The sequence below is a fragment of the Oreochromis niloticus genome, linkage group LG23, assembly GCF_001858045.2.
Source record: "Oreochromis niloticus isolate F11D_XX linkage group LG23, O_niloticus_UMD_NMBU, whole genome shotgun sequence".
In the NCBI taxonomy this organism is placed as follows: domain Eukaryota; kingdom Metazoa; phylum Chordata; class Actinopteri; order Cichliformes; family Cichlidae; genus Oreochromis; species Oreochromis niloticus.
In genome coordinates this window covers 40,253,138-40,541,495 of record NC_031986.2, presented here as the reverse complement: position 1 = coordinate 40,541,495, position 288,358 = coordinate 40,253,138, and the positions used below count along the sequence as shown (strand labels likewise).

The window sequence follows — 288,358 nt, the reverse complement described above, 5'->3', positions numbered from 1 at the left end:
TATTTACATGTAAATGTATGTAATATGTATTCACATATAAATGTGTTAATAATGTCTGTTTAAACACTTTCCTGCGATTACTTTAATTTTGGCTTGAAAAGAAACATCTTCCTCTACTGGAAATGCATCTTACTGGAATTTACTGAAACTTTTGCATGCATGTCCATTTCATGGCAGCCACCCGTGAAATGGACACCAGCATATCTATTAAACATTTTGCTGTGAAAGAGATTGCAAGAAGGGGTCATTATGCAAATTATTTGCTGCTGAAAATTGATGGTTCCTCAGAGCACCAGGTCATTTATTTTGTAGTTTTCTGGTGAGTACCTGCTTTTGTAGAATGCACTCAAATGTTGATTATGGTAAAATGACCACATTTGACAGCTGATATATTTTTATCTTCACCACTCTGTTCCAGCCCCTCCAAGGGCAGCCATAGGTCTACCAATTAAAAGGTTGTGGATCAGACTCCTCCTGTTCATGTGTCAGAGTATCCTTAGGAAAGATACTGAACCCCAAGTTGTATCCATTACACTGTGTGATAAAACTTAGATAAAGGATAAAAATGCAGAACAAAAGCACTGTTGCCGCACAGTGAGAAGGTCCTGGGTTTTAATCCACTATTTAGCCAGAGCCTTGCTATGTGGAGTTTGCATGTTCTCCTTGTGTCTGTGTGGGTTCTCTCTGGGTACTCTGGCTTCGTCCCATATGCAGTTACTGAGGTATAGTGCATTCCTGAATAGGTCTGAAGTCATAAATTCCAGTTCTAAGTTGGAAACTTTTTGTGGAATGCCCCCCCAAGTCGCATTTCCTATTCAGAAAGTTGGAGCACACCAGCGTACATAACAAGTAAATCAAGATGGTGGAACTGAATGTAAAACAATAGTAAAACTGTAAACTGTTGATCTGTACTGCCAGTGTATTGTGTATTTTTAACTCGCAGCCCGGACACCCAAGGGCACCCCACCGTCAGCAGGGGCCCGACAGAGCCAGGGGCCCCGGGCCCTGCCAAGCAGCCACCTAGAACAAGCCAGCACACACCCAAGCATCAAGCTGAGGGGCGGGTGGAATAGGACCCAAACTTGGGGGAGTCTAAGATGTTCTAAGAGAGAGGGAGGCATGGTGCAAATGACCCTCCACCAGACAACAGCTGGTGTCAGCTCAGCAGAACCCAGTAAACAGTGCACGTCTTAATGAAAGCATCTATTCAACATTACTGTGATGAAGACAGAGAACTTATGGTACACAGTTCAACCAAATTGTGACATGTGATAACTGATTAACAGGAAGCCTTGTACATTCAAAATGTTGAGTTTCGTGGTAGACAGGTCACACCAGTGCTGCTAGCAGTCATTGTCAGGAAGAACACATGCAATGTATAAGTGTAACCTAGCAATGTAAATAAGAAAACAGAGAAGAGCAAGAGAAAGATAAACCACCACTGTTTGAAGATGACTTTGTTCTGTTTTCAACCAGATAATAATCATGGAATGGAGTATTATGATAGCTGATAGTACTTATGTGCAACTCTGGTTAACATTAGGCAAAGCTAGATAGCACAGACTTTGGTTCACCCGCTGTCTTCTTGATTTTTCAAGCTGTGTCACACTTTCCTCAGATGCAGTTCAGTTTGAAAAATAACAAGGTATAACAAAATAAACCTGGATAGGAAAAACTTTAAGAGGAGTCAGTTCAACAACCTGATATATTCTTGCAAAGAACAAATACTAGCAAGCTTATCAGTTGTAAAAAAAAAAAAAAGAAAAGAAAAAAAACTTATGAAAAGACCAGGAAGATTATGAAAGGCAAAGTGAATGACCACAAAAATTCTGAGCCAGACTGGGACCTGTCCAGAGTGCAACCCTGTTACATCTAACAAACACTAATATTACTAAGGTAATATGATCTTCACAATAGTTGATAGCCATGATAGTCAATGCTGTACTGTACAATGTGCACCGATAGATACCTTCTTATGGTGGAGAGAGACCTCTTGTGGACACTTTAGAGTGTTTATGATAGCTCTGGCTGTTCTAGGAGATGTTCTGATTTCTTATTTAGCACTTTTCTACTTTTCATACTCATGCACATTCATACTCCAATGAATACATCTAAGAGCAAATTGTTATTAATATCTTGTCCTAAGGATATTTGGCATACAGACTGGAGCAGGCAGGGTTCAAACCACCAACCTTCCAATTAGTAGATGAGCTGCTATACCTTCCAGGCTCCAGCCACATATAGTGCAACATTATATGTAACAGATAATAATGACTAGTAAAAGGAATAGTTGTGAGTTGTCCACTGAAGTTAACTTTATTTATTATTTTTTTTAACCCCAACATTCATTTAGTGTAGCATAGATAGATGAAACGCAATATGATTTAAAGTTCACTTAATATGCTAAGCTGTGCTTTGCTACTATGCTGTGTATGTTGGCCACAGCAAGGTAGACTGACCATAGAGGGAGTCATAGAAAAGGGAGCTGGTGGCCTGAACACATCCAATCCCACCCAATACCCAACTTGGATGGGAAGCATTTTGTAGTACCTATGCTGAACGCACTGGAAACCCAAGCTCTGCCTGACAGGTTTGTGTGATTCGCGGTGTAGCCAACATGTTAATACATGCAGTGTATATGTCTGTGTACAGCACAATTGTGACAAAGACAGGCAGATTCAGTGGCTGATGCATTTGCTTCTTTGTGTGCTGACTGTTCTTTCTGCAGAAGCTTAATAAACATAGACTAATGTCTTGTTAGGAGACTCAGTCAGTGTAAGTGAAATTAGCCATTTAATTGACTAATGATTAGATAAATCAGGCATATTATAAAGTACTTGAGCTTCACTAAAAAAAACATGTCTAAAGCTTTTTATACAGATGTCCACTTTTAAGAAGACCACTGTTGTAGAGACAGACAGTCCATTCACACCTGCAGCCAATGTAAAGTCAATGAGAATCGATATAGGAACCAAAACAATAAGTAATATAGATAATCAAATCGGAATTGCTAAATTCTAATCAATTCATAATTCTAATGTATTTACTGTAGTTTTATGCCATTAATATGACATAATGATATAAGACTGGCTGATGGATGATGAAAAGAAGTCAGTTGGAATAACACAAAAATAGTGAAAATGCAAAATTTTATTGTTTAATAACATCTGTCAAACAAATCATCCTGAATCTAAAAGAAATAAGAATCTTTAAAGTACAGGCCTTTTTAAAAACAAAAACTCAGGTAATGCAGTATCTAACATCAGCATCTCATTTAATAAACAGCACAGAGTATGTAGTAAAAGTTCAGATTCTACTTAACTGTAACTAATGTGGAACTTAATGTTTGTTTGTTTTGTGTTGTTTTTTGGGTTTTTTTGTTTTTTTTAAAAAGTTTTTTAGATGCATGTCTACCAAAACAACTCAGTTATCTAATTTTAACGCAGTATCGCATCACTTCTTTTTCAAGCTAAACCCAAGCACAAATTTTAATACTGGGGTTTGATCAGCAAAGTTTTACATGGTTTATTTTATCTTAATTATGTTTCATAATGCAGTCAATCCAGTCTCGGTTGTCAGGTATCTTAGTGTAACTATAAATTGTTGATCTATCTGGGTTTCGCTTGCTGGCGGACACCACCCCATACGCCTTTCCATCTTCACAGACTAATGGGCCACCAGAGTCTCCCTGGAAATACAAGCATACAGTACATTATGTAGTTACTGGACCATAACTAATGTAATCATAACAGTAAGCTGATTATCATTATTTATCAAACTTGTTAATTAATAAATTAATTTATTTACAGTAAAGGTTTAATAAAAAACACTTACTTGACCTGGGCCACCCTTGTCCTTTGAGCAATACTTATTTTTCTTAACACACATCTCATTTTCAACCAGGGTTACATTGACTTCCAAAAGTTTGGGAGATTGGTGATTGCTGTTTTCTGTTCTTCCCCAACCAGAGACTATGCATGATTTTGGCAGCGATCTATCATCACGGTCTGCGAGAGGAATAGGTTTCACATTCTTGTTTAACACTGCCTTGGTACTCAACTTCAGGAACAAGGAGAGATAAAAATGTTATTTAGTGCTGTTTGGTTCAATTGAGCAAAAATGATAAGAAACCACATTTAGGATGATAACACTGTAAACTCTGTCTTTAAATATTATTTTAGTTTATTTTACCTTCAGAAGCATTATGTCATTTTTGAATTCAGCTTCATCATAGCCTTTCTGTGGAAATGCATTTTCCCCAGGCACATTCACATGCTGTACTTCATTCTGGTTGTTGTAATTATGAAGTCCCAGAAAGACTCTGTAGGACCTGAAATAAAATAAGTGCAAACAATTTTCAGACATTTAAGTTAGCGGTCCCCAACCCCCGGGCCACGGACCGGTTTCCCTGGGTGTTTTCCCGTGTGTTATCAATAAATCTTTTTTTTTTTTTTTGGTACCAGTTCTGGTTTAATTTTGTTGTATTCATCCGCAACACCTTAAAGGCCGGTCCGTGAAAATATTGTCGGACATAAACCAGTCCGTGGAGCAAAAAAAGGTTTGGGACCGCTGATTTAAGTGATACAATATCCAACAAAAGAAAAGTTTTTCAATACTAATTTATGACCAAACTTATGAAGCCACCATGAAACAGAGATCTCAGTCTCAGAGAGTAACTTAAGCTTGGTGTTCGGATAAGAAAATTTATCGGTTCACATAATTCCCATTAGGTAAACATAAACTGTTAAACTCACGTAGCGTTGCAGTGGGCAGCAGTCACCACAAAATGCTCACTCACAAGGAAGCCATCACAGTGTGCTTTCTGACCACCTGGTCTGTGCATCTCCAAAAGCACCATGTATGGCCTGCTGTGTGCCACGGCCTCATGGCCACCGATGATTTCTCCAGTGTGAACTGTGGGAGTGGGAGCAGGATGGGGGGTTGTGTCATATTCTATTAAATCAAAATCTTAACCATACACGGTCTCAGTTTTGACATCATGTATGCACTAAAAGAGACTTACCTTTATCATGAAGAGTCAGTACAACTATCAGTACTGCCAGATTACAGTGAGTAAACATGATGAGATCGAAGTCAGGCTGAGCTACTGAAGAGCAGTGGGTAACTTCACTGGCAGGTTCAGCCTTTAAATACTTCCTCGTAACAGCGAGAGAAGTTGCGTTATTTGCATATTCAAATGATGTGGCTGTGAACCACATTCATAACTTTATCAGACTCTCCAGAGCTTTATTTTACAGTTGATTTGTATGCATTGCTTTAAAGCACTTCATTCCTGAAGGACTAAAATATGTTTCACTGAAAAATAAAATGAAACTTAAACAAAATACTATATTGATCATTCATTTCTTGGACTGTTATTATTGTGACACAGACAGTTTTTTATTTGCTTTGAAATGTTCTGTCAGAAAACAGCACAATAACCTTCACTACCAACATCAATACTGAGGGGAGTTTATAGGAGGAATTCTGGAGCCATAGAACAAAAATAGTTTCACAATAATGATGGCCTTACCAGGAAAGAGAAATACTGAGCCACTATGTGAAAAGTTTGTATGTTGGTAAATTGTAAATGGCCTGTATTTGTATAGCGCTTTACTTAGTCTCTATGGACCCCAAAGCCTTTTACACTACATTCAGTCATCCACCCATTCACACACACATTCACACACTGGTGATGGCAAGCTACATTGGCTGCCGGTCACTGGCACCACCGGGCCCTCTGACCACCACCAGCAGGTAACGGGTGAAGTGTCTTGCCCAAGGACACAACAACCGAGATTGTCGGAGCCGAGGCTCGAACCGGCAACCTTCCGATTAAAGACGAACTGCCAACTCTTGAGCCATGATCGCCCCATATGTTGAATCATGTGTTTGTATGTTGGATTGTATTTCAAGGTCCTGTACACAGACAGAAAGCCAGCCTTCCCATGGCATGTAAGTCTGCAATTTAAATACCCCAAAGCTGATGCAAGACAAAACTAAATTAATGTTTATGACAATGTGGTAAAAAGCATATAAATGATTAGGAGTGATCACCTTACAGAAGTCTTGGATACAGTATAAAATATAAATGACTGGTGATTATACAGACTACTGGCATTAGAAACAACCTAACCTGCAAATTTAAAACAAGTCCTTGCTTTCTGTCATGATAAACTATTACACATTACAGGTGGAAAAAACACCTGGCAGCTTTTAAAGGCACTGTTGAGTTTAGATATAAGCATAATGATTGTGAAAGGGTGTCAAAAATTAAATCTGGGTGAGTAGAAAAACATCAGCCTTGTGCTCCAGTGTAGTTATTTTGAAAAGAAATAATAGTTTCTTAATCATTTAAATAAGTAAATTAGTTTAAAAAGTTGTAAAAACAAAATTAAAAGAGATCGTTTTCTGGTGATAAAGCAACATGACAGGGGAAAAAAACAAGTATTGATATAAAATAGCAGGAGTGCTCTTGATTTCAGGCAAGGTCAGGCAATGCAACATATTTTTCATTTAATTATGCTGTCTGATGTTTTAACCAGGATAGAAGATAAAAATCTGCACATGTGCACCAATGCATATGACTTCAAGAAAGCATTTCTGCAAACACTCCGATGATAGGAGATATGCTATGAACTTGTGGTACACAGATCCACCAACATATATGATAAGGGATTAACGGGAAATCATACGGTACATTCAGAATTATGATGGTGGCAGCTGATGCTTATTTTACAGCACTTTATTAGCAGCCAGTATAAAGTAGAATAAAAAATGTGATAGAACATTAAAACTACACTGTATTAAGATGGAGCTTTTGTTAGGGCTGTTTTATGCTAGCATGTGCTGTTCTCATTAGCATGATGCAAACAGCACACCCTTTGTTAAAATTCAGTCTGAGCACATATATGTTTTATGTTGTTTTAACACACAAAAGTTGATGCACTCAGTTCTTATACACCCTGTTTTTCTTGACCCACTTCTTTAAAAGATAGCCAAGGTATGTGTTCAATACTATTTATTTACTTAAATTTAAGTATTGATAAGGTGTGATTTAGTATTTAATGGGGACAATGTCATGCCTGAATCTTATGATCTCATTACAGGAAAAGAAAAAAACTTCCACACATGTTTACTTCTTGCTTTAGGTTGCTTTAAGACAACAGGCCAAGTTCCAAAAGTACTTTCTTTCTCTAATAGGAGACACATATATGTGCATTAGGTTGTAAAGATATCTATTTGTTCAGTGTTTTGGACATAATACTAAAGGTGGACACACAAAGTTGTACTTCTTTGTTTACTTATTTGTATGAAAAAGTTTCATTCACCCCATATATAAGTTTTCATTCAACTCATATATTTTCTCAGTCCACGAGTCAATTGACTGTCACCTCGTTTTTCACTATTTTCTTAGTTGCACACGTGGAAATGTTCTTGCATCTGTCATCCTGTTTGCAGTTACCAGGAAGTATAGATCACTATCACCATTTGCTCTGTTTGACTTGCGAAGCTGTAGTATATCACCCAAAGGTTTTTCTCCATTTTTGTGGTGTAAAAGGTCACACACACACACTTGTTTTACACTCATTAAGAAGCCACTATGCAAATGAAGCTCCTCAGTGCAACTGCTTTACTGTTTTTTGGCTAGAAACTATTTTTATAATGCATACATCTGCAGTAAACCACCTTGATAAATAATATGTATTAATTTTTTCTTAGTTATCTCCTTTAGTTTGATATAGGGACTGACCAGTGGCATACGGCTCTAAGTTTAACCTGACTTGCTAACTTGAATCCAGATCATATTAGCGTTTTCACTGGGTATACATTGCAAGAATGCACGTCTTCAAGCATCTCTGCAAACATTACTCTGCAGATCAATATGTGATAACAGATTGACAGGAAGCTATGCACAGAATGATTAGTGTGATGGTTGATATTTGCTATGAGGAAGAATCTAAAACAGTGAGAATAAGAAAATACAGAAGAGAACATTAAAAGTTTTTCTTGTGCTGATTACCATTAAATAATATTGATAGAAAAGCTTATTATGCTGTCGGTTGTTCTGATTATTATAAGGTAATGCTAATTCTCACACTCTATTGAAAATTCTATCATTAGTAGCTGAGTTTTTGATATTTTCATCTGGTTTATTATAGCGAAAATCCTGTTAGAGGCTATGCGTCTAACCTGATACTTGTATTCTCAACAGTATTGTTGAACATTACTAGTAAAGTGGAAGACTGGAAAGCACTGAAACATTATCTGATGGTCTGAAGGTCATTATGACCTACTATAAATGGTCATGTTATCAGTAATAATATGAAAATCAATAATAAGCTGATAGCATTTTCAGAATTCATACATCAGGTAAAATTGTCTCAGTCTTGTCATTCCGTCAGCGACACATATAGCATTGCACCTCGAGGCGACTGTTGCTGTGATTTTGTGATATATAAATGTAAATGAATTGAATTTAGATGAACTCTGCTGTTCCTGTAATATCTGGACAAGAGAGATGTATAATCAGCAAAAAATAAGGGGTAGAGAAGAGAGGTGGAGAATGAATGACAAAAAGACACCCGCCATAGAGGTAAAATGCTAAAATGAACCGCATGTTCTGTAAATATGTGTGCATGTAAAGATTGTATGATGTTTTGTTCAATCATTTCAACATCAGAGATACATTTGAATCCCATTCTTTTCAGAAAATGTGTGTAAATTATATTTCCAGCAGGAATATTACTAGTGAGTTTAGTGTGCATTTATGGAAACAAAGTTATAGATTTCATAATCTGAAAAACTCATATGATATGATATGATATGATACTTATATGATAAAGATATTGAAAAAAATGTTCTATGCTGTTACTCATTTCAAAAAGTGTCTCGAAAGCCTATAGATATATCAGATCATCTGATATTATAACCCAACACTGAGGGTGCAGTGTAACCCTACAGCACGTGCTAACATTATTAGATGATTAACATAAACTATTTCTCTAATTACTGTCATCCATTAATGCATAACCTTTAGCCTTTAGCATGGAAAAGCCTCAAAAATTTTATTGCCGACAATTTTAAATCTAAGCATTTTTTTAAATCTTTTTTTGCAATTTTTATTTTTGATCCTTTGGTTAATAATTCAGTTAAAATTCATTTTAAGTTTTGTCTTGTGCATCAGGAAGTACAGGTTACAATTAAAAACCTCTGTCTGACTCATGAAATTGCAGTATAACACCCTTCTCTCCATCTTTGAGGTTTTTTTTCTGTTTTTGTAAAACGAGGTACTGCAAGCATTTGGGTTGTTGCCATTTTTCTTTTAGGCTTAGTTCAATTTGAATTAATTGGTGGATATTTTAGAAAGGTTTAGTCCCTAATGTGGAGGGATGGGGGCATCTCTTACTTGGTATGCGGCCTTTTTAACATATTGTGTCTAAAGTTCCACCTTAAAAAGTATAAATAAAGGACACATATGCACTAATACATTCTTCTTTTTAGAAACTGACAAAGAAAACATTCTTCAGTTGCTGTGCAGTCATAAAGAGTCACTATGCAAATAATTTTTCTGCTCAAAATGAGTGTTCACGGGTCCTTTTTCCATTCTGTAGTTTTAAGGTGAGAACTTTTATTTTTAGAATGCACCTAAATCTTGATTATGTTAAAACAACCACCTTTGATAACTGATAGCTCAAATTAGAACTTTGCTCAAACCAGTGACTTACAACTGCACCTGAACTTCAAAGTCAACTCAATGCAGCATGTGAGATATTCTGTGGGTGTACTAATGCTGACACAAAAAGCTGGTCTGGTTACCATATGCTTAACCATGGTTAAGCATTAACCATGGTTAAGCATATGCCTCCTTATCTGGATACTAATGTAAATGAGCAAATTGGATATACATACACATCTATACATACACACACATACACACACACACACACACACACACAAACAGACTTTAGAGATCAACATGATCAACTCAACCACTCTGCACCACTCATATATATATATATATATATATTATATATATATATTACATTCACAAAGGTCTTCAAAGTCAGGTTGATTATTTATTGCTTGACAACTGACAAAATGCTTATAACTTAGAAACTATGATTCTTACAAGTGAGCCGAGTATGGTGACCATGGGAAGTAACATATAAAGATTTGAAATGTCATGTCACATTTGACCTTTGACCTCTCCTCTCCCTAAGTGGTAGTAATTCCTAATGGAGCTATTTAAAACTATATTTCTTACTGCCACTGTTTGCATTGACAGCATACAGACATATACAGAATTACATATGGGGATTCGAAATATCACATTATAGTTTGCATCTAAATGTCATGCCACATTTGACCTCTATCACTCAAGAAGATAACAGTGGATGAATTATATCCTCAAACCTAGTTACAGCACTTTCAGCAAGGCATTTACTGTCATGAAGTCTATTCCCCACCACTGTATAATTCAGTACTGTAAATTTTAATGTTATCAAAAAATGATCAGAAAAAAGAGGGTTTTCAAGAAATACTGTTAAATGTTTCTATGCCTTATGTTAAAACAAGATTCAGAGTGTGATTAAAGAGGTGTGTGGGTTCTTTTACATTTTGAAAGCAGCTAATTGAGTCTAATAACAGATGAAATGCCGTGTTGAGGCTGTCATTTTTAGTATCTACATGGATGGTGAAAATCCCCCACAGTAATTATTTTATCTGAGCTGAGCACTAAATCAGATTAAAAGTCTGACAAGTCAGATCATCATCTTGCTGTAACCAGGTTTCAGTAAGGGACAGTAAATCAATTTGTTGATCAATTACTAATTAATGTACTAACAGAACTTAGAAGAGGGAGACCTAATGTTTAATAATGTACAATTCACTGTTTTACTGTTTGGAGCAGTTGTGCATACTATAGCATTTTCTCTTTGTGATTTTTTTGTGTTAAATTCTTGTTTGCTGATTTGTAGTTTGTTTTTTGTTGTTTGGGAGCTGACACAGTCTCTAAGGGGATGGGGTTTCCGGGGGACAACAGTAAGAGACAAGCTACAGAGAGACGTGTGAAACTGCAGCTCTGCTTCCTGGTCCCAACTCTGGATAGTCATGTTTTGCAGGGTTTAATAAATTTGTAGAGATTTTTAGAAATGAGAGCTGAGAGCTCCATCCAACGTGGAGAAAAACTCTATTATATTACAAAGCATCTCCTTAAAATTACAAAAAAAACGTTTATATATTCTTTTGAATACATTTTCCAGACAAATATGAAAAGAACATGAAAAACATTTCTCAGTTGAAGATTAGAATCTGTTGTCAGTGTAAGAAAACCTATTTGGGGCCGCAATCTTTCAGCAGAACCAGATTCGGAGAGGAGCAGCTATCTGCCACCATCTGAGCGGATGAAGACAGGACAAGCTATGGAAGAGAGCCAGAGATTAATTCTAACTAATAACTAGAAAGCGAAAATTTCAGAAGAAATTTTATGTGTGCCTATGCCGCTGCTAATCACTGTAGTTTGCCATTCATACGGCTACAGAGAGCAAAATTCAGAAGAGCAGCCATTCTCCACCATGAACTATGGTAAAAACAAACACCGCTCACGCTTCACAGATGACAGCTTACAGTTTTGTGTAAAGATGAAGTTACTTCGTACAGCGCCGATTTGCAGACGCTGTGCACACAGGTTCATTAGCAGAAGTCCCATTGCACCACGGCAGACCCGACAATGTTTTTCATGAACACACTTTGAAGCATTACATTATAGACCACTTTTCACACATGCATTCACTTTTTGTTTTTTGTTATTTTTACACAGTGTTCTGAATTATGAACAATGGTCTACAGCCAATCCTGTGTATTATTATACAAACTTTGGTTGTGAGATTCAGATAACTATTTAATAAAAGCTAAATATTTTATATGAGAGTAAGAAAGAAAAGTATATCTTTGTGTCCACCTTTCTCTGTTAATGCCCTAGCTCCCCCCTAAAAGCTTTGCTAGATCCGCCCCTGCACAGTTACCAGCTGTCAGCTACACAAAGAAGGAGCTTGGTCTTTGTCTCTCAGAAACAACTCATAACTTCCCTTCAACTCATTCATGTCACCTAAAGTGTAAACCTGTTTCTCCATCACCAGTTCAGCTCTGATGATTCAGTAAGGACATCTCCTGATTTCATCTTCATGCTCCAGCAAACATCAGCTGATACTAGAAATTAAAATCAAAAGAATTCTAACAACAGCTGATCAAGCTTAAACGTGCTGCTGTTGTTTAGCGCGATAAATAAGAGCGAACAGCCGATCGTTGATCAGTTTCATGATTGACGTTTCAACACTCGAGAGAATGACAGGGGAGGCTTCGTAACGACAGAATAAATCATAATGTTTTCTCTGAATGTGGGACGATTCCGTTTGTACTGCATGGCAACTCTATGAACTAACCCTAATGAATAAAATAAAGTCCAACGTCAGTAACTTAGTGCGCACACAGCTGTATATAAACTCCTGTGGCATTACGATTGTAAAAGGTCAACGAAAATAAATTACACCTAAACTCGGTTTATATCTGACCCAAATAGAGTGCAGTTCATAACTTGTTACCTGAAATTCAGTTCACCTCACGCTCCTGCCTTCGGTTTCCACCATCAACGGCCCATATAAACATGAAAAATAAGTCCAGCTAAAACACATACTGTCGGCGAGCGACCGGGTGCTGACACGACTTTCACCCGGCTCAATATAAGCCAAGCCTGGGTGCTTTTTCACGAAGGGTCGCTATCGGCGCGAGCTAACTATGCTACCGGCGCTAGCTAGCTAGCCAGCTATCAGCAACACATAAGAGAACTGCTGCTAAATAAACTACACCTAAACTCGGTTTATATCTGACCCAAATAGAGTGCGCGACCGGGTGCTGACACGACTTTCACCCGGCTCAATATAAGCCAAGCCTGGGTGCTTTTTCACGAAGGGTCGCTAGCAGCGCGAGCTAACTATGCTACCGGCGCTAGCTAGCTAGCCAGCTATCAGCAACACATAAGAGAACTGCTGCTAAATAAACTACACCTAAACTCGGTTTATATCTGAACCAAATAGACTGCAGTTCATAACGTCTTACCTGAAATTCAGTTCACCTCACGCTCCTGCCTTCGCTTTCCCTGATCCACGATTGACCTCCGCGTTAGCAAACACCGGTCGATCTGCGGTCATGGCATGTCCTTTCTGTCATACACCGGTGGATAGCTGCCCACTGTTGTAGCTCCGCATTATAGCACCACCAAACAACTCAGTTATTTTTTCCACATCCAGCTGTAACTCCGATTCTGTGCGAGCATTTGCGAGAGACCGGGGAGGTGAAAGGAGAGAGAGAGTCCCCTCGCTGTCCATTTGCAGCAGGGTGCGGCAGCTAGGTAGCCGGCTAGCTGTCAGGCAGGACCGAGGTCGTCAGAGCATTGTCGCTAATATGGGATGTCTTGATAAAACAAGCAGATATTTGAAGTTTACACACCTACATTCTCGCCTGAAAATATCTTAAAAGTTTATTTTGTGACCTAGAAACAGTAATAAAAGACATATAAAACGAAGTGGTGGCCGCCATTGTTTAACTCGGCAGAGGTGTGCTATGAATTGTGGGATATTGAGTTTTCCACCAAGCATTACCGTAACTTTTGAATGATTTGCGCAACCTTAAAAATTCCAATGGCTCCTGAAAGCAGCGACGCTGTGCGCACCGTTGAAATTGTCATCATTACGGTAATCCAAATAAGGGTAGACAGGCTGTACCACTCCCGGCATACCACTAGAGAGCGCCAACACACCACAAATGAAGTCTGTTTATTTGGCGCCAAAAGATGAATTGGCCTAAATTTGCACTAAAATATTAATATTTAAAAAACTATAAAAGTCATGAACACCAAAAGTCAGGACATAATAGTCCAGCTCCAGCCGCGCAAAATGATGTAACATATGTACCCCTATTGTCTAAACTGTTTGGCAGAGGAGCGCGGGAAAATTTTCAGAAAAATATTAATATTTAAAAAACTATAATACTCATAAACACCAAAAGTCATAGCACACCATTCCAGATCCAGCCGCACAAAATGAGGTAACATATATGAAGCGCCGATTTGCAGACGCTGTGCACACAGGTTCATTAGCAGAAGTCCCATTGCACCACGGCAGACCCGACAATGTTTTTCATGAACACACTTTGAAGCATTACATTATAGACCACTTTTCACACATGCATTCACTTTTTGTTTTTTGTTATTTTTACACAGTGTTCTGAATTATGAACAATGGTCTACAGCCAATCCTGTGTATTATTATACAAACTTTGGTTGTGAGATTCAGATAACTATTTAATAAAAGCTAAATATTTTATATGAGAGTAAGAAAGAAAAGTATATCTTTGTGTCCACCTTTCTCTGTTAATGCCCTAGCTCCCCCCTAAAAGCTTTGCTAGATCCGCCCCTGCACAGTTACCAGCTGTCAGCTACACAAAGAAGGAGCTTGGTCTTTGTCTCTCAGAAACAACTCATAACTTCCCTTCAACTCATTCATGTCACCTAAAGTGTAAACCTGTTTCTCCATCACCAGTTCAGCTCTGATGATTCAGTAAGGACATCTCCTGATTTCATCTTCATGCTCCAGCAAACATCAGCTGATACTAGAAATTAAAATCAAAAGAATTCTAACAACAGCTGATCAAGCTTAAACGTGCTGCTGTTGTTTAGCGCGATAAATAAGAGCGAACAGCCGATCGTTGATCAGTTTCATGATTGACGTTTCAACACTCGAGAGAATGACAGGGGAGGCTTCGTAACGACAGAATAAATCATAATGTTTTCTCTGAATGTGGGACGATTCCGTTTGTACTGCATGGCAACTCTATGAACTAACCCTAATGAATAAAATAAAGTCCAACGTCAGTAACTTAGTGCGCACACAGCTGTATATAAACTCCTGTGGCATTACGATTGTAAAAGGTCAACGAAAATAAATTACACCTAAACTCGGTTTATATCTGACCCAAATAGAGTGCAGTTCATAACTTGTTACCTGAAATTCAGTTCACCTCACGCTCCTGCCTTCGGTTTCCACCATCAACGGCCCATATAAACATGAAAAATAAGTCCAGCTAAAACACATACTGTCGGCGAGCGACCGGGTGCTGACACGACTTTCACCCGGCTCAATATAAGCCAAGCCTGGGTGCTTTTTCACGAAGGGTCGCTATCGGCGCGAGCTAACTATGCTACCGGCGCTAGCTAGCTAGCCAGCTATCAGCAACACATAAGAGAACTGCTGCTAAATAAACTACACCTAAACTCGGTTTATATCTGACCCAAATAGAGTGCGCGACCGGGTGCTGACACGACTTTCACCCGGCTCAATATAAGCCAAGCCTGGGTGCTTTTTCACGAAGGGTCGCTAGCAGCGCGAGCTAACTATGCTACCGGCGCTAGCTAGCTAGCCAGCTATCAGCAACACATAAGAGAACTGCTGCTAAATAAACTACACCTAAACTCGGTTTATATCTGAACCAAATAGACTGCAGTTCATAACTTCTTACCTGAAATTCAGTTCACCTCACGCTCCTGCCTTCGCTTTCCCTGATCCACGATTGACCTCCGCGTTAGCAAACACCGGTCGATCTGCGGTCATGGCATGTCCTTTCTGTCATACACCGGTGGATAGCTGCCCACTGTTGTAGCTCCGCATTATAGCACCACCAAACAACTCAGTTATTTTTTCCACATCCAGCTGTAACTCCGATTCTGTGCGAGCATTTGCGAGAGACCGGGGAGGTGAAAGGAGAGAGAGAGTCCCCTCGCTGTCCATTTGCAGCAGGGTGCGGCAGCTAGGTAGCCGGCTAGCTGTCAGGCAGGACCGAGGTCGTCAGAGCATTGTCGCTAATATGGGATGTCTTGATAAAACAAGCAGATATTTGAAGTTTACACACCTACATTCTCGCCTGAAAATATCTTAAAAGTTTATTTTGTGACCTAGAAACAGTAATAAAAGACATATAAAACGAAGTGGTGGCCGCCATTGTTTAACTCGGCAGAGGTGTGCTATGAATTGTGGGATATTGAGTTTTCCACCAAGCATTACCGTAACTTTTGAATGATTTGCGCAACCTTAAAAATTCCAATGGCTCCTGAAAGCAGCGACGCTGTGCGCACCGTTGAAATTGTCATCATTACGGTAATCCAAATAAGGGTAGACAGGCTGTACCACTCCCGGCATACCACTAGAGAGCGCCAACACACCACAAATGAAGTCTGTTTATTTGGCGCCAAAAGATGAATTGGCCTAAATTTGCACTAAAATATTAATATTTAAAAAACTATAAAAGTCATGAACACCAAAAGTCAGGACATAATAGTCCAGCTCCAGCCGCGCAAAATGATGTAACATATGTACCCCTATTGTCTAAACTGTTTGGCAGAGGAGCGCGGGAAAATTTTCAGAAAAATATTAATATTTAAAAAACTATAATACTCATAAACACCAAAAGTCATAGCACACCATTCCAGATCCAGCCGCACAAAATGAGGTAACATATATGAAGCTTGTCTCAAAACTGCGGGTCGAGATACGCTGCAAAATTTCAGGCGGAAAAAGGAAAATAATAATAATAAGAATAATAAATCCGAGGAATAGTAATATGTGTGCCTCTTGTCATAGGCACACATAATTAAATGCAGAGAGTGAAAAGGGTGACTGAATAAGAAACAGTCTGTGTATCATGGAAATCCCCCAGCAGCCTACACCTATTGCAGCATAACTAAGGGAGGATTCAGGGTCACCTGATCCAGCCCTAACTAAATGCTTTATCAAAAATGAAAGTTTTAAGCCTAATCTTAAAAGTATATAGGGTGTCTGTCTCCAGAATTCAAACTGGAAGCAGTTTCCACAGAAGAGAGGCCTTTCTGTCCTGGTCGTTGTGTCCTTGGGCAAGACACTTTACCCTACCGCCTACTGGTGTTGGCCAGAGGGGCCGATGGCGCGATATGGCAGCCTCGCTTCTGTCAGTCTGCCCCAGGGCAGCTGTGGCTACAAGAGTAGCTTGCCTCCACCAGTGTATGAATGTGAGCGTGAATGAATAATGGCATTGTAAAGCGCTTTGGATGTCTTGAAAAGCGCTATATAAATCCAATCCATTATTATGAACCTCCTTCTATGTGAAGAGCAGGATTTTATTCTGAATTTAACAAAGAAGCAAGTATAGAAGAAATCTGCTCTCTCTTTCTAGTCCCCATCAGTACCCTTCTGCAGCATTTTGGATTAATTGAAGGCTTTTCAGGGAGTTTTTAGGACATCATTATAATAACAAATTGCAGTAGTCCAGCCTAGAAGTACTAAATGCATGAACTAGTTTTTCAGCGTCACTCTGAGACAGGATATTTCTAATTTTAGAGATATTGCGCAAATGGAAGAAAGGGGTCCTATATAAGTGTTTATTATGCACATTCAAGGACATATCCTGGTCATAAATGACTCCAAGGTTCCCCACAGTGTTTCTGGAGGCCAAGGTAATGCCAACTAGAGTGAACATCTAGCTAGATACTGCACTTCTAAGATTTTTTAGGGCCGAGTACAGTGACCTCAGTTCTATCTGAATTCAGGTCATCCAGGTCTTTATGTCTTTAAGACAATAAAGACATTCCTGCAGTTGTGTCTTATGTAACAGAGATGAGTCCACTGTCAGAGGCCATAAGAAGATCATTTGTAAACTTCACTAAAGCTGTTTCTGTGCTGTGATGGGCTCTGAAAATTGACTGAAATGCTTCAAATAAGCCATTCCTCTGCATATGATCAGTTTGTTGTTTTACAGCTACTATTTCTGACTGCTTGGTTAAGTGATAAGTTTTTAGGTAACAGTCTAACTAACCAGCTTGAGGGTTAAAGTGCGTGTTTTACAATTATAACACAGAGTCAGATACTTCTGATTTGAGGCTCTCTTTTTTGGAGGAGCTATAGTATCAAGAGTTGTACGAATTGAAGTAAAACTATTAATACATATCTGCACTGTTACGTGTAACTGTGTATAATGGCCTGTGGTAGTACAATGTCTGTATGAAAAAAAAATCTAGAGTAAATCTAGGCTCATAAAAAAAAAGTATGAAATCAGATAAAAATAAATCAACTAAAAAAGCATAGAGTTAATGCTGAAGCTACATATAAACACAAAATTCAAAGTTTCTCCCCAGTTACGTGTAGGTCCAACAACATACTTTTATAAACCAACTTAATATACTATACTGTGCCAAAAGAGCCGGTGAGACTGTCAAGCGGATATTGATATAAACAATCAGATACTCGGTTCCACTTCTTTTTATATGTTATAATGTTTCTCTTCTCTGCAGCTGGCCAATGGACCAATAACAGCACATGCAAGAGTGGCCATCGGTCTCCAGTGATAATCAAAAATAAGGCTCTGACAATGAAAGACAAACTAAAACTTTCAATAAAAACTAGAAAACTCAAAACAACCTAACAGAAAGCCACAGACCATGAAATATAATGCACTACAATATTCTACAGAGTAATCAGTTTAGTCCACACTTGTTTACACTGTCTTGTATTCTCACACACTATGCGAATTTCATGACATTATTATAATACAATTTGTTATATAAAATGCTTTTTTAATATAAATTAACCAAATAATCTCAGCAACATACGTTGTTCAGGTCATTTAAAAAATCTAGCAAGATTTGGGAGATTTAATGTAAGGTTGAAAGTTTCAGTGTATAAAATGCCACTTGCTGAGCAGTCCTTAACTTTGTAAAATGATCTTTCATCATCTTCTCGTACCCTCTCTCTCTTATCATTCTCTGTTTCTGAGAATAGGTTTACCTCACATTCACAATATTTATTTTTCTTTTTGTTATCTCTGTGGGAAATATAGCTTATGAAAACTTATCTCCCACAAAGAAACTGCACAAAAACAGTCTGTGTGCACGGTGATATTTATTGCGTTTTTTGAAACATTGCACTTGAGTTTACCTGCCATTGCCATTTCAAAACCAGAACTTCTCTCTCGACATTTGCATATCTGAATGTTCAACAGTTATTATAAGGGGAAAAAATAGATTTAAATAATGGTGTAAAAGATCTTTATTTTTGTTTGGATTTATCTTTTTTTTATTTCAGTTTGTTCCAGGTTTTCTGTAGCTTTGTATTGCTTGGTCACAAGCATATAAAAATGCTCTTGCTAGATATTTTGTATGTAAATGTTACTTTCACGCATACAACACACCTAAACATTGTTGCAGATCCAAAACATCTGCTGCCAGTGCCAAAGGGCCACATACCACAGGACAACAGAGGAGACTATCCAACACATTTTATACGTGCAAATTTGTTTAGTTGTGGCCTCCACTGATCTCATTGTCGCTTGAATTGACATTTTTTTAAATTGTCAGGCTAAATGTGTATTTATACCTATGCCCTAAAAAAATCCAATGTCCAAACGTGTGCTGTAATCTTTTCGACTCTAAGCTATTGAAGGGTCTTTAAACAATCATCATAATGTTCCTCTTATAAGAATTTGCCCTACAACAAGACTACAAGGTGTAATAAATAGGAAGATGGAGATATGCAGTAGCTAGAGATTAAGGCATTGTCACGGAGTAGCCGTTGTGTTTGTGGAGCGGACCCAAATGCAGACACGGGAGAGATGAACTGAGGTTTAAACAAAAAGCAAGCCTTTATTATGACTGATACAAAAAACCCCAGAAAAACAAGGCAAGGCGAAACTAAACTAAAAGCTATATAGGGAATGAACTAAAGTAACTATGAAAACAATGACACGAGAACATAACATGAAAACTGAACAGGAGCATGTAAAACCTTGAATGTGAAGTAATCTAAACATGACATGAGCATGAACATGAACCTGAGCATTTGAAAGCAAGACTCTGTGGCCTGACGTGACTTGACATGAAGACAACAGAGGACTCGACAAAGGACAGACCTAGACAGGGAACTTTAAATACACCTAAGGGTAATGAGGAAAGTGGAAACACCTGGGGAACACAGCTGACACAAAAGAACCTGAACGCCATAGGGGAAATAAAACTAAACACACTGAACATGGAAACACTAGACCTTTCAAAATAAAATATAAAATAATAAAACATGGCGAAACATGGACATGACAACCAAACTTGACAATAAGACGTAGAACACACAGGCATGAATTACATGACAGACTGGGGGAACAGAAAGGAACACGGGGAGAAGAACATGGGAACAGATAAGGGGGACGAGCCCCGTAAAAAACACACACACACACATATAAAGAGAGTAGCAAGACATAGAGGGGCGAGACACACGAGCAACCTACAGAGACAAAGACACAAAGAAGAAACATAAACCACACTAAAACTCAACTAAGACAAACTAATAATAATACCAGAACTTAACATTATCTCATTAGTAATCAGAAATACAAAATAACTCAACTACACCCTTAACTAAGAATAACACATGAATCTAAAGTAAGAAAGAAAACCACACAAAATAAACTCGAGACGCTGGGTCACAGACCCAGCCCCTGACAGACATAGATTAATAAATCAAATTTTCAGTCATTCAGTATAAATTATGGTATGATAATAATGAAAGTCATTCTATCACAATATTGAAAGGCTTATGACTGTATTTGACATTATCACTATTGTTATTTATTATGACAGAGAGAAAGATATAATACATGTTATAGATTGACTGTTTAAAAAATGAAAGAATATTATAGGAGAAAAAATGTGTTTTTTCACTGATGGTTAGTATCCATTTGAAGCTTTGTCAGTGTTTAAATGTAAGTTCAGATCATACATATTTGGTTAGAAAGCTCATAAATGAAAAGACAACTGAAACAGTACATCCAAAGTGCATCAATGCAATTTCTTCACAAGGAGGCAGTGCTGTCTTTGTGTGTCTGAACTCATGTTTAAAACAAATCTAACTTGCAGTACAGGATTTCTCTTGTTCCCACAAGATTAATACCCATACCCATGCCCCTTGCTACACAAGGGGCATGGGTATTAAAAAAAAACCCTGTGTGCTCAGAGTAGAACGTGTTTGTTTGGTTTGGAATTACGGAAAAAATTTGGGTGGGGGTGAGGGGGCTAAGAATAAATCATTACTAATAATTACACAACAAAATTATGAGTAAGAATTTCTGGGACCATCCTTCTGTGTGTTTGTGGGCTTTTGTTAAATGATGTGCATCAGCAACAAAGATGACTGTAATGTGGTGGTGTGATCTCAACTGAAATACTAAAGAGCAGCAGTGCACATACTGTCTGTTTCAGTCTTTGATTGTTTACTGGTAAGATGTGATTGTGCACTCCATGAGCCATGATGTGGCTTTGAACCACAGTCAATAGGATGTCAGCAGTCATAAATAACATTGTAAGTTTTAAATATTTAGTTTCATTAAATTACATTTTGTTTTATTTAGAGTGACTTTATAATCTTAACCACAGAAAGATGCTTTGTTTAAAAGATAACGCAATTAGTTTCACCAGTGATATAAGTTTGACCTTCAGGAATATGATGATTAAACTTTTAAAGCTACAGGGAAATTACTCAATGTACTTTCCTTGAAGTGATGCACTAATTTAGTAATACTCTGGTAATTATGAAACAGCGAGATACTGTACTGCAACCTGACTACTTACTCTTTGTAAATAATCAGCAATTACTAATAACTGCTTTATGCTGTTCAGTGTTTGAAGCAAATGTATCATCACCTAAGTTTTCACTAGTCTAGTGTTTTAAGATGTTTTTTAATATATAATGATCATGTATCATGCTGGATAAGGAGTTACAAGGAAATACTTGAATAGTTCTTGAGTAGAGGATTAATGCCACTCTTTTTTTTTTTAGTCTTGGAATAACTGTGCAGATTATTACATGACCTACAAGTTCATGTAAAATGAGTTTCCACTGCTGATTTGAATCAGTTCCCCTTTTCGTCAGGCAGGCGGAAACTTCCTGTGCTGTATATCAGCGGCTTTATTTTTTATTCTCATGGTCCTGTCTTTGGTCTCTCTGTAACCTTCTACAGGTGTCTCTAATTCTAGATGTTGGCCCCGCTGCTACTGTGTCGTATATTGTTTACCTGTTTTTCTATCAGGCTCTCTCTTTCAGTTCCCCCTTCCCCTCACTTGACAGTAAGGGTTTTCCTGCCCCTCCAAAATCTTGGATTGGTGGGTTTCTATCTATGATGTTGGTGGCTCTTTAGGTCAAAACATGTCTGCAGATGATGAATGTTGTGACCGAGGTCACATAAATAAAAATGAATTTAATTATTTGAAAAATAAATAAATTTAATACATAATGATTTATTAATTTAGTAATAATAAGACAATTTAACTCAGGGGAAAGGTATCGTTGATTCATCTATTTATACATTTATTTTGGGCCACCTTTGCTTTAGTACCTTCTTCTTCGTGCTATGTGCTTAAGGTGTTTCACACTTATTTTGGTGCATCAGTGTAGGATTTTAGCTGCAGGTTGTTTGTTTACATCTTCTGTATCTCAGTATAGCTTGGCTACGTGCAAAAATGTGTTAAATAGGATCTTTAGATTAATATCAGAGACCATTTCCTCTGCTTCAGTTGTGAAAAAACAGGATGTAGTTTCTGATAACCTATCACTTAAAAAAAAATGTTTACAGTCTGTTTAAGCAAACCAAGAGAACCAACAATCAGCCTAAACCACTCATTTTAAAACCGCTACTGGGTGAACTGAATTACACTGATTATCTTATTGTTAATTAATGTTCTGCTCTGTTTCTGTCTTTGGAAACTTGGAGGTGTACCACCCTCTTAAACATTGTTACAGACCCCTAAAATAAAAATACCCCCAAGCTGTGAAGTCGAGTGATTTGCTTTAAGAGTAACTATGTCTTTTAATAAAGCCTGCAGACAACAATGAGCAATAGCTAACATCCCATGCATGAGGAGGGACGTCAGTCAGGGGGGCACTGAGATCATCTCTGCCGCTGAACATTTCAGGTCCTCTTTTAAAACCGTTGCAGTGCAAAAGCTTTTCACAGTTCACATTCACACCTTGGATCTAACACAGGATTCCAGTAACTGTGGGATTCTCCCCACACTTTGGGTTCTTCCTGTGTGAACGGTCCCTCCCAACTTCCCGAATAAGGTGTGAAGCAGACATGCTAAAAACCCAGTGGTACCAAAGCATTTTACAATAAAACAATGTGACCTATACATAAATGAAAGAAACTCCAATACAGAGTCAATTGTAAAGAGACTTCAACATTTGTTTAGTGATGAGGATAGAATTAATGAAATTCTACTGGTTTCAGGTCTTCCAAAACTCACTAAGTTTAAAGCTCGCAAATAGAAATACAGTTGCAATTCTAAATTCAAGATAAGAGCACTATTTTTCACAAGGAGGAAATACTGTCTTTTTATTTGAAAGAACTGCACACACATAGTGAGAGACAGTCAGAATTTATTATTTAAAAAAATATGGCACATATAACAAATTTAAATGTAATCAAATACACTATCAAATGTCAATTCAAATTACACCTTATGCACTGCTACAGTTCTAATTTTAGATTTTGAGTTACATTTAATCTGTGTGGAATGAATGAGTTGTTGCAAATATAAATTTAGAAATTCCTTTTAGAACCTTATAAAAACTTTGACACTCTCATTTTTTCTGACAAAGCTTTTGCTGTGCAGACATCAAAGTAAACTATATTCTATTTAGATTTGTCCAAAGCCAGCAAGCCCAAACTTAGCATTAGCATTGCAATGATCAATTGTCAAACACAAAGAGCAAAAGTAAAAGATGAAATTTAAACACACTGCCTTCATAAGCATTATCTTTATCATGTCATTTCTAACGTTCGGAAAAAATCCAGTTTCTAGAGTCAGGAATCTTCGAGTATCTATAGATATCTGGGCCACCTGAGTGTGGTGTTACTGCGCTGGACACCACCCCAAATGCCTTTCCATCTTCACACACCAATGGACCACCAGAGTCTCCCTGAAAGTATATACACACATAGTGCTTAAAGTGAATAATGAAGTTATTACCATAAAGTTTGATTGTCCACATGATATTTAAAGAAATGTATGTACCTCAGCTGGACCCGTGTCTCCCTGAGAGCAGTAGAAGTTTTCTATAGCACATTTTTTATCGTCAATCAGTGTAACACTGATTTCCATGAGTGTGGGAGACATATAGTTATTATTTTTGTCTGTTCGCCCCCAGCCAGAGAGTATACAAGATTTTGGCAAAGTACCATTATCACGGCTCGCCAGAGGAATAGGTTTCACATTCTCATTGAACTTTGCCTTGGTGGTCAACTTAAGGAAAAAAACAGATATCAAAATATGATTTTTTACAGCATTTCACAATAGAAACTAATGAAGTAAATTTAAAAAGATATTATAATAAAAGAAAAATACATATGGAAAACAAATATATTTTCTGTGTGATGACATTCTTACCTTTAGAAGCATTACATCATTCACAAAGGAAATTGGGTTGAACTGTTCATGTGGAAATGCTTCTTCCACAGATATGCGTTGTGTTTCTTTACTTGAATGAACACTGTGAAGTCCGAGTACGACTATGTAAGACCTGAAATGATAAAAAAAAAATGAAAAGCCATAATTGCTGACATCGTGGTACATATAGATACTATGTATTTACAAATTTTTATGCGTGAGCCTTAATTTTATTATGGATAAGAATTTCTGTCAGGGTCTCCATGAACTATGAGTTTTTGGCCTCATAATTAAATACATATATGAAACTCACTTGGCGTGACAGTGGGCAGCAGTCATCACAAAATCCTCATTCAGAAGGAAGCCACCGCAGTACTTTATTTTACCATCTGGCATGTACCTCTCCAAAAGCACCATGTATGGCCTGCTATGTGGCACAGCCTCATGGCCTCCAGTGATCTTCCCCGAGTAAACTGGGAGAAGAAAAGAAAAATACCGTGTTAAATAGATCCATCCGCATGCATTGTCTGTAAAATGCTGTAAAATGCAAGCCATAAAAACAAAACAAAAAAAAACCCACAACACCTACCTTGATCTTCAAGAGTCAGCACAAGTATGAGTAAGGCCAATAAGTGGACAGACATGGTGAGGTCACAATTCTACTGAGTTTCTAAAGAGCAGTGGCACAAGTCACAGTCAGTTTCCGTCTTTAAATGCTTCCTTATATCAGTGAGAGCAGGAAGTTTTTTTTTGTAGTTTGCACAAGCAAATGATGTGGCTTTAATGTTTCAAGCCTCCAGATCCCGAGGAAAGCTGTATTTTCACAAGACAACAGATGAATAACTAATTAGTGTATTTATCATGTTGTATGTAAACATGTGTTTTGCATAGTTAGTTTGTAAAGTGATCGTATCTTTACAGAAGGAAACTATGACTGTGGTACGAATGTGTGTCCACAGATATAAAACACAGACAGACGAGATTCTTAAGTAGTAATTTCTTACTATATTTTACAGATTTTTCAAGTCATGACTTTTAATCAGTAAGTTATTCTTTTCCCTGTTCACTTTTTATACAAAAAAAGAAATTCTCATATCAGTAAAGAGAGGTCATTTGGAAAAACTGAACTGAATATTATTTATTGAGAGTGTGTAGTACTGATGCCCTCTTTGGATTACCTTCTTACATTTTCATCTTTTGCACTAGGAGTTGGAGGTGGAGAGGACAACACGGGTGCTGCACCATGAGCTGGGGATTAACGTTTGAGGTTTCCACATCATCACCAGGGGGAGCCACTGTGTGAAGATTGTGTACTAAACTGTTGAAACTTCCATTCACTGTAAATAAATTCACTATCTCATCTTAAAAGGAGACCTGCATTCGAGTCCGCTCCTTCCACACCCTGACAGCTAGGCAGCTAATACCACCTTTATTTAGAAAGCACTTTAAAATAAACCAGGGTTCACAAAGTGCTGTACATATAAAAATAAAATAAACATAAAATAAAATCAAACATGGTAAAAAAAAATTGAAAATAGAAAAATAGAGTCAACCTCTCAAAATGTGCCAAAGGCTTTAGCAAATAAATACGTTTAAAGAAGAGTCTTAAACTCAGAAAGAGGAGAGGTCCGCCTAATGTGTAAGGGCAGATCATTCCACAACTTTGGAGCAGCTACAGGGAAAGCACAGTCACCTCTAAATTTACGCTTGGTTTTTGGCACCTTAAGGAGCTGCTGGGAGGCAGATCTAATGGAACAGGTCTATATGGCTGTTTTAGCTCAGAAAATACAAACACTTTGGTGACACTGCCACGGAAAAACTCTCTTTTAACAGGATGAAACATGTGGCAGAACCAGGCTCAGGGAGGGCAGTCATCTGGCCCGACCGTTTAGGGGTGATGAGAGGATGACAGGACAAAGACACACTATCGAAGAGAGCCAGAGATTAATAATAACTAATGACTAGATGCAAAGTGGTGTGTGCACACAGTAAGTGAAAAAAAAGTGAGTGAAGAAGAAACACTCAGTGCATCACGGGATGCCCCAAGCAGCCTAATATGTGCAAATACATTTTTTTTTTTTTAAAAACGATGTCTATGCAACTTTTCAATTTAGGAAATGAGCTAGTTAAATGTTATCATCATTTATTAATCTAATTATAACATTTATGCTATACCAAAACTAAAACACAAATTACAGTGTGATACAGATAATACAATATGGTTTTAATATTTTTAATACAAATGCCTTTTGTTATGTGTTCCATACCATATTAAGCCTTATATTTAAGCTTTATATCAGGCCTAAAATGTGTGTAGTTTGGATCATCTCTGTTACAGATGGCGTATCACTGCTGACCAACAAAAGGGTTATTCTGTCCTAACATTAGTAATTTAATAATTTAGACAGGTTTTGGCTTATTGTCTTATAATATTTTAATAGAATTCCTATACAATTGTCTGTGTGAATTTAAAAATAACATCATGTTCAGTGTTGCATTTCCTTACTTACAAAGTATTCAAGGACACTTCAGTTCTACTACACAAAAAATAAATCTAATGGAATTAATTTAATTTACTTTAACCAACTCTGGAGTACTAATAAATTACTTTATTTGATAATTAAATGTATTAAATGCCAAAATATTGTGAGTTTGAATTGGAAATAACAGCATATGCTATTAGTGTCACTTGTCCACTTTGTCAGTTACTTATAAAATAAAGCTATTGGTCTTGCATAGTCAATTAGTTTTAAAACCCATAAATGAAAAGGCATTTATAACTCTGAATTCAAGAAATGAGTGGTGAGCCTTTTCTGTAATGTAATAGTACCTGTTTTACACAAGGAGGCAGTGTTGTCTTTTTATTTGAATTAATTAAATAAATAAAAAAAAGATTACACCACACACACATGCTGAGAGAATGCCAGAATTTAATGTTTAATATATGGTATTTGAAAAAAATTTAGATTTCAAGTCATAATTAATCTGTGTGCAAATGTAACTTTTTTTTTCCTTTTTTTCCCTGCAGTAAACTATATTCTATCTAAATCCCCCCAAAGCCAACAAAACCAAACTCACATTAGCATTGCAATGATCAGTTTTTGATCACAAACAGTGAAACCAAATTTTGTGGTTTAAACAACCTGCTTTCACAAGCATTACATCTTTATCATGGCATTTCCAATGGTTGAAAAAATCCAGTTTCTAGAGTCAGGAATCTTCGAGTATCTATAGATATCTGGGCCACCTGAGTGTGTGACTGCGCTGGACACCACCCCAAATGCCTTTCCATCTTCACACACCAATGGACCACCAGAGTCTCCCTGAAAGTATATACACACACAGTGCTTAAAGTGAATAATGGAGTTATTACCATAAAGTTTGATTGTCCGTTGGATAATTAAAGAAATGTATGTACCTCAGCTGGACCCGTGTCTCCCTGAGAGCAGTAGAAGTTTTCCATAGTACATTCTTTATTGTCAATCAGTGTAACAGTGGTTTCCATGAGTTTGGGAGACATATAGTTATTATTTTTGTCTGTTCGCCCCCAGCCAGAGAGTATACAAGATTTTGGCAAAGTACCACTGTCATGGCTCGCCAGAGGAATAGCTGTCACATTCTCGTTGAACTTTGCCTTGGTGGTCAGCTTAAGAAAAGAGAAAGATATATACATGAAAATTAAAATATGTTTTTTTTTGTTGTTTTCTTTCAGTGCAGATTTACTAAAACAAAATTCTCAATATAATTACATAATGTGGTAAATATATGTATTTTCATAAACAAACAATGCTAATAGTAAATAAATATGTATTTTCTGTGTGATAATATTCTTACCTTCAAAAGCATTACATCATTCACAAAAGAAGTTGCGTTGAACTGTTTATGTGGAAATGCTTGTTCTACAAATATGCGTTGTATTTCACTGTTTGAATTCACATTGTGAGCTCCTAGTAAGACTACGTATGACCTGAAATAAAAAAATAATATATGTGAAAATATCATTTATGAATGAAATTATTACTGTTTCTGTCAGGGTATTATATTCATAAAACAAACGTTACTAATCACTGTTGTTGACATTATCATGGCACGCATAGATATTACTTATTAATGTGTTTTGAAATTTTTAATGCGTCTTCTTAGTTTTATTATGGATAAAAATTCTTTCAGGGACCCAGACTTTGGTGTCATCTCAGCTGATAGGTAAATACATTGGTTAAACTCACTTGGCCTGACAGTGGGCAGCAGTCATCACAAAATCCTCATTCAGAAGGAAGCCACCGCAGTACTTTTTTTTACCATCTGACATGTTCCTCTCCAAAAGCACCATGTATGGCCTGCTATGTGGCACAGCCTCATGGCCTCCAGTGATCTTCCCCGAGTAAACTGGGAGAAGAAGAGAAAAATACCCAGTTAAATAGATCCATCATCATGCATTGTCTGTGAAGTGCAAGCCCTCGTGTTGGTAATGATCCACAAAAAAAAAAAATTGTAAACACCACATACCTTGATCATCAAGAGTCAGCACAAGAATGAGTAAGGCCAGTATACAGTGGACAGACATGGTGAGGTGACAGTTCAGCTTAGTTACTGAAGAGCAGTGGCACAGATCATTCACAGTTTCTGTCTTTAAATACTTCCTTGTATCAGTGAGAGGAGGACGTATCTGAGTAATTGCCATATGCAAATAATGTGGCTTTGAACCACGCTGTTTAACATCTCAAGAACCTGAGAAAAGTTGTATTTTCATAAGAGAACAGATGAGCTTTTATACAATGTGTAATTCAATAATTAATGTAAATATATTGTGTCATATTGATGTAGGGCATGCATTTTGCATTGTAAGTATTTAAGGTGACTCATTTTAGCTGAAGCAAACTATGACTGTGGTGGGAATGTATTGCAAAAAACAGGTAAAGTTTCTTAATTAGTTATAACTTGTTACTTTATTTTGTAGCTTTTTCAAGTCAAGACTTTTATTAACTTTCTATCACAAATAATTTCACCTGAGTTCTCATTTCCATAAACTCGAATTCAAGAAAATCACCTCATAAGTACGTATGTGACCACAGGTTAACTTGTAATTGAGTTAAATGGAGCTTGTGTATGAATAACATCAGTGTAGTGATCTATAATTGATATAGATCAATTATAGATTCTATAATCTGTTATCATGTCATAAGAAAGTGCATAAAAATAGGATTTGTTTGAAAGTGTGGTCCGTGGAACTTGAACTGAAATGTGACCCGTGAGCTTCCAGAGGAATGAACGAGTAGCATAGCGTGCAAGAGGAAAGGAGATCAGCTAGCAGAAGTATTTTTGTAAGCCAGCATAGTGAAGAATGCCACACTTTATAAGATAAATGTATGTTTTATATATGTAAAATGCACTTTGTGTGTCTATTTATAGCATGTGGGTTTAACAGATACAGAAAATGCACTTGGTCCTTCAAGTAAATGATTCAGTATCAAACATCAGAATAAACTTCAGCAACAAGCAGATTTGAAAAGATTAAAACAGCAATAATTATAAATACTTTCTTTTTCACAGGGTAGTCAAGCCTAAAAGTATGCAGCTTACTGACCACATTGTGCTGACAAGTCTGTAACATCACTTCCTCAGTCTAGACTCAAGTATGTCCGTCTTATATCTTGGCCATAAATGTTATTGTCATTGTTTTGAATGATGCACAAAAAGGTTTTAATGTGTTGGGAAAAAAGAGAAGATGTGGGAAGATGAGAAGGAAATGAGTGAACAGGTTTTGGGATGTGAGCTCCTGGAGTCCAGGGCAGTAATGGGAATCACAGGAGGAGATGCGAAGAGGAACTTGCTTGGTAGAACAGGGCCTTTACCATTAGCCCGTCTCTTTTATGAGGACCACGGGGCTGAGAGGACTGGCTGGTTTAGCCATTGGACATAGCAGCAAGGAAAGAGGGAATGCAATAGCAACCATCAATCAAAGTGCAAATTACATGTTTATTAAGAAGAAAGGAAAGGGACAACAATAAAATGAACAGACAGGGAAACAGACATTCCTAGAACAGTCAAAATAGATCAAACTGTGGATTTAACTGAAATCACATATGAGAATAGAAATTTATGGCCTGAGACCCATACCAGTGTGACACTGACTCCACTCACCATTCATTCCAGCATTAATTTTCTCATGTTTGTGCTTACATATTAATCTTTCTTTAGTTAAATTTAGACTCATGTTACACTTTATTAAAAAAAAAAAGTCTCTTTTCTTCAAGGTGGCTCCATCACCGTCACCTCACAGCAAGAAGTGTTGGCCTCACATTTATGTTTAGAGTTTGCACTTGCCTGTTTGACATCCACAGTCCAAAGAAATTATAACAACTGGGAACAAGAAGAGGGATGGACGGACGTATGGACGACCTGAGATTTGTTCAGTGACATGTGGTCCAGCACATGCAAATGAAGCTGGTAGCTTGCTATCCAAATAAAGACAGTAGTTTTATAGTTTAATGAGAATATATCTTAACCAGTGAGGTGCAAAGGTGTTAAAAATAAGCACATTCCTGGTAAAACATGCACACTTGACTAAACTACTTGGAATTATGTGTCATTGACCTTTAAACAAAAAAGTCACAGGTTTTACAACATACTTTTGTGTGCAATAAGTTGTGGATTTATTTATTTACTATTTTTACGTCTTGTAAATTATACCACATGAGTTCTGAATAACTTTCCTTTGTTTCCTGTGATTAAAGAACAAAAAACACAAAGAAAAGATTTGAGTTTTGTGCTCTTAGGTTCTAGTTCTGGCTACTTTGAAACCATAGACTACAAATGGTAGTGAGGGTTTAGAACGTGTGTTTTCTCACGTCCACAACTTCACAGACAATAGATGAGCACAGTGCAACACAACACTAAAAGCTGAAGACAGCTAGACCTCTGTGTAGGTTCTTGCAGACGTTTTACCTCGCATCTAAGAGCTGGATGGCCTAGATGACAAAGAACCTACACAGCCCAATCTAACAATGGAAAGGACACCCATAAACTAATTTTGAACTACTTGATTGTTTTTGATATTTAATGGCACAGAGTGAGGCATCAGTAAAACGACTGAAGTTTCATTACCATAACAGAAGAGTTTTAATCTCTAAATTCGCACAGAAATTAATTGTGCCAGTTTTCTAACAGCCCATTCGATCTAGTCTACATTGCTAGTCATTTTGAAGTCTTTATGTTGACACTCATTTTTAATCTCAAACAACAGAACAAATGAGTCACATGTAGAAGTGGTTACTCTGCTTGAGATGCAATCTGTAGTTCAAGTTTCCTCTCTCATGATGAAGAGATAAGATATAGAGCTGCATTTTCCTATTTGTTAATGCTAAACTGAAGAGGCCTTACTGCAAACTGCTAAATTACACAGGTCTTTGTATTTAATAAGATTTTAGGATAATTATGTGAATTATGAAAATAAATATTAAATGTGTTTTAAATGTAATGCCTAGAGGTGGGCTACGTCAGGTTGTTGCATTGCAAAGAATCAGCTTGCTACGAGGTGAGAAAGTCTTGTAAAAGTTTCTGACGAGAGCATCAGCTGTTAGTTTTGAGCCTGCATAAATGATTTTGAATGAAAGTCACATACTCATTTTAATGTGTTCTGAGCTTTTGCAGAGTTTTTGCAGATGGAAAACTAATGCTACACAAATAGACAGCTGGCGGGTAAGGCCCAGGGAGGATGTGAAAGAAGAGTGAGAATAAAAAGCATTCTCAGGTGCACATATAGTTTATATAAAGCATTTTTTTTGTCCAAGTCAGACTGTACTCACTTTGACTTTGACATGTTCTCTTTAAGTTAACTTTAACAAAAAGTAGAAAAATCATAAAGAATTAAAGTGATTTTTTCCAAAGGTGAATACACTTTTAGCTGATTGGCACACAAGTCACTGCAAACCATTTCCCCCTTTTCTTAATGTAACTGCTTTAGTGCTGTGATTAGTCATAGAGAGATCTATACAAACCATAGTTTATAACCTTCCCCACAAGACTCATATGTGCTTTCCATATAACACAGCACATTAAAAAGGAAAGCCCTGAAAATGACTTTTGAGATAAGAGAAAGGCTTAAGCATGTCCATGCAGAATAAATATTTATATATCATGTGCACATATGATGGTACTGCAGTGAAACGCAAGAAAATATGTTTTTCCTATCACACTACAAACTCAGTGGCAAGCTAAGGACTTTTATGTGCACAGCCTTTGAAATGAAATCATGTGTTTGTGTGTGTGCTGGACACATTAGATATAAAAAAAATATATATAAGAAAGTTCACTTTCCCACCACAGACTAACATTCTCTGATGCAAACTTTGGCTTGCATGTGTCATCTGACAGTTAGTCTTACCGCACTGACCGAAGCTTCGGGAGATATTAGATCCTATGATTCAGACCTGTGATCCTCTGCCGATTTACCTCGCTTCTGCTTGTTTAACAGCTCATAAAGAACGAGCTGTAATTCTCAGGCATCAGCTCCTGAGCACATTTGGTGCTTCTTTGCTCTATTGCTATAAGGCTATGCTTTGTTGGGCTGTTTTTTGGGGTCTCAGTTACACACAAGTAAGACCACACTTAGTTACTGTGGATGTAGAAGGACTAAAAGTAGGCTGTGAAAGCATGACGAGGCAGAATATATGTAATTATTGATTGATTACCTCACAAACACACACGCGCACACACACACACACACACACACACACACACACACTGGTGTCTCCTGCTGAAAGTGAGCCTCTATTCAAATAACACAGCCCACAAAAAAGAGTGAGCAAAGAGACGAAGCATTTAACTGAGCCTTGAACGCATAAATTATGTCAGCTCTATCGTGTTTTTCTGTTCTTCTTGGACCATTTCAATCTGAAAAACATATGCTGTCTATCCGCTCTCGACATGGAATTCATATTTAGATGTATCAGATTTAAACCAGTATAACGAGAAGATGGGAATTCCAACAAAACAGTTGAGCCACCTTTTTTTTTTTTTTTTTTTTGCAAGAAAAGTGATACTGCGAGCTAAAAGCTTCCAAGTCGTAAGTTGTGCTATTTATCAGGCATTTCAAGAGAACTTGTCAAAAGGGAGGAGGTGTAAACCACGTTGTAATTACCAAACATGATCTCATGAGTATGATGGCCTCTTTATCTTCATGTTCTTAGATAAAGCATGTCAAGTAGAGAAGGTATTCCTCTTATTCCTGGATACATCAGTCTTTCCTTTCTCACACACAAAAGCAGTCATATATCAAGCTAGTTAATGTTACCTATATATTGCATTAAAACAGAGCTGCTTTTTAACTTAAACACACTCCAGAAAAAGTGTATTTTGGTGAATGTTACTTCACTTTGATGTTTGGCCTTCACAGTGCAGAATGAAATAAAGTTAAAGTTCTTGAAAGTTCTTTGAATGTAATTCCAACCAAGTTTGACTAACTGAACTCATTGAAAAGTAGATGAATAGTTCCATAAACACTTTTGTGTTTGGATTTGGGGTTTTTAGACAGATTCAAAAAAAGAACACTACTTATTCCTCTTCTTAGGCTTCCTCGGAGATTTGTGCGTGCTATTAACATCGCTTAAAAAAAAGAAAAAAGAAAAGTTTAAGTTTTTCATCAGGAAAGACACACGAAGCAAAAACACTTTTTTATTTAACTATTTACATAATTTAACATCTGCCTGAGATGTAAAAAATCTGGGTACCAACACATACAACAGAGTGAGAACTTCTTTGCTGTCCCTCAGACACATATGCATGCATGCATGCATGCATGCATGCACAGAATACATTTGCAGAGCACAGTATCTCCCCATCAGTCTGTCTGTCTGAGCAGACAGATCTGGTGATCTGAATAGAGTGAACACCTCTGAAAGAGGTGCATGTCAGTCAAAAAGCGTGGAAACATAAACACACCAGTGAAAGAGTGTTGTCTAGGCTTTCACGGTGGTGCAAAAGAGGTCTAAAAGTAGCCACCATAAGACTAATACATCAGCCCTCTTCAAAGAGGGCAAAGTAAGGGTCAGATATAATTAATAGGAATGGAAAGCTGATATTTAGACTTTCCTGTTACCCCCGTTATGGCTGGGTGAAATGATCGAAGTGCCAGATGTTGGAAGTTAGGACTGGTTTGGTCTGACAATGTCACACTGGGTCATGATCTGCTGTGTTTAGACTGCTGAGTTCAGGATTCACCTTTATTTTTGTGAAGGCTCATTTGCAGAGTTTCTCTCTCTTTTCCTTTTATCAATTCTTTTAATAGAAATTTTAAAGTTAGAATGGGAAGAGTCATTCTTACCACATAGGCAGATTCATTAACCAGTAGGCTGACAGAAAACCTCTTAGATTTTTGTCCTCTGACCACTATTATCCCTTCTCTATAGTCTTTTTAAGATTTGTTTTCCATTCTGCTTCTGATTTCGTCTGTTTTGTGTGTGCGTGTCCTCACAATGACAAGTTTTTATCCTGTGAAAAGTGCTATATAAATCAATAAAGTAAAGTAAATTAAAGTAAGTTTACATTTAGATTTAAGATAGTTACACTAAAATAAGCCACAGTGGTTACACTGTTAAATGATAACATGGTTTTAGATCAGGGAAACAGATTGAAGTTAGTGTTACGTTATTTGAAAGCTGCAATTGACATGTGTTTGATTTCTTCTGTGAAAATATGAGGCCAAAATCCTTGAATTCTTCCTCTACTCCCAACATCTATTAATTTTGTTTTGCAATGTGAGGATTTCATAAAGCTATTTTTAAAGAAAGACTACTATCACCTGTTTGTGCAAAGCAGGAATACCTGCACTGTGGATGTCTTTTATTAGGGCCAGGTTTCTCTTTGCCCGATTCCCCAGATTTCGTTTTTACACAGGAGGCCTTGAGTAGATTGCTCCCACAGAGGATAAACGAAACTGGTATTCTGAGTATTTGGCATTCAGTATTCAGCTGCAAGAATAAAATGTCAGTATCTGCAGGCACTTGAATTAATGGTGGACACAGAGGATATGGATAAAGAGGATGAGAGTGAGAACAATAGAGTATGTATCTTTAGAGTGGTCTGCCCTGAGGTGGAAGAAGAGGCAGACAGTCTGTGTTTGTCATTAAATGAAAATTTGCAATGGAGAAAACAGATGAGCTCTTCTTATCTGACTATTCCTGACAGCTGTGATCAGACACGAGAGGTGCATGAGTGTGTTATTATGTGCATTTGTGCCTGAACAAGTCTTTGCGTCTCCTTTTTTGTGTTTTTCAGAAAGAAATGGTGACACAATTTGTTTTCACTCCTGGACCACCCACACTATTACCAATGTACTCTGCTCTGATTTCTCTATGATTTACATTTGACTGAACTGAGCTGGTGATGCCATAAAAAGCCTCTCAACACTGTAATCTCAAGATGAAAACTGTAAAACAAAGGTCATTTAACTGATTTTTATTAATTTCCATGAATTCAAAACTTTCTTTTGCTGTTTTGTTGTGCTGTATTACAGCAGACCTGGCATTACACCGTTTCTTTATGATTTAGTGTGACATCACGGGCTCGGTTACTCACTTAATAGCTTTAATATATCAATGTCACACCTGCCTTTGACTCCATTTGGCTAAGTAGATCAAACCCATTTAGAATAATAGTTCAACAAGAAATGAGAAAAGACAGAGAGACAAACATCAGAAAGTATAAGGAAGAATGATGAAGTATTAAAAAAAAAACAGTGGAAAATTTCACCTTTGTGGGATTGTTTACATGACTGTTGATGGTCTAGAGGCTGTCAGGAAAATGGGTCAGAGGGAAAGACAAGTATCCATACTTTACAAGTAATATGACTACACTTAGACCTATCATGACATGAAAGAAGTCACATGACATACTGTTTAGAGCACAAGTTCAGACATATTATTATAGCGTGTTTCACCTTGTACTTCTTAGGTTTCATTTCTTTTAACAGTTCCTTGTTTGTCACAATGACTCATATCCCATATGTCTGCCTCCTAACAGTGTAGTATTCTTTTCAAGGTCTGAGACTTTTCATATTACAGGCCACTCATAATCTCGTACAACAGACTGCAAAATAAAGCATGAGGATGAATGCAAAAGCAATTATAGAAGAATTTAAAATGCTCTGACCTCCTTTCAAAACATTTGTTTTTGAAGTTTGAAATGATTATAGTATATAGCTATAAGATATCGCTAAATACATTCACCATCTTCTTTATTAAGTACACTTTGTTGGCACTGGGTCAGAACCCTTTTTGCCTTCAGAGCTGCTATAATTCTTCATGTCACAGATTCAATGAAATCCTGAAAACATTCATCAAAACTTTTGGTCCACATTGACATAGCAACATACTGTTACTGCAGATTTGTTGGTTGCACATCCATGATCTGAAGCTCCCATTCCAAAGATCCTCTATCACAGCGGTCCCCAACCCGCGGGCCACGGACCAGTACGGGCCACGAGATTTGAGGCTCGGGTGTGAAACTTATGGTTTTCAGGGGTTTTATGGTTAATTCGGTTTCCCTGGGTCTTTTCCCGTGTTGTAGGTGTGTGTCTTATTTTGAAAGAAATATTTACACATTACCATAGCTACCAGAGAGCATTAAGGGGCAGAGAGGAGGATGTTACTCTCAATGTTTTTGGCGCATTTCAGGAGGACGCTGTAAATACAGTTACACAATTACACAGTGAATTCGCATGTATTATCATATTTACAAAATAAAATAGTTTTTATCTTGGTCACATCATTTTATTTTGTTGTCATCAGAAACTATAGTCTGTGGTGTTTTCCAATCTTTCATTATGCAATTTTGATGATCCTGTGGAAATTATAGCGTCATTTTCCCGATCTTATCTAACAGGAGTGGCACCTGGATTGATCCTCCATTAGCCCATCTGCTTCAAACATGTCATGCATTCAGAGATGCTCTTCTGCATACTTTGGTTGTAACAAGCAGTCATTTGCGTCACTGTTGCCTTCCTATCAGTTCAAAACAGCCTGGCCATTCTCATCTGTCCTGGTATTTTAGCCCACAAAGCTGTTGGTTACTGGAAATTCGTTTTTTTGGACCATTTCCTGTGAATTTTGGATGTGGTTCTTTTGGAAAAATTTGTGTAGATCAGCAGTTTCTAAAATACTCAGACCGGTCCATGTGGCACCAACAACCATACCCCATTCAAAGTCACCTAAATCGCTAATCACTGATACTTAGTTTGAACTTCAGCATTTATTTTTAATCATGTATGCCTAAATGCATTGATTTACTTGGGTGATTAGATATTTAAAGCAGTTCATCATGTGCACAATATAAAGTGTATTTAATATTGTACTGCAATCTTGTTTTTGGAGGCTGAAAAGCATCTTGCATCTTGTGAAAAATCAAAAAGGTCAAAGTAATAACAAAAAAAATTAATTAAGTATCTACTTTTTCTGCAGGACCATTTAGCTTCTTGAACGGTTTAACCTGTGGAAAAGATGAGTGAGCTGTCAGGACTTGGTTTTTAGAGAAAAAGAGAGGGGTTCAGTTTACATCTTTAAAAAAAAAAAATGCATAACTGCACTTTCAAAAAACTCTAATAAATGCAGATTCAGCACATGTAAGAGCTAACTTTGAGGAAGTGGAAAATTAATAACATCTACAGTTGTTTAAGTAATTTTGGTCTTTTGCTCATTCATTCTTATTTTCCATGAAGTATGCTGTCAGAACTGCTCGTCAATAACCGTTATACAGCAACACCACATCCCAGAGAGCACTTCTTTCCTGGTATAACCGAACTCTGAGAGTCAGAGAAGCTACAGTAATCTATATCAATAGTATATGTCATGCTGCAACAGAAAGCAGTTCATAAAAACCTACTATGCAGTTCACACATAGTGTCAACTTTTATTATAAACCACTTCCTGACATTTAATAACCAAACAAACATTGGCCTTTGACTCATTCTCAGACAGTATATTTTCAGTAGTAGATGATCAGAAGGTAGAATGGCCTGATTCAGTGATCTGTAGTTAATATTTAACTGGACAATCACAGGACCTTTTAGACCTTCACCTCTGAAACTCAGATGTCATGGCACCTCATTAATTGTTCCACAGTGACTCCTTTGCTCCTAGCTCACACTCATGGGCAGTCAGAAAGGCACAGAGGTTTCCCTGAGAATACACAGCTTATGACAAAGCACCTCCTTCCATGACCTAGTTTTTTGAAAATGTAAGTCATATAATTTCCAGAACTGAACTGAAATTTAGGAACACATGGAGAGACAAGCAGTGTCTGAGGTTTGGACTGATTTTGCTCCCCCACATGATGAGTGCAATGTGGTAAAATACATATCTGCAACACCTTCCTGTTTCACCAGCAGCATTTTTTTTTTTGTCTTGTGATGAACATACGAACAAATCATTTGAAAGTGCTGAAAGAGTATGTGAAAAGACACATTAAATAATAAAGTGCACATATTTGTTGTATGAAGTATAAATTATGAAGAAGGATTAAAATTATTGTGTTATAATTAAAAGTAAAGGATTCTTACATCAAGCAAAGGGTTACAACCACCCCCTGGAAACCCCAGTTTTGTTTGTAGTACTTAGTTTGGGCAAAGGGGTTTGGATGCATAGTCAAAGCATCCACTGAAACAATAAGGTCATACTTAATTTCATGAGTTTCTTTATAGTGAATGCAATTGATACTTGTGGTTACAAAAAGATGTCTAATCCTATAGAACAGCGGTCCCCAGCCCCCAGGTCACGGAACGGTACCAGGCCCCAAGAGTTGAGGCTCGGGTGTGAAACTTATGGTTTTCAGGGTTTTTATCGTTAACTCGGTTTCCCTGGGTCTTTTTCCGTCTTGTAGTTGTGCGTCTTATTTTCAAATAAATATTTACGCATTACTATAGCAACCAGGAAGGACGATGTTACTCTCAATGTTGTTGGCACATTTCAGGAGTATGCTGTTAATAAAGTTACACAATGACACAGTGAATTTGGGCTCCTTGGTCTTGCTGACGTTCAGCTGGAGGTGGTTATCCCGGCACCATGATGCCAGATTCTTCACTTCATCAATGTAGGCCACCTCATCATTGTTGGAGATGGCACCCAACACCACTGTGTCATCAGCAAACTTCACAACAGTCTGAAGTATAGAGGGAGTAGAGCAGTGGCGAGAGTACACACCACTGTGGTGCTCCCGTGTTGATGGTGATGCTGTTAGAGACGCATCGACCCATGCTCACCACCAGAGGTCTGCCAGTCAGGAAGTCCAACACCCATGCACACAGAGGGCTGTTGAGTCCTAGATCCTTCAGTTTTGTGAACACTCTGCTGGGAACTATTGTGTTAAATGCTAAACTGTAATCACCAAACACCAGTCTCACATAGTTACCCTGTTTCTTGTCCACGTGGCTAAGGGTGGTGTGCAGGACATGGGCGATGGCATCCTCTGTGGATCTTTTGGGTCGGTAGGTGAACTGAAGCAGATCTCTGCTGTTTGGGATGGAAGAGGAGATGATGTTTTTCAGCAGCCTCTCGAACACCTTCATTACTACTGAGGTCAGTGCGACTGGCCGGTAGTCGTTCAGGCATAAGGGCTTGTTGTTCTTGGACACAGGGATGATGGTGGATCTTTTGAAGCATGCGGGGACAACAGACTTCGCCAGGGACTCTGTCAGAATTAATCATTTAAGATGTCATTTGTGCTAAGATACATATACAACCATTGCTTTTATGTGTCCTAATATGGTTGTCATTGTTCAGAAAGAGCTAGATTAGCTTTAGTTCCATTGCTTGTATGTGTGCTGATTAAAATACTAATGTATCTTGTGCAGACAGGAAGCAGCCTCGACGTTATAATTTTCCATTATAGCTTAAGAAATCAGACTGTTCTGTTCTATTAAAGTGCAAGACTTCACACCTTTAAATGGTCATTTGAGATATGACCTATTGCAAGTTCCTGTTTTTATAAGTTTAGCAGGACTGCTACTTTTGCTTTTGTACATGTTGGTTTGTTAAAAAGGTCATGCTCTAAATGAAGTGACTAGAGATGTCGTTGAGAGGTCAACGCCATGTATGGTGTGTCAGGAAGTGTCACACACCCACACACACACACACACACTTTGCTTACAAATGCTTGCTTTAAAACTGTCACATGGTTAACTGTATTATGTGTAACCTCTGTTGTCAATAAAAGACTGAGGCAGACGCAGAGGAGTTGGAGTTGCTTGGACAGGCGAGTGACAACACTGCTCTCCAACACTCCCCTTGCAAGTAAAATGTACAGTAGTGTCTGTGTGGTTGCTCTCAGTAACAGTTTCTGTTTACCAGCAGGGTTGACTTAAACCCAACAGACTCATTGAAGATGGAATTGAACACACCTGCTAGCTGGTCAGCAGCCGGTGAGGCCGTCTGGCCCCACCACTTTCCTTGTGTTCACTCTCCTCAGTGTCGCTTGGACGTCATGCTCCGCGATGCTGTGTTTATTATTAGATTTATAAAATACCACAGTTTTTGTCTTGGTCGTATCATTTTATTTTGTTGTATTTGTCAACGACACTTTAAAGGCCAATCTATGAAAATATTGTCTGACATTAAACCAGTAAGTGGTGCAAAAAAGGTTGGGGACCACTTGCTATAGAAGTCTGAGGGAAATTGGCCCTCTGCCTTGACCTCCAAATGGTTTCTTGATTTAAAAAAGAAGAAGAAAAAACAGCAACAGTGGAAAGTCACCTCTCTTCTCCTCATAACATGACTTCACAAACCAATGGGTGACAACATGGTGGCTACATCCATCTTCAGGAATAGATTAAAGTACAGGCTACATACAGTAAAATGAAAAAAAGTTTTCACAGGACTGAGAAAAAATGTACTGCTTCCAAAGGAATTTAAAGGGTAAACAGCATCCAGGTGTTGCTAATCAAATGCACTTGATGAACTGATCATCAACAAATCTGACCACTTTTGGTAGTTTGTTAGTCTGGATTGTTAAGGCATGTGTTAACACAATGCCACCATCTTGCTCTGAGTGGGCCTGAACATGTATGGCTTGTTTGGAAAGAGCACCAAGAGAAAGCCTCGTCCCTCTAAAAGGAACATAGCAATATAACTGGAGTTTGCACAGTTGCATCTGTACAATCCACAAGATTTCTAGAGCAGTGTCCTTTGGAGAGACAAGACCACGGTGGAGATTGTTTAGCCATACTACAAAGTGGCACATTTGCAAAACCCAAACACAACATATCAGCACACACACCTTATACTGTCAAGCACAGTGGATGAAAAATTATGATTTAGGCTTGTTTTGCAGCAACCCTAGTCACATTGAGTTGACCATGAACTTCGGTGTGGAAAGCTGACAGAAATGCAGCTTTTCAGACAGAGTGACATAAACAAAAACTGATCTTTATTTAGCAAAGCTTGAATTCAAAATGGGCAAAAACAAAGTCCACAAAGAAAGCAAGCTGACAGGCAGACCACAAACAGTATCATAGAACTAAAATCTAAGGCAATCTGAGGGCTTAAATACCCACAAGAGGTAATTAGGAAGAGGGAACAAGGAACAGGTGTACTGAATCAAACTAAAGAGACAGATGGGAAGTAAAACCAAATACAAGGCACGAGGAAACATGGCTATCAAAGTAACACAGAGAGTAGCATAGCAAAAGAATACCTAACATAGAGATGAAGGGTTGACAAGATACAAAGAACAAGAGGGAAGTGGAAACTATAGCCAAAATTCTAGTGACTAAACTGAGAGCATAGCCAAGGAGATCTATTATTTTTTTAAAAATAGCAAAACCCACCATATGAAGAATATATAATATATAACTCCAAAAAATTGGTGGTTAAGACAAAAAGTAAACAATAACTGTAAGCAGTTATAAATCCATCCACAGCAGTTAAATACAAAGGAAAGCACAAAGGAGAAAAACTAAGCAGAAAACAGACTAAAATGATGTTTTTTATCATACAATTATGTTGACTTTACTCAACATAATTAAGCAAAAATGGAACTTAAGAGTCCAAAAACACAAAATGCTGGATCCAAGGTCCAAGACAATGACAGAAGCCCTCTGTACACCAAATTGTTTTAGAGCCAAATTTGCTGCCATCTGTCTGACAGCTAAAGCTAGGATGAAACTGGGTCATGCAACAAGGCAATGATTCCAAGCATAGCAACAAATCTACAACAAAACAGCTCGAAAAAAAGAAAAAAAAGAAAAGGTGTTGTAATGACCAATGATTGAAATGCTGTGGTGGTACCCTAAGCACTTCTCTTGGTTGTTGTTGAAATCCTTGATGTTGAAAGAGTTATTTACACTCTAAAGCCAATTAATGCATTTTTTGTTTGACGCATGTGAAGTGGTTTCTGTGCATATGTAAGATGATAAAATCATAATTGTACAAGCTTGCTGTGCAACATGTTGCTATAGTTACAAACCAAATGTGTTGAGAGTTCAAAACATAGCAAAATTGTGGTGAATTACAACCAATGGAGAGGAGAGACGCGTGTTAGCAACAGTGAAGTAACTCTTGCAACTTCCCTCCAGTGATGAGACTCCAATGATTACTTGTGATGTATATCTTAGCAGTTGTATATGGGTCTTGTTTCGATAACACCACACAAAGATGTAGGTGATAGAAAGTGAGCGAGTCAAAAGGTACCCTGCAGAAATATTTCAGTTTGAAAAGAATTGGGCGCATTTTATGAAGCAAAAATAGATATAAAATCAAACAAATCAGAAATAAGTTACCACCGGAACAGTCTGTTTTGTTTTGTTTCTGTTCTATCCATCCATCTTCTTTAGTTATCCAATTTAGGGTTGCACAGCCGCCATAGAGTGAGGGGCAGGTTACACCCTGGACAGGTCACCAGTCTGTCATAGGGTTAACACAGAGAGACAGACAATCATTCACACTCACATTCACATCTATGAGCAATTTAGAATCAACAGTTAACCTAACATCACTAACAGCATGTCTTTGGACTGTGGGAGGAAGCTGGAGTGCCCAGAGAGACCCTACACAGACCCAAGCAAAGAAAGTCCCAAGCCAGGTAATGCCGTCAAAGCCAGGCAACGATACTAACCACGTGGTAAGAAAGAAGTCCCAATACTTTAAAGATCTTGAATGTACAAAAGCATTTCACCAACTATAATAAATCCAAAGCTGTGTGAATGAATAAAGCAGAAAATTTAATGAAACTGAAACTAAAATGAACAAATCTACTTTGAGCCCAATAAGTGTCCCCAAAACTTTGGTGGAAACGACTCTACCGGTTGCCTGGTGTATCACTTGACCAGAAAGGTTTGAGAAGAGATTATAAAATTTAGTAAAGATGGAGTCAAATTTGACACAAAAGCAATGATTGTAAATGTATCCCCATTTGTCCAAACATTACATGACTCTCCCTGAAGATGCTACAAAAACAGTGAACATGCTGAGCTTCACACCATGAAACCTTTGTCTCTGAATGCTCACTTTCCCAGATGGAGGGTCCCCCTTTACAAATCGATCCGTCCACCGTAAGCCCTGTGTGCTCTCATACTCTGTGAGACACCTCGCTTGGAGGGAATGTTTGAACTGAGTGCTGTGATGTGGTTGAAAGCCACGGGCCAACACAGATTACGTCTTTCCTTTCATGGTCTATCAAATGGCCTTTTATAGAGCCAAGCTTTCTTTTCTTAAAACCTAACATTCATTGTAAAAAGCTTATGCATAAGATTGATGGTTATGTCTAGTTTGATGTTGTTTAGTAATCTTTTATATGTCCTCTGACCATTACACCATCATCTCTGATGGAAAACTGGGGAACATTTTAGATATATTGCTGTTGGAATGACATAGAGGCCAGTTTTACTGTGAATAGCTTCTGTTGATCTCCTGTGTAAGTACAGAGCAGAATATGTCTCACAAACCTTTCTTACCGAATGAACTGTTTTATCATCTGTTCTATAAAACAAAGCACCCACGTACAAGTTCGATTTTTGTTTACTTTATGAGAAAGTCATTATCCAATCTCTGATCTATATTGTTCCAGGCTGTAATATTCCCTCATAAAACATCCTCTCTATTTTCGAGGGCAATGGAGAACAGGACGTTCCTGCAGGAGTGCTGTTATGGGACATTTGCACATTTGTGAGGCTTGAAGTATCCTAGGGAGGAAAGTTATAGTCAGTCCTGCTGATTGCAACAGACAGTAACAGACATAGCCTAAACAGCACGTGTGCATGGGCCACTTTTGAATGCAATGTTCCAGAAGCAGTTTCTTTGTTTTTCTTTTTCCTTTCTTTTCCTTTTCTTTTGTCCTAACTCAGACCCACATCTGTTTGTGACATATCTAAATGAGGTTTGTACTGTCTTTATAATATCCTACCTCTGGTAAAACTCCAGGAATTTATGTGGACTGGCTCCATGTCATCTGCACTCCAAGGTAAAAAGAGCCAAAGCTAAACTGGCAAATAGCCTCATGGTACCATGAGAAATTATATACCATGACAAATTACAGGTTGTTGGCATGGTACTGTAGAAGCAAAGTTATTAAATATGCTGGCCTCTGTGAGCCTTGGGAGTGGAATTTAATAATATATCGCCTGATGTTTTTCAGAGGGTCCAGTGGTGTAGACATCTGTTGACTGAAAGGTGATTTGCTTTCTGTCCTTTTGTGCCAGAAAGTATATTTATAATTGTGACTCTTGCTTTATAATTGTAGCTTATGCTTCTGTAACAGCAGTATAAATGGGTTTGTGAAGGTCCTGTCTTTATTAGAGTCTGTTTCTGTGTGTTGTGGGATGTTCTGCATGAGTCAAAAGAATGAATGAGAAAGTTAAAGTATGCATATATTTTATTGTTTTGAAAAGGTATGCAAAAACAAACAAATAAATATAATTTATGCTTGAAGATTATTAGATATATTTGAGTTCAGAATTCAGATCACTAAATCTAGAATAACATAAAAGTGTGTTCACGTATTTGCATGTGACTGCAAGAAGTGACAAAACCAAGAATTTATCAAAACACAGGCGGCATGTTATGACAGCTACAATATGTAGAATATGTTAAATAAAGGGAAAAAGAGTTGAAAACTCCTCAGCAGTTAAAAACAGAGATATTACACTTGTTTCCCACTCCAGGCCAAAAAGGCCAACACAGCTCATTTAAGATAAGATAAGATCAGCTTTATTAGTCCCACACATGGGAAATTTGTTGTTAAATGGCTAAATTACCTCCTCAGCATGTCTTGAAGTTCTCCAGAGGCCTGGTAATGAACTAATCATTTGATTCAGGTGTGTTGACCCAGGATGATATCTAAAACCTGCAGGACACCGGCCCTTGAGGCCTGGAGTTCCCAACCCCTGCCCTAGGCCAACAGCATACCACTTGGGATGGTGACAAATGGTATGCTGTTTTACAGCACTTTTAGCCTGGACAGAAATATCGCTTTCTATTTATTACAGACATTCGTGGGTTTTCAGTGGACGAATCCTGATGACTTTAATGATCATCTGATATTTCCTTCTGGCATATGATGCTAACATTTGTTCATTCATCCATCACAGACACAATCTTTACCTGTCTTTTAATCAATTGGTTGAAGATTGATTTTATTCATTATATACTGGGTGCTGTGCAAAAGTTTAATACGCCTGATGATTTGACTTTCAGCCCATTAATTAAGGTGAAATTTATGTCAGTAGAGTCCTCATAATCTCATATTGCAGGTTGCTAATCATAGTATCATTGATTTATGTGCATTTTCCATATTCTGGTACACAGCCAGAAAACTGATTAAAGTCAGCACTGGCTAAAACTATACAAAGTATAGCTGATTTTATTTTCTCCAATCAGCAAAATATGTCAACACAATTCAACATAAACCATATGGTGCACTGTAAAATCATCATCACAGAGGCACCCCCATGACAACTACATGTCTACATTTTCAGATGGTGAACTGCTGCCTGCCCTCTTCAGACATTACATCCTCAAACAGTCTGTGTGCTGTGTGCTAAGCTGGGAGCCTTGAAGAACAAGATGTATTGTGTCTGGATATAATCAGGACTGAGGACATGAAGGAAGGAATGTAGCACAGTCTGATCTCTCCTGCAGACACGTAAGGAGGTGAAGGTGGGGGGTAGGGGGCACAGACTTTACAGAGAGTGACTCAGCATCTCGAAGTCATGCTCTTTTTGTCTCACGAGTACAATTAAATGATGTCTTTCCTCTGCAAACCGGTTGGAGAAAACATTGTAAGATTTTTTGGATGTTAAATAAGGCACACTTGATGAAGTAATGCCATTTGGAAATCGGTTTGACGCTTTCTCTCCCTCTCTCTCTCTATTATATTGTGTGACTGTTATTTAAGATCTGTGATCTATGATCTGGTTATAGTTATCTCCTGAAAATAAAAAGCACGCTTTTCTTTATACAAAAACTGCTTTTTACTTTTCTGCACCAATGGTATCACTGACATGATGAATACTTCATACCTTAAAAGATCAGTAATTCAGATAAAGCTTTCAATTTGAATCTATCTAGTGCACATCCTTTGTGTGTGTGTGTGTGTGTGTGTGTGTGTGTGTGTGTGTGTGTGTGTGTTCCTGTCTAGCTATCTTTGTGAGGACCGAAATCTGCATTCTACTATACTTGTGAGAACCAGCAGTCACTTGTGAGGACACACAACCCGGTCCTCACATTTTTGAAGGCATTTAAAGGCATTTTTGAGGCTCAAAATGTGGTTTTAGTGTCAGGGTTACAATTAGGTTATGGTTAGGTTTAGGGTAAGGGTTAGGGTTAGGCATTCATTTTTAATGGTTAGGGTTAGGGTAAGGGGCTAGGGAAACCATTATGTCAATGAGGGTCCTCACTAAGATAGCTGAACGGGGTTGTGTGTGTGTGTGGGTGGGTTGTTGTAACAGAGAGCCTGTTCATTGTCCTGTTTTCTGTAAGTTTCCACAATTCAGACCAAAATTTGGTCTGATGACTTAACTTGCCTTTCACCCATTTTCCTTTCCTCATGCAGCTTTATGTTTGGGTAAAACCAAATGATGCCTTTAGTCTGCATCAGCTGCCGCCAGCAGTTTAATATTGTAAATCTGTAATGGTGTGAGCAGCCATCTCGTGTCATTAAATCTGATTATGGCTCTACATGGTCATACAACAGCCAAAGAATGAGACTATTTAACCAATCCAGGTGCAGCAAAAAATACTTTTCCCTGACTATGATCCTGTTTTCCAAGACCCTGATGCACCCATAATGACTGTTAAACAAATCAAAGACCAGTCTCATGAACACTATTAAGAACAAGAATGTGTAACCTGATTCAAACATCATCAAACCTTTATGAAATCCGGAGCAGAGAGTTCAGAGCTGCCTTCATCACAACCCTCAAGCTGAGGATTTCCTTCTTGAAAAAGAATCTGATATCCAACTGCTTTAACTTCAGGATTTGAGTGGCTTCATTCCAAATACCATTTAGACTGTTTTCTTTTTATTTACTGTTGTTGGACTTAAGACTGTGCTACACCCTGATCAGAGCTCTCTTGCTCTGTCTTTCTTGGTGTTTGAATCATTTTGGGCCTTTAATTTTTAGACAAAGTCCAATTCTAATTCAATCATCAGTCTGAAGCAGTGACTGACTGTTTGTAAATTATGCAAGGGCTAAATTAATAAACAAATAATGAATTAAAAGACTGTAAATATGAAAACTATAAACATAAAAAGTTAAAGACTGGACACAGGCTTAACTGTTAGCCTCGCTTACTCTGAAACTAACAATATTCTCCAACATGCTTTGAATTTATTTAGATCATGTGACAGACTTTTTTTTTTGACCAGCAGTGACTTTGTACTATTTTGTTGTCACCTGCTTGTTGTCAATCAAGCCACAACTTCAGCTGCATGCACCCCAGCTCAAGTGTAGTCTGGAGGAAATATCTCCAGACCAAGCCAGCCTGGCTCATTTTCCCATTTCCTTTGTACTAAGCTAACTTGCTGGTCGTAGATTCATATTTAAATTACACATATGAGAGCAGCATTAACCTTCTCATCTAATTAACAGCAAGCAAGCAAAGAGGCTCAAAATACCTCATTAAAAATGGGACAGCACAGGATGAAATGCAGGTTTGTGAGTCAGAGACTGATACTTGGCTGAAGCGTCAGCTGTGGTTTCAGTTGCCTGTCCACTAACGATCAGAGCTGAGTCTGGATTTGCATTTGAATGTTGCACAGTTATAGGGGATATCACAAACAAAAAAGCTATACTGTAAATTTGAGGAGTTTTTTTTTTTTATAGGAAATGACACTGTTCTCACTTTAGGCACACTTAAATGACAAGCTCTATTAAAATAAGGAGCAGAGAAAGCAGGGAGTGGTGTTTTAAGTTTGGGCTAAGCATTTGCTTAGCTAATGAAAACCATCTTGGCTGGAGAGCTGGTCTTCCATCCATCCTTGGCGGATGAGTTACTAGACTAGGGTGGGTGCTGGGTTGTGGACAAGATGAAGCTAATGATGGATGAGGTCTGGCTCCACTCTGAGTCTAGTATCCCATCTGAGCCAGACCTTCTCCACACTGAATGTTGCCTCAAGCAAATAGTTAAACTGTCCAGTGGTCGAAGTGCTGCAATGAGAAGTCAAAGAAATTTATAGACAGTGGAATGCTCCTGCGATCATTTTGGCCTGTTTCTCACTGTCTGCAGCTTTGTTTATTAAGCCCATCCAGCCTACTGATTCAGACTTTCCACAATACATCATTTTCATTTCTATAATTGTTATTTTTTTACTCTCCAAAAACTCAAATCACTTGAGCTTATTTAATTTATTCCCCACATAAGCGCAGCATGTTTTGTCACCTTTCACCATACCAAAGCGGAGCTGTTGGTTATGACTGTCAGTTTGTTAGTGCCACCTGAAACCTGCACACTGCCCGCTTCACTGTATAGCTTTTTTTGGCTGAAATCCTCTGCCACCTATTACATAACCTTAGGAATCCAACCTTTTAATAAGTAATTCTTGGAAGCACTGTTGAAAATAAACACCTTTGGTCATTTTCCAATCTAACCCTGCTGTATGAGGTGGAGGCTGCACAACTCGAGTCTACCTGTAATCAGCATAGCAAATTATTTCCAGCTGTGTTTTAATGTTGGGTTTAGGTTTATTTGTTTTAAGCTGGGTATTTCCAGACAAATGCTGCTATGATTCACTGTTAAACAATCCCTGAAGTTAAATTAACTTGTAGCTGTGATGCTGTTTTAATTTTTCATGTTCAGTAGTTTTCATGTGGAAGTGATTAATTAGTCATGCTTAGATAAATTGGTCTTCTACCAGACTGAATAACAGAGTATCATAGACTGTGATATCCTACTTCCTCAGTGAGTTGTAGTTTAAACATGGCACACAAATATTGCATTTGTCTAAATTATAGTTTAATTTGCAGAGAAGGGAAAACCAAATGTCTGTGCGAGTGATATTGAGAAAAGAGAATCAAAGAACACTCTCCATCCATTTTATTTCAGACTGTGAAGACTTATGAGAATTATCCCATCTCTTCCCTCACGTGTAATCTATCTATTTACAAAGTTTTTAAAGTTCACAGCTAGAAAGTTGTACAGAATGGCTTATAATGGTAATAATCTCTTTTTTATATATATATAAATGCTACCTTTGCCATATAATATTGCACCCTTGTTGTTTTAAATGTTCCTGCAAACACCACTGGAAAAAAATGGCTGTTGCCAATGGCAGAGTAAGGTGGAGATTATACTCAGTCACGCTCATGAATACAGACATCTGCAGAAACAATGGATGAGCGGTCAGAACTGTTATAGTTCTTTAAAATCTTCCTGAGGAGCACATGCAAAGGTGGTGCACTGTAGTGGAGTGTCTGGATGATTCTATTCTGTCACAAAAAGAAACAGAGATGTCATTTAGTGCTATAATACACTTTTAAACATAAAGTGGCAATGAAAAAAGAATTTAATTCATTAAGAAGTGCCAAAAATCTACAGTTCTTTGAACGGCAAATAAAGGCTGGTTCCAAAAGAAGGCAAAAAAAACCAACAGACAGTATAAAAGATTTGGCTGTGTTGCACAGAAAAACAAAACGCATTGTGAAGCAGAGGTAACATTGACCTAACATCTTGTGGATAGGCAAGCAGTTGTGTAGAGAGAGGTAGAAGTAAACAAAGTGTAGAAGCTACCACCACTCACACAGTGCAATTAAGCTTGGTTGGCAATATATAGTGCGTATATAGCACTGTGCTGGATGGAGCGCAATTTAGTGATTTACCGACTACGTTCCTCTGTAATGCTGACATCTTGGTGACGGTGCTCAGTTAAAAAAAACAAAAAAAAACAGATGCAATGAGGAGCGGAAGGTCTGATTGTGAAAGTGCTCGCGTACTGGCTAATGTGTTGTCAATCCTTAGTCAAACAATAAGTCTCTAGCCAGTGAGTATTCCCTGGATAATTCTCCTTTTTGAAAATAATTGACCCTGATTTACAAAATAAACAGAATTTTTTTGTATTCACTATGACAAAAAATGACTGATTAAACCCATAAACGCACCAGGAAAGTGTTTACAGGTCAATAGCGAAAGCCATTTTTCCACAGTCTTCTGTAGGAGCTTAAGTTTTTTGCAACCATAACTATCGCCATCTGGTGGCCTCCAGATAGGATTCAGGTTTTTAAGGCACACTGACTTCATTTCCTTAATCAAGAAGCTATGTCTATCTTTTGTAATGGCTATGGTAAAAGCCTACAGGATCCTATGTTAAAGTGTGAAATTTACAGCTTTCACAAACACACACACACAAAGAATTTGTTCTCAGTGGCTCATTTCCCACTTTATAATAATTATACAGATGTTTCATTTTTGTTTATATATACATAATTTAATAATTTAAACTTTATTAAGGCTTGAAATGTCTCTACTTTGAGTGACAGGTGTGTTCTAATAGCAGCAGCAGTTGCTGGTCGCAACTGCTCTTTCTAATATTCAGTGTAAACATGTCTGAGATATTTTTTTATTTGCACTGCAGATACACAGTTGGTCCAGGTATATATTAAAGGTACAGATTTTACAGTAATCTAGAGGACAACGCAGCAATTTCTTAGGAGCAAGGAGGCAGAAAGCTTGCTTGACAAGGAATCTCAAACTTTATCTTTCAGTACGACTGCACACAAAATCTAACTAGTGATATGACTCCGCTGAAGGAACACTGACAGTTGTTCATAAATGGCAGCTGGTAATATTTTTAAATATTAAACTGCAAGGAGAATGAGGTGAATCGTGACTTTAGGCACATTCCATACACAGTTTAGCTCAAATTTCTTTGCATTGGCTCGCCCTTGCTTTCCATCTACATTTGTAGAGCACCTACTCTTGACAAGATGCAGTTCCATTAGTTCTTCCTGTCCCTGACACATTTTCACAGTATTGCTATTCTGCCTTTCACTCGTGTTGCGCACTTACATGAGTCAGTTTCGCAAAATCACGATTCAGAACAAGTGGCCTCTGTTTTGCATCACTCCAGTCTAGACACTACGGCACATTACTTAAAGGCAAAGCTACCACCTGCATAATTACTGGCTCAATAAAGTGATTGCAACAATTTGAATAATAGTTAAAGAAATGCAGGTTATCATTTAATGTGTGCGTTTTTGCTTTTTGCACATTACCATTTGAACAAATTTGTAGATCACAGAAACCTCAAATTTGGTACTACTCTAAAGGTCAGCTTTGTACATAGTGTTAATCATGAGCCCTTGATCTTTGATCAAAGACAGATGGCTGATGTAGATTCACACGATGGTCGTCAGTGTGGTTAAACTGACAGACCAAAGTTGTTCTATATGTTTTTTTAATGTCTTTATTTGGTTGAATTGTATATGTTCTTTATCTGCTGACGCAAGATCACAGAACTGACATTACAGTTAAGAAAATTGCACCGTGGAAAACGTTAACCTGAAAATAATCAGTAGAAATACCTGTCTGGAGCACAGTATGGAATGTGCAGTGAAGGAACAATAACCTGCTTTGTACCAAATAACAGAAATTATTCCGAACTATTTGCACAGTACATAAAAACTAATGTTCCACATTTAGCACACTCCTTTGGAAGATGTCCAATACTTGGTGGGCTATATTTAAGTTTTCCAATAAACTCAACGGGCCACCAAGAAAGCTTCCATAATGGGAATGTTTTTTTTCTTTGTGTGTGCATTGTTTGAATATAAAAGACTAAAAAAAGAGCGACCTGATGTTACAGACTGTAATCAAAGAGCATTAAGGTTCTGATCTCCGCCCATTCATAATGCAACAGATGCATTTGTGATGGATTTCTGCATCTGCATTTTAAACTCCAATAGCTGCTGCTGCTGTTATTTTTAGAGCATCTGCAGTTCCAACGGATAGCCTGCACACCTTTAGCAGATTAGCCTAGGCTAACTTTTCTGCTCATTCATCATTTAGGCTACAGTCATATTCATATGTAGCTCTGTGTTTGTGCGCTGTGCTGTCTCCTTTTTTTGACGCGGTCCCGCGGTTTGCTGGCAGGCTGCAGCGGGGATGGCAGCAGCTCAATCCGATCGGATGAGCGTCGTACCAGTCGGCCTGGTGGTTAATATGGAATATTTGCACAGAGCGATCTGCCAAATCCATTTGCACCGGCGGAAAAAGGGAGGCCTGTAGTAGTGCAAAATAGAAAAACAGGTCATTTCGCCGTTCTTTATGGCTTCTGGCTCCGGAGATGAAGAGGGAAACACGGGGGGCGTTTCATGGAGACTCATAGGCCCAGCCCCGGAGCTTTCCAAGAAGCGCTGCCGTCTAATGCACTCCTCTCTCGGCTATGATTCCGATGTCTGCCTCTTCTATGTGAAGGGGGAGTTTTTTGCAATGGATGCTCGCTGTTCACACTCCGGTAAAAAACAAAAAACAAAAACAAAAAACACATTCATACCCGCTTAGATTTAGCTTTAGCAGGGCCTTTAAAACGCGAGAGTAGAGCGCAGTCATAAGTTTAACACTGCAAACGCTTCACGTCGCGTTTTTATATGCAGCCTATTGAAAATGTCTCTGTGGGTGATTAACTAAAAATAAGAGAAGGCTGAGAGGGGGAATAGCATCATGCCCCCTGCTGTCTTAAGTTTTAGTGTTATGAAAGCATCGGATTTTCTAGAATAAAAATGGCAGCAGGGATTGTTATGAGAATAAACGGTTATTAACAGTTTCCCGTGTGGAAATCCAGGCGGTCCTCTGTGTGAGGGGGACATTGAGGAGGCTGACGGAGTCCTGCAGGTCTTCTGTCCCTGGCATGATTATAACTTTGATCTCAGGACTGGAAGGTCAGGGACATCACTACAGGTCAGTCATGAAGTGTGTCCTGATTGTGCTGCTTTAGTTTTACACCAAAAACGCTTTTTATAAGCAGTGTTGATTAATCACTTTATTTAACTTGCATCTGGGAGCAGTAAAATTTAGGCACCTAAATGTATATCAGGTTTTTTACATTTACTAAAAGCTGATACTAAGACCTGATTTAAGCATTCACATCAATTATCCTTTAATCTTAGACAGATGGTGTGTTTTTGATAGACAGGACATAAAAATCAAAGCTCGTCAGATGGAGTTAAGGTGATTTTCAGCTTGAGATCTTCTGTTTTGTTTTGTTCCGATGAAAAAATCAAGTTTGACATTTTATCCTCTTTTGTATTCATCATTTTCCACATATGATTTAAATATACATCACTTTATGTCACTGATGTCAAATGTTACACCTTAAACAAAACAACATCAAACAGTGTGTTGTGACAGGCAGAGGTTTTTTGACTTGGAAGAGTGCTCCTAAAGTAGCTTAGGGAGTTGTGTTTCTTCTAACTTCTGTTTCTTTTTTTCCACTTTTTTACAGCAACAAGTGTATGAAGTCAAGCTGGAGGATGGAAATGTTTATGTGAAGCACAGAAGTCGTCTGTCCTTACAGCCTTTTCCTCCAGATCGGAAAAGCTGATCTACCTCAGAGCAGGTGCTTCGTCCTCCTGTCCATTTGTTAGACTTCTGTAATGAACCTACTGCAGTTTGTTTTGAGACTTGTTCCACAAACCCAAGCCGTCCAAAAACATTCCTAGGCCTTATCTCTCATTTTCTCAGTTTTGTTTCTCTTGGATTGCTGTATTCTCAGGACCAAATCCAGGAGAGTTTTTTGCGTTTTTCTTGCTGCTGGCATTCGAGATGGAGAACCATGCAAAGCCACTTAACCTGCAGAATCAGCAGGTTATTGTTGTTTTTGATAACACAATAGATGCAAGATAAAGGTAGTGGATTTATGTAGTTTCATGTAATTTTTTTCTTCCTTTATAAGATAATATCGTGATTTTTAGTGGAAATATTGCAGAGTAAATTTGGTGTGCACTTAACTTTTTTTGCCTTCAGATTTGAGCCATTTGCACTTTCCATTTCATTGTTGATCAAAACCCAGTAATTGCAGTGGATCTCACCATTTTTCATCTCAGTTCTCAAGCTCTCAGCCTCTCCGCCTTGTTGCACTGATATGCACTAACAAGCAAAAACAAATCTGTTTGTAGAAACTGAAAATCCTTCCAAATGCTGTTTATAATTCAAATATAATTTACCAAAACTCCGAACAGATTTTTTTCTGTTTACACTCCACTTGTAATCCGAGTTCTGTTGACCAATCACATTTGAGCAGGCTTCGGTTACACGCAAATAAAAAAATCCATGTGGGCAGCAAAAACAGGAACACATTCACCAAACTGCAATCTTGAAACTATCAAGTTGTTGTCTGATGATAGTTTAATTTTATATTTGCTTTGTTAACTTTATCTTCAAGAACAGAAAATAAAGGCTTGACCTGGATATCCACTGGCTGTACTGCAAGTCTTGAAAAAACGGTTATTGCACCAAGATGCTAAGTCAGCAGACTGACAGTTTGGTTTTCGAATCACAGAGGCAAGAGGAGTCATCACAGTATCCAAAATGTAGCACTATGAGTTTTTAATGCAATTAAAATTGATAAAATAACGAGTAAAAATGAGTAAAAACTGAACACCATCGTCTTGATTTATTGCAAAGAATCATCATATTTTGCGTGTTAGCATTTTCGAATAACCCGTACAGGTCTCCTTTAGTGAAGCCCACAATTTTCATCTAAGTGTCACTTTCTTTCATGGTTTACTATATTTCCTATTTTTCCAGACTTGAGAGGCACAGTTGTTTAGTTGTGCCCTTGAAGCGATGTCACATCGGAAGAAACTCTGTTCCAGGATTTATTTGCAAAACTTTTTTTTTTAACCCAATTAGAGTTTAAGCAAATAGAAAACACATCAAGGACACTGTGGTTACAGTTGGTGGCAATTCTACCGCTAACACGTCTCCATCAGCATTTCTCTTCATTCCTGTCTTGTGCACAGACAGGTTTGTCTGTTACTGACGCAGTGGGATTTACGAGGAACGGTTAGTAAGGCGCCGGAGGAAGGTTCACGACCTGAAATGCACCACTGACTTAAGAAAAATGTGTTATCCTAGTTGTGCGTGTGTGTGTGTGTGAGCAGTGATGCCAGTGTGGGGGTTTTTTCTTCGTGGTGAGAGCAGTCACTCACTATATTTTCTGTCAGCTTCGTTTTTTGGCAGACGCACAGAACCCCGTCACGAAGGTGTCAATGACCGTGTGGCTCAACACTCCAGTTTTCCTCCCTACTGTGCTCCCTGTTGTGCAACTTTATTACAATAATAATTCCACTGGCTAAAAATGTTATGTGCACCAGACGTCTCACTGTGTTGTCTTACATTTCATAACCTGAAGGGTAATGGGCAAACAAAGTGGAGATATGGCTATTTTGTGTCAGTAGAAAAGTCAAAGTAACAGTTTGAGATTCCGCAGGAATGTTTTGAGTCACTTGAGGTACATTGGGAAAATTGGGATTCTCATCAGAATTTTGTTATGTTTCCTAAAATGTACTTTATATGCTTTTGTATTTCTGATGTATGTATCTGGGTTTCATGTTAATAGAGTTAAAAGTCATTCTGGAGACTGCATACACCGATGCATTTAAATTCACCCCTCTGTTGTAAGTTAGTATCATCAGTATCATGTTTGTTGTAAACTGTGCTTATTGCTGTAAGATGGGAAAAGTAAAACTAGATCTATGCATTTTATTTATTAAAAACTATATATGCATGTTAAATAAACATTTTCCAATTTTCAAACTGTTCATTTGTTAAACTTATATACACAGTTCAGAGGACAACATCAAACAAAATGTTTACACAAAATCATTTATTTACACTTGTTCGTTCGTACATTTATACCAAATTTAACACAATACACAATTTACACATAAAGACATAATTCAGAGAGAAACAAAGCATTCAGCATCTCCATGCAATAGTTAGCATTACATACTATTATCAAGAGCTGATTTATGTAATTCTTTTACTACTCAGGATTGCTTCCTGGGGTGCAGTGGCAAGTATGCAACTCTCTCCATGTCCTCCAGAAAGTGGTGGAAAGATGTAAGGTTGACCGTCTTGTGAATAAATTATGATCTCCCTGAGACCCTGCTGGACTATACAGAAGAGAAAATGGACATGTCTGTTCACGCTTAAGTTTCTGATAAATTGTAGATGGTTTCTGGTGGATTCAGAGACTTGTGCTTTTCCGCTTTAAAGTCAGAGTGTGCCAGAAACATTTCAGTGACAGAGGCAAACTCAGGTCAAGTATTTTGAATAGAAATCCACTCCTTAGATTCTTTTTTTTCTAATATCAGTTGCCACAAAAAAACTCAAATTTTGCCAGATGGATTGAAATACACTTGAAAATCTCCAATTTTCAACCATTCAAGAATTCTGCAAAGCTGTGACTATACCAATAGTATGCTTTAGACATTAGTTCCCTGTTTTGGGAAAAACGCTCATTCTCCTCCTTGCCAGAGTTTGGAGATGAGAATAGTGATGATACCCTTACATTGGTGGGTTCATTAAAAAAATACAGCCAGTACCCAGCTAACTCCAAATGTCAAACAATTTATTTAGGAGTTTGAAACACAAATGCATAAATCATATTCATGATTCTGACACTAAATAAAGTAAAAGTCTTGCCACTACTACTGCCAACGAGTCAAGTTTCTTTTAATTAAAAAAGGAATATTTTCATCTTCTTTTATCTGTTGGTTTCAGGCTCAAACTGTCTTTATTTGATTTTAAAGTATCTGGAAACTTTTTTTCTTGAGCGATTAAACCAAACATTGCAGAGGTTCTTTAATCTCCTTTGAAGTTCCCTAAAGACAAAGTGGCTGTTTGGAGAGCACAGCTTATTTTTCCATGCAAAGCCTTACATAATGGTTTACTCAGGCTATTATTGTTACCTTGTCCTTCAAACTCTCCTGATAACTTCTTCTCATGAATAAGCCAATTCTCCTGTCAAAGCATTCCCTGAAGAAAATCTGCATTCTTCCATGTGCAACCACTTTCAAAGCTCAAGATTCTGTAAGTGATGGGCTATGAGGCCAAAGACCACTAATATTTTCCCTTCCCTTTTTTCTTTTTCAAACCGTACCCAGAAATGATTAAACCCATCACTAGATAATCTTGCTTCTCTTCCTTCTGATGTCTTTGGTCTAACATTTCCTTTAGTTGCTCTACATCTGTTTGGCCTCTTCAGCTGACCTCACAAACTATTGCATTTTATAGGACTTATCTCTTCCTACACCTGGATTCAATCATCATCTTTCTTATGGGGTGGATGCTGTATCTGCTGCTGGGACATGTTTGTTTCCAACTCGACATCTGAACTGTTCGTTCACACACAGCCCACAGGCCTGTGATTAGAGAGGTCAATGATATTGCTGAAGTTTGCACAGGCTGCCACTCTATAGATCTCTGTTTGGAGTGCTGCTATGTGCTCCACATAGAAAGATTTACAAGTTTGAAATGATACCATTTACAGCATATTAAATGATAAATTTGTTGCACATCAGAACTAAAAATATAACAGCACAAATGAACTGAGATTTTTAAAAAAAAGACATCTTCAAATGTTAAATGTGCAGAGAGCTCGGTAGCAATTTCAAAGGAAATATGTGTCCATAATACTCTTGTGCCCAATTTATTGCTGATTGCTTGAGTTCAGTTTGGTTGTTTGTGAAAGTCAAACTGTTTTTACAGTCCTCAAGAGAATATGTAATTTATTTTCTAATTAGCAGCAGGCTTATATTTACTTGTCAGCCTCTTCTGGTTTCTCCAAGGTCCATAGTGCACCTTATTCATTTTGGGATTAGTTCAGCTCGAAGGGTTTCTCCCATAGGTCTGCAAAAGCCCATACTGCAGATAAACAATAGATTTTATCACTGTGTAAACTCCATTCCTATTACTGAGTTCAGTTAAAGTAGCCAAATAGTCAATTCATGTGTCTATTTCCATATCCATATGGCGTTATAGTCTACTAACAAGATTGCAAACTGAAGCCAAAAAGATTATTGTAAAATCAGCGGATTCATGCTACAAAGAATGAAAAAAAAAAAAAAAAACAGTGACTCAGAGAGTCAAAAGGTTGCACAACACAACTTCAGTTATTGGCTGAAAATCACACAACTAAATCAACAACAAGATTCTTGTGCAAGGTACAAATACCTTAGCCACACAACATGCAACATGAAAAACTTGTTATTTAATTCACCAGCAGCACTTTTCATGAACTGTTATAGTTTGAAACATGCTGAATTTTATTAATTCTCAAGTTTAATGATATTTATTGCACTTCAAAATATAAAGGCAGCTCATAAACACTTTGCCCTAGAACAAAAACAAAGTTCATTTAGACCCTGAAAGAGCTTCTTGTTGAGAATGAAAGTATTGAGGAATAGATTATTATAAGTAACACTTTGTTTGGTGATGTTCTAATGTGGAATGTGCAGAGGGGGGAAAGGAAATTACGTCATGCTTCCAAAAACAATTATCTTTATTTTGAAGTGCCGGCTACAAGTAAGGTCCTTGCTTGTCTTGACGACAACCTCAGTCTTCCACATTTTAAGTAAGTGTGGAAGAACGTCTGTCTGAATCACAGTTGGCAATATGGTTCACTAATGAAAAACACTGAGAAGCATGGCTGAAAACATTCTCTGTTCACTGGGTGGCATGCTTCACCCCACTGTCTCTTTTGCATGTTCCTCCACTTCATGGAGAGTTTCTGAGTTTGTATAAAAAGGGCTCAGTGTCTGCTTCAGACAACAAGGACCTCATGTTGGTTTCTCTCTGATCTTGAGGAAAAGCATGAGTTCAGTGGAAAGCTATGGCCAATTACCAAGTGTTTGGGGTCTACCATGGTATTTATAGTTTTTAAATTTCTGGTTTCGGGTCAAGCATCGAGACATGTCAGCAAAAACACCCACTATGGAAGTGGAATGCCACAGATTAGCTCTATAAAAGTTCTAATTTCAACCCTCAATTTAGTGTATTCAATCATAAAATGAGAGCACAGTCAATAAAAGCCAGTCACCAAGTTACATAAAGACAAATGATACTTGTCTTTTACTACTGATGGGAGAAATTAATATAACAAATTCTTCAAGTAAACATCAGACCTAATGAGTTTTCTAAATTGCTGTCTGTCTCAGGTTTGTGATTTTCATAGTAAAGGGGGAATTCACACTCATCAGCAGACAGACAATCTTCTGAACTTGATGCCATCATATGACTCTCAACTGAAGACCTAGCAATGTAAAGAAAAGATTATTATAGATATGTCATTTTGATGTGATTGCTAGTGTAAACACTGATCAAATTATATTATTTCAACCTACTTTTTATCACTTCTGTTGGCATTACTGAATGCGTGTAGATACTCTTCTCCTGGTGGTTGAGGTGACTCTGCGATTCTGGGTCCTACCCCGTTGCTCTGAAGGATAAGCCACTACCTGGGTGGATGATCTCCTCACCTGCAGACCATCTAACTCTCTCATGTCCCTCGCCATCTGAGACAAAGTTTGACCTGGGTTGGTCTGCAGACGCTGGAAAAGACTTTCCCTGTTGATTTTTCTCTCTGGACAACTGAAGGTCAGTGCAACACCAGAGTCTGACTTCATCTCTCTGGAGAAACCATCTGAGGTGCCATCGAAGCAGCGCCCAATAGCGATCTCTTTGGCCACTCTAGGGTTCTGGTCTGTGACTGTGTAAATACCATAGTTGTGTCCCAAAGGGTCAACGGGTGCTAACATGGTGAAGGCATGAGACTCATTGTTTTGAGCCACTGGTGGATGTTTAATGAGATACTCTTGTAGGAGGTTGTTGGTGTTGATCCTGCGGCAGTTACCTTGTGGAAGGATTGATATGAGGGACCGGTCCACCTCAGCTTGGTCAAATAACATGCCACTGCATTTGAACTCAACACATGCTGCTGAGGTATTGGACTCTCGCATATCCCGAGTGCTGCGAATGTCTCTGATTCCATAAAGCTGGCCCTTTGTCTCTCTGTGTGTTCCTCCCAGATTCCTTGACCTGACCATGACTTCTTTCTGTCCAAGAATTTTGATCTTGATGAAGCATGCTCTAAACTCTTGGGGGTTAGGCCACCAGGAGAGGTAATCTCCTGTCCAGGTCGTCAAATCATTCTCCTCAAAGGGAACAACATTGTATTCATACTTGTCCTTTTCTACTCTAAAAAACCTGAAATGATTAGCATCAACAGGGGCATTTTCACAAGCTATTAAATTCTGATATGGATATATTGGCCCATTGGTCTCATCAAAATTGTTTTGGTTAGGCTTTGCCAAGTTGATTTTGAAGGCAGTTTTCTTTAATGCTGGATCGTCATGGTCTGAACGCTGGTAGTCTATTTTATCTAGATAAGGTTGAGAGACTCCAATTATGTTTGGATTCATCTTTGGGGAGGAAGGAGCTGCCTCCAGTTCCTCCCCACCCAGCATTGCTGTGACATAAGCTGTGTAAGCATCAGGCCTCTGGGCATCACAGAAAGCTGGTAAACAGGCTCCATTGGGTCCTGTTATGACACTGTCAAAGCGGCCCCATGCCCTGGGATTAGAAGAATAACCAGGCTTGGGCTCCAAGTTTATCAGGCTAATCACGACACCCTCCAACTGTTCAGTAGGTAGGAACTTGTCACTCATGTAGGCACGAACTTTGACATAGCAGCGTCTATTTTCAGGCACGTCTAAATTGAAAAGTCTGCGTTCTCTGATTTCCATGTTGCCTATGAGGAATGTGCGCTCCTCGCGCTTGCTCCTTCCATGACCACCAGTAGTTGTTGTGCTGTAAGAAAAGTCGCTCTCCTCTTCCCAGACTCCTGTGTCCGGATTTAAAGACCACAGTTTCATCTGGGGTATGTGCTCTTGCATTTTGACGTGCTGTGTGTCAAGAAGGACTTGGACAGCGCCAGCTCCAAGTACCTCCTTGTTGGACTCATCTCTGAAGTCTACAGAGAACATGCCATAGGTCCTTAAAGGAAGCATGTCACCTTCATCATCCACAAAGTTAAGGTCGCCAGGGGCAGCTGCTGCAGTAGTGATGTTTCTTGGGTCAATGAATGTGACACTGGCTTTGACAGTTCCTTCGTAGATTTCTCCATTGTCCTTATGAAAAGAATTAGGAGGAATAACCAACTGCCCTATGGGGTCTTCATCCTTAATTTCTCCAAGGTCAATAAAATTGGTCTCTCCTGCATTGATATCAATTGGTGTTTGTTTTCTCATCACTTTCACATCATGGTAAATAGATCCACTTTTCTTGTCAAAGATGAACACCTTGGGCGTGTCAATAAACTTTTGACTAGGGTCAACAAAATTTACAACTAATCTCTGTGTGTCAGGGGTGATTCTTAACGTGAAGCCTCCTTGGTATCCAGTGGTACCCACTCTCTCTTTACCAATGTAGATGTGCCCAAAACGCAGAGGCTCATTATTGTCAGCTGTGACTACTCTACCACGAACCAGCACAGTTGGCTGCACACATTTCTGACAACCGCACTGTATCACAGCACGGATGGGGAGGCTGTAACTACCACAGTCAATAATTCTGCTTTCCATATTTTTAACGCCACAACAGAATCCAGCTCCATCTCTGCAGCCCATATCAAAATCTAGGGAACCAGCACATTTGTTGTGAGGGCAGCGGCCAGCATTGTAGTACTTGGAGTCAGTCCCGGGTTGAACACAGTCTATGGGTAGCCTGATGAGATGTGTTTCAGGGGTAGAATTGCATGCTGGTGCTCCTTTGTCTGTGAAATAGACAATAAATGACATTAAGCTTGTGTTCTTTCATCATCATGAAAGAAATATTGCCATAAATTTTAAGTTGACTGCTGTGTAATGTGACTTTGATGGTGTTTCGGAAGTAAATGCAGAGTTAACATATTAAAAACAGGCCTGTTCATGTTCTATTTGCTTAGCTGTATCTGCACTTGAGTTTGTCAAATATAGAATCTAGCATTAAAATAAAATTCCTGGTTTGAGGGTAATTGCATATTGATTTATAAGCATAATATGGAACAGGTATAGTAAATAGTTGGAACTTGCTGGTAGAATATATAAAAATATTTATACCTTTATTTTTCACACATGGATGCTCACATTATAAACACAGTAAACACAAACGCCCAAGGTCTACATGGCCCGAAAGTGCATTTAAGTGGCCAAGTTGGATTGTGAAATATGCATAAAATGGTAATTAGACTTCAACCTTAAGAAAAGGTTTCTTCACCAACCATCCAACTGGGAGCTGGAAAGAACGAACAATTGTTCAACAACCCACTGGCAGCATAATTATTATGCATGATATCATGGTTGTTTGTAGTTAAGTATCCCTGTCAAGCTCACCATCTCCCGCATAAGTCAATAACTGCAAACACATGAAGCAGTTTGATTTGTAGATTGCTGTATTGCTTTGCAAGTTTCCTTTGATCGTGAATTATATAACTTATAACCTCCTGAACAGTTGTAAACATAATGTGTTATTCAAATTAAACTTCTGCATTATGTAAAAGGGGAAAAGAAACTATTGGGATGAAGGCATGTTTATCATCCCGCTCTGAGGTGCAGGTGTTGTTCTGCACACATAAAGTGTCTCCAGCCATAATGACTTTTGGAGTACAGGGATTTGTCTGTTGCCTAGAATTGATTGCTTTAGCACTGTTCCATGAAAAGCCTGTTTGTTAATCTGTGTCTTAACTAACAAGCACCTGGAGAATATAAGCTGTGTATGTGGGGTTCTCCCACATGGATGTGGAAAGACATACTTGTCTGAGTCTGAGAGAGAAAAGAAACATAATTTATTGACAATCTTGGGTTTCATCTCAACACTGGGTGTTCTGGAAAAATTGGGTTTGAGGTTTTACAGTGTCCAGAGCCCTCTCACACAATAAAGAATCCCTGTTTAGAAAGCTGTAGTTTCAACCAATGTAAACACAATAAAAACCTATTCCTCCAGGCTCTGCCAGATCGTAAGACTGATATTTTTCATTTTCCCATGTTGGTTTTTTCAATGAAAGATAGATTATTAACTGACTTTCTCCTCTCTTTCAGTTGTAAGCCACTGTGGTTTTGTTTGATTCCTCTTAATGCGTAGACATGGCTCATGGATGACTTGGTTTGAGCTCAGCACTGACATTCCTCTTTAACTGTGTATTCAATCTCTGAGGCAGCTGCTCTTTATACAGTAGAGTTGTGGTTGTTTGCTTTTTGTCAGTGGTTATACTTGAACCAGTGCAAGACATTGACTAAATACGTCATTGTCAAATGCACTGGGGTGGTAGCCATCCCGAGCTATAATCCCTGTGTGCCGCTTTCTATCATCATAGCAAATTATTTCTTCTCAGTCTGATGAAGATGAATTACATTTTACCAGAACTTTACTATTTTTCACTTAAAGAACAACCTGAAAAACACAAAAAAACACTGATATTCAGTATTCTGCATGCAGTACATGTAAATACACTATTCAACTTTTTCCAAGGGTCAGATATCTGTCATTCTCTTAGCAGGACTACATAAATACTACTAGTCTGCATTTCATAAACTTGGTGCGGAGGTGGCGCATGGCCTAGGGAAAAAACCTACTTAATTTTGGTGCCAATCCAGATCAGTATCTTCACTTACAAAACAACTAAATGGGGCATTAGCTCTGGCAGAGGAAGTGGTTTCTTTGTTTCTGCCCTTCTTGTTTGGTGCTACACATACCAGTTACAGTAAGGAAGGCGGGGGAGGACTTGATGCTTCCTGCAGGGCTGCTGGCTTTACAGTAATACTGTCCCGACTGCTCTGGCTTCAGATCTCGCAGTACAAGGTCTTCTTCATACTTGTATACCTTCCTGTCCAGCAGAGTCCCATTGTGATACCTTGATAAACAGACACAAAGAAGGAAACAGAGAGAGTGATTTGTTCTTCACTTTACTTTTTTACATTATTGTGGAATGTTTATTGAACTTTAATCAGCTAAGCAATTATATTTAAAATTATATCTAAAATATGCCACCAATTATACTTATTTTGATAATTTATGCTAACAATGACTGTACAATGACTTTCATAGGGAGATTTATCCGATGACTTTAGCTTTTAGAGCTTATGTTTTAGTTTTATGACCTGTAACTTAAAAACTATACATTTCATAAGTGTAGGAAGGACTGTAACTATTTTTTGAGTGTTATTCTATGAGAGTGTGCCAACAATGATGTTCATCTCACCAGTAGTATTTGTCAGGTGTTGGTGATCCTGTTGCCTTGCAGCACAACAGCACCCGTCCTCCCTCGTAACGCACTTTATCCTCTGGGTGCTTCACAATGTACGGCTTTTCTGTGGAAAGCAGAATGGAGCAAATCATCAAGACTTTACTCTGATTGTTGTGAATGGTGCCGCAGGTCATAGAGAGCTCATAAAATTCAAACATTACACTTTATTCGGTCTCTGAGCTTATGAAATATGATTGTTGAGGGAATTGCCTTTTTGAAAGCAGCTCAAGTCTATTTTTATTTGGTTTCCATGCAACCAAGTCACTGCTCAAGGCTATGTAAAGTCTCACAATAGTCCAGACTGTTTATGTTGTAGAGCTGTCAATTTCCTGTTTTCAGTCGTCTGAGAATATGATTGAAGGATTTGTAGACTATGTGGAATAATAATAATGCTAGTCTTGTAATAATACCTATTTTAAGAACAATCCAAAAGTATGTAATCATTTTTCTTTCATTTATCTGCACTTACCGGCTGATCTAAGAATAGCCCGGACCCAGGACATGCCTGTGGTGTTACTGGAAGTGGACACAGTGATAGGGGCAAACTTCTCCTTCCTGATGGTGATTAAAGTTGGGCTGGAAGAGCAGATTCCTAGGAGCTTAAAGTGACCCATAGCATCTGTACGGGCACGGATGACCTTGGGATGGCTGGCTAGTGACACAAAGGCTCCTGCCACAGGGACACCAGTCACACTGTGGATATCACCATGTAGGATGTGGCCTTTACACACGCAGTGACTGCAGTCTTCACTGGGATGGCCTTCAGTGCACACATACTGGCATTTGGCTTTTGTAAAGAAATCATAGAGATGTTAGCACATACTGATCAAGACGCCAAAGTAAAGCAATGCCTGACTACAGCTAAATGCAGTGTGGCTTTGCATACCTGGGCATGGAGTCTTTCCACATTTCTGGATTTCAACAGGCCGTCCCACACACTGCACTGTCGCAGAAGTCCTTGCACAGGTCCTTCTCCTAATTCTGCGACCTCCACCACAGGTCACTGAACATGACCCCCAGCGACCCCATGGACTCCATTCAGCTACAAAAAGACACAACGGAAGGGAGTTTCAATGAATCATTCTATCAAACGGATTGTTAACTCCCTTGTGCTGCACTATAGGATTTGTAAAGGATTTAGCTGCATTCAGAACTTTACTGAAACAGCTTCAATCAATAAGACTGCTGTAGAGACGGCTGCCTGAAACCACACAGCAGCAAATGGCACATGGGCATTTACAATGTCAAAGTCTTTACAAAACTAAAGGTTTTAATTGAACAGTTTCACTTATACTTATAACTGTATTCATAAGGATGAGAAATAAAATATTTTATTCAAAAGCCTACTGAATGGTTTAAAAAGAACATTGTGAGGAATTCACCAATAAAACTACACATAAAATAGTTTATGTGTAGTTCAAAGACCATATTCTCTACAGTAGATTAGGGAACTGTCAGAAATTTGGTGGTGATTGATTTTTGGCTGTTACCTGTACATGGTGGGGTGATGCACTCTCTTCTCTCTGAATGGTGCCCCTGACATGCTGGCACCAACAGCAGAGGCATGGGCTGTGCGCTCACGCATTTCCTCCGACGGACTTGGACACCCACGTCATTACAAACTGTGGTTGAACAGGGGCCCCACTCACTCCAGTCAGTCCAATAGCTCTGCACTAAAAACATATTACGGAGGACAGAGGGACATTTTAATCTTGAAAGATGTAGCTATGCACCACAGATGGTGCTAAAACACACAAGTACGATGTTTAATATTTGTTGAGTTTTTGTAGTGTTTTGGCTAAATATTCATCTGTGAAGAAAAAGCTTCCGCAGCCCTGGGCTGCTGTAATCAGCTCTACCTGGGGGGCACTGGAAGCGAACATGGTAGTTAGAACAAACGCGACCATGTGGCTGTTCCTTGTTGATGCACCAGAATCCCTTCTCCAGACTTGAATGAACCACTTCCCCAGTTTCTGCCGCTGCCACCCAGTCTGTAGTACGAGCCTCCATAGCTGTAGGCCGTGCACAAACTCTCTCTCTGTAATAGAAACGAATTGCCTCCAGGCGCTCATAGTCTCCATTTCCCCCAGGATGGTCAATGTTGAACCAAGATGTCCATTCAGTCACGCCTGGAGGCACATCAAGGGAAGACGTGGATGAAAACCACAAAAATAGAACATTAGAAAAAAATAATAATTGTGGTGTGGAGGTTGGAGCTAGTTTTACATGGGGGGGACACTGTTAAGAATTAAGAAAGACTTGAACAGCAGGGATGGGTTACAAGCTTTCAGAGGTCTGCAACTATCATCTGAAACTGACTTCATATACTCCAGGGAGCTTTGTATTGTTGAGGATCTTTCCATGCCCCCTGGCTTGAGTCATGAGGCATTCTGTTTAGTTTTCCATCTGTGGCATGTTCTGAAACCTGAACAATTTCCTACTGAGAAACATGAGGAATTACAAATAAAAGGAACCCATTAGCCACATGTGATAGATTGTTTTCCTTTAAAAGTAAAGCACTGCTTTACTCCCAAAAAATAATGTCCACCAAGAATTGGTGGAGGGATTATGTGTTACAGACAGCTGTTTCTGTATAGTTAGAAAACTGTTGTTTATTGAAAGCTTAATTCTCTCAAACTTTGAAGAAAATGCTCCTAATTGTATTAATGTTGTGGTTTAAAGCTGTTCACATCACGGAAAGCTGACTGAGACAAACGATCCTCCCAGCTATGCTAACAGTGAATGATTAGAAAGCAGCTTAGTCATACATCTTTTGTACAGAAAGGTCTTTTAGTGTTACACCTCTATCTGTTCTTAATAACTGCTGAAAAAACTGTGATATGATTCCACTGAGCTCCAAGATAACCTCATCCACATAAGTAATTATAGTTTTAAAAACTCCCACTCTTTGTTTTACTTCACTGATCAGAAACACAGTTTCCATAACAACAGGCCTTTAGGGGAACAAACAGGAATTATTATGGTGCACTGAATGATTTTTAGTCAGCTTTGGGTCCAGACTTGAGCCCTGTCTTTATTTGCTTCCATTATTCCATTGATAAAAGTATCTGTAATTAAGTATTTTTGTAATTAACTATTATTACTACTGTAGCCAAGGATGTCTAGACAGCATCGCTGGATGAGTTAGACAAAGTTAAAAGGAGCATCTTTTTTCTATTATTTCCGAGCAGATGTGTTCGTAAAAGCAATGGACACCATACAAAGACAAAACACACTGCGTCTAAAATTATGTCTCGGCCTCATGCCTTGGAGTTACAAAGTTTGCTGAGTTATGAGTCTGCGAAGGAGTAAAATCTCTGAGGTAACATCTTTATCGGGCACTAAAGGATTTACCTTGAGTCTTTAAAGTTTTAGTCACAGCCATTAGTAAGGCTGCTAAATCAGCAAGTCAAATAGCAATAACGAGCGTACTGATAGTTTTATAATACTGGCTGGAATCTGCCTGCACTTTTGCTTTCAGCTGATATTTAAACTCTCACAGTTTGAAAACGTTTGCCAAAGAATTAGCTCTCAATCTCCCTCCGGTACCTGTTGTCTGTGAGTCAGCGTGCATGTTGAAGGCCACTCTCCGTCTCTTGTCTGAATGACTCTCACTTCTCACAGATCCTGCATACACAAGAAAACAGCTGGTTATAGAGCGAGCTTACACTTTTTGTCCTTGAGAAACTTTGAGAAGAAAGAGAAGAAATTCTAGAAGTCGTGTGTTGGAGATGAGAGTGTGTTACCTTTTTGAAAATATGTGTACTTGTGCTTGCTTAAATTACACTATTGATAAAATCAAGTTTTCAATGTGTGTGCGTTTTGAACAGCTGCTGAGATTTACTCCAATTTTGTATGGACACATGCACATTTTGCTCTTTCTTCGAGGCAAGGAGACTTTCTGCTTAAATGACAACAAACTGAAGATTTATTCCCTTTTCTTTCTCTCCGATGTAAGTTTTCATCAGTGTCTATCCATCACTCTTCTTTTTTCCTATATTTCCCCTTTCCCTCCTCTCTGTCTTCTCTTTTATCATAGCTGTTCTTCAGCAGCGGCAGTCTCTTATCCCTCCATATATCATCTCCCCCAGACATCTTTGTCATACATCTTTTCATTCTTTAGTCCTTCTTGCCCTCCTCTGTCCTCCCTTCTCCTCTTGATCCATCAATAAGCACCCACTGTTGAGAATGCTAATGAACCTTCAGTTGAGAAAATCTGAACCTGCAGAGTCATCTGATATTCTGTGCAGATGCCAAGCATGTAAACCTTACTTTAACTTTCTGTTCACCTCTTTCTCTTACTCAAACACATGCATATAGGCAGCAATTTCATGCCAGTTGTTTTTATTTGAAGGATGTATGACTGTACAATATGTATTGCACAGAAACTGCATGCCTATATCACTAAATAAATCTTACATCATCTTCTTGTAAACGCGTGTGTTCATACACACAGCAGTAGATGTAAGCAGTAAGCAAATACTGACCTTTTAGAAAAAGAACGATATTAAAGCTGGCATTCATGTAAGTTTTTTCTCTTTGATTTATTAAGCATGCACCGTACATTTTCACGCATGCTTTGATGTGCAATGAATCATTTTCCTGCGGTACAAATTTTTTTATGTTTTGAAAAGCGTCAGTTGTTTGCTTGACATTTCTTCTTTCGCTTGAAACTCTGGGAAGAAATGTGAAATGTGGCCATGCGGAAAAAATAAATGTCAGTCTGTGACAGAAACAAAAAGTGGCTTATGTCGCTTCAGTGTGCGTGTGTGAAATGTGCAAGCGTTTAGAACTGTGGGAGAGACACTGCTGAGTTTACGAGCAGAGACGCCCAGCACAGAGACCAGTATCGATCCCAGTCCCCGCTGGTTTTACAGCTCACTTCAAGTCTTTAGTTTCATGCCAGCACATTTCTTTTCAAGCCCTGATGGCTTTTGATAGATTTACCAAAAGAAGGATAACAGTTCAGCAGGACACACATCAACTTCACTTTTTAGGGTAACGTAGACTGTCAGCTGACCTTCATGGTTGTTGATTTTTTTTATGCCCTTGGCTTTAAAAACCATTGATATTTTTCCAGATCAGCTTTGTCTCTCTGATACCCTGGAATGACTTATAAACAGAAGCAAATGCTTTCACACTGATCTGGTGAGCAGATGTGGCTCTTCCTGCAGATTTAGTTTAGTAAATCAGTTCAAATAGTTTTTCACAATTTTCTTTTGTCTCCCGAGCAGGTAAAGCACAGTTTTTCTCAGTGACATGTTGCTCACAAATCATCAACACATCCCAGAAACAACATCAGAGATCCCTGTCCAGAAGCGCAGTCCTGGGAACAACTAAGATACTGCGCAGGACCCTCAAGCTCCCAGGCCTCCGGTAGAGGACCCGAGCTTGAAGGATAGACCGCTCGCAGGGGCGAGAGGGGAATTTTTTTAAATTTATTTTTTTATGTGTGCGTGTGTGTGTGAACAAAGAAGCCTTTTGTTTCTTTTATTAAAAATGAATTAAAACTCCTGTGGCTAATTAATAATGCTCCCCATTCTGAAGCGCATGTTATTTCCAAGAAGTTCCAAAACACTATTTCGGCTCCTGTTACATAACATTTTTCTTTCCTTTTCACACCAGAGCAAAGGGAATTCACAGCAGAACCACGGGATTATCATTTCAAGATGTCTGATAATGATGAAAATGAAATGGCAAACAATTCGGTGGATTTTATAGGGTGACTAATGGTTTTAGAAAGCAGACAGAGGAAACCCAGATTAGCTACAGAAGAAGGCAAATGTTGGGGTAGTGACCTCAGTAATGGCTGGGATGAACTGGCTTGGCTCCCACAGTGCACTCAAAGCTTATTGTGCTTCTGAGGGATATGTTAACACTTTATGAATTTTAAATGCTAGGGGATTTTATTGGGGCACTGCTTCATGCGGCTGGTATGTGAGCGAATTTACCTCATCAAGAGGCAAGTAACACACATTTTTCAAGCCAACGGGAGCAAAGTTAGAACTTCTTATTTCCTTTTTATGCTTTAGGAAAATACACCCTAAAGGGACTGACTGGTGCACTATACCTTGTTCATGTGCTCCTTGTGGGTTTGGTTTTGTGAACAGAAATGTCTTTACGCTTTGACTTTTTGCAGCTGCTGTTACACAACCCAAACGTTGTGTATGTTGCTTCTGATTTTCTGATTTAACGGCCCATTTGGCGCTTGTCAAATCACAGCTGAACAATAAACTTCTTTTATGACATGACAATGTTGCGGTTTAGCTTTGTTTAGATCGCATGGTTAAGTTTAGGAAATAGACGCAGTTTGGTGGAAACGCGAGGCTTTCCTGTTAGAAACAACTGCGTTAGTCATTTCAAAATGAAATATGTTTACATTCAAGTGCCAGCAGCTTTAGCCACACTCACTGTGACCCTCATAAACCTTGGACAAACCTTGGACAAGGTAACAAGATAGCTGCACTGGTGCGTTCGGACAGATCTGCATCCTTTTCCATATATAGCAACATGGTAAGTTCCTGAATACCAAGCAATATACTTATATGTCTGAAACACAGCTACTGGATTACTTTTCATCCACCGCTGCATTCATTGCCCTCTTTATCCACCATAGGTCTGTTGTGACAACTGCAAGTCTTATTTTAGAGAACTAGCTTTGGGTTCAATGATTTACGTCACAGTGGTTCATTCTGAAATACAGCTGGTTCACTTACAGCCTGGCTGCACAAAGGCAAATCTTCTATTAATAAGCCCTGGTGCCTTTGTGAAAGACAACCTTGCTCTCCTTCACTTTCTGAGTGAGAAATTTCTGCCTTAGCCAAAATCTAATAAAAAAGCTGCTGAAGAGTGGAACTGTGGAGAAAATGGAGGACCTTATGAAGTTGCACCCAACACGATTTCACTCATATTAGGGAGGTATGGTTGTGCCAGATGCAGGCTGGCAGACAGATGAGGCTTAAGTAAAAGGTCTGGATCCTGTTTATTTATAATATTCCAGATCCCTACAAGAAGGAGAAGATGTAAAAACACCGGCATGCTTCCTCGTGTTACATAACCTACTAGACAACGCAAAGCTGGCTCAAAGAATGGGGTTATGCTTTATTTGTTGATGTTGCTCATGCTCGGGCTCAGGAGTGTGTGCAACAGCAGCTGCCACAGGAGTGCTCGAATTAAGTTAAAAACAGAGGCATTCCATGCATGAACTGTGTATGTATTGTGTGTGTGGGCCTGTGTATGTGATGATCCGTTTGCCATGTCATCTGGAAGTTGTTTATGCGTTTGGCTAGCTCCTTAGCTGAGGTGTGTGTGGTTTCAGAAAAGTCTGCTCTTTTTCTCAGTGCCTATCTCGCTCTCTTTACCCCAAAGTTTCTTCTTCTTCTTCTCAAAAGTCTCTCAAAACTTATAAACATCTGTAGCTCCTTAAAATCAGCACTTTTGTCCGTGACATTAACTAATGGTGGAAACCAACCACATGATTTAAGGATTTACAAAAGTATAACAGAGGATTTGTGTATTTAAAGGAAGGTATTTGTCTAACACCGCATTGTTTCCTTGGTACTATTAAAAACAGTTCGTCAGTGTTGAATTTCTCAAGAAAAAATATCTGGAGGTTGAACTTCTCCACCTGTGCACAGGTACTGAGCCAGAAGCTGAAAATGTAAAGCAGCTGATTAATCCTGCAACAAATAATTTCTTGGCATCTCTTCTTGTGTCTGTACACATGAGTAGAAAAGCAAAGCAATGAAAGATGTGATTGTGGCTTGCAGCATGTCACTAATGGGAGTTTGCGCCTTTTCGTTTGATTCTATGTAATCTCTGTGTCAGTCATTAAAGTCAGCTGGCCAGACAGCTCTGTGCTTTATAGCAGACAGTGGTCAGCATCTGGAGAACTACCCCTCCGTCTGACTAACAGCCCTTCAGCTACTCACCAACTATTTTGGCTTTGCCTGAAAATTATGCAGAGAAGAGAAGAGAAGAGAAGAGAAGAGAAGAGAAGAGAAGAGAAGAGAAGAGAAGAGAAGAGAAAGAGAAAGATTTACACCCGAAGGTGGTAATACCACTGTTTTCCCCTCTAAGTTACAGTGGGCATTCAGCAGCAGCTGCCAACTTTAAATAGAAAAACAGCTCATAAAGCTCTAAGCTCTAAGGTGTGTGGAGAGGGTGACTGAGAAATAAGGCGAGGAGAGAACGTTTGATGGAGTAGGACAGGGAGAAGTAGGTAGAGAAAGGTGGAGGAGGGAGTGTGACTGAGGGAGAGACAGAAGGAAGAAAGGTGGGAAAAGTATTTGTGAGGAAATACCTGAGGGAGACAGATTAGAAACAAAAGGCGAGCAGATGAAGACGAGCGGACAGATGGAGACACACGGTCGTTACTTTAGCAGTGGATTGAATGCAGTTATGAGGGCTGAACTGGTCATCAAAAGTGAAAAGGAAAGAGTGAAAAGCTGGCCAGTGTGACTGTGGAAAAAAAGAGGGCAGTAAAGTAATTTTACCTGTGCTCCTATTACTCTTTTTTATTCCATTTTGTCATTAAGCCGAGCACAAACCAAGCAGGTGGAAAAGTGGGCCACTGGGTTTGTGATTATTGCACCTTGTTTCCAAGGTGACTGCGTTTATATCTTTAGGGACTGCTCCCAGTGTTAGAGGGTGAAATAAGGACAAAAATGCACCACCTTACTGCAAGATGTGGATGTACTGCTAAAGGAGCGTGGCATGAGGTGTTAAAATTTTACGATCCATTTTAAGGTTGGAGTGTTCTGTTCAGTCAGAGTCAGTATGAATCACCATTTATACATGCACTTTCACTGGTCTCTCATCTTTTGATATATACTCATCAGTGAATGGCACAAAGACATTTACAGTTCAGAGGCTTCAGAGCCCAACAAGACATGGAGACTATTAAGGTGTATTCACACTCATTTGCTTTTATGAACTGCCAGCTCCCTTACTTTGGAAAAAAAGAGAGAAAAAGCTAATGTGAAGCAGCTGTAAGGTGAAGAGAAAGTGACAGCTCTGGAAAAAGTGCTGCTACTGGTGTCATTCAGGAAGAATGGCAAACTTTCAGTGGATGATAAGAGTGAAGTTTGCTGGGAAGAACTTCTAATCTCATCTGGAAGAAACTGTGTTGTGCTAATGTCTGCAGATAACCAACACTTAACCAGCATTAAAAACTGGGAGCTACATTAGAAAAATAGTGCGAAAAAGCTGTAATTTCAAACTGAGTGTTGGTCAAATAATAAAAGCTGGACGCAATTTTCATAAAGCAGGCCTTCCGTTTGCTGATAGTGGCAGCTACTGTGCTGGGGCTTGGTGACACACGCTTTGTTTTCATAATCATGAAATTGTTGTTTTCACGACCTCTTCTCCTTAACATCCCACTCCATCTCCATCCATCTCCTTTGTGTTATTAAGAGTGCTGGAAAAACATGCATATGGCTTTAGATTCGAGATTTCGAGATAAAGAGGTAATACGGCAGTCTTATCACACGTTTCCATCACTTCAAAGGATGTTACTTTGACTTAGTTTTACATTGCTAGAGACTTACTATACCCATAAAAAGTATTTCTACTTTCCTAAACCTAACCTCAAACTACATCTTCTTCTCAAGATTTTTGGATTTACAATACGGACTCTATGACTTCACATCCCCAGAAGGGAGTAGGCTGACTTTGAACACAGATTAATGTCCCTACAACGTAAGTAATCCAAGCACACACACACTAATCATGCACTACTCTTATCACATGAGCTCATCTTCAGACATTTGTCTAAATTATTTCAACATCCTGCTCTGACATCCTTAGGGAAATGCCGTCAACTTGGGAACTCTACAGTTACTGTCGGTTGTGCGGCACATGTGTTAATACTCATAAACTGGCCCTCTTTCTTGTGTGATTATGAAAAGAGAATTGAAAATTGCTCAAGGTTCATTTTCAACATTTGTTTCACGAGCATCATTTTGTTGGCAAATCTGTAGTTACAACAATTTCTTGGGATTGTGTCATTCCGGCATGATAATAACATATTAGCAATTCAATCATCAATCTTCACCTACCTTGGCTCAGAGCCACCGAGGCCAGGAAAGACAGCAGCAGCGCCACTTTATTTAATCCCAACATTGTGCTGGCGTCTTCTGTTAGAGACGATTCTCTACAGCATCGATACGAACTAATTCAGCTCTCAGCTGAGCGTAGCTACTTCAGGTCCTCAGGTGTGACTGAGGCTGCTGTTTGGGCAGACTCTTGCCTCTGCTCCTTCGTGTGAGTTGAGTTGCTGAGCTGGAGACAGGAGCTCAGCCGTTTTTAAAAGAAGGGGCATCGGGACTGCACACCAATCCAGCCCCTCTCTCCTCACCATTGGCCAGTGAAATGCAACATCTGGGTCCCCCATATCATGGTCCAAAAAAAGGTAAGGGTATGGTGGGGGAAGAGAGGGGAAGGAGCACACACACACACACAGGGAAAGAGAAGGCAAATGTGTACATGTGTCTGTGGTTACTGAAAGTAAGAGGGTGCTTTCCTGTTCTTCTTAGCTTTTTTTCACTATTTGTGGCTTATTTAAAGCATTACTTGCATTTGTTTAACTCAAGGGTTACATTGATTTGTAACCCCCCTCCACCCTATTGCACCAGCAAATACATATTTAGCAACACAACAGGTGTGTGGCTTCACGTGTGTGTTTCCGGCTTTAAAGCTCTATTCTAGTTTCTATGTGTGTCTTGTCATGCAAAGAATTTTAGAACTTTAATTCCGGATGATTGAAAACTCTATTTTTATTTTTTCTCTTGCTTTTTTTAAAAGGCATTTAAAATATGAAGGTCTAGCTGACACAACACATTTTCTTGTGATTTGCGATAATAATTCAAGACTGTGTTTATAAATAAGAGATGATAGTTATAATCATCTTCTGTAAATTGTCATGTCCTTCGCTGCCCCCCCTCCCAATCTGTGTTACCTCTGTCTTACCAGCAGACATGGGACAGTGCCAGATGCTGCTCTCCCTCGGGTTCAACTTCTGGTTTAGTTTTGTAACTCTTTAGCAGTTGTTGATTGCTGGGTGATGCACTGCCAAAGAGTGGAAGTGGCGTCATATGGCATGCCATTCAGGAAAGTCCTCAGAGCGCAGACACGCGACATACTTATGAGGTGCAATGTACTTGGGCTCATTTACAGGATGTGAAGTGTTTTATTTGGTAAAGATCCTCATAAAAGCAATGGAAATTAAAAACACTAATTAGGCTGAACTGTTTAAACATCCCACTGGGTTAAAACTTTTAAAAAGGTGTTAAAAAGTCCCCAGAGTCCCTGTCTGCATCTTGATAAAGACTAAAGATAAGTTCAGTTAATTGGCTGAAAAGTAATGAGATTTATGTGTAAGTTCAATTCTGAAATCTAGAAAAAATGTGCTTTTAATGCTAATCTTATTATCAGTTACTTTTCACATTAAGAGTTTCCTGTTAAAATGATACAAAATACAATGCACTCCTAAAGAAAGCACCAGTGTTTTCTGAACCTCCTAACTGCACCAGCCACCCACCTTCACCCTTAGCTCCCTGGCAAATGAAACTGGCTAAGAGGATCGTAAGGTTTCATATGTCAGATGAGCTGTTAGCAGCTCAACCAAACAAACAAGTCCACAAAATAAATACAGATTTGTGTATCAGAACTTTGTTTTTCCTTCTTTCCTCTCTCATTAATCATTCAGTGGCCCCCCCACATTTTTCTTGTGACCTGTTAGACAGGCCTGCCCCCCTGGGCTGGCAACCAGTGGAGTACCAGCACCAGCTCCATCTCAGACAGCTGAAATATGAAATACTTCTTAATGAGGTAAAGACTCATTTTCCACCATTGCATGTGGATTACAGTTCACCAAGACAATATTTATGAAATAGACTCTCATGAGTTCTCAGTTCTGTCACGAAGAAATATTAAGACATGCATTTTTATTCTATATTTACTCAAGCTGTTTTGTGTTGTTTTGCTTGTAGTTTACTGTTGTTTATAGTACTCATACTCATCCCTAATTTCTTGTTTCCAAGGAGCCAGACTTTTTTGTAAGTTTTTAAAGTGGTTAACAGGAGATCGAGGAATAGTTCTCCAGGCTTTCTAAAGTTCTTTCAAAGTTTTTCTTTGGACATTGGCTGCTTTTCCATTCATTTTGTGTCCAGTCTTTGTACTTGAACACTTCCAGAAGAATGCTTTTTAAGCCGCTTAGTACTGACCTATGAATTGTTCAGGTATCAAAAAGGAATGGCATGGTGTTGTGTCCACACATAACAGACAAGATAAGACTGTCTAACCGGCATAAAGCACAAATTTTTCACCACCAAAAACACACATTCTGAAACAGTTATTAGTCAAAACCCTGCATGTTTTGGCATGGTATGCTGAGTACCCTTGAAATTTTGAGGAAACAAAAAGTGGGAGGCCTAAAAAAACTGGCCAATATCTTAAAGTTGTGTCCTTAAGAAATAGGAAAAAAAATCCAGTATACTGAAAAAAAGGGATTGGCCATCTTTTGGATTTATGTAAGCATCTTGTGTGTATTTAACACAACTGCCTCATTCTTTAAAGTTAAGTGTGACTATATAGTGCAGAAACTACATGCAGAGAGGGTAGATTAAATTGTTCATATCATGTTCGAGTGAAATAAGTCAATAATATCGCAATGTTAAATCTCGCGACACCGCACGGGATTTCAGTCTTGCGCCCGTTGGATCGTGGTTTGAGGAAGGCGTCCATTTCAGTCAAGTCGAGCAGCCGCCTCTACTTATTTCGGTATACCAAAAAAAGTAAATTGGGTTGTTGTCACATTAAAAAAGTCTACCTTGTAATTTGAACACACAAATTTCATGTTTCTATCTTGAACGTAATTAAATCATGTAGGATCTGTATGAAATTCAACAACTTAATTTGTTCTTGTTGAGTCTAGAGTCTAGTAAGAGTGGTTAGTTGCTGGACTCATGAAATTCACAAGATCGCACCAGATTTCAAACTGCAGGAAAATCACTGGAGTTATAAGAAGCAGACAACTACACACACACCTCGTGTATGCTATCGCTATTTATTGTGGTTTAACCTGTCAAGGACAAAAATGTATAGAAAATTCTGCATCAAGCCTTGAAATCATAGCTTTCCTACTTTTGTTAAGCCTGGATTGGTGGCGTGGTGGATGCTGTTGCCTCACAGCAAGAAGGCCCCGGGTTCAAATCCACAATCTGGCTAGGTTGTAGTGGTTTCTCTCTGGGTATTCTGGTTTCCTCTCACAGTTAAAAGCCATGCAGTTGTTAGAGTTAGGCTAATTTGTGATTCTAAATTACCTGTGAATGTGAGTGCAAATGGTTGTTTGTCTCTATGTGATAGACTGGTGAGCTGTCCAGGGTGTACCCTGCCTCTTACCCTATCACTTCTGCGTTATGCCCCTGCAACCCAGATAAAGATAGGAGGGTGGTAGTCGTTGTAGATCCATTCAATTCTTATGTTAACCAGACTCTAGACTTTGTTGAACATTATGTAATATGAAGACAACATGTAGTATTTAAGTGACCAAGTAGTACTGGGCTAAAAGTTATTGAATAGTGTTGAAATAAAATGACAAAACTGCGAAGGATTAAAATATTCCAAGAGCTCACCTTACTTCATCTAAACATGTTTCAATCGCGTTTTATCAACACAAAATGCACAGGTTTATTGAATATGAATACGTGTTGATTTAACTCAGTTGTTTCAGTTTCTGCCAAAGCAAAACAGTTGTGTGCAATCAATGTCCAGTATTGAATTAAGTAAATCCAACATAGCCTACAGGCCTGACACGAGGCCTGAGATGCATAATCAAGCTATGGTCACTGAAACATTATCAAAAATGCTTTCAGTGGAAGGGTGGCTGTGAAGAAGTTATTGTTAATAAGGCAAGCAGGTAGAAAAGAAGTGGACTTACAACTGGTGCGATGAAGCAATGAATCCAAATGTTAAACTTTTGGTTGAAATATATGTACAGAGCCTGGCCCTTAATATTCCTGAAGCACTGTGGGATCATCTTGACAGAGGACAAAGCTAAAGGCAAAGAACATCCACAGAAGAGCTTTGAATCCCCTTCAAGAAGCCTGGAGAATTATTCCTGAACACTAAAAGTAATGTCTGCCCAAGAGCACAGGTGTCGAACTCCAGGCCTTGAGGGTCAGTATCCTGCACGTTTTAGATTTGTCCTTGGTCCAAAACAGCTGATTTAAATGGCTAAATTACCTCCTCAACATGTCTTGAAGTTCTCCAGAAGCCTGGTAATGAACTAATCATTTGATTCAGGTGTGTTGACCCAGGGTGATATCTAAAACCTGTAGGACACCACCCTCGAGGCCTGGAGTTCGACACCCCTGCCCAATAGAGTTCATGCTGAGTTGCTTAATTAAGGTGGTCATACCAAAGATTGGCTTTCAAGTTCATTAGAACTGTACAAACTCTGTTATTGCCTTATATGCTGTATTTCTATGTTTGTTTGCACAAACAAATCGATTTGTTTCAGTAAATCTCTACACCTATTTCACCATTTCCCTAGCATGATATATAAAGAAATGAATTGTGACTCAATACTTTTCTACAGTACCATGTAGGTAAAGGTAAGATTTTTAAATGTGTTTTGAATCTTAGAAATTGTCAATGATTATCTCTCCTTAAAGATGACAGTTATCGTGATGAAAATGTGCTGGAGTCCTTTCAGAGGCAGATCCTTTAGTTTCTTTAATTTTTTTATGCCATAGACACTCTGGATTTATGTTTCTTATTCGTTGCTGCTCCCTACATTTTTTTTTTTTTTTTTTTCAGCCTACATTTCTTACCCATGTAGGATTTTATCTCTCTGACTATACAAACAAGTGCTAGTGTCAGTTATGGCTGTTCGCTTCTCCAGGCCACTGATGACACTAAAGCTCATTACACAGCCACTTTAATGAAAAGCACAAAAGACAGAGTGGCAACAAGTCTTGTTTCCTGACAGCGACTGGACAGGCATGAAAGGGAGGGCTGCTGAGAGCCGAGACATATTTCTACAACGTTTTTCAGTTTGCCTCTGACAGATTTAATACCACGGAGCAAAAAAGAAATGAATCAACATTCCTTTTCACTGACTTTCTACACCCACTCACACATGTGCACCCTCACTGGGCATTACTGAATTAGTATGCACTTCATACATATACACATTACTTCATTTATAAACAGCACAGCAGTTTTAGCATCACTGAAGGCCACAACCTTGAGCTCAGTAATGAGGGACCTTCCTCTACAGCGAATTATAGCCTGATGACACCTCTTTGTGGGTTTCATTACCAAATCAAATCCAGTTTGGAATCTATAAACAGATGTAACAGTGTGTGCACACCTAAGATGCCCGGCAATAATCGCATGAGAAGTGCACATTACACAGCTTGGTGGCCTGGATGCTTTTAACAGAACAGGCAGCGTTCAAGTCTATTTTGGCAGCTATCCTGACACTGAAGGGCATTTCCTGAAGATCAAAGGTAATAAATGAAGTAAAATTACTTTAGTATGGGTATACAGTATATTAGCTAGAATACCAAGAGGGAAATGTATGTTGTCTATGTTTCTTTAAGCCATCATCATTTAGTTTTCTGGCACAAGCTGGACTTGGACTTATTCAGCTTATAAAACATTATTATTGATGTTGGCATGTAGTTAAAAACATCATTAAAATTATTTTAGACTCCAGTTTCTGGCAAGGTAATGCATTTACCCTTACATACTGTTTATATTTCATGCCTTTCCAGTCAGTTTTGACACTATGAAAGATATTAATCAAGAAAATTAATTAATATCTTTCAAGTATGGAAATAAATGTCCATGCTGAATGTTAAACTACTGATTTAAAAGGTGTAAATTGCCTGTCAAACATCAATAAATAGATTAATAACTTTACATCTAAGCTAATGGCAGCTCAGATGCCTTTATAATATTTATAGGTCACAATAAATGAATTCTGATTTTTTTATTTTTACATTATTTGTTACATTGCAGGTGCCAACGTACTGTATTCATTCATTCTCTGACCTCTGTATAACCTCTGTTCCTTATGTGCAGCTTGCATTACCAAAGCTGTGCTGTGGATCTAATTCACTGTTTTGAGATTCCCCAAGGACCGTTCAAAGATCAGCAGGTGACCATGACCGTGTGGTGAGAACACAGACAGTTCTCGTGACAGTGTCAAGGTCCCCCTTGAACTTTGACATCACGGTGCCATAAAAACTACACTAAGACATGGCACATAAAATCCATCTGAATAGATATCCGTATATCAGTATAAAAATGTAACATACTTTTGGTTTTGTATGCTTTGTATCACTTCAGGAAAAGTCCTCCAATTTCAGAATAAAAGAATGACATTTGAGGTATTTTCGCTCCTGTCAAATGAGTCAAATTTGTCCAATATTCTCTTATAATTTTGGCTCCAATTCTTAATTTCTGAAAAATTCCTGAGAAATACTACTAAAAAAACTGAATGTATTCACCAGCTGGTTGCAACCTTGGTCCATTTGCTGTCGGGGCTGGGAAACTGGCATTCGCTGGGTTTCTATTAGATCCTATTTACTGAAAACAGCTGCCCACTGCAGCTGGAAACATAGTTAATGAGAACAGATCAGTAGACCTGAAAACCAAAACAATGAATCAGAATAAACCAAAAGATCACATCAAGCTGGTGTAAACGGCGAGTTGTTTGTAATTTTTCAGTTATTTTGTCATTACAAATGATTTTTTTCACATTGCATAGTTATTTGATATTGACGTTATAAAAAGTGCTGATTGGTGCAGCTTTTATCCATCTGGAGCCTTGATCGTTTCATGATTTAATTTTTTTTAAGACAAGCTGTCAGTGCCATTTAAAGTGAAGAAAAGCAAAACACCAGAAATTGGACACTTCTTTGAAATTAGTTCTTTGTTTTTTATTGGACAACAAAAAGCAAATGAGGTAACTGAAACAAAGGTTATGCAAAAGTGCAGCCTGACCACACAAATCAACAACACATCTGAAAAATGTAATTACCAACCTACACCAGTGTGTCTCAGCAGCACACCTCAGTAGAAAGTCAAGCATAAGAATGAAAAAGTATCAGAACATTAAAACATTCCTCACATTGGCACAATAGAAATCTCACCTTCCTCTGCTGAGCCTGGAGAAAGACATTTGTTTTGCAAAGTAATCAGAAAACAGTGCAATGCTACAGCTTTTACAAGTAGACTGACACAAAACTCCTCATGCCATACCCTAAATAGACATGACTCAAACCACAGTTTCTATATATGAATCCACTTACTGTAGCTCAACAGCACATCTGGCTAATGCATAGCCTGATCTACACAGCTGAGATGTCAACATTAAATCACACCGATAGTCTATAAAATACAAAACAAAAGAATAGATCAGTTGTTTCTTTTCAAAATCAGGAGTGGTCAAACTAGGCTCTTGTGGTTCCACATGTTACAATTCTATGAGACAGTCTGTGCCAGGGAAGTCTGGAAGGTTAAGCTCATATTTTTTCTGGATGTCATAGGGTAGGAAGCGTCCGGCCAAGAAATGCTTCCCCGTGAAACTCGTGGCACACTTCTTTGGTGCTGTAAGTGAGATGAGAACTTCTGGGTTTATCCCATCCTGACTTCGCTCTTCTACATCCCAACCTGGAAAAAATGTGTTTAAGGAAAGGAGCTTTTCAATAATTTTTTGCCATTTTCAGCACGTAGTGTATTTGGAGTAGGATGAACTCATAGTGATCTGATTTTAGCACAAGAGTTACCCTCCAAGTGTGCCTCTAGACTTGGAAAACTGAAAGAGCTGCCTGGAGGGTAATTTATCATCTTATTTTTCTGGGCCTCAAGAATTATATCTACAGTTTATATTAACACTTACCTGAGGGCACATCCACACTAGCAATGGGAATCTTGATTTGCTTCAGGGTGACCAGAATACCAGAGTATGGCTCCTTTATGTTGGCACAGTCTGCTTCTGGGCCCAGCATGGCATCAATCACTAGGTTGTAGGCATCGTTTATAAGCTGCACCTAAACAGAAAATACCTCAGTATGAATAAAATGACAAACTTACTTCTTGTACACAATTCACTGGAATCACCTTCCAGTGGTTAAAGGCAAGATTAACATTTACCCGTGTGGGGTTTACAGTCTGTGCAGTTGTTATTATCCGTTGTCATTCCCAGACTGACAGATAATCTCAAACCCAATGTTGTCTCAGAGGGTCCAAAATTTTCCAAAATGAAGGGTAAATGTTACGCAGAAGTGTATGAAAAGTGAAATGTGAGCAAAACTTGAAACCAATTAGCAAATGAAAACAAAGCAAAACAAAGTTAACAAAACCCACAAAGATCCCACATGGGAAACAAACCACTTGGAAACTTGTGATTTCCTCCTTTTGCAGACTTTGAAGACTGCTTCTTCTACCACCAGAACTGTGAAGATCCAGTAGTGTTGCAATCAGTGCTCGGACACTAAAGGACCCCTTTTGCATGTCAATCAATGCTGTCCAAAAGAATGGCATTAAATGGGGTGAGAATGCGTTAGACGCCTTCTCTCATTAGATTTTCAGTATTTATGAAATATTATGAAGCACAAAATCATAGCAGTGATTAAAAATTTTGATTTTTTCTCATCCTAAACCCATCTGAAAAGGTTGTTTAATAAAATGCAACCATTCATTAAACATGAGAAACAAAGATATAGAAGTAAATATACCACTGTCTTCTAAACTGCACTTTTTATTTAATAAAAGTGAACAACAGGGGAGGCTGGAGCCTTTCCCAGATGGCATTAGGCGGACAGTTTTGTATGATCTATAATTAACACAACCGCTATGTCTTTGGAGAACAAAACCAGAGCACCAAAAGGTAACCCACAAAGGTGCAAAGAGAACTTGCAAACTCCATACAGAAAGGCCTCAGTCATATAGCAGTAAGGTAACACCACTAATCACTGCATCACTGTGTCACATCATCTCCTATTTGCTGATTAAATAAAAGTCTAGAGAATGCAGCCAATTAGGTTAACATAGCATAAAGGCTTGAAACGAGGGGAAAGTGTTAGTCTGACTCGGTCCAAAGGTTACAAAAAACAAACAACAGAGCAACCTCTATAGCTCAGTAATTAACTGACTATCTCCTGCAACCAGTAGAGACCCAAGGGAGCTAAAGGTCTCAAAAAAAAGTTCAGAGATTAAAAAAAGAGAGAATTATTGAAAAACTCTTTTTAAATTAAACTTTACACTGAATCTTTTCAGCAGCACGCCTAAAGTTTCTGTAAAATGTGATGTCCTGTAAAGGAATTGCTGACCTCTGTAGGGAGATAGGAGAGGAAAGGGATGTCCATCTTCTCACATTGAACTGTGAAATCCTGATGTAGACTGTGAGAGGAGCGTTTAGGGTGATAGATGGTGGGCTCATACTCCTGAACCAGATGAGGCAGCAGAGACAGAGGGCAGAAAGAAGGGGAGAAAAACACAAAAATGAAGAAAGTTAATTATGTTGGTTTCAGCCAGGACTGACATGATTCAGTGTGGATAGTGTTTCAGTACATTTAGTGTGCGGTACAACTGAAAATATTGTTGACTGGTGATCAGCAGCAGTGGTTTCTGCAGTCTGCTTTCTGAATGAATACTACCCTCAGGAAGTGGAAGGCATGTAGAGTAGAAATCCAGACCCCTGCAGTCTGAAAGGTCTGTGATGCTCTGCAGGAAGCATCTGTGATCCATGAACTTTTCACAGTCACAAACATAAATCTTAAAACCCGGGAACAGAAGTGTAGTCTGTAGTGTCAGTGTCTGACTGAGTGTGTTTGTAAGTTCATTTTAATCTTTTATGTTAAGCATCATAAATATACTTAGAGTGATAAGACACATGCATATGCATAATTTGAAGCCAAAGAAGGAGCTGTGGATGATATACAAAAAAGACAGAAGAAATGTTTTGTTGGAGGTCTTTTACTAAGATGAAGTACAAAAAAGCTAGGAATATTAATTCTGGATAGTGACATGTGTGGTATGTATTGTTCAGTCACTACTGACAATCTAATCTAATCGCTTTCAAAAGAAAGCATATTACTCCCAGGAATGGTTACAGTTTTTTTTTTTTTTGGCTGATAATACTCCTAATTTTAATTTAAGTCATATTTTAAATTGACTTTGATATGTTATCTACAGTCAGTGGCCACTTTAATAGGTACAATTATCTGCTAACGCAAATATCCACTCAGCCAATCACGTGGCGCTGAGTCAATGCATTTATGCATGTAGGCAAGCCGACCCACTAAAGTTCAATCCAAGCATCAGAATTTAGAAAGGAGTGATTTAAGTGACTTTGACTGTGGCATGGTTGGTGGTGTCAGATGGGCTGCTGATCTACTAGGGATCATTTGCAGGTGATTTGCATCATGGATCTGTGGACAACAAATCTACATCAACTGTGTGATATTGTCCTGCCTGAGGAATGTTTACCCCACCTTGTTGTTGTGCCACAAAAAAAAAAAAAAAAAAAAAAAAAAAATAGGCAGTTCAAAAAACCAAAGGGGTCCAAACCAACACAAGCAAGGTGTACCTAATAAAGTGGCTGCTGAGTTTTTTTTTTCTTTTTTCTTTTTTAAGTTAAGATACTGGTGAATGTATTCAAATTATTAAAATAGTAGTTTCCTCGTGTGTGGAATTATCCCCTTTCTCAAAAAACACTTAATCTCCTCCTGTGCCTTTTATATACCAACTGAACTAATAAATATTGATACATTTTTACAGTAAGAATGAGTAAATTAATAAGCAAAAGTATGTTTTTAAATCTGTTTTAGCTGAGGCTATCCTACAAAGGAGGTGATCTGACAAGTTAAATACCACTTGGGGGATTTGAAATCAATCATATCACCAGTATCACCGATCACTGCCATCATCACCACAGACCAGAGAGCAGGGAAGAATACAATCCAGTGCCTGTGTCTCTCCTGGGGTTAGCCAGCGCCACTGGGGTGGCCTTGACCTCATCAGCAGTTAGGCCATCAAAATGTGTGAAAGTAAGGGAGAGTGTGAAATGACTCTCAGTGTCATTGAGCGTGAAGAGAAATGAACCATGAGACAGAAACAAGCACACAGCATAAAAAGGGTCTTTCTCCAGTTAATGCTCAGTCCTAACAGGGTTACACTTGCTCTCCCTGAGGAATAACGGTGTCTTGTAGTACTCTGTTTTTACATGCAGCCCATTAGCAACAAAGGAAAGAGGTCTGCAGAACACAGGACACTCAAATCTTTAAAAGGATACTTGCTATCCTCATTTCCTTCTTTCTTTCATTACCCCAAACCATAAAAACACCCCACCTATCTAATGATTGGCTGCCACCTGGTTCACCTGGCTTGTGAAAAAACAACCGAGTTCTTGTAAGCCTCATCTTTAGGCCAGACAGAGCTAAACATATAAGGAAATCTGTGGTGAGCTGACATCAGCCCACACAAGAGAAGAGGAAATCTCTGGTAAACAAGCATTCACAGCGGTCTGAGGCTTGGTCTTTAGCTTGGATGGATTGCTTTAACACACACTGACCTCATTTTGATGAACAGTAAAGACTGTAATAGGTATATATGTTAGACGCATAACATGTCCCCTTTAATAAAAACTTCAAAGAAATGTCTCAAATGTTACTTTGAATGTTAGATTTTACTGAACTGTAATCACCCAGAGTTAATAAAGGTAACAAAACTGCTAAGCAAAACAGTAGTTTGCATTTTTAGTTCATACTGTAACTAATGCCACAAGTTTCCATGCGGTGAATGCCTCAGAGCACATGAACTGAGCCAAACCTAACATGATGTCCACCTGTTTTAATATGAGCAGTGCACCAGAACTAATGACCACTGTAGTTGTTGTTTCTCCTCATCAAACACTGGCTTTGATCAAGGAATATTTGTGCCCTCAGGTATGTGGCATTGCGGAAAATATTAAAGAATCCATAACAGATTCAGACACAACCTGTTTTTGTTAACATGGCTGTCTTGGAGTGACGTGGGAAGCAAGCTGGACTGTTCTCCTGCAAATGATCATTTATTTCTCTGCTCTGTCTAATCACATTCACAGCTCTGCATCAGGGTTTGTGGCTGTGCATGAGTGTCTGTGTGTGTATGTATTAAAGTGTGTGTCTCATGTGTATACTTGCATGTCATCCTGCTGACAGGGATCACATCACACCATGAAAAACATACAGTCTTAAACCGAGAGAGCGCTTCACAGTCCAAAGTAAGTATTCAAGTTTCTCAAGTTAGAGCAAGCTCAGACAAGTGTGGTCCCAGATCAGGCTGGTGCAGTGTGCAGACTCTTTAAAAATAATAATAATAAAATTTTATTTATGCAGCACTTTTCAATACGAAGTAAATGTTTCACTTTGGGGAAAAGGGGAAAAAATATACCAGAAATTATGGACACAGAAGGTAAAAACATTAGGGGAAAAAAAGGATACACAAGCAGACATAATAATACCCCACACCCAATATACTTAAAGCAGGGAATCAATACCCAAATCCTTAAGTTAAGTTACAGAAACGTTTCTTATTCATTTCTGGAATTCCAGGGCAAACTAGATCTTCTCAAAGCTAACCTCTGGCCTTGTTCTTGGACTAGAGAAAAAAGAAACAGAGTGGGAGGTGAAGGAAGATAGAGCCTTCTCAGAAAGCCGTTGAGCTCCTTAAATAAAGAGAACATGGTTTTAATCAGAACTATCGATGTGTTGTAAATCTAGTAAGTCAGACACATATGGTAAAGTGTACAGATGCATTCCATTCTAAGCCAAAGATCCCAAAAACACATATCCGAAATTTCCCTTGTAATAAAGTCATAGACCGGGGCTGACCACAGCACCATGTACTCGGAATAAAGGACCCTCAAAGCTGTGATCTGCAGTGGGGTCAGTGAAGATGGATAGCTCCTTGAAGAATAATTTGTAATGTCAGTCAGTATGTGGCCTAAGCTGCAGACATCATGGTCATGACATCACATCGTGGCTGTGGAAGCAAGGCGCAAGACGGCTTTAACTAGAGTAACAATACAATGATATCATGACTGTCTGAGAGCTCTTGCAGGGAGGGTAATGGGATAACTGCTTGCAGCCATTTACAGGAGCTGAAATGAAATTCTGTAAAGTGCTGTGGGCCTGTATATGGGATCCCCTGTTAGTCATGATGTAATCATTTGCAAAATTAGTTTCTTGTATTGTCTGAATAGCTCAGTGAGTCCCATAATGTCCCATACATGTCATGTTGTTGAATATAACTCCTGCCTTAGTGTACTTCATAGGTTACTTACAAACATGCGCAGGTGTCGGGCACACACCAGGCCAATAGAACCATTTTGATCTGGACCACAGATCACCAGTACTGTTGGCTGCTTCTTTGTTAAAGAGCCAAGAGGGTAGGCCTGGTGGAGAGACAATAAAACAAAGAGACAGAGAGAGAGAGAGCGTTAGAAATAGATTATGAGCTGATGATTGAGGGAAAGCACCGCAATAAGACAAAGTGGATAGAAGAGGTTATTGATAGAGAACAATAGTGACAGCGAGAGGAAGATAAATTCTTGGCAATATTCTTTATCATCCCTCCAACTTAGGCTTCTTATTCAGTCCAGGTTATCCGATCCTCACCTCAGCCTCTCCATCATACTCTGAGTGCCTGGGATGCCAGACGAGGGTGGAAATGGCACCGGCTCCCCTGTCTCTTGTGTCTATGAGAAAAGGTCCAATCTCATTAAAATAACTACAGTGGAAAAAAATCCCAGTGTCCTCACCACGGGATGCTTCCATATATATATTTATATATAACCCACTTTCTGTCTGCTGCTGGCATCTGTCTCTTTTACTGGCCGCACATTCCCTTGTAAATCACCCTGCACCTTCTTAAACGAGACAGGTATTCGCCTGTGGAACTGTCATCATGATTGGCTAATCTTCCATCTCCAACATGTAAACAGAAGTGCTGCGTGTCTGTGTGAGTGTGTGTTTGTGTCTGTGTGTATACACACTCTGTCTGTGGTTTCTTTTCCCACAGATTATTCACAGCATCAAAATCAATGCCACAATATACAGACTGTTAGCTGCTGCTAACAATGATAGGACGGGGGTATAGAAGAGTTTCTGCATTGTGGCATTACACAGAAATTATTATTCATTATTATAAAGGTTACAGCATGATTTCATGAACCAGAACAAGCTGAACATGAGGAACATTTGAGTTCATGTCCTGTCCAATTAGAGCCCAATAAATGTGTGTCAGAACACAATTTGTTGGACCAATTAGCCAAGTTTTATCACTGCCATAAATAGTTTATGGCTACAGTTCATAGTAATGTTCAGATCATAACCTACAAATTGCAGTCCAAGCATTTCATAATAACAGGGCACATATAAAGTGATGTATTAATAGAACTGATAGATGCTGTAAAATAAGAATTATTTTAGAAATAGTATAGCTAATAATAAACCAATTATTACAGGGTGTAGTGATACAGTAATGACTGAACCTATTATTATTAAAAGGCAGTTCTTTAAATCTATGTATGTAAAATGATGTGTCATCTAATAATTTTACCATTACTGTACCATAATTACACCTTTATACACCATAATGTACTCATAGTACTCATAATCACCTTTTAGAGTTTTCTCTCTACCTTGTATTTGAGAAACAATTACACCATAACTTTTGGCTCCCTGTGAATGTTTTATTGCACCCTATAATTATTTATTGTTATTATATAAAAAAAATAATAAAAAAAAACACCCAGCATGCCCCTGCGGGCGATTTATCCTTCAAGCTCGGGTCCTCTACCAGAGGCCTGGGAGCTTGAGGGTCCTGCACAGTATCTTAGCTGTTCCCAGGACTGCGCTCTTCTGGACAGAGATCTCCGATGTTGTTCCCGGGATCTGCTGGAGCCACTCGCCTAGCTTGGGAGTCATCGCACCTAGTGCTCCGATTACCACGGGGACCACCGTTACCTTCACCCTCCACATCCTCTCGAGCTCTTCTCTGAGCCCTTGGTATTTCTCCAGCTTCTCGTGTTCCTTCTTCCTGATATTGCTGTCATTCGGAACCGCTACATCGATCACTACGGCCGATGTAGATATATATATATATATGTATATATATATATGTGCAATATAACAATAAAATACTGGCTAGTGTGTAATTCAGGACATTAGTGAAAGATCAACCTTTTTGCCATGATGGGCCTCCAAATATTGGAGATGAACTTCAAGTAGGCCAAAATTCTTCCACTGTGCATAAAACCCATTTAGTTCCATTTTCACTAATGTATTCCAGACAGAAGAAAGTTCAAATGGAGAGACAGGCAGTTCTCCACATTGGATAATTGGATATAACAAGACTCAGAGTGCATTAGGTAGAGCGATGAATCCAGGAGAAGAGAGACAGCAGCCATTATCTCTATCGTAACAGCTCGACTGAGAAATCATAACACAGACTCAATGAGATGGAGAACAGGCTGTTACAGCTGCTGAGGGTCACACAGTTCATATTAACAAGAAGAAAGAAGGTAATGATTGATAGGATTAAAAGGTAGAGGAGAGTGAAGTCAGCCAGCGTCTTGTGTCTCCTTATTTAATGAGATGAACCAACTGGTATTTATATGCAAGTTGTACTACAAAGAGTTAAAACAAAACTCTGCAGTTTCTCTCAGATATACCAAGAGTGTTTTAGTTTTCCTGGATCTCTGTTGTAGTTTTTGAGCCCACAACTCGGCCCTTTCCCAAGCTGCAGCAGGCAGCTATACTCAGGAAACCTACTGTTTACTACTTGCTTTGAGTCAAGTGTCAAGCAGACAAAGTTAGCTCCCACCATATAAACTGTGTAGCGTTTGTGAAGGTAAATTGTTTGTAAAAAGGGAAACCGAGCTTATACTTAAAGTGGTGGTGAGAACTACAACAGCATATGAATGCCTCCCCCAAATGGCCAAAAACACAATAATCATAAATCACAGATTTTTAAATGGATTTCCTGTGTGGAACAAAACCAGCCAGCCCATAATAACTTGGCCATCCTGTGTCTTCCTCACGCTACACAACTCTCTTTTTCTGCTTGTTTTAACAAATTCACATGAGAAGGTTTAATGACATTTTTCTGTAAATGTTGAGGACCATCGGGAGGCTCAATCTTGCTTCTGGTGAAACCATTAGAGATACTCTCTTGACGGTGAGCAGCTATAAAGGGATCAGGCCAGATCAATTCAGGCAGGGTTCTTATTCATTATGAAAAAATGTATGTAATCTTACTGAGAATGCTTAATATTCTACGATATGTAATACTAAAACTTAATAAATGAAAGAAATTAGCAAGAGAAGGGACACAAAGCATGCTGTATCATGAGGTCAGTACTGTTGATTGCATTTTTTTATTAGTTTAGAACGAAAAATGAGGTTCTGTTAGAGCAATTTTCCCATAAATATGAAATTTCACAACTACTTTAATTATCATATTAAATCAAGCTTGCCAGTTTTGGATTTTGAATGGATTTATAGGCAGCTATGATGATAGCTGTGCTTCTTCGTTTAAATCAACTAAATACTTTGGTACAAGTCTAAATAAACATCTGTAACAAGTGTACATTTTAAGGTTTCGGTAAACTTTTGATACTAAACAAAGGGGCAAACTTGGAACGAAAGGTCACAAGAGTAGCTAAGCGATTTTACGACCCCCGCCCCCCTCCCATGCCCCCCTATGCTCACACACACACACACAAACACACACCAACTATAGGAAATATGCCTGTCTTGATTGTAATAACGTCTCTAAGGGTATACTGCTTTGAATTAAATGTAAAAGGCACATGAGCCTTCACCTCCAATCAACCTGAAACACACACACTGAGCCTGAGAAAACATTATCAGGCTCCTAAAAACACAAATATACTCACATATCCAGAAAAATATTACCTTTAATATTTGTACTAGAAGACCAAACCAAAGTCCAGGGGCTACTGCAAACTATAGCCTAGACTAATTTATTGCTGTGTGGCAACAAAAATGTCTCCTGTCTCCACTCAGGTGTTGAAAAGTTTCAGACTGATACAGAAAGAGGCACACACACACGCAGACACACACAGTCTGGACCTGGTGGCTGCTGCTGTTGGAACAGTAAAGGGATTACTTACAGAAAACCTATAATCTATCTGGCAAGGTGTAGGTGTGTGCGTGAGGAAGCACATGCCTGTTTGTGTGGTATACTTGGAAGCCAGCAGCAGTAGGCCAGCAAGGTAATCAGTAAAATCAGACTGTCTGCATCTCCTTCGACTATAATTTTCTTTAAATAGCAGTGATGTCATGTAAGCGGTAGCGTGCTGCTGGCGGCTGTGGGCAGCAGTGAGACACCCCATCCAGACCATGTTTGTCTAGTATGGCTTTGCTGTTGGGGGGCTGGTGGTGGAGGGCCAGGCACGGGGCCAGTGACAGCTAATGGTAATAGTCGGGAAGTGGATGTGGTGGGTTTAATCACACACTATGAGGGGAGAATACTAAGCCTCCACCTCTGACTGATGTTGCCACTCTGCCACTCGGCGTTCACTTTTCTTGTTCCCGCTTCTGTTCTTTTCTTGTTTTGAAGGGGGATATCAAAGGTGTCTCACTGAGGTAATGTTGCCTCCTGTAAGCATAATGCCCCACTTTATGAATGTGTAACTTCCTGTTAGCTGCTCTTTTGTGCTTTTGCTTGGTTTTTTTTATTTCCTTTTGTCTCTCTCTTCTTGTTTCTTTTTCTTTTCATCCTTCCTCCTGACAGCAAAGCAGGGTTTCACGTGTCTTGTAGCTCAGACTCTTATTCATCAGCCTGCTGAAGAGCCCACTGAGGAAACCAGCGTGGCATTAAACCAAGTCAGCGGTCTGGTCAAAGGGAACCACATGTGTTCCTAACAGCCCTCAACTGACACACACATACACACTCTTCGCTTGACAGAGTCCAGATCACAGCACGATGAAACTGCAGCCACACCAGAGCTGAAAAGTTGCGGTTCTGGACCGGCGTGGTTTGGTAAACGGAGCAGTGCCACTGGGTGAGCTCAGGTGTTGTGCTGCCCGAGGTGAGCTGCTCACATTTTTGGAAGCAAATGTCACAGAAACTTGGAACATTTCCTCCACACAGTAATCAAACATTTTCTATGAAAGTTCATGCAAAATATGAAATTGTAAGTAGCACAATTGTTACTTTTTGCCCCCTCGTACAATCACGAGTTTTGCTGTGATTACTGAGGCTCAGAGGGATAGAACGTGAGGAGGATGGGGTGAAATCTGTGACCTTTAGAAATGGTCTGCTGGAGAGACACACGGCGGAGGTTATTAAACTGGGTTGCTGAGGCCGCAGTCTGATGTCATTGGACGTGAGCTTTAAACTGCGGTTTTGGATTGGATTATTTTTCTCAAAAAGTTCTGTAATTGGAAAAATTTGCATGACATACTTTGGTTTGAACAGTTTTATGGAAGAAAAAAAGTGTGAATTTGAAGAAAAACTTTCTGAAAGAACGTTTTAATTGGATTTGAGTTAATCCCTACAAAACTGTTGAGGAGAAAGAAAAAACAGCTTTGACACTTTTAAATGGTCATTAAATGTTTGCAGTGTTGCCATTTTCACTAAAGTGCAAAGTGAAAATAATTTGGACTTTATATCATATTAATAATATAATAATCATATTAATTAAAAATTGAACAATAAGATTGAAATGCTAGTTATATGGAACAGATTGTAGGGATACTGCTAAAACACAAAAATTCAAATACAACACACACAAAAATTCCACAGTTAATAACCACTGCCCTGTGTTTGATCCCTCTGGTGTAATGGTCCAAAGAAATAAGCTTTTTAAAAGCACAACAGCAGATTAAAGGTTAATTCACATTAAAAAGAGAACTGCAAAAACAACTGACTGGAAATATGTTTCTTGTCACCCTTTTCATTCGCAGCAATAAATTAAGATAGACTGGATGGATCCACACCCACAGAAATGTAGATGCTTAGTCTGATTGAGACGGCTGGATAGCGATAGATGGATTGGGGTTTTCCTCATGCTGTTTTTTTGGCTTATACTTCTAGTAAAGTGAAGGCAACAACCAATGAGGGGAAAAAAGGAAGAAAAATGCAGTGTTTCAAACTTTTCAAATCTATGCTTTCTTTTGAGTGTGTGCTGACCGTGAGAGTGCTTGAGTGCATTTGCAAGCACAGCCACTGGAAGTACAAAGAATATCTTGGTGTTAGAGAAACTCATAATAACAGGCAAAAAGGCTGAGTGGGTCCCACTGTGAACTTTTCATCCTGAATAGTTAATGTCTTGGTTGTCCTGCAGAAAGGAAGTGACCACCACATTTTGTGTTCATGAGTATTAAAGTGTCAGCCATGTTCAATTTGAGACACTATCACCTGAAATTCACATATGCAGTGAACTCATGTGTAAGTAATGCATGCATACACTAATGTAATTTATGTAGCAGCTTTCTAGTCAATGAATGCGCTTAAGATTATAAGTCACCATATATTCATACAGCACTTTGTCTACAGTCAATTTAGAATTACCAGTCCGTCTCGCCCAGGCACAGGCAATGATGGGGGAGTGATGGGCTAGGCAGGTAAGTAACAAGTAGGCTATACATGCACTGAAGTGGCTGAACTGAGAATTAGTTGTATATAAAAAGAGAAACAGAACAACACAGTTTATCTGAAAGATGGGAGATACACTAACCTTAGTGATGGCGAGGGCGCACGCTTGTCCCCAGATCTCTATCAGCTGCTGTTGTCCAAACCTGTAGTCCCTCACTAGTTCTGTCTCTATAGCTGCTGCCTCCCCTTTACTGCCAGACACAAATACAGACATGCTGTAAGCAACATAAGTTCATCATCAGTAAAAGCATCTGCAGCATGTAGGTGAGGCTGTTTAGAGAGAAGACCGTGCTAGATATGTAGCACATGTGGCGTGTTGTCAGTGGTTTGCAATAAGAAATGCTTTACGCTTTATCACTTGTAGCAAATTAAGCTTAACTAGCTCAAATACATTGAAATGTGTATAATTTTTCCTCTCTTGAATCCCAGTAAGGTTGTTTTTTCTGTTTCCACTTTAGATAGTAAGTTTTGTTCTGTTTTTGTTTATTGGGGCAAATAAACCCCATGTTGAACAGAATAATTAAAAAGAGCCTGTGTGCCTGTGTGTCTGTGGTGTGTGTGTGTGTGTGGTTGTGTGTTAAAATAGACTAAAAGAAGACACAGCAAAATTGGTGTATTTACATGTGTAGCCACTTAAATGGTTGTTGTATACTTACGTTGGCAACAAGTAAGAGCCTCCAGGTTTTTAAGTATTACTCAAACAGGTGTACACGTCAGTGGTTTCTCATGAGAAAACAGCTTCTGGGAAACATGGTCATGGTCTAAACATGTGATCCATAAACAGCAGCAGCCTTTATACATTATACACATTTGTGCAGAAGTAAACACAGCTTGAGGCTGCTATGTGGTCAATATACTTGTAATCTAATGTTCACTCATGTTCTTTCGGATCTAACTGGCTATTGGCTGCTCAGTGCATGGTGACAGTGTGACTAATGTTGCCGTATTGAAGCTTCTGATGCTGCTTTTACCATAGAGCTGTGAGTGTGTGTGTGGGTGTGTGGGAGGGTATGTTTGTCAACAGGGCTGTGGGCAAGTGGCATGACCTGTTACTGAGAGAATGAAGACCAAGTAAAACCATTAAGTCTGTAATCTACATTTGAGATCTGAGTCTTTAAAATAGGATACATCTCTATTACTCTACAGACACCTGGTGGTCCTCTGCAGTACTGCAATTCAAAAATAAAACCAAAATTAGTGAAACATTTACTTTGGACTTTAACAGATGGATGTATTAATTGTTCCAGATTCCTGAATGTAGGAATGCTCTACAGTAGAGTACAGCAGAGGCTCCAGTTTTTGGAGGCACTAGAACAACTTAAACCATTTTAGTCATGTGATTGTAATGTGACTGACTGATGCATGTGTATGGGTGTTTCTTCTTGTTACATCATTTGTGCTACTTCTCATTACATCATGTGTCGACACAAAAACACCCCACATCGGGAACATGGAAGAAATTAGACCACAGCTAACACTGACATCTACTATACTCCAAGTTTAACTATATAAATCCAGGAATCTAAATATGCATACAGATGACTAAGTTGTCCTAATGAAAAGCAAGGACAATATGCATTTAAAAAATCTGTATTTTTAGACTATGGAAACACTCAATCATTAGTGCCACTGTAATGGAATCATTTTAGTGCTATTCAGCTGTAGTTCTATTCATTTTCCAGGAACAAACTCAAACACAAGCAAGATAAAGATTATTATTGTTCTGAACCATTACAGTGAAGGCCTGTTTCTGAATCCCTGGGTTCTTCTCTGATCTTGCAACAATGTGTGTGTTTTATTGATGTCTATGAAGAAAACAAGGGACACACATAAACTCCTTCTGGGTCATCTGTCTCTGTTCTCTGCGGCTTGTAGTGTGACTAATGCTAAACCTGCTTTTGTTCCATTTAGATTTTTATAAGACACAGCAGTTTGTGTGTGTGTGCGTGTGTGTGTGCGTGTGTGTGTGTGTGTGTGTGTCAGTAAGTCAGTGTATCCAAGTGGGGCTCCTGGCATTTACCTGTGCCAGTGGAGCGGCAGCAGCTGTCACCCATGGCTCACCTCAGGGATGTTTCCTGAGTCGCTGAGACAAGTTGATCTTTGGAAAGTTCATCTCAGTTCACAGGGTTTACTCTGTGTTTTGCTGTGCCCAAAATATTCAGAGCTTCTTACAGCTTTTGTTGAGCAGAATTGATTCTGCGTGAGGATGGGCTATTCTGCGAGTTTGCCTTTAAAACAGAAATGGGAATTATCTAATCTGTGTAAAAATAGCCGTTGATGGGTGTGCGAGTGTGTGTGCGGGGAGGCTAAATCTCAGCCCAGGATTGTTGCGTTAGCGATAATAGTACCACTGCTGAATGGGCAATTAGTATTGATCCTTAACATCACTGACAGAACAAAATGTTGTGGGTGTGCAAATCAACGACTGGTAGTTTTAGCCAGGAGGCTCTACCACAAGAGGAACAGCACACTGTGTTCAGGACTAAAGACAGATGGCTGCTTCATGCCACATACTGCATGCTCTCTCAATTACCACTTATAATCATGCTTGTTAGTATTTGTTTAGCTGAAGCTAGTGAGGAAAATTTGAATGTGCAACAAGTTTTAATAGAAAAGTGCTTCTGAAGAAAAGTGCAAATATATACAAGTTGCGTTAAAACATTTAAAAAAACAAAAAAAAGAAGCGACAGCTGTGTCCATGCATATGTGTGTGTGTGTGTGTGTGTGTGCATGTCTTTGTGTGTGTGCATGTCTGTGTTGCAGAAAAACAAGGCCTCATGAGTAATAGTTTCTCTTGCACCTGTAGCTACAGTCATGCAACAAGCTAGGAGTCTCTCCCTGGAGGGAGAGTTGATTTCCCCATAGTGCATGAGTTGAGCCCCTGCAGTGTGCCACCCTCATTGCAGCAAAGCTTAACTATAATCACAACCTGCTTAATGAGTCTGTTTACCTTACACACGAGATAAGACAAAATGAAACTTTAAACGGCTGCTGTGGGGAAATTGGGCCAATGCAGCAGCAGCAAATGGCAGGAGAATATGTAGGAAAGATAAAAAAGTTGGAGGTCATAAAACCATTAAAAATTTTAACACAAACATCTGAATAAATAATAATGTTTGGATAGATTTGTGGCAAGAGAAAATTACACAAAACAAAAGTAATGTTTGATGTTTGTTGAAAGAAATATTTCAATACATTAGGAGTTTAAATGTATATCATGTAGGCAGTGACTCATATACAGAAAATATTGGAATATCTGGCGTGAACAGATGTTAAATATAGACAATCCAATTCAACAGTTTTGCTACAAAACAATGAAAGTGCCAAAAACAGCACCCGAGGATGATAAATTTGATACAGGCGAATGGAAAACTCATAAATAATATGTTCTAGTGTGGATTTTCTAGCTGTGAAGCATCCTTGAATCACATGAGAGATGACTATTCCCCTGAATATCAGAAGGGCTTCTATTTTCCCCACAGTGGAAGACTGAAATAACCACATTTCACAACCCCCGCCCACTCACTTTGCCTAATTTCCACCTTTCAAGAGTGATCTTCTGGTGCGATAAGGAGCATGATTAAAATAATAGTGAAAGACTGTGGTTGACATTTTACTTGCCAGGCAGAGCGGTATATCATGATGCAAAACAAGTGAGACAGCAGTGTTTCCCCTACTGCTGCCTTCAGGGTTTCCCGCCAAGAAGAGAAAAAAAAGAACTGTATTGCATTTGTTAGCTTACGATAGGAGCAGGTCGATGTAGACGTGGTCAAGAAAACCTACTAAAGTTCAAACAGAGCATCAGAATGACGCGTTGACGTTGTGTAATGTCGTGGGGTATATTTTCTTGGCATACTTTCAGTGCTTTAGCACCATCAGACCATCATTTAAACACCGCAATCTACCTGAATACTGTTGCCTATGACAGTGCACCCATATTCAGGTTAACTCAGCGTCACAAAGCTCAAATCAAATAATTTCTACAGTGACCAGATTTCAACAGGAGAGTTGAATCATGGGCATCCAGCCAATTCAGTCAAACTTAATGTAGTAATAGCAAGAGGTGCATAACAAAGTGGCCAATGAGTGCATTGTTTATTTGTTACATTTATATAATGTTATTTTTTTCTAATTTTTCTCCAATTGTTTCATTTCAGTGTCAAAGTATCTTCTCCTTTTTTAGTATTGTGGTCATTGCTTTCACTTCTCCACAGCCTCTGGACACTGACCGCTCCACACACAGGGAATAGAAGAGGCCACTTAAGACAGAGACACAACTTGTTGCTGTAGGTGAAACAGAAGCTTCCCCTAGAATGAAGACAAGAATAGGGCTGCTGACGCAGCATAGCTCACTCCTCTTTCTCCCCTATGCCACTAAGAGATTTTTGGTTTTGGTCAGCCTTTGGGGAAATTTTTTGATTTATGACCAGAAAATGAAACACTTCTTTTTCCCGTATTTGGTGTTTCAATACTCAGAACCAGCACTTACTCATAAAAGTGACTGTACAACATCTCTGCTACCTGCCTCAAATTTACTGTTTTGTAATTAACTGAACTAGTAGTAGGCCGTATGTGTCAGGGGGCCATCCTGGTCCAATAATGAGCTGTTAATAAATAGTCAGACTCCTGCTTGGAGGGGACAAAAAGAATAACAAAAGCCACTGTTCATTAGTTCAGTAGCCCTCTTTTCCCTCTCTCGGTCATTATCTGTCCACCTCCTGCTAAGTCTATTACTTGACAGCTGTTAATGATACTTCAGGCCTTTCAAACACAAATAAAGCACATGAAAAAAAACATGCTGATCTGAAGAAAGGCACTCTTTTATGTCTGTTTATGTCCCCTTTACAATACTAATCTGTGACATTTTCATTAAATTATTATCTATTTTGTTGCAAGTTAACAGGAGAGAGCGATGATTCAGCCAGTTCAGCTGAAGCATTTGTCTTCTGTAACTGCCCTTTTAGTGCAGTTCTGTGCAAAAGTATTGAGCCACCTCTCAGTTACTTATATTTTGCTTCCAAGGAGCCAGACTTGACTTTGTAGTTTTTAAACCTATACTGATCAACAGTTCTCCAGACTTTCTGAAGGTCTTTTAATATTTTTCTTTGGGCAATCTTTGCCTTTTCAGTAGCTCCAATACTTGTACCTGATCATTTTCAGCATTTTCTGAGTAATATTTTTATTTATTTTTATGTCTATTCTTTTTGCTAAGCCACTTAACCCTGACCTATGTATCACCCTAGCATAAAAATGGCACCTAATTCAAGAGACGAACCACTGTGTCAACACATCACAGATAACGTGGAAAAGAAGCCATTTTAAATTGTGTCTTTAGGTAATTTGATACTAGTAGGCTGTCTCAAAGATATATTTTTTTTTTCCCATTTTGTTGATTTATTCTATAAAAAATACTAAAGATAACACAGTCTGACAGACATGAAATAGTTTTTTATACCAATAAGTGACTCCCAAAGCGCTATTAACCAACCTAACAAGTGGAGGACAAAAGAAGAAACGGGAGGCCTAAAAAACCAACTACAGCAGACCTGACACGGGACCCGAGAGACTGTCGGTGCATATACAGTTAAAATAAACCTGGTTAGTTAATCTGTGCATATGTCCCATTTTCCTGGCAAAATCTGTTGACACAATAACAGTGACTCAAAACATCTGCACAGTATTGTAATGCAAATTCTAACATGCTGATATTAACTGCTTTTCTAATGCTCACAAGCTGAAAGTTAGCACTTTTCTAATGAGGAATAAATGCAACAGAATTTCATGCAAATGACACAACAAGACTATTTTTTATACATCTGGACAAACTGGAATTGGGACTTGTAAATGTGGCATCTTTAACTGTAATCAATCCAATATACATTTTACTTAAAGTGATAAATGCCAGTCTCAACATGGGGACTAAAAATGAAGTCAGTCCACCTCAAGTGTCAGTAGGGGGAGCATTTTAACACAAATCTTTAATCTAGTCTGTCTCCAATTGTAAAATATCCCACATTACAAAACAAAACTTTGACCTGCTTGTGGGAGTAGAAAAAAAAAGTCCATGGTGGTAACCATAAATGTCTGCACAGATTACATTATATCCGCTACACTCGTGTGTCTTCTGCTGTATTTTCATTAGGCCTCAGTCACACAGGTGTACTGGGAGAGTGGGAGTCAAACTTGAAAAAACATGATGAAAACAGAAATGGAAAACATGCAAAGTAAAAAAGCAACAAGCAATGGAGACAACTGACGTTAAGAGTTTTGCCTCATCATTCCAATCAAGAGAATTGGAAAAAATTTTGTGTGATGCATTTCATAGCGTCACTACAACTCTGCAAATATTGTAGTTGTCAAGTGCAAACTACAGTTGACTGCGACAACAAAAGCAATTTCAAGGAGATTTTTGGTGCAGCACCATATACTTTGCAATTACCGGCAACCACTTGCCAACTTGTGAGCAAACACACATTTTTCCTCTTGCACCCTGTGATTGCCAAGGAGTCACCTATTGGTCTCTAGGCCTGTATAACTGAGGCCTTAAAGCCAACATGTCAAACTGTACATGTCAGTTAGGGGAAAATTCATATCAGCATGATTCATCCTTTAGGGAACAATAATATTGTCATGGTCTCCATGCCTCGCTGGCTGACTCTATGTCAGGCTACATGTTTTCTGTTTTTGTTTTTGTTGTGCTCTCTCTCTTTCTCCCCTGTCTCTGTTCTGCCTGGGCGGAGCTCACCTCAGGCTCCCGCCTCTGGCCCACGCACCTGCCCTGATTGTCACACATGCTGCTAATCTACCTGTTATTCTGAGTACTACTTAAGATGGCGCTTCTGTGGTTCTCATCGCTGGATCATTGAGTAACCTGTGTTAGTTAGCCCGGCAACCAATATCTGAATCTGTGTGTTTTCTCTAGCCTGTTTCTGACTAAGCTACTCTTGTAAATATATTTCCCTGGACCTGTTCTGGTTTCCCCGCTGCGGAGGAGAGTGGAGAGTTTTCTGGAGAGCATCGGTGTGTGAACTTTTCCCCTTTTCCCTCTCACGGACCCTGGAGCCCTGAACCCACCCCACCCCACCCCCTTGCACATTGTATATATTGCACTTGGTGAACAATGTAAATAAATCACACATAAATCTCTTTGCAAAAGGAGGTCTGAGCCTGAGTCTGTCTGAAACCCGTGACAAATATCTTACAAAAATGTCTGTGCAGTTGTCTAATGAGACAGATGGAGTCTAGTCTGAGTCAAAATACTAGGTTGCCTAATTAATGAACATTGTTATCTCTAAGTTTTTGCCTTGTATGGACATATAAATGACTACAGAAGCATAAAGACACTAGTAGTGATGTATGGACCAGACGAAGGAATATCATAGAAATTCAGGTGAAATCACCAGAAATAGGCAGAGACAAAAAATGTGAAGGTGGGACTGTGTGGATGAGTTTCACATTTATTTTCTGTCACCTTCTTCTTGTAAAACTCTATCTCTCAAGTGTATTAACACATGCTCACACCATTCTGAAGAGTGGAAAACTAGATATGAACCACAAAATTTACAGGAAAAAAAAGCAAAAACAAAAAAACAGGATCGTTAAGACAAAAATACACAACACTCTCTTCATGAAAAATTTTGGCAGACATTCTTCTGCTTTTAGCTGCCTACTTTCAATCTCACACCCTGGTAGCACCTTCCCTTCATTTCTGTCCTTTCATCCCCAGTTTTGCCAATCTTACTTTATGCCTATGCATTTTTTTTTCTCTGCATTATCTCCCTCTGCCACTCTTGTCCTTCCTTTTTGCCGCAATCCATTTCTCTTCTTCCCTGTTGTTCTGATCGAGGTTTGCACTTCACTGAACCAGACTGATGCCACATGGAAAGGTGACAGAATGAAAGAAAGAGAGAGAAAAGCGCGAGAGAGGGAGCGAGAGAGAGATAGGGCGAAAGAGGGAGAGCACACACGGGAAATGACTCACCAACAGTTGATTTAATCTGTTTGGCTTTATTATTTTTTTATGTACACGCTTTTTGATCTGAGAAACGCCTTTAGAGGGAGAGTGGAGCAGGTAGATTCAGAGGTAAGTCTACTGTCATCATCCTTCATTGCAAGCATCACTTTAATCATTACTCTGAAGATAATCTCATTATAGACCCTCAGCCATGTTCCGCTAAAAGGTTTTGGTCATAATTTTGATATCATGCTGATGGTCAGCCATGCTTCATACCCTCCTAAGCATTAAAGTGGCTTGTACTATGTTACAAAAAGACGACTCCCCTGCAATTATAACAAGATTATCAGTGGGCTTTCTCAGGGCTATGTCTGTATGTGTGCATCTAATTTAACATGTGTCAACTCAGGACACCTTTCATCATCAATTGCACTGCCTGCAGCGTGCCTCCAGGAAGTCCCACAGCATCCAAGGAAAGTAGAGAGGGCAGAAGAGAAAAGCAGTAAGGTTCACATACAAACTGTCTACATTTAAGAGCAGACAGATGTGTGACTGCTGGTAATAAAAATAAAAGAGAGAGAGAGTATATCTGAATGGATGAATATTTAGATGCTTATATATGTTTATGTTTATGAATGTAGACAAAGTAGCTCATGTATTTTGGTTTGATAGATGTGAAACAATAAACTCGCTCTAGCTTAAGTGACCACGGTGCAGAATAATGCAGAATAATCATAGCAAGCCAAAATCAAGGGAGCATGACTCATTAGAGGTGTCGAGCGTGTAACTCTATTCAAACTGACATGTGTATATTGCTGAAGGCATAAAGATTGTGTTGTTTTGTGAGTGGTCCTATAGCTTGTCCAGTTCTATGTCCTGTCATATGCTTCAAAATGAAAAACAAATATAAAATTGTGATGATTCACTCTGTATAATTGGCTTGCTGGGGGGATCAGGTGCCACAGCGGTGGGAGCGTCGCCTCAACAGTCTCAGCTGGCAGATGGGAGTTGGCTCTGAGCCGCCATATGTTCCCTTTCTAACTGGCCAGCATGAGCCCGTCATGCTGCTCAATTCTTATCAAATCAGGACGCCATGATTCACTTTTTTCAAGTCTCCTTAGGCGATAATTTAGGACTTGCTGTATGTCGTGTGTGTGTGTCTGTGTGTGTGTGTGTGAGAGAGAGAGAGAGAAAGACAGCCATAAAAATCACATCCATACGACTACCTCCGGTAGTATCATTCTTTTAAATCTGCCTTAATCAGTTTAGTTGTCTGCTCATGTTTCTCATATCCGGTACAACGAGACAGACATTCTTGAGATAATCCCAATCAGCGGCTCCTCTATTTGCTCTCATAACTCATTTCATCCTCCAGCAGCCGTGTACCTGTAGATACAAAAGATGAACAAGGATCATATTAACCTAAAGCCACAGGTGATGGCAAGTTCATTTCGGTGTTACATTTCCTGTATGTGTGAGAGAGTGAGTGTTCTCAGGAGCTAAAAATATCCATCCATGAGTCAAGTCTGCTTATCCCTCATTTTTAGATGTCATGTGATTTCACAAGGAGAAGAGCTTCTATCCAGATGGATGAGCACCCACCTACACACACACACACACACACACACACACTCGTATGCATACAGGTCACACAAATGTACTGAAGTACACGAGACAAACAGAAGTGCTCGCGCACCCACATACCCACAGGTTACATCATCCCATGCCCCCTCAGTGGTCTTTAATCTCTGCCTCTCCTTTAAGCCCAGTCTCTTCAGTTTGAGGCCAGGGGCCATAAGGATCATAAATTATAGGGCATGCGTTGTCACATCCTGTTTCTTTCTCCTGAGACAGATCTTTGTCCTCCAGGTACTGGAGGCAGAGCAGAATGGATAACGCAATTTATAAGGCCACTGGCCAGGACACACAAGAAAGATGACCCATTTATGTTACTAAGTGACCTGAAGTTTAAAAACAACTATATATCAGATGAATCAGTTGTCCCGAGCTTCTGGAGAAGCTGCTCTGCAGCCTGGCTGTCATGTTTGAATGCACGTACAGTTTATCTACCCATCTCTAGATTAAGCTCGAGACTTATTTTACAGAAAGTAAGCATCCATTTCATAATGTTTCTGTGCAATACTAATGATGGTCTATACAAGGAAAAGGCGACCTAATTTTTCTCCCTCGTGGGCCCCTTATGCACAGCCCTGGTGTCATAGCAACAGAGTTACCAGAATCACTTGACTGAACATAAAGAAGAAAAAAAAGTCAGTACACCCTTTTACTACAGATGCATACATTACTTTACCCACAGCATTCTATGGTTAAATTTATCATCCGCAATGCACAAGCCATCACCACCACTGAATATGATATGGAAGCCTTAGCTTGCAGTGCTTTTTCAGGCGATTCACATATTTACTGCTTGATTTTCTGAGGTGTTTTCTAGTAGCACCTCTGAACAGGGAAACACGATCACCACCTGTTTTGAATCAGCTATATTCTTCATAATTTATCTATACAGTATGTATGAAACTATCAGAAAAGTTAGAAAAGCTTCTGGGGTCTAAAGCATTATGGCGACATCCTGAAAGTAAGTGAAGAACAGATAAGGAAAAGTGGGGAGAGAACAGAGGCGGAGAAAGTGACACAGTATAATTAGTACAGCCACTGGCGGTACTGAGATACAAAGAAACAAGTCAGACTAATAAAAACCTGCCATGAAGAGGACAGTCTTCCTACAGCCTTCTCTGCTATATGTGGCTAAATAAACACTTTTAAGCCAGAGTGCAAGCTGAGAGCACCAGGCCTCACCAGGGCATCCTGAGAAAGTGTTTAATCAGTGTCAGCAGTCTATCTTTATGTTCCTTATGCTGACTGGGAACTGGTAGGACTATTGAAAGCAGCCAAAAAGAAATATGTAGTTTTTCCTCTATTTCAGGTCAGTCTATAATCCCTCTAGGCCTCTGTCTGCAGCTCTAACACCCATTTAGCTCCAGATGTCATGGCTGGTTAACTACAGGACACAGAGTAACAGTTTGTGTGTGTGTGTGTGTGTCCGGGGGGGAATCACAGGATGATCAATAAGCAGGAAAAGAATGGAAAAATTAATGCAGGATGTACAATACACACAAAAAAGATGTGCCTTTTTAAAAAATATTTCTACAGGTTAAATTACTTTGTATAAATTGTATATATTGTTTATCTAGAACTGTTCCTGCAAATAGCAAAACACAACCAAGCTGCCGATTGCAAAACTATCCTGTCAAAATTTTGACATGAAATAAGGGTGTAATGTGGTCTACAAAGGTGCTGTGTGGCTAAAATCATAAAGAAATCAAAGCAAACCTTCTGCATAATTTTTCCCATAAATTTATTGCTTCTACAGTTTACATTTTGCTGCTGGACTTGGGGAACATAATGACATTAAAAACAATTTATAGTTATGCAGGCTTTTTGTGAATTCCAATTCAGGAGTATTAAGACTACCTGGTCAGTAGTAACCATGGCCATAAAAACGAATGAAAATATCTAAACGCATCACCATATATATCACAGCACTGACCTTATGACCATATTACTGATATTAGTATAATGGCGATAGGAAGGTCCCAAGTCTTCCTGACAGGAGAGTGAACCAGCAGGACCACTCCCTCTGTGAGCATGACCAATAAGATCATGATCAGTACATACCAACAGGATACAGCTGGTTTGCAATATGTATGACAAAGCGATATTTTAAGCAATCACATAATTTCATGAGTTCTTTATCATTTTGTGTATGCAAAATATATTAAAATTGAGAATCTTATGTTAAATTAATTGTAAAAGTACCTGAAAAAAGACAAATGTGACCTTGACCTTGAACACAGTGTAAATGATAACCGATACTCTAGGTATTGGTTATAATTGGTTCTAGTTCTTGTAAATTGTGGATGAATGGATGAAAGACACTTTACCGTTGAATTAGCTCATCAGTCCTTTGGCCAGACAATCTAAAATTGAAAAATAGTGAAATAATAATAATTCTGAAAACTCTATGGCTGCAAGAGGGATTAAATATTCACTCTTGAGGAACTGTGAAGCTATGCTGTTCTAAAATACTGCGGAAATGTGATCCACACATTTACATGCCTAGGCTTATAAAAACAGAATTAGCAGCAAGGAAGAAATTATTAATATAGTGCACCAATTTCAGCATACTGTGACTGTGAAATGTTGACTTGTAATCTTTTAATTTATTGTTGACTATATTTGACAACAGTGGATATTTGTTACTGGGAAATACAGGTGCCCCAAAAGTTGTTTATCCACTGCATCCACTGCAAAAAACAAGGGGGGAAGTGGACTTGACCAGACCTTTAGGACATGTATGTTGCAACATTTGCATCTGACCCTCTGTGCAGCTTATGCCCCAGCCAGTTATTCCCGTGGGGGCCGTAAGGCAGGTTCAGCTGTCGAGTGGAGGATGCACACTGATCCCACCCAAATATGAATCTGTCAGGTCTGTTTGTGATTTTTGCATTTGTAAGAGTCTTGTTGTAGTCATCAAGCTTTCAATCTACAATTACACTCAGCAAAAAAACATAAAAGTAGCTAATGAGTATAGTAAATGGCTCTGTGCATAGTTTGGAGTTCAAGCCTGCAGTTTGGGTAAAACTGAATATAAAAATCTTTTCAGTGTATTTTGTTGTTGTGTATTTTCATGTGTTGTTGTTGTTTCCATGACATGTCCCCATTACAGGCTTTGATGGCCCTGGAGGAATGCAGTGGGCCTCAGCTTAGTTGGTTTGGTTACAAAAGACTAATTTCCCTCTTTTTGCTCACACTTTTTACGTTCTATTTTGTAGCACGACCAATAAAAGGCAAGACGAGAGAATCCCCAGGCAGAGCCAGAGGAGGACAAAAAAAGAGAATGATGCTGCTACTGCTGCTGAAAACTCTCCAAGGATGCCTTTGAACTCCCTCCACATAGATTGTTCACTTTCTTCCTACCTAATCATCCTCGGAGTGCATGCACGGGTAAAAGTGTGTGTGCGCTTCTGCCACAAGTATGTGCGTGTGTGATCTAATTCCTTCTCTCCTGAGAAATTCTCTTTCACGGGGCAAACTATGCAGTGTTTCATATGGCAAAAGCAGGTGGGTCAACTGAAAGGCAATTAGATACAGAACACATGCAGCACATAAAAACCAGAGAGCATATTAATGAGAAAGCCTCAAACCCACACTGCCACTGTGTCTCAGTGTCTCCCACCTAGTTGCCCATAAGCTGTCACGCAAAGTGTTGTTTTGTTTCTGACAAAACTGTATCCCCACCCAAGCACACCTGCATGTGTACACGCACACACATGCACACACACTCAATGTACTAGTTGTTTATAATTGATGAGCCCAGCAGTAGGGGAAACCATGAGAGGGACCAGAGAGACCATCGAATTGAAACTGGCATTCGGCCGACCTTTCGTAGCTTCGCTGGCATGTGAGCATGCGTGTGTGTGTGTGTGTGTGTGTGTGTGTGTGTGTGTGAGTGTGTTTGTATGGGTGGTTGGGTTTACGATGTCTGGGTGGCAGGTGGCAAAGAAGAAATGTCTCAGAGGTGTAAGGAGATCAAGGCTGATGGCGAGAAATGATAAGCGTATACTTCAGAGATGCTTTGATGATGATGAGAGAATTGAAAGAACGCTGAGGAGCAACAGAGTAATGTTCCAGTGAGATGCTTCTAATGAGAGCAGAGCAGACAGGGGTTTCAATAAACCTGGACACAGCTGGGAGGGGGGGGCTATTTTGGTTTGACTCGCATCATTCTCTGATGTGCGTCAATCACATAAACCTAACACTCTTCTCTCTGTCAAATGGAGTTTTACACAAGCAATTAGCCTGCCGCTGTGGTGGTGTTGGATTATAGGCCACAGACGCTCACACTTAACAGCCCCACAGTGTCAGAAATGACTATCAAATTCCAGCTGCTGCTCAAACATCCTCACAATTCCGCTCGCCCTTGGCACCTTCCACAACTGACAGATGAGTTTGTCTGGTAAAGGTCCGTGCGTGCAGCTGTAACCTCAGGCTACTAACGGCTTTTACATTGACAGATTTAGCTGCATAATGTATGCACATGTGGCATTTCCCATACATTAGGAACAGATTGTCACGCAAGCTGCGCAGCCCGAGGAGCCTGGCAGGGTGTCGTATATGAGAATTGGTGGATTTTTGCATGCAGCTGTGTGATTGTTTGAGTCCTCGGGGGCACACATTCTGTCTTCTGTGACAGTGTATATGTGTGCATAGAGTCAGGCTTCCTCACCACCCTTGAAGATGATTAGGAGGTGAAAGTGCAATAGTAGCAAAAGAGGTAGGCACAGCTGTGTCAGCTACATGCTGCAAAGGTGTGATGTGGGGGTGGAGCCATCATGCAGAGCCTGCTTCCATCGCTGCTGCCCACACAAACAGACCCATCACCTGCTATATTCCACTGATTTACACTAGTACTGCCAGCTCATAGCTAATAGAGTGAAAAATGTCATTGGCAATCATTTTCATTCACAGGTGTCTTTTCATCTTACTACAACATAGAAGTTTATTTATTTAAGTTTATCACTAAAAATTTTAAAGTCTTGCTTTAACTTGCTTCAACAGGAGATACATCTCATGCATGTAAGGAGAGCAGTCAACTCAATTTTTATTATTAATATGCATAACTAATTGCATGCTCGTTATTCAATCTCCTCGAGGATGACTAATCTCATTACCTTGACCTTGACTGTGTGGTGAAGGAAAATTGAATTGACAGGGGAGCTTTAACTCTTGCTGCTTTGAAAAATGCATCTCCATTTATTCTCATAGTCCTCCATACAGACCACATTTACACACTACCGATCAGATGTATGGATAGGATGTTGGTCCAATCCTGGTCCAATATTTTCAACTCATACCTTGAAAATATTACATGGTTGGTACAGTATCCTTTTTATTTTCCTTTTTTCTTCTTTTTTTACTTAACTGTAAATTGTGGCCAATGTGAGTTGATAAAGCTAAAAATGGATGGGCTGCACCAATGCAGCCCTGTATAAAATTAATAGTGAGCAGAATTGAGTTCAGCTTATTGGTGCAGTCCCAGTTTCTCATGTGGCCCCATGAGAAAATGAATTACACATCCCTGGTATATAGGACAATAGCTGACAGGACAGTTCAGCATAATGCTTGTTGTGTTTTTATTTCAAATACTTAAACATAATGTTTATTCAGTAACCTAATTCCTATTATTTCATTTCAGCTATCTCATATCAGCTGCACATACTCTGGTATGCTTCTCTTTACACCTGTCTTACTCCTCTAAAGAAAGCAGTGTGGAGCTGAATCAGGCATAAGATGTAAAACTTTGTTTTGTAAAAGTCTGAGGTAGTGATGTACACACAGCACACACACAACAACAGAATTACAGTTTGTCGATAAATCAAAATCAAATCACAAATAGATTTTTTTGCTGTCCACCCACACAATAAAAACAGAATGTGGCAAAACATAACAGACCTGGTTTGTTCAGGGGTTGTGGTGTTTGTTCACACAAACATGCCAGCAGAAATGAAACAGAAATAGGAATGAGTCAACATCAAAGCCTTGGATATTTGAAGTAGCCGATGAACCCAGGCCAAACCCTCCTGGACAAAACAAACCGAGAAGCCATGAAGTCAAAAAAAAAAAATGTGGCTTAATGGTTTAAAATGGTCAAAAAAAGGACAAGGACTGAAAAAATAATAAATCCTCAGTGCATGTCTCACATAATGCAATAGCTACATTTTTTCAGTGCCGCAGACTGAATTAATTAAGACAACAAGTAAGTGTGTTTATAGTGTAGGAGTAGGTGGCAATTCATGCATTAATGTGGTAGCATATGTTCATGTTTATGTGTATATAATAGTACGAGAGTATAAGAATGAAATGTACAGGGATTAGACTAAAGCTGAAGGGGGTTACCATAACACTTGTGGTGGCCTGAGGTCATACCAATTCAGAACTAGTTTGAAATATGTGCTGTACAGTCAAAACATTTATTCAACATCCATTCAACAGCCTCTCACAAAGACCTTCTATGGGTACAGGCTGGACTCGCCCAACCTCGTGCCTCTGTTTGTGACCAGCTGGCTTAGAGGATGCTAGGTTAGTTATGAAAGCCGCACACTGGAGAGTGTTGACCACAAGGGCTGTACTTCCAGCTCACAGAACTATGGCTACAATTGGTAATGCTTGTTTTTCTTTGTCCATCAGTCCTGACATTATCTTCCTTCTTGTATATCTTTGTTAAACCCAATTATAATCATGTGTTGGCAGTGTTATATAAAGTCTTGAGAAATTACATCCAGTGTTGACAATTTTAGTGCCACCCACTCAGTCTCTTATGACTGTGACAGTCCTTGGGCTTTATTTGTACTAATTACAGTGAGCTAAGAGAAATCCACAAAGCCACAGAAGCTTGTGTCCCTGCCCCTCTGTCTGACTTTTTATCATTACAACAGTTATGAGATAATGCAAATGTAGAAATCAGATTTTTAGCTGTGAGAAGAAAAAATCTGAGCAATGTGAGCTAATAAAAGCTAATAAACTGAAAAAAAGAGAAAACAAAAGGCAAACCCAGAGCCCCTACCCTTCTTTCCAAAGCATGTGTTTTCTCTTATTTTCTCTCCCACCCTCCTTATCTCACCGGGGTTTTGATCTGCTCTTTCCGAGTAAACACTGAGTTGATTGTGGCTTGACTCTTTTGTCTGGCTCTCCAGTTTGCTGCCATTCTTACTGCATACCTCTGTCTGCTTTACCATTAAGCTGCTGGCTCCCAGGTGAGGGAGACCAACCTTAGCAACTGTCCATCAAACCAAGAGGAAAGAATTCCCCTCCACTTCTGCTGATTGCTTTATTATAACACATCTCAGCCTGAGCTTTGAGGTGTTGTTAGGCAACGGAGAAATCATATCCTTAATACAGCTGTTTCCAGGCGATTACAACTGCACAGAAACAATAAAGCCTAAATTAATTATTAATAATAATTGCACAAGCCAAATGATTTCAGTTCTAGTGTTTGTATATGAATGTGCGATGCTGCGGTTGTTTTCTGGCAGCTCTGAACAATAACTAGCCTTAAGAAAGTAACTGGAACTATGCATATATGATGATATGCTGTATGTTTGTTGTACCCCATATAATGAATACACAAGAAAAATTGCCAATTAAATTTGGACATTATTGTTTTTTGTTAGTCTATTATTAGAACTTTCAAAAACAAACTGCAATTTAAATGTATGATTTGGTCTCTACTGTTTAAATTTGAAAGTAGAGGATGTGGTAAACAAAAACAGAGAGCCATATAAAAGACAAGACATGTCATTTACATAATCTCAATTCAGTGATAGCATTCCTCCGAATTGAAACAAAACAGAACCACAGTCAGGGCTCAGCAGAGCGAGACACTAAACCCAATTACTGAAAATTGGGAAAGCCTTCCTGGCTGCAAGCAGTGACTCACACTCTCAGACGCTCACAAACACACGAAGCCGTAAACAGTTTGAAGCACAATACCTTCAGACAGTCATAAACACAGAAGTCCTTATTTCTTAACCTCACTAGGACACAAAGGGACGAAAAAGTACATCAACAATGTTAATGCGGTTTCACAGTCCATTCCTCCTCTCTCCTCGTCAGTTTTATTTAATCTTCAATCACGTCCTAGTGGAGAGTAGGACACGACTGGAAACTTGAGAGTAAAAATTTACATTAGATTACAATATATTGTGATGATCATATGTTTTCTTTTGTAAAAAAAAACAAGTGATTTAACTTGAGTGCTACACGCCTGGAAAATACTCTTCTTCGCTGGAGGTCCCTGTACTGAGACAAGGCAAACAGCAAGTTGGTTTCTTTCTGCTGTAGTGTTTGTTGTCGTTTTTGTGAAATGTGGTACACTCACTTCAGAGGACACCCAGTACTGCCCAGAGCCACTCAGTGAGGGAGTCATCTCTGTTCACTCCAATGGACCAATTTTTTACAGTAATGGCAGATCAAGGAGCCTCACAATAGTTCCAAAAGTTAGCAACATATTGTACACGGTCCCATAGAGATATAGCAGCACAGAAGTTTGAGATGCATTACTAAAAGGTAAAACGTTTTTAAAAAACTAAACAGAACAAGTCTTTTCGTTATCAGCACACATCGCAACTCTGGAAACTATTTGACGGAGGGGGGGAGGGAGTCATCTTCAAAGATTACAGCTCCTGCAGAGTTAAATTGCTAGTGAATATCACAAATTTTGAATGTGAAGAACGACCTGAGAGAGTTACAAGTATCAGCGGCGTACATATGAGAAGGAAAAGAGTCAGGAGGCCTAGTCATATGATTAAACAAAGAAAAAAGAGACTTAGGGTTACATACACTAGTATAAATGGGAATAGTATGTAGATTTGGAGGAGGTAATACAGTTCAATGTGATTATTATACATTTTTTTGTGTGCGGTTAGACCGGTTTTCTTAAAGAAACATTTCAGTTGGCGCCCCTTAGCTTTGAGAAGGCGCAAGCTGGGTGTAAGGTGCTGAGTGAGAAAAGGAAACAGATCTGTGTTTGAGAGGAGCACGGTATTAAGGTTTTGAAGGTTGGTCTTGTAACAGGAAACCAGATCATGAGGAGTTGAAAAAATACAGGTTTAAGGGAGGTCGTTTACAGCTTTGATGTTCCTAAATGTAATATCACGGGTGCAGGTTTTGAATTGGAGATAAAGTATCGGAATTTCAGTAGCGGGACCATCCCTCCAAACACACTCCTTCCGGTTCTTATCTATATATGTTCCTCCAGTTCTCCAAGCTGTTCATTCTCGTTTTCGTGCCCCACCCTCCCTCCCCTTGTCTATTCTTTAACTTCTTCACTTCTATTTAGTACATGGGGATCTGCCAGGCCCAGGAGCCGCTGCCAGTCCCCTTCGAGGCCTTCCCCAAACCGCAGCTCAATTCATGTCCAAGCCATTCACCTATACCTACTAAAACGCTGTCAAACCTAAAATGAGGACGTGGGCCCAGCTAGTGAAAAGAATATTAAAGGAGAAAAACATATGATCTGAAAGGTTAAACAAATTGGCTTTGCAGTCAGTGGGAATGACACTAGAACAGCACACTAGATCCAATTTATGACCTTTGCAGTGAGTGAAAATTCTATGTATTGTTGCAGTCTAAAACAACCCAGACAGGATGTGAAGTCTCTCGAAAGGGGGCTATTATCACTGTCCATATGAATGTTAGGTTTATCATGTTAGAAAAAAGTACAGAGAAATGAGTTAGAAGAACAGCAAAGTCATTTAAAAAAATCTTTATTTGTCTTAGGTGATAGGTAAATGTGGCGTGGGTGTGGTCTCTGGCCGGCTGCAGAGGAGGGGTGGCACAGCGAGCTCCCGGGGTGGCGCAGAGGCAGAGTGAACAGGTGTGCTGGGATGTGAATGTGATTGTGACTCTTTATATGTTGACGCAGTGACGGTCGGAGGAGGGAGAGAGCGGACGTGACAGCGGAGCGGGAGTGTCTGTGTCCCACTACAAACCACAATAAAAGAATGTTTAATAAAGAAGTGCTGTCACCACGTCAGTGTCTTGTACGTGTGTAAAGGGTCCAACTTCACAGTAAACAGTACATATGATGGTAGGGGTAGGTCCAGAGAGCTGTAAAGTGGTTTATTCAAACAAGTGGAAGACGGGAGCAGACCGAGAAGAACTTGTGGAACAATGGATCATTGCAAAACCCCTCCTCTCCTCAATCAATGAGGTTTACAGGTGTAAATAAACTCCAACACAGTCAAACAGAGAAAGTCTAGTTTATGGTCAGAGAGGAGATCCTAGTCGACATGCCCTTACCAGTGAGTGAACGGATGTTTACTAAACCAAAGTTGACGCTGATGTTAACATGTTTGACAGAGGAGTTAACTGACCAAGCTAGGTGGGCTAACACATTGTGGCTAACATCCCGGCTGATGTTACAGGAAGGACAATGAGTTGCAGACCAGACTTTACTGGGTTGGTGTGATTGTGATTGAAATTCTGAAGCGAGACTTGAAAGTGATGTACATGCACTAAGATGGACAGTTGGAGGGAACCTGATTATGCCCAGCAATTATAAAATTATTATAGTAACCTGTGAGCAGTGGCAGCCAAACATACTAGCACATTTATATCTTAATAAAATGTTTAAAATAGGCACAACAAAAATTGTCAGACAGGATCATTACACTCAAAAGGGAATTTTTTATTTTTTTATTTCCTATGATACCATTGAAGGCTCCCTTATTCACAAGGGGTCTCCTCTCATGTTTTTCTACTCCCTTCCTGATGCAATCCCAAAGGGATTTGTGTCTCCTCCCAGATTCAACCCAGGGATCTTTTTCTTGTAAGGTGAATGTAAACCACTACACAGTGGTAATTTGCATTTGACACAAGGGAGATCTCGGAAGAAAACCAAACATTTCCATATGCATGCAAGGAAAAGCATGATAGCAGCAGCAAAACCAGCACCGAACAAAGAAGGCATCAAAGACAACAGATGCAGGAAAAGGCATTCTAGGGTGGAGGTGGGTAGCAAAATTACTTGAAGGCTAAATAGTATGGTCATAAATGAAATTTGCTAATTGTGTGTACTAACGTATCGGGTATTGAGATCAGCTGATCTGCTGGTATCCCTGAAGTGATGCTTTGTTGCATTTATTATGTTTCTAAAATTCTTACATTTATATCATGTTCTGGGGAATCTTTTTGCAGGTGAACATTTCAAACAAAAGCCTAGGGTTTAAAGGGTGAACAAAAAGATCATCCCTATACTTCACACTGAGCCAGACTACATCCCTCACTGGGGTGTAGCCAGGGCTGGTTTCTATGGCAACTGGCACAAAACCTCTGGATCTTATTAACTGTTCACCGGACCTCACCCACTCTTTTTCCTCTTCTCTGCTATCCTCCAGTCCCCCCACCCACCCACCCACGCTCTCTACATGTACTTCTCCGGCTCCCCACGCTGATTTTCCAGCAAAGACGACATAAGGCGAGTTGCTAGTGGGCATCGCTCCCATTCTGTCACCATGAGAACACTTTTCTTTGTAGTCACATTCCTCAGAACAGCTCTGACCCCTGTCAGCGAGTCTTCCACAGGCTTCAGAAGAAAAACCGCTGAAGGAAGAGAAATTACAAGTGGAGCAATTTGTTGTGAAAGGCGATACAGTAGCTACCATTTGAGGAAATTGTCTGTTTGACAAAGTAACTCCCAGATTTTAAGGATCAGGTTTTTTAGGACCCCCTTACCTTCAAATACCACTTACTATCTCCAGTGGAAATAGTAAATGGGTTTTTTATTTATTTATTTAGTCATCAGCTTAAGGCACTGGTGAAGAGAAGTTGAAATGTGGCTCAAGAGTTTCCACTCAGCAGCTTCCTTGGGAGATGCTGCAGGCACGATCACCCTGGAGGAGACTCCACTGTAGTGCCTCTTGGCACTGGAGAGATATGGTGCGGTGCAAAGTTGGATAGAAATTCTCCAATTCATAGAAATGTCCAAGTAGACCTACTAAGCTTAACTTTGAAAGGTGGATACTGACAATTTTGAATATGGAAATACAAGAAATGTTCAGCAGCAACAAAGGCACAGACTGCTTGTATCATCTTTTAGTTTCCACATGAAGAAATCCAGATGCAAATCTTCTTTTCCATTTACTTCAAATGTTCAGATCTATATTGCTTAAAAAAACAACCTAAAAAAGTTAAAATACAATAAAAGGCATAGTGTATGATAAGTGTGCACCACTCATATTTAGTGCACCGCATTGCTGAGTAAATGGCAGAAGAGTGTTTTGTCATCATGACTAATGTGACTAATGTCACTGAGATGTCACATGCTCTATTCCTAATGGTGGGGAAAGCAGGATTAAGACCCAAATGCACAACACAGACACCTCGGTGGTTAGCACCATCGCTTCACAGCAAGAATTCTCTAATGTCTGTGTGGGTTCTCTTCAGTTACTCCAGCAGTACAAAGACATGGGTTTAAGAGTAACTGGCGATTCTGTAGGTGTGAATAATGTGAGCATGAATCTGCCCAGGGTGCTCCCTGCAGGTCTGTCCTCGTGTCGATAACTCATAAGAATTTACACTACAACAGCTGGGACAGGTTTCAGGCCTCCCACAGTCCTGAAATTGATAATTGGGAGAAAATGGGGGGACATATGATGGCTAACTCAGTGTAATTGGTGAGTTGAGCTCTTTTATAATATTTTTAAATAATTTTAGTACACAAACTACAAACCTCCGACAACCAGTTTTTAACCTTTTCAATAGGCAACCTAAGTTCAAGCTTCCAGTAAAAATAAAGTAAGCTCTACCCCACGTCCTGCCAAGAAAGCCAACACTTTCTACAAAGAGCAGGATAATTCCAACTTTGGTTTAAGCACGTATCCACACATTTACACACACACACACAGTGAGTCACAGACTATTCTGAAATAACAAAGCAAGAGTTTTGCAAAGGTCCTCGCCCAGATAACTTATAAGAATTCCTCGTAACCATACCTAAAGTGGACCTAGACTTTGAAGCTACAGTCACCAATTATAAAAACATCAGTTGCAACTGTATTGGCCAGACAGACTGAATCTAAATCTGAAAGAATCCCAAGCAGGCTAATGTGTTTTGCCAAATGACCACTAGGCCAGTAGTGCAGTGTTATCTAACATAACACGGTGACTGTGGATGAAACTGTGTTTAGTTTTTATAGATGTTGTTTGTTGTCTTGCTGCAGTAGCAATGTTTCAGCTTCACCATGTGAGATTTTTCTCTTATATTAATTTACAAGCCAGGCATTCTAGAAACTAGATCTGTGTCACAAATATAAAATGTGCACAAAAAAGATTGATAACCATCTTTCACTTTCAGAAATCTCCATGTAAATTCTGTCATTCCTCTGTGGGCATGATGATGTCTTGATAGATTTGATGGCTTTTTCCTGTATGTTAAGGACACTGAAATGTAAACGCTTGAGCGCAAGTGTGCACAGCTCAGTCTGGGTTTAAGAAGAAAGTGAAAAGGAAGTTATAATAACCAATCCCTCAAAAAATCAATACTTACAATAATAGTACAAAATAATACAAAACAAAACTAGAGCTCAACATGGATATGAGGCAGTAATGACAGAGGTATGATAACAAGGATTATTCAATACGCAGTAAAAGAGGCCATTGTCTTTTTTTCTTTTCAGCAGACTGAAATCTGTTATTCAGTGAAACACAAAGCTAACCTACAGCTTGGATGTGAGCCTCCATCAGAGGCAGATATGGTTTGAATTGTTGGAAGGTTTTTATCAAAAAAGCAGCGTTTTCAAGTGTTCTTGTTGAAATCCCACCCTTACTGAAACAGAAAAGTGAGGTGCCAGGCAGCGTACACTAAACCATCTTTAAGCTCTTTTATCTAACGCCACCATCATCTACACAAACAAACAGGGACATTTCACACCCACAAGCCGTGCCTCTTTCTTCCTCTTTTTTTCATGGCTGTCAGTTTCTAAATGTAGCTCGGTAAACAAAATAGTCAATAAATGCTCACGCACAATGATGGTGCATCCTGTCTGCACACACTGAAGCCTGCATGAATATAATCTAGGCAAATAAACATATCACATATTTGAGAAAAACACAGATTTTCATGAGTTCTTTTTTGCCATAAATAATGTGATAAGGGAATTGTACAACCTTTTAAAGAATATAATGAAAACTATTGGTGCTAATATTTTTTCAGTTTTAAATTTAGTGTATAGAAGGCCCCTTCAATGAAAACATTTTTCTTTTAACCTTGATCTTGTTGATACACTCACCAGGCACTTTATAGGTACACCTGCTCAAACAGTTATTAATATAAATATGTAATCAGCCAATCAGATTCCGGCAGCTCTATGCATTCTGGACATGTAGACATGGTCAAGATGACCTGCTAAAAATCAAACTGAGCGTAAGAGAAGAAAGGTGATGTAAGGGACTTTGAATGAGCCATGGCCATTGGTGCCATATAGGCTCGAGTATTTCAGAAAGCGCTGATCTCCTGAGATTTTCCCTACACAATCGTCCCTATGGTTTACAAAGAATAGTCTGAAAAAGAGTTGCAGTTCTTAGGGGGAAAAAATCCCTTGTTGATGCCAGAGGAGGATGGCCAAACTTTAAGCTGACAGGAAAGCAACAGCAACTCAAATAATGACTCGTTACCACCAAGGTATACAGAAGAGCATCTCTGTTATGCTACAGCAGCATACGACCACGACTCGTCAGCAACTGCATGACGCTCTCATATCAATAAGAACTAAAATATCTGAGAAACGTTTCCAGCATTTTGTAAAATGCATGTAGTTAAAGCAGTTCTGAGGAAAACCAGGTGCAAGCAAGGTGTACCTGACAAATTTGCCAATGTCTGTTTGTGGCCCTGATTTCTATTGTTCATTATAACATTTCCCTCACTAATTGCATTGCTCAGAGCTTGGGAACAAACAACATCATAGGCAGGAAACCTGAGTGGCCAGATAATCATGTTGATTAATAACAGCTATATTATTCGGGCTGATTAAAAAAAACTTAAAGTGAGATGGAACAAGGAGAAGGAGGGGGAGAGCATGTCTCACCCGCAACACTGTTAAGCCTACTGAAATATATGAAAAGCTCACATTCAAGCAACACAATAGTTTAATTAACCAAAGGTAATTGAAGCACAGTGTGGACCTGCCAAATGAAATAATGGCCTGTCTCTAATAATAGCCTGGTGCTCTGTTTCACTGAGTCAAATGAAAGTGCCTGTCATCAGTGGAAGTTGTACTCACACTTCTATACCTTTTTTTAAAAAAAAAAAATCACAAAAATATGAGAGTAACAACTGAATGTGCCACACGAAGACTGTTTATGCGAGACACACACTGTCATAAACTCAAAAATATTAAGCAAGGCCATTGGTATTGTATGTTCTTTAAACTAAATGTAAATAAACACATTTATAATTAATTTATAAACCAACATTAAAACTGCAGACTATATTCAAATCATAGCCCAAAACTACTATAGACAAATATGTTATTGTGCTTTCCAGGCAGCTATTGGTTGCCTGTTCCATTTAGCAATGTGTTAGCACTTTATGTAGGTTTGAGCATTTGATGAAAATTTAGGGGTGAAGGCCCCTGAGGCATCTAGATGAAAGGTTTTCAACAGATGTCATAGTTGAATATGTTTTCTGCCACCAGTGAGACAAAAGAGCTTGTCAAACCGATCTGATACACATTAAGTCATAGACACACACAAACAAGCATCCTTGACGTACACAATGAAATGTTTTTCAATTTTCAGGTTTTAAGTATCCACATCCTAAATCTTTAAATGACATTAAATGTCTGAGGAATAATACATAATATATGTCTCTGTTAAGAGACACCTGAAATGACTGAACTCAGAGAGGAACCCTCTTAACTCCATCTTGTTATGCATGTAAAAGAATCCACTGTTTCACAGCGAGCAACATAGAGAGCTGAGCACAAATGGTAGGAAAAGAAGGTCCACTCCTAACAGCTGGATGTATTGAGCAACCTCTTAGAAAATCATTAAAATTTGCTCCAGTGCTTACACTCTAACAGCCTCTTTCTATCACAGTTATCTGGGCTAATACAAAACTAGCAGCCTTTAGAGGTGAGCAGATGGTGATAAGCACAGCTTACACTTTAAAAGAATCCAGGTGAGCTTCTGCAATAAGGTCGCTCCTGTGATCTCCTACCACTTACAATATTTAACACTGTTTGACCATATTACATCTGGTCACTTTAAAGCACGAATGATTTTCTTGTGTTTTTTCAAAGAAGTGTCTGTCTTACCGCTCTGAATCTGCACATGCAGACATATACTGTGTGCACCTGCTCTAGTTTGCAGGTTAATTTGTAGTATATGTCTTGTCACAGAAAACCACGAGTGGAGATAAGTGAACCAAACCCACCCCAACACTTCAATCCGCAGTAAGTGTTTGACCTTTTGTGCCTGCTCTTATTTTTCTTCAAACTGATGACTGCTAAAGCAATTGTTGGGTTTTGTGCATGAGGGTGCACAAGGGTGTGTGTTTTTGTTTAAATAAATTGGGGCACTTTGTGGGGAATATTGCTTTTTCTCCAGTGTCCCCTGATATCCACTGAAATCCCATGATTCACAGTGTGGGCATAATGAGGAGATGAGAGTCTGAGCTCTGCCTCTCTCAAATGGCTCTCTTGTGTTCTCGATTAACAAAGGCTGCTGCCTGGAGACTGATGTAAACCTGAATCTACAGTATTTTTTTGTTTTAGGTGGTCAGGGAAATGAACATAAGAGCTGTCAAATCTCAGGTGAAACAGACCTCAACCTCACCAGGGAGGTGGTGTTTGGTGTGAATTCATCAACATGAAAAATTAATTACCACATCCCTGTATTTACCTTCTTAATTTCTATTTAGCCGTTTAGCCTTTGGGTGATTGTGGCTCCTTCCAAATAATAGCTACTGTGTCAAAAAACTTTTATTTATTTTTAATAGAAAAAGGTAAGACCTCAGCTATAATTTCTTAAACACTAATTAGCAGTTGTTTAGTGTGACCTGCTAGCTTCCTGGTTTTCCTTCCAGAACTATAACTGACAGTACAAACAAATAAAAATCACTTTCTTCAATGCAAACATTATTTTAATAATAAAATGATCCAAGTTAAAATTTTCTGTAAACTCCAGTAAGTTACAAGATCTTCTGTCACTGAAAAAACTGAAAATAAAGTGCTTAGCTATTAAACAGAGGTACAAATGATTAACAACATATCTTACCTCACCAAACAAAAGCAGGGTCATGAGATTTCTTGAACATTAATTCAAATTCACAAGTTAACAAGACATTGACCCTTTTCTCTTTTTCACTAAACTCCATAACTTTCCCCCGAACCGCTTTGATCTTCTGCTCATACCGAGGCTCTGAAGTTGTAGCTTGCTGCATTTGGATAGCTTTAGCTTTTGCCACTTTTGTTTGTTTAGTTTTTCTTCACTTCTTTAAAATGATTTAAAGAATGATTTAAAGCACACCTTACTTTGGTGAACCTCACAGTAAGGTGACTCCACGCTAAGTTATTGTTAGCGTGAAAGACCAACTGGTGTGAGGCTGACTGGCCGGTCACCAATCAGGGTCTAGAATGCTGCTGAAAATCTGACAATTCCAATTTTAAAATTGCACTTATTCACACAGGCACTACAGCATTACTATACAACATCATAATTATAATAAATACAAATGACAAAATGAAAAAATTTGATAATTATCTGCAGAGGAGAGTGTCAACATGTATAAAAATCCTACTTGCTAATCATCAAGCACTTAGTGTGAGCATTTAGCTTTCAGATAGGCTAATAAAATTCATAACTGGACGCAAACCAACGACAAATCAGCTGATTGAAAGCTTTTTTCACTGATCACACCACTAGTGTGTGAACTTACTGCAATGATAAGGTATAGCAGTGACGTTATGACATATTTTTCCTAATAAAATTTGACAGGCTTCTTTTTATGTGAACTATAATAAAATAATAACCAACAGGATGTGTAGAAAGATTTTAGTACCGTCTGAATTATATGTTTTTGCAGCATCTCAATTTCTCTGGTGTTCTACTTTCTAGATCACCCCCATACACATCTCATGGTGCATTTTTCCCACACTAGATAATCAATTTCAAGCAATTTCATCAAATTATCCAGCCTGAATAATGAAAATGGTTGTAACTCGTGTACAGTTGCAAAGATGTGTCAGTTTTCTTTTTACAATGTTTTAATTTAGGGTTTATTGATTCTGGTAGCTTGAATTGATCAATATCTATCAACTATACTCTAGTCAAAATCTTCCTATTAGAGACAATAAAAGAATTGCATTTCCATGTTGTTCAATTTTGTGTGTTTTTTTAAAGATTTGTAAAACGGGTGGTTTAGCGAATTCATTGAGCTAATTCATTCTGGTGTGCGTGCACAGAGGTCAGCTGCCCACACTATGTCATATAGATGTGTTATCTTTTAATTTAGTGTGTGAAGTGTGTGTACAAATTCATAGGCAGTCCTGCGGTTTGGATTACAATAGACAAACACACAAAAACATACGCACACTATTTGATGGGCAACGCAAATTCTGTGTTTTCATGAGAAACAGCAAAATGGAAGGAAATGGGTCCCAAATGTATTAGAAACCCAAGAAAAATGGGAGACACAGGATCCCACTGTCAGTATATAATCTTAAATAGTAATGGATCATAACAAAAAAAAGAGCCACCTATTTACTATATTTCTTTAAAGAATATAATACTAAATAGCAAACTATTTTCAGAAAGTACTACCTCTTGTCTAGCATAAGAGAGCAATTTGAATAAACTTTAAAGACAGTGAATGTTTCAGAAATAAAACTAGTAATATAACCATAAACCTGGTTTGTGTTTGGTCTTACTCCAAGTACTCCTAGCAAGTAAATGTTCTCAGGCTAATGAGCTATAATAGGAGGTCATTTGTCATTTGGAGCATGTTAGCATGCTGATGTGATAGTCTCTAGCCTCAAATAGATGCTAGCCTGGCTACCCTTCTTTGTGTTATTACCAGAGAATTACATCTCTGCCTTGCCTTGCCGTCAAATTCCTCCTTCAAATAACCTATATGCTTAAAGTCGAGCAATGTGAAAAAGTCACAAGGCTTTTGCACACTGCTTGACTTATTGTAAGTTCTTTAAATAATCCTCATGAATAGTTCTCCAAGCTTCTTGAAGGACATCCCAAGCTCTTCTTTGGATGTTGGCTGCCTTTTGTTCTGCTCCCTGGTAAGAGGATCCCACACTGTTTCAAAAATGTTTAAACTTCAAATTTGTATTCAGGCAGTCAGACTCTTTCTGGGTGCTATTGTATGCTGAATCAGATTCTGATAGAACATTTTTGTGTTCATAATTCCCTCAGTTTTGACAAGATCTCCAAAAACCACTGGCAGAAAACTGTGACAAAGACTCCACCATGTTTTACAGATGTCACTCCTCTCCTGACTTCCTACATACACACTGACAACAATCCAAATTTGGATTCATCACTTATCAGACCTGTTGCCACTGATTTTAAATCTAGTTCTTGTGTAATGTAGCATGCCTCAGCCTTTTCTCCCTGGTTCCCTTCCTTCAGAATGGCTTCTTGACAGCCACTCTTCCAATGAGTTTATTTCTGAAGAGCCTTCAGTAAACAGTAGATGAATCAACTGAAGGGTTAGATGCATCTCTCAGGGCCTGTGTGAGGTCTTAGTTGGGCTTCTTTTCCTATTTCTAAAGGACATGACCTTCAGATACTGTTTATCTATTCTAAGTATAAATCTTAAAATAGGAATTCATTCTTGTCAAATGGGAATAAATGGTGTGCTTTTGTGACAGGCTGCTAGTAACAAAGTAACTAAAGATACCATCTAAAACTGTTTGTTAGTCTATTATGTGTAGACACATCACTGGTTCATTGCTTTGTTAGGTGCCTTTTTTATGCCTCAATGATTCATAGGTCAGAGTTAAGTGGCTTAACAGACCATAAAAAGAAAACATTCCTCTTAAAAAGGTCAGGTACATTAGAAGAGAACCAATCGGGTTGGAAAACCATTTTATAAAACTGCTTGAAAAGTCGGGTACATTGAAAAACCAAGTGTCTTTAATTTACCAGACACTGCTGGTTGATATGTCTGATAATACCTATCATATAAAACAACAATGGGAAATGGAACTCAATATAATTTTGGATGATGTCACATGGGAGAGTGTCTGCTGTAGCTGCCACAGAGGGGTGGGTAGTCAAATGTGGAAGGAATTCGACTGGAAGGTTAAATTAAGATTTTTTAGAACTCCACTGAAAACCTTTCTATCCAAAAGTAGTGTCAGTGATAAATGTTGGAGAGGGTGTGGGTTTGTGGGGGACCAGACGCATATCTTTTGGGACTGTGTTTACATACAACAGTATTGGATGGATGTTAAGAACATTATACAAAACATATTGTCAGTCAACCTCCCAATGGATCCTCTGATCTTTTTGTTGGATATCTTTCCTGATGGTTTTTCCTATGAGCAGCACTTTCTCCTACATCTCCTCCTCATGACTGCAAGAAAACTGATAACAATTCACTGGCTCAAACCAGAAACGCCCACAGCTGCCCAGTGGCTTCTGAAAACTAGACATGTCTATACGATGGAACGGATAACAGCTCAACTACAACTAAAAGTGCCAACCTTTGAGAAAAAATGGAGACTACTTATAAATTATCTTGAAAGGACACTCAAGCCTTAACCTTGTTACATCTGTGCTTGGGTATGTAGGTATTGATATGTATGTATGTATATGTGTATATATGTTTTTCCTTTTAAAGTTTTTGAATTACCCTCACTATTATATACTGCAGATTTGGTCTCAGGTCATGTTGTTGATGTGAATTGCCTTGTTATTTTTGGCAATAAAAGTTCAAAAAAAAAAAAAAGGTCAGGTACAAGAACCTGACAGAAAGATTCCCAAAGAAAAGTTTTTAAAGACCTTCAGAAAGCCTGGGGAAATAAGAAAAAAATAAGAATTAATAAATAAAAATACAAGAAAATCTTACTTAAATCTTCTTAAAATACAAGAAAGTTTTTTTTATGTTATATTTCGTTAATAATTGGGGGGTTATCAAAAGCACTCAGTGAACTTCATTAATTACAACTGCTCTATGTATGCTAGAAAAGTAATGACATTTTAAAAAAGTAAATCACAAAACTTTGAAACCCCCGCCCACACACACACACACACACACACACACACACACACACACACACACACACAATGTTCCTCATTCACACATGGTGAATGGACTTAATCTGTCTTTAATGGAGGAGAAAAATCATTGCCAAACATTGCCCCTCTGGCAAATCATCTCTCGCCTGATCCTCCCTCTCTGCATCTCAACCTCTCTGCCCTAATCATTACATGAAGCCTATAAATAAATGCTGGAGCTGTCACACAAATAAATGGAGCTGCCAACATGGGAATTGGTGGCGGGGAGCTGAAATGAGGGAGGCAAGCCAAGGGAATAACAATAAGCTCAATAATAATTTTCGTCAAGGTATGAAGAACATAAAGGCAAAGCAGGTAAATTCAGATAGCTGAGCGTTCTGGCAGGAGACAGATGAAAACATCTCAGACCACGAGTCTAAAATTTCTGTGTGAGTGGCTGCAGGCCTCAGGTGCAGCAGGCCCAGCATGGGACTAAAACTACAATCACTGTTAGAGCTGAGAGAGAGGAGATATTATATAAATATGAGGATATATTGTGCTGGCAAATGTTGAGAAGGCCTTGTAAAATTTTCCACTGAACACAATTACTAAATACAGCCTGGTAAACATCCAGGCTTTTGTGTTGAGGTATTTTCACTTCTTCTGCCAGGAGGACATTATTTGCCTGAATGCACAACACACAAGCCCAAAATTTGCCCTCTGCGATTTACTCATCTGAACTTTTAGAGGCAGCATCGAGCACCTGTGCCGATTCCAAGGCCAAGTCATCACAAGCTCAGAACTACTGCCAACATTTACAGGTTATCCACTGCCTTGGGCATGAAATCAACTCAAGTACTTGAGTTGATTTGAGATCCAAATAAAATGTCTTTTTTTAAAGAATTAGTGCTACACATCCTATATTGTATTATCTGTGTATCTCTGTAGTTTGTTATTACTTCTGCAGTCACCACCATTAACACACTAACACAGCATGATTGTGGCATATTGAGGATTTCGTTAATTAACTAAATGGGTTTCTGCTTGCCTCTGGCAAATGCATTAGAGTTTCTGTATAATTATATCAGATCACTGAACAGCTTTATTTTTCTAAGGCAGCGATTATTTGCAGGTTTGCTGTACGAACAGCTTGTCAGCTACCGACTATTAAACTGATATCAGTTACCAACTCAAAATCAATATGTCATTTTAGAACGAATTATGAATCACTGCTTCATTTCATTGTGGGAATACATTAGAAGAATGGTGCATACACAGACAATATGCCTATAAGCATATATATAAATACATGCTGAAGCTTATAAACGATGAGCTTTATGCTGTTTTGAATTACATAAGCCAAGTCCCGTTATTTAAAAGCCACACCTTGTGTACTGACAATGAGAACAGCTTTATAATCAGCTACCCCAGTTATGTGTGTATGGGGGCTTTAATTGACTGCCTTAATTGACTGCCAGCCAGTCCCAGTCAAGCTGCAGAGATCTGAGAGGTTGACAACTGGGAAAAAGCCTCTTGGGTGACAGTTAATCTGTGAGCCTCAGCTGCTCGGATGTCAACACACAGGGAGAAGAATGCAAATGCAGGCAGTGCATGAGGAAAGAAAAAGTAATGTATCTAGAGACATTTAAAAAACTGATTTATTGAAATAATATGTACACAGTGAAAGAAACATGCATCAGAGACTTTAATATGAAGACGTCCGAAGGTACCGTGTGCCTACATATATTATAAAATCCAATGGGGGAAACAGAATATTTTTTATTTAAAAATTCTAAAAAGAAAATGAAGACGCCATCTGTCAGGGCTTTGTTAATTCTATTATCTTATTTTAAGTGCACTGATGGAAGAATAAGGCAACTGACATTCACTTGTGAGTGAACACACACAGTTTTCAGCAGATTAGCCTGAGACAAAAACAGCAGGGCTGGAAAGCATCCAGGCGTTCGCATCACTAATCCTGCCATCACACTGTAAAATTTAACACTGTTCAGAGTCTTTCAAGGGGTTTGATAAGCACCATCATTTCTGACTGTGCATGTGGGAGTGGTATTGTGTGCCTGTTCATGCCTTAAAATACCATTAGTGTTACACAGTTATTAAAGCACATAAATAAATACATAAATGTTACCGTAGTTATTAAAACATTTACAGAAATTAATAAAGCAAGGCAAAAAAGAATCATCTTTTTTTCTGCTTGCTATTCTTCTTCTTGATTGTCAAAGCTTTATACAATATCTCATAATTGCAACCATTTCCCATACCCAGCAGACGACTTTCATGTGTAAGCTAGTCTTCATCTCATTTAACTCCAGTGGAAGAATATACTCCACAACAATATGACAGAACGACATCCAAAATGTTATTCTGTTAGAAACTGAAATTAATCACTTGTCTACATTTGGGTACAACCTTTGCTCTTAATGACCAAAACATAAAGCTAAATGGCCTGTAAAGTGTTTTCTCACATGGGGTTTCTGTTATCTGTGCAGACTCTTTTGACTTTAAAAGGTTTTCTGGAAAAACATTTTATTTTTGCTCTGGGAGTGTTATCGCTGTTGCACTGCATCCCAGAATGACAACAGATTGGTGTTTTGAATATAAAGTGGATCAAAATAGGGTTATTAGTATGCACATATACACTTTAGTGTATAAGGATGGGAATAATGAAATTGGCTACATGATTGAAAATAAGTGACTTTGCTTGAATAGCACTTTTTCAATTAAATAATGCAATAAACAGTGGTTTACTATACAACAACAGAAATAATGAAAAAAACATTTTCTTGTTAAATTATGCAATGTACACAAACAGTGGAGTTTATTTTAAAAACAACTGTGACACAGATTCTTTACTTAAAACTGACAGCTGTCAGTAATAGATTAAAAACATCAGCACATCTAATATTTAGAGGCAAAGAACTATAGAGGATCCTAAATTTCTTGGAGGATCAAAAACAGAGTCTAGGATACTGGTGGGACGAGGCAAATCCAGTCTAAATTATCTACTGTAGTTTACCTAAAACAGCAGGTAAAATATTGATTTCATTGTTTTCATGGCAGCAACTTTCTGGATGGTGTGTTATTCACAATGGCAGTTCTCTGTATGCCACTATAAAGATCATTAAAATAATCAATATGCCTACGAGCCTAAGTGAAGTTTCAGTGATGGCATTTATGATCGATTAAACTGATTGTAAAATTATATCACCTTCTAAAATAACACTGAGGTTTCCTACGTGCCAAACTGGGGCATTTTATAAGGTCCCAGCTTGGCAAAACAAGACTTGGGGTGAGGGAGAAAGATCTCAGTTTTATCTTCATCTAGCTTTTAGAAGGTTCTTGCTCATCCATTCATTAGTGGCTGACACAAAGTCAATTTACATGATAGCATCACACAGCTGCTGCAGACTGGTCAGCTGCACATCAATGATCTGAGTCTCCTGTTCCACCATTTCCCAGCACTGTTGGGTTGACATCTGGTGACTATGAAGGCCATTTGAGTACACTGAACTCATATTCAAGAAACCAGTTTTGAGATTATATTAACTTTGTAATATGGCGTGCTATCCAGCATGAAGCAGACAGCAAAAGCTACCGTCTAAAAGGGATGGGCATGGTCAGCTCAAAAGTGAGGTAGGCTGCGCCATTTAAAGGATGCTCATTTGATACTAAGGGTCCGTCTAGCCTCAAGGACTTATACAGCTTGACCGCTGTTAATGTTTAATGTTTCAGATGAATGCCTGACTCTGATATATAAGATTTAAACTAGCCTAGAATTCCTCCAGAAAGCCCAACCCTTTATTTCAGAAGACTAAGTAAAGGATCTCCTTGTTAAATGTGGCTGTCATAGAGAACTAGGTCAGATATTTCAGTTATGAGTATTTAATTTGAGTTAATTTAAACTTCACTGAGCATTGTCGCTGTACTGCTGTAGCTCTCAGACCAGACTTATATATATATATATATATATTTTTTAATCACAATTGACAAACAGAAACATCCATACAAATGTTTAAACATCTTTCTCTCCGAAACCTTAAAAGGTAGACATGGGATAGGAAAGGGTGTGAATGCTGGGAGTAAAATGTGCTCCAGTCTTTGGAGGGTTAGAGAAGATTCCAGATTCTGGAGAATTTATAATGGTTGTATTTTAAGACAGCAGCCTACATGAAAAGTGCCTTATGGGAAAAAAGGCAAGGAGGCAGAGCACATGTCTATAAACCCCAAATACAGCATAAGCGCATGATACAGTAAGTATTACTATTTTTTTCACCATCTCCAATTGTCCAGGAAAAGTGATGCTATGGAGGCAGCGAAGAGAACAGCATCACTACACTAACCTCAAATCGCATAGCAAGATTACACATCTTATCCTCAAGGACACAGAATAATTTGCTTGGTCCATATTGTGCAGCCTACTAATGCCAAATTAACCGTGGGTGTTCTAATTAAATAATAGCCTATATCTGTAGTAATTTGATTTGATGCTTGACTGGAAGAGCAATGAAGAAAATACACAACGGGCAAAGCAGCATAAAAGTTTCCTGGGGTGGACCCCATAATCATTACTTTAACTATTATCTCCACTGTTGGTGACTGTAATTGATTGCCCTCAGTAGTTCCCTAAATATCTTTCAGCAGCTTGTCCTGAACAAATTGTAACATTAATAAAAACTAAGATTCAAATCAATACTTGTCTTTGATGCCTTCTCTTTGATATTTCACTCCATCTTTGCTTACTAATTCTGCCTGTCACTATCTATGTGTTTCTCACACTGTGCTTGTGAAGTGATGACAGTTAACAGTGTGGAAGGAAATTTAAAAGACACGAGTTCAAAGCAGAGACGAAGCAGCAAAAGAGCAACAGAACAGAACGGAGCTGGTGCCTACCTGAGATAGCGCAGTGGTTCTATGGTCTCAGCCTCTGCCTCAGCTGAGCTGTGGTTCATCTTGTCCATCTGTTTTCACCCAGCACGACTCGGCAAATATGAGAAGAGATGAGCTGTGCCGCTCCAAAGAAAACACTTGCGTACCTTCTGTCTGACTCAGATTCAGTGAACACACTGACTACTTCTTTGCCTGGGAATAGACTGAGAATCGAAAGGGGCTTCCTCCCTCTGTATCTTTCTCTACGGCTCTTGATTGGTTCAGGCGCTGGATGGTAATTACTGGCTGCTAGATACACTCACACACACACTCACACACACACACACACACACACATACTGAATCTTGTCTCTGTATCTCTGCCTCTCTCTCCTTCCCACTGTGGCCCCGACTTGTTCTCTGATAAAACCAGCCGGCTGTGTGTATCAGCTGCGCTTGCCGGGAAACCCAGCCAATTAAGAATCAGGAGGCATGGTGCTCCTTGGCTGATTGGCTCGGGCTGCCACGATCATAGCTGTTCAGTCATCGACGGTGCAACACCCTCCCTCACTTCCCCTAAATTCACAAAAGCACAAAGACGTCCATGCATACTCCCTGGTTGCCAAAGGATCCCTTGATGGAGAATCGAGAGCAAGCACCAGAGTGAGGAAACACTCGACTGCTCCGTGAATCACAAACACTACCATCTCTCACGTGGTGGTGGGAGATAAATTAAATCTATTACCTTAAATGAAGTAAAAACACTTTAATGCCAACGTGGCTACACAGCAGTATTTTGCAGCTCCCGCATTAATCAAAGGTGATATTATCAGAGTGATTGTTACCACCTAAATAAGTGCCGCCTCTTGATATCAATCTGAAGCAGCTGATAAAATGTCAACCTGTTGAAAATGCAAACTTACTCATTTACACAGAGCTGCGCATGCACACAGAGAAGGGATATGTATAGCAGTATCACAAGGAGAACCTGTGGTTGCCAAGGAATGAGGCTCATGAGTGGGTTGTGGTAATAAACAATAGCCCACTTTCTTTTTTTTTAAAGGTCTCTCTCTCTTTTTCACCCTTCAGTTTGCCCTGACTTTCTGACTCCTTACAGCACAGTTAACAGACTGACGCCTGTATTTCTTTTCCATTACAGAATTATTCTCCTGCATTTTTTTCAAGCTGCATAAATGTACCTATTAGGAAGATAACGACAAATTCCAAGGAGGAAAACAAAAGGACCTGAGCTTAAGGAATGTTGGTAAACTCTGTCCTCTAGTGGTCTTAATTAATATAGCAATAACAGCGCAATAGCAGCAAAAAAGGGGGCAATAACCTTTGAAAACCTGAACCATGAAAAAATTACAAGAAAATTCAAATACTTTGAAAATTTGGTATTTACAGAACCATCTGACAATATTTTTAATTAATTAAATATTCATTTGAACACAAGTGTTTCAATTTGCATTATATTTGCTGGCATTTTGAGGGCAGTAACAATATTGCTGTGCCATACTGCAAATTTTCTTATTGATCCAACACCAAGTATATACAGTACAGGGCCAGCATTGCCGATACGGATACGTTAAACATATAAAGGTAACTTTATATGTAGGGGGGAGCAACGTGTCATGACTAATGAGATTAATAATCATTAATTTACAAATTCTGAACACATTTGTAACGGACACTAAATCTGTGATTTTTATTTTTAATGTTTTTTTACTTTCCACAATAATTAATAAACACAACAAAACACACCATTCAAAATGGTTCCGAATTTTTTTTTTTTTTTTTTTTTTTTCTTCCATTTGCAAAAAAAATACCAGTACCAGCGCTGGTATCGACACTTGATTCGGTCTGCCCACCAGTAGCAGAAAAAAATAAGAGACCAGGCAGGTTAACATCAGTGTTATCTGTCGAGGGAAATTAACTAATTTTTGACTGGAATTTTACCTTGATTTAAAAAGGAATTTGACCTTTTTAACCTTTTTAACCCACTGCAAAAATCTTTTAAATGCACAATGTATTCTAAAAGAAAGAAAAAGGGAAAAGTGCAAGGGCAATGCACAGATATGGATATCTGGTAGTGGTAACTAGAGCAAGGAAACAAAAAAAAAGAGGGGGGGGGGGTTCAGTTTGCATGACTCAAACACACAAATAGGCTTGATGTTTTTAAGAAAATGTTCAAAGTGGCTACACGCTTTTTGTAGAATCCAGGTAGATGTCATGTAGGGAGGAAACTATACCAGGATGTAAACATTCTTTTGTGCTGCTTAAAATCAACATTTTAGCACGGGAGTGTATAGGGATTGTTCTAAAGTCGCCCTCAAGTGGTCACTAGCAGAAATGCAATTGTTGACTGCAAGCTGTCAAACTGAAGGATTAGGTCACTTTGTTATATTTATCCTGGAGTTTTCATATACACATACTGTGTCTAGGTTAATGTGCGATTTTTCTAGCTTCATTGATTATTGTTTATATGCAGTCAGTTCTAGAAGCTGCTTTACACCACAAATAAACAGGTCAACCAGCCATGATAGAGGGATTAAAATTAGTTTTATTATTTGATAGAGCAGGAGGAAAAAAAAAAAAAAAAAAAAAAAAAAAAAAAAAAAATCACAAAAACCCCCCCCCCAAAAAAACAACATTTTTCATACACTGTTTTCTTTTTCATTTGGGCAGCACTTCATTTAACAGTGTGTCAACCCCAAATAAATGGAATGGTGATGTTGTGAAACAGCAGCAGCAGGCGGCAGTAGTCAGGACAGCGCAGGGTTACTTTTAGCAGGGCACAAAGTGATGGGCTTATTTCAATTGCTTTTCTTTCGCATCCACAAGACGTGGACTGCTACCTTCTGCCTGTCAGGAATGTGCAGATAACCTGGAATATTTCTGATGCTACTTTGAGACAGAAATACGAGATCTTGAGTAAATCAAGTTAGAAACTATATTCCTGTATTTCTATCAGCAGTGTACTGGTGCACCATCCTAAATGAAACCCAGGTGTACAGTGATAACACAGCGCAAAGGATGTTCATTTACCCAATGCTGGCAGCACATACCAGCAGGGCACCTGACAAAAACTTCTGAGCTGAATAGTATAATATGGACACAAATAAAGGACTCAAATCCTTACGCCATTTTAAAAAAAACAAACAAAAAAAACATTACAGCTGTATTGGTGAAATCTGGAGTGAAGCAACAGGGCTGTAAGACTGGGAGTTCTGATCAATGAAGACATAAGAAACTGGATCATTTCTATGTGAAAAGTGTAAAATAAAAGATAACGGAAGCTGGGGGAAAAAAACTGCTGGGGTGGTCAGCTTCTTGTCAGATGGCTATACCACTTCTCATTAAACAAACCTCTGTGATTAAATTTAAGACAACATTTGAACATTTTAATTTAGAGACATTTTTCAAAAGGTGCCTGTAAAATCATCGCTAAGTGGAGGCACCTGGACCACCCCAGGGGTTGAAATGAAAGGGGGAGGAGGGACAACACATGGTAGTAAAATAACAGAAGTCCACATGCAATGGAAAAATCCCATTTTAAATGTAGACATATTGTACTTCACTAGCTTATCCTGTGCTGCTGCAACCTGATAGAAATGCACTATAGCTCATGTGAAAGGCAGAGTTAGCTCAATTCAATGACCTGACAGAAATCACACACACTTTAATGTTAAAGACTAGAAGTTCATGTCATTTGTTGCTATAGGGGTTTTTGCATAACTACATTCTGAATGCTGTCCAGCTTCTCTCGGACCAATCATAGGGTATGTGGGAGCCACTTGACAAACAAGAGAAAACAAATTCTAAGTGAAGATCCATTCAAACTTAGGGCATACGCATATGTCTTTACTAACCCTATAAATAAATTCAGATAGTTCGTCTATAGAAGGGAAAAGAAAAAAAAAAAAAAAGAAAATGCACCACAACCTATGACTAAAAGCAAAATAATGTCAAAAATATGACATTCCTTACACCCCCTCAGTTTAGCATGAATTCATGTTTATATTCAGAGAGGGTTCAAATAAACTAGAAACCTTCTAGCAGAAGGGATTCCATTTGGGCTCCACTAGTTCTTTGGAAGGTTTATTTTACAATATTCATTAAGAATATGCCCCATGTTTTTCTTTTCTTTTCTTTTTTTTAACGAGTCAGTGAAACCTTAATTTTTATTCTTCCTCTTGATCTTAGAAAAAACAAAGCATTTAAAAGTAGGCCGCAACATGGAACCCAGCAGATGTAAAACCACCTCAACAGTAACATTAGCCTTTAAATTCAGACCTCGACATGAGGCCACTTCCAAAGTATCAGGGAGCACAATATTCCAAACACAGTATATGACTTACAGAAGAAAAGACAAAATCCTAACATTCAGCCATACAAAATAATCCAACACACATCAACTTCTCTACTATACACGCTGTAGGTTTGAGAGAAGAAGCAGTCTGTGTGTAGATAGATTTTTTTTTCCTCCAGTTTTCTTTTTCCTTTTTTCTTTTTTTTTAACTTTATTCATTTTTGCAAAGCTGAAGCAGTTCTTATTTTGTGGATGGTCCTCAAAGCTCAACAATTCCTGTAATGAGGTCTTCAGTTACGTTCAGTTCAGCCACCACAGCCTCAGTCTGACTGGTTCAGACTAGACAAGGGCAGGAAGTAAGACAAATCTCTTACTCTGGGTAATAGTATTTATTACTTTTCCTTGCCTAATCCAGAGGCAGAGAAGCTCAGGGAATCTCCAGCAACTTCCTCTTGGTGCAACTGGAAAGTTCAACCAATATACAGGGAAGGGGAGAGGCAACATCACTGAAGAAGTCTGTGAAATTGTACACATGTCATCCATATCCCTCTGAAAGGGTACCCATATTATATTTAACATATTCCTTGTATCTTGAAGCTGTCACAGCACAACTCCAATAGGGGAAGGATTCAGAAAAGGAAGAAGGTAGCAGAAGTATATGGTGGAAGGTGTAAGGACACCTCTATCCAACAAGAAAAGAGGCCAATTCTGCACCGTTTTGGCCAGAGGCCGAATCCATAGAAAGAATTAGAACAATAATGTGAATGGCTGTTATTGATGTTAAGGGAGCTAAATGTTATGGTGTCAAAGGGAGTGGGATTGCATTATTTCCATGCGTTTGCTGCTTGGGAGATGGAGCGGGAGGGAATCATGTCCAGAAGATATTCTCGCTGACGCTCAACTGAAGCAGAGGTCTTATGAGCAGACAAGCTGGGGTTCACGTAGGCCATGGTCACACCTGTCAAGGCACAAATACATAAGTGACAATATAGTGGCTGTTATTAATCGTTTCATAAAGACTTTGTTTACATGTGTACCAGTATCCTCATAAGTTTTGATCATAATAAAGATGTCTTTTACACAAAATTGAGAAATCCATTTGTTTTTGTTTTGATATACACGATCACACAAATTGGCTAAATTTACATTCCCTTGCTTAAATTTAAATTAGTTTGACTCTGCCATTTAAAGACTGGGCTACTCTGCCTTGTATTTTGGCTCATTTTGTGTCTTTTCTTTATTTGAAATACCAAGTGTATCAAACTCTTTTACTATTGAATGACAAAATGTTCTTTCTTAATTAATTCTTAATTACTGAGATGCTCGATTTTGTTGCTAACACTAGGCAGTCAGGCAGCAGTCAGAAACTTTGATAAAATGTCTTTGTGCATCAAATATTTTGGCTCCAATTGAAATTTTCCAGGTAGCACATTTGATATCTTATCGAAATATTCAGATATCTTATTCTGGAATCAGGAAATGACATTTAGATGAGCAAACACCTGAAAAGTACTACAATGAGATACGGAAATGAAAAGGTGATGCCAGAAGGAATGGCACTAAAGAACAAAAAGCAACAGTATAACTCAACCTTACAAAAGAGCGATTATTCCAAAGATGAGTAGAATGTAAGAACATTTGAAATGCATTCTCTACATAACTGCGTCTCAGGTTTATATACCTGCATTGCCACCGGTCTGCTTCCTCCAGGCAGCCACGTTGCCCTGGTTACCACTGCTGCCAGCACCGACCTTTGCCCCCTGCTGCAACGAGCGAGCTGCAGCATGCTTACCGGACCTACTGCCCAGTGCTGCTGCTGTCACCGCATTCTGCAGCTGTGAGGAGGAGAAAGAGTGGGCCACACTACGAGCGTTAACTGCAGACTGGAGGTGTGACAGATGACCCTGTACAGACACACAAAGAGATCAGAGTTTTGGTGCAGCTGCACTACATTACATTAAACAAACATTGTGGCTGTGGAAAAACATTTAAACCACAAGCCTGGTCAGTCAAAATGCTTACCTGCTTAATGCTGGAGTGGTGAGTAGACACAGGTATGTGCTGCATGGCAGCCCTGACCTGCTTATATTGCTGGGCGACCAGCACCTCATTTTTGGACAGTGAGGGGGAGGAAAAGGTGGATTTAGAGATTGAGGAAGCAGAGGAGGAAGAAGAGGAGGCTGCCTGCTGGAGGATACGCTGTTCAATCTCCTGCTCCTGTTGGAGTGCTTTGACAAAGGCTGCCTTCAATCGACTGGTGTGCTCAGCCTTTAGGGCCTTTTTCTGATTGGACGACATGCATTGGTCACAGAGGATGGTCCCAGCCTTCTCCTTTCTCCAGCGAGAGGTAAAGTCAGTCTTACACTGGGCACAGGTGTATGGCTCTTTGGGAATGGAGCTGGCCATTGCTGCAGCTGGGCCAAGATTACCTACATGATGGATAACAGGCCCATGGTAAACGCAGACGTTCTTTGGACAAGGTTTCATACTATAACATTCTGCAGGTAGATCTACTGCTGTTCTGTAACATCTCCAAACTTGTGCAAACATGTACCCACCTCTGCCGTGCATCTCCAGAAGTTTTTGCACCACTTCCTCTAAGCCCAACAAATAAATGAATTCATTATTGGCTGCAGAAGGCAGGAAGTTGAAATCAGGGGCAGGAGGTTTTGGTGGAGGGATCTCGAGCAGCGTCTTCTCCAATTGCTTACGTAGTGCAAGTTTAGCAGCTGCCTGCCGGCTGGCTGGAGAGTCATTGACACTAGAGTTGGGTGAGACTGAAGAGCCCTTTAGGCTGGTTGGAGAGGCCTAGACACCAAAAAGAAGAAGAAAAAAAAACTGTTAGAAATGACTATGAAGACACCATTTTCATATTTAGACTGATGCAATGAAAAGGGTTCCCAAAATTAAATGCCCTCTCATCTAGAATTTCTCCATATTCAAATGCAATGACCATGTATTGCCTTACCTGAGGGATGTTGACCATGACATTACTGTTGGCCACATTAGCCACCCGAATGAGTCCCTGCTGAATGATCCTCTGGCCCTGGACCTGGACATTGGGCACAGAAGCCCTAGGAGCCAGCAAGAGTGGAGGGGGCCCTGAGCCGCTATGCTGCTGCTGTTGCTGACGTAGACTGGCTATCTGCTGGGGAGTCACTGCAATAGGCTGATAGCCACCAATGGACACACAAAAACAGACATTAGAGTGGACAACCATCCATGAAATCATGGAGAGATGTGAGAAGGAAAAAGAAAATATATAAATCAACCAAGAACCTTAAAGTAAGTTGACAGAAGAATAAAAAAAAACCAAAACAATTAAGGCTCTATATACTTCCAAAACACTAACCTGGGCTCCTCTGACCAGAGGGGGCATGACACTCTGAGAGTTGTGTTTGGACGGGATGTGTTGGCCACCCCGCACCAAGGGAGGGGGAATCACTGTGCCTGAGCTGCGACCCGTCACCTGTAAAGTAAAAAAAAAATTGATCAAAACTGAAGGGCCTTCCTCCACACAAGTAGTAAACTGTCTGCCGTGTGTGTTATACGTCTTATCACTGCTATAATATTCTGTAGTTTTACATGCAATTACACAATAGCAAGACAAAGTTTGTCAACCAACAACTCTGGTCTGATCATCTATATTACAATAACAGTCAAATACAATGTGAATAAACAAACAGCACATGAACTATGTTGTACAGAGTAGGTAAACTCTTAAGTTTAGTAATTCAAAGAACTAGATTATGCAGCACCAGCCACAGTTGCTGATTAACTTGTGTGCTTTCTTGTCTTGATGTGTCATCCAACCTCTCCAAACCACTCATCTGCCCAAAGAACGCAATCCCAAGAGTGTTTTGTAATGAACTTAAGACATGTCTCAGCAGTTACATTCTTTCATATTTGCATTCTGTGTTCTTGGTGGAATAATAGCACGATGAATACCAAGACCTGAACTTTCAACAACTGTAGAAAGTTTGTCTCACTGTGAATAGATGGATGCCCAAGTTGTCAAAAAAAAAATACTTTGGAGCCTCAGATTCATCTTTCTCTACAACTCTTCTATTAGAGGTAAAAGTTGTAATCAAGGCATGTATCTCACCAACTGGCTGGACTGTAAGTCAATACTCAGTGAGTTTGATGACAATGAAAAGAGAACTTGTTTGTAATTCCTTTTTATTCAAACTGTGACTTAGATGATGACAAGACCACATAATTAGAGCAGTCAATGCAGAATTTCTGGTTATTCCAAGTGGTTCACAAACAACTAGTGCAACTGTACACTCTGCAATACAAGTTCGGACGAATAAGTGAGTAGCTACCTGAAGGGATCCTTTGCTTGATGTACCTCTCACCAGAGGAGGAGGAGTAGCCACAGAGCCAGTAGCCTGAACATTAAGGAAACAGCATTACAAAACATAATATTTTAGTACAAACATTACATCATATGGAAAACAGACATTTGTAGCCCTTCATCACTAGTACCTAACTCAGGTCACCTCAGCATGACTCTACACAGTTTTTAGGGTTTTCCATTAGGTGGTAGGTACCTGGTACTCTTTTAGTACCTACTCAACCAGGGTTCCAAGTGATCTGAGGCCATCCGAAAATGTGATGTCAACAGACTGCATGCCACCGATTGGCTAGTCAGTAGTGTCACTCGATTACTGACGAGTGTCTCCTTCACAAAAATCAAAACCACCCTTTCTGAAACCTGGCAACGAGGTAAATGGCAACACAAAAAAAAACAGTGTGGTCCCCAACAAAAAGCCATACACTGAGCAGCAGGTATACCATAGCCTCAATGTCCTTTGTTGTGCAGGACGTCACAGGACTTTCAGCCGCACTATTATAACAACCCCATGCTCATTAGGTGGTACTCCATTGTAAAGGAAAATGACAGAAACACATTCGCGTAGGTACCAGTGGAAAAGGGCTATTAGAAAAATGGGACTTGTCTGATAAGAATTACTTGTACCTACTGGCTCATACAAAAATAACAGATAAAACTGCAAAAAAAAATGTTAAAAGGTCTTGTTACCTTCTGTACTGTGCTCTCCTTTTGGATCTGGCTCTGTCGTAGTTTCTTCAGCAACACTAGTTTGGCCTCTTGGAGTCTTAGTTCCTCCTTGAGCTGTTTGATGATGCGCTCCCTTTCCTCAGGTGAACTCTTCTATAAAATGCCATAGAAGATAATAATGAGAAATCAATGAGAAAATTATAAGGCTGGGATTTTCCACGACAGATTAATTGGGCCAACTCGGCACATTAGATGACTGAAATAAAAGCGTATAGAATGTGTCAACAAAAATTGCTGCATCTGTTTAAGTGATACATTTCTCTATCATTTTTCGCACAAAGTGGGAAAGTAGAGTTTCACCCGATGTATAGATTTTTTTTTTCCTACCATAAGTTTATCTGTGTCAGTCTTTGTGAAGCAGTGGCCATTCATGAGAGGACTGGATGGCTCATTGTCCGATAACACAATCACATCATCTGGAGAGGGCGGCTGTCGCTCTTTCTTAATGTCGCTGAGGGGAGAAATATTGAAAGATCATTTAATAAGAGTCTGCTTTGTATTATACTTCAATACACTTTAGTGTTATTAAAAAAAAAAAAAAAATTGCAATTACAATGTAGTTTTGTCTTTCGTCCAGTAGATGGTAGTATTCAATTATAATTTTACCTTCCTTGTTGTAGTGTGAATGTGTGCTAGGACACACAAGAAGGAAAGAAGCAAGAGATCAATAATGGAGTAATGGCGGCAGGGGAAGAAAGCAACAACCCATTATCTCTGAAGAAAGGTAAAATCGGCAGTCCTTCTGAACGCTCCCGTCCAACAGCAAGATTGCACCCAAACAACACATAAACAAAGGCCAAATTTAATGCATTTTTGGGGGGGGGGTTAAATTGAAGAAAAGGCTGAAGACTTTTGATGAAATGTTAAGTAGCTTTTCCTGAGCACCAGGGAGAACAAAGGCGACTAGCGGAAAGCTTCATTTGCATGAGTCTGCAGAAGGGTGGAGATAAGAAGTTGGGGGTTGTTGTAATTTAACAGCTCATGGACCATGGCAGAAGAATAAATCTCCCTCTGTCACGGTGGGGAGCCTGTCAGGTACTAAAAGACTCAGTGGTAAGGAGAACTAAGGGAGGATGGGCTGTGATATGACACTATGTGAGGGGTAGTGGTTAGTGCCATACTGTGGAGTTATGCATGTACACATGCACTGTAGTTATGTAATTGTTCAATTGCTGTCAAGCTGGAGGCTTCAGGGCTTCAAGCGCAGACCCAGTTTGCCACTCAGACAAGGCCTCACCCCTCCCCTACCTCTGTGGCGAGGCCTGTGGCCTAGCCAGATCGGCATAGCCTGGGCCTCAGCTCTCCCCTCCCTCCCAGCTGCCGACATCAGAGTCACAAGCTGAGCAGAGCGGCGGTCTGCTGGAGACACTGGAGAGGGTGACAGTGAGGGGGAGGGGAATATACATGGCCAGGAGCCAACCTATTGTGTACACTCTCTCTCACTCGGTTACTTCTTCACACACCCCTCCCCCATCCTTACTTACTTCTTCATCTTTTATACTCCAACTCACTGACTCAGACCTTCACATTTTTCTCTTCCTTTTGTTCACTTCTGTCTCCAGACACGTTTCTGTGCCATCCACTCCTCCTTCACAGCAGCTGCCCTGACAACAACCCTCAGCAGATATTGCACGATCAGTTCAATAAGGCAAGCAATAACCATGTTGTTTATGAGACAATCATTTCCTCAGACTAAGCAATCACAACACAAATCCCAAAAAACATTTGGTGTCATAAAAAAAAAAAAAAAAAAAAAATCCAGCTGCTGCCGAGAACACGAACGCTCCTAAAAGAGTACTTCCCTGACAGGATTCATCAAAATCTGGTAAAAAACATGAGTTAACCTGCAAGTTTTAGAAAATGCTACGCCAAGAAAGATTACCCTCCCTAAGCACAGCTAAGGTTTTTCTCCCCATAGGTTTACATGTCTTTCTATACAACATGATTAAAAACAGCACAACACATAACTAGCACTAGAGGAGAGGTGAGAGCGTCATCCTCTCAAACAAAAGCTTAATGGCAACCCAGCTCTTTCACTGAGTTAGTCGCTCTGCCAAATGACACAGAGTACCAACCACCACAAGCTAGTAACTATTGAGAACAGCTTACACAAGCATCACAACACACACCAACTTGGTTATGTAATGTCCAGGGTTTCTGCAATCCTCGGCTTCCCCAATCGTAGATTCACACTGACCCTAGTGTAGGACTGCTGAATCAGTCATGAGGTGCAGTGGAATTCTCATTCAGAACGCAATGCAATACTGCCAAGTGCCATTTCAGACTATGCGTGACTCTCTGAAGGTACCGAAATTCCATGGCTAATTACAATAGCAAATAGAACAATGTGCTCAAATATTGGCATATAGTTATAATGTACATGAAGCATTAACATGCATGCAAACTACTTGAGTAATGCCTCACCTTAGGGCAGAGGTCGACAACCTGCGCTCGCGAGGCATGGGTTAGAATTAGGGTTAACTGAAAATTTATATGAATTAATTTATCCTCTCCCAATTACTGCCATCCACCCATCACTCGCATGTGCTGCTCTTTTTTTCCTCCGCTTGTTTGGTAGGAGGAGCTAAAACGCCTCTTTTTATGTCGAAGGCTGCCGATGCCTGCTTTAGGGACAAACTTGTGAAATTGCAAAGTTGTAGTTTTGAGGTCTTTATTGAACACACCGAGGAAAAACGTGATCGAAAGGTCTGCAAAAGCTGTAAGGCTATAAAGTAAAGTAATACAAATTCTGGTTACTGTCAAAGTCTGCTCCTATATTAAAGAAATACTTCTTTAAAAAAAAAAAACTTTAAAAAAAAAAGTTTAAAAAAAAATAACAAAAAAAAACCCCCAACCAAGACTAGTTGGTATGGCATGGAGATGGAAAAAAAAAAACCCTATAAAAGCACCCTAAAGATCTGGATGTTCATCAATGGGAAAAAAACCCCAAAAACAAAACACAAGCTTCCCCCAAAAAGACAGAAGTCTCTATGAGCTGCTAAAATTTGGCTTCACATGTCCATGCGAAGTAAAACACTGAATAAGAATGGTGTTAATGGAAGGACAGCGCAAAGGAAGTCTGTGCTGTCCAAAAATACTACCTTGTTGTACGTCTCAAGTTAATTTCAAAAGGCAATGATGTGACTGGATCAACAAGGGCATGGCACACCAAAACCAGCAACTTGTTCTGACTATTAAAAATGTGAAAGCATCAAAGGTTGAGGCTGAACTGCTACTTCTGGGCCTGGATCCCCTTCAGTTCTTTAGGGAACAATAAATTCAACTGAATCAAGAAAGTTTAGCATATTACAGGGCAGCATTTAATGATGTGAAGCTTAAGAAAGGAGCTGGATGATGGTCATGATAAGTAAACCCGTGTTTTTGAACTGTCCAAGAGTCCCAACACCGACCTAAAGACTATACTAGGTTGTGGACGTGGTCAGCTGACAGATGCCCTGAACAAGTGGTGCTGAAGGAGCTTGAAAGATGCATGTGTAGCCAGTTCATTATAGTGCATCATGTGGATGAGTCTGCAAAATCACCCCAAAAAAAGGACAGCACAGACATCTAACTGGGGCCTTGCAGTCCCTCTCATTTGATCTAATTTATGCTGCTCAAACCCAAGGAAGTGATCACACACTTGCAAATGTGGAAACTGTAACACCGTCTTAACTGAGACGTTGCACTATGGTATAAAAATGGGCTGTTGATACATTTGAAATATATTTATGAACTGAAACAGTGTTTTGTAGTAGCAGGAACGATACAAAGCTCTCATTGTTGTGTAAGACTCCTGAGCATCTACTGATAACATCTCAGAAGCTCACTAAATTTAAGAGGTCCCTTGATTTTTCCAGCCTGCATTGTGAATGATGACTCAGTGTTTTCAATAAAGATCTTTTTTTTTTTTTTTCAAAGTCTAGTCAAGTTTCGTTTCTCAATAGTTGTGACGTAGAAGAGGATCAGACCATATTTTATGAGTAATCAATTCAGAAATCCTGGTCATTTGAAAGGGTTGACTTATTTTTTCTTCCAACTGAATACGTGCACACTTCCAAGACGTCCAGCTCAGTTCAGTTACTATATTTTTCTCTGGCGAAGAAAGATGTGGTTTGCATTCCATTTCAGTAATAGTTTTACAAAGCTTGCCAAGACACACCAACTCCTCTATATAGTACAACAATAAAATCATCGTTATGCGGTGAGTATGCACACAAACGCATGCTGAGAGTTAAACGGGGGCCAAAGGTGACGCCTGTGCGTCGTTATGATGCACCACAGACAGAGCCAACAAACTTTCAGCATAATCACAACCCTGTTCCACTTTAACTGCCATCAGATCAGTGTGTGTATTTATCGCTCTACCAAACACACATCACATGACATCAGGCATTTCTCTGAGTAGTCATGTGACACACCCACTACCCCTCCTGGCCCCTCCTTCCTCCAACTGCTCCTTCCAACGTGGAAACCATGGCAACGGCCAGTTGGAACCAGTTTGTGACACATAGCCTTCATTTTGTGTGAAGTGTGAGGCAGAGTTCAGGTGCTGCTGTGGGAGAAAATGGAGCCCAGGCCTCAGGAGCCTCAAAGTTTTCAAAATGGGGGCAGGCTGCCGACAACCACACAGCGACTTCCTGTATGACTCCTGTCAGACCACTTGCTGGTGCAAAGAAACGAGAAACTCCAATCGACACGTCTCAGCACAAAACCATGTGTTGTGCATGAAAGCATGAACTTCGGGGCCTACAATACATAAATAACTCTTGAGAAGTTTTCAAACAATCTTGCACACAAAAATGTGGATGATTACTCCACCTCAACTGTCCTTTTAACCCATTTGATGATTGATTATGCTTAACTATTACTCAAATAGAAACAGAAAATGTTCTTTGCATTTTGATGATTAGGGTCTATTTTATGAAAGTACAAATATGTGAGAATTGTTTTTCTTTGGAGACAGCTGGCTGACTATGCAAAACTCAAGACCCAGTGTACACGCAAGTGATAAACACTTACCGATACCAGTGGGCGATAATTGAGTCAAATCAGTTTTGCGCTGACTAAAATGTTCAGCATTAACGTAATAAAGTTAAAAAACATTAAAATTTAACTGTCATTACAGATCTGTTCATTTTCAGTTCAGAAATGTGAATATAAATCACATCTGTTATGAGTTAAATTGAAGCTAAACATCTGTATTGCTCCCCATTTTTAACACTTTACTTTTTAATCACAAACTAATGTCTGCAACAGCACAATGTAAACTAAACAGGAGTACATTCCCTGTAGCCAACAAACTCTGAGCCCCTACATTAGCTGTTACTGTTAATATTACTTCTTCTTTTCTGATCTTTTTACTTTTCTTACCTTTTGGATGTGCTCATGTCAACAGGCTCATCTCCAGTTTGCACTTCCACCTTGATGGTCGCTTTCACTTCACCAGCCTTCAGGATGCTAGCTGCTACCTTAGCAGCCTGCTCACTCTTGAGCTTGACACTCTCGGTTCCAGATCCCACAAGGGCCAGAGGGGTCCCAGCTGCATCGCTCTTCTCCAGTTTAACACGTTTACTGTCCATGTCCCCCAGGGACCCAGCAAGAGCTGCATGGTCCCTCTCTAGAGCCCGCTTCTGGCTGCGTGTTTGACGCACTGCGTCCTCTGACATGGCTGCTCTCACCCTGGAGAGAAAGACAAAGGAAAATATTACAAAATTACATTTAAAAAAAAAAAAAAAAAAAAAAAAGATTTGGTTGTGGAAAAAAAAAAGTAGTCATCAAACAGATTAAGGTGCAATGTTACTGTAGGGCTAAGGTTCACAGATTTTGGGGCAAGCCCCAGCAGACTGGTGAAGAATATTAAGGAAATATAAGATGAATAAATGTGGGTTTTTAAACAAAATTATTTTGCCATTAAAACAAACAAACTTGCCAATGCTACTGTGCAGAGTTAAGTGAAATCCAACTTCATCTTGGGGCTTGGATGTTTTTCTCATGCAAGAAAATGCTTGAGAACCACTAAACTTCATCTATGGAGGTTCACAGTCATCTAGGTCATAGTAGTTTAAAGTGCTTCAGTTGAGGGCAGCTGTGAACAAAGCTTTTAAACGAAAGGCAAAATGTCTTCAAAAACGTAAAAGTTCAGCTGCCTTCGACCTGAGCACTAAATTCAACCTCTATACTAGGGTATTTTCTACAGCTCAGCATTACTACGAGAATTAGAGTAACTGGTTTCCCCACACTATTATAAAGTAAATATTTTGCATGATTTGCTAATACCACAAAACACACAGTATCAGCAAGGCTGCTCAATCCCAGGGCTCGCAAAATCGCTAGCCCGACGTCCCGGGGCTAGCGATTTTTCCAGTCGGGCTACCAAAATCTATCTCAGCCCTGCCCGTCGGGCTATCATAGGAAGGAAAAATATGTGTCAATGCTTTTGCATTTTCTTTCGCAAATGTAGCTGAGTAATATGTCATTGGCATCGATGAGCCTCTGTCAATATGTGACATATTGAAATCGCGTTTGAATTTGTGCTTGTTTTTTGCTTTCACTTTCACTTTGCGATCGCGCGAACGGTGTATAGAGAGCGGCAGCACTGATTGGTGAGTGACGATTAATTGCGCACCAATTCCTCTGACATCGTCTTATCACTCATTAGCTTACTATTCAAACGTGACAAGTGAAATCTCCCACAGCAAGCTTAAACATGTGAGAGGTTGATTGCGCAGAGAATCGCTGACCATTATGTAAGTACGTGTGTAAAAGCAGCAGGATTTACGCCGGTATTTTAGTTCTGCTGAGCCAAATAAGACAGGTCAGGGTGAAGAAGGGGCAGCCAATGAAAAGCCTACCACAAAACGGAAAAGTTATGACAAATCACACTGAGGCAAAAAGAAAGCTCAGCTTTTTTGGTTTCATGGACAAAAGAATTTATGTGGCTGGAGTATGACGAGATAAATAACATGATGTTCTGCCGGGTGTGTCGTGAGTTTCCCTCGATATCTGAGTCGCCAAGCGCCTTTGTTACTGGGACCAGTAATTTTAAGAAAGACCCCATCAGAACCCATGAGAAATGCAAGAAATGCATTATTGCCCAGTCTGCAATATCTTTCCCAGAACAAACAGCAATTGCAAAAAAACATACTAAAAATAAACCAAGCACAAGAAGAAGTCCTGAAAAATCTTTCAAAAGCATACTATGTTGCAAAGAGTGAACTACCATTGTCAAAATTTAGCAGTCTTTGCAAACTTCAAAAAGCAAATGGCCTAGATCTTGGTTCCACTTGCCTCTTACCCTTGACTTCAGTGGAAATTTCAGATTCAGGATCTGACACAGACTGATTCATGTTCTACACAGTTCTTACAAGTTCATAGAAATTTCTGTTCAATTAGAAACAAGTATTCGAGTTGATGATTGTAATTTTTATACAGTTGTTGTGATTTGTATTTTAACAATTTTCTGATTAATTTTTGTTTCCGTTACAATATTATACTTTAATGTATAATATTGTAAAGGAAACAAAACATTAAAAAATTAATTGCTCTCCTTTTTATTCGGGCTACTTAAATTTATTTTGGGCTACCAAAAACTGAAGAGTGCCTGCCCGAAGGGCTACCAGAGATTTTGAAATTTTGCGAGCCCTGAATCCTACTATGTAGATTTTTATGACCTTCATAATAATCCACAAAACAAAGTAACATGTAACTCCTGTTTTAATCTCTATTCCCAGAGACCAGTGAATAAGATGCACTTGAGCACTCTGTCAAGTAGGGACTGATTGTTCAAATGTTCTAATTCAAATCTGATTTTGGAATTTGAGACATAGAAATGGTGGTATCCATCTCAATTAAACTACTGATCAAGATCTCTAGATACCTAAGCTGAGGTATACCTGGGCAAAACTGAATAGCAGTCTGTGTGTCAACTTTACAGTGCTGACATATATGATCTTAGAAGTAGCCTTTGTCTTAAAGCAAAAGAACGTGTGAAGAGTTTGGGAGGTAGTTTAATCGAATAATCTAACATGAACCCAAATTAACAGTCAGGGTAGGATGCCATTCAAGTTTAAAAGATACATTTGTTTGAAGATTTCAAGCAATACATTTTATTCCACTCATTCCTATACCATGAAACATAAGCAAGAAATATGTCGCTATAAGTTGTAGAAGTATGCTATAAAAAGAATATACCCTTAAATGGATTTTTAAGTCTATAAAATGTAGAGTTTAAAAATGATAACAATGTAATATTAATATCTAATACAGGCATCTCCTTTCCTACTGCCAGTGTCCCAGATGCTGACCTTAATCTCATTCAGTACAGTTGCAGCAGACGATGAGAGACCCACTTAGGTTTCTGAGAAAAAGCCATTACACAGCAGAAAAATAATGCCAACACTGTGCAACGCTGACACCAACCACACCAATGTAGGCCATGTATTCATTAAGCACTTCGTGCTTATAAACATTTTCTCTCATGTATCCAAAGTTTCAAATATGACAGACTGAACTGTCCTCAGACCAAAATCATGAAAATGCCTATTGCATATCTAATGACACGCTTAGACTAACCACTAACTGTATCCCAGGATTGTTTGAAAGACAAAAAATGTTAGAATTTATAAACTAGACTAAAACTCGTTTATGCTTGACAAGAGATGCAGGTTTAATCTCAAGACAAAAGGGTAGAATAAAGCAAGGGAGATGGTTGGCTATAAGTACATTCTACACAGGGAACAAGGCAGTAGACGAGGAGAAGAAAATGATTGGACATTCCAAAGCATTGGGGCTGATGAGCAAACATGGCTCACTTATGTGTCAGTTAAGAAGAAAAAAATAAATATTAAGGTACTAAATTTTAACTGTCTTAAGCCAACAGAGAAGAAGGAAAAAAATGACCTGCCATTGCAAAATGATATTATTCAAACAACTAATGAAAAAGCAGTACATAAACCTAAATATCTTTTGATTTGTACCAGTGAACGCCCATGGTCATCCCCTGTCACTGTATATTACACAAGCACAGCATACGTCACCTACATTGCATTGTTGAGTCTGGATCTAAATGCTTTCTTATCAAATTAGGGCTAATAGGATCTGTGGTTATTTTAGAACTGATACTCAATCCCTTTTTAACGTTCAGAACTATTTATACTAGTTCTACATTTTTAAGGTATAAACAGTTAGGCTGTCCAGTTCTTTGGGTTCTTTAACCATGGTGGCTCACTCACAGGATGATCACGCCCCAAGTTAATTCTCACTCATTTATTGAATAGGTCTCATTTGTTTATTAAGTTACTATGCATTATACTAACACAGCATAAATGTTTACTGGGTGCATTTATATTTAACCACAGGGCATCATATTTGTTAGTCACACATGTCTGCTACATGGCATAATTTGTATTGTAACAAAGTCTTGTGTCTCCATGTAAACTCAGGTATTAACTTGTTCCCAGCTTATGAGATGTGTACTGTGCTGCGTTTGTTGATAAACACTGAAAATCCAATGACAGGAAAAACCTGATTGCTGATGCTTAGCTCTTTGTTTAATATTGACCATTAAATGAGAATAAAGTCTTATCTTCTGATTGGTTGTTGTTCTCTACCTATATTAGACCATTTAATAACAAAACCATATGATTTTTTTAAAGTTACTGTATAGCAATGTACAGTAGGGCTGTGCCACGTATCATCTGTGACAATACCAGTATAATTTTGTTTTTATTTTAAAAACACTATATTATTAATTTTTTTTTTTAAAAAAGGTCATCTCGCAATATCACTGCTATAGCATGCACTCGCCATGCACTCCCTAGTGCACACAATGACAAGACAAGCCTGGACATGTCTAAGGGAGCCACAAGAGCAAAAGCTGAGTGTCAGCCTCTTATAACAATGAAGTACCCAAAAAAACCACAAAAGAAAACAAAAAAACCTCCAACAACCTTTGCAAAATATGCAAAATTGCTCCTGTTAAAAATGGAAACAGCAAATTTGTTTTGCCATCAAATACAAATGGGCTAGAAAAGAGGAGATGTTAGCAGCTGGCAATGTTCAACCCAAATGTAAACAAACAACTCTACCACGCGTTGCTGGAGCACTCACTAGCTACACTCCATATAACAGGAAGAGCTAACGGTGAATGGAAATTACCGACATGATTATATGGTGGGAAAGCAGCACTTTACGCAAATGACTAAAACACTTGATTCAAGATACAAAAACCCAGGCAGAAAAAAATGCTTCACTTTATGTGAGAAAATAGTGCAGCTTTACTTTAGTTACTGTTAAACTAAAATTTAGAGGGAATACACATGAGTGCCATCTTTGCGCTCATGTTACATTGTATTGCTGTGTCACTACTATTGCACTCTACGGCCCCTTTTCCATTAGTACCTACTCGATCGACAGGCCACGCTTTTCAAGTGGGTCATAGTACCTGCTTGACCGGGGTTCCAAAGCGATCTGAGCAGGTACTAAAATGTGACATCGTCAGACTCCATGCCACCGATTGGCTGCAGTGGCGTCACTCGATGACTCATCAGAAGGTCTCGTTCACGAAAATCAAAATGACCAATTTTGAAACCCGGCAACAAGGGAAATGGCTACAAAAAACAATGCTGTGGTCTCTGCGTATGACAAAAAGCCAAAGACTGAGCTGCAGGTATATTATCGCCTCGGTGTCCACCTTTTTAGCATTTGTGTCGCATACTAATTACGTCACAGAACGCTCGACCGCGCTGCTTTAACGATGACCACGCAAATTGGGTGGTACTTGATTGTAATGGAAAATTAGTCGATCAGAGGCGCAAGACGTGAAGTCGATCCAAGTAGGTACAAATGGAAGTACAAGGATCAATGAAAGTCCCCTCACCGCCCCACATCATCAGAAATGTAGTAAACACATTTTCACATTGAAATACTGTGATATAATTTTGACAGTATATCACGTTCCCCCTAATGTAAATTATTTGTAACACAGTAGTGGCTTATTTTATTTATCTGGGGCATCTACTTTTTTGACACTACTTCACTGGCATGACTGATCTTTTTTTTTGTTAAATCTCTACAACCTGACGCATCACTCTAATCAGGCAAATAGACCCAAGCTACACAAGCAAAATGCTGCATGCTGCCTACCAGAGCCACTCACCCTAGATATAGGGGGGTTTTTTCCTCCAATTTTGGAACCGTAATCTGTATTATTTAAGAAATATCACCATAGATTGCATAGATATTCTTCCTAATCATGCCACAGCCTATTTTACACTAATATTTAAGATTGTTAGGACAAAAGGAAAAATAATGTAGCATTTAGTAGGGGAAAAACAAAGTAACAAAGAGACACTATAATGTGTACAAACATCTCTTTATGAATATTCCAGCTGTAAAACATACCACTTAAAGAACTTCACTGTGAGGTGGAAATCTGAAACTGCTTTTCAGCAATTTCTACAAAACACTTATCACCAAGACTGCAGTTTGTTCCAACAATTCATCTCTGTAAATATGCTCAAATTTAATTTTAAGACAAAGGCATCCCTGACTCTTTGCAAGACGTTGAGCTTTTAGCAAAAAGTACACCAAAAAACATTAAAAACAAAATAAAAATACATACAGTGCAGTTAAACATTCAGGTTTGTTTGCATACGTCTGCACTCTCCTCTGGTACGCAGCAAGGACAGATGTGCCCTGCCGTACCATCACAGGACACAAAGGCCATTTATCTGCCAGAGATGACAGCTTGCGTGTGGGTGTATACATACCACACACACTGCTTCAGAAATCACAGTTGAAGCAGTAAGGATGTGGAAATGGTAGCTGCACCTTACTCACACTTTAACAGTGGCGGTGAACCGTGTAACGTAAAAAATGACTATATTCCTTTGGGACAGTGCAGTCACATCTCAACATCACTAAGACGGATATGGCTCCTTGTTTCCCCAACTAGAGACACGTGGCTACCTTTGTCCCAGAAGACATGGATGGCATCATGAATCGAATAGTTAATGTAATGATGCACTGCTGCTAAGCAACATGGGGGGCAAAAACAACTGTTCTACATGCACATGTGATGTGTTGTGTATACACTTGAGACTAACTGGGAGTAATTTATATTCACTGTTATATCAAACTCAATTATGCTTAGTCTTAAGCAACACACGTCACCTGCAGTATCCACAACCAAGAGTACCAAATAACATATCTATAGCATATGACTCAGAGGAGGATCAAGCATATACCAGGTGTTACTGAGCAGGTAGGACCTGAGCTGCATGACCTCTTCACTACCACCAAGACCTGCAAAAGTTCATCTATACCAGTGACACTCAAAAGAGCTAAAAGGCAGAAAATAAACACCCTAATAAATCAAATTAGGATTCCACAACTGTGACACTCTTCAATATCAGAAGCATGTCTAAGATACATCCAAGAGCCTCACTGATAACACAATATGACAGACGATCTGAAAATTCGGATTATGCTGGATACTCCAATTGCAATTAACTGCCAACAAAAATCTTTGATTAATTAACCATTAGCACTCCCTGCACATTCCATGTTCCCACAGTTTCATGTATACTTACGTAAAATCAACTGAAACTAACAATACAGTCCCACAAACAGGTCCGACTTGCCAGTCAGCAAATCCACTGGGAGATGGCTGAAGGAAACCAGTACCACAAGTCTCATTACCTGGGACTGCACAGAAAATAAGTTCTGAATTTTAATGTCCAAAATCATTGATCAAAATGGTGTAAGTATGCCAACCACTGCTACTACATATGGTGTCTTATTTACTGCTCTCTGGGATTAGACAGTAACACAGGAGTCACGTAAATAAATTCTACGTCAGATGTTCCATCTTTGGTCAAGCTTTTCAACCAGCTGCTTAAAGCCTCCCTTTTTAAACATTTAAGTGTATCATTAATTTCCATCCACAAATGTTTGGTTGAATAATTTTTCACACTAGCTGCATCTCCTCCTCACATACCTTCTTACCCTGGTTGTACACAACAGTGTGTTTTTGCCTTAAGCGGCAAAACAAGTTTTTCCATTCCCACCTTTGCAGAAAATTATTTTGCATATTTAGCAAAGCATTTTTAGAAACAAATTATTATGATTTTATTAAATCATATTCAGAATCTAAGAAGGGGCTCTCACTCTCAGACATACCTGGACTTGTCTCATTCTTGTGCACTGTATTACTGATATTGTCATATGACACCTGTGACGTAAAACTTTATACCAGTATTATCTGCCAAGACGGTATTGCACAGTCCTTGTCTGAGCTCATATTACAGACATTTTAAATGGTAACCAATTATGCCCTTAGGTTAGTAAAATATTTGCTGCCAAAGAAGAACACATTCACCCAACAAGATTAAAAACAGTGCACTTTGTTAAGAATGCACTATCCACATGTCTTTGCCACAGACCATAAATAAAGGATGGACAACACCCATTTATTTGTAGCCTACAAGTATTGATATTCAGACATTCACCATCTTGGTTGCCGGTTAGACCTAACTGCCAACTACAAAGTAACACATATGTGGACATGGGTAGACCACAGGGAGTCCATTTCATATTTCAAACATTAAGATCTAAAACAACAAAACAAAACCACCCACCCACCGCCCAAAAAACAACAACACTTTTATGAAATTACAGGTTAAATACAATGGACAGTTACTTAACTACTCATTTAACATGGATATTGGACCAGCATTTTGCAATTAATGCATCCATGCTGGTGTAAACAACATCATGAGGATTCATCTCTTATATTAAAAGGGCACTGTCAACAACAAAAACCAAAATGACAAGAAAATGAGGAAGAGGTTAGATGAGCACCAGCTAGTGATTAGTTATCTGTGTCTGTTTTCTCAGGAGACTGTAGAGGATGAGTGGATGCATGTCTCTCTCATTTCCCCCAGAATAATAAGGCCTGAGGGCAAAGTAGATTTTAGACCGAAACAAAACACACACAAAAAACGCAAGTGAGTGAGACCGGATATCTCTGATTCCCACACAATTTGAATTATAAAACAAATTAAAATCTTTGCGCCAAGGCCTTTGCTTCTCAAATGCCACAAAAAGGGCTTGTGTAAATCAATGCATTCAATAAATGTACAATTCTCCACAAGTGGCGTGTAGGCTAACAATAAACCTGCTATCTGGGCATGTAGTGCAGGAGGGATAAAATACAGTTGCGTAAAGGCAATGGAAATCTTGTGACCTGGACTGACACATCACGTTTTATTCTCAGTCGGAGCTTCTATTGTGCCCAGCAGTTCACAGAGACAGATCAATGGGAAAAGCTCATACCCTCAGGTAGCATGCTAGCCTCTCATCTCCAGCACTGTAATGATCTCTCCCACTGGGAATGGACCCAGCCAAGCAACACATTAACAGCCATTTAAAAAAAAAAACAAAAAAAAACTGGGGCTTTTCAATTGTGTCCTTAGGGTTCAGTACAAGGGGAAACAACAATTATACTATCCAATAAAAGCAATACAACTATAGATTATTACTGTGCAATAAAAGCCAATCAGCAACTGTTTCATATGTAGCTAAGGGGACCTGGACTTTGTAATATTAAACTTAAACTGCCAGTTACCATACTGTGAGATATGACCAAGTGATGACCTTAAATTAAAGCAATTACTACATGCCATCACGAACACTTTTTTCCCTTCGTTAATTTTGGTTTTTTATAAACATATTTTCAAAAATGGCACCTTCCCTTTCCTTCAGGATCTATATAATCTTTGGGATATATAAAAAAAAAATAAAAAATAATAGTAATTATGAAAGATGAGGCTACCTATGCTAATCTGTGCACCAGGCTAGGAGTGGGGGCAGGGACCCAGCTGAGGTGGTGCCATGGTTGGGGGAGGGAGAAGGGTGCAGAGCGCATGTGGTTAGCTGAGCCATAATCTCACTGTACCCAAGTGAAAAATACTCTTCCTTGTCTTCTCTCTCTCTCTCTCTCTCACACACACACACACACACACACACACACACACACACACACACACACACACTCACACACTCTTCGTCCTTCCCCTTCTCACTCTCTCACACACACACACACACACACACACACACACACACTCCTCAGTTCTTCTGTTATAGGCTCGCCAGCCCGTAAGTGTGTGTATGCCCCTACTGGTTGTGTCCTGAACGCCAAGGGTTAAGCCCCTGCCATTTTAACGCCACTGACAGATCAGACCATTAGGGTGTTACCTAACAAAATGGAAGCCTTTAACCCTGAATCTGCCAGACTGCTTCTGAGTGAGTGTGTGTGTTGCTGTGTGTGTGTGGGTGTGTGCACAAATGAGAACCGGAGCCACACAGAGCCCTGTGTGTGTGCACATGTCTCCACCTGGATTCTCCCTCAGCAACATGACGACAAGGACAACAACAGTAAGTCCAGGTAAAGGAAAACAGACCTCTGTACATGATCTCTCTCACACACAGACACAGAAAGGCTGTTTGTATGAGGAAGACACTTACTTTTTCATGTATTCTCATCAAGACCGCTAAGAAATAAGTGCACACATTCTCACTGCCCACATCTCATCTGGATTTTGATAAGAATACACAGACAGAATGTGCAATTAAATAAAAAAAAAAAATACATTAAATAAAGAGCAATCATTTCACACAAATAACAGAAAATGATCTGCAGGGCCTCAAGTATCAAGATCATCGAAATCACGAAAGACTAAGAAACACTAACATCTCAGTTAATGCTTAAACAGTCTTCTCAAACTCCTAATCACAAAATTACTGGATACATTTTCAACCATTAATGTTTACTTTCTATAATAAAAAGGAATCACTAAATGTTTTCAAAACTCCTAGACAGGGATAATCTCCAATTTCAGCCAAATTGCTTCCAAATGGTTACTCCATAATCCTGTAAAACCAGAAGCACATACCCACATACAGAAGGAGGGCCAGGACACACGCAGACTGCTATCAGATTACATTTCTCAGAAATGAATGGTAGCAGGAAGTGCCCAGAGTACAGGGGGGGGAAAAAAGAGCTTAAAGGGTGATAAAAAAAATAAATAAAAAATACAGTGTCCCAACATCTACAAGCTGAGTGCAACATCTGTGCACAATGTTAAAGAACACAACCAGGTAAATTATATTTGGGTTTTTGAGTAGCTATACTTCTGAGTTAGAAAAACAAATCATCAGGTTTCACAAGATCTTGATTAGGTGGGGTTCAAACAACAGGAAACCACAGGAAATAAAACATTTTGAAGTATAGCTGAGAAATCAAAATGTCAGTAGGCATATTCAGGCTGCACTTCAGACATGAAAGAAAACGCATCTGAAGCAAAGATTTGCACAGGCATAACACACGGCAGTTACAAATTTGGTTATGTGAATGACTAGACCAGCATTGAAAAAGAAAAACTGAAGTCTTACACAAAACACAATCACCACACTAACCTTCTCATTCATACATCATGCATGGAGGAAAACTATTGTTAATTACTCTTTGGCAACTTGTCATTTTCCAAGAAAAATGGAAATGAAAATGCTATATGGATGGGTATGATGGCTGATGTGCCAGAACTTGTTAGCCCTGTTGATTGAATGATACAAATAAAAGGAGAAGCTCAAAAACAAGAATATGGCACCCATGTCCTGTCTCTTTTTCCTGATATTCCAGAGTAACTTGTTTGGTACACAGGAATCTAAAACTAAACCAGTACAACAAGGATTTTCTACCTTTGGAGGATCAACCATAATCTAGCATCTAAATGATGGTAAAAGTTTTAATAAATTTTTTTTAAAAAAAGGATATAAACCACATTCACAAATGAACTCCCAACTACATTACAAGAATCACTCCATGACACTGAAGTCTCAAAGTAGCTCACAATAACAGATGTCCAATTTACACATGCTCTTAATACAGGAAATAGATGAGGGTTGTGTAAGGGCAAAGGGTGACCACAGTTGTGAATTCAACCAGTCCATTTCCTGGATTATTCTCACATCACCATGAATTGGTGCAGTTGGACTTAAAACTGTCTTTAATTTGCCATCTCGTACAATGTCCAATCCGACTGCATAAGACACTTGTGTTCGCCTATGCACTTTTCTTTGGAAACGTTCAGATGTAATATCAGGAAACATTCAGATGTAAAGAGCATGTGTGAAAACAGCTTTCAAGACATTCACTCGGTTTAAGTATGTGCAGCTCTGTAATGGTCAATGGCCCACCCCCCACCACAATCACTCGGTTGGCATACATCTTTGACCCTGCTTAAAGTGTGTGTGCGTGTCTACACCTAGAGGTACAAAAGGGATTCAAATTCAAAATCTTTCCCTAGTTGACCCTTTCAAAATTACAGCATCAACACACCCAGAATCCACATTAGGTGCGTCATTAAGCACGTCTGTTCGACTTTTTAAACCACACCCAGTATCTTGTCACTCTTTAGATGGCCCCACATATTTGGTCAGATTCTTGTTTACTTGTGCTATGACAAGTCTGTTTACAGGTGGGAGGAATATCATTTAAGTACTAAATGACAGGAGGCGGGGGTGTTTACATGTAGCTGGACAATATCATGTTGCAGTTAGGATATGCATGCAGTTTGCATTTAAAACCATTGAATTTAAAATACCTCACATAAGTGCAGGTAAAATGGGCAAGTGCTCTTTTAAATTGAAGGTAAACCTATCATTATCCTTTATATAATCATTATATTTTTTAACCTACACACAAATGCTCATGACTAAAGTATGCCGTTTTAAGCCACACTCCACCAAAAGTGTTATCCCCAAGTATCAAACACGTGACCTCTGTGAAAGGCCTCCATACTAAAATTTCACTCTGGTGCCACTCCTTTATGTGACCCCCCCCCAAAAACAACAACAACAAAAAAAAAAAAAAAAAAAAAAAAAAAAAAAAAAAAAACGAGAAACATGTTAAAGCACATGATTAACAGTTTCAAATGGCTTTTGAATACACAGATACTACATGCGGGGTACAAGGGTTAATCTCTTCTGTTTGATTGGGTTCATTTTGACCAATTTCTCACTTTTTAGATTAGTTGAGTAGGTTGATTATTTTTCCCTTTCATTTATTAACCAGTAAGACCAGTAAGCATGTCCCAAGCAGTATACATAGTTGGAATAGACACTTTTTGGTTAGCATCTTCTTTCGTGCATCTGCCATGTTTTGCCTGTGTGAAGCACTTTCAGAGGTGTTAGGAGCAAAGTATGACTTGACAGTATGTTTAAGAACGTGGTTAAAAAAAATTAAAAAAAAAAAACAAAACACAAAACACCCCAAAAGGAAACCGCATTCTGATGTTAGCTGGCAGCATTAGGTAGGAATCCAGGAATATTTCTCCCAAAACATCTGTATCACACTGATACTGGCCTTTGTGGACTGATATAGGATTATCTGCAAATAAGATGACATTTAACGGATGTTAGTGGCATGTGTTTCTGTTGCGTCACATCAATTTTATGCTGCCTGAATGTTCAAAGAGTGTGATAAGGAGGTAAAAAAATGAAGTAGGAATGACACTGAGCTTCTGGAATGATAACTTCACTTTTATGTAATGAGATGTGGGATAAGACAATGTGTGGACCATCTCCCAGTACTCTGACACAAAGATGAACATTTGAGAACCACTTTTACAATCATTTACTTGGTGTAACACTACAAATTCCCTCTGGTTTTCATCCTTTTCCCTTTACAATCCCTATCCACAGATGGAACTTTACAAACATGATCCATATCTACTACAGAATCCGGACTCTGCAAATCATAACTTGGGTAAGTGGCCACGCTGTTCAAACTTCCACAGCCAATGTTATTAACCTTCGTTTTGATTACTTTTATGCCAGGCAGATAGTGCACTAATGAAATGACATGTACACAGAATTCACCCAATTCAGCCATGTGGCAGGAAGTCAGCCAGAACCGTTTGTCCCCTCTTGGACTCATGCCTTGATGCAACATGTATCCAAGTTGCCGGCTGGTCTGCTTGATGCACTGAGAGTTCGAGAACTGTCACGTTAACCCTGCCCCCATAATAGAACCAGCTGTAAGAGCCAGCCTGACAGAGAGGGAAAAAAAAAAAAAGAAAAAAAAAAGTGTATTTCATAAACTGCCTTCCTTATAATGGAGGCGGTACCCCTTTTAGGCAACATACTGTTCATGTGGGGAACCAAAGAGAAGCATTATTTCCATTAGCATTTTTGAAATGTTACTAGATACAAACCAAGTAAAAATACCAATTCTTGAGAATACGTTTGGGTGGAGAAGAAAAAATAAGTATTACCTAACCTTAAATTAACTTAGGATGTTTAGTTGTGTAAGTGGCCAGTCAGACAGCATGTATGTGCTACATGTAGGCAGCTGTTTAGGCAGCATCCAGTGTCTGGGAAACCCCCCCATGAAACGCATCTTACTGTAAGTGTTGCATGAATTCAAACTAAGGAAATGTGGTTGTAGCACACAGCAACACTGAAGAGGAGCAAAACTGGACGCTCTCACTCAATACTACATGGTCATGCAGTAGATAGTTATTTTTAGAGAGTTTAAGTAGAGATAGGAACATACTGAAACCCACAATACATATCAAAACCTATGATGAAAAATGAAAAGTTACATTTTAGTTTCTCACTCATATCTCAAGGTTCTTTCTTTGTCATGTAGTATAAAGTTTAAAGAGGAATTCAAAAGTCAAAGGGGTTAATTCCATTAAACACAGTGCCAAACTTATCAATCAACACACTGTACTTTAAACTGTTTGAGTGATCTCATTGCAAGAATATATGCATGATGGAGTCCAACGGGGTAAACAAGAAATCATTCAGTTCAAACAGTGCAGGATTCCTCTACAGAGGCCAAAGAATTCCCCAAGGCCTTTGGGTGGGAACCCCTGGCTGATATGTTGATGGCTGTTCTCCAACATCTAGCACAACTACCAGCAGAAAGACAATTTCTTAGAAGAGCTTAAAAAAATAAATAAAAATTAAAAAATTAAAAGAGAAAAAAAAAAAAACACAACACACACACACACACACACACACCCACCCTGGGTCTACCCAGCTGATACATCACTTCAAAATATCAACCAATGTAACCCTAAGAGTCATATTACATAGAGGCCTTTAGGAAAACAATGCAAAATTAATCTTATTGCGGCAAGCAAAGGATGCAAAACTGTCAAGAAATTGAAAGCAAGATGGCAAAGGGAACTACTCTTACACCACAGGACATCAATTTTCACTATCTGCCGTCTTTTAATTCACTTGTGAGTAGATTACCTCTGATGACATCACTGAGACAAAAAAAACAAATAAAACAACACTCCCTGATCTTTCATTCACACAATGCTTGACAGCAGATAGGCGATTGATTCTACTGAGACTTCATAGTTTCACCAGCACTTCCTGTTAGCCGTCTCAAAATGTCTGGCCTCAAACTAAACCTGACTGACAGCTGCATTAAACTGTTACACTGGGCGATTGAGATACTATTAACAACCCTCTAAAGGTATTGACTAAGCCCATTTAAAAAAAAAAAAAAAATCTGTGTTCATGAAATCATATATTCTTTCATATATAATTTTTTGTTTTGTTTTTTCATTTAAAAAAAAGCTCTCATCTGAGACATTTCATGCCTTGAATAGTCTCAGATGTAAGGCCACACCTTTGCCTCTCTCATTACGTAGAGATTTACGACATGCAAACTAGTACCTGCCTCTGACCTCAGCTGCACTCATATTCTCTTGCAAGGTGAAGGGAGAGACAGCAATGGTCCACACTCTGGGTGTGTAGTTGAGCAGAAGAGCAAAAAACAATGCTAATTTATAAAACAGGAAGCACATGAAGAGCATGGTATTCAGGCATGCCAGGAGAGGGGAAAAAGTGACACAACACATTAAAATATGGATATATTTTTTTAAATTCACAAAAACTGGACTATATCAGACAGTGAACAAGCGCTAGCCAATACGAAACTAAAGGCCCATCAAAATCAAAACATTTAAATTAAACTTATTAACTTTAAACTGTATGCAGATGTACGTGTTTCAGTCTTTAATTTCCTCACCTCTCATACCTTTTGAATGGGGTGTTGTCATCCACTGCCAAATTAAAATGTGGATCTGTTATTTTGCTTTTGTGGCATTCAAGAATTGAGAAAAGTTACACGTTTATAGCACCAGTGAAATCGATCAAATTGCATTTACATTCTCAAACATGGAAATATTGAAACAGTGAGCACAGAAGAAAAGCAAAATACAGTACAGGGCTAATAATGTTGTTCTGGTATCAATTTGGGCATCAAGAATCGTGTAATCCTACTGGTGTTGGTACCAACCAGTACATTTCTGGTATAGTGACAACTCTTGTTTTAAGGTGAAAATGTTCAGTTGTTGCACCAATTGTTTATCTAATGACTGGTATTATAAAAAAATAAATTGCCATTATATACAGTTAAAGACTTTTAGTCTTAAACACCTCAGTCAGATATGGAATGTGGGAAGAGTTCAGACACACAACCCTGAAAAGATGTATTGCTTATAGTCACTAGAACAAAGACTAAGGATGACGACTAAGAAAATCTTTAATTTCATTAACTTACTGTCTATTGTCATCATTAAAAAGGCTGCAATACCTTTTAGTGTTTTTGTGATTACCATAAATTCACAATACAATGTAACGATGGTAAAATAAAATCAAGACCCTTCATTTGGAACCATTAAAATGATCATAACTATGGGCAAAAAAAAAAAAAAAAACTATTCTGATGCTTTACTTTCATGCTAAACAATTCACAGATTTGCAAGAAGGAACAAAAAAAACTGTAAAACTGTTACAATAAGATTAAATTCCAGACACCAGCAAACTCCAAGGCTAACTCTAACCACAATAAACTTAACAAGGCACCCTGGAGCCTTGAAAATGGCAAAAGCAAAAATATATTTATGGTTGGTAGAAAATAGACATGTATCTTAAAATGGTTCAATCCCTGTGTGGCAGAATATGAGAGGATCTCGAGTCATGCCTGTCTAGTTACATCATGGGCCTTGGCCATCATAAAATGCAAAGATCACCCCCCACCCCCTACGCAAAAAAAAAAAAAAAAAAAAAAAAAAAATCACTAGCCAAGAGTGCCAACTGTTTGCTTGCTATAAACAGTAGGCTACTTGCACAGCATAGGTGGGGATAAATGCCCACTGCTGTTCAGCTAAGGAGACACACCTCAAAGTCAGGTGAAAACAAAACTAACTTACCCACTGAAATAACATGACCCACAGTTCACAGATTGCTGTAGATAAGGCCCCCCCCTTTAAGCATAAAGAAGCCTCCGACACTAAGACCAGGCAGCGTGACTGCAAGGCTTGATAATTAAGAAGCGTCTCACAATTATCCTCAAATGACTAAAATAGCAGGAACGCCTTTAAACGTCTGACTTCAACGGGAAAAGATCGGTACAGCAGCTGGAGAGTGTGCCCTTAACCTGACTGTAAGACGTTTCATGTCATACATTAAGTGGTATGATTTTTATCTGACTTACACAAACATCCCTATTCCGGTTTAAAAGAAGAAAAGTATGCGTTTAAGTTTACCACGGTTTGGTGTGGGTGTTTGATACCAAGCTGTCGTGGACACACCAACCCGACGGAGGCATTACCGTCCACCATTACGCCTCCATAAAAAGGCTTTTCACGGTTGAGCTAATCTGACAAAGTTCTTAGATCAATGGCTCATAAAGCCATAACCATGCCCATCTGCGATTAAAAAGGCACAGCGGTTTAACATTATCCGGTGGCAATACTGGTTATGGTGTTCATAAACTTCAGTGACTCAACTTTGCCCAAAAGAAAAGCTGCCCATTTTCAACTAACCCATCAAACAACAACAAGCTATCGCATGCTAACGTTAACTTGGCTTGCCAACAACAACCTGTCCATCTGTCCGGCTACTAAACCAGCGGCTAACTATCACGAGCTAACAGCCCATTGTGATTAGCAGCAGTTTCAGAGATTAGATGAAATGGGCTCAACCCTGCAGCCCTTGCTCCTTTGAGTATTGTGGCAAAAATGTGATTTTTTTTAGCACCGATGTCTGTGCAAATAGCGATACACGACAGACAATGAAACCGACCCCGTCTCAAGTGAGCAGCTAGTGTTACAAGGCTAGCTAAGGGAGCTAAGTTAGCCTGCTAACGCTATCTCCACGGCCACTAGTCTGATGGCAGACAGTCGCTAAATTTATTCACAAACAATCGAGCGTTAATTACATACAGAAAATGACAGTTTTACATCAGCGTTCTGCAGCTTCAACCTAGGTGAATAAACACACTCACTTACATTATTTACTAATATCAGTGCATCCATGTACAAGTTTCGCTGGGAAGTTTGGTTAATATTTCTGTACTTTCGAAGCTGGTGCACTCAGTAGGTAAGTGTGTGTATGTGTAGCGACACACATACTATTACCTTGCATGTTAGCTGAGATCAAGCTATGCTAGCTAGCTTAACTTAGGTTAGCTGAGCTAACACCGAAAGAGAAACTTCCGTCGTCGTCATGTTTTAATTGAAAATTAAAAACCCTAAATTACGTTACATACTAATGAAATACCGCTGCGCGAACTTACAGAGTCTAGGAGGATCTTGGCTGAATTCCCCCCGTAATTTTAAGTTGTCTGTTGCGACTGTTTAGCTGGCTTCACTGTAAAAAAAAAAAATCCCGGGGATCCCCTCTCCTCTGTCCGCTGCCACTCCGGCTGCCAGATAATGTAATGAGCCACCACACAGGCGGCGTCATGCTGCGTTCATACACACCTCGGAAATGCTAAGAGCTCAGAGAAAAAGGAAATGATGCGTTTGAACACACTCCACTGACGTACAGCAAAAGAGGTGAAAGTAAAAGCAATTGCAACACAATTATGGAATGAGAACTTTAAACAATTAGACCGACATTAAATCGGTGTATAGAAATAATAATAATTATAATAGGAAGAAGAAGAATTGCATTTTGATGCTTTAGCAATATTGCTTTTAGAAACATGCCGTTAAGCATATTTGAAATGAGAAAAAGACTACCATAAATATCACAATCCACTTTCTGAGAACTGATTATATTATACCATGTTTTATGTATTGTTAAAAAAAAGTTTGAGTCTCTAGTTTCATGTAATGCTTTCCTGGAACGTTTCCTGAAGGTCATATTATTCAGCAGCACAACTCCCCAGAGGTCATCTGAAAGTCTAACAAACAAAACCAAACAAAAGACAACAAAAGGTTTTTGGAAGTTTACTTCAGTTCAACAGTTAAAACCCTTTGGGGGAAGATTCACAAAAGACTTTCTATTCTTCAGAGAATAAATAAAAATTATCTAGTCAATATTTTCTAAAGCTTTCACACACAAAAAGAGAGAGCATGTCCCTGAAATATTCTTTAAAGGTTGAAAACAGCTTTACTTTCAGGGAAAATATTCTAAAATTTATTTTATATTTCACAAAGATACCTTTAATAGTCTGCTTCTACAGTGGGATTTACAGTAAAAAGAGATTGTGCCATCATTTTTACGGTAGGGTCTGAACAGATATAGGTGTTTCACTATACAAGCTAGTTCCTGCTCTTCAGACTGCTCATTTCTGAGGTTCTCTGGGTGGCCAATTGCTGAAGTACAGTCCTGAGACAGAAGCACATCATGTGACAAAGATTATCCAGGCTACTAATCTACTGCCATAAGCTTTGGAGCTGTTGTGTGAATTTATAATTGTATGCCCTTTAACTGTAAGCATGCAGACCTGTTTAACCTGACCTCATAATAATCCCCTCTGACTGTCATTTCATCTGTGAGATAATGGTGACCACAATGTGTTTTTTTCCGAAGCAGTGGTCAAAGTTTATCACTATTTCAGCTGCTCTACAGGCACTGTTACATGCAGCAAGAGTCACAGAAGCAGCCACCTTGCATTGTCACACTTTTCTGTATTAACTAATTAAACAGGTGCAGGAAGAGATGTAGGTACAAAGGTCCATACAAGTTGGATAGCTACACAGTTAATCCTAGTTAAAGTCAAGCCTTTGTCATGCTTTGAATTTGTGCTTTGAAAATCCCAAAGGAAACATAAATGAGTAAGATTATACTTAGCTACACACAGGCCTCATAACTTGTTAAAGGCACTTCTGAGAGATGCAAATGAACATTTTTCCAGTGAGATTGCAGGACCCTTATTCAGTCTTATAATCAGACAAAAAAAGGAGTGGCAGTCTTAGTTTAGAAATTTGAGAAAAGGTTTGGAAGAATTATTTTAGGTCAAACTGCGAAAAACTACATTTTAATTTTAACTCTGAAATTACATGTAGATATTGGATGAAAACTTTAGCACCATCTAAGGGTTAGTAATAAAACAGACTAACACCAACTCTTACCACTACAACAAACTATAGGTAAACAAATTATTGTTCTGGGAAAGCATTTATTACATTGCATGTCATGTGGCTGTTACTTTGACACCTTCCACCCAACTAAACATTGTTGTAGAGCAAGCAACCTCACCATAAACCCAGCACACTGCAAAAAAGTACTCAGGAACATTTTAAGGAAGACAAAAACAAGCCCAAGGTGTGGATTGAGTAGTTGACTGAGGAGCCAACTGGTGAGCCCAAACCAAGGATGACCCAGAGAATTCACTGTCAACATCGAGAGGACACCCCAGAGAAATTATGCTCACAACCCAATGTGTCATAACTATCAAAGCTGCACCAGGGGGAACTATACAAAATTAGAGAAGTGGTTTTGACATTATGGGTGATTGGGTGCATGTGGCATAAGGCCTAGCTTTGCTTCCTACTATCTAAAAGCATATAAAATATGCAAACAATGCATTACCATTCAACACAATTAACTCTAGCACACCCAGTACTTGTAGCAGTATAAGTCAATGAATATAATGTCTACAAAGTGAGGTAAAACAGTCAATTACAAAATTTCAATCATATTTTTATTGGAAAATTATTGAAAACAATGTAAGAATTAAAAACATAGGAACTGGATAGAACATAGCAAGTACTTAAGCTTAAACTGTGTCCTTACAGAGTGCTTTAAATACCAAGCCTCAAGTTACCTACACAGGTTAGCTAAAATAATACATATCACACTTTACTAAATTGACTTTATAAAACGTCACTGTACAATAAAAGGTTCAACAAGTGGCAAATCTATACAAACATACTGTAAAGAAACCCCTTAGTGGAACTATCAAGACAAATTAAAATAGAACAAAATAAAATAAATTCTTTTTTTTTGTGATATCTGAAGATTACTGAAGGCTCCAAAAGTTAAAACATGATTTGTAAAAAGTAATACATCTACAGGAATTTATATATTATGCAACTTCCAAAAATACATTGCTTAATGTGTGTGTGTTTTTTTTTTTAAACTGCATGTGGCAAACCTCGTGGCCACCAAATCACATAAATTCTACAAGTATTTAAACACTGTTCGTTAACAGACCAAGCATCTTCTGCACAGTGGATTCTGCAGCAATGTATACTGTCAATTTTCAGAAGGAAACTTTTTCAAATTATTATCCTGTGAAAATAAATTACAAGGTTTCTATTTTTTCCTACTGTGGATTTTGTGCAAAAAAGTTATCTACCAAGAGTTTATTGTTAGCAGGTCAAAAACTATCATACAGGGAATCTGCATCAGTAACTTTCATGCAAGAAAAAAACAAAAACAAAAAAAACAGTATTCATACAAAAAAGGCAAGATGTAAAATATTTACCAACAGTTACAAAAATAGCAAGATGAATAAATTAATTTCTTCTACATTTCTTTACTGCCCACATCTCTCCTCTTGGTTTTCCAGCAAATGGAAAAGAGTCCTGGCAAACGTAGTGAAAAGCAAAGAAGCCTTTTACCATGTGTCCTTCACTCCTTTAAATCAACAGAGAGCGTGAAATACCTTTACAACTGCAGTTGTAATTTTTCTACAATATTAAAAAATATAATAGCAGTCAATCAGGAAGAAATCTCCAGAAGCTGATAAAGTGAAGGCCCAAACTGTCATCTGTTAAATTCCTTTTAAGCTACAGTGGTCTGGATAGCGGGTTGGAAGGGATCAATTTGTTGCTTGTGATAATTTAGCATCAACAGTCACATGTTAGACAGGAGGTTCCTTATAACAGGCTTGCAAGGCTGGTTGTTGGACCGTTTTGGGCTTGGATCTGGACAGGAGGGGGGCCATCAGTCCACTGAAAGAGAGACAGAAGTAAACCGTTAATGCAGCCATACACCAAAGCGCCTAGCCTCGAAAAGGCCATTATGCGTCATATTCAAGGTCACTGTTTAAACATTTTTAAAACAGATCTCTTGAAAGTCACCAATGAAATCTGCTGAGTAAAATTAAGTGTTAATGTACAAGTGGTAATATTTTAGTGTATAATAATGGGACAAGAATTACATCGTCTCAAAGACTTTTCTTTTTTCTTTTTCCTGTATTTGTCTAGAACTCAAAAATCCATCTATCATGTTTACTGAAAGATCCAATAAACATACTGGGTTTTTCCTGGCTGAATAACACCGCTCTTCAGCAAATCACCAATGAAAGATTATTTTTCTTCAAAATTAAATGTAACATTTATTGAAAAGGAATGAAGCTAATGCGTGATTTTACGTTTTGCAACACATCAAGACTCAAACTCAGGTGAAAATGTTTGAATTTTAACCAAAGCAGTGGTCAGCGATCAGTGAGAGACTCGGCTTGACGAAAATAGCAAAATTTGTGTCTTCTTAAGTTCTTATTTAACATTTGAGAACTTCCAAGTTAGTTAGTGTCACGACTCAAACAACGAGCAACAAGCCTATTGTTAACTAACATGAGCATACCATTTTGGAAATGGTAATGGGTATTTTTGGCTTCCTAACAGTTCAACACCGCTTGTTGCCTTATTTGTAGCATTTCCCACACAAGAACCTTTAAATTGTGTCAGGCAACTGTCTGTCTGTCTCTCTCTCACAACACTGCAAAAACATGTAGATTTATGTCAGCCATGTGATCAATAAGAGCTTCTCCTCATCCGTTTTAAGCCATTTGCTAGCAAACAAGTGAAATAACGTATTAATTATCAGCACTAACACTTGACCAGTTCTCCACTGGTTTTACCGAGACCACAAATCAGTTTCTCACTGGTGGATATTATTGCATTTGATCCTTTCCTATTCAAAGCCTACCAAGCTAATAATTCAAAGCTGTAATCCGTCATTTATCCACTGATTCGCCAATTTACCTTTTCAACTAGTTCAGTCAAACATACTGTTTACGCGCCATATTTCTGCAGACTGAGCTTAACCACATCCCTCATGTTACATCACGACCAAGTTCTGATGCATACAGATGCATTGTGCACATTCTTTTTATTTCTGGCCAACAGATGAACAATAATAGAAATATTGAGCTTGAGCAAAGTAACCAGATGTAAATACCAAATATTTTTATCATGGTCTTTGTCATTTTCCCTTAAGGCCATAACCTTTTTGATTTGAAGCTTCTTTTCTTTTTGTTGCAAGAAAAAAAAATTGATAAAATATTAATAAAACAGTGTGATAACAATAAACCTAGGACACTAAGTTGCTTTAACGTACACTGATGAGGTTATGCTCAGGAAGGCTGCAGGCAGCAATGTGGTCCTGTAGCAGCTGCTGGGAAAAGTTCTGGTGCATCTGGGCGGCTTCATGGGCATCCATGGTGTTCCCAAGAGCCTTGTTCAAATCTGCAAGCACAGCACATGGTCAAAACCTTTAAACACAGTAAACTGTGATAAACTCAAAAATGTTTTGCCAAGTAGTCTACACGGATTAGACTGTCTGTGCAGCTCTAAAATAACAAATTATGTTTTACTGAGAAACAGGAAAAGGTCATTCTCTACCTTTCAACAGTGCTGAAGACCAGAGCTGAACTGACATGTCTGGGATCTTGCTGGCCAGCTGCATTGCAGGTACAACCATGTTGTTACTTTCCTACAGAGAAGACAGAAATTTAGAAAATGTCTGCAAATTTTCTGCAAAGCGTAGGTTTAAAAATACAATGTTCATTTATTTGTACAAGAGTAATGAGGACCCTTCAATCAACACAATGACTTAATTTCTGCTCACAAATGACAAAGAAACCAAATGCTAAAACGGTTGTAGCTACAGCCATCAGCTGAGGAAGAGTCAGCTTTTAAACATGTTTAGCAGAGATGGCCAGAAATTACTGAATCATTTATTTCACATTTTAAAATATTCATGTGCATATTGCAGTCTTTCTCTGTTAGTTGTTTTGCTTTGCCTGAGACTCAACTAACAAGCAGAACTATGCTTTTCTGTATCGACCAGCAAATGCCTCAGTAGCCAAACTAATGTTATGGGCTGTCACGGGTCCATGCAAATTTGGTTAAGTACAATGATTATGAGAGCAGTTTCATAAACCAGGACAATTTATCACTGTGAATTCTGTTCCTTTTATGGGCAAAATGTATAAACAGTTCAACGAATGAGGCTCCAGCTGCAACATTAAACAGCAAAAGGGGAGTGAGATTAGACAGGTAAGCCATTTTTCTCTTACTTTGTTCTGATTTAAAAATATGAGATAAAACGTTCTACTTTAGTGACCATATTCTTCAGATCTATCAGGTTACCATTAGTGTGAGCGTTAGCCCCATTTGCCAAGTATTTAGTCTTACTCTGTGGTTGCCCAGTACGTAGAAGATGTGGCCTAGCAGAACAAGGGAGCATGCCGTCAGTCTGTTCAGATCCTCAGCATTAGACATCTTCAAGGTTTCTCTTAGGAACCGTCTTCAACACAAAGAAATAAAATTATGCAACAGCGCAGGGTGTGTTTTGGGGTGTGTATGCTTGAAACAATGAAAAAAATGTGCCATACTTTGCCTCGTTGTACCGTCCCTGAAAGAAAGACAAGAGTCCCCTGATGTAGAAGGCAGCAGCGCGGAGGCAGTGGGAGCTGAATGAAAAGAGAAAAGTCAAAGGGTGTATATTTCAGAGTCTGAATTAGTATTGTCATTTCATGCATTTTCTTGTGTTAAACATAAAACATGGCTCTTACCTTACGGGAAAGTTATGGTCTGGGTTTATTCTCTCAAGAAGGCTGTACAGCTGAGGAAATTAAAAAAAAAAAAGAAAAAAAAAAAGAAAAGAAGTGATGTTAAGCATTACAAATTCAATAACAAATCTTTTTATGCCCCTTTGTCTCAAAGCCATAATGTTTATTTTTGAGATGACTTTAATCTCCTAGATGTGGTAGAACTGGGATAAAATGTAGTTCTAACTATGCTAAATGAACATTTTTCCTTTGAAAATTTAACTCATCAGTGCTCCCTGGTGGACGGAGAATGTAATGGCAACACCATGTTTACCAGGACGGGACAAAAGTATTTATTCAGCCAGGCATTGAATTAACCCACAGCTCACTACATTTCACTAATGTACTTAAAAGCGGTAACTCATTATTATGAACGGACCTCCTGGTGTCGGTTGCCTTCCCTTATGTAGACGCTGGCCAAGTTGGTTACAATGTATGTCCACAGTTCCTGGTGTGTGGTGAGCTGAAACAGAAGAAGAAATGTGGACAGATTTTAGATGAGAAAAGAAGTTGCTGCAAGACAGCATTGAAGCGTTTGAAATGGAGGAACTTTTTCACAATTCTAAATTTTTTTTTGAAGGAACAGGTACTTTAACATTTTTTACATTAATGTTAAGTGAGAGCTTAAAAGCACAAAAACTGGGTGCTTTCAACCACACATCTGCTTTCCAACTCTGTAATTATAACCAAACCCATGACAAACAACAAGCACACAGCTATGTTCAGGGCCTCCGTCTTGTTGTTGTTATTGTAGCTGTTGCTATGTCAACTACCCACTGGATAATAAGTCACATTAGCATTCCTATCGGTGGTGGATGTGCAATAAGGGGGAAAAAATAGAATAAATAACAGAGACCTGTAAGCTATGTAGTTCTCATGGGAGCTGCCCTGTAGCTAGCTACCCACAGGGAGTCCCTAGAAATGTTAAGTCTAAATGCTTCTTATAAGACAAGAAGATACGAGAACTGTTACAGTAACTGAGGAAAGAGTGCCCCCCTCACCCAAAACATACAAATTGTCACATACTCACCCGCAAGGCTGTAGTAAACTGTGCTTCTGCATTATCCATACAGTTTACTGAGATACAGTACAGACCCTGTGATATGGGAAGGACAGAAGAAGACATCTTTTAGACTGATTATTGAAAACAAAACAGGAATAAGACTAACGCTTTTTTTTTTTTTTGCAAGTCATTTTTAGAGTTCCTTAAATATGAAGCTGTGTTCTGTAACTTTTGTCTTGTATGGTATTGGTAACACTGATTACGTTCATCAAGCACAGAGTTTAGACAATTTAAAAAGGGCTTTGGCTGAAAATGCTCACCAATAGTGTGTGAAGCTGAGCAGCATGGTTGGTGAATAACCTGGGGGACTGTTGGCACAGCTGACACACCTGTGAAATCTAGAGGGACAGAACAGAGACTTCATTTTCACAGTACCATTTAGGTATGCAAATTATTTTTAAATATAATCTGCAACAAAAATACGATTCCAGAGGCACTGGACATGCCTCTGGAATTTTTGACTTTAATATATGCTCCGTCAATCTATTATACTTTTCTTGTTTTCTGCCACATATACTGTCAAAATGATGCATGCACATGTTAAGCATGGCCAAAATTTGAAATAATGATGTCAGTGTTTATACAAAAAGTCAGTCGTCAAGCTGCTCTACAACCTCAGTTCCCAGGGAAATTAATCAGAAGAAAAGCAGCCTTAAATAAGGTTGGTTTTCAAATGGCTTGCTTCATATAGAGGACGCACAGAGGGGCTGCACCAAGGTCCAATAAAAGATATAAAAAAATAAAAACATTCTTTTGAACAGTGAATTCTGTAAAGATACACTAGAAGAGTTCAGGGATAAAAGGCAGAAGGAAGCATAATAGCATGCTTTGAATAGAAAGCAAAACTCAAGAACTGGCCATAGAGACAGAAACAATATACCTCTTGTAATGCAGTGGCCTTGTGGCCTGTGACGAGTCGGCACATGATAATGTGTTCCAGTAGAATGACTTGAAAGGTAGATAGGATTGGGCTGCAGTCCAACACTGGAGCATAAAAAACACAAGGACAAATTTACAAAAGTGTGTTATGTAAAGCAGTATACAGGTGTGTTTTTTGTTTGTTTTATAAACAGTGTGAATATTTTTAACTCACTTTTTAGCTTCTCTAGTTGCATAAGAGCTTTGTCTGTGTACTTCTGGGCTTTCTCCAGATAGCCTGCTTGCATGGAGTGCATGACTGTCACCTGTAAAAAGAAAAAACACTGCAGTCAAATCCCTTGCAAAGCGCTAATATGGGGGTGGGGGGGGTCCTCCCAGAAGGTTATTACACAACCATGACTCTCCCAGTGAGAAGCATTGTGTTGCATGGGGCTCCCACTATAGTTGCCCCCCTCCAAACTGTAGTCCCAGAAGCTTTCAAGCTCTACGCTTTTGATATCTACATTTTTAAATGTAGTTGCGTTTTCACTGCAAATTAAAGCTACAGACTACCTGCAAACTAGCTGGAAATATCTGCGTCAGTACTTGAAAAACATTTTACAGCAGATGTTTGCCTTGGACTGTTAACGATCTCACACCATGTGACCAAAAGCAGACAGAACATTGAAAGGACTAGATTTATTGGTAATCAAATTTGTAAAATAAAGAATTTTGCAACTTTCAAAGAAGTGCAGCACAAGACAAATAAGGATCATTAGATCACACATTTATCACAGATTTTCCTCTTACGCCCTTTTTGGAGACTTAATAGTGTTTATACTACAAAATATATATGGTTATACGTGTTCCAGTCCACTGTGGCAAATGGTTTAAGTAAATGAAGCGAATATAAAATATGCATATTTGTGGTAATTTACACTTTTATAAAACCCATTTGAGATGCGACTCCCCAAGACGCAATCACATCAGAATGACCCTGTTTGCACTAAAAGCCAAGTGTAAACAGGGTCATAAACTGCAGGACGACCAAAACGGACTATATACATTAAAAGTTTGAAAGCTTTTAAAGTAAGAAACCAAGCTCTAAAAGTCATGCTGAGGTTACAACTTTAAGCGAATTTCAAGTTATGGAAAGAAACACGCCATTACCAAATATACGAGGACACACATGTGCTCCTTGGGCAGCCAGTGGAACAAGTCAGCTGGGTTGCTCGGCAGAATCTCATCATCGTGGAGTGTGGAGATGGTTTGGATACACTGCTGCAGCTGCTTCAAACACGGCTTCACGCTCTTCACCTGGATATGTTCATTAACATCTGTCATACCTCTTTGCAGCATTTAGCACACAGATATACCTCTCCCTATGCCACTAAAATCAATATTTGAATGCTTTGAAACTTTCATAATCCTACCGATGTTACAGGAGAAAGCCATGGCTTACAAATAATCTGCAACAGAAATCTCTTGCAGGACTCTGAAATGGCAAATACTGCGACTGTCAATTGCACTGACCCATGCATGCAGTCTGTGCAATGGGTAGGCATTTGTTGAGTTTTGTTTCAGTCTTGTCACCATAACCATTAAATGAATCTTATCCCAGTGCTCTGGTGGGATAAGCCAGAAACACTTATCATGTCAGCATTCTGGACTGAGCATTTAGTAAGGCTTTAACAAGCTTTTAAACCTTATTAACTAGTTTTTAATCAAATGTAACAGATGACTTGATACACAAAGTTTTTATGTCCTAATAACCACTGAAGTTGAAGTTATAGCTCCCTCCACATTTATTCAGATAACAGAATAACTGCAGAGTAGCAAGCCTTGCTTTTCCAAGTCTTTTGCTTAACGCAATTTCCTCGTACCTGTCCAGCATCCAGGTAGTGTGTGACCTGTAGCACAAGGAAGAAGACCCTCAGAGACTCCTTCTGGATTGGGTTTCCCTGCCAGTTTTCCACTATAGTTCCACATAGTGTGAGAAGAGGATGCACCTCCCCAAGCTTCCTCTCCATTAGCAGCAGCTAGAAGATTGGAGAATATTAACACAATCAAAACTGCACAAAAATGCTTTTTGTTTATTTTAACTTGCACTGTAATGCCATTAGCATTGTGTTTAAAAAACAAACAAACAAACCCTGAAACAAAACAACAAAAAACAAACTTATTGTATCCACTATTTAATATAGTGTGTATTACAATTGTATAGCCGTACAAAGTGAAGTATGACAAAAGACTCACCATTCCTTTACTAAGGAGAAACAATGCCCTAAAAAGCAAGAACAAGTCAGGTGAGTTTTAAGAAGACTGACAATCTGATTTTTGTTTCCTTACTTCACTAATACTTTATTTCTCTTAACACAATATCTGTTTCTATGTCGGAGGAAATATGCAACTGAATCAGAACAGGTTAAGCGATTATGAAATGTATTTGGCATTATTTTGTACAGCACTTTTTTTCCCTTTTCTTTGCTAAATGAACCCCTGTATATTGTTTACATAATCAAAATAAACCGAACACAAACAAACAGTTTAAATATAAAAATCTGACAAACATGTATGACATATCCTTTATTTCACACCAGCGTCTGTGTCAAAGTAGGACAGTGTCAGCTGTGTTGTCAAGAGTTTCATAGTCCACTTCCTCATGACTTTTTAAGAGACATAAGAAACCTCCAGCTAACCGCTCAAAGCTTTAAATGCAATTAACAGAAAACAGAACCATCTATTTACCTGGTATATTCAGAGCCCACCACTCGGGCATACTCAGCTCCAACTCCCAAAAGGTCACATGCTGACACCAAGTCTTTCTCCAGTGTATGAAGTTGCTAAGAGACACAATTAAAAAACTATGAATAAATGAAAACAATGAATGAACACAGTTATCTACTGGGACGTTTTTTTTGTTTTTTTTTTAAATTTCATTATAGACACAAACTCTAGACTCCAATAAAATCTAACCAATATAGATCAAACAGCTTTCATACTGGATTTATTAAGTTTATTAATATTAAGAGTACACTATTATACCTGCTTATGAAAATATCTCGCATGAGTGAAGCGATACCCTCGAGGGAAACATTCACACTCATTGTACTTAATACATACCGCCAGCTGGAACAACAATCTGCAGTGCCAGTATGGTGTTTGTTGTGAAATCTGGATGGCTTTGCGCAGCAGGGGTTTTGCAGAGTCCACCAAATTCTGAAAATCGATTTGCAGGATCAATAGTTAAAAGTCAATAACAAAGACAACAAGGCATATCTGCTTTTTTTTTTTTTTTTTTTTTTTAAATACAGATATTAAAATGTCCTAAGGTAAGCAGTAAAAAAAACGAAACATTATAATGACCTTATCTTGAATTAGAATGGCTTACCTGTTGGCAAAAGAGTTCTGACAAAATGCTGGCAGCTTCAAACTTGACATCTTCAAACTGAGGAACTTGCTGAGATATATACCACTGCAAAGCAAAAGACAGAAAATGTTGGCGGCGTCGCATTTGCTGTCGTTTCTGACAACATTAAACGCTGATAGTAGCCTTTTAAGCTAACAGCAAAGAAAGAGCGAAAGTCTAAGACTCGGACGGCTATCTAACAAACAGCTGATCAAATCAGACACGAACTGACGTTATTTCTTCATCCCTTTATGAATCAAACCTTCCCGAATAAACAGCGATTTAAAGACTTCCGCCGTTCACCGTTTTCGCTCCCTGCGGCCTACACCCGTCCCCTTCTCCACAGCATCCCCGCTCTTTCCCAGATCAAACGTCCCTCACCGCTTTCTCCAAGTGGTTGCGGGCCAGCTCGCTGTTCTTGGTGTGGTGGTAGAGAACCGAGCCAAGCTGAAGATGTGTTCTAGCCTCGATCCTCTGCGGGGGCTTAAACTGAAACACGGCCTGTAGACAGTGCACACAGAGTCGTATTTTGGGCGGACTGGAGGTTCGGAAATGCTCCGCAAAGCCTAAAAGGGCGAGGTACCAGCGCTCCGGGGCCTCTACGTTTGACGCCATTTTCCCAGACAACAACAAGTTTTTCAGCGTTACGGCCAGACTGGCGGGTTGCCAGGTTCGGCCATGTAGAAAGAGCTGCTCACTACTCCTGTTGGCGTTTACTCTGTTTAGTAAACCTTAAATTATGTTTGACTACTAACTAAAATCACGATGAGTTTATTAGAAGTGAAATACTTTATTAATTGCATTTTACTTAAGACACCGTTGCTTAAATATCAATATCAGGCTGTAACTCATGATATATTACTCTTCTTCAATATATTAAGTTTTCTTTCCCTGTGCCTGACAAAGTATGGTTTTACATATCAAACACAGCTAGTCCAAGCTCCCATGTGAACTCACAACACACTCAGAACATTAAAATAAAAATCTTCTAGGTTGACATGCAGTAAGTTATTTAGGGGGTAAGTTGTTTCCTGGGGGGATCGACTGATCAGTAGACAAATTATTTAATTAATCAATGAATTTGGAGTTGTTGTAAGTATTTGAGCCCATTTCCAAGTAGCACATTTGATTATTTCCTGTCTTTTATGTTAGTTTTTTTACAAGTTTGAGCCTGTTAGTCAGATAAACCGAGCAGTGTAAATAAATATCCTTAAAGAATGTAAACATTTTTTTCCAATAACCTGAATTAAATGGGACATTAAGGCGATGAAGAAAATGATTGTAACAGAATTTAAACGTCACAACAAAGAAAATGTACACAATGTACAAAAATGTAGCGACTATCAAAAATGTTGACAAAACCTGGCAACCCAATGTCGTGGCCAATCTCGCGAGACTTTACTACAACACCGATATTAGCTCTTGGGTATTGTAGTCAAAATAATGTTATAAGCCGTCCCAATTTTTCTTTAAGACGCTGGAAAGCCCAAATAATCTCTTGCGTAGAAGCTAGGGTGCAGCTCCGAGTGCAGTTTTCACCCAGACGTCATTTCTAAAGGATTAACACCCTTTGCACTGCTTGACACTTGTGTATTTTTTTAAAAATAGCCATCTCCAGAAACGTCAACATCGTGAGGAGACGTGCAGAAAGACCTCGAAGCGTGTTCCAGGTTCAAGTTTGTGCGAGAACACAACACATGTGTGCATCAGAGACCAGGTCGGACTGATTTATCACGTCGAAGATTTCCAAACACGGAGTCCTTTTTGAACGCAGACTAAGGTAACAAATGAGATAGTCAGTCGTCGTGCAAATAGATTTAACTGCACAGAGGTTACACAAGCTTGTTTATGCACTGTTTGTATGGATAAGACGCAGTTTATGCATTTGATTCGAGGTGCGGTCATTAAGTTGTTGGGTCAGTTTTAGAGAATAATCACTAAGTGTGATGATTAGTATTACTTGGATCAGTGATGGAGAATAGCGATGGATCGATCTTCGGTAATGCAATACTCTGTTTACAAGCCAGACTGTTTGTGCAGAACATGGGCGTGCGTGCAAGCACGTACTCGCGTCAAGTACATATAGAGAGGGACTGCGACACAAGGGGCTGTGTAGTGTTGAACTCAACTGTAATATCCTTGACATATTTCTCTATATTTCTCTTTGTCTGCAGTGTTTTGTTTTCTTTATTGAATGAGCAGTCTGGTGTTTGGCAGCTTTGGTAACCCTTAAAGGGGAGACATGGCCCATCGTTTGCAGGACCGTCAGCACAGGCTGCCAGTGGCTCAGGCCACTGTGTTGACTCTGCCGCCAGCCAGCCAAGCAAAGGTGAGGATTTGTCTCTCTTCATACCTTAAACTTGAACACAGGCGATTGATGTTACAGGCATGTTTCAGCATGCCAAGGTGTGGTTGGCATTTAAAGTTTGAGTCATCTTGTTTACAGAAGAAGAATCAAAAATGAGTCCGTATCTAGCCTAATGACTGTATATAAATACGTTCAAAACTGCATACAAACTAATGTTTTTTGCACTCTGTGATCAGCACATCCTGTCTGTCATCTATTTGTCAGTCACATCAGGTGATGAGCATTACAGCAGCATTTTTTTAAAAGGCACCAGCTGTGAAAATAAATAAATAAATAAAAGATTCATTTATGATTATGATAAAACCTGAAACAAAACCGGCCATGCAACTCTCTCAAATCCAGCTCAGTTATACGGAAGTGCTGTTGTTATTGTGAAATCTACTACAGTCTTCCTTATAACACCATCTGAAGGACAAGTGTCTTCTGCTACGTGCTTTAAATAGCAGTGAGGTGCCACATAATCCAAAGCTGCTCTTTGTTTACAAAGCAATGGAGTGGATAATATTGAGTAACCAGAATAATAGTTTCATATGGTTAGGATTGCTGTAATAGTGGATTTTTAATGCCCTAAAGTTTTTGTTTCCTCATTTCCTCATACCAGTACAAAGTCAGTTTATAAAATTCTGAACCTGAAAAAAAGATTTTTATTTTATTGGCTAAAGTTAAATTACAGCAGTTAAATCTGCAATCATCATAGTAATAATGCAGCATCTTTGTTCTTCAGTTCAAATGCTCCTCTTATCAGTTGGGAGTGTTTATTGGGTTCAACTGTCCCACTCACTTCAGGGTCTTGCACACACAAACAGCTCCTGGTCTTGTGAATTGTTACCTTTTGTGATTCTTTCATAACTGTGAAATTTTTGTGTCTCTAACCAAAATGCGGATTTCTGCTGTCGCATAAACGTGGGAGCCTACGTGCTAATAAACATGTGATGTTTCTGATGCAGTTCATGAGGATTAGAAAGCTTAATAAACCCAGATAAACAATTAAACTGACTTTTTTTTGGTCCTCAATTAAAGCCAGTGTAATATTTTGAAGAAATGGGAAGTTATGGTAACGTCAGCACTAAATAACAAAATGTTTTCAAACAGGATATGAGGCCTAGCTGGTCCGCTCTGGAATCCCTGTTATGTGGTGCATTTGCCGGAGCTGTCGCCAAAACAGTTATTGCACCTCTGGATCGCACCAAAATAATTTTCCAAGGTAAGTGTGACACTCCAAAATAAAGTTTACTTGCAAATATGGAAAGAATATAGGCTGGCATGTTAGCGACTTAACCTCTGTTTTGTTAGGTGTCACCATAAATGCAGCCACTGTTTTTCTGTTTGTACCAGAGTTTTCTTGCTAAGTGTTCCTGACTAATTACTAATCCTCTTAGTAGATGTTTAGCTTATGTGGGAGAGTGTGTGTTTTTTTGTGTGTGTGTGTGTGTGTTTTTTGTTTTTTTTTAACCTTGAGGTTCATTGCGTCTCTGTTGTTTATTCACAGTGTCCTCAAAGAGATTCTCAGCTAAGGTGAGTTCAGGCGTCTGTCCTATCAGTGAGTCAGGAACTGATAAGTTGCAGATTTACGCAGGTTAATTCATGAATGTTGTGATAAGAAAATACAAATAACAAACAAAGGAGTGTTGTGGATTTTTGCATAAGAGTAGTGGCCTTCTTTTCTTCATTTTAAAACATTAGCAGCTGAGTATTTTTGATTTAGGTAGCACAAAAACATGCAAAGTAGATATTGTTAAAACATCTCCTTAGTCTCTGGTACATTCAGGCACAAAGTAGTATCGTCTTCTCAAATGTATTTTATAAATTAAACAGTTCATTTTCTGATTTATAAGCAGTAAATACATCAATAATAAAGAATGCTACCATTAGCTAGAAGACTGGTGCAGCGCTAATATTGTATATGTTCTTATGCACAAGTTTGCACAAGGTTAGTTAACTTGACTATATAATGTCATTATCCTGATCGTGATAAGATGATTAGGTGCGGAAAATATGACCGGTCTGTACCCTTGTTCCTAACCTAGGAGGCTTTCAGGGTCATTTACTCTACATACATGGAGGGTGGGCTGTTCAGTCTGTGGAGGGGAAACTCTGCGACCATGGTGAGGGTCATGCCCTATGCTGCCATCCAGTTCTGCTCACATGAACAGTACAAGACACTGCTGGGGAGCTGCTACGGCTTCCAGGGCAAGTGAGTAAGCAATTTATATCCATACACTATATTTACAGTTTAAAAGCCTGTCTAGTTTTTAGCTGTGCTAGCAGGAGGATTCTAGAGATGTCAGTATAAATCACTCACTTTGTTTGTTATTGGGTTCTTATTACTGGCAATCTATCTTGAAACTCTTAATGGAGTGTTGTCAAGTCCGACCCATCGTCAGGTCAAAATTTCTGATGCTGAAATACAGCATCAGAGAGCCTCTAGCATTATTAGTGTGTTTCTTTTATTTTACTTTGCTCATTCTGTCTATATATTATTATCCTGGTTGTTTCAGAGCTCTGCCTCCTTTTCCACGTTTCCTGGCTGGGTCTCTGGCTGGTACAACCGCTGCTATGCTTACCTATCCACTGGACATGGTACGAGCCAGGATGGCAGTCACTGCCAGAGAAATGTAAGTACCTAACAATTGTGGTAACATGCAAAAGTATACCTCTCTGTGTCTTTCCCAGTGGAATGAATGAAGCACACTTCATATTGTTTGCTGAATGTTACAGTATCGCACAACACAAACAGGTTTGTGTCAGTTTGGTAAATGATGTCTTGCCTGCCATGTGTTCCTTCAACAGGTACAGTAACATCATGCACGTCTTTGTGCGGATCTCCCAGGAGGAGGGTGTCAGGACACTTTACCGAGGCTTCACCCCCACTATTTTAGGTGTTATCCCATATGCAGGAATTACTTTCTTTACCTACGAGACCCTCAAAAAATTACATTCAGGTACTGACCATTAAGGCTTTTTTGTTTCAAATCAGTAAAATGGAAAACATATATATCTGTTTTTCACTTATCCATTCTTTCATGCATTTTTCTGTTGTTGTTTTTCTCAATTCAGAAAAGACAAAGCGATCCCAGCCTTATCCTTATGAGCGCTTGGCCTTCGGTGCCTGTGCAGGCTTGATCGGACAGTCGGCTTCGTACCCCCTGGATGTGGTACGTCGGCGCATGCAGACAGCCGGAGTTACCGGTTCATCCTACAGCACGATTCTGGGAACAATGCGTGAGATCGTGACTCACGAGGGAGTTATACGTGGACTGTACAAAGGCCTGAGCATGAACTGGGTGAAAGGGCCCGTTGCAGTGGGGATAAGTTTCACCACATTCGACATTACGCACAACCTTCTGCTCAAATTGCACCAGATGGGCAACTTTATCCACTGAATTATGTGGGAACAACATAGGCGTAACATATAGCACAGATGAGACTGGCATAAGAGAGGTTGTCAGGTCTGTGTGATGGCAATAATATGTCTCTGGCCTCTGCAGGACTATTGTGTTGCACACCCCTGTTCCCTTAAGACAGGATGTCAGAAGAGTGGACAGGAGATCTGCTGTTCACAAAGATAGGCTTTATCTTAGACTTTGAAAAATGCACAGAAAATATTCACTTTCAAAGAAAGTGAAGAGACAAAAAAGTGCTTTGAAATTGTTCACACAATCTTAGCTGTGTTGTGAAATCATAATATCTTTGTGAAGGTTAAAGCAGTGAACAGCCAGGTGTGTTTTTGATTGCATCAGTATGGAGAAAATATTTGCACTTTATTAAACATGCAATGTTCTTTCAGTTTGACCCATTGTCAATACAGAGAACTCAATGAGTTTGAAACCTTTAAATTAGGAGACAAATTTAGATTTTAAATAAGCGCTTTCATTTTGTTAATATTAAATAGCCTGATTGGGTAAGGTATTGTTTGTAATGAAAGGGTGAGTACCCAGTGTTCTTTGTCTTACTTATGAAATTGTGTAACTGTGCCAATGTGGACTGATGGAGTGAAAGAGGGTGATCATGTCAGCAGGACTGCGCAGTTTCACTTTCCATGCAGCACTGAGGTGCAGTGAATTTATAGTACTTATGTCTAGTAAGTGGCCGTTAATCAAACCTTAAACCTAAACAAAAGACAGATTTTTGGGTTATTTGCATGTTCTTGACATTTCTGCTTTTTTACTCTACTGTTGTCACATTGCTTGTACTTGCTTGTAAAGCATTGTTTACTCAGAATCTAAACTTAACACACTTAACCTGGTCTTCATTTGTTTTAAATAAAAATAAATAAAACAGCAAATGGATATTTCAAAGATGGATCATATCCAGTCATGTAAATTTAGTTCTTTTGTTTTGTTTTTTTAAAGATTGTCTTTCCATTAAAGGGCCCATCCACACCACTAAGCAATGAATCCTTTTGTCCACTTGAGGGGGCCATGTAACAAGCAACGCTAATGGTGCTGTCATCAGCATTCAAGAACAGATTTAAATCACTGATGTTCAATCAGTTTTTTAGGCTGAAGAAAAGCCTTCACTAATGGTTGTACAATAAAATGCTTTTTGATTGTCATAAGTGTTTTGTTTACATTGGGTTCCTCAAAGACTGGTCTGTTGTGTCACTTGTCACAGTTTAAATACACTTAAAAACACTTATTGGACATTTCAGGTACACCTTACTGGACTCTCTCTGCCTTCAGAACTGCTTTAATTATGGTGCAGGTTCAAAAAGGTGCTGGAAGCATTCCTCACAGATTTTGGTCCATATTCATAAGTTGCTGCAGATTTGTCCGCTGCACATCCATTATACAAATTTTTGGTTCCACCACACCCTAAAGGCGCTTTATCAGATTGAGAAATGGTGACTGTGGATGTGATTTGAATACAGAGAACTCATTGTCATTTGAGATGATTTGTTCTTTGTGACGTGGTACATTTTCTTGCTGAAGCCAACATCAGAAGATGGGTAGACTGTACTTGTAGAGGGATGGACGTGAGCTGCACCTGTGGTCGGGTAGGCTGCGGCAGTTAAACTATATGAAGCTGGTACTAAGTGACCTTGAACCTTTGACTCGATAGAGCCATGCTTTCATGCTGTTTATGTCAAAAACCTGATCATACCAAAATAGTAACAGAACTCACACCAGACCAGGCATCGTATTTCCAGTCATCTGCTTTTCAAATTTGAAAAAATTCATAGTTGACAGGCGTGGCACTCAGCCCAGGGAGATGCTCTTCTGCGTACTTGGTTGTAGTGAATTGTTATTTGAGGCACTGCTGTCTTCCTTCTCTGACCTCTGACATCAACAAAGCATTTTTTGCCTGTAGAACTGCTGCTGGATATTTTCTTTTTTTGTGACCATTTTCTGTGACCCCGATAGACGGCTGCGTGGGGAAATTCCCCCAGTCGAACAGGTGTGGTGGAACCCGAGACGTGTAAATAGGTGTACCTAATAAAGTGGTGGGTGAGTATATGTATTGCTTGGTCTTCCTTTACTTTCAGTAGATGGCAGCACTGAGCAGCTACTTTCCCTGCACAGCCTGGCCTGTAATGGGGGATATTTAGGCTCTGATCACCTCATGGCCTGAACTTGACCTGTTCTTTTGTTCATTTAGAAGCTTTTTCACTGTTATTTTATGAGTTGTCTTTAATACATACATGCAGCTAAGTTACCTATTTAGTTAAAAAATATATAGGAAATTAAAATTACAAATCCCAACAAGGTTAATTACATGCTTAAACACTGTTTGATGTGATGTATTTTTTCCCAATATATGATCCCAGTATAACTTTTCTTTATATTTAATCTTTGAGAATTTTATTTCTTTTTAAAAACATTTGTATTATTTTAATAAACTTTATTACAAAACAAAAAAAACAAAACAACGAAAAATGTAAAATCACTCAGCAAATGAAAAATAGCCAGAAACAAAAAGCAGTTGTAAGTAAACAAACAAAAATAAATAAAAATTACAAAACATAATTTATGTGACATCTTAAATACATTCATCTAAATCTTTTGTAAAAAAAGGAACTGATTTGAGATAGAATATTACTTTGCAATACTATTTATATTTTTAATATTTAAGACACTTTTACATTTTAGTTGTCATTCTAAACTGTTTTCTCAAATATATTTAAGCAAAGAGGATGTGCTTTGTTCAAATCTTTCCTCCATCTTATCCTGTTTTTTTGTGCTGCGGGTACGCATGAGCTCTGAGTAACTCTGAATTATATGAGTGTGTGTCCCCAGTCTGTCGCATTATTCGGCACCCAAAAACTGTTTCATCAGTTTTTGGGTGCTGGATGGAGGGATGCTGCCCTCTTTCCGTCTGCCAATCTTTTCTCGCCCACCCTCCCTACCTATATGACCTTGACTATGAATTATGGGATATCCTGCCACCCTACAGTGTGCAGCCACCCACCCAGGTACTGCAATAGTCGAAACAATGCGACTGGCTGGATAACATGGTTGGAGGGCGGGTGCCTGAGAGAAGCGGGCGGAGGAAGAAGAGGAGGAGGAGGGGTGGAAGGATGCTTCTTGAAGGCGCCGTTGCCATAGGTAACCTGGATCTGTGCCAAGGGAGGGGAGTGAACCATTTGCATGTATTCAAATCTCGCATGAATAATTCACTTTGAAGCCCCTGCTGGAGCACTGGCAGACAATAGCCACACACACTTGGACATAAATGCACAGTATAAGGTGGAAATGCACACAAAAAAGCCTTCCCGCGCACACACGCATCCAGTCTCCGAGGGTGTGAGAAAGGTGAGGAGTTTGGACTGGGAGGATGCTTTCTATAAAGCCTTTCACTGGAAAGAATCAGATTGGGCTGAAACTGTGGCAATGCCGGTAAAAATTTTCCACAAGAAGACTTGAAAACATTCAGACGCTCTTCACCCGTAACACAATAGATGTGAGCAACCTGGCAGAGGGGCCATTTGACTTTGAATCTGTGCTGTGGATGTCACAGCACAGATTTGGAAGGTTGAGAATGTATGATAAACATATGCACACATGTTCACACCCCTTGTGGTGTCCTGCAGAGGAAATGCTGGCAGGGATCCAGTTGCCATCACTTTGAAGGCCTGCTCTGCGTTAGACTCCCGCGCACCTGTCTCCAAGGCAGCTTCCATAAATTCACAAGCATTAAAATGCCTTGAGGGATGTTTTATCTAACATAAACGGGCCTGTAAACGTTTAGCCGTAAACTTCCCTTAAAAAAAGCCAAGAAATGGGTGAAAAAAATTTGCTAATCCCACTGCCATGGCTATAAAACTCAGTCAGGAAAAAGCTACAATCCCTCCATGCACGTATGCTGATATTTACAAGTGCTATAGGATCGTCATCCTCTCCTACTGCTACCTTCAGAGCACCCAGTCCCCATAGCTCAGTCTTGTTAATTTTATAAGATCCTGCATATTGCCACTTATCGGCTGGCAGCGTTGTAAAAGCTCTGGGGTCAGTGCATTACTGAGCTGCTGGGCTCCACTCTTCCATTAGAGGGAGTGTTCAGGCTGCGTTGGCCTTCACTCAATCAAATACGGGCTGCGAACGGCTGCTCCAAGTGCAGATGAGGGGGCACAAACACACACTTTCCCACACACACAAACATACAAATGGAGACTCCTTCAATGCTTTTTTTTTGTACGCATAAATCTGAGCACCTGCATACACACACACACACACACACACACACACACACACACATAGTATATGCGTGTTACCTCTACTCACTGTTTAAAGCCCTGAGGCAGTTAACAAGTTCATTTGCATAGCATTTTTGCATTTACAGAAAGTAAATGCATACGTGTATGTGCTTGTACTGCTGCTGACATTTTCACCACTTGGCATTTAAACATATTCAACACGCAATGAGTTGTAGCTTCCTCCAATCCCTGGATCAGGTGAAACGGATGAGAGGTGCAGCCTACAGCAGCAAGCAGAAATAAGAATCAGGGTGAGCGGGTGATTTAATAGAGATTCCAAAATAGAAATTTAAATAGAAGTTGTGTTTCTTGGAATGTACAGTTAGGAAATTATTTTTCACAATCAGCCAGGAAATGAGGTCAGTTTTATGCCACTGCCTGTCAAGGTAGTGTCAAGGTCATAGGAAGTTAAAGATGAGTGTTGATGGGAACAATGTTGCCTTTATTTCTCAAAAATAATTTGCAACTGCTCTGATTTTCTGACTTTCTGGCATATTAATGTTGTCTGAAGACCTTTTTCAAAACATTGTACAATAGCATTCATGTTTAAAAGGAATATTTTATATACATTTTAATAACAGTAATAATATTTTTTTTCATGTAACACCATTTCTGCACTTATAGTCTACGCACAGAATGAGACACCATACCCACCCTCCAGTGAGTATGTGCCCATTTATAAACATGTATGTATTTCTTCTGCCTGAGAAGAAGCTGGGGGTCGGTGTGTGGGTGTGTGGCGGGTGGATGTATGAAGGAGAAAGCTCTGACAGACTTTGCATGTGAATAGCCGGGGTCCTGTGAACCTTCTGCTCCCTAGCTCCGCACTCAATGGCATCACTGCAGTTAGCATGACAAACTAGGCTCCAAGTTCTCGGACTTTTTGAGACAGCCTCTCCCTCCACACCCCCACCCTCAACAGCCCCACCCATCAATGTCCTGACTCCACCATAACAAACCCGTTACCCCCAACTTGCTCCTCAGTGCTTTGGGCTGGGCCGAACGAGTTTATTAGGTGTCTGGGGGGGTACCAAGTTCAGGGGAGCCAAGGAGATGACCCCTGCACACAGACACACACACTTCCTGAGCGTGAGAGAAAATTTCAAATTACACGATCACTGGTTTTAAGTATGAATTGTTTTCTTCTTTGTTATACACCAGAATTAAAAAGAGGTTTCATTCCCAGCCTTTTTCCTTTCTCATTTCAGCTTCCCTTACACTCCAACATCACATCAACACATTTCATAAAGCCAGCCCTTCATTATACGTGAGTATGATAGCAATCATTGGAGTCTGGAATTAGAACACTTACATAAGAATTCCGTTTGGTTTTTCAAATGCTGGAATGGCATCAGTGAGCCTCAGCTGACCTTGGATCCTTTGGGCGCTGTTGCCATGAAGTAAAAACATGTTACTTGTACTGTACAGTATATCTTATTTGCAATCCAAAGATACACGCTTTTTGTTTAGTTATGTTAATTTACTTATTACCACATCACTGGCGCACACATCTTTGCATGTTTTCTTTGAGTTCTGTGGCTCTAATCATTTTGCTCGTTTGAAAACGTTGCTCAATTATTTGAGCTCAGCGTGATAATATCTGGTAAAATAAAGTTGTCAGTGGATTGTGTTGTGCGAATAAAAGCACTACATCGTGGGATGACTGCAATGCCGTTAATAAGGGCTGTTCCTTATTTTGTAGTGTTTGTGCTGATGGTCTCTCTATAAAACACACAACACTCCTGAGGGCCCAGAATACACTCCAAGCTGATGTCATCTTACAAAGGACAATTAAGATGCTGTTTTATGAGCCCAGCTTGGAGAGTTAAATCATACTGTACTTAAGAGCATTTCTGAAATATATGCACACAAATAATCCATGGAAATACGCTCTTGTATATAACAGGCTAAATATCTTATTTACTGGGACTCCTCATTCAAGCAGATTGGTTTTTCGTGATTTGTGTTATTGTGCTAAAACAAATTAATTGTCCTGTGTGGTTTATATAATTAACCTCTTGCACAAAAGCAACAAATCAGAGAACTCGTGTGTTTTTTAAAGGGTGCTAACAATGCGCTCCAAAATGATGGAGAAAAATGATGGTGATTCAAATATTTCTGTGCTAAAATAAAATAATTTCAATCATGAATTAAAATATACAATTTAAAGCTTTAAATTGTGATGCTGCTTGTTTATTCCAGCACATTTAATGAAATTAACACAAAGAATATAAACAAAGATCTAACTGCTTTCTTAGCCACAGTTTACATGCAATGAAAAAAACAATAAAATTCACACCGCCATTTAAATTGTTTATTTGTTTTTCTAGCCACCAAGCTCTGTGCAGCTCTGTCCTGCTGTTACAGGCCTTTGTTCTGCTAACAACCAGGATGTTAGAGACTCTTCATTGACAAACAAACAGCTGAGCTATTAAAAGACAATTAGCTCGCCCCGGAGGCTTTACTTAGGTCAATAAAGGGCTGCTTTTACAACTCAATGAGCTAACAAATTAGTGCGTTGGTCAGGTTTTACAGACTTTTAATAAACTCTTGCATAGCTGTGTTAATGTTTTTCTGTGATCTGTTTATTAATTGTATTTCATGTAGTACTATAAATATATTTGAAACCATAAAAAGGTAGAAAAAAGAACACTACAAGAAACTTTACAATGATTCAAAGGAGACATGACTCACAAAGCTGATGAAGTATATAAATGTAATTACATGTAAAATAAAAACAACCGATTCTATTTTTTTACACAACCTTCTTTTGTGTGTGTGTGTGTGTGTGTGTTTTTTACGCTTGTCTTCACATTTGCCATCAGGAGGGACCAGGCCTCGCTGTCAGAGTTGTAACCTGTATACAGACTTTATGTGACATGATCCGTAACTCTATCTATAGGTGTTATGGTATCATTGCCACCATTAAAGAGGTTTTCCACCTTCCCAATGACCTCCGCCTCGCCTCACAGGACACAGAAAACGACCTGATGGCAATGTCTTTCACTGTACAGAGGCTACGACGAAATGCATGTGTGTGTATGTGTATGACAGCAGCTGTGTGTGTGCCTGTGCACGGAGGGTCGGTCACTTCACATACAGTGTCTTTAGAAAGAGTCCAGCCAGTAGGACTCGGCCTTCTCCCCGGTGAGAGTGAGGGAATCTAGCACGGCCAGTAAGCATGTATATCAGGCCATCTCACGGCTGGCTGGACGCTCCCTGGGTGGCCCACTGTGGTCAATACCGCACTGGTGACTGGACACACAGAATGGGATAATCTCCTACTTTCTTTCAGGGCCATGGTGCACACACATACACACACAGACACACATACACACACACAGAGATCTCCTTTTATGCCGGTCTGGCCATGGTGGCTTGCCTGGGCCTAATTTCAGGTCAGGACCACTCACGGGGAGGCCGAGGGCTGGGAAGCCTGGAGTGAGCGAGGGGACAGCATGGTTGGGGGAGAGTGCGGGGAGGGGGCTTGAAAGGAGAGCAGGGAGCCCATTTCACCCAGAGCACTGGAGCACACTGGGGGCACTGGGGCATCGCCTCTACTGGCTGTTGAGGGAAAACAAAAGGAGGTGTGATCTCCACAAAAATAGGACCGATGCCTGTGTATGCGTGTGTATGTGGTTATAAATGTGTATCATTGTTCAGAGTTTCCTTCAGCTTCAGCAATTCGCTTCAACACCCCTGCTGCTCACATACAAAGGCACCTAATTGACACTACAGATTTAGGCCACTTGCTTTAACTGTTCCCCTTCCAACCCTTCAGCCACTGCTGGAATAATCAGAGTAATCTAAATAAACAGGTTCCTGTAGCTTCAGAAAATGAAGCATCTGTGCTTTGTTGTGCTGTGCTAAAGGATCAAGCTCAGTGTGTTTGTTGTCATTAAAGGCTGTGAAAGTGGCAAAACCAGAAATTTGTTAAACACCTCTCAAAACTTTCCCAGTCTGATTCTGTCTGTGGGTTTTAGCCACAAATAACAGTGGCTAAAACCCACAGTGGAAGATATTTTTTTTAAATAGGCCAAATGATTTCCTAAAGCAGCTGGGAACTGTAGCTTTTAGCAAATTGGACCCCAACAAGAGTAAAGAGCATATTTGTTAGAGAAGTCATTTGGAAAAAGTAATTAGGAGCGAGCATAGTATACTGGCAAAGTAAATTCCAGTGAGCAATAAGATATATCAAGACTTGGAAAGTAATACCCAAATTATTGCTGTTTGTGTTTTTATTGAATTATTTGACATTATTGAAAATACGGAACATGATCAGTCCTATAACTTTACTGTATGCTTCAGGTATAATCACAACTATTAAAAACAAACATTTCTGGCAGATATAAAAATGATACTTCAGTAGAAAGAAAACCCAACACAGGCAGTTTTTCATTTCACAAATTGATCAACTTTATTCAAAATATGTATATCCCATTAGAACAACACTTTTGGCATTTTGCAATATCGTTCAGTGTTTTGTGATGAACGTATTTCTTTATAGAAAAAGATTTTCTAAATATATATGTGTACATAATGTCGCACCAGCAAAGAGGAAAGTAATTCAACAACAGCAAACTCTCGCTGAATGATTTTACAATCAAATACTTGAATGTAAATTACAGAGTGAAAAAGAAAGACCCCTTGGGGTCTCATCCAATCTCCGACCTAAAATTGGTCTCAAATATAGTAATTCATATCTAATGAAACTAATTTCGGAAAATATTATTCGGAAGCTCCATTTTACACTTTAGACAGCACTTAAATTGATTCAACCTCTAAACTTACCTTTTAGAAGCAGCCCTGACTTACCTGTTACCATCCACAAAGACGAGCGCCTAGACAGAGGATAATCAGACTCTAATGATGTGTGTCTAAGTGACTGTTCTTGCAGGTGTAGAGGTGGCATTTTCCATATGTGGCCAAGGCTAAACGTGTTCAAAGAAATTGGCTACAGACAGCGTGCACGCTTTGTTATTCAGGTGGAAGCTCAAGAGTCGATTTTATCTTCACGGTGGCTTTTCTGACTGCATCTGTGAAGATACAAGCATGTAAAAAAAAAGAGAGACTCATTAGTGAATAGAAAATGCAATAAACTGTGCAGTTAGTCCAGAAATATTCTTCTAATTCCAAGTGTCCTTTAGTGTATGTTAATTAAGCATGTGAGGATTTCTGCAGAAAACCACAAACAGGAAGAGCTGTTTCACATGAAGACACACTTAAATCACACGAGCTCTCTGCAGACATGCAGTGACGATGATGCTGCCTTTGTCATCATCACCCCAGACATACCAAACTGTTAATGTTTACTAGATGGGGGGAGGGCGCATGAAGGCAAGTGCACGTCCGTTTGTTTGTGCGTCTATCAGCTGTCTGCATCGCGAATGTGCATGACCCCTGAGCAAGCAGACAGTCATGGGTCAGAGGTCAAGATAGAGCCCTGTCTGGGCTTCCTGGCTGACCCCAATGCCTGAAGCACAAACACAGACACACACACACGCGCGCTTAAGGGGGAAGGGTTGCCCCCTATGAGACTAATATCACCTTTGGGATTAGAATCCAGACAGAAATACATTGACCCAAACGGGCGCGCACACACACACACACACAGTCTCAGATGCAGGATTTGCTTGGTCATAAAACACGAGTGGCGTTGTACAGCAGAGAGGAGCAGCAGAGATGCTGAGTCTGAGAAGGCCACCCAATTATCGTTCAATGCTGAAGTAAAGAGGAGACCAGAGGAGACGCGGGAGGTCCAGCCCTCATCATAGTGAGCAATGAAAGAAGCTAGCACATAGCTAGCTAGCTACACTGGGTTGTTATTCTTGCAAGGCTAGAGGATGCCAAGGATAAACAAATATAGTATGTAAGGTAGCTACTATGACACCGGATTAAAGGGCTTGTGAATAAAAAAAGACAGCATGTGCTTCCTGTCATAGAGTATATAAAGTATTTTAGCTGTTATTTAAACCAAACAACTGATGTAGCTGCTGGAATTGGGAGCTCAGAGGACCAATCTGGGAAAGAAATCAGCATGCCTGACTCTTGCAAAAAAAAGAGAGAGAGAAAAATCACAAATCAAAGAGGAGAGAGACTGCAGGATCTCAGCACAAGTGAGTGAAACAGAAAAAAGGTCAAATTCAGAAGAGCTGACGAGCTTCGCTACCACGCCATCGGGAAAACTCCCTAAATAAGCCTGAGTGTTAAGCCTTCTAATCCCCTGTATTATTGCAACATCTGTGAGGTCTAGAGAGGCTCTGTCGGTGATTACCAAGACAGATGTAAACAATATCCTGGCTGAAAAGGAGAGGAGAGGAGAGGAAAGGAAAGGAGAGGAGAGGAAAAGGCTTGGTAGATATGGATAAGAAACTGCTAGCAGGATAAGAAAAGCAGACAGAGAGAATGTGGAGAATATAAAGCGGGTTAGGTAGGAGTGAGTGTGTCAGGGGATTTAAGGGGGGAAAAAAAGAAGAAAAAGGAAGTGGAAAATTGACAGAAGCAGAAGGGGTAGTGACTGTGATTTTGGAAGAACTTGGACACAATTCTCAAGATGATATAGAAGAAGATTGAGGATTGATAAAATACAGTAGATGGTGGAGATGGGGAGACAGAAGGTGACAGCATGAGGGGGGGCAAGAGCAGCAGATTGGAAGATGGCAGACCTGGGGCCAGGCGTGCCCCGAGCGGCTGACGAGGCACCAGGGAGACGTGTCTAATTTATGCAGAGTTAGGCTGAGGGGCTGAAGAGTGGAGGGTGTCTGGAACCCCTTCAATAGCCCTGAGAACTCAGGAGAGCAGCTATGGGTGCTAGCCGTGTGAGAGCAAATGGGGCATGGGGGAAAGAGGGGGATGGGGGAGTCTCTTTTTTTCGGAAAGACAACAAGGGGGTTGCAGGCTGTTGTCCCAGCTCAATTCAGGCGAGGCTGTCCGTCTGACGTCCCATTAAGGTTTGGGACAGGGCATGGGGAACGAGGCGAAGAAAGGGTGATGGAAGGGGAGCGGGAGGATAGAAGGAGGAGAAGTGAACAACATGCTCTTTCCCCCCACTCCAGCCTACTTCTCCAGTCTGGCTACCTATTAGATCCACAGGGCCGTCTGTCTGCTTCTCTGCATACTAATTCCCCATTACCACAGCCTTGAACGTGAGCAAAGAACAGAGTCGGACTAAATCAGAGACAAGTAGCCTGGCTGATGGGTTGGCTGTATGAGAGGGTTTAAGGGTGCTTTAGCACTTGGGCACACAGGTCCAGTGGGCAGACTGTGGTTTATTGTAGTGTGCTTAACTTGGCAAAACATTTAAAACTTTTTTTTTCATATGCACATTTTTATTCACTTTTAAGTAACCAAATTTTCTTAGTTTTTCTTTTCATTTGTTGAAATTGGAAGTGGTAACCTGGCCTTATGAACCTATTAAACATTACAGCCAATAGAAAAAAAAATTGCTACCCTGGTTAAAGAGACAAGAAGAAACAGATTTTTTTTTTACCTCTATAGGTCTGTGAAATAATTGACCTGAAAAAAATGTTGAAAAGAAAAATCCCTTTTCATTTAATTTTCTTTTATTATAAGGGGGTCACAAACGGACACCGCTTCATTTTAGGGCTTCACAAGCTGGACAGGTTGGAAGTATGACCACAACTAATATTTTCAAAGAGTTTTTCCTGCAAAAAAAAAAAAAATCTATGAAGCATCACTGTATAAAAAAAAAAAAAAATTGGCTTGAAATTTGAGTAAAAAAATTTTACTTTAAAATTAAACGTCTGCAGCATGAAATAAAAATATCTGTATTTGCTAATGTAATCTTTCATATCAATGTGAAGAGGCAGACTGTATGCTTTGTGTATGTGAATCCTGGCTACAGGCCAAGTGAATCTGACTGTGTGTGTGTGTGTGTGTGTGTGTTGTTCTAAGACCTAGCATGAAGCAGAATGGACAGCCAGCCTGGGTGATGGTTGAGTCTAGTGATGCAGGCAGACAGTTTAATGACAGTCCTCACCCCTGAACATACAAACCAGTGAGCGCCTGGCACGCTTGCAGATGTACACACGCCGTATGACAAATGCACGTATGTGTGATATATGGTGTGGCGTTTTCTGAAAAAGACACCAGGGCTGGCGAAAATGAAAAAGAAAGAAATCCGTCAGTGTATGACCCTGGAAAAAATAACTAGAAGGTGTAGAATTAGCTTCCAGGCAATTCCTTTGAGTGCCACTGTATTCTGTTAAAAATATATAAGGGTTTTGAGCTTGTCCTCGAGCTAAGGGGACAACAAATGCTACATTAAAACTCCCATCAGAAATAAGAAGTTAAAATTAAGTATGGCCCTGCTTGCTTGTCATGTTCACAGAGGAGCAGTGTGAAAGTAGAGACCTATTCACTAGCTCAACAGAAGCTGAGCTCTTTGTGGGTTTTTTGTGTGCTAAGTTGTGCCTGGCCATGGCCTTGCATCTTATTCAGCAGGACTTGCTCAGGTCTGGACTTGAATTTGGTGCCCAAACAAAGACATAGAGCCACCTCATTAAAAAAACATGTCATTGGATCAGGCCTAGGCTGAATTGTGTGATTTCTCCTCCTACCATAAGTGACCGTGACTGAGCGTTGGGCTGAATGAGAAGCCGGATAGAAGCCTACCAATGGAGCGCCACGCCACATCCCTATGGGAACCACCCTCTCACAGAGGGGGGCACATTTAAAGCTTTGTTGGTCTGTTAACACAGCTTTTTAAGATGCCTCTTTATGGACTCAGCTAAGCAAACTGCAGCCCCTGGTTTTCTAGTGACAGAAGGAGAAAGTTTAAAAAAAAAAAACCCTAGAAAGGAGACAACGGCAAGAAAACAAGAGGGGAAGAAGACACTTATTTTAAGGGACTTAAAAATAACAGAGAGCAGAAAAGTTTGAGTGAGAAATGGTTTAATGGTTTTTAATTTGGTGACATAAAATGAACACAGGTGAAAAAAGCTGAATTCAAACACAAAATGACATTTTAATATTTCAAATCCAACTCCTCACCTCAATGAAACAAATATCAGCCTACGCAGAAAAACTGTACATCTGCTCTCATTGCGCCTATTCACCAGAGATCTGAACTTTGCTGCAGCTCAACGCGGTGCTACTAAGTCACAGACAAACTGCACCATCTCACTGCATCCTCCGATCCAGTCAGCACACACCTTTACCCGGAGGACTACAGCCATCCTGATGCTGAAACAATAGGTTTGTGTGGATGTTTGTGTGTGTGTGCACTTGTGTGACAAACACAGTCCTGCCAGGACAACCTAGGCTGGAGACTTGGACAGTCTCGCAGGGCACCCTGGATGACAGTGAAATGAATAACAATGAACTTGCTGAGTGTCAAGTTCAGAGCATTAGAGATGAACCGGAGTCGAGGAGCACAGCCGTACACAGCCGCGTGTGCGTGCATAATTGTGTCAACATGCTCAGGAAATATCTCAATATGAGCAGAATACCGAGCTCCAGAGAAGAGCACCCAATAAGATGAAAATGCACACATGCACGCTTCTCTATCTCTCTCTCTTGTTCCCCTCCCCTTCCACACGCAGCAAGGACCCCGTCCTCGCTATTCTATTGCTGTCTGCTGTGCGCCTGATGAAAAAGCAAAACGGCATAGGGGGTGCACATGCCTTAAGGCACGAAAACGCACATTTGTAAATCACAGCCCCAATATAAACATAGGGTTTAATAGGGGTTTCTCAGGCACGTTGGCAGGGGTCCACTATGCTTCACCAACCGTGCTGCGCATTTTTCAGCCTGCTACAGGAGAAAATAAGACTGAACAGCCTCCACCACATCCACCCAGCAGAGATGATGGTCTAGAGGGCTGAGAATGTATCTGAATACATTTACATAAAGATTGTGGTATGTTGACTGAGGCACTGCTGAGAATGCGCTTTGCTCGTCATTGTCCCCAAAAATCAGCGTAATGATTGAAATGTGGTACAAAGAGTGGGGGGTTGCTTCAAACGGGAAACGGTCACTTATTCTGAGAAGAACCAGGGTGAGATTTTTGTTTTGCGGTCTGCTGGGAGCTCAGTGATGACTGTCCCCCCTGTATGTTAATGATATCAGCAGCGTCTATGAACCAGAGACACATGAAGGGGAAAAATAGTGAGGAACACCGCATTATGTAGCGCCACAAGAGCATAACAAACTCAAATTGCACAAATTATTTTTACAACCCAGGAGGCTAAGACTTCAGCTGGTGGGAGATTAGATCAAGACTAGGTTTGTGACAATTTAGATGAATAAGGAAATCTCTTATTCCCTAAATACTACGATAAACAACTGCAGCCATTTGCAAACAAACAAAGGTTCTCTCGCGATAGGTGAACCTGATCTCTTCATATCATAGATGCCTTCATCAGAATATATTTCTAAATCTCCCAGCAACAACATTATAGTGAAAGATGTAACTATGGTAGATAATGCAAAATAATAACAAAAAATGATTTTTTTTAAAGTATTCATCTGAAAAAGGAATCTGCAAAGAAAAATTGCAAAAACCTGTGTTAAAGAACATTCCTGGCTTCATATTACATCCCTTCTGGAAAAAATAAGTATTCTGCAGTAGAGCGACTTCAAAATATGGCAGATATGAGAGCTTATTTCTTAACACACAGCCCAGATATTGCAGCTGGAGATTGTATTAGAAGATAAACTGACCAGATTTTACTGTAACAAATTTAGAGGATAGGATTCCACTAACCTTTTAATCAAAAAGATGGGATGTAAAGGTGAGCATGGCCTAAGGTACCGAGTGGCTTTTGGAGAAAGCACTTTAATTTTGAAAATAAAAACAGGCAGGCAACAGAAGGAGTGCAGTGAAGCTCTGTGATAAACCTCTTGCACATACAGTCAGCTAGCCAAACCATCCTGTCAGATTGGTGCCTGAGGAGAGGCAGAGGGGGAAAGAAAGTCGGCGGGAAGGGGAAGAGAGCAAAACAGGGGTGAAAAGGGTCAGCAGGGAGGAAGGCTAAACCCCAGAAGCAAGCAAAAGATTGTGTGTGTAGTGCATTTATATTTCAGCATGTGCATTTGTGTGTGTGTGCGTCAACCCCAGCTGGGAAGACATTTACTTGACATGCTGATAGGGATTTAAGCAGTGGGTGGGTGGTGTGTCTGACCAAGGTGAGTGAATGAGCAGAGAAGGGGAGCTGGTGGGGATCGGAGGATGATAGGAGATGGAAGCAGGGAGGGGGGGCGTTGGACCAGAGGGGCTCACAAAACTGCTGTTACTAAGCTTGATTTCAGGGCGAGTTGAGACGATTAAGAGACGGAGGCAGAAATGAGAAGGAAAACGAGGGTAAGGGAGGTTTTTTTTTGTAGGAGAACCCTCCAGGCTATGGAAGAGAGAGGGGGACTAGTCTATTGAGGTGATGAGGGAAAGCGGGTCTTTCTTTCAGACAGTCTAATGAACCATAAGTACCCGATGAAGAATGGAAGCAGGCAACCGCAGGGTGGGTTAGCTTGTGCCTCTGCTTCTCTCCATTTCTTCCCTCACTTCCACTGTCCTCTCTGTTCCTCATCTGCCTCCACATCCCGTCTTTCTCCTCTCCTCATGTGCTGCAGTCCCTCCTCTTAAAGGGGTTACACTGCTCATGTCAAACATAACTTGCTTAATGTGCCACATGATCATGGACTCACCTCCTGGATGATTTAATGAAATGGCAGTGATCTGCTGCATTTCGATACCAAACCAGATAAATTTGGTATCGATGTCTGGCTTCATTAAGAAAATGTCATATGATGAAGATGATGGCACATCAAATTAGTGCATGGTCCAGAAATCTATATATATCTATAGATATCTCTCTCTCTCTCTGTGTATATACATACACACACACACACACACACACACACACACACACACATATATATATATATATATATATATATATATATATATATATATATATATATATATATGTGTGTGTAATTTAGCATGTTGGCTCAGGATTAATCAAATGTGCATACCTTAATCAGAAATATCTTTCATTACATGTCACTCTGGAAAGCCTTGAATGGATACATGTAGAAATAAATATAACTATAAATTAGCAAATAATTAAATATATATATACATACACACACACACACATATATATATATATATATACACACATATATGTATACATATATATATATAAAAAAAAACACCCAGCACGCCCCTGCGGGCGGTTTATCCTTCAAGCTCGGGTCCTCTACCAGAGGCCTGGGAGCTTGAGGGTCCTGCGCAGTATCTTAGCTGTTCCCAGGACTGCGCTCTTCTGGACAGAGATCTCCGATGTTGTTCCCGGGATCTGCTGGAGCCACTCGCCTAGCTTGGGAGTCACCGCACCTAGTGCTCCGATTACCACGGGGACCACTGTTACCTTCACCCTCCACATCCTCTCGAGCTCTTCTCTGAGCCCTTGGTATTTCTCCAGCTTCTCGTGTTCCTTCTTCCTGATATTGCTGTCATTCGGAACCGCTACATCGATCACTACAGCCGTCTTCTTCTGTTTGTCTACCACTACTATGTCCGGTTGGTTAGCCACCACCATTTTGTCCGTCTGCATCTGGAAGTCCCACAGGATCTTAGCTCGGTCATTCTCCATCACCCTTGGGGGCATCTCCCATTTTGACCTCGGGACTTCCAGGTTATACTCGGCACAGATGTTCCTGTACACTATGCCGGCCACTTGGTTATGGCGTTCCATGTATGCCTTGCCTGCTAGCATCTTGCACCCTGCTGTTATGTGCTGGATTGTCTCTGGGGCATCTTTACACAGCCTGCACCTGGGGTCTTGCCTGGTGTGATAGACCCCAGCCTCTATGGATCTTGTGCTCAGAGCTTGTTCTTGTGCTGCCATGATTAGTGCCTCTGTGCTGTCTTTCAGTCTTTCTCTCTCTCTCTCTCTCTCGATATATATATATGTATATATATATATATATATATATATATATATATCTATATATATATATATATGTATATTTAATTATTTGCTAATTTATAGTTATATTTATTTCTACATGTATCCACTCAAGGCTTTCCAGAGTGACATGTAATGAAAGATATTTCTGATTAAGGTATGCACATTTGATTAATCCTGAGCCAACATGCTAAATTACACAAGGCAGCAGACTGAGAAGGACTGGGGGGGGGGGGTGTCTGTCAAAGTGTCTGACTAGGTTTGACTGCGTTTGACTGGGGGTTGTTTGACCAGGGGGTTTACTAGGCTGCAGGTCTGATTTCTGGCTCGATTTGGCTCAGGGCTGGCTGGAGACTGGCCAGAGGCTGACGGAAGGGGGTTGGGTTCCCTTGCTTCTCTGCTCAAGTTGTCCCTGGAGCGAGGCAATAAGAAGCAGCTTATAAACTAAGCAAACATGCAGTCAGCTTACAGACAAGTGAACCAGCCAGCCAGGAACGGACGACAGACCAATGGCACACACACACTCACACACACACGCATATTGCTCTATGCTGCAGTGATGACCCCTTTCCCTCCACCCCCTCTAACCTTGACCTTTGAGGTCCTCCTTAACCTGTTTCTGAATGGAAGTCAGTGCAGCTGGGGTGTCTGGCCGTGAACTAACCGAAACCCCCTCCACCGCACAGACCCCTCATCTCCTAATCATTTAGTCTGTTCCCATGCTTCATGACTGGGATTCTGGCTCTGAATCTAAATGGTTAAATGTAATATTTATGTGGGCATGGTGGTCTAATTTGCATGTCACCTATAAAAAATTGTAATTTTTTAAAATTGTATTTTCTTTAACTGGAGAAGGATGTTTTTCCTTGAATTATTTCTCTGTGCTTTGTGTCTCAAATTACATCTGTGGTCTTTCTTAACGGGCCATCATATAAACCATCCAACCTGAGCACATACATACACTATATAACTCATGTGCAGCCACCAGAGTGTGTGTGTGTGTGTGCTCATACACATCATTCAGAGGGTTCAAACCCCACCACCTTCACATTTTCATTATGGCCAAATCTCAGGCCTGTGTTACACCAGCGTGGCCTTTTGCTGGCAAGCAGGCAGTTTAATCACACATACAGCACTACTCCATTTTCATTTCCTTTTCATACAGCCTCCATTCCACTCCGGCTTCATAATTCTCCCCTCAGAGCTGTCTACCCAGTCTGAGTGTTTGCAGCCTGTTGAAATGACATAATCAGTGACTTGGATAAATGCCTGACTGTTTTTCCCTGAGTCTATAATCAGACTTGGGGCTCAGTGTTGCAGCTCTGAGGAAACCACAGCAGCAGCACTTGACTCAGGAATTACTTCCTAAGAAGGGTAGTTTCACATAAGGAATTTGCTTGAGTATCATTGAAGTGAATTTAGTTTGGTCTATCAAGTGTAACTTGGCAAATAAAATGGCCCGAAAAAGATCTTAGCCTGTTCAACGAATTACCTTAATTATCGTTATAACTGAAAGAGGTTCAATATTTTAAATGACTCCCTTTTGAGGAAATAATGGCTGTCATTTTAATAAAAACTGCAATGCTTGAAATGAATAGATATCAGTCTTCTGCTTACATTTAAATGAATGTGTGGAAATAATTGCAGCTAGAAGCTTTTGTGATCACTTCAGCTCGATAATCTCTGCAAAATAAAATTCATGCATTTGAGCACAGTAAAGAAAAAAAAACTGCACAAAATGCACATAAAAATTGCAAATTTGCTTACTGTGGCGACCTCAGCATACATGTGTTTACATTTCATTTTCGACTTGAATAATAATCTGATCTTAGACAGAACTGATGACTTATTTGTTTGGTCATAACCAGAAAAAGAATGACATGTGAAACTGGCCAGGATAAATTGAGTGATGGCTGTAAATGCTTTCAGCAACTATTACTTCAGAGGGTGCACCACATTCAATCAATACCTAAGCAAATAAAAAGCAATGGGCAGTCAGAATGAGAAAAGCTGCAGTGGAGTGAACGACACTCTCTCGCACACAAATGAACAGTCCACATAAGAGTCACTCCAATGAAGACTGCACAAAAAAACGCCCTAAAAACTCCTCAGTTAATGCCATTTAGGGAAAATTATGCTATGCTACTGTACTACAGTAGTGATGCTGATCTTTCATGTGTTTGAGCAGATCTCACTCTGATTAATGTTAAATCATCTATTAAGAATGATTTTAATATAAAGTTTTAGTAATGTTTAGATTTTGGAAACTTTATATAGAATATTAGTTAAAAAACATTTAAATGAAAACATTTGGAACCTAAATATATGCTTTAGCCTTTAAAGAAAAAGGTGAGTCTTGTTATTCTGCTTAATTTAGTGTCTCAAACTCACAAACAGCTATATTCAACCACAGGCGGTGCCGCCTAAACCAAGGTCTACTGTACTGTCCTGCCTGTTGTCTGTGTGTTGAATTATGCATAATTGCAACACTGTAAGTAAGACACAGGGCCCTAACTGTGATTAACATAAAAGCTTTCTGCAGGGGATGGCGTTGTGGAGCCCCCCCTCCTCCCATTTTTTTCTGTGAGTAAGCGTGAATGAACACATGAAAGTGTGTGTGTGTTCATACAGTATGTTTCCACAAGCAAGTACGTGTCACTTATGATGGCTGACTGGCATATGCGGTGAGGTATCGTGCTCATCGGTTGCTTTTCATACCATATGGTCGTCCTTGTAGTTTTGAATACAAAAAATACGATGGCCCCACCCTTTCAGCTCCTCATGATCCAGTCTCGTCTCTCTTCTTCTTTGAAACATTTGACACGCATCCATATCTAAGACTGCATGAGAGATTTGAACAAATTCAAACTGATTTTCTTCGCTCTGCCTCTTTTATTTTCTCTCCTCTACACCGTTTCTGAAACTCAGGTATGTTTCACTTCGAAAGCAAGAATTTAGACAAAATTATTAACCTAGGAACATCGTCAAAAATTTATATAAAAAGTTCAATCTAGCTTGCATCGGTTGTTATTGCCTCCCTGCTGAGAGATGATTTTAGTCCTCTCCACTGCCTGTTTCCCCACAAAAGATACTGTAGCGTCACCCCACCTAGGCTAACCACTGCTAGCATGGGCTCTTTATCCTAACCTGCTCCACTCTACCTCAGTCTCATCAGTGTCACTGTGGACTGATTAGACAGAGGCTTGATTAAAACTGCCTCAGTTTGATAGAGGAGATGATAACGGGGATGAACCAGCCTTTTGGGGAGGGATAAAAGACAGCAGTGGTTACTACACTATTAAAATTTTCAGCACTAATCGCACCACAGATTTCAAAAAATGTTATCTGCTTTATTGTATTTTGGACAACCACAGTACTTCAGTTTTTATTTTTTGTATGGCAGTGCTTATTGTTGTTGGATTTTTTGGGTGTTTTTTATGCTTTTAATAGTTGTGTGAATTATTTTACTGTCAAACCTACGTTTAACTGTCAGTGTGTGTCCTTTTGTCTCTGATCACACAATTCTAAACATTCATTGAGAGATATGATTTATCCAGAAAAAAGAATTCTGGTTTTGTTTTAGTGTTGGCTTAAACCTCTCCGATTTAACAAAAAACGTAAATTTGTATGCTTTGATCTGTCATCTTGTCCTAGTCCTGAGAGAGAGCGAGAGAGAGCCCATATGTAGTGGTGTCACCCTACAGTCCTCACTGCGAAGTTAAGAGCTACGCTGCTACAGAACGACAACAGATGCCATACAGCAGGTCTGCAGGGTGGCTGATAGCCTATTTCCAGGACACAGACGATTCACCAGATCACTCTTTCCAATAATTAGCACTGACAGGTGAAAACCGCCACGAATGCCATGGGAGCTGACAATGAAACGAACAATTACACAAATACACACAAGTATAGGGGTACAGAGACGCACACACACAAACATAAACACACACATATCAATGCACAACAGCAGCAACAGAGGATCCATCAGCACAGCTAACACCACATTAAGACCATAAAGCACCAATACATCTCCTGTTCCACGTACACAGCGCGTATCCTGCTGCTTCTGCACTGATACCCCTGATCCCCCTGTGCTTTGACAAGGCGTAATAAAGCCTGTATGAAGCGCCGCATTGTGTGGGGAGAACACAATGTTGCATGCTGAGTGCTGTGAGAAGGGCGTACACCGGTGGGTCCCACGGCGCAGCGGCGCACCAGGGCCTATAGCAGGGAGTGCTGAGCATGCTAATGAGGTCATTATGTTATGCCTCTCCCTCGCTCCTGCTCTCCTTTACAGTGTGGGCTTTGCCTGTCAGAGGAGGCAGGGTACCCTGGTTATGCAGCCAACCACAGATGCCACATATGGCACAATGAGAAGACACATGAGCGTCTCTGAATGCGACAGAAAGACGAGGTGCCGCTCTATTTTTTCAGCTAGCATCAAAAGCAAAGGCATCGGTGATTTGCATGCAGAATAAGGTGAGCTTAAAGAGAAGTAAAGAGCAGAGCAACTACAGGCAACATTCATTTGCTAATTGTTCCTGCTGTGTATTCAATCAGCAACCGCACAGGGTTGTGTTTCTTTTTATTCCGTCTACGCTAGCGCCATTATTTACAACCGATGGGGAGGGGTTAAGTATCAAGCGCATGCAAAGGCAATTACAAGATATTTGCATAGCCGTTAACAATTAGAGGGCAGATGGCAAACAGCGGGCATTAAAAAGAGACTGAGCGCCATCTTGGCTGAGGGAGACAGCTGGCAGACAGGAATCGGCCATTTTGTAATCGCTGCCAGGCTGAGGCGTAGAGAGGCGCCAGTTTCTCTCTGTGTGCCAGGAGATTGGCAGGCGAGGGGGAATCGTGCTTTAATGCCCTGCCTGGTACAGTCAACAACAACGAGCTACTCCAACAGTCGGTGACAGTGTGATCACAGCGCAGACTGTGGAGATCAACTACAACACAACATGTTCTGAGTTCACTTGAAAAACACACGTGGTCCTCTGAGCAGAGATGGTATCTTATGCTATCTTTTAGTTTAGTTCAATATGGTTATCACAATAACAGAGCGGCTTGTGTTAATAAAAATAAAGAACGAAACCGTGACATTGTACTCACCAGGAAGTAAGAATCCCATCGTAATCACTGCACATTTGCATTCTTGGGAAACTGTCCACCTGTCCTTTAGTGTCATTCCAGCCCTCAGACATGTACAGTATCTTTTTGTGCCGTGACACTCACTATCGCCGGATAAAAATTCTACTTGTTTCTCCCCTCTTTTTTACAAAGGTCTGCCCATTTACGCTGATGTCAAACCAGCTTTTCATTTGTGATTATTTTGGCAATTTTGCTTAAACGTCTGAATAGTGAGTCTCTGTGTGGGGAAGGACTTTTGTGTATGTGGAGGAGACAAAAAGTCAGATGAAAATGAAGGCAGACGATTGAGGGCATGGCACTTTTAAAACTACTGTCTTTTTCATCTCTCATTCAATTAGCAGCCATTCACTTGTGCTGCCATGGGATCCCTGCTGCACGGCGGTAAGTGGACTTCAGGTGCTATTTCCCCACACATAGTGAGAGAGAGGTATGAAAGCCCAGGCCTGCCTTCCTCTCTTCCACCTTATAGATCAATACTGCACTGCCATATCCTCTTATGGGAGCTGCTGTAGTGAGGGTAAGAAAATCTAAGACGAAAAGACAGGTTGTGTCTGATATAGCGGATGAGAGAAAAAGTTCAAATTGTCCTTTCATCCTGGCTCATGAGATCTTAGGAATATTGTGCTGGGAAGTGGGACTGAGCAGGTTGCTCAGACAGATCCTTATTCAAACGGTTAAGATGGAATGAGTAATAAGAGGGAGGCAGGTGGAAGAAAAGAGACCCTCGACGTCCTGTCTCATTCTTCTTCTCTGCCTCTCCTGCTGTCTCCACGTCTCTCTGACAAAGTTTTATGAAGTGGTGTTGGACCAAGTAAAAACCCTCCAGCTGAACCACACACAAAGACTGCTTCTCTGTCTCTTCCCTTTCCCTTTTCTCTGTTTCACACACACATGTGCATGCACTGACACACACACACAGCGTGTGGGGCGCTTCCAAGGTTAGGGCCCTGGCCCTAGATGGTGGTGGGACTGCTGGAGAAAGATAGAAAGAGAGATGGAGAGAGGAGCTGGGAGCAGTGGTGGTTGGTCCCTGGGCTCCGAGGCCTGCAGGCAGTGCTGGGCAACCTCTGCTAGCCTCTCTCCTCTGTATTGATTTCTGCTACTCCGCGCTGCTCCACTCTGCCGAGGAGGCTCCTAGCCGGCGGGAATGAGAGCTCAGCTCACCCGCCTCACCTGCCTCTCTCCTGGCTTGGCTGGCCTAGCCTGCCCACTCTGCCGCAGCTTTGGCTGGCCCCTGCTGGTTCACCGGGACCCCTGTATGCAGCACCGGGGCCACAGGAGGAAGGCAGCCAGAGAGCCCATGGCGATCCACAGCTGTGTTCACCTGCTCTGGGTTCACCCGCTTCGATACCACCTCCTCGAACTGCTTCTATCCTTCTCTTTTTCCATTCTTCCACCCACTCTGCTTCTCTTTTTCGTTCTCCACTGCCTCCTCCTCCTCCTTCTCCTCTTCCTGTTGTACACAAACAACCAGAGACAGAGATGGAGAAAAAAACAAGTTAATCTTAACTTTTAGGATTTTACACACTCTGAATGTCAATCCTGGTCTTTGATCAGCAAGAAGTCTGGGGTGAGGATTCTGGCATCCTCTCTCAGCTGGTAATATGAACCTGCTAACCTCAGAGAGCAGAAACTGCGGGGATTTGAGGCCTGAGAGTTAAGTGTGTCAGGCAGTGAGATACTGCCTGCCAAAGGTACTCTCAGCTATTAGATTCTGATGTGCTGCAGATAGCAAAATATAGCAAGAGTGGGCCCATTATAAAAATCACTCCTGCGTCAATAGAATACATTAAAAATATTTACGGGAAAAGTTTTTCTTTAACAGCTATGCTTTTTTTTCTGCTCCTTTGGCAGCGCAGGTTTGCAAAATGTAATATTTATTTGCCCTTAATGATTATAAATAACAAAAGTAATGTTAAACCTGACAGGATATTTCACCACCCTGTGGCAAAGTTAGTGTGAAGGAATGGGAATGTTTTGGCCAGACCAGTGGTGCTCTATAGAAACCTTGCCAAACAAAACATCTAGCTTTTGTATCATCCAGAATTATTTAAATTGGTTCAGCGGCCCTCTTCTTATGATAATAGCAGTTGGGGGGGAGACATTTCTTTGAGGATCCATGGTCCTATTGTGTTCCACAACAGAAAAAGAGCTATGGCCAAATTCAACCCCCACTACCTCACATTGCAACATGCTGCCAGAACCACACAATCTGCAAAATACTCTTGCAAGAGTCACTACAGCCCTTCTTTTCACCTCTCTTAGCCCCTCTGCAGTTCTAAAAACCAGACTAAAACCCATGGGCTGACTGCCAGTGGAATAGAGAAGTAAAGTGCTGAGGTTTAGAGTCAGTGGGCCGGCAAGGCTTTGGAAGTTAGAGCTGTCTGTTAAGGAAAGAGCGAAGGGGGTGCAAGAGTGGCGTGAGAGGGGGGCTACACTGTTGGGACAAGAGAGCCAAGTTTGGGGGGGCAGGCGAGTTGAGTTGGGGGACATGGATGGGGACCCGGGGTGCGGTGTATGTCTCAGACACAATAATACTATTCATTGGGCTCAGACATGGGTGTTAACTCCCCTCTGACAGAGCACAATGGGACTCGGCGGCATTCAGGCAGCCTTGGTGATATTGTTAGTTCAGGGTTGCATTCTCCCTGCCGCAGGATAGAGCGCCTGCATTGTACCCGTCCAGGCAGGATGGATGGAGGGAGGTTTGAGAGGTGAAAGGCAAAGAAAGAGAGAACAGTATGTCTGTCTATCTGTCAGTGCTGAAGGAGAGAGGGCAGGGGTTGGAGAAGGTGGGGAGGGCTGATGGAGGTAGTGGGGTTGGTGGGGCGGCGATGCGTTTTGCCTTGCGGCACAGGACTTGTTTGTTTCAGGGGGAAACGAATAAAAAGGAGAAACTGAGGCTAAAAGAGACTGTGCAATAAATATTACTCAAGCAGCCAAGTGCAGGGCTAAAGAGACATTAAAGGGGATGGGGACCTAGATGGATTGCATGGTGGCATTTTTATGGAAAGAAAAATGGAGGTTTGCATGGTGCTTCAGAGTTTAGATGCATTTCTTATGTTTGAAGAAAATTAACAATGAAAATGGAGAAATGGAAATGACCAAAATTAGGCAAAAGCTGTTGTTCTTGCGACTCAGATGCGATTATATAACTACAGAAAGACCAATAGGATAGGATAGGATAGAGAGACAGGTTAGCATCAAGTTTGCCTCCAAAAGAAGTTCAAAATGTTAAGTAATTTCCCCATAATAACAGCTTAAGAAAAGAAATGCACATATTCATCCACTCTCAGATATTAGGAGTTAAGAAAATTTATAAGGATATTAATCCTTGGTGTCCCTCAATAAAAACTGCTCTTTCATGTCTTAACATTAAAGTTATTTCAACAGGTTTCCAACTTCTGATCGGACACAATCAAAATCTTTACTGTTGTTTGATGTTCTAAATGATTAACTGAGAAAGACAGACATTACCAGATGAATTGAATATGAAAATTCTTGTCTGTTTCAGAGTATTTTCTGCTTTTTCATATAAATTCATTACTCTGATTAAAATGAACTGAAAGCTGTGTTGCCACATGGGCTCGTTGAGCAGCATGAGTCGGATAATTACTTTACTGGCTTCCTCTTGATATGTAATCAATAAACCAGTGCCAAAATAAGCAATTAAAAAAAAAACATGCAGGTATCCAAAACTGATTCCCATGACAATTTGACTCATCAGACGCACTGCTGCAGGTTTCTTGAAAAATTGTTGTATCATGTTAACTTTAAATATCATACCACGAGTTACTCTGCGATTCCCATCCCTACTGAGAAGGTAGTGCACAGGTAAATTGTACTTCTATATTGCCATTTCAACCTACTTGAGCACTTAAAGTACTTTTTACTACAAGCCTCATTCACCCGTTCACACACTATCATACAGCGCTTTTTTCCATGCCTTTATAGAGGCAATTGTCATGCACCCCATCAGGAGGAATTTGGTGTGTCAAGGATCTCCAGGCACGTAGCCTGGAGGGACCCCGGGATCAAACCACCAACCTCCTAATCAGAAGGTCACACTCTACCTCGTCAGCCGTTCCAACACAGGTGAGGCGTAGTAAAAAAGGAGGTGAGGATGCAAATGTGAAAGGTTACAGTTTGAATGTTTTCACACACATATCTAATCACTTAATTACCAGACATGATAGCACACAACCCACAACTGGACACACGCACTCTCACATACACCTGCTCTCAGAGTATCACTGCTCCTTCTGCACAGAACAACCTGCTCTCATGAACAGTACTTTGTTTGTTTCCCCTCTGGTAAACTCTGACCAACCGTTCCCATAGCAACCCTAGCTACTTGTTCCCTGTGTGAACGTGTGCGTGTGTGTGTAAAAGAGAAAAGAGAAGAAGAGAGCAAAGTATGTGGGGTTGTGTAGAGGTTTAGAGTAGGACTCTGTGGTTTTACAGCAGATGTGTCCATGTGGAATATATGGATTAAAGGGTCCCTATAATGTACTCCTACAATAAATACTCTCCTCCTGAAAGAACATGATATATGAGTTCTTTATCTACTCTTAACTGTAGATATCATCATACATACACACAAATCCTTGCCATAGTGATCTGCATTCAGTCTCAGCAGCCAAACCAGTGAAGAGTCAGCGGTATGATGCTGGTTTGTCAGGATGGCAGGGGGAGGCCAGGGCATGGCACTCATCAGGGGGCTAATGCCCTTTGGGGGTGGCTGAGGTAGTAAGGGTGGTGCCCTTTGTCCCTGGAGGAGGATTACACTAGTCAACCAGCACAGACAATGTACCCCCTTCCTGGGATGGGAGGACCAACCTGCTCTCTACCAATGATAGGGGCAGTCAACTGATCTCTAACTTAATTAAGGATAGATGAGAGTAAGAGAAGAGGAGAAGGGGTGATATGGAAGACACAGGGAGAGAGACTGAGAAGATATAGAGGCAGGGATGATAAAAGGGTGGACAAAGAAGGCAAAAAGAGAGGAAAGGAAAGAGACACAATGGGCACAGGGACACACTAAAATAAGAGGAGGCATGGAGTTAAAAAGAGAGCAATGGGAAGCGAGGCAGGGGTGTGGGGTGGCTTCTCTAGCACAGGATTAGGGGAGAGAAGATGAAAGGATCAGGTCTAACAGAGGACAGGAAAAAGGCCAGGAGAGATGGCCAGGAGGAGGGAGACCAGAGACTTAAATTCCAAGCAGGGAAATCAAGAAAAAGAGGGTGAAAGAAAAAGGGAAGAGAGTTCAGATGACCTGGAGGCACTGCTGGAGGAGTCACCAAAGCCTTTTTTATAACAGGTGCACAAAGTGACAACTCCCTCTCTGTCCACTATTTATGCCACAGCACACACGCCCATTCAAATCCAATGACAAATGCAGCAGATAATTCTATTACTGAGGAGTTTAATAGAGGATATTTAGGGGACAGTTAGCGGGCCCAGGTAGCATAGCTTAGGCCCACTGCAGACAGATATGGCTCTGCAACACTTAACAACAGGGATTTGGCAGCACTGTTGATTGAACATGCCAAATCCCATTTGTCAGAGGGCTGTGCGCGTTTGTATCGACACTCTGTAACCTTGTGGCTACGCAAAAGGAGACCTCAGTGTACGTGTGTGTGCGGGAGTGTGTGCTTCCCTGGCGGGTGGGCAAGCAGGTGTGTGGCATGGTTTAGCTGGATAGGTGTGCTGGTTTTAGCTCCCCTCCACCCTGCATCTGTGTTTCTCTGCTTCCTTCTATCTTTACATCTCCATCCACCTCAATTCCCCCTCTTCGCAAAATAGGGTGACAAGAAGGAGATAGAGAGGCTTTCTCAACACTTCTTTTCTTGCTTTTCCCTCCTTCCCATCCTCCCCCCTTCCCCCGATTCCTTCCATCCCCTATGGTAGAGCTGCCAGACAGGAGTGCTCAGCAGCTCTCCGAGCATTATTGATCCTGAGAGCAAGCTGGCTGGGGAGTTGGTGTCTCTCTCTCTCTTTCTCTCTCTCTCTCTCTCTCCTCCCTCCATCACAGCCTCATCCCCCAACACAGCTCGCAACTTTTTCCTCCCACCCTCCCTCACTCCCTTCCCGCCTCTACTTCATTTATCAAGGTTAAAGAACTCTTATAAAAAAGGGAAGAGGGGGTCGCCTGGATGTTATCTGACTTCATGAAAGAAATCCCCTCAGGCCACTCCACTAGAGGAGGACGCTCTTCGCTAGACCCAACCCTGCACATCCACATACACACATACATACACAAAAAAACTCAGTGGCACCAAGCGGCGGCCCACTCATAGCCAGTCAGAAATAGAAAGCAGAAGCACGTCCAGTTTGGTACACAGCAACACGACAATCAGGAATAGAAAGGAAGGAGACAGATGGGCAACAGCAGAGGAAAATAAAAATAGTCATTGCCACCCAACAAGGTCAAGTTCACTCCTTAGAGTTTTTAAGTTGTGACTGTCGATTTTGATTATCACCCAATTCATTACAAATATTTTAGATTTTGGGTTACCAGGTTAAGTGGTAGACAAATCTTTTCATTAAAGTTTCAGTAATGTTTATGAAAAAAACCCATAATGTAGTAGGATGGGCCCCAACGAGATGGATTTGCAAGATAAGTTAATTAGGTTAAGATTAAGAAGGATTGTAAGAAAATTCAAAGTTGTTATGTTGTATTCGATCAGGGGTGTCAAACATATTTCAGGGCCACGTGGGCCAGACCAGTAAAATCACCTAAAAAAAATCCAACATTTTCCCTATAAGTAGAAAAACATTTAGAAAACGTTCACATTCAATGAACTATCCATTATTTTCAACAATTTACAGAACACATGATAAGTCTGAGATATGCAAATCATTTGTGCAGCTTCAGCAGTATTTTAGTATACTGTAATAGTAAGTGCATTATAATTTCTATGTGTTTGAAGTGGACCTGCAAAATCATGAAACCTTTGCTGTGGAGCTTGACAAAATTGTATATTACTTCTTTGTGATCCAACTTTGTCGAGATCTGCGTATGCTCAGAACCTTTCATACGTTTCCACCTGTGCTTACCATCCTCACACCAGGAATAGTAGTGAATTTGACTGAAAAATCTGAATTCTGTGCAGTTTCTACACTTTGCAAACCCATCCACTGCGCTGTATGACATATGGAACCTCTGTATTGGATGTTTGCAGTTGTTGTTGGTGTAGAGGGATCTAGATTAGTTAGGAAAAATTATTTATTAGCAGTAACCCCAATTAGCTAAAGCAATTATATATATATATATATAAAAAAAACCTTTCAGTGTGTTGTTAGAACACTCAGCAATAAACAAAGGACATTTTATGTTTTATTTTAACTTAAATACACTTCAGAAGAACAATCAGAAAAACCATCTCCAGAAATGGGATCATCTAAAGTGGATGGTTTGAAGGCTGTGCCATACTGGCATCTAAATCTCCTCCTCTTAATGGTACTATGCCTGTTTAAGCTGACAACCATTACCCAACAATTAAAAACAACTGTGTTAAAGAATTTCTTTGACACTGTCGACAAAAACAGGCTTCTCAATTTTACTAGTTTGGCTTAAATAATTATTTACCCCAAACTATTTTTAGTTTTTGGATAATTACAGTGACTGATTTTATTTTGTGTGTCCATGACTGCTACTTAGGATTCACACATACTTTGTCTGAAGGCCTATTTTTTTTTTTACCCCTTGGATTTTGCCGATTCCATTTTTTTTTTTTTTTTGAGGAAAGTATCTGCAGATCACCTATCAAGACTGTCCAGAAGTTCAGTCCTCTTTTTTCTATTTATTGGCATACAACCGTACTTAAAGCCTCAGTAAATTATTTATGACAATATCTAGTTAAAGCATTGTTATTAAAAGGTGTTATGAAATGTGCACAACTGATCTGTACACGGATGCAAACCAGGATAGCTAGTTTTCACACAGCCACAAGACCTGTGCATTTAGAGCCCAGTAATCCATCAGTAGAGTACATACAGTTTCTATATTTCCAGCCTTTAAGAGACTGTAGATGCTATTGTCCCTGTTTGTAAAAGGACTAGAAATGGCTCTACATGTGGAGTACATCCTGTCTTCCATTGTTACTGCTTTCAGTCTCCCCTATAAAGACCTGCCTGCACTCCAGGCTACAACAGCCAGGCAAATACAGACAGCAGCGCATTACAGAGCCATACCTTCCCCTCCCTTTGTGCTCGGTAATTGCCACAATGCATCTTCTCGTCCAGCTAATTAAGTGAGTCTTCCCCATTGTCTCCCAATACTATCACCTCTTCACACAGCCAGAAAGAGAAAGAGAGAGCGAGAGTAGGAGAAAGACAGAGATGGGAAACGTATTAAAGCAATAGATGGAAGGAGCAAAGAGGTGGAAGAAATACAAACGCAGGAGACCAAACAGATAGGGGATGAATGACAAAGGTATGCATCTGTGTCCCAGTAAATGTTTACCGGTTGAAAAAGGTGCCTGTTGTCTGTGTCTGCTGGTGGGCTGTAAATATCACATTAATGCTGTCAGATGAAAATCTCCATTCTCTATAAAGCCAATTCAGGAATCAAGAAAAATAACATTATTCTATTATTTAGATTGACAGTAATGCAGCAATGAGTTTTCTAAGCACTTTCACAAATTTTAAATGTTTATATGAACCTTAAAAACTAAAACTAGTGTTCTCAGTTCCTTGGCTGATAACACAGTGAATAAATGAGAACATCACAGCTGAACGTCCCTCAAATAAAAGATCTTGCTTCAGTTGGCTAGTCGAGCTTCAGATTGCAGATTGCGGGTCTCTAAAGGGCTATTTTCACATTTTGATGAGGAAAGTTTCTTTAAGCTCAGCATAAATCTGAGTTAACAGTGAGCATGTACCGATTTGAGAGGCAAACCACGATGTAACCTACAATGACGTAATGTGGAAATCCAGGACAAAGAGAAGTGCAAGACACAAAGGACTTCTTTAGTACATCCATACTAATTCATCTTCATTTTGAAACTTTGCTAAGTTTACATCAGCATTTCAGACCTCTAAAACAGAGACATTTGTAACTGCTGCTGACCTGGTTTTAGTTTTAAAAACAACATTTTAGTCCATATATGCAGGAATAGACACCCATGTTCACGTCCTAATTGGGTCTAATCGGTCACAAAAATGAGGCCAAAACATTGCAACTAGGCTGAGTGATCTCATTATTCTTGTGTGGTTGCCATTGCCATGGCTTCCTTTAGTAATGCACAATGTACCCCTTTAATATATTGCCACATATAAATCTTTATGTATGTTTTCCCTCATTGCCTTATATTTGTGTGTCACTTTCAATAACAAAATCTCCAAAAATATTTGCAGTCTGACTTTTTTTTCATTGCTGTTCATCCTCAGTTATATTTTTGCCATGTAACCAACACTCTGCTTCATGTTTACGCCAACATTTATAAGTAAATAGTCAAAATGATGCATTTATAGGCATGTCAGGAAAAAGGCAGATTATTTCTGATACTATGCTAAAATGCTTTTCTTGATCGAGGCTGTTTAAAGCACCCTGCTGAAATAAATACATACTAGTGTGGATATAGCCTCGGGAAAGCTAACTGCATGTGTCCAGCAGTTAAACTTCTGCAATAAGAAATATTTGTTTAGTCTGGATTCAGAATTTTAGAAGTTGTAAATGTGATCAGGGAATTCACTGTAATAAAATTTAGCTTTTATTAAAAAAAACCCAAAAAACCTGACCTGGCCTCATTTGCATTACAAAATGATCTGTCACAGATTTGTTTGAATATATCTAAATTTCATATTTTAAAAAAAACTGCCTACACAAACTAAACTGGAGCAGGTCTACAAGTGCACTTCTCTTCCCACATTTCTAAAAATCAGAAGGAAATATTAATCAAAGAGCTTGAATTTGATCAGACTCATTTAGTGATTCGGCTCGGTAATCAACACTTGTGTAATGTAATTCTCAACATGCTAGAACAACATGTTTTATGCTTAAGCTGTCACGTTGCCTTGAATCCTCTACATCTGTGCACAATTGTGAATGTACTTGATAGAATTCATAATAACAAAAAAAGGTGCTTTTCTTTCCTTTTCTTCTTCACATCCTCTCTCTTCAGGCCCTTTGTGAGAATAACACTGAGGAGTTTGGACTCCAGAATGAATTACTAGAAGACACAGATGAACAGATTCTAAATTCCACTTTGCTTTAGAGTTGCTAGGAGAACCCCCCCGACACCCCCACCCTTAAACACACACATAGAGACACACACTTGCTCCATGCTCAAGTCCACTTACTGACCTCTTAGGGCAGACACTGTCTTCCCAACACACCAACCTCCCCCCTAAATCTCCTCCCTAAAAAAAAAAAAAAAATCCCCTACCAATCCTGAACCCCTCCTTGAACCTCTCACACCACCATCACCCCTCCTACCCTGAATGCTTTCCCTTCCCACACTTAAGTTCCTGTCCAGGCCCTGATAGACATACAGACAAACCGGGTGACATCATGGTGGAGAGAGAAAGACAGACAGAAGAAGGGGACTGCCTGCCTGTCTGCCCCCAGCACCCACACAATACAGAAGGGCATCTGGCACTGGGTTGTGGTGGTGGGGTATGTTTTTTTTAAGCGGGGGGCTGTCAGGACAAAGAATTTAGATCCCCCTCCCTGGAATATGATTATAGTTTGTAAATGGCGGCCGAGACGTAAACATGTGAGAAGAAAGGGGCTGCAGTGTGGTGGTCGGTATGAGAGTGAACACACTAAAAGAAAAATGCATTTTTAACTATTCGAGGAGGACTTTGGGGATTTCATGAGTATGTAAGCCTGAACTGAGAGACAGAAAAAGAACAAAATCAACATGTAGGAATTAAAAAAACAAAACACAAATCTTCCTCAAAATTGTTGTAGTGTTTTCTGTCAGAAAAAAAACCTATAAACCAGAAGATCACAAATGTGGTGGTGGCATCTGAACATGTGCGTTTGTGGATGCACTCACAGTTTGTTAATTTGCAAGATGAAACAATGGTTCCAGCGGGATAGAAATCAGTGTCATAATACTCTCTCCTGGGCCCCACCTCTGTCGCCGTCTGAGAGGCTGCCTACTTGCTGTGTGCATACAAGTGTGTGTCTGTCTGTGTGCATACATAAAATAAATGAGCTGTGCGTATGCATTGTGAGAGTCCGCAGGCCCAGTGTATATATTAGAAATGTGACTTGACCCTGGCAGGCTGAAGCAGGGTTTCTGCGTCGTACTGGGCGTGGGAAAAAGGGGAGACCTCTTTTCACAGCTGCTTCGGCCGTTGCATTGAACCAATGGAGGCCCCCGCCACCCCCAGTCTGCCTCCGCCACTAATGCCCCCCCCCCCTTTCCCCTTTCCTATTCACTCTGCAGCCCGCTGCCTTTCAGTGGACCCCTGTCCCTCCCTTCTGCGCTCTGTTCGTCACCCTGCTGCACCCCACCATCCTCGCCACCACCAATCTTTAATACAGCCACCATTCAGCCAGTGCGCATTGAGATGCCAGAGGCCTCTCTGCTTTAAGGAGGTAAAGAATAACAAATAAAGAAACAAATATCAATGCAAAGTGAGTAACTTGTATGGTAATTTATATTTGCTGAATGTACTACATGCACCAAACTATACAGTAGATGCACATATATGTAAAATATATGAACTCTTTAACAGTTAATATCACTTATAATTTTAACATGGACAGCTTTCTCCCAGAGGCTGATTCTACTTTTAAAGGTTTTTTTTTTGTTTTTAAACCCAATTCTATTTTCCTGACACCCATATCCTCCTCTCTCTTTTCCTTTTTCAAGCCCCTCAGCACAGACTTTAATTTCAGTTAACATACTTTAACACAACTTTAAACCTTTGTGCCGACACACACCCAGGCAAACACACATTTGGCCCCTTTCACCACCTCCCTCTATCCAGTGTATTCACTTGAAGAGATTTATTTCCTATCAAGCTGCATAATGCAGAGGGTATAATTTAAATCAACTTTTAAGAACAGCCAAGTAGCGCGGTTTCTGCATACAAATCTAGAAAGCCTGGGAAAAATATTCCCAGCAAACAGCCGGCTGTTAAGAGCAGATTGCCAACTTTAAGAAGCCATGGGTGGGAGGTAGGTGTTTGGTTTTGCCAATAAAGATAACCTATTACAGATAAACCTCACAATCAGTCTGTTTAAACACATAATGCAGGCTTCATTTGTTTCTGACACTCTCACTAATCTGACAGTATTAACCATGCAACGGCAGGCTCAGAGCAGAATCATAAAAAACACACACCCACATGCAATTTTGTAGAAACTTTAAAAGGTCACATAATGTGCAGAATAACTCCAACAGATTCTTAGGAGCAGTCCTATCATGCTGTCTAGCTACCCTGCTGTTACACCAGGCGTGTTGAGGAAATGTTGAGAAGCAGCAAGGGGGCAGCGACAGGGGAGGAGGGAGGGAGGTTGTAGCCGAGAACCTGAAAGGACTCCATCTCCCTTGGCCAACATGCCATGACGGTGTGGAGCTGCAGTCTGAATTGGTTTCTCTGGGGTGGCGGAGCTGGAGAGGTGATGGCAAGATGAGCCTGAATTGGGATGGAGGAGGGGGTGGGAGGTTTGAGCAGGAGGAGATATGACATGCTGAGGTGTGTGTGTGTGTGTGTGTGTGTGTGTGTGTGTGTGTGTGTGTGTGTGTGTGTGTGTGTGCATGTGTGTGTGTTTGCGTGTTCAAGAGAGAAACTAAGAGAAAGAGAAAGAAGGCACACCAGATCTGAGGTACTGTAAATGAGCGGATTACTGCTTCCCTCTCTTCGAGTCTTTCCATATACATGAGAGTGCTCAGCTGTGGAAGCAACACTGCAATGTGTGAAATCACACATGCTCCCACCGGCACTTGCTTATGGAACAATTGCAACTAATGCACAATGTGTATGTGAGTTTTATGAGGGGAAAACACAGAATGAATGCACGCCGGTGCATGCTAGCTCTTAATTGCTGTTATGAATACAAAGAGGACGTGAAGAGTGTCACTTCTGGATTGATGCATTTCTGTGTCAAATTTAGCCCGTAGCTATGCCTCTACTTCTAAAGCTCATGTCCAGCCAAAGCTTGTTTGCATCGATTTATCTAGTTCGTGGATATGATATTGACTAAGTAGACCGGCAGCCCTCATCGAGTTGAAGCAAAGCGAAGGAGGTTTAAGAGGTGGTCGAACGCTATGGAGGAGGATAGCCACAGGCTGTGAAATCTCCTCTGATCTTCCCTTGTCTGATTCTCAAACGCAACCTCTTCTCTTGGGGGGCATGCTGATATAGAACTAAGCCAATGTCACAGAACGCTCATCTAACCCTGGAGGGAAATAAAAAAAATCACTTCTTCTGTCTATCCCCAATGACGGCCCTCAATCTCTATGGAAGGGGCTTCATCTCCCTTTGCTTCCCTCTCCAGTACTGCCTCCATCACTCCGTCTACTTTGTTCTCTGCAGGAGGTTGAACATGCACGAGCTGAGCAGCGTTCTCACCCTTGATGGCCTGCTATAGCAACTGTTAGGATAGAGAAGGTAATCTTGTCATGTCACTCAACACTCAGGAGGCAGTGGGGAGGGAAGTGGGTGAGTCACCTACATCTGGTTTCAGCCTTCCATCATCTGCAACATTATAAAACACACAGCTTGCAAGGTTTTGCCAGCTAGGTAGCAAGAAAGAAGCCAGAAATATCTGTAGATAAAATAGGATATATACTGTGATGAGCATCTAATAGAGGGGAAAAAACAAAAAAACAGTGAACCACACTTTCCCTTTAAAATAACCAATAACTATGCAAGAAACTGAATGGGATTTTTTTTTTTAAATTCTACCTGTCGGGTCATTACCTTTTATTATAATAATAATAATTATAATAATAATTATTATTATTATAAAAGTAAAGAAGGAAGTATTTCTCTCTGGGAGCATTGGACAATAGAGACCAAAGAAGAGCAAACTAGAAAGAGGAGAGAATAGAGAGAGAGAGAGATGGAAAGGGAGAATTAGTGAAGTGAGGGACTTAGCCACCCTCAAAGTCTTTCCACATGAGCACACCTTATGCACACAACAGGCTAAGGCCCCCCACCTATGTATGTTTAAAGGGATAAAGAGCATGGACAAATGAATTAAAATATAGATTATACAAGTGGCCACCCCTTCTTATCTGCCAAATCCGAAGAATCTAACAAATTGGATCAGGCACTATTAAGCAGAGGGCAAGAGACGAGTGAACAAAAAGGGTGTGTGTGAAAAATGAGAAGAATGTAAAGCTCACCACTTTTCCGTGAAGACATAAACTGTCATACTCTGAAGACTTAATTTAGTGCACATTATAAAGTTTTCAAGCAAACTAGTTCATCTGTTTATGTGAAATTATTTGAGGGTAGTTTGTAACTGTTTCAAGTTCAAGTGTGTTGACAAAAACAGATCATTAGCATAGCACTGTGTGTCTCACCTTTGCACTACAGTGATGAAGCCTCATCCTGACCCAGTCAGTGACCTTTGCTCCTCGGGGCAGGAGGCTGCTGTTTCCCTTCTGACCTTGTGCTGTCCTGTAGGTCCAGGCGCAGGCCTGCTGGTGAGGTCTGTGTATTTCTGTGTGACTGCCCTCACTCTGCACTGCACAGATTCCTGCAAAAACATAAAGCGTTACGTTGAGAGAGGGCCCACTTCTGCAGCAGGTCGTGGTCATAATCTACCTGAGCCCAGGTCACAATTTAACTTCGCCACCATAAACCTTTTGCCCACGCTTTCACAGGAAATATTCGAGGATTGTTACACCAATAAAAAAAAACCTTTAATTTGGACCACCTAGTAATATTACAGCATATTTTTGCCTAAGTTTTGATTCATAAATTGAATCAAGACTATTAAACTTCCCTTTTAAATTGTCAGCTACAATTAGTGCTTTTGGTTCTTAATACAGAAACACTTTATTTAAAAAAAATAATATTTATACCTGAACTGGAGCAGGAATATAGTAAAGCTACAAGGAAAAAGCCACCCCATCTCTAATGAATTTCATTTATGTATTTAATATAAATTAATATAAAGAAAACCTCTATTTAATACTACAGTATTAAATGTTAAGAGTAATGCAGATTACTAATACAGCTTTACCTATTTAGAATTACATGGAAAGTTTCTTATATTTTTCTATTGCAGTTTTCTGTAACACCAATCTCTTCAACAAACACACACACGCACGCAAACACACACACACACACACACAAGCGATTACACAAAATACTCAAAGATTACATCCAGTGAAATCTGACGTCCTTTGCGGGTTTAAAGCCTGCATGTCAGCCTTTCAATTTTTTTCCTCTTTCCCTTGCACGGGTCAGAGGCTGTTGCTAGGCTACCAAACCCAGAATTCATAAGTTCAGAGAAGAGGTTTATATAGGCCACTGCAATTCAAGGTAAAACGATAATAGAAAGCTGATAACGCTGGAATATGGGTTCAGACAATATGGAATCATATAGACCACAAACACTGATTTATTTCACACTCAAAGGCAAACGTATTACGTTAATCATAATATTAGCTAATTTTTTTTCCAAATCTGAAGTTTAAAAATGTAAGCATTTTTTAAGGGAAAACGTATTATAGTAACTTGAAATAATGCTCACAATTATTCAAGAAAAGGATGTGACCTTGGAAATAGGTCCGTAAACCGAAAACAGTGATGGACAATGAACAGCATGGCTGCTCTGTCCCAAAACTTTTGCCTGCTCTTATGAAACACGCAGAGCTAAAACATAAAAATGTTGTTGATAAAGTGGAGGATTACATTTCAGTGAGAAAGGCTATAGGCATGATAGATTTGGTTGGAAATGCATGCATTTGTGCATAAAAGAGGATTGTTTTCTCCCTCTGTCTCATATATCCACTCAGTCTTGTCTTTTTAGTCCTATTCTCTCTAGTCTTACCACAACTTTGTGTCATTTGTTAATGTTGCCATTATAATGCAGAATAAACCCAGGCATGTGAAACAATAAATGAGATTCAAATAGGCCTACAAATAGAGAAATCACAGAGACAATGGACAGTTTAATGCAGCCATGTGGCAGGTGCTTGTAGGCTAGACCTAGACTAGACTAGACTGGGCTCCATCTGGTGTTGAGGGCCTCCTCCTGATGGTGGAGAGGGCCCAGACAGACACATATTAATGTGGGAACACCGACGTCTAGCCTGCCTCTAAGTCACTCAGCAGACTGCATTTCAATCTCAAAGGCCTCTCCCCATATCCTCCATTTATTACCCCTCAGCAATGCATGAAATTCTACTACAGCTGGAAGGAAGCTGGGAGGCTGGTGCTGTTGTTATAGCACACAGATGACAGGGCGTGATGTATTATAAGTGCCTCAGCTTAATTATCGGTTAAACGAATAGAATAGAGGAGAATTATAAAAAAAGATTTCAGCACACATTGTCCTCAAGTCGTAACTATTTTTCAAATACTGCGTTTATCAAATCACAATGCTGTGGCTTTGATTTCATTTGAAGGTATTAATTGTTTATATAAAAAACTCTCACCTAGAAATAAGCTTGTACTGATTTCACATTGTGGATATCCTGACACCATGCAAACCTTGCATAATACCAGGCTCTATTACACTAACTGAACCATAACTGCACAGCACACACTAATATTAACATAATTACAACTGCAGGGAGCTAATATTTCTAACCTTACGTGTGAATGGCATACATTTACTAATATGCACAGACAATACCGACTCGCACGTACAGCAGCATGACACCACAAAAGCACAGCTCATTGAGAAGGCACAGACATCTTCTAGCTAGGTCCATTGCTAGCACCTGCCCTGCTCTGTGACGCAGTATAAGCCAGGGCCTACCAACAGTAGCACCAGGCTCTGTGCTGCTACACACTCACACACTCTCCACGGTGCAGAGCCGCAAGCAGCCACAGATTTAGCAGCTATAGCACTGAATTGGCTTGTTTAAAATTCCATATGCTTCACAATACAGAGAACATCCTGTCACTCAGTGGCAGCTCCACTCTGACTCAGACTGAGTGGAGAATGAGCAGATAATGTGCACCCCAAAAGCATTATGAAACAAGCCTGAAAATCAGTCGGGGCGACCCAGCTGACCCTGCCTTTCGGTGATGCTGCCTCCCAAAATCCCTCTGCTTGGCCTGCTACTCTACATCAGCAATCAAATCATGCTGTGATTTGTGAGAAGCCAGAGTGCTCAGTCATATCTATCTTTTAACAGAGAAAATACAACTTAGTGGCAATGTAGCATGCTTGTTTTACTTCACCATCAAAACCAGAATGTGCCTTTGTTTTAACTGCACAATGTTGTGCTTTCCTGACCTCAGCACAAGCATGAGCTGTTGTTTTGACCTGTCTTATGTGTCTGTGAAGCTTTAAAATGCTCCTGATAAGGGCATCAATCAAGCTAAATCCACGAATACTACATGATCCCTTTGACAAACACCTGTGTCTTCTTCCTCCACTTCATAACCTGTCACGCATTACTTTGATGAGCTGCTACACATCCTCCTCCTTACTCCTATAGGTATAATATATTAAGCACTCTGAATGCATCTGAAAGATGGACTATTGCCATCAGAATCAAGAGAAGCACATAAAGGTGAGTGTACCTCTTAAACAGAGTACTTCTGCATGGTGTGATATGGCACGATGACGCACCTGCATTTTGCTTTTTAAAGGTAAAATACAACAATTTGCATTAACAAGAGCACTGCAGATTGCTACCAACAAGAAGCAGCTTTGATTCTTAATACAATTTTTCCAAATCCAATAGGCTACACAAACAGGCCAGCAGAGAGGCGATATGGGGGCTTCTGATAGAACACGTGACATTCAAGATCCCTCCAATCAGGTGCCTCTTCTAGCTACAGCTCGTGCTCATCTCACCTCATCTCCCCTGTTTATCGGCATCGAAATATCTACACGGTTAATGCAAAAAAACAAAAAACCTATCTAAAACACTAGTCTTATCTACTGTAACAAGGCAAGCATGTTCCCTTCAAAGAGAAAGCACCAAAGCATGAACACCACTGCCGAATCGCCCTCCTCCTCCTCCTCCTCATCACTCTATGAATGGAGCCTGTCTCCGGTTGCTACTGTCACTCCACGCATCCTTCTCGAAAGAAATATAGCACAATGAATCCGTTTTTTTGGAGGCCATGTTCCTCTCTGCACCGGTGCACGTCCAAGGAGATGGGATACGTTTCCCTGTGCGATGCACGGACTCTGCCGCGGGCTTCCAGTCCTCCGTGCAGGCTGCATCCATCCGCTCCGGCAGCACCCCCTTCTCGGTCCGGTTCCGGCTCGCTCTGCCGTGACGACTGCAGAATTAGTTTATACATTCGGTTCTCTAGCTTTATGATATTACATAAACTCATACAGCTAGATAACCAAAGAGAAAAACTAACCCACGTCTCTTAAAGGGGCCGCCGCCGGAGGTGCTTGTGTTGTGGTCACATGGAGCCATTGCATTCCGCCTGCATGCATGCGCACGCCTCTCTCTCCCTCTCTCCCTCTCTCTCTCTCTCCCTCCCTCTCTCTCTCTATAATGTACACACCGAAATGCGCGCATGCACAAAGCAGGTTACAGTCAAGGTAATACCCCGTTTTATTATTATCTTTATGGTATGGCTTGTTCAGAACAAGCCTAGCATCACCAGACAGCTCCAAGCTGAAAAGGCATTAATACAGAGGCAGGACAAAAATATTAAGAAAGGAACATGCAAGCCATAGTCTACATCCCCACAATCACATGGGCTTCGGAGGCAAAGCAGCAATGGCACCATACAACGTGTCTTATTTTCAACCGAGCCTATTCCTACCTCGTAGCAATCAAACTGCGGACTATTCATCATCTCCGTTCTTCAAAAACACTGGTGAACTTCCTCCTACTACAAGTCCCGAGGAGCATCTGCAGGGTGAAGTCATCCAGCTGCAGGAGGAGGATGATGATACATCCACCTGTCATCTATGGACAGGCGTAACAGGAAACCCGGCTCTGTGCCCTAATATAGCATACATGTACCAACTATTAATGTCCAACTTGGGCTCCTACAGCGATAACACAACACATAAGAGACAATGCTACGTCCGCTCTTTTCCCAACAGAACTCACAAACAACCGGCTTATTGTTCTTTTAAATGCCAACTCACATCGACCCATTTCAGAGCATAGAGCACAGTTTCCTCGTTGAGTGAATTAATCCATGAATTGTTTGAAAGCAAGACAAACTTCCAAAGGCCTATATAACCTACAGTACACGAGCTTCCAGCTAAATGTCAACAACATGATCTAGTGGAACAAGTCTCGCCTCACTTGATGTTACTGTATGTTCTGGATTAGTTTGTGACATGCTATAAGATGACAGCAGGACAAACAAGCCTTTATAATCCTTTATAATCAGCCACACATGGCTGTTATACTCGAATTTTCTCATTTTCCTCGTGATAAGCGTTTCGAGCTAGATTTTTTTTGGGGTGGGGGGGTGGATTCCAAATATAAAGGCAGGACGAAATACTAAATCGACATCTTTAATAAGGAAGACAGTTTTGCGGAACAAATAATTATTTTTATAAATTAATGGTGCCCAAGTACATCAAAACAAATAAAGTAAATCATTTAAATTCATTGTATTATTTTTACTTTTATTTTAATTGTCATAAAATTTTAGATTAGATAGGTCACGCTGAATTGAGAATAATACACAACATACTCACAGATTCTATTTGAAAGAGCAGGTTCCATAGTCGGACACTCACACCTTGCTCAGAGGCAGCAATATTAAAATCCACCAGGCAGAAATATTCTTCCAGTCTCAGATCGGGATTGAAGCCTCCTCCTTTGGCTATGTCCAGCTGTGATGCCGCGTGTCGACCATGTGGGATATCGACACGCGCGAAGACAAAGCCCGTTTTACACAGAACATCACCATGTGCACGTAAGAAATACACGAGAAATAATGTGGGATATCAAGCAAGCCGCAACAAAGCCCGAGGAAGAGAAAGCGAGAGTGAGGAGAAGGCGCATCGCAGTGTCAGATATGGGGAGCAGGAGGCGGAGGGCCGCTCCGGGGCCTCGGGGTCAGACTGCCAAGGGATACGCGCGAAATTAGGTATGCTCACTGGCACACACACACATGGGTTAGCATCAGGGATATGGGGTGGATAAAACGGACACACGGAGTAATGAAAGTTCAAGACAGAGTAGACACAATGTTTTCCAGAACTGCTTCCATTAAGCTTATTCGCTATAATAAACAGATACCGCCTGTGGGAGTGGTTGTTGGACCTCAATATGAAGTCCGAAGACCCTGCCAAAATCTACTAGATGTGATTTCCCTCAACAATGTAAGGGCTAATTATTTTCTTTTTCTATTGTCAAGCTACAGATCATGTACTGTGCTTTCCTCACATCGCTAATAACAACAGCATAGCAGAAGCCTATTACAAAAAAAAGATAACTAGAAATGTAGATAGCCATGCAACAATGTGTAACACCACCACAGTCACATGGATGCATGAATCTGCTTGAGCAGCATACACCTGTCCGTGTTTAGGGACATCCCTAAATATCCTGTGCGTAAAGACAGGAAGTCTGCTCGTATGAAGAAAGGTATAACAGCCTGCAGCCTGTTTTTGGATAAAAGCCCGTTAAGTTAAGCAGTATAGTGTTATTTTTAATTACAAATCATCTTATTTTTACAGCCCTGTTCCATTTTCTATGCGTTTATTTTGATTATGACTACTAGGTTTCAGGAAATCAGCATTTAAGCTTTAGTTAATAATTTCAGTGAGATGATTGTCTGGAGGTCTAATTAACAAAATGCAGAGAATGACTACAAAGCGTCAGTGTACGCAAAAACATAAGAATATATTAGCCGTAGGATTTCGTGCAATCTCAGTAAAAGCCTGTAATGTGTTAGCTCGTCACTTTCAGCTGATGCTGCGTGTTTTAGATGGAGCTTCATAAAATTCACAACCTTTATCAAACAGTTTATTCAAAAGTATATTCATAATAATCACCCCTCCCCTTCGCTCTCTCCTTATGTGTGTGTGTGTGCGTGTGTGTGTGTGTGTGTGTGTGTGTGTGTGTGTGTGTGTGTGTGTGTGTGTCCTACAGTAATTTCAACAGTAATGAGCTATTCCAGTTTTCTTTTGATGCACCTTTTTAGAAAGAGTTGCAGACAGTTATTGGAGTATATACATATATATACTTGCAGATAACTGTTGCAAATTTAAAAAAAAAAAACAACTCCACAAATTCACATTTTTCTTTAACTACCAACGCGGCGTATTTACTACACTAAAATATAAGGAAACAGTTTTTATTATGCTTTATTTTGCTGTTTGTCTTTTTTTTATTTCTAAAAATGCTATAACTTTCAATTTTTCAATTAAGTTAACAAGCCAATTATTCTAGTCTTTATCTAAAAAAGTAATAATTCTTATTATTTTTGAAATAAGTGAATTAAAAGCTTTGCAGAGAATTGGATATAATCGCATTTTCTGCAGCGTAAGTCGTAAATATCATTGTGTGTGCGTCTGTGTCTTCTTTTTCTTTCTGTCTTTCTCTGTTAAAATTAAATGCTTGTTCTGTGCGTTAATTCTGATTGACTCTCAGTTCTGACTTCATCGGGCTCGCGTTGATTCATCTGAGCCCGCCCCCTGACTGCGTCACGTCCTGTCAGACATGAAGTACAGTAAAGGTGTTCAGGACAACCAATTGAACCTCTTACCTTCACTCAGAATATTCTGTTCTATTTTATTTGATTCTATTTTTATGCCCCATCTTATCCTTATCACCTCTCCGTTTTAGCCTTTATACTATAAATAAAGTAAATAAAATAGACTAGAATAAAATACACTCTCAGGGGTGATTTGTTTATACCGTTTGCTAAAGTCACACGTGACTTACGGTGTATGGATTCGGTGACATCAAGGGGGCGAAAGGATTCCTTCTTTCTGCTTTTTCCCTACTAAATAATAAAAAATAATAGCAAAAAGGTGAAAAACAAAAAAGTAAAAGTAAATTAAAAGAACAAAACTGCAGAGTGTGTTTGAATTTTAATGTTTATCACGAAAAGTACGAAGACTGAACTTCACAAAGAAAAAAGGAAAAAGGGAGTCTCTGTCCATGGTGCTGAAACGAATGAAATTAATAGCCACTGTCGTTGTTATTTTAAAAAATAAAGTAAAAATCTGAACTATTACGGGTTTGTAAGCAAATCTGAAAGCTCTGAGACTAAATCAAATTTAAGGAAGAATATTTTGAAATTAAAACTAAGTAGACATAGTTACAAACGTAGGGGGAAGACGACATTGAAATTCTAATCGAGAAGCTACACACCAACTTTTCAATACTGAGATCTGAGATCTTCAATACCGAGAAGAATAAAACAATTTATGAATTGAATAATTATATAAATATGCGAACAGACTTCAAGAACCAGAATCACCTGAAATTTAATGTGATTTAATTTAAATGTGTTGTTTTGACACGCAAACACAGCATAAATATGACCGCAATTTAACTCTATAATTATACTTAAATGCCAGATTTTTTACGAATAGAGATGGCAGCTATAGTGTTGAGTTTAGTTTTTCTATGCAGCGAAACTGTGTGTACTGGATTTAAATGAAATGCTTTAATAAAACTTATCGCATAGCAACGAATAAAGCGGCAGTTTTGTAAGCCTGATTTTATATGATGTGGAAAAATTGTGTGTTTTAAGTGGAGATAGTAGACAATTTACAGAAGCCCTGCACCTGTTGCATGGTGAAAGAAAGAAAGAAAGAAAATAGGAGACATATATATATATATATATATATATATGATTCACTCATTTTATTTGTTAACTATTTCATTTCTAAATAACGAAGCGAGCAATAGGCTCATATATCAATATTTATATTTAAATTGTTATATATGAAACTATAAATCTGGTTATCTGTAAGTATTTTAAGTACCTCTGTGAGAGATAACAAATCTCTCATCTCTTAAAGTGTCCTGCAGATGATTGCAGGTTAATGCCTTGTTGAATTTTGCCAAAATATATTTTGGCAAATAAATTAATAAGAAATAAAAAATAACAATACTATAACTAAAGAAATATAAAGTATGTATATATATTGTTTCTGAGAATTTGGTGTTTCTCTATACTCATCTGTAATGGCCTGATTAATTAATTTCACGCTGTAGCCCCAGAGAAGATTTTCCCACAAACAAGTGACCAAGAAAAAAAAGAAGACGACGAAAGAAAAAAAAATCTCCCAAAGAAAGAAAGAAAGAAAGTCAACATCAAGTTCAACAACGTGCTGGTGCTCATTAGCATCACAATGCTGTCTGGGAGCACACAAGTCTTCTTAACAAGAGGCTCTGGCGTCAAGTCCCTCCACCTCCCAGCCAAGGGGACATTTTCCCAGGCTCTGCTAACAATCACACAACTGTTTGCTTTATAAACGCCAGCTCTGGGGCCACTAAGCCCGCCTCATCAGCGCTCAATGGATGGGCCCGCTAATATGGGATGGAAGGGCCGGCTGCCACTCATCAGTTAGAGCTCACCATAATTGACAGCGAAATTTTCAGTTTAACTTGAACCACTATGTAACCTTTACTGAAAATTGCGTTATTATATCTGCATGATTTTTTTTTTACTTACATGAATACTATTACATACAATTATTATTATTATTATTATTATTATTATTATTATTATTATTGCTTTTAGTGGTAGTGTTGTAAGTGCTTTTGAAATATGTTACTCGAGCTACCTTTTCCCCCACAGTCTCAAGGTTAAGACTACATGACCTTAAATTAATCATATTAAAAACATACTTACAAGCTGTGTACTCAGTAAATCCCACATCTCCAGCTGAAGTCCATTCAGTGCTTTAATTCGAGTTTCTATCGGCCATCTCTCAAGTGCAACCAAACTCTAAGAGCCCAAAGTCCAGCCAATCGATGAACAAGCCTTCGCAGATTGAGAGTAAATCTACACAATGAGTTGATCCAAACCCAAAGAAGTGTTTTTTCTTTTTCTTTTTTCCTTTCTTCCTTTTTCTGACTTTCTTTTCTTTTCTTTTCTTTTTAAAAAAAAAAAAAAAAAATCACTGTCATTACTTCTGCATCGACACAAGCCAAGGCCGAGGTGATACTGCTGGCAGCATCCTCCTGCTTTCTCCTCACCAGCTTCGGATGACAGTATGCGGTGATGTTGCGTCGCCGGTCCCCTCCTCTCTCTCTCTCGCTCTCGCTCTCTCTCGCTCTCTCTCCCCCCCCTCTCTGTCTCTCTCTCTCTCTCTTGCTCTCTCTTTCTCTTGCAAACATAACGCCTGGTGTGCACGACGTGTACAGAAACTCAAACATTCTTCGGTGACCATTGTGAAATCCATTGTTATGCTTGAATGACGGGCCTCTCTTTCTTTAAGTTGCATCCAGCGTTTGATATACGTGGTGAGCCGAAAAGCACAGTCTCTGTGGCTGCTGGTGAGAGAGCCCAGGAGAAGGAGGAGAGAAAGAAGCCAGGGAGAATCACCTGGAGACAGACCCAGACCTCAAATTTTGGTCTACGGGGAAAAAAACGACAGGGAAAAAGGCACCCTGCTTTTTATAGCAGCATACTCTATGGCAGAAGGTTTTGTGTTGCACGAAGAATTGATATGCTCATAGCCTCCATTCCCTTCTAGCCCCATCTTTCCATCTCTTGCCTCCTCATGGTCGTCAATATACAGAAGTCCCGATGGTACAGGACAAAAACCCAACAAACAAACAAAACCAACAAAACAATCTGTTTTGGGCAGCGGTGGTAGTGACATCTGAAATGAGCAGTGATCTCCACACATTGCTTGACTGAGGCACCTGTGACAACATCTTGCGTACGGAAACACGGAGCCACACCGAGCAGCAAAGCACAATAAAAGCGACGTCAGATTTACACGTTTCCGTGGGTTTAAAGGCGCGCTGCAGGATAAACGCGTGAACAGCAAACGATTTATAAGAAACGGAGAAGAGCACACAGCAGCGATGTGTGATGTGCTGTTGCCGCAGCCTTAGCAGCGCAAGGAGAAGCTGATGCTTCCCCAGAGCTCCAGTGGGTCACGTTGCTTTACGTGGTGCTACGTCTTCTCCTCTGTGCAACAGAGCGCACGGGTGGACACTCGTGTGCCATATGTCGGTATCAGAGCTGATAAAAATGCAGAATTCAGTCTGTTAGAAAACGAAATCATACTGCAGATACTTACATATAGAGAGGAGAGTCGACGTTAAAAGGTACAAAAACGAGCCGCGGAAACGAGCGTGATTCTTTGCGTGCTTACGTCAAGCGATGGGGTAGATTATTCCAAATGTGTCATCCAATAGACTGTGTGTGCGACGCAGGGTTAACATTCACGAGTTCAAAACACGGATGCCTGTTGTAATACGGCTTTATTCCCTCTGCATTTATCTGAAAACATGTTTGGCGTGTGGACCCATTAATCCCAGAAGAAATGCAACATTTTTTACTTAAACGGCAATTTGCCCCCACCCCTCCCCCCCCCCCAAAAAAGAAAAAAAAAAGAAAAGAAAGAAAGAAAAAATTCAGTGTTTGCGTAAGTATAACTGTCCAAATGTCAGAATTTAGGAAGATTAAAAAGAATAGGCCAGAGGAAAAGCAGTTATTTATTATTTGGCTGGTTGAATTTATAAATTAAGACAACAGAAAATTAGAAAAGATTAGCTTTGTAGAACATACAAAGCAAGATTTAAAGTCACAATTTAAACTCAAGCCAAAGAAACCTAATCATTCTCATTATTAATTGTGTAGTTAGCAGAAGTATAGTGACAGCAGCGAGAGAATTGTTATGAATATAAGTCAGACATACAGTTTGACATTAAACGGCATTTTCCCGTTTATAGAAGCAAGCAGACCATACACAAATTTAGAACAGAAACTACAGTTTATTTATTTTTGTTCTTAATATATAGTCCTACAGTCATATTAACTTGGGTCACAGCTGCCCGTGGATCATGAGGGCTCTTACAATTAAAGACTATAAATCATATGTCCCTTTATTGTTCTCTAAATATATTAACAGTGTCGCGAGGTTCCCCTTAAGCATCCACACATCTCCAAGTGTATAATGGCGGTCAATTAAATCAAAGTGAATCAGTAATCTCATAACTGTGGTCCTTAATAAGGCCTGCACATCCGCACTTCTTTGCCGCGTAGTTCAGATCATTCGAGCCAAACAGCGTCACCTAACGGCACAAACTCAGAGCTGCTGTTCGGGCCTGCATGCTTATTATCTCCGGCCTACGTCCACAGCACATTGCAAACCGCAAAAAACGACATATTACCCCGTGACATCAATGTAACAGGAATAGAGCCATGAATAGAAACGGTAGAATGCATCAAAACTATTGATTTCTGCAGATGTAGTGACTGTGTAACTGCAGGAGTAACTGATAGGCCTGATATTTTGTGTTTATTTGTTTTCACATTACAAAGCGCGCACAAAGAATTTGAAGATCGTTAGTGTCACTCTAATGGAGGTGCATAATATTAGTTACTTATGGCATCAAAATCCTTGTTCTATAATTGGTGGTACTGAATAATATCCATGCACAGGCCTACATGATGCTGCAGAATTGTCTGCAGGGCATTTCATTCGTTTTATTCTCTGCAGCATTGGAGAAAAACGTGATTGATCTTCGTGAAAATGCTTTGAAAATTAGAGGCTTCAAACCGAAATAGGAGCGCATGAAACTGCGTAATCTCTTTAGCAGAATGACCCGCAGTCATCATATTTTAGAGCAGCAGTGTCTTCGTTTTCAACTTAAGTAAGCTGTAAAATCATTTTTAGAATGCGAAATCAACTAATATTAAAGGACTCTTATATTTTATAGAGACAGGAGTATCTTTGTTGTATCTTGTTACATATTTTTGTGGTTTTTTTGTCTGCAGTAGAAAAGCGTTTCCATTAATACGAAGTAATGACACACATATGCACGTGTAAATGCCAAATACACCCCTTAGAGGCGATGATACTGAAGGTTTGCAAATGTACATACATTTTAACTGAAATTTGTTGAGATTATTTTAGATTTTTTTTTTTTTTTTTTATAAATTACATCGCCGAGCAGGACATGTAGGACAACTGAAGAAAAAATAATTAAACGTGGTCCTTTTCTTAGCACAATGTGAGGTTTATTTGTCCTTTTAATGAAGAGTTGAAATCTTTGGGCAATTAAAAAATGGTGAAAAAAATGAGTGCTTTAGAAAGTAGATTTTAAAAATTGTCTTCAAATACAGTAAAATTACACAGGTCAGGCAAATCGAATAGTGGTGCAATCACCGGTAAAAGACAATCGAATTCACCAAGGGAGTAGCAACGTCCAGCTCAACATGTGTTTGTCGTGTCAGTTCCTCCTATTTTAATCTTTGCATAAACCTACATTTGCAAAGAATTGCCTGGACAACATACTAAATATATTTATTGACTAAAAGAAAGAAAAATCCATTTATTAATCGGCTCACAAAGTCATCTTGTTTGGTACGTTTAATGGTGCTCACAAAACTGGAGATTTCTTTTCTTCTTTATATGAATCTCGTATGATAAATTTACAGACTGAAAAGTTTAATGAAAAGTTAGTTTTCTTACACTCATAATTCACGATTTCCTAAACTGCATCCAACTTCCCCTTAAAATCATTCATTCCTGTCAAATTTGTATGGCTGTCATCATGCATGACCACACTGAGCTCTGTTGGGTTCAATCGTTAATAAGTGACCGATTCAAGTGGCCACTTCTGGGAATTGTAATGGCCGCTCTTCAAAGAGGCCTGACCTGACACTGAAACAGCGGTGTCAAAGGTCACACATGAAGACCAACAGGAAGCCAATATTTGTCCTTCAGTCTGTCATGCCCCTAAATTAGCGCCTAAGTACTGCAGTTAATTGTCATAAGTTGTTTTGGGGTTGGTGGAAAGCTCTGATTCTCCAAAAGAGTTTAAAACATTCATATCTAAGGTAATAATGAATTTGTCAGTTTTTAAAGCAATGCTTTGTGAGTTTTCCCACAAATTTGAATTGTTCAGATTATAAGTATTGGCATTATTATGTCTGGGGAAAAAGAAATGATGGGTGTGAAAAGCTCTGAAATTTTCATGTTGACCTTTGTCCAGCTGAAAAAGACAGATAAATAAACAAATAAGGTTCAGTGCAGTGAGCTCCTCTAGTTTTGAACTGATCACATTATTTGCAACATTGTACAGTTTGTGATATTTTATAATATATTTTTGTTTTCTCAGTTATGGACGTTTGCTGTGGTGATGGGAGAATTATTCACTGATAGTGAAATCCATGCTAGGAAGCTTTTTTGTTTGTTTGTTTGTTTGTTTGTTTGTTTGTTTTAATAGCAGCACATGACAAAAGCAATTATTTTAACAGCATGTAATTCTTAATTAGTAATTTGGAGACTGACCCACTTACATCCTCGGTCAGTTGAGATCTGGTGGCCAACCTTTCAATATCTGTGAGAGGCATTTAGAGGTCCTTGCATTGGGCTGACATACCTACACACAGCCCTGAACTGATCAACTGACCTAAAGCAAAATCAATTTCATTGCACTGATGAAACCAATCACTCAACTCATGAAACACACTTATAACACACAGCATAGGCGTCACGTGCACTTCATCGCTCCAACATCAACAAACCCCACGTTCATGAATGAAACACAGAAGCGATCAGGTCATTAAAAAAAAGAAAAAGAAAAAAAAACAGAAAAAAAAACAACATACCGTGCAAATACTAAACTTACAAAACGCGACTCTGTCAAAGAAACTGATAACCAGGAAAGTCATTCAACTTACATTTCATCACCTGCTTCTGGTTCTTGATCCTCAGACTGAGGGAGAGATGTTGATGCTTTCTCCACCATGTGAAAACAGAGGGACGGTCTTGCTGCTTTCCTGGTTTAATTGGGAACAGGCTGGAGTTTATGCTAATGAGCGCTGACATCAGTTCTAGCAGCCCCCCACTCCATAAAGGAGGAGAGCAAAAGGGCCAAAGTCGCGCCTCTTTTCCCAGGCAATTCCGTCGGTCAAGTTCAAGCACAGCGCCCGTGCACGCGGTTGTCATTTAGAAAATGTGACTGCGCAGATAAAATTTAGGGGAGGGGGGTAGAGAGAGAAATGGGAATCTTGGATTCCAAAAAAACCCCTTACAATAAAAGAAAAACAACAACAACAACAACAATAACAACAAAACCCACTAGATTCAGCAGCGTGACTTCCTGGTAGATTTATTTAATTCTTTTCCAAAATGAAATTTTTTTTTACATTTTTGCCTGTTTGACATTTTCCTAGTGTACCAACAAATTTGAGTGATAATTTTTCACACTTAGCATGTGAGTTTGGACATTTATTTCCAAGAGTAAGAAGACTCCCCCATGGGGCTGACAAAATATTACCCCAAGAAATGTTTTCTTGGAGTAAAAAAAGAGGTGCGTCCAGGTAACACTTGATATTGCTCGGATTTATGGAATTTATACAAAGTAGATGATGTAGTAGTAGAGTAGAGTAGTGGATGAGAAAACTGCTGAAGCTGCTGAAGGTTCATCTTTGGTTAATTTCGTGTAACCTTCGTTTCCTCTGGTGAAGAGAGGTTACAAAAAATACCTGAAGCACCAGCTTTCTCGTGTTTTTTTTTTTTTTTTTTTTTTTTTTTTTGCGTGTACTTGTTCATCACTCATCTGTGCATGCGGGCGAGTGGATGATCCATGGGATCATCTATGCTGCCGGAAACACAAGCACTCGGTGAAACAGAATTAGCGTCATACATTTGCGTAATTACAATCTAAAGTGTGCAATCATTCATGTCGCCCAAATCCAGAAACCGTGTGAGGAGACGCCAGTGCAACAGCTTAACGCATCGCAGCAGAATCAAGCTGAGCCAATTCTCCCGTGTTTGTCTCTGAATCTGAAAACAGACGGCCATGATAGGTCAGTGAATACGCAGATGTAAGGCCAATACGTATCTTAAAGGCTTCATTTGTGGGTGAGACAAAACAGGTGTGGGACTACAGTTTGTTTTTATTATAGCATGTAAGCTTTTACAAAGAACACTCATTAAATGGTTTTGGTCAGTAATATCTCTTAGATTTTTTTTCTTCCCCCAATCAGCCTCCTTCACAGACACGTTTTTCCAAATAACGGCAGGAAAAAGAGGCACAGGTGTGCATAATAATATTAATGATCTGAATTATATTTGGTCCTGAGCTGGTGCATGTTGGTAGTCTTGCTGCTACATTCAAGCACAGAGCCATTTTGAATGCAACATCTGTGCTTCTCCTGTTGCAGCGATACTAAGTTCCTTGAGGCTGGTTCAAAGAAATGCATTTTTCTTACTAATGGAGAGTGATCAGAAATGCAGCACATGATAAATAAAAACTATTTGATCACTCTGAAAGGAAATAACCAGACAAACAGACTGTCGTATTTGACACCTATGATAGTGTTTGGCTTGTATACACTGTAGAAACTGATGTGGGATCAGATTTTTTAAAAAGATAATGCCTCAGCAGTGAATCGCCTTAACAGATGCAGTGTAACCTTCCTTATAATATATGCCCGGTAATTAACAATCATGACTCTCACTACTCTTTTAAATAAATCCATGTGACAAAGCAGAACTGGCCCTCCGTAGCTGGTTCCCACACAGCAGAGGAGGCAGCAGTTAGGAAAAGAGACAAAAAGGAAAAGAGCGGGGAAAATGAAGGGAGACGAGAGAGGTGGTGGGGGGAGTGTTTCCTTTGACGGGGCACCATTGCAACATTTGCATATATTCAAATCAGGTGATGAATGTCATGCATGAGGGTGAACAAAGACAAGCCAATGGGAGGGCTGCGTCTCTGCTGCAGGCTCAGAAGCAGCCGCCGGTATCCCAGCAGCACCCTGGGAGAAACACGGGGAAGTGGTGTGGGAACCAAGAGGCCCCCCGAGCTGAGCAGAGGGAGGGGAGCCACTTGTAGTCTGTGGTGAATTTGCATTTTATTTGTGTCCATTTTCCTCAGTAATTTCTGCCCCAGCACTTCAACCACAGATGGCTAACACAGGAAGAAGGATTTGCATTTGTGTCAAAGATGATAATGATGGACATGTTTTCCACCCAGACAGAGACATTCCTTCTCTTGGTCTGAATGACATTTTAATGTTTCGACAAAAATACAAAATATTTAAGAAATTACTATGTCCTTTTGTTTGTGATCAATGCCATATGTAGGCATTAGAAAAGTCAGAGTTTGCACAATGTCAGGATGATGAATGTTGTGCTATTCACAAAAGACAAAGCCAGAAATGACTGAGTGTGTATTTCATAACCCAGCAGCATCAAGAGATGGCTTAACAAATACCTCTATGTCTTAAAAGCCGATATGCAAAAGTGAAATTCTAATTAAAACTCTCACTAATCTCACAAACGCATTGCCTGAAGGTGGAGGCTGGAGGTGGATCATAAACATCAGTCACGCACGCAGAGCTTGATATTGAGCTAAACCACTAATTTCACTTGATTTATGTTTGCAGATGCTTGCCCGATGGTTCATACATGCCCACGAGAAATGCTGTTGCTTCATTGCACAAAGCTCCATTTGATCAAATTCACATCTCCCATTGAAGCGCCATGCTCTCACACCCAAATTCACAGGGCGAAGGATCAGGCACATCTTCAGCAGAAGGGCTGCCACCAATTAGCAGAAAGTGGAAATTCAATCAGCTTCAGGAGACCAGCCAAATAACATGAACACACATGCTAAACACAGATTTAAATGCTGTGAATGGGTCTTGGAAAAAGATCTTTAGAGGGCATGCTGCTGGAAATACTTGGCACTGTTGGAGGCTTTAGATGGGATGAGCTGACATTATAATGCATGTTCAGGCCACGCGTGGATGTGTTTGTGGGTGTACAATCATTTGGACCTTCAGTGACAAACAATACCACCCATGAAGGGTGCACCGAGCTGTTTCCTGCACTGTCTCAGGTCCCAAACAATTCATTGTTTACTGTATTCCGATGCCTGCAGATTGTGTTAAAACACTGCCAAATTGCAAAGACATACACTTTGTCTTCAGGTGTGAAGATAACTGTGTTGGTATCATAAAGTTTCTTTTACCCATCAAAATGGGAAAATAATACTTTAATAACACGATAGCATCAGAAAGTGTGCTCTCTTTTTCTTTACTCAGTCCCTGGTGTTTAGTGTTTTAATACCAAATCAGAGAGTAACAGGAGCATATCTGAGACTTTAAGCTTCACAATCTGCATAATGTTTGTTTTTATCCAATGAAATGCTAAGATGCATGATGGTGGAAGCATGAAACCTGGAGATTATCACTAGAAGGATCACACAGAGGCATTAAGGGGCACTGAGGAATAACAAAGAAAGATGAAGGGTACAATTTTACATTTAATTAGAGATGAGAAGTAAAAGCAAAACCTCTTTACAAGTTTCCTTATTGTTTGTCATTTTTATACAGCAGAATATGTATTAATTATCAGACGTTTTCACACTATTGTTTTTGTATGTTCAAATCGTAAAACTGGGGGAAATGATGCAATCATTTTCAATCATACTTTCAATATTTTTACTATCACAGTGGCATTTTTTTCTCTATCAGGGGACCAAGAGCCAATAAAAGCATTGTTATTCTGATGCCTTCATAAAAATCGGAAATGTTCACGTGAATGAGTATGGCTGTTGTGCTATTTTGATTGAAGTAAAGTTGCGAAAGTGAAAAACTATGCCCAAAGTGCTACATTATAAACAAAATCCAAAAAAATCCATATTTTAATATTAGTCATTTAAAATGTTAGAGGTAAAAAGGAAGGGGCAGGAGTACGAGTAGTAGAAATTGTATTTTTGTCTACCTATACTGTTCTTCTTTCTGAAGTGTTCTCACCTTTCAGTTCTTATACTGATTGCCCGCAGTAGGCTGAGAAACATATTTAACTACAGTACTTTAATCACACTGATGTGGCTCGGCTGCAACTTTTTTTTTTTTAATCTAGGTTGTCAGGCTCAGTGACTCTTTAGATAAAAAGAAAATCTTTCAACATTAGCAATTTGAATGTGTGATTATGAAAACAATGGTTCGTTTTCTCTGAAAGTTAACCAATTAAGAAAAATAAATAAAAATTAGTAGAAAATACACTTTTACCTTCAGATTGACTTTCACCTCAGAGGCATATGCGGATTTACATTTTAGATTTACGATTCTTTCCCGGAGCACCCGAAGGCATCTCGCGTCTCCACGACTACATCCGGGACATTTAACAGCTCCACATGTCGGCAGGTTCAGTTCAGATGCCAAAGACTTTCTTGCATGAGAAGAAGCTGCTTTAGTTATTCTCGTTTTAACGACGCCGTTTGGAAGAAGAGATGGTAACTTCATTTATAGTCTTATATATAAAAAAGCTTCTTACAGAGTGCTGGGTAGCCCACTGACGAGCGCTTTTTAGGTGTTCCGGAGGCAGTTAGAGCTAGTTTGCTAATGCTAACCAGCTCTAATGACAGGTGGTGGACCTCCAGTTAAATTTAGCACGATAGCCATTTGCTCAGTTTCATTCATTTTGCAGCGGCTTCCAGCGTATCGTGTTCTTAGTGCTGTTGAACGTAACTTCTTCCTGCTATTATCTCTTTAATGTCCTACGTGAGTTAGCTTCTGCCACAGACTGTTATATGTAAACAAACCGTGATGTAGCCAGCTCTGCGGCTCTTCAAACTTTGCTGCGGAGTCCTTACTGTTGTAGACAAATCGGTCGTGCTCTCTACATCATTATATACAAAATGACGCTATGCACTCAAGTGCACGGTGGAAACTCAGTGCGTGTGTTTAATTTGACAGGCGCTGATGGGAGTTCAGCTTGTGGTCAGCTTACTGGCCGCCAGCATAATGCAGAGGATGGCTCCACATTGCTCATTTGCACGCTGGCTGCTCTGCAACGGCAGGTACTGTCAGGTATATAATCAGGTTTTACGTTATTCACACAGTGCACTAAACTGCTTTAACACATGTGCTTGTTGTTTGTTCCAGTTTGTTGCGATTCAAACACCCTTCAGAGGGAGAGCTGTGTGCCCTGGCAGGAAAGCAGATGCCCAAACAAAACAGGAGAGACAGGTGGGAAATGGAGGGCTGTGCTTCATGCTGCAGGACCACTGCGTGCTATAGCATGAAGTTGTATCATGTGATTCTAGTGTTACTCCATGACATATATAGTGTGTTTCTCATCCATCCTTTTCCGTTTCTTCATGCTTCAAGCTTGCATTGTTATTTTTTTCTTCCATCTTTTATTTGCTCATAGGCGGCAGAATGGGGAGAATAAACCGCTCACTGTGCCCAAAGACATTGACCTTCACCTGGAGAAAGCACCAGTCAACGTCATTGACGCTCTCGGTAAAACAAATACTTCTTCGTCCACATCACAGTAATGTTGTGCAAGAGTAAATATTACTCAAAGCCCAGCTTTGACTGTTAAGTCCCACCAGTGTTTTGCAGCATATTACATTGCATGGAAACTTTATTGAAATTCTCATTTTGATTGTTTTGGGGGTTTTTTTTGTTCTTGTTTCTACTTTCAGTGCTGCGCTTTTTCCTGGAGTACCAGTGGCTTGTAGATTTTGCAGTCTATGCAACCGGAGTTTTCCTCTTCACTGAGTGTTACTATAGTGTGGTAGATGCCAGCAAAGAGGTTAATATTGGAGCCATCTGGTGTGTCCTGACTGTTCTCTTCTGTCTGTATCCTTCAAATGTAAAACAGACACACTCTCTAGATTAGAAAGAATATATCTGGACCCAGATTAGTTTGTGATGTTTTCCTGAATCAAGATCCTGATATGTCCACCACGTTCTTGGCAGCTGTTATATCAATGAAGATGAGTTGGTAACTATCTATAGTACTGAATGAACCTAAAATCCGAATAATCTCTTTCTACAGCTAACGTTTAATCTCTTATTAGGAATACAATCACTACTAGTGTTAAACTAATATAAAAACATTAAAAATATCTTGTAAATTGGAAGTCTTATCCATGTTCAACTAAAGGTAAATTATCACTGAAATATATGTAGCTTTTTTTTTTTTTTTTTTTTTTTAACACCTCTCATTTGGTTTCCTTTACCATCCGACCCACAGAAAGACCCTTCACACCCTAATGAGCCACTACTTCCGCTCTGAGGAGGGTGGTGAGCGCTCAGTGTGCCTTGCCTTTGGTTTTCTGTGTCTGCTTGTGGCCATGCTAGTGTTGGTTGTCAGAGAGGACTACCTGGAGTTCGGTCTAGAGCCAGGTTTTTCCAGCCTCTTTGACAACTTGGAAATCTTTGTCAAACAGCAGGGCTACGCTGACTGGTCGTACGTATCTCCATGAAAAGATTACTTCTGGCTGAAATATTGACTTGTTGTCTTTAAAGAAATGCTTGTTTCTGTAAAACTGATTCATATTAAATCTTATATGAGTTGAGTCATCTTTCAATTGGCACAGGAATGAGCCTGACTGTATTTGATATCTGTGCTGGAAGTAGCCCTCCTTAAATATTGGTGTCACTTACTGTTAGTGGTTGCTTTAAACTCAGAATCCCTGTGACTAAGCTGACAGTGAAGCTTGGTTTGGCTGCTGTCTGTGCCTACATCGGAGCTCTCTTGGCCTTCCCTGGACTGCGGCTGGCTCAAACTCACCTAGATGCGGTACAGATGAACTCAGACCGCCCACTCATCCAGTAAGAATTGTTATATGAAAAATAGCATGTGCTTCATGTCTTTTATTGCTACACATTAGCTCTACTCTGCTCTTTCAGTTGTGTCCCTAATGTTTCCTGACAGGATTCTGCTGCATATGGGTTTTCTGTCTCCAGTCATTGTGTTGGTTTTGTGGGTGAAACCCATTGCAAGAGACTTCCTGGCCAATGCACCTATGGGAAAGACCTCTGTCACTTTGTGAGTGCTCATTTCTGATTGATTGGCTGTGAGAAGCTAGAACTAACAATCAGGAAATAGAAGAATTCTTCTAGGCAGCGCTTAGTGGACACCTAATCTCTGATAACTTCACTCTTTGCAGAGTATCCAGTGAAGCATTTGACAGCATGCGTCTTTGGATCATCGTGGTGTCGTGTGTGCTGCGGCTGGGTCTCACCCGTTATCACCTCCAGGCCTACCTCAACCTAGCTCAAAAATGGGTAGAGCAGATGAAAAAGGAGGCAGGACGTATTGCTGCAATTGACATCCAACGAAAGGTCAAATGCATTTTAAACTTTCTCAGTATTGCATGCTTTTATCTTATAAACAGACAAATTGAGAGTTTTGAATTAAAAAAAAAAAAAAAAAAAAAAGATTTAAAAAAACTTTAAATATTTAAGGATAATTCTTAATAAAACTCATTAAGTGCCTGTGTCGAGTAAAGTTTCTGTGCCCTCTTCCAGGTTACACGTGTGTTTTGCTACCTGACAGTAGTTAGTCTTCAGTATCTGATTCCAATTCTGCTCATCCTATTCTCAACACTGTCACTTAAGGCACTGGGTAAGTAAAATGCTCACTGAAACTCACATCTTGATATTTGAACTTTTTCTCAACCATGCACGTGTAGACTTTCACAGGCCTGAAGTTCTCTGGAAGTTAGTCAGACATTAATCAGTTTTTAAGTTGACTGCTCCTTATGTCAGATTGTGCCAATTTGCTAAGAACGCTAGTGAGCGAGGGCCATGTGTGCTGCATCCTGAAGCTCCATCCAGGCAGTTTTGTCACATAAACCAAAGTGAATATTTCTGATAGTTTCAGCATGTCTGAAGTGGATAGTTTGTACCCATAAATACTGCCATCCAAATATATATATTTTTTGTAAGAACAAAAGGTTCATGGATTTCTCTTAAAGTTAACTTCAAAAATACCAGCACTCCTGGAGTGATGCTATAGAGTGGAGTATCTTTGCATTCATAGATTATCATTGGCATTGGACAAGAAGGCACTAATGGAATTGGAATTAATTAGCTATTAGCTTTTATGTCACTTGTTATTTTATGTGGTAAAAGTGACGGTGCTTGATATAAATGGAAAGCTGCAAATTTTGCCTCTGTTTTCACATTTGGTCTTGTTCCTTATAACGATAGAAATGAGGTTTAATTAGAAATTAGTTTGCATCAGAGTGCAATCAATGAAAATTAGCCAGCCAAAAACCAGACCAAAAAATAGACTTTTGTAGGTGGCAATTTAGCTCACAGCGTGAGCAGGCCACCATGCACCACGAGGCTGAATGCAGCGGCTCGGGTTAGACGCCGACCTGCAGCCTTTTCCTGTGTGTCTTCCCCCACTCTCTTTCTCTCCTGTCTGTTCTTAATCTTTACCCTAATAAAGTAGAAAAGCAAGGAACAGATAAAAATTAAATATTTTTTTTTTGGCCTGGATATTCCCAAAAACTGTCTGTTGTCCCCAGAAGCAAAATTAGAAAAGTAGCTTGGTTCCAAGGCTGTCTGACCAGCAAGCTGGGCCTTTATTGGACAAGTTAAGCAGTGTGAATGTTAGTGAAACATAACAACCAGTTATTTGTTGCAGGGGACTTCTCCTGGAGTACAGGTGCCCAGGATACCCCTGGTGTGACACCAGCAATCATCATGCCAACAGCTGCACCTGTCCTGTCTGGAGCTCTAGATGAAGATGAAGAAGGGATGGAGGACATGGAGGAAGACATCCAAGCTACAGTAGCTCGACTGTCAGAGACTTTCACAGCGCTGCGATCTGTCCTGACACCGCTTTTCTACAGAGGGTTTTTTGCCTTTCTCACCTGGTGGGTGGCTGCCTGCCAGGTCATAAGCTCTCTATTTGGCATCTACTTCCATCAGTACCTTATGCAAAACTAACTGAGGAAAATGGAGTGCCATACTTTTATACATCCAGCAATCAGCTCACATTATGCTGTTGCACAGGATGCCTGCAGACAGCAGAGGGGACATTTCAATAAAATAGAACTACAGCTGGATTGCACCATCTTTCTGGTTGTAACTGATCAAGGTTGGATGCTGTCTGTTGCAATATTTACTACTTTGTTGACCTTGTAACTTTTTAAGACCAGCAGGACTCTGGCATTAGTAACACACAAATATACAGAACTGAGTGGGGGGTCTGCATCACAAATCAAGTTCAGTTTAGTCCGCCTTAACATGTATCACAATGTGAATTCTAAATTGGCTCAGTAAAATCTGGGTTTAATTGGCCCAGAAGGTGGCACCATATACCGATACTGATGATAGCTGTGATAATTCAAATGAAGAAAATTATATTGCATTAAAAAATATGTCGGTGCAGGTGTTATTACAGCCTTATAGTGCAGTGTTTCTACACACTGGTTAACGCAAAAGTAGTTGTCAGACATTGGGGCAGTCCCTGCTGGTGGGGTTTAGAGCCACTGCAGGTGGGGCGCATACAACAAAGTGAAAAATATGAAGTGAAACTCAAAGCCTTTTTTTTTTTTTTTTTTTTTTTTTTTATATATATATATAAACTATTTGTGTGTAGAAGGGACAACAGTGCAGTCTTTTTAGGTGCGTAGTGTCTATTACGCACACTACTGGTGTTGTGACATTCTGGTAGTGTTTAGTCTAACTCGATAGTAACCACCTTTCATCCACCTTGTTCACACTGCTGCCAAACCGAACTTCATTATCCACAAAAATTAAGGATACGTTTGACTGAGTTTATAGTCAGTAGATATCACATTATTCTTACAGTGAATTTAATGCAGGCCATGATAGTCTTGCGATGAAATATGACGGTGTTCACATTCAGGTTCAAAACATTTACCAGCAAGTTAATTTGGACATTGCATTGATAAAACCTGGAATTCTGCAGGAATTGCCTCTGGATTGTGAAAGATCAACAAAAACAAATCTGATCTGTTTATCTGACCAAAATAGTGCATTTGCTTTAACTGTTAATAAATGGTGCCTGTAACCGTATGCTTACTTGACATGCAGCAATAATTGCCTCACCCTGGATGAGAGTAAGACAAACTGGTATACGAACTGTTTATTAAAACTCTTGTTTTAAATGCAAAGTGCTCAGTAATTGTCAGGATACTGAAGAAATACGGAGTCCAGTTTTTGTTTTGTTTGCTCTTGTTTTGTTTTCTCAGACTTGTTAAAGTCTGTTTACCTGAAAGGTAACCCTGCCTGAAGCAGGTTAATCATGCGGTGTTGGTTACCATTGTTATTTACTGAGGCTAAAATTGAACCAGCTTTGTGATGGCGTTAAACCAGAGTTAATCCCAAATGCTGCTGGATTACCTATGGAGCTCTCTTTGTGATACAGACCCCAGTGTTATCTCATAACTTCTTTAATAGAACATTTTTCTGCAACTTCTCACATGTATCTATGCCAGTGTTAATGAGTTTTGTTTTTCATTTTCAAAGGAACACTGTTAAATGCTGCATTTATGATATTTGGAGGTACCAGGACAAGTATGAATATTTTAATGCCTGAGTAATAAGACATATTTTTGTGAGGGACTCTTTGCAGTCCTTAAAGAACCGATTCACGAGTGCTACGTTTTTGGGTTTTGTTTTGTTTTTTTGGGGGGAATTTTTTTTTTTGATTTTGTGTGTACGTGTGCGTGCGTGTCTTTTTCTGCTTCTTTTTCCTGTTTTTTTTGTGTGGGCGTAATTTTCAGATCAAGCTTACTAAGTGTAATGCAGTCTGGCTGTGTATTAGTGTTTGAAAGCCAAACACTGAGGAGCTGTTGCTCTTTATCTTGAAGTGCCTGGGAGCTCAGGGATTTTGAGTGTTTTGAAATCTCCTTCCTCCCTGTTCATGTGTATTTAGAACAAGCTGATATACTGCAGTGAACACTGCAGGTACATTTCTGTTTTACCCATTAATTTTCAAACACTACCCATGAACAACATGCTAGTTGCAGTGTCTTAATCGCCTCCTTCGTAGGTTTTGTTTGCTGCCAATCAGCCATGTATATGTCGAACTAATCAAAGCCTTCCCTGAATCAGTCTTCATCAGTGTGTTTTATTTATTTTATTTATGATACATTGATTAACTGTGTTTGTGGATGGTTTTGATCATTAGTATGTTTTCTTTCTTGAATGCTCTGATATTATTATACTGTGAAGTTGATATGAAATGTTCCTTTAGATTTTCTGAATGCATGGTGTGCAACACTTTGGCTGTAACCTGATTTTTTTTTTTTTTCTTTCTTTCATGTGTGGTCCTAATAAAATGATTTGCTGTTTTCACGTCATTTTGACTTTCTCCCTTAATTCCTCCTTCCACCACGGAGCGTGGGAGATGTTACAGATAAAACGTTTCCTTTTAGAGAACTGGTACTCCATTGACAAAAGACATGGATGACAATGGACCGTCTAGTCGCTGTGCAGGGTGCTGATCTCTGACCCCAACCTCCTGAGAAGACCATTCTTTAATCACTGGTAATTATTATGAACCTGATGCCCCCTGGACTCTGGGAAGAAATGTTTGTGGTGGATGAGCTTGGCTGTAACAACAAAATAATCCAGTTAATGGACATATTTTATGCAGTGGACTGCTTTTATAATCTGTATTTGACAGTGCAGTTTAAATCATTCACATGTATTTTGTGATATCATCAAAACCTTCAAAATCACATGGCAGTCAATTGTCACATCAGCTTTTTGCCGTAAAGAGACAAGAGTGGCTCCTTGTTTAAAAGCTGACATGATTTAAATTCTTCCTCCAGTCAAACGTTGTGAGCATCCTCCAGTAAAAGAAGCGATATGCTCCTCACCTCGCTGTCGTTTTATATGCACAACTGGAAGACATTAAGAGTCGCAAAGCCACTGAAAAGCAAACAAATTTGAGAGCACACCAATTAGCAAATCCTACATCTCAGTGTGAGTACAGAAAAATTTCTTGGACAATGTTTTTGTTGCTGTGGAACATCAGTTTAATTTGAGTCATATAAGCAGTATCTTCATCTACGATGAGCAGTCAAGCTCATCCTTCTCTCTGGTGGGCCTGTAAGAATGCCTGGCCTCATAAACTGAAAGGTGACATCTTTAAAGCAGGGGTCCCCAATCCCAGTCCACGAGGGCCGGTGTCCCTGCAGGTTTTAGATCTCACCCTGGGTCCACACACCTGAATTACATGATTAGCTCATTACCAGGCCTCTGGAGAACTTCAAGACATGTTGAGAAGGTAATTTATCCATTTAAATCAGCTGTGATGGATCAAGGACACATCTAAAACCTGCAGGGACACCGGCCCTCGTGGACTGGGATTGGGGACCCCTGCTTTAAAGCATCTGTGCTGGAGGCCTCGGGCCCCTTCAGTCTGCTCTATGGACTGCAACAAGGCAAGTCAGACAGCCATGGCTGGCTGTGGTTGCTATAGAGGCTAGAATGTATGTCTGTGCGTGTGTGTGTACATAGGACCCAGACATGCCCTACAGACTGGGCCTGGTCTAGTCTCATGGGATCAGACCAGACATGACCCCAGTGAAAGTCTCGTCATTTAAGGTGGAGAGACAACAGCTCAATACTGTGTGTGTGTCTGTGTGTGTGCCCACTGTGGAAAGGCAGGTAAATTCTCCATGGAGGCAGCATAGGAAAACATTTTGGCATGGTTACTATGAAACAACCAGCTATGGAAATGACCATATTTGTGCCCTTTTTTTTTCCTGTTTGGAAGACATAAAGGTTTCCAGGATTTGTGTGGTCTATTCTTTTTCCTCTCGTTTGGTGGGTGCGTGGTGAGCTGCTTGACAGCGCCCCGACATGATAATGAGGGAGTGTGTGTGTATTCAAAAGATGGAATGTAGGTGAATAAAATGAAATAAATGTACACATGAAAGCTACACAGTGGAGGGCATTTTACCTGCTTTCAGAATTAATGTACATAAAAACAGAGGGAAATCATTCCCTTTTATGCCATTTATTTTTTAATTATTAATTAATTATTATGACATTTTTTCACCTGAGAAAAATGATAAACTAAATGTCCTAAAATAAAAAGATAAAAAAAAACTCAGACAGGGGCAAACACACAAAGTAAACAAACAGTAAACTTTATTTTAAAATGATTCACAAAAAATGCCTCTGTTTTGTTAGTGAAGCATCCAGCAAATATGTATGTATATATGTATTAAAAAATCAACCAGAAACAAAATACTGACAACTTGGCTTTTCATGTTTCATGCTAATATTAATCCACAAAAATCCACATAACATGAAAAGAGAGATAAATCAACAGTGGAACTTGTATTTGAAAACCTCCACAAGCTGGATTTTAGCAGGAGCTTTATTTAATTAGCCAATTAACCGATTTATTAAATAAAGAACTACCTGTTAAGGCTGGTCTTCACTACTCTGCACTTTAACCAGTCTCAGTCAGATTAGAAGAAATAAGACGACCCCTTGTGGACAGTGAATGAAAATTACCTCCTTTTTAAATTTTTTTTATTTTTTTGTCATTTGAAGATCAGAAACTGAAAATGCAAAACTAAAAGACATAGAGGTATCCAGTGCACAAGATTAAAACGTAAATGTATACATAAATGAAACCCGGATAATAAACAAACAAATGAATGGATATTTAGACTCATCTAGTACAGCTTGTCTCGTGTTGTAACACATCATAAACACAGGAATATCTACACTAAACACTTACTACACAAAGCCCTTCAGGAAGAGTAAGCACATGATTGCTGCTTTTTAGAAAAAATCGACCAAATAAAGACAAATACATCATTTTTTTGGGCTGTTGCAGTATTTGTGTGCAATGCATAGGGACAATAATTAAACACTTTGGTCTTAGCAGACTGCTGTGAGTGTTTCTGACAACATAAAATGATCACATTACAACAATACTAAAGATTAAAAAAACAAAAAAACTTGAAAAAAGAAAACCATTTTTACATCCCAAAGAGCTCATCGGCCTCATCTCTGACACAGACTGATGCCCAGAATCTTAAAAGGGTGGGTTCACATTTTTTCAACTCTTTTTTTTTTTTTAGACCATACTGCTGCAAAATGTCCCTCCAGTTCTTCAAATATCTTCTTTTGTTGTGAATCATTTGTAAGAGATGGGGGGCCAAGATACAGGAAGACAATCTGAGGCTACAGCAGTCTGATTTAAGCTGGGATATTTTCAGAGCGAAACTTCCTTTTTCTTTGTTTCTCTACAAAGGATGCCTTTGCTTTAATATGAGACGGTGCTTTGTAAAGCAACAGCAATAAAACACTGTCTGGACAAACACTAATAATTCAGACAGAAGAAACCTCCTGTTAGCTGAATTTTATGTGTTGTTAAAGAAAAAAGTAGACAGTGGCTTTCATACCTAGATTTCTCTCATTAAAATTCCATTACGAAGATATTTCCACATCTGAAAGGAAACTGTGATAACTAAAAAAAACTTTTATTTTAAGAACGTATCCAATTAAATGCCCTGTTGTGTAACCTTATCACATAAAACCCCAGTCAAGCTACTTTTTTAGTACCTCCTATTTTTTTTTTTTTTTTTTTTTTTTTTTGCTCTGAAGGCTAAATATGTACGGACGTTTTTTTTTTATATGTGCACTTCAGAGAAATTCAGGTGGTCCCACAGTGCTGCTGTAGCCAACTTCAACAAAGTCACAAGAAAACAATCACATTTCCAAATTGTACTTTTGATTCACATTAGCTCCACACAGAAAACTAACCCTAACCAAACAAAAAGCAAAAGTCTGTATGCATCTATCTCCTCATGGGATCAAGCAAGTGATGCAGAGAAGAATTCTCCACTGCCCAGGAGAGACCAGCTCTGTGTGAGGAGACAAAGAGAGGCATACGTCGACCCTTTCTGGTTTTGTCTGAAGACAGATGTTGACTGAGAGTGGGTTGTAGAGCGGAGCAGCTGGCTATCTCTGCCAGCCGTCGCTCATCTCTAACTGCCGGAGCGACTGCCCTCCTTCCTCTTGGTCTTGTGGGTAGCTGGTTTTGGCAAACTCTTTTGTGCCATTGGCTGGATGGGTATCTGGAGGGGTATGACGAGCCGAATCGGGGTTGCTCATTGGAGAATGCTGCCTGAGGTGGTGCAGAGGAGGGGAGGTAGGTGAGGCCATGTGCTCAGGAGAGCTACGCTCCGATTTGATGCTGAGGTTGAGGGACGGCAGATGCGGAGAGGTTGGAGTGCAGGACTGAGAGGGGAAAGAGCATCCCCCGCTGGACTCTCTGAAAACAACAAGAGGGTGGAAGAAATTAATTTGGATTGAAACACGTCATCAATCCTGGAGTTACAGCTAAGGGGCACTAGAAGTAGCTTGAAGATAATTTAAAGACAGTCAAAACTGCTTGTGAACATGGCATTTAAGAGTCAACTATCACTAATGATTCAAAATTATATATACAGTGGATTTACTGTATTATGTCTAGAATAATATATGATATGCTCACACAGGATTTATATGAGGCCCATGAGGTTCCTGAGGTGGTTGCGCCGCTTGCCAGGGGTTTACTGTTCCTCGTTGTAAACTGACTGAGTGATAAAAACCAGGCTGGCTGTACTCTGCAAAGAAAGAATTGATATACATAGATTTGGTGATAGAATAAAAGATAGGGGGGGAAACAGGAGAAAAAGATACAGTTTAATAAAATGGTTTCATTTTAAGATAAGATACACTTCACAGCAAGGCTGGTTTGACATTTTGGGAAATACCCTTTGTAGTTTTTATCGATGAGCACAAGATATAAGACTGTTACCTCTCATCACTCATGTCACACTAGAGATGAAGCTAGAGTCAGAAGATGTTCTGCTTAATTTGGAACAGTGTAAAAAAAAACCCTAACAAAATTTCCCTTGCTTTTTCTTCTTCTTATTTATTTATTTATTTTTGCCTTCTGTGGAACTATTTCCTGGCTGGGTTTAGCAAGAAAGGCAATGTTTTCTCATGATAAATTCACCAGAAAACCACCTGAAACTCTCCAAGCTCCTGGTCCTGCACAAACTCCAAACCCTTTTTTTACACAGATCAGAATGAGAAAAGTTTTGTGCATTAATAATCAGGTTCTGGAGTGAACTGCCCCACAGTGAGTCAGTGCCCTAGCTTTGCAGTGGTTATGCTAAGCTATGCTAAGAGAGTATATGTGTGGTAGGTTCAGTTGTACCATACAGACATGAGAGTGGCATTAACAATCTGATATAACCCGTTAACATGTCAAGCTATTGCTGTATGACTGCTTTGTCAGTTGCCATATATTTTTTTCATATATTTCTTTTTTCTTTCTTTCTATAGTAACAGAACACAGATGACATACCAGAGGCTCCAGGGGAGGGGAGACCATATCCTCCCAAACTGTGACTCAGCAGCCCTGCCTTCCCCATAGCCACCATGGAGCTGCTGCTGTGCAGGCCCTGGTACAAAAGACCCCTCTGATGATCAGAGAAAGGGAAACAGTCATACTGGAAATCTTGAGTTTGTACTGATGTAGTGTAGTCAGTGTATGAACACTATGAAACTTGTGAACATTATAATTGCGAGAGGTGTGAATGAGTCAAAAAACCTGTGAAGTTTCTTGTCCAAGTTTGCAGAACTATTTATGTGTTTTGGTATTTAATTAAGAACTTTAGTTTTTAGAAGCAGTACGACATCTATTAGAGGCACTGACACCTATTTGTTTTGATCACACTGGATAGCACAGCTACTTACAGCGGAGTTGTGGTTAGCGCGTGTGGCCCCCATGGCCTGATTAGCACCATCTGCCCGCAGGTTTTCAGTGCCCACGTTCAGAGGAGGAGGGCTTTTCATGTCCAGAGCTCGATTAAGGTTGCCATGGGAAAACACAGAGTAGCCGATACCTAAACAGTGAAAAAAAGGAGCAGGAAGTGAAAAGCGATCTAAGCCCGCTCCACTACTGTCATTTATTCTTTGTGATACAATCATCACCTCCCTCTGTTGCGGTATACAAGTGTGATTTTGAAAAAAAGAACTTCTTCTTTTCCTTTAACCTTTGAATGAGTATCAAGCCTTCGTGAGACACCAGGCAGGTCTGACTAGTTATAATATGTGCAACTGTACTGAATATACTGTAACTCATGTGACAGAATCCATTGCGAACGCAATGTAAACCAACAATCACTGTCAGATCTTAGATAAAAGAGAACAGTGCATTTAGAATCACTAAAAGTGTCAGTGATCAGTATATAATGAAATCCCAGTGCATCCAGATAGTTAGAGACTGTATGATGGCTGACAGATAGGCAGGTGTGATGCATTCTGAATAGAAACCACAGAGCTGGTTGTAGCTGCAGTTACACTGGTGGAGGGCCAGTTTCACATAACAGACCGACTGCGCACACACACACACATACACATACACACACAAACACACACACTTCCTGTGAGTTCACAGCCAGCTGCACAGATGGTTGACAGTACACATGAATTTTACAGAAAGCATTTAACAAGAAGTTAGAAGAGTGGCTCATGGATTTTCATGCGAAATGCTATGACTCTGTTTAAAGGTAGAATAATACTGGTAGATTATTTGTAGTGGTAGATTAAATTTTTAAAAAATCATTTAGACTTTGGTTTCATCATGAAAGTGTTAAAAAACACAAAAAACTCACAAATGAGCCTGAATGAGCCTGACAAAGGCCCAAAATTGGTGGAACTTGTTAAAAGTGATACATAGATGCAATAGAAATTGACATGTTTTTTCAAACACAAGACATACACAAATAGATACTACCCTTAGTAGTTATGATGATTCTGGTATAGGACTTAATGAGACTAACCCGAGTGTGGAGACATGAATGCAGTGTGTGCGTGGGGTGCAGCAGGACTGGCCGAGCTGGATCTGGAGTTTAGAGATTTAAAGCTCGGGGGTCTGTGGGAGGCCATGCCGGATCCGGAGGAATTGGGAAAACCATTCTCGCAACCTGCAGACACGAGGAATTGTGCCTCCGGCGAAAGCAGAGAGGGACCCTGAAGAGTAAAACACATAAACGTGTAACTTTGACAACAGTATGGATTAAAGATCAGTTAATTAAAGATGATTTTATAACACAGAATTGTAATTAGAAATCAGTTTGTCTGTGTTTGGTCTGTGTGCGTTGAATGTATGGAGGAGTAAGTATATGATCACTAACATAGAAGCGCTGGCGAGCCACAGAGAGATCCATGCCCTCACTTAGAGGATACTTGTCTGTTGCCACCTGCATGCTCTCCTCACTGTCAAGCTCTGAGCCATCAAGTCCGAGTCCTTTCCTACGCAGGGTCTGATGCAGAAGAGAAAGTGCACATGGAAAATTACTGGCAACAATAGCACGATGGTTTCGAACCACAACAACGTCACGAGAAAGGGTTTTCATTCAAAATAAAACACCTGTTTTTCCAATTATTTTTTTACAATATCCTTCCAGAGGCTTTTTATCTAATAATCGCATGTACTGTTAAAAATTGGTTTACGTTCCAGATCAGCTGCGTATCAGAAGCTTTCATATACTTCTTTTTAAAAAAGCTCCTAAAATAGTACCTCCAGTATGTCCGTGTTGGTGCGACTCTCGTGTGGCTCGCTGTACTCTGTGTATTTTAGCAGAACTTTGTCCATGTCTGTGCTGGCGTACTGGAACAGACGGTTGGTGCTGTTGAAGATGATGAGAGCGATCTCGCAGTCACAGAGCACGCTCAGCTCGTAAGCTTTCTTCATCAGGCCAAATTTACGTTTGGTGAAGGTCACCTACGACAGAAGAAAAACAGGTTTGCATTTTTAACTCCCTCCAGTTAACTTTGCAAAGTCGTGAGCGTAACAAATTAAGGAAGTTGGATAATTAAAAATAAAATAAAATAAAATAAAATAAAATAAAATAAAATAAAATAAAATAAAATAAAATAAAATAAAATAAAATAAAATAAAATAAAATAGAGACTTTGCAGTGCAGAACACATTCAATCACCAGACACTTCATTCAGATATACAAACCTTATCACCACAACACTTTCAGTCGAAAAGATCAGATATGAGAAATAAACTGTGTTTATCAGCATTCTGAAAACAGTTAAATAAGAGCTCTGGCTGTGTACACAAACTCACTATGCATATCATGTGTTTTTCCTAACACAGCTAAAACTTTAAATAATATTTAGGGTGTTTCATGGAGTTGTAGTATTTGAACCGATATTAACGCACGAATAGGCTCTAAATATGATGCAAGCATTTTTGTTCATGCCGCAGTATTGTACAAATGATAATATCTGTCTGTGGTATTGCAGAGCGGTGTAACTCATGTGCCATAAGTTGATGTCAGTACTATGTTGTATATGTAATCGGTGCTGTCAGATTCATTTTGCATCAAACTGATAAACAGTTCCTCTTCTGTTTAATGGTGTGTTTTCTTGTTAGTTCTTAAACTTTTAATAATATTTCCTCAATCTAGTGTCGACTGTCGGCACGCTCACATCATTTTTTTTGTTCAGTGTGAAAGATTGGCCTTTTGTCAAATAAAAAAATCTCACTTTAACTGGTGTTAAGGGTTTTGATAAATTCACAGCTTTAGGTTATTGTATCAGTGACGTCCAAAATATTTGCTATTACCTACGTTGGGTAGAAAATAATGAATGCTAGTGATGTTGTAAACTGCACGATTTTAATAATGTTTCACACTAGTATAAATATCATAATTTGACATTTCATTAATAGTCATCCTTGCATGCCTTTGCATTTGCATTTCAATCAGTGAAGCTATCGTGATATGTTTTAAATATTTGTAGTGCAATGCTGGACAACAAACAACCACAGCGTCGGCTACATAATATGCACATTTACATGAAACATGTACCGCTATTTTTGCAACTCAGTGCTTGCAGCTTAAGTGACACTTAATTACGGAGTCTAAAACATATCTGGAAGAGGAAAACGTTAAAAATTTGCCTGATACATTTCCTGAGATATCAGTGCGATGTCTTTAAATGTCTTGGATTGATATACAATTTTTACATCAAGAGAAAAGACCCACACGTTCACACTGTAGTAATATTTCACACTTAAAAAACAAGAAAATGTATCTGATTGTTCAAATAATCTGGATTAAGTTTTTATTCTTCCTGTAGTTAACTATAATTTTAGTGGGACTGGTTAATATTTACTGAGAAATATTTTTAAAAAATCGTATATATATGTGTGTGTGTGAAACATGAAACGATGTGTGCTCACCTGTCTATTTCTCTGGTCAAGAATACGAGAAATTTGTATTTTCTTTCTTCCCATTTTCTCTTCTCTTCTTAGTCTGACACCTGTTATAGAAGGTGAAAATCAGTCATATAGTAGAATAAAACAGCATACTTAAACATTTGCAGTGATGTGTGAAAATCAGCACCAATGAAATTACCTAAAACATTAAACGAACCTTTACTCTCGTAGATAACAGAAAAATTTACCTCGATACTTAAACTTGCATTTGTAAGCAGTTGAACTAATTATTAATTACTGTAACGAATTTGAGGTGATATGGTCACATATTATAATAAGAATGGAATAAATGTTCAGTCATTAATACAATTCTGATGGGAAAATGTCATCCCTTTACTTTAAGTGACTCAAGTCCTTTCCCCTCAGTAGGGCGAGGGTGTTTATTTTTACCATCATGAAGCGATGCGGTCTAAAGTTAGCGTGGCTCTTGTGGGGCTAGCAGTCCACACAGAATGACACCCTGACAGTCTGGGTTACCCCCGGGCCAACAGCACAGTGCTTGACTGCACCAAGCGGCCCCAAGAGACAGGGTTAAAAATACAGTCCATAGCTCTTTTTAAAGGTTCAGCAGGCAATAGCTGAAACCAAACAGTAGAAGGAAAACGGTGTGTTCTTGAAAGATGGCTGATGCTAAAAGCCACCCACTCTTCTCTCATGCACAGCCAGGTCAGAAAAAAACAAAACAAAACAGGATTTTCAGGGGCAGATAGCAAAGACATGTGGCTGGCTTGAGAATGTCCATTTTTGAAACTCACACCCGTGGTTTTTCTGTTTTTGTTGGGCTAGAAAACAATGCTCCCATCCCTGCTGTATAGAAACAAAAACAAAGATGAAAAACGTGGAACTGAATGTTTAATTTCACTGACGCTTTAAGAGACGGCTTTGCTTAAAATACAGCATTAAATCAAATGTATCCATAAATTTGCTCCGTGTATGAGCTGTCTTGGTTTGATGCTCACTATCAGTAAAACAACTGTGTTAAGTGGTGGTCTGTCTTTTCTGACTGGGCCATACAGTATTTCTCCAAAGCCCAGAGGAGTTTTCACTGGTTTTCCCCCCTAATTCTAGACGTCTTGACTTCTCTATATTTAGTTGCTTGCCCCCTCCTGATGGTGCCTGAGCGGATATGAAGCCCGTGTTCCCACGACCCCTAAAGTGCCCGCTGTCCTTCAACATAAGCTTGGCACACAGAAATTTGGGGCATGTCTGGAAGAGTCCACCTCGTTGCCCTTATGATTACCTTATAAAGTCTTACGTTATTTGCTTTGTTGAATATGCTGCAGAGCCAAGACACACCTCAAAAGTAACAGCTGCAGAAAAACCCATCCTTGCCAGTGTCTGTATGGTAAAACAAAGCGCACAATAGAAAAATAGAACCACAAAACCAGCACTGGTCTGTCTAACTAACAACTCAACTACCACAAAGAATTCACACCAGGCCAAGCTGTTCGGGGGTTTTTTTTGGACCAGAAGTGAGACAATTTCACCTCATATCAAGGCATGTTAATGTAGAGAAGAGAGGGAAGTGGGACATATGTTCTAAAAAAGGCTGAAAGATGTTTATCACAGGGTTTTACCGAAGGTTCCTCTCCTCTCAAATATAACCAAATGTCAACTATTAGAGCTGCAGCCAGCTCTGCTAAAACATATGGCTAGCTGGGTATATATAGCTGCCCCTCCAGCAAACCGGCGTGGAGCTATAGAATATCTATGTGGTTTGGTAGGTTTGTCAAAGGCCTAAAGGCCGAGACAGGCAGGAAAAGCCTGGCTGTGCCTCACAGCTAAATCTGGATACTTTCCCATTTGACAACTGCCATTTGAGGTCTGCACATTCACAGAAACAAAAAAGCAGCATGCACCTACCGCCTGTGACATTTCATCTCCATGGTCAACTACTGAACATCTCTGAGAAAAGGTGGACATCTCTGAGAAAATGTCTCCTTTGCCATCAATTGGACATGAATGCAAAACAGAATCACTGTCTATCCTGTCATTGTCCAATAGTTCAGCACATGCACACCTTCCCCAGAGCCTCAGGCTTCTAGGGAAGGACAGTGCCTTTGGCAGATACCTTCCCAAAGGTGAGACAGTGGAAAACACTGAGCACAGACACATACAAGGGCAGCAGGAGCTTTGCTTTCTGACATACCCTGGGATCGTCTGACTAATCACCGGGGAACTACCTAGGACAACAGTGCACGTTTACAGAAAACCCTGCGCATCAAGGTAATTTTAATTGGTCTTATTAGCACTGCTGATTTTGCTCATTAAGAATATGTATCGCGCGACATGTTTTTCTTGCTGCAGTGAACTGTATGCATGAATGAGAAGGGGGAAAAAGTAGGGCATTTGTAGAGTATTGGGGGTTCTGCTTCAATGGTTTCCTTTCCATGAGTCATTCAGAGCATGGTGGCTTCAAATGTTTCAAAAACATGGTAAACACTTGTAAGCATATTAGCCAGGGAGGTTAATGGGTTCTTCTATGATGAAAAAGCAGATTGCCCTGCTCTCTACGCAGTACTGGATGGTAAATATGACAAGATATATAATGGTAGTGTTAAAATACTGATAGTTAAAGATGGTTTGAGAAAATGGTTTTGCTTTTGCTCTAAACTATTTTTTTTCACGTTTTGCTCTGTGAATGCATTAGTTACACAATTATGGCAATCACAAGAGAAGCAACACCTAAAATGTCTACTGTACTACATGGGTATAATGTGCTTTATCTGTTGCTAGCAGTGTGTGAATCAAATCTAACAGGGTTGTTGTTTTCACTCTTTTAGTCATTTTAGCAGCTTGTGAGTGTCATATCAAAGTCCAGTGTTATGTGGGCCGATGTCTGTCTTCACCCATTGACACTCTGTATGTACTAGTGCATATACATACATTCTTCTGAACTACAGTTAAAAAAGGTGAAGGTCAAATCTGGAAAAACTTGAAGTCTTAGTGACAGCCTCACTCATTCAAATCAAAACAGAAGCATACTCATAAAATAAAGGCCCCAGGGGAACACTTTGCTTCTTAGTCTTTATAGTTCTCGACAAAGCTTTGCATAGCTAGCATGGTAACCAAAAGAGGTCTTTTTATTATTTTTATCTTGTAGTATACCTAGCTGTATATGTCTCTGTTTGCAACCTTTGGGGTCAAATGGTTCATGTGCTCATTGGGCCTTTGCAGTGCAATGGCGAGGAAATATTTGTCTAATTTTAACTGGGGATAATTGAATTGCCTTGATATTTTTTCATAGAGCCAGAGTAGCAATGTTGCATGCAGGCATGTGCTGAACATTTGATCTTTCCATAAATAGAGAAAAAAGGTTTTTTTTAGGTCTTCCAAAAGGTTAGAAAGTCTGACATCCTCTCAAACTATCTGTGAAGATGAGCCACACCTCACACTAAAAGAGGAAAACCTCTTTGAGGGCAGTAAAAATGGAAAAAGATACATATCCAGCACTAAGGAACGTCAGAAGATTAAAGACACCAGAATCAATAATGCTTGCTTTAAATTAGACTACGGACAACAGCTAAAGGGATGAAAGAGCTATCTATCTGTCTGTCTAGATATCTATCTATATCTGTTTCTAATAAGAGCAAAGTTAGTCGAGATTCTTCTTAAAAGTTGAACCAGTCTACTCAGAATGGACTCATGGGAGTCATAGAATGTGTTTGTTTTCAAAGGACTCTGATTCATTTTTCACAGTGAGCAAACCAAGCAAGAATTAAGTAATAATAATAATAATAATCATAAAAGTTAAAAAGAAGTAGAAATACATTGCTTAAACCCGTTTATGGGCAATTATTCCCAATAACTTGCTGACGTCATTTCAAATAGACAGTTTAAGAATAGCCTGTCTGTCCCCGAGTTGCCAAGCACTCCTGTCTATTATAGCCTCATCTCAATAACACAGCAACAGGTACTTTACTCACAGCTGTGTCATGCAATGCTCTACACAGGAAACCCCAGGAAGCTTCGCTCATTTGCCTTAAAAACCGAAATAAGAAGATAAAAAAGAAACTCAACACGTGCTTAAAAATAAAAATAGAGCATCTGATCTCACCTGTTCCTCGATCTTCTTTTTCTCTGTTTACTTCTTAGTTTCACCCACTCGATCAGGACCAGTCAAACAGGAATAGTTGCTGATAGGAAACATAAATGACTAAATGAGCGTCGAGAGTCTTGTTGTGCGTTCTGGTCTTGTGCAGATGCAGAAATATTCACCTGATGCAGAAGCTGCGGATGATTCAGGAGCGCTGCTTTCCAACAGCTGGCTGCTGCAGCCCGCCTCTCGCTCTGTGTGTGTGTGTCACCACACACCGCCTCCTCGGCCATGCTATTGGACGCACTCCTCCACCTCCCCTCCGCGTATAAATGCATCCGTCACTATAAGGTGTCAGCAAAAGTTGCGCTTTATGGACTTTATGCCTTCAAAATTTGCATTATGAAGCAATTTAGTTCCAATGTTATCTTTTAAAATGTATTTTTGTACAGTTTAATTACAGGAAGGGCAGGGGAGGTGACAATGGACAGTGGAAAATGTTGTTTTGTGATTAATAATTTGGGTTAAAGGGCACTTTTGCTTGTTTCAATCATGTACCACAAAATATTACAAGGTTTTTGCAGGACATTACTCAAAAACAAAAATATATTAATTTTTAAATAAAATTTTATAAATTAAATTTAAGGGGATGACTTGAATTAATCTCTTTAATGGGATTCTGCAAAACTTAAATTGAGGGGTGAGTCACATGAATTTGATATACTGTGCAAATGGGAGTGCTATAGCTGACTTTAAAATACATCAACTCTGAAAATGTGACTATGATAAGATTTATTTACTTACTAAACAAAGTTACAAGCATTTGAATGCAAAGAAGAAGGAAGCAGAAGAGCGTGGAGCATAGCTGAGGTGTATGGCGGTTCTTCCCCAATTACAATGCAAGGCACAACATTAGGTGTGAGATTCTGTTACTAAATGTACTGCACACAATAGGAATAGGCATATGTTATGTTTCTACAGTAGATATGGTAGATATTTGTTATGACTGTTGCTATTATGTTGTTAAAAAAATCCCCTTAAATGTAAATGCTGCTTTGCCTTAAAAAGTAGAAGAAACAATGTGCTTTTAAAAATCAGCCCCTAGAAGAGTCAGTGAGTCTAAACAGTTACAGTCTGATCCAAAAGCCATTCAGCATCAATGAGAATAGAGCAAAACTATTCTGAGGAACACTTTTCTAGAGTTCATGGTCATTTTGATAAAAATAACTAAACATTTTGGCCACTTTGGTTTGAAGGAATTTCTCTTTTGACATAAAAACTTCATCGTGACTGATGAATTAAAGACTTCAGTCTTGGAGATTGACTATAGTGTTTTGCTGCTGTTATGGGGGAAGGAAACAACAGTGAATGTTGACTGTTTATCGGGATACACATATCTCTTTGCGTTAAAGTCAATTTGCACCGTACCAACTGAAACACTGCTTTATGCTCAGCAAACCTGAACACTGGCCACAGGCCATTGCTCAATACCAGAGTCTCATTGCAGTGGCCTGTCATTAGTTAAACCTTTACACATTTCTCTGCCATAGAAACAGTGACAACCAAATCACACATTTACACCAATCAAAGACTAAACACAACATAACTGAAATAGCCAATTCTAAAACCACAAAATGAATTATTTAAGATTATTTAATGGGCCATTAAGAGTCTTTTTAGTCTTGGTGCCTGTTTGTCCGTACATCAAGTAATTTAAAAATCAAGTAGTCAGGCAGTAACTATGTATAAATAGGTGTGGAAATAAAAAGTAAATACAAAATACTGGATGAAAAGTCAAAATTTGGAACGACGAGGGCATAGTTTACATTATCAGCGCTCAAAGCAATGTCTGCTTTCAAGTTGAGAGCAGCTCAGAGTGATTTCCTCATTTTAGTCTAGCCTGAATATTTGAGGCACAAGGAGCTATGCAAAAATAAACAAATCGCTAAAAAAAAGGCAAAGAAAGCAGAAAAGGACAGAAAATAAATGTAACTTGCGTTGTTTTATTTCCTGTTTCCTACCCAGATAAAACTCGACACCCTTCTTTATGATGCTGTACATCGAGAGCTTGGGAACCACTGGCCTAAAAACATAAAACCGATGTTAAAAATACTTCTTTAATTACAGCAGCACATCATGATTTAAAAGCAATGCTATAAGATTCTTCTTGAGGCTTCATTTGAATTTTGATGCGCTTAACCACAAGATCTAATTACTTAACTCAGCAATTTTCTTGAAGCAAATGTCTGTGAATACTGGCTCAAACACATCAGAAGAGGCCTCATATTGACAGACATTAACTAAACTGATATACCCTTTGGCACATCTCTGAATATTAGTCAATAGTCTGTTCCCACTTTCTCCATATCATCAGTAAATGATAAGATCCCGGTGACACCTAACTGTGATATCTAATACTTATTTATAACTAGCAAACACTGAAACTAACTTTATCCGTGCTGTTATTTTGTAAATGCTTTACTCATAAGATGTTCATTCCCATTTGCCAAATCAACCATGGCATATAAAATCTTTCAGTCAGAATTCCACAAGTGCTATGTGCACTGTAGTCCACGCAGAGCTGATGTTATTGGATATATGTTCATCAGCTAACCTGGGTAGTAGTGATAGAAAGTAAATGGGTTGTAAAAAGGAGACAAAATTGACAAAGAGAATGATCAAAGCAAAGAAAAAAACTAACAGAAAGCAGACATGCTGTCAGCTTAATAGATATATTTAGAGTTAATAACTGAATCACAGCATGAGCTGCATTATTAACTATTTTGGGGTTGTTACACAATGTACTAAATATAATATGGTGGCAATTTATTAGCACAGATCATCTTTGTAAGTGTGGATAACAACTCTATTTTCTCTCATGCAAAGACAAACAAATCAACACAGACATGGAGATGCAGTGACACAAGCACACATGCACAGTCTGAGATCCCAAGAGATAGCTTAAACTGTGCATCTGATGCAATACTTAGTAACATCCCTGCAGGCTGCCACAGCCTTCACCTCCATGGTTCATTTGTGTGGGGCCCAATCGTGCTGACGGCGAATACAGCAAATCCCCATCTGTAAATAAAGCAGGCTAATCACCTGCAGCAAAGGGGAAATTATATCTTTGCTATGCGCTGTGTTTGCGAAAGTGCATTCTTCTTTTAAACACAGCGAGAGCTTTGCCGTCAGTGTAGGCACTGAAGGTGGAATCTGAACTGTGTTCACATTCACACAGTCAGAATTACTGATAAATGTGTAAGACAAGAGAGGTTGAGAGAAGCAGCAGAGAGATAAAGGTGCCTTTGGCCTTTGAGAACTTTCCGTATCAAGTCCATTTTTTTTCATTTTCCTGAAACTTCTCACTTCTGCTTTCGACAAGATCAGCCGCGACCCTTTTAGAGCATGTGGTGAGGCTGTCGAATTCAGAAATAGCCTCCATGGTCAGTCTACATGTGTGAGAGCAATTGTTCACATTGAGTACCTTTATAGCTACAGTCTTATCTGCATCTCAACAGAATAAGGGTTACACCTTTACCTCCCCACCACTCCCCACCAACCCCCAACCTCTAACAGAACAATAAGGCCTCTGTAACTCAAGTCACGGACTTAAAAGTATGTCAGGGTGCTTGTGGTCCAGCACCGTGTGAATGAAGTGTGTGAATATTCAATATTAATTTGATCAAATTCTGGAGATGTAATTTATTTTTATACACGGCAAAAAAGTGGGCGTAAAAGTGGAAGGGCAGATGAGAGTTTAGGCACATCTCTGTCAAGTTGTGCATGCTTCCAAAGCTACTTGTGAAAAGTTAATTAGATTCATCCTCTGCAGAGCTGAACTAGGAGTGGCAGGAATATTCTGCATTAAACAGGGGTTATCATAGATGATTATCCTTCTTTAAATTCCCCCAAACCTGCCATGGTCTCGTTTAGCATGCCCAAGAATAACTTTGGACAAGTTTTTTTTCCTCCTTCAATTGTTTAATATTATTATTATTATTTGTATAATTTATTTTAACTTACTGCATATATTTTTATTTTATTTCTGTGTCTTGTTTATGCCAATCAATTGCCTGTTTAAAAGACATACAGTAATCCTTTAATCACTTTATGAGGACAGGAGGCTTCAGCAGAAGTAGGTTAATCTAAAAAGAGACACAGCCCTGTTATCGTCATATCTACACTGCCTACATTTAAATATCAAGAAATAAACTTGATTAGAATTTTTTGGTTTAAAAAAAAAAGCATACATTTTTTGTGCATACCTTAAGTTTAAAACCTGGTTTAATGGCTAATAATGGGATAACAGGAAATATGTCTTTACTCTCTTGGGGTGTTTTGTCTTTATTTAGTGAGCTCGGCGTCTCTCTTGAGCACGTCGAGGCATTGTTTCTGTCGATCCAAGAGAAAAAAAAAGTCCATTGTTGTTGCGAACTTTTTAATCTGGGGATTTAAAGCCCATCACATGCTCAGACCGACTGCGGAGCACTCCACGAAACACAACAGGCAAACTATTGCCGAAGTGCAAAGAAGGGCGTTTTTATCCTCACATCGCAATGCAAGCGCACTTTTCTGGACCTTAGGATCGCAGGGGGATTGTGTTTAAGAGCTAAGACAGAGAAACCCTTTTTTCCCCTTTTCCTGGAGAAATCTGACCACCAACATTTAAAGATAAACATGACGCAAAAGTACAGCCAGCGGTCTCTAATTGTTTTGTCTTTACTGGGGATTTTATCGGCCATTATGTCGGTTTTATCGGTGATTTTGATTTTCCAGCTGCAGTCACAGCAGACGGCGGTGAAGGAATCACCCCCGTCCACCTCCTCGGTCATACCCGCTCATGTCTGGGCCGTCCTGCTGCCAGTGGCCACAGTGCTCTCCGCTCTGTCCCTCACTCTCAACTTGAGCTCTGTGGTTGTGTGTCTCCTCCACAGCTATTTTTCAACCGAGGTCTGCAGAGGAGAACAGGATACAGAAAGGTATTTGTTCTTGCGCGTTAAGGCATTTCTTTTCGACCACCTGTTAGACAGCACCTGCAGCTGTGGTAGCACTCAAAGCCACTGTGCTCATTTCCATTTTTTTCCTTCCTAATCTCGATCCAGTTTTTTCAAACAGGCAGTTCCGGTCAGTTGTGACACACCTTTGACAGTTAAGAAAACCACTATTTACCCAGAAAGGCGACCTCTGAAGCAGCACTGCGCGTGTTTTGCCCCCTCACCCCTAGGCCTTGTTAAAGTAGTCGAGTACTGCTGGCAAAGCATACTAAATAAATGGCAAAAAGAGTAAAAAAAACAAAAGAAAAAACCTTAAATGCGTGCCAAATAAATCCAATACTATACAATACACCATGACTGAACTTCATTTCTCTCTTTGTTTTTTGCAGGGTGTAAGAGATTTCAGTTTAACTTTGTCTAAAGTTTTGAGGCTGCAATTTATTTCAACTTTTACTTTCATTCTCCTTTACACATGCAAAGTGTAAAACTAACATGACATATAATTTAATAAGACAAAGCACTACACTTACTCTAAGTATGGAATTAAGATCAGCTGCTTCAAAAAGCTTAACATTTCAGGTGCGGTAACTTATTATGAGACTGCTGCTTTGCACAACATCCTATATGGGTTCCTATTTTGAGGATAGTGCACTGTCGAGGTGCTCATGTCACACTTCTCCTTGTGCCCACATGTTTTTCAATTGTAAACCCTACAAACCACAGTCCTATCTTGAATAGTAAATGTACCAATTAGGTTTCGTGCAAAGAAAACATAGTTTCAAAAGGATAACATGGGCGTCCTGTGTCAGAGCGCAGAGGCCCACATTGCAGTGCTGTTGGTCCCCCCCCCACACCTCTCTAACCCTTTATGAATCCCAGCTAAACAATGGATTTCCTCTCATTATGTACCCAACACACAGCCTCTAGCTGGCCCTTTCCCACGTTGGTTTACAAATCTAACGGCATACCACAGCACCTCCCTACTGACAGTGGAGACATTCCTAGAAATTTTTCAATCTATGGCACAAATTACCTAGCATTTATACAAATAAACAATAATCAAATAGCCCTTATTTTGCAAGACAAAAAGTTAATACTTTATTATATAGCAAAGAAAATGAACATATCAAAAACAAAAAAAAATATATTGTTGTTATTTTAAGTAATGCAATGTACTTGTGCACTAAACAGATCAGATTTCTTTCAACAGAGCAGATTGGTTCCTTCTGGACAGCAGAGCAGTACGACATGTGGCTATTGGACTCTTCTGTCTGGGGGTTTCCGTCTATTTAATAGGTAAGCCTGAGCAAAAAAAAAAAAGTATCTGTACTTTTGTTTAAGCATATGTTGTACCATCTGGCAAAATGTTAAACAGAACAAACACACAAAAAGAGAACTAATTTTTAAAACATTGGCTGTGCAGTGGACTTTCAACAGCAGTAGCAAAACAGCAGTGCTGCTGTCTCCCTGATCCGACCAGTGAGTCCAACAGAACAATGCATTCTTTGAGCAGCCATGACTTAAGTGTTTTTAATGCTGGACCTAGCAGCGCTGGTATGCTCTGTTCCACTGAGAGGCTTGTACGGGGGCGGGGGGGTCAGTGTAGGCAGCCACTCTATTGTGATGAGGAGGTGTTGCCCTTCTAAACCCACTTCAGCCACAGTCAGTAGGTAGCAGGGCAATACTTTAAAGGCAACGCCACCAACTTAGGAAGTCGCATCACATCCCAGAGCTGTGCTTTTCTCCCACCTCCTTCAGCATGCCTGAGTCCATTGTCCTTTTCCTGCAGACAAACATAGGAAACTGTAATATAAACTGTAACAGTTATTGTGTTCTGCTTGAAGTTATTTGGCCCAGTAGAGGTGCAACTTGTTAGCTGATTACAGAGAAAAGCATTTGGTGTTTCGGCACATATAAATTCTAATTTTTTTCCCTGCTACTCTCTTTCTTGGCAGCCATGTCCATTTTTATGCTCCTAATATTCGAGATGGAGACTGGAATTGCAAGTGCTTGTGTACTTTCCTCTGGGATCCTGATCCTGCTGGTGGCTGTAATACATGCTCTGGTTAAAGCTTCCCATACTGGGAAGCACTATCACAGCGACCATCTTGACACCCTGTATCGTAACGACCACGGAAGTAGCAGCGCACCTGTTTCTCGGCCCTGTGAATTAAAAATTGGAGTGGACAAACCACGGATCCTTCGCAGCCAGTCTCACCTCCAGCATCAGATCGCCTTCACTCAATGTGGTGACCCGAGACAGCGAGAACAATATCAGCAACAGCAGTACTCCCCTACGGGAGGTTCACAGGGCCACTCTAGTGATAAAGATGCTTACAGCAGTGGTGGCAGCTATCCCCGAATGCACAGGACACTGTCTACTGAATCTGGTTTGCTACAGGCCCAGGTTAAACCCTGGAATGGGGTCAACAATGAGATGAGGAGCGTCCTTGCACGAAAGTCAGGGATTTGTGCAAAAGACTCTACTCTCGTGTGACATAAAATAAGATTAGCAGTTTGTATCGGTGGCTAGAAAAGACTAATGACCTACAAGTACTATATGGGGACAACAACAAGTGAAATTTCAGTGCAGATGTAAGACTGTGTAAGACTGTATGTAAGACTGTCAACATTCGACAAGTTTATCCAGAATGACCGCAGACAACATGAGGTTGAAATATAATAAAAGAAGAAAAAAGAAGGAAGAAAAAAAAAAGTTCTCATCTTTAGCAACTTTTTTCTCCATTTCTCCAACACAGGTTACAAAAGTATTATTAACCTGGTGGAAAAAAAATGTAGTGCTTCACGTTAATGAATTTGATCTAAATTTCTAAATTATGCACACCAATGCCATCCATGTATCAAGCTGATGAATTTATCGCTCATATTATAATCATGTAAATATTTTATTCTGCTGTGTATAGCTGCTTTTTGCCAAATATGTGCACAATGTGCAGAAGTGTTTTGATATGTGCTGTGTAAAATTATTTCACATAAATATTAAATAAATTGATTCTAGGAATATATATCATTCAAATAAGAACTTTTTGAGCACACAAGCCTGTTATGTGAAAAGCTAATTTTGCTAATTTCAGATACTAATAATGTAACGTCTGGAGGAACTACTAACCTTGGACACCTCTGTCTGTCATGAGGAAGTGGATGGGGCATGTGGAGCAGTGACAATGGGGCTGGGACAGGGACTCACATCATTTAAGCTGCATGCAGTTGTCAGTGTGGGAGGGAAAAAAGGTGGAAAATAAAATAAAAAACAACACAGACAAATCAAACAGAAAGTATGACGCTTCTAGTAACTACAAAGTATTCAGAAATGTCTGGATTACGATTTTGAATTTACAGGGGAAACAAACTTTAATGAAAAGCAATATATTAAATGATATATTACATTAGATGAAGGATAAAATAAAATAAATAAAACAAAAAAAATAAAATGATGAATGGTATGATGTAGTGCAAAAAAAATAACGTAAATTGTAAATGGACTGGCACTTGCATAGTACCTTACAGTTCAATTTGAACACTGAAAGTGCTTTCTACTCCAAGTCCTATGACCCAACCACACACATATTCATACAGTACTTTTATTTTTACTTAACTGCTTTTAACTAACACACTGTAGGAGCTGTGGATGGATCCACCACCTTTCCACTTGGTAGCTAATCGTCTGACACCAGCTCTGCCACCAGAGCCATGGTCACCCCAAATATGTAAAAAGAATGATCCTTTAGATATTGAGGGAGTAAAAATGTGAACATTTAAAGACCCACAAGTATATCTTTTATAGCCTTAAGGACGCTGGAGATCTTATCAAAATAGTAATATTCTATAATTTTTGTGGCTTTACGTATTTACATTAAGTACTGATAACAATAATTGCTCAGTGACTATCTCTCATTTTAAAAAAAATGTGAGAAGTGCATACTGACATAAGCATAAGACAATGCAAAAAACTTTGTTATATTACCTAGATATTTGAGTGATAAAGATAATAAAAAGCATATTGTAGAGATCTGCATTTTAGCAAAGGTGTGTATGATAATGGCTGACATAACTAGTCAAGCTTTCCTGTCCCTTATAGGCTCTGCATTTGAATAAAAGTTTCTGAATTTGAAACAAAAAATAATAATAGATTGAGTCAGGTTATGTCCATGTAACATGTTTCTAGAGGTCAAGCACAACTAAATAATGAGAGGGAAAACTGCTACTAACGAGAAGATTAAAGCCACTTTTGTAGCATTCAGTGTGATCAAAACAACGTAGTGTTTTTTCACCACCATGTCTCAGTGAACACATTCACTGCCGCCTCCTACCTGCGCCCTTGAGAATTATTAATCTGTTCCTTCATGCTGGTGGCTTGACGGAGAAGACTGTCAATGTTTTTGAAATATAAGCTGCTGTTGTTCATGCTCTTCACGGCACTGCAAAAGCCAACAAATCAATACAAGTGTTAACAGTCAGGTCAGGTGGATGGTGAGCTACTTTTATGAAAGCTTTTAAATATGTGTGATCTCACCTGCATGCGTACTCTACAGTGTAGATGGCTCCTTGACTTTGTTCCTCCCAGCTCTGCATATCTGTCTGTGCGAGAAATGAAACCCATTAAAAATTCAGTAGAGGGAGAGAGAGAGAGAGGGAGTGAGAGAGAGAGCGAGCGAGCGAGTAATGACATTATGATACTTGTGAGGTTTGTGTTTCATTACAGTAAACTCCCAGAAAGTTGGTTCTGTCAGCTTTCTGGGATTTTCTTACCTGGATTATTGAGCATACATCAAAACATTATGGGAAACTGTTCATATCATCAACATATTTTTCCAGGAAAAAGAGCAGAACAAAGGATATGTTTTACCAACAACACAAAATAAATATTACTCTATTTCAACTGAAGCAATGTCAGTTACATTTTTTTCCATGAATCTAAGTATGTATCCAAGTCATGAATAAAACAAGACTTAGATACACTTTTCTTTTTTTAAATGCATTGAAATTAAAAGAAAATTGCAACACAGCAACACCTAGGCCAAGAATTTATATAGGGTATTTGAAAGGTTCACCTAGCTTTAAAATAGTTTATTTGGATTATTATGTTATTATATTAGAATAACACAGTCTTTTGATGTATAATTTTCTTTTTTCCCCCAGCTTCTCCCTTTAAGGGTTGTCATAGATGATCACCTGTCTCCATTGCACCCTATCGCTACCATTCTTATGTCACACCAACCCCCTGCATGTCCTCCTTCACGACATCCACGAACCTCCTCTGAGGTCTTCCTCTTTTACTCCTTTCCATATTAATACCCTTTGTTCACTACATTCACTCTCTATCCTCTACACACATCCAAGCCATCTCAACCTTGCTTCCTGAATTGCTCAACCTGAGTTGTTTCTCTGATCTACTCATTTCTAATCCTCTCAGTAAAAATCTTAATATCTTCAACTAGGCATCCTGCCTTTTTGTCACTGCCACCATATCCAAACCATACAACATAGTAGGACTTAGTACCCTTTCACTCTTGCTGCTATTATTCTGCCACAAATCATCCATGGCACTCATCTCAACCCTCTTCTACAACTCTCTTGTGCACTGTCCATTACTTTGGATAGTTTACCAGAGGTATTTACACTCAGCCATCTTCACTACCTTTACTCTTTGCAGCTTTACTGGTACTTTTTACATATATGAAAACATTATTTAATTTGTTATTTACAGGACAACATATTTTGCAATGCAAGTCATTGTGACAGGCTTTCTTCATTATCAAAGTGGGCGACAGTTTCACAGAAAGGCCTCTGAGGCTTCAGTAAAAAAGGGTAGATAGTAAGTTTGGAAATGAATATTTAATTGTGCAGGTGCAAATAAAAGAGGGGTCCAACCCGTGATAAACTGGTATACCTAATAAAGTTTCTGGTGAGCGTATCTACCTAAAGAATATCACTTATCCCAAAGAAGACGTTTCAAAATCGGGTGTTATTCAACCTTTTCTGACTAAATACAAATGCCATTTTTTCTTCTTCCTGAGAAAAGAACGTAAACACCCCCGACCTCTGATCTGTTGACGTCATCAGTTAGGTTTTTCAGTAAAGACTGCCGCTCGTTTCCAAACATAACGTTTCCTGGCAGAGGTCGTTTTCCCTTCATTCACTTAGATGTGTTATAAGCAGAGTTAATGCGATGTCACCGAGAGGATAAACGATACCTTGTGCTGGACTAGTTCTGGCAGCGACCTCCTGACGTGCTCCTGCAGCCTGTAGAGAGCCACCGACGGCTCGTTAGCCAGGACGTACATGCTCTCCGTGAACTTGTCAGTCACTGTAGTGTAAACGAAGTGAAGACAATTGCATAAAACACATGACCTGTGTTTGAAAGCTAAAACAAAATGGTGAAAACAGCCAAAATCATAGCACTGCGACTCTATACATTAGCATAGTGGCTAGGTGAAGCTAACAGCTTCGAGGGGGCAGCAGTGGATCAAGGCAACAATGAGCTATGCTGCACGCGAGTTTATTTTTTGCTAATTTATTTATTTTTACCCCTTCTGACTTTCAGTTGCATCTCCTGGTCCTCCATAATGCAGTCTGGCTTTTACTGTCAGAACTACAATTCAGCTGTACGGGAGCGGTGTCACCTGATTCCCACCTCTTCCGTATTATTGTTGTAGTGTGTCACACGACAATATTCCGGATAGAAATATGGGCTGTGAAAAAATAAAGAAAACATTTCTCCCTTGAAATAGTGCCAGATGCGATGATACGTTACACAGGCTGAATCAAACGTGTTTTCAGTGCCTGTTTTGAAAATAACGGGATTATTAAGTAGCTAATCAGCTGAACGACGGCTAATGTACTATCGGAACACATCGAAGACTAGCAGGATCCATTATGTGATATGAACTTATTTACTTTCAGTTTTCCTTAAAGGAAGTTAGCGCAATTAGACTGGAAGGCTAAATGTGGTGAGTGGCTTTACGAACTGACTAATTTGTAAAAAACTTTTTCTGCATGGCTAAACCAGATTATTTGTTTTTATTGCAGCGATCATGGAGGGCAGAGGTGATGATGAGGCTGCAGATGGCCAACGTGTTCAGCCATCTAACGCTAATGCATGTCCCTCCCTATCAGGAGATGAAAAATCCAATGGTACTTTATCCTGCTCTGTGTAACAGCTGAATTCGCCTGATTTCTAGGTTCTTGCTAAACAGTAAATGTCTTGCTTCCACTCACATGGCTGTGGTTCATCTGATTATATCTCTAGAGAGCATGGAGGTGGATGATGATTTGTTCAAACACTCTACCACTCTCACCAACAAACAGCGTGGGAATGAGGTTACAGTACGCCCGGCAACATTAGACTGTAAGTTCTGATAAAGATACTCAGGTGGAAACATTTGTACTTATTTTTTTTACCATGTTCATTTATTGAGATTTTTCTACCCCCATCAGCTCTGTCCATACATCAGCTGGCAGCTCAAGGTGAGGTTTCACAAGTAGCTGCACACCTGAGCAAAGGTGAGAAATCTAACAAGCTTTTTTTTTTATTACCAATGTAAAACTAAACAAATATCCTACCTAAGGACTCCAATCCTTTGTTCTTTCTTTTTTTTGTCTCACAGACAGCTCATTGCTTAGCAGTCAGGATGAGCGAGGCTTTACACCCCTCATGTGGGCAGCAGCGTTTGGAGAGAAAGCAGTGGTGGACTTTCTCTTGGAAAAGGTTAGAAATAAGGCGTGGGCACAGTTACTTAAGAACACAAAAGTTATAAGTTACTGAAGGGCAGCTGGGCGGCCTGATGGTGTGGTGTTAGCGCTGTTGCTTCACAGCAAGAGGGTCCTGGAGTATTTTTGCATGGTATTTGCATATTCTCCATATGTCTGCCTGGGTTTTCTCTGGGTACTCCAGCTTCCCTCCCAGGCCAAAGACATGCATGTTTGGTTAATTAATGACTGTAAATTGGCCATATATAGGATGTATTTCTCGCTGCAACAGACTGATGACATGTGAATAAGAAGATGAATGAGAGGCTGTGGTTTAAAAAAAAAAACACGAAAAAACAAAACAACTTTTATTCATTAGAAAGAAAATGAACTTATTCTAAAATGTGTCCGTTAGAAGCCAAATTATCATAGTGATGATAAAAAGTGTTAACAAAAATAGTCACCATTTTCAAATCTCAAATTGAATCATATTATCTTTCAGCCTTACCTCTCTAACTTTGCTTAAAGACAAAATTAGAGGGTGAAGACTGAGATGGTTTAGACATGTGCAGAGGAGGGATAGTGGATATATTGGACAACGATATTGAATATCAAATCAAATCAAATCAAAATTTATTTATATAGCACATATTAAAAACAACAAAGTTGACCATAGTGCTTCACAGTCAGTAAAAGCATGAGACAATTAAAACAAAACAATAAAAAACAGGGCAGGAAACAATAGGTGACAACACAACAAGCCAGATAACAGCCAACTAGTTAGAATCAAAAGCCAAAGTAAAAAGGTAGGTTTTAAGACGTGATTTAAAAGACCGGATAGACTCCGCGGTACGAATATGAACAGGGAGGTTATTCCGGAGTCTAGGTGCTACGGTTGCAAAGGCCCGGTAACCTCTCGACTTCAGTTGAGACCTAGGTTGTGCTAGGAGCATCTGATTGGACGATCTAAGTGCTCTATTGGGATTGTACAAGTGGAGGAGTTCGGAAAGATAGCTGGGCGCTAAATTATTTAGAATTTTAAAAGTGAACAAAAGAATTTTAAAATCTATACGATATTTAACAGGGAGCCAATGTAAGTTGGCTAAAATTGGAGTGATATGTTCATAGATTCTAGTACCTGTTAAGAGACCCGCAGCTGCATTCTGAACTAACTGAAGCCGGTAAAGAGAAGAGTGTTGGAGGCCCAAGTAGAGGGAGTTACAGTAGTTCAATCTGGATGTGATAAATGCGTGGATAAGCTTTTCAAGGTCCTTTAGAGGAAGGAACGGCTTTGCTTTGGATATCTGACGCAACTGGTAAAAGCTATTTTTTACCACAGTGGAGACCTGTTTCTCAAGTTTAAAAGAGCTACGCAGGAACACTCAGAGGTTTCTTACAGTGAGCGAGAGATGGCTAGCAAGAGGGCCTAGGGCATCAGCTAACTGGTCTGGCGGAATGTGACTATCAAAAACTATGATTTTGGTCTTATTCTCGTTCAGTGTAAGAAAATTATGTGATAACCAAATTTTAACTTCATGCAGATAGTTGAACAGAGGTTGCAAAGAAGCAGACACATCGGATTTCAAAGGTGAATAAATCTGGATATCATCGGCATAACAGTGAAAGGAGATGTTATATTTTTAAAAGATTAATCCCAACGGCAACATGTACAAAGAGAAAAGAGCAGGACCGAGCACGGACCCTTGAGGCACACCACAATAAATGGGGGCAGAGGCCGAGGAGTGTTGCCCCATAGCAACAGAGAACGACCTCTCTGAGAGGTAAGATTTAAACCAGGATAAAACCGTACCTTTAAGACCAACAACATGCTCCAATCTTGATAGAAGAATGTTGTGGTTAACCGTGTCAAAAGCAGCAGTCAAGTCTAGTAAAACTAAAACCACGGAATAGCCAGAGTCAACGGTTAAAAGAAGATCATTAAAAACTCTATCTCGCTGTCTCTGTGCTGTGGCGAGGTTTAAAACCAGACTGAAACTTTTCGTTAATACCATTTGCATCTAAAAAGGCCTGAAGTTGTTTTAGAACTACCTTTTCCAATATTTTGGATATAAAAGGGAGTTTGGAGATCGGCCTGTAGTTAGTGAGAGCATTAGGGTCAAGGTTTTTCTTTTTCATAATAGGTTGCACAACAGCATGCTTAAAGACAGACGGTACACAACTGTATGGAGCTGCCAGGCAGGAGGAAAAGACGACCACCTCAGAGGAGGTTCATGGATGTAGTGAGGGACGACATGCAGAGGGATAGTCGTTAGGGACAGGTTAAGATTCCCTGAAAGGGAACAGCCAAAAGAAGAAATGGTATCGTGCTTTATTGTTAATGCATTTTTTTTTTTCTTCCAGGGTGCAGACCCAAAAACAATTGCGCGGGAGCGAGAAAGCGCCCTGACACTGGCCAGCTCTGGAGGATATGTGGACATCGTTGAAGCCCTCCTCAGACATGGAGTGGACATTAACACTTATGACTGGGTACAGTTATGAATTTATAACTTTTCATCATAAAATCCATCATTTTTAAGGAGCAAGAAATCTAAATACAAATGCTCTGACTATATTTTTAACATTTTTATTTTACTGCACACTGTATATTATTCTCAGAATGGTGGAACTCCTCTTCTTTATGCTGTACGAGGGAACCATATCAAATGTGTAGAGGCATTGCTAGGTACAGTGCATGTCTTTAAGTCATTATTTATTCTAGAATTTTTTTTTAAATTGCGTCACTAATTTCTTATTGCTCTCTAATTTAGCCAGAGGAGCAGATATGACCATAGAGTCTGACTCTGGGTACAGTCCAATGGCGCTGGCAGTTGCCCTTGGGCATAAGAAAAGTAGGTATACAATGCACATTTTCTTTTTTGAAAAACTAAGATAAAAATGTATTGCTAAGGTAAGATTTTTACTTCCTTTCTCCTATAGTCCAGAAAGTGTTGGAGGACCACATCTTGAAACTCTACAAGCCATCAACATGACACTTATTAAAATACATTAATGGAGTTGCCAGTGTGACAGTCAGCTGATCTTAAACCTACGTTGGTTTTCACAAAAATGTCTGCCACAAGCTAAGGTCATAATGGATCATTGCATTCACAAACACTTACCAGATAAACAGCGATTTTTAACCTGTTTATTCCATTTATATGCATTGCAATGTTCAAAACGTTGTACAAACAAGGACTGAAATGTGACAGTTGTGCAGCTGAATTATTTTGCTTGGCCGAAGGATGACCAAAAAAAAATTTCTAATAAATTATTTTCATACTGGAATGGCGCTTTAATTTTGAAGGCACAGTACAGGTATAAAAAGCAGATTACAAGTGCACAATCAAAATGTGCAAAGGGTCACTGTATGACAGGTCATCGAAGCTTTCATACCAAAAAAGGCCACATTCACAAGAGTTCATGAGGTGGCAACACAGATGACATGTTTCCCAAGTGCCACCACACCATCCAACATCCTGTACTTTCACTCAGGGGTCACTTCCTCTCTCTCATGAGAGGATTGAAAAATGGTCAGGAGGCTTTTTCCCCCAGGATATCCAAGGAATAAACAATAATTCTCCCAAAAAAGTCAGCACTATTCTCAAACATTATTTTTACTTTGTCCACTACAGGGGCCTCCTGTATGGGAAAGCTGTGGGTGTGGAGTTAAGAACAAGATAAGCGTGGTAATGACGAAAAGCATGTCCAGGAAAATATTGTCCAATGCTTTTTATGAAGCAGGAAACGCACTGTGCTCCTGTAGTGACAGGTACAGCTTTGAGCTGTTGTTGGCGTGCACCGAGACTGATGTATTATAACAGAATTACGTTTAATTAAAGGAACACCATCAACTACTTGATAGACTAAGCTGAGCTTAAATATTTTTAATGGCATACAGCATCATCAGTGGCTGTGAACAATATTTTTTGCACAAATTAAATAGTTAAAAGTAACATTTATAGCTACTTCAGCAGTAACTGATAATTTGGAGTATAGAAAAGAACAATGGCTCCCCACTTTACTGTTAATTTAAGGAAAAGATTGGTCTAAGTTGTGCAGCAGAAGCCCCATACCCAATCAAATCTCCTTATGAAAATTCAGTATAGTGAGAAAAAGGATATCTGAAGAGAGTTGTTATCCTCTGGGTAAAAATGGCTGAGCACTGTGAAGTCTTTATCTTTTAGGCAACCTGCAGAAAGCACAAGTGGAAAAGTAATTTACATTATCTCATTATTCCTGCTTGAATGTGAAGTGAAACATTTTAATCAGGAAGTCATTTTTGTGATATTATCCTCAGGATTTACCTTCCAGTCTGCACGTTTTTGCTGAGAATCCTCCCTGGAATTGGACCTTTAACTCTGACACTCTGACAGAGTCGGGGAACTCCAGGGACACCCACTGACATTCACCCTGTCAGAAAAATAATACTCATAATGACACTGAGATGTGTACAGCATAACATCCATATGCCTGTGGAAAAACAGGATGCTGAGAATAACTGTCTCTGTCGCCAAGAATATGGGAACTTTTAGTCGTTCTTTAATCAGATCCCCACTAACTGTGGCCACAGCAACAGCAATCCTTCCTGGGGTCCACAATGCTGTACATGTAAGCAGATTATTATTATTTATAATTATTAATAACCTTTATTTAACCAGAAAAAAAATAACTTGAGATCTGAATCTTTTTTTATAAGAGTGTCTTGGTCAAGAAGGACAGAAGTACAGTCATAAGTTGCATAAATTAATCGCACATACAAATCCTTTAATTAATTTATAAAAATATATATTAGATTATCAAGAACTGTGTCAATCTTTTTTTTTTTTTTACTATAAATTCAACATGTTTTGGGCTTTTTCCTACACAAAACACAACATGTATTGACAAAATGGGCATTTAATCTTTTTATAGACAAAAGCATTTACATAAGAAATATAAGAACATAGAAAGTTGGGAAATTAATCAAAAGTCAAGATAAAAATGATAATTTTGTAATTATGTTAAGTGTGTTGAACTGGAAATAATGCTGTGCAACGCAAAATTTGGTATCGATCGGTCACCAAGTAAGTATAGGACCAGTATTGCTGATACCAATTACAATACACATAATCTACAAAGACAGGTAATGTAGGGGAGAGCAGTGTGTGTCATAATTTATGAGATGAATCATCATCAAGTTTTAATGATTACTAAATCACTGGGATTTTTACTTACCACAATAATGAGTCAACACAATAAAACACAATGTTCACGATTTTGACCAAGAAGCCAGATTGTTTGAAAGGAGTACAAGAGCCCATTTATGTCCACTGTAAACAAACCATCACTGAACAGAGGTGGTGGCTTATGACACCAACTGTCAGTCATCTGCAATATAGCCTTTGAGATCCCTTCTCACATGAAAGGGTGGGGAAAGGACTCAGTGGTTTCACCCAAAACTTCTGGCGGTAATGACCCATACCTTTTTTTTTCGAACCTTTGCTCATGTGATGATGCACATGAAAAATAGTGGGTCAACGACCACCTCCTAAGGGACAACTGCTACTAGGATTTAAATACCAGGGACTCTCCACCCTTTCATTTTAAAACTAAAGAGAGCTCTTGATGAGAGGTGAAATGTCTTCAACAAACTCAAAGTCCGATTGCTTTCTTTTTTAACTCCAAAAACAAACATGACCTGGATGACTGAGAATCTATCACACACACTATTTTTTTTATTTTGAAAGAGCTATTAGTTGAAAAATTAGCAAATTTCAGCATGGTGTGCAGTGTATAAAAAATGTTGGGGAAACTGAACAAGTGGAGGACATAAGAAGAATCCACAGACCTAAAGAGCCATTTATGGCAGGCCAAAAGTATCTGAAAGTCAAATCTTCAATAGGAAAAAAATCCAGCAAAGACCTGGCCCAGGACCTGAGAGATCCATTTGCTTTTCGCCTAACCCTTATCAGAAAGAGAAAAAAAATCCTTGGCAACAGGTCTTATTAAGCAATGAATTTAAAATGTATGACGAAAGTCAGGAGAGAGTTACAACAGTGAGTGTCTACACTCATCCATGCTGTGTGCAATCCTGCCAGTGGTTTTGGGGTCTTGTTAAACTTGATGGAATTATAAACACAGAAAAGTACTGTCAGATCAGATTTTGAGCCACCCTGCATTTCTCTGCATGACAATGATCCCCAAAAAACACTACTACACAACTTTGAATATCCTTGAAACCCGGAGAATTCTTGGAAGACTAAAAAACTTCAATAAGAGAGTGCAGGCTGTTTTTGCCTGCATTTCCATTTATGTTTGCACATATTTTAATAAATCCCTGCCCCTTGTCCCCCCATTTTCTAAGCAAAATATAAACAACTGGGGATAGCTTAACAATTTTAACCAGTATCATACCACTGTGTAGATCATGTAGTACAGTTAGTAACTGTACAACAACTAACTAACTGTACTACATGATGAGTACTAGATGAGCCATGCATTGATGGAAATGAATTAAAGTTGTTAGGGAGTTTAAGATCTGGAAAAGTGTTTTGCCCTCTTTGTTAAATTGGTCTGAATTTCTTCTTCTTCTTGTTATTAATAATAATAATAATAATAATAATAATAATAATAATAATAATAATGTTATTATAATTATAAAACTAGAACGGTAGACAGACATTGAAATAACAAATACACTCAGAAACACAACGGCACAAAACATAAATAAAATTAATGAAAGACCAGAGATAAAACGCATAATAGAATCACTTAAAAGCAAGTCTATAAAGATAAGTTTCTCAGGCAGGTCATTCTAAAGTCGAGATGGCCCTGATGGCGAAAAACAGTCACCTTTTCGATTTAAATCTTGATTTTCAAAGCAGCCTGTAGGGCCCCACCTGAGGATCACAGGCTGTGATCATCTGGTGTTATTCTGCTCCACAGAAAATAACATACAGAATTCTGAGATTTGCAAATCATTCCATTTCGTTTGTATCTACATCTTACAGTCTCCCAGCAACTCAAAACTAAAGGGCAGGCTAAACTGACCTATCTTTAGGTTTCTGGTAACAGGTTCAGCAATAAGTTCTGAGGAACAGGTTCACTGCTATATTTATATTTACCTGGTCTGAGTTCCAGCATGTCTCCTCATTGCAGTCAAACATGTACTTCTTTCCATACTGCTTAACATCTCTGTTTAGCACTGAACTCACTCTGAAATGACAAAAGAAACACACCATTCACGACTCAAGGACCAATAACAGGCTGCCGTCCAAACACGTACAACAGCCAAGTACATTATCTATGCACTGGTGAGTTCATTTCTCTCATTTCATGCTCTCGTTTTGCTTTTTCTCTACCTGCTTTGTGTTTCGCTACAAAGCAACGAGGAAGCCATGTCAAAACTTCAAATCACAACGTGCCGTAAAGCTCTGGAGCCTTGTGGTGTTGTTTTTACGACAGTGACGTTCTGGCATGACCGCTTTTCTTTCCTGCCACCAGGTGGAAGTCTCGCTCCGTCACAAATATTTACCCGACACTCTTTCGCTATCCGGAGCTGGAGGTTAAGTCTCTTAATCTTCATCTGAGTTCCCGGGCGCTCGTAATCAATAATTAAACGCAGAAAACATTAAAGTTGATCCCGCTCTTCGTGGCCTGTGAGAGGCCGCACTGCTCTTCATCTTCCTGTTTGTCCCCCCAGGTCTCGTTGCTGTCCTCCCAGGCGAGACTCAAAAGGTCAGAGAAATGAGAATCGATTGGGACGGGGGGCATTGATCAGCAAACCGAGTTCAACCTTCAGATGAGGCATAGATGCTAAAAATGGCCTACACTTAAATATAGAGCTGCCGCCAGTATTAACCCGGGGTTGAGATTTTTCTCCCAAGGACGTCAGAAAACGGGCAAAGATGTTACATGTGTGTTAAGATGAAGGTGTGTTTGGGTGATGGGATAATCCTATAAAAGAACCAATATCGGCCTCTCAGTGCTTTTATTAGCGAGCATATCCCCATATCTCAGTTTCATAACCTGGGAACCAATAACACAGGAGAGCAAATCTCCCTCTCCCCCCTCTTTGTGTGTGTGTGTGTGTGTGTGTGTGGTGTGAGTGAGTGAGTATGAGTGAAGGAGGGAGCCTGTTTTTGGCACATGGTCCATTGCAGATGGAGAACTCCCGCTGAGGTTTTGTCACAGTGCCCCCCCTTCACAGCAGATAATCAATAGGTCTAAAATACAAAAACTGATGAAACCCAGCCTCCGTGAAAATTGTGCAGGGGGCTGGGGAGAGGGACTGTATTATAAGGTTTGGACCCCCTCCTCCACCACCACCCTTACCCTCTGCACAACCAGCAGCACGCTCGCTCACACTTTGACTTTGTCAGCCTTACATTACAGCCCTGGTTTGTACTGCAGCTCCTGCAGCACCCTGTCGAGTATTTGAGATTGAGAATAAATTGTGATTTCAAGCTGCGGTAATATATTTCCCATCCATATATGAATGTGCAATATATCTTTGGAGTTTTTGTAAAGCTGTTAATCAGAAACACTGCCTGAATTAATTTGGCAGGTGCTCATATTTTTCCACATCAAAAATAATTTTCTGGCCCGTAGCCATTCTGGAAGCCCACCTGGCCGGCAGTCGCTCGCTGGGTGAGTGATGAGATGGCATTGACCCATAAACTTGTGCCCACGTTGGCTGCTAATAATGCCAAGGTGGACTGCAAGTGGCCAATCATCCTCAGAACCTGCAGGAGCTCTTTTTGTATCCATTAAAAAGCATAGTTAGAGACTGTGACATTGCCAGGAAGTCAGTGTGCCCAGACAGAATTCTCAAACACCCACAACCTGTCATTTCTACACTTAAGGTATTATACAAATAAGTAAAGTATACCTGTAGGCTTATTTGTTTGTTTAACATTCTCTCCCCTTTTTCTTTATACTATAAGCTAAACTGAGTGGCTCCTGGTTACAGTCACATTTAATGGATGGACACATGTTAGATCCCTTCATCTAACTATCAACATAAAAGCTTAATGAATATAATGAAAAAGTGCATTTGTTCCCACCTGACAGTGACTGTGGCCTAGAGGTGGGGTGAAAAAGGGGAGACCTGTTATTGTTGTCGCAGCTGTTCTGACTGCTTATCTCTAAAATATTCATTGATTTTTCCCCCCCCGCTTGTGGATAATCAGCTTTTGTTCGTGTCTCCGTTCTAACATCTCAGTATTTTTTTTTCCCAGTGAAACATTTCTGGCCCCTGAACTTATAGGATTATCTTCACCTCATGTCACTGATACGACTTAAATCCTTGTGTTTCCTCCCTCAGCCATCCTTGCTTTCTCTTTCACCTCAGCGGCTGATGTTGCTCTCTGACTTTTTGTCGCCTCTGTTTCTGGGTTATGTCCCACGAGGCAGGATTAGTGGCTAGCAAACTAACTTTGGGCTTAACCCTGGCTGGCTTTGTGGTCTCACTGCAGTGACTCACTTTTCACTCTGTGTGTATCACCATGGTAACTTAGGCAGCTCCCGTAACCTGCAGGCTATCAGATCCAACTATGTAAAAGTCTGACTCCTCACCCATCAGTGATACTAGAGAATAGCACTGATATTTTTCAAGGTTTCTGGTGACAGAGAAACACAGATTTTAAAAAGGTTCCTTTTGCATTAAAATACCAAAAGTATACATCCATTAACAAAACACCTTTATGTTGTTATCCCCCCCATTTCATTGGAAATGATGAACATTTAGGCTACACTATCTGTAGTTCGCCTCCAGCAGTCTTGTCTAGGTTTCACAATAGAATCGGCTTAAACCTCGATACATATATTGCTCATTTTTTATTCATTATAATAGTTTGATCTTGTTGAGAAAAGAGCATCGGCATTGGGGGTAAAACAATCCATTGCTTTGCCATATTTCCCATGTTTGCAATTTCAGTACAATTTCTTGACTCAACAATGTTAGAGAAAAATAAGATTTTCTTGTAGTGTTCACCTGCCGAAAAACAGTGTGTCACCTGGGTGATTTAACACTAAAAACTAATAAACTTTAGGGTTCATTAAACAACCCACTCACCGGTGCTGCATTTTGCCAGCAGTAAAGTGGACATGATTTTGAATGACTTTTCTGAAATAAGTTTAAACCGTGAATAAGAATGATGGATATTAGACGTCATAAAGGGTTGAATAGGTGGTCGACCGTTTTGAGGTAAATAAGCCGATACTCTAGGAGGTAGAAGAATCACTATGGTCTATTCCAGACTTTATGAGCTGTGGGCACTTGTGCAGATTGTCTTAATGAGTTGGATGATTAATGCTTGTGCTGCTGTCAGCCGAGGGACACAGCATCCGTGCTGGGGCAGAACTTGCAGTGTATGGACCTCTGCCTGTTTGGTTCAGATGACCGTCTGCACTGATGGACCTTCTGGACTTCTGCTTAGAACGTTAAAATTTTCTGGGGAGATGGGATAATCAGCTTATCGGAAAACTGTGGACTGAGCCGTATTCCTTGTGTATACTGAAGATGTTTTAAACGTATCAGGAACTTCAAAAGGATCTACTCAATTTCTCTTTTCAGTTCAGCAGTTGATGACACCTGTAGTTGATGATTTAAGAAGCTCAGCTGCCTAAAAGCTGCAGAAAGCATCCTTTGTAAACCAGGCAGAGTATGTTAGAAATTAGAGTGACATGAAGGTGCTTAGTGCTCGTAAATCATTTAGTTTAGGGAGACAACATTTGGCATTCTTTGGGGTCCAGCTAATTTTTAATAAAGCAGAAAATGGGCAGAAACGTAAGGCACATCTGTCGACTGCTGCAGCAATTAACAGGATCTTGAGTCATGGTGCTGTTTTTCTGGCAGGGCTTCTCACTCATCTCCATGCTGAAATTTTCTGCTCCAGTTTGAGCGAGGTTCTCTAATTAAGTCATTAAAAAGCAGAGCATTTGCACAATATGCTCCGCTGCCTTCATTACAAAGCACAATCAGTTGTGATTTATTCAATCACACTATGAGGCAGTGTTGAATTTCATTCAGGGTTGGAGATGAGTTCGTATAAACACATGGAGAGAGCTCACTTTCTTCTTTGTCTTGTGTTACTCTTCCAGGCAGTGTAGAGGTGGCCATTCATGTTTTCACAGCTTAAAATTGCTGAGAGATTGCGAGATGGCTGGAGCATAGTCGAGTTCTGGTATCACAAGAGATTTAAAACACTTTACTAGCAGTACTGTAAAGAGAATATAATGTAACTGCATATTTGAGGACACAAGCAATACAAAGCGACAAGCAAGTAAACACCATACATTTCAGATTACTCAGAAAATGTTTGCTTAAGGCAAGATATAGCAACATAATATTCATACTGCCTGAAGACAAAACACTATAATACAGGTGTATAGCTCGTGTATTGTATAGCTGAGCACCACTGTGCTTTCTTCCTCCCAGGCCATCTAACCCGTTTCTAACCCGTGATAGGCGGGATTTATGAAGTGTGACTTTTTCTGCTTCACACATCAGCAGTCAAAATCCCTGTTTGCTCGTGATGTGGTTGGAAGACCACGGGACATGCCTTGCCTGTTCCTACTCCGGTCTCACCAAAACCAAAACCACAACCGCACAATTGGTCTCCTGCATCTGAGCAAGGAGATGGGCCTGTAGTAATGGCTGGAGCACTATCTGGCAGTGTGAAGAGAGGCAATAGAGTGTATCATTTCATGGTAGGTCATGGGGATTTGTCCTGAGGAATAGCTGGGGCTCTTATAGTTCAGGGAATTTCACTTGAATGTACAGGTTCACGTTATAGTGTGAAAATAGAACAAGAAAAGAGAAATTAGGCGGATTAGAAAGCTGTGAGACTCTGTTGTTTTTGGAAGGTGCTGGTGTATTTTGCAATTACACACCGTCTACAAAGCACTGACATTTAAGACTGTACAATTGGTGCTTGTTTTCTGTTCTTTGAAGTCAAACACATGGCTGTTTTCACCTCTCCTTGGCTCAAGCTGTCTAGACAAGGAGGAGAACTAATCCTCATACTCTGTATTCCAGCGGGCTTGCCCCGCTGCATACAAGACCCAACCTCCCATCCTCTTAATCTCTTTGTCTCACTTTATTCACAGCAACACACCTTGTGAACATGAGCAGCCAAGCATCAGAGCGGTACTTCACAGGCCGTCCTCCTCCCCCGTTCTCTCAAGGTAAGAGGAGGCAATGTACTACATCATCAGAGATCACTCTGCACTATTTGTCAGCTGTTGTTGTCATCATTGGAGGCTGGTATGAAGCAATGGTATTTGAGTTCTTAAGTACTTGCTGTCAGATAAAGCGAAAAACTTGCAAGTACAGATCCTTTAGCTTTATTTACCTACTGGTGCTGACAGTAATGTTCTGCAGCTATAGTAATCTAAGTTTACCACCTTGAGAAGCTTAATCAGTCTGTGGATAATGAATAGCAATATACTTGCCTTGGCAACAGCCTTACGTAGATGCCTTTAATTTCTGCCACAACTGCTTTTTCCTAGAAATTCTTTTATAGTGGATGGAAAGTATCAAAAAGAGGTCACAGGGGGAAAATGGAAACAGTGTGTGTGATTAAAAAGAGAGAAACAGAATCAAAGTCACAACATCACAATAACAAAAAAAAAGTAAAGGCTGTTTTACAGCTGCTGCAAATCCCCTGAGGCTGGGTGTTCGAGCAGCGGGATATTCAGCAGTAGCTCACTTCATGACAGGGAGAATCAGTGCTGCTTTGCTGTGTTGGTTATACTGTGACAATCCTGAAGTAATGTTGTACACACTGACATCGTCGTATGCAAAATTATTATCTTAAATGTTATGCTAATGTCTTAAAAAAAGAAAAAAAGAGTACACCTACAAAGGCTGTCAGGAATTTATTTTGTGCAGTAAGAAGGCCCACACTATTGTGCTCACTCCTGTCCTGCAGCTTTAATAACAGGTATTAGTATTACAATCAGATGTGCACGTTGAAAGGCTTTGCTTTACCCAGCTGGGCTGTTCCATTCTGCACTGTGAAATCTTTTGGGTTTTATTGCCCATTAAGGGTGGGCGATATAGCCTCAAAATTACATGACAATATTTCAAGGAAATTTGCAATAGTGATATTTAAGACGATGAGTAAAAAAAATATTGAAGAGTGTTTTATCAGTGGTTGCAGCTTGCAGACAGCAGCATTTATTAGTGCAAATGAAATGAAAGGCATTTTCCATCCCTCTTTTCCAATGAGCTGCTGTCATTGATGACAGACTACCTAATTCAAAGTGTGAATCTATTGCACTGGGTGCCAGCAGCAGCAGCATTATAGTGCAATGGTAGTGACACAGCACAAGCCAAATGTCAGCACAAAAGTAGCCAATGTTTTTTTTTAAATAAAAGTATGATATAACTGTGTAACACTTTATCTAACAATGACTAAAGTAACTTCGGCTTGTAACTCTTCAGGAGCTGCACAACATTGTCTCATAATAAAGCTGAAATGGAATATTTTCTACCTGGGATCTTGTATCATTGATTTCCTTCCACTGTTTGCTCTTCTTGTTATATGAAGCGCATCTAGTGAGTGCTCCAGCAATGTTTGGATAAATTGTTTGCTGGTTTACACATGATCAGCTGGTAGCATCTCATTGCAACTCTTCATACCTGGTTGTACTCAAAGGTGTGTTTTTGCCTCAAGTGGTGAAACAAATTTGTTGTTTCTACCTATAGTGCTAACAGGGCTCTATTTCCAGGAATAGAGCCCAGTTAACAAACTCTGAGTTTAAAAATAAACCCTGAGTTGATTAACTCTAAGATTGGCAATTCTGGGCTTTTGTTTCCAGAACAGCAGAATAAGTTTAATCAGTTCTCAGTATGTTCACTGCATTAAGCACGTATGTATAAGAGAAAGGAAGCGGTCATCAGTGGCACTCTGATACCACGATTCACCATGGCAGCAGATATTTAAAGAGCAGAGGTAACATTTTAATCCAGTGGACCCAGGAATATAACCTGAAACGATGGATATGAAGGAGCAAAAGTAATTATAATTACCTTGGTCCACTCTGTCACCATCATTGACAGAATAAAAGTTCAACTTCAATTTTTCAGTTTTATTTATATAGAATAAATCACAACAACAACTGCCTTAAGGTGCTTTATATTGTAAGGTAACGGGCGCTACTTAACCAGTAATGACAAACATGTTAGAAGACATGTCATAATTTTTATAGGTTTTAAATATTTCAATATAGTTTCTGGAGAATCATTTTGAATAAATAATACAAACTGCGAGGCACTGTGAGCAAATTTCAATATAACTTGTTCAGAACACAGATTGTCTGGAGGCTGCATTTCAAAACTCTCTTTAAATAAACATATAGTTCATTTTTAGAGTCATAAAGTCATTTCAGCTTTATCTTCATTTAAAGAGTCAAAGCTGTGTTACATTTTTCCATCAGTGTAACTAATTGCAACATATAATTCATTATTGATCAGTGTGTTGTGTGTCAAAAACTTTATATAGAGAAGTCTGATTGAAACAGTGTTTGCTACACTAAGATGACTAAAATAGTAAATACCCAGAAGCAGGCTAGCTTCTAACTGGGATTAAGTTTTTGTAAACTATACATTTCTGAAAATGTATTTGTTTTGCTGCTCTTTGATAGCAATATTATAAACAGAAACAGATCACTTTTGTGATCCTTTCTTCCTCCCCAGTCGAGCCCCCATGTCTGTCTGGCCTCCCTGTGGTGTCTGTTTTCTCTTTTTTGTCAAGTTTGTATATGTTAGTCATGGTCTCTTTGTCACTTCCTATTTTATTTTGATAGTCACTCATCTCAGGTGCATTATTTTTAGTTTTTCTTCCCTTGTCTCCTTGGTCAGATTCTGTTCAGCTGTGTTCCCCAGGTGTGCCTTACTTCCCTCCTGTGTGTAAACTGTCTGCATCTCCCTCTGAGTTTTTGTTGTGTACTGCTTCATGGTGTGTGTAGCTTCTATTTGTCATCACCTGTTTACTAGACAATTCCTACCCCGTTCTGTTATTGTTTTTGTCACCTTTTTGCCAGCCCATAAATGCTGTGATTTTGAGTTCAATCCATCTGTTGAGTCCTGCATCTGGTTCCACTCGCCACCAGCCACACACCTTAGTTCATGATGTAACCAATGAAAATTATGTTATTGTGGGCAGTACGATATGGAACAACCACACTGCTTATTACTTATTACTTAACTCTTTCTTCATTGTTGTCTTCAAACAACCAAGGCAGCTACACACTACCCAACATATAAGCATTTATTTTTTAATAGACATCAAATATATTACATTTCATTTTATACCCTTCTAATTTGTCATAATTTGTCCGACAGTTTCTTACTACATTCTTCTGTCCTCTTATTTTTGGTTGAAGCACAAGTTCACTGTTTACATAGCAGATGAGTAAATGATAGGAGCACAAAAAAAAGACTTACAGTAAACTGAGAGAATATTAACCAGCCCACTTGAGGACCTTCAATCGAGCAAAGGTTAGATACATAAGCTGAAAAAACTGAGCAAAAAGCATTCAGGCAGATGTGACTGCACTCCTACACAGGCAGGGCCACATAGTTTAACCCTGTTAAATTGTTTCCACAACAATTAAGAAAAATTGCACCTTCAATTAGGAGCTCTCCTTGTCATTACGGCTTGTTGTTTCCTCCTGGAGGTGACAGACAACAGCAGCAAAGACATGCTGGGTGCTGTGAGGGAGTTGTGCGTAGGCGTGTGTACAGTTGATAATGTCGAGGTGCTGGGCTGACAGATGTGTGTTTATGTCAGGTAAGTTGTTATGCCATGCAGTCAGGGGCTATACAAATGTTTGTGTGAGAGTGTGTGTGTGTGAGTTGATGGGGTTACATGTTTTGCTTGCACAGCACTGTTCGCATGTTGGTGTGTCTATGTATGTTAAAGTGTTTATCTGCTGTCAGATGGGCTTCGTCTTTAATCTGTGCAGACAGCTTTGTAATTGGAGCACTGCATGAAGAGCAGCTCATAGTGTGAAAGATCAAGAAATAATTGAGGTGGAGGATGGGTGCATGTGCAGGGGTGTATGTCAGGGTGGTTGGTTGGGGTTGAGAGCCCAGGGACTGGTGGCAGTATTCCCGGGGCTGAGGGGGTTCTTGGTTTGTCACCAGGGCAACAGCATCATTGTCTGGGTCAATTCACTCGATCCCCACCTGTGTGCCCCCTCTATCTGGTCAAAACCAATTGAGTGCTTGTATGAATGGATTCCAAAGGCAGCAGTAAGAGCCTGCCCAATTTTCATTTCAATGCATTTCAGACACATTACAGTTTCACTTTCAATTCTCCCCCATCACAGGGCCCCAACATAATGCGGTCCTCTCCTCTGGTCCCAGCCTCCTCCCCCAAGTACACCCACTGCACAGGAGCACAGGAGATGAACTCACCAGACAGGTGCCATACTGCTCACCAGAATGACAATTTGCCTTTTGGAAATCAGCCTCTGGCTCCATTGTGTTCCCTGAAATTGAGTTAGCCCATCAGCAGACACTCAACAGCTCCCTCCTGTCCCCTCCCCCTCCCTCCCTCCCCCTCCCTCTCTCTCTGTTTCTGTCAGTCCGTTTAATGTTAAAGCTAGCTGAGGAGAGTGCTTTCATCAGAACGTCTTCACAATAGAAGCGTATTTTAAATTGGAAAAGCATTGCATATTATGCAACTGGTAGGGAGCTGTCTAGCATAAAAGTTGTAATAAAAAACTGGTCCGTATGCAGGTGAGCGGCAGCAGGTATTCATTTCATCTGCACAAATTGTATCACTGCAGTCGTATTGCTTATTTTTATGTGACACAAAATAGGAAGGTAGGCCTAAAAAATGCAATACTTCTATCAAGCAAAAAAGAGAAGACACCGTTTTTAAGATAATGAAGTCCCAGCACTCCTGTGTCATGAAAAGAATACCCTATAGTACTTTAAAACAAGCACCTACTTCCTATATCCATTAGAGCCTGATATCAGCAACTCTGGAGACATTATAGATAATCAGGGCAGGCAGTATGCAGAAAGATATTGGCTGACTAACAGGGTCCTTGGTCAAGCCTAATTAGCTGCTGTATCCAAAATCAAATCTGTTATCCATCAGGAGAAATGGTTTAGAGCTTCATCCATCTCTGGTGTTCCTACAGAACATACAGTCAGACGTTTTAATTAATCTGTATTGCACAGGTAGCAGAACTAACCTAGTTACTGTTGCAGTAAGGCTTAGGTGGTGCGGTAATGGTAGGAAGGCGAAACTGGAAATGCAAAGATGTGCTCCACTCACTTAATTGGATGGTCATATGTAACTGTTGTGAAGCTGAATTATTTGCAACCACTAAGAGTGTTTATATTATTTGTGGCACCTCGTAAAGCACTTGCCTCTTGCCGAACAGTGACAACAAACAACATGAAGCTAATGTGGCTAATAAATGTCACATTAAAGGCTTTGTAAATTGTTTTATTAAGACAGGTCATTTTTTTAACTGAATTTTTCTGCTGTCACTCATTACCAGGGAGAACAGAGAATTTATTTGGTTCTTTAATCTGTGAGCACACTAATGCACACCTCATTTACTGAAATACTGATAAGCAAGGGTCTTTGTGACAGTACTGAGACAATTATGTTTGAGGAAACGGAGAATGCTTGCTTTGGTTTAGATCACCTTAGGTAATGTATAACTAAAGAGTTGGTTGCTTTAACTGGCTGTACTGCTAGATAGCAGATAGTTTTCTCTTCAGCTAATATAAGTGTTTGTATATTTGTATTATTTATTAAATTGTCTGGCAACAGTATCACTTGGCAAGCATTTTATTGTACTATCAGACGATGTAAATTCTTACATCACTACCTGCAACAACTACTTGCCGTAAAGCATTGAGAAATTTGCATTCTGAGTTAAGTATTGTTATAGTAGGCGCTAAAATAATATATCAGGTGACAATGAATAATGCAAATTTTATGCAAATGCTTTAACGGCAGTCTGCTAGAGGACAGAAGGGAATTTGGGCTGTAAAGAAAGATTAATTAAACCTACACAATCTTGACTGGAAAATTGTCAAGGTTATTTTTAGAAAAGATAGAAAACAGGTCATAGTACCAGACCATTCTTTAGGTTTCTATGAACGCAAGCAGGCACTATTTAATAATAAAATTCCACTATTGATCTAGTGTTAGGTGGCCGTGCAGGATTTTTGATGTTGTGTACTTCTGTTCCTCTTTGTAAGTGATGTGTTTTTGCTTCTTTTTTTATTAATAAAGTCAACTTTCTAAATGATGTTGGAAGAGTTCTGACCACAAAAAGGTTTGGACTGAAAAACTGTTTTATAGAAAGTGAGTGTGAGTGCTTGTCTTCTGCTCTTACCATTGTGCTTGTGTGCATGTGTTTGTGTGCGGTGCCTCTGCTTTGTGTTGAGTCCAGATGGCTTTGTGCTTTCCTTAAGGGGGTGGTGTCAAGAGCGCTTGCTTTGTTTCTCAGGAAAAAAAAAAAATCTGAACATTGACCCTTATTGACAGATCTAACGGACAAAAACATCTGTGAAAACCGTGTGTACAAATGTTCCTATGTCAGTTTGTTCTTACTCTTACATACACATTTAGAACTGCCTCATGCAGAACATGCATGTGAACAAATGATGAAGACCTGGAAGTAGTCAAAAAATTACACAGCTTTATACTCAA

General features: G+C 39.6%; 15 protein-coding genes and 2 long non-coding RNA genes across 24 annotated transcripts; 6 read left to right on the top strand and 11 right to left on the bottom strand.

Moving 5' to 3' along the window:
* Window positions 1–3,130: 3,130 nt before the first annotated feature.
* On the bottom strand, window positions 3,131–5,234 carry LOC100692510 (granzyme B). The gene is made up of 5 exons (XM_003439678.4): window positions 5,024–5,234; window positions 4,755–4,914; window positions 4,192–4,330; window positions 3,835–4,059; window positions 3,131–3,688 (listed from the first exon to the last, which is right to left on the bottom strand). The coding sequence occupies exons 1-5, from the start codon at window positions 5,217–5,219 to the stop codon at window positions 3,536–3,538; spliced, it is 873 nt and encodes a 290-aa protein (XP_003439726.2). The 5' UTR covers window positions 5,220–5,234; the 3' UTR covers window positions 3,131–3,535.
* Window positions 5,235–23,484: 18,250 nt separating this feature from the next.
* LOC100692779 (granzyme G) lies at window positions 23,485–25,224 on the bottom strand. Its single transcript, XM_003439679.4, has 5 exons — window positions 25,101–25,224; window positions 24,825–24,984; window positions 24,512–24,644; window positions 24,140–24,367; window positions 23,485–24,044 (listed from the first exon to the last, which is right to left on the bottom strand). The coding sequence occupies exons 1-5, from the start codon at window positions 25,153–25,155 to the stop codon at window positions 23,898–23,900; spliced, it is 723 nt and encodes a 240-aa protein (XP_003439727.1). The 5' UTR covers window positions 25,156–25,224; the 3' UTR covers window positions 23,485–23,897.
* Window positions 25,225–27,421: 2,197 nt separating this feature from the next.
* Window positions 27,422–29,156, bottom strand: LOC100693053 (granzyme G). The gene is made up of 5 exons (XM_003439680.5): window positions 29,018–29,156; window positions 28,738–28,897; window positions 28,346–28,478; window positions 27,930–28,157; window positions 27,422–27,834 (listed from the first exon to the last, which is right to left on the bottom strand). Exons 1-5 carry the CDS (start codon window positions 29,073–29,075, stop codon window positions 27,670–27,672), a joined length of 744 nt encoding a protein of 247 aa, XP_003439728.1. The 5' UTR covers window positions 29,076–29,156; the 3' UTR covers window positions 27,422–27,669.
* A 23,223-nt stretch (window positions 29,157–52,379) lies between these two features.
* Window positions 52,380–56,742, top strand: si:ch211-212d10.2 (Rieske domain-containing protein). The gene is made up of 3 exons (XM_003439681.5): window positions 52,380–53,440; window positions 53,768–53,883; window positions 54,428–56,742. Exons 1-3 carry the CDS (start codon window positions 53,251–53,253, stop codon window positions 54,524–54,526), a joined length of 405 nt encoding a protein of 134 aa, XP_003439729.1. The 5' UTR covers window positions 52,380–53,250; the 3' UTR covers window positions 54,527–56,742.
* Window positions 56,743–56,797: 55 nt separating this feature from the next.
* Window positions 56,798–79,407, bottom strand: cilp2 (cartilage intermediate layer protein 2). Its single transcript, XM_005478992.4, has 12 exons — window positions 79,209–79,407; window positions 76,227–76,336; window positions 75,328–75,649; window positions 68,819–68,896; window positions 67,129–67,398; window positions 66,760–66,942; window positions 66,156–66,311; window positions 65,739–66,056; window positions 65,225–65,333; window positions 64,719–64,876; window positions 60,333–62,761; window positions 56,798–60,241 (listed from the first exon to the last, which is right to left on the bottom strand). The coding sequence occupies exons 3-11, from the start codon at window positions 75,389–75,391 to the stop codon at window positions 60,354–60,356; spliced, it is 3,744 nt and encodes a 1,247-aa protein (XP_005479049.1). The 5' UTR covers window positions 75,392–75,649; window positions 76,227–76,336; window positions 79,209–79,407; the 3' UTR covers window positions 56,798–60,241; window positions 60,333–60,353.
* A 2,792-nt stretch (window positions 79,408–82,199) lies between these two features.
* yjefn3 (YjeF N-terminal domain containing 3) lies at window positions 82,200–131,088 on the bottom strand. The gene is made up of 6 exons (XM_003439858.5): window positions 130,632–131,088; window positions 95,037–95,145; window positions 88,611–88,721; window positions 84,616–84,729; window positions 83,184–83,334; window positions 82,200–82,954 (listed from the first exon to the last, which is right to left on the bottom strand). The coding sequence occupies exons 1-6, from the start codon at window positions 130,697–130,699 to the stop codon at window positions 82,758–82,760; spliced, it is 750 nt and encodes a 249-aa protein (XP_003439906.1). The 5' UTR covers window positions 130,700–131,088; the 3' UTR covers window positions 82,200–82,757.
* A 2,530-nt stretch (window positions 131,089–133,618) lies between these two features.
* On the bottom strand, window positions 133,619–163,851 carry gatad2ab (GATA zinc finger domain containing 2Ab). 4 transcript variants are annotated; one of them, XM_005478990.4, is made up of 11 exons: window positions 163,667–163,851; window positions 145,372–145,680; window positions 140,329–140,452; window positions 139,963–140,094; window positions 139,244–139,309; window positions 138,271–138,387; window positions 137,887–138,087; window positions 137,477–137,726; window positions 136,941–137,347; window positions 136,600–136,822; window positions 133,619–135,876 (listed from the first exon to the last, which is right to left on the bottom strand). In XM_005478990.4, exons 2-11 carry the CDS (start codon window positions 145,665–145,667, stop codon window positions 135,743–135,745), a joined length of 1,950 nt encoding a protein of 649 aa, XP_005479047.1. In that variant the 5' UTR covers window positions 145,668–145,680; window positions 163,667–163,851; the 3' UTR covers window positions 133,619–135,742. The 4 variants fall into 4 exon arrangements, with proteins under 4 accessions (XP_005479047.1, XP_025758455.1, XP_005479048.1 ...); XM_025902670.1 differs by lacking the exon at window positions 163,667–163,851 and adding an exon at window positions 163,380–163,590; XM_005478991.3 differs by lacking the exon at window positions 163,667–163,851 and adding an exon at window positions 150,443–150,691.
* Window positions 163,852–166,002: 2,151 nt separating this feature from the next.
* On the bottom strand, window positions 166,003–176,150 carry LOC100694478 (MAU2 chromatid cohesion factor homolog). The gene is made up of 18 exons (XM_013267162.3): window positions 175,876–176,150; window positions 175,477–175,560; window positions 175,209–175,304; window positions 174,834–174,928; window positions 174,342–174,369; window positions 173,969–174,124; window positions 173,256–173,402; window positions 172,321–172,411; window positions 172,108–172,211; window positions 171,488–171,565; window positions 171,195–171,260; window positions 170,544–170,627; window positions 170,129–170,178; window positions 169,949–170,026; window positions 169,749–169,860; window positions 168,954–169,044; window positions 168,670–168,797; window positions 166,003–167,279 (listed from the first exon to the last, which is right to left on the bottom strand). Exons 1-18 carry the CDS (start codon window positions 176,107–176,109, stop codon window positions 167,205–167,207), a joined length of 1,797 nt encoding a protein of 598 aa, XP_013122616.1. The 5' UTR covers window positions 176,110–176,150; the 3' UTR covers window positions 166,003–167,204.
* A 778-nt stretch (window positions 176,151–176,928) lies between these two features.
* LOC100693853 (mitochondrial coenzyme A transporter SLC25A42) lies at window positions 176,929–182,417 on the top strand. Of its 2 annotated transcripts, XM_003439683.4 has the most exons (8): window positions 176,929–177,274; window positions 177,669–177,823; window positions 178,955–179,066; window positions 179,352–179,377; window positions 179,890–180,056; window positions 180,361–180,477; window positions 180,653–180,804; window positions 180,920–182,417. In XM_003439683.4, exons 2-8 carry the CDS (start codon window positions 177,737–177,739, stop codon window positions 181,243–181,245), a joined length of 987 nt encoding a protein of 328 aa, XP_003439731.1. In that variant the 5' UTR covers window positions 176,929–177,274; window positions 177,669–177,736; the 3' UTR covers window positions 181,246–182,417. The 2 variants fall into 2 exon arrangements, with proteins under 2 accessions (XP_003439731.1, XP_025758454.1); XM_025902669.1 differs by lacking the exon at window positions 176,929–177,274 and having other exon boundaries at window positions 177,350–177,823.
* Window positions 182,418–189,946: 7,529 nt separating this feature from the next.
* LOC100694747 (uncharacterized) lies at window positions 189,947–228,931 on the bottom strand. Its single transcript, XR_270355.3, has 4 exons — window positions 227,552–228,931; window positions 218,140–218,315; window positions 203,606–205,097; window positions 189,947–190,591 (listed from the first exon to the last, which is right to left on the bottom strand). It is a non-coding gene; the product is annotated as an uncharacterized LOC100694747 (long non-coding RNA).
* An 8,058-nt stretch (window positions 228,932–236,989) lies between these two features.
* Window positions 236,990–243,770, top strand: tmem161a (transmembrane protein 161A). Its single transcript, XM_003439689.5, has 11 exons — window positions 236,990–237,135; window positions 237,599–237,702; window positions 237,788–237,871; window positions 238,056–238,147; window positions 238,333–238,489; window positions 238,887–239,102; window positions 239,324–239,467; window positions 239,571–239,684; window positions 239,806–239,980; window positions 240,167–240,263; window positions 241,293–243,770. Exons 1-11 carry the CDS (start codon window positions 237,133–237,135, stop codon window positions 241,595–241,597), a joined length of 1,491 nt encoding a protein of 496 aa, XP_003439737.2. The 5' UTR covers window positions 236,990–237,132; the 3' UTR covers window positions 241,598–243,770.
* A 2,385-nt stretch (window positions 243,771–246,155) lies between these two features.
* mef2b (myocyte enhancer factor 2b) lies at window positions 246,156–257,313 on the bottom strand. Its single transcript, XM_005478988.4, has 10 exons — window positions 257,160–257,313; window positions 256,999–257,077; window positions 252,906–252,985; window positions 251,229–251,432; window positions 250,843–250,971; window positions 250,489–250,678; window positions 249,401–249,549; window positions 249,009–249,123; window positions 248,148–248,259; window positions 246,156–247,925 (listed from the first exon to the last, which is right to left on the bottom strand). Exons 3-10 carry the CDS (start codon window positions 252,957–252,959, stop codon window positions 247,613–247,615), a joined length of 1,266 nt encoding a protein of 421 aa, XP_005479045.1. The 5' UTR covers window positions 252,960–252,985; window positions 256,999–257,077; window positions 257,160–257,313; the 3' UTR covers window positions 246,156–247,612.
* Window positions 257,314–261,140: 3,827 nt separating this feature from the next.
* On the top strand, window positions 261,141–264,471 carry tmem221 (transmembrane protein 221). Its single transcript, XM_005478986.4, has 3 exons — window positions 261,141–261,959; window positions 263,185–263,270; window positions 263,930–264,471. The coding sequence occupies exons 1-3, from the start codon at window positions 261,658–261,660 to the stop codon at window positions 264,469–264,471; spliced, it is 930 nt and encodes a 309-aa protein (XP_005479043.1). The 5' UTR covers window positions 261,141–261,657.
* Window positions 263,048–268,661, bottom strand: borcs8 (BLOC-1 related complex subunit 8). Of its 3 annotated transcripts, none has more exons than XR_003216319.1 (6): window positions 268,524–268,661; window positions 268,190–268,302; window positions 266,509–266,573; window positions 266,306–266,413; window positions 265,105–265,671; window positions 263,048–263,757 (listed from the first exon to the last, which is right to left on the bottom strand). XR_003216319.1 is itself a non-coding variant. In XM_003439862.4 (6 exons), exons 1-5 carry the CDS (start codon window positions 268,558–268,560, stop codon window positions 265,123–265,125), a joined length of 393 nt encoding a protein of 130 aa, XP_003439910.1. In that variant the 5' UTR covers window positions 268,561–268,661; the 3' UTR covers window positions 263,048–263,757; window positions 265,105–265,122. The 3 variants fall into 3 exon arrangements, 2 of the variants coding, with proteins under 2 accessions (XP_003439910.1, XP_025758624.1); XM_003439862.4 differs by having other exon boundaries at window positions 265,105–265,192; XM_025902839.1 differs by lacking the exons at window positions 263,048–263,757; window positions 265,105–265,671 and having other exon boundaries at window positions 266,302–266,413.
* A 141-nt stretch (window positions 268,662–268,802) lies between these two features.
* Window positions 268,803–273,116, top strand: rfxank (regulatory factor X-associated ankyrin-containing protein). The gene is made up of 9 exons (XM_003439865.5): window positions 268,803–268,945; window positions 269,025–269,129; window positions 269,245–269,343; window positions 269,433–269,498; window positions 269,603–269,703; window positions 272,046–272,171; window positions 272,301–272,367; window positions 272,453–272,533; window positions 272,622–273,116. The coding sequence occupies exons 2-9, from the start codon at window positions 269,030–269,032 to the stop codon at window positions 272,672–272,674; spliced, it is 693 nt and encodes a 230-aa protein (XP_003439913.1). The 5' UTR covers window positions 268,803–268,945; window positions 269,025–269,029; the 3' UTR covers window positions 272,675–273,116.
* On the bottom strand, window positions 272,816–277,156 carry nr2c2ap (nuclear receptor 2C2-associated protein). Of its 2 annotated transcripts, none has more exons than XM_005478987.4 (5): window positions 277,025–277,156; window positions 276,788–276,878; window positions 273,989–274,094; window positions 273,806–273,873; window positions 272,816–273,338 (listed from the first exon to the last, which is right to left on the bottom strand). In XM_005478987.4, the coding sequence occupies exons 1-5, from the start codon at window positions 277,060–277,062 to the stop codon at window positions 273,216–273,218; spliced, it is 426 nt and encodes a 141-aa protein (XP_005479044.1). In that variant the 5' UTR covers window positions 277,063–277,156; the 3' UTR covers window positions 272,816–273,215. The 2 variants fall into 2 exon arrangements, with proteins under 2 accessions (XP_005479044.1, XP_003439914.2); XM_003439866.4 differs by lacking the exon at window positions 272,816–273,338 and adding an exon at window positions 273,345–273,702.
* Window positions 277,157–277,263: 107 nt separating this feature from the next.
* Window positions 277,264–287,934, top strand: LOC102081199 (uncharacterized). The gene is made up of 3 exons (XR_270354.4): window positions 277,264–277,400; window positions 281,775–281,852; window positions 286,005–287,934. It is a non-coding gene; the product is annotated as an uncharacterized LOC102081199 (long non-coding RNA).
* The last annotated feature ends 424 nt before the right edge of the window (window positions 287,935–288,358 follow it).

Bases quoted from the DNA above. Each gene is read 5' to 3' on its own strand.
- LOC100694478 (XM_013267162.3), bottom strand. From the start codon at position 176,109: ATGGCGTCAAACGTAGAGGCCCCGGAGCGCTGGTACCTCGCCCTTTTA. The intron at 172,412-173,255 runs GTAATGGCGTGT...TTCTTTTTACAG, and splicing joins TGTGTGTCCTCGTATATTTG to GTGACAGTCATGCACTCCAT. The intron at 170,027-170,128 runs GTAAGAGCCATG...CTTTTCATTCAG, and splicing joins GACCATAACTTTCCCGTAAG to CTCCCACTGCCTCCGCGCTG.
- rfxank (XM_003439865.5), top strand. From the start codon at position 269,030: ATGGAGGGCAGAGGTGATGATGAGGCTGCAGATGGCCAACGTGTTCAG. The intron at 269,344-269,432 runs GTAAGTTCTGAT...TACCCCCATCAG, and splicing joins ACGCCCGGCAACATTAGACT to CTCTGTCCATACATCAGCTG. The intron at 272,172-272,300 runs GTACAGTTATGA...TATTATTCTCAG, and splicing joins ACATTAACACTTATGACTGG to AATGGTGGAACTCCTCTTCT.
- tmem161a (XM_003439689.5), top strand. The intron at 239,103-239,323 runs GTACGTATCTCC...CTTTAAACTCAG, and splicing joins CAGGGCTACGCTGACTGGTC to AATCCCTGTGACTAAGCTGA. The intron at 239,468-239,570 runs GTAAGAATTGTT...GTTTCCTGACAG, and splicing joins TCAGACCGCCCACTCATCCA to GATTCTGCTGCATATGGGTT.
- tmem221 (XM_005478986.4), top strand. From the start codon at position 261,658: ATGACGCAAAAGTACAGCCAGCGGTCTCTAATTGTTTTGTCTTTACTG. The intron at 261,960-263,184 runs GTATTTGTTCTT...TTCTTTCAACAG, and splicing joins GGAGAACAGGATACAGAAAG to AGCAGATTGGTTCCTTCTGG. The intron at 263,271-263,929 runs GTAAGCCTGAGC...CTTTCTTGGCAG, and splicing joins GGTTTCCGTCTATTTAATAG to CCATGTCCATTTTTATGCTC.
- LOC100693853 (XM_003439683.4), top strand. From the start codon at position 177,737: ATGGCCCATCGTTTGCAGGACCGTCAGCACAGGCTGCCAGTGGCTCAG. The intron at 177,824-178,954 runs GTGAGGATTTGT...GTTTTCAAACAG, and splicing joins CGCCAGCCAGCCAAGCAAAG to GATATGAGGCCTAGCTGGTC. The intron at 180,805-180,919 runs GTACTGACCATT...TTCTCAATTCAG, and splicing joins CCTCAAAAAATTACATTCAG to AAAAGACAAAGCGATCCCAG.
- LOC100693053 (XM_003439680.5), bottom strand. From the start codon at position 29,075: ATGTCTGTCCACTGTATACTGGCCTTACTCATTCTTGTGCTGACTCTT. The intron at 28,479-28,737 runs GTGAGTTTAACC...TTTTTATTTCAG, and splicing joins GCTGCCCACTGTCAGGCCAA to GTCATACGTAGTCTTACTAG. The intron at 27,835-27,929 runs GTACATACATTT...ATATACTTTCAG, and splicing joins GAGACACGGGTCCAGCTGAG to GGAGACTCTGGTGGTCCATT.
- LOC100692510 (XM_003439678.4), bottom strand. From the start codon at position 5,219: ATGTGGTTCACAGCCACATCATTTGAATATGCAAATAACGCAACTTCT. The intron at 4,915-5,023 runs GTAAGTCTCTTT...CCACTCCCACAG, and splicing joins ACTGACTCTTCATGATAAAG to TTCACACTGGAGAAATCATC. The intron at 4,060-4,191 runs GTAAAATAAACT...TTGTTCCTGAAG, and splicing joins ATGACATAATGCTTCTGAAG to TTGAGTACCAAGGCAGTGTT.
- si:ch211-212d10.2 (XM_003439681.5), top strand. From the start codon at position 53,251: ATGGCTTCTGGCTCCGGAGATGAAGAGGGAAACACGGGGGGCGTTTCA. The intron at 53,441-53,767 runs GTAAAAAACAAA...GTGGAAATCCAG, and splicing joins TGCTCGCTGTTCACACTCCG to GCGGTCCTCTGTGTGAGGGG. The intron at 53,884-54,427 runs GTCAGTCATGAA...ACTTTTTTACAG, and splicing joins GGTCAGGGACATCACTACAG to CAACAAGTGTATGAAGTCAA.
- nr2c2ap (XM_005478987.4), bottom strand. From the start codon at position 277,062: ATGGCTTCCTCGTTGCTTTGTAGCGAAACACAAAGCAG. The intron at 276,879-277,024 runs GTAGAGAAAAAG...TTGTCATTTCAG, and splicing joins TGTAGCGAAACACAAAGCAG to AGTGAGTTCAGTGCTAAACA. The intron at 273,339-273,805 runs ATATCCTTTTTC...CTCCACACCCAC, and splicing joins AGGATAACAACTCTCTTCAG to AGCTTTCCCATACAGGAGGC.
- LOC100692779 (XM_003439679.4), bottom strand. From the start codon at position 25,155: ATGTCTGTCCACTTATTGGCCTTACTCATACTTGTGCTGACTCTTGAA. The intron at 24,368-24,511 runs GTAAGAATGTCA...TTTTTCCTTAAG, and splicing joins ATGATGTAATGCTTCTAAAG to TTGACCACCAAGGCAAAGTT. The intron at 24,045-24,139 runs GTACATACATTT...ATATACTTTCAG, and splicing joins GAGACACGGGTCCAGCTGAG to GGAGACTCTGGTGGTCCATT.
- cilp2 (XM_005478992.4), bottom strand. From the start codon at position 75,391: ATGTTGGGATTAAATAAAGTGGCGCTGCTGCTGTCTTTCCTGGCCTCG. The intron at 67,399-68,818 runs GTACCGGAGGGA...ATGTGCCTCCAG, and splicing joins CGCTGACTCACAGACAACAG to GCGTGACTGAATGGACATCT. The intron at 65,334-65,738 runs GTAAGTGCAGAT...TGCTTTCCACAG, and splicing joins GGCTATTCTTAGATCAGCCG to AAAAGCCGTACATTGTGAAG.
- mef2b (XM_005478988.4), bottom strand. From the start codon at position 252,959: ATGGGAAGAAAGAAAATACAAATTTCTCGTATTCTTGACCAGAGAAAT. The intron at 250,972-251,228 runs GTACTATTTTAG...CTTCTGCATCAG, and splicing joins CCAACACGGACATACTGGAG to ACCCTGCGTAGGAAAGGACT. The intron at 248,260-249,008 runs GTATGTCATCTG...CTTTCTTTGCAG, and splicing joins CCCCTCCCCTGGAGCCTCTG to AGTACAGCCAGCCTGGTTTT.
- gatad2ab (XM_025902670.1), bottom strand. The intron at 139,310-139,962 runs GTAACAAGACCT...CTTAATGTTCAG, and splicing joins AGGAGAGCACAGTACAGAAG to GCTACTGGCTCTGTGGCTAC. The intron at 135,877-136,599 runs GTATATAAACCT...GTGCCTTGACAG, and splicing joins GCAGACCGGTGGCAATGCAG to GTGTGACCATGGCCTACGTG.
- yjefn3 (XM_003439858.5), bottom strand. From the start codon at position 130,699: ATGGACAAGATGAACCACAGCTCAGCTGAGGCAGAGGCTGAGACCATA. The intron at 95,146-130,631 runs GTAGGCACCAGC...TGTGTCTGGCAG, and splicing joins GAACCACTGCGCTATCTCAG to TAAAGGGGAGGCAGCAGCTA. The intron at 82,955-83,183 runs GTAAGTGTTAAT...CATTTTTTCCAG, and splicing joins TAGTGTGGATGTGCCCTCAG to GTTGGGATGTAGAAGAGCGA.
- borcs8 (XM_003439862.4), bottom strand. From the start codon at position 268,560: ATGGAGGACCAGGAGATGCAACTGAAAGTCAGAAGGG. The intron at 266,574-268,189 runs GTATCGTTTATC...TTTCTCGCACAG, and splicing joins CAGAACTAGTCCAGCACAAG to ACAGATATGCAGAGCTGGGA. The intron at 266,414-266,508 runs GTGAGATCACAC...TGGCTTTTGCAG, and splicing joins ACTGTAGAGTACGCATGCAG to TGCCGTGAAGAGCATGAACA.